The sequence below is a fragment of the Pimephales promelas genome, chromosome 24 (genome assembly GCF_988280905.1).
Source record: "Pimephales promelas chromosome 24, fPimPro1.hap1.1, whole genome shotgun sequence".
NCBI lineage: Eukaryota > Metazoa > Chordata > Actinopteri > Cypriniformes > Leuciscidae > Pimephales > Pimephales promelas.
In genome coordinates this window covers 6,374,416-6,662,773 of record NC_142792.1, presented here as the reverse complement: position 1 = coordinate 6,662,773, position 288,358 = coordinate 6,374,416, and the positions used below count along the sequence as shown (strand labels likewise).

Here is a 288,358-nt window from a genome sequence, read left to right as displayed (position 1 = left end):
ATTAGCGGCAGCTGCTGACAGCCCTCCCACAAAACCCACACCTGTCCAAGTCAACGAGATGTATTCAGGGATTGCTGATGGATTCGAAAGTGGATGGGCGCGTCAGGACACCTTGCTGTCTTGATGGGATTGAAATTATGTGCACGCTGATTCCACGAGGCAGTTTTATGAGCGGACCAGGTAGTCCTCAGTGAATTACTAGCCTATTCTCTCATTTTATATTCCTCCATGCCTTTCTCTCCATCTCTGTTAGAGTTCTTTGTCAGTCTCCGTGAGTGGCAGAAGTCTTTATCACCCCTAGGGCCGTGTGACAGACAGAGTTTCGTTTCTGAGAGCAAACAAACATCATAATCTTCCTCCCACACGTTAAATCCTTTTTCATAAAAACCTCTGGAAAATAAGAAACTATAAGATATTAAAGTAAAAATGCCAACAGTAACAATCTTTTTCCTTTTAGTATAAGGCAACTTCAAATTCAATACTTTTTTAGCACATAACTGATCACAAGGCCAAACAAATGACAAACGTATCCGTCAAAAATCTAACCTTTTGAACCTTTTAAACCTGGAGTGTCTGTATACACACAATACAAACACACACAATTGGTTTGACACACAATTATTTTGTGCATTTAATATGTGGATCATGTCATTAATGTGATTAAATGAAAGACGAAACTAAATATAGATAACCGTGTGACAAGTCAGATAGTTGGCGACACATTTTGAGCAGCTGTAAACAAACTTAATTATGTGTTAAGTGCAATACAGACAGAACAAAAAACAAAAGTATTTGTACAGCAGGCCTTGCAGAAGAGTGTCATGTCATCCAGTCTAAATTCACTAAAATGGCTGTCTAGCATTAGTTCCCTCGACACAATGGCTAATTAGTGTTTAGAGCATTTGTAATAATGGTAGTTGCGTTATATATTGGCTTCTCTGTTAGAGTCGTTATTTATGCCCGCATTTATTCTTTCTCAAATGAGCCTCATAAAGCATCATGCCAACAGCTGTCCCTAAAACACTAAAACCTGCCTCGCATGTCGGGAACTCATCGACCCCTGAGTTCCAGGACCCTTCCACGACACCATCCCTTAGGAAAGGGGCATGTGTTGATACGCGTGTGTATTAGTCCCTTGGGTTAATTAGTTAAAAGAAACATTTGAGATTTGTAGAAAGAAGGTGTTGAAGAATGCATGGTGGAGCAGTCGAAACCTCAGGTGAGCTGACTTTATGAATATTCTCCCATACTTTCCATAAACAGAAGAGCTTGTGTGTGACACTATTGCTCTCCAGCCAATTTCTACTTTTCACCAACAACTGAAACCTTTTAATTCGCAAACACATTTAAAAAAAAAATGTATAAAAAAAATCTCAAAAGCTCAAAAATTCAGTTATTGTAAAAAGAGAACAAAAAAGGGGAAATCAAATATTTGCTTCTCTAATTAAAGATTACCAATAACTATAAATTAGCATAGTCCAGTCTTCAGTGTCACCTGTCACATCAGGGTCCTTAAGAAACATTTCTAAGAAACATTTCTTTTTAGTTTCAATCAACCGTGCCGCACAAGCCCTCAAAAGTGAAGCCAAAACGTCTCGATCGCCCCCCAGTGACCGGTCCTAGTATAGGTCATAAACCCCGCCTCCCCATGTCATTCAACGGGACGTGAGACCAACCAACTAAACAATTAAATTACACTTCACATATCCTTTTTCCAAAAATAGTTTCTGTCATTTACTGCAGTTTCTATCACGTTGATGTAAATTCAAGTGTTTGTTTTTTTTTTAAATAAGTTTGTTTTTAGTTAGTTATTTGATGCTATAAAAACGGTGCTGTGACATCATGATTGACAGCTGTGATTGACAGGTTCTCTGTGCAAAGTAGTCACTGAAGCACCAGTGGAAAACAATGTTGCAAAACTGCTGTTGACCAAGTGCAACTAATGTTGACCAAGGTTGACAATCAACATTATCTAAAGCACTTCGAAAGATCCAAATAACTCTAATAATAGTAGTAAATAATAATAGGTATATGTTTCACTATTCACTTGTTTATATATACACAACTGATGAATTTCTGTATGTCATTAAATAAAGCAAGTAAAGTTTGTTGGCATTGTTATTTTTGTACAGCTATTGTCGAAGTGTAGCCTTGAGCTTACAGCTGTTGCTAATTTATTCTGATGTGGTGTAAACTTCAACAAACTACCAGTGTAGACAGCCTCAAGACACTGCTTCCAGTATAAACACAGTCAGGATAGTCATGGGGGAAAGGTGGGAATTAAATGAGGGCCAGATGTCTGAAAGTGCCTTATAAGTACGCAAATAAATGGTGTACATGTGCCTTACAATCATTAATAAGAAAAAAATAAATCTGCACATTTTTGACAGTCCCCATGTTTGAATGCTGTCATTCACTCTGTGCTCTGATTGGCTATGACAGCATATCAATGTGTCAGTCTATGACACCCATCACATCACCACAACAAATCGAGTGCCGCATGCTTCCAACACACTCAAATACACACAAATGCTGGTCTACACACTGCTGATATTGATATATATTGACAGCAATCAACCTTTGACCCCACATCATTTCTCCAACCCTTGATTCTCCACTCCCCCCGTCTCCGTTGTTATCTCAGGGCAACAGATGCAGGCGCAGATTGTGGATGGCTGATCAGTCACAGCCCACTTTCTGCAGGAAATACTGACACTCTGGATTTAACCCATAACTAACCTGGTGCAAATGCAATGATGAGGTTTAAATCTGGCTCACGATTTTGGCGTTTTTATTCAGCCCTGGTGGTCAGACATCTATTATTGAATTAAAATCACTGTCAGATCTGTTTTCACTCATGTTCTTACATTCAAATCATTTTATGAATGATATAAAGTGATTTGAATCTACAGAAAATCAATTAATTTCCCCTTTCCCGAGTCTGTTCGCTGACGGCAAGAAATCCCTGTGTAGCATTTATGAAGGATATAAAAGGAAATCAACACCTTTTCCCAGAGGAAACTTCAGCTATTGCAGAGTTGATTTGAAAAGATCTATCAAAGATGGTTTAATTACAAAAAAAAAAAAAAATAGATTGACAATAGGGGAACTAACTGTACTATATAAAAATATGTAAAATAAAATACTGTAAAATACTATAACAGCCTGATTTATTGTGATATGTTGAAAGAAGCCCAAATATGTCTGAATGATGACCTTTTGTGTATCCATCCTTCCATCAATCCACCAATCCGTCAATCCATCAATCCATCCATTCATCCATCCAACCATCAAACCATCCATCCATCCATCCTCCATCCCATCCATCAATCCATCAATCCATCAATCCATCCATCCATCCATCCAACCATCCAACCATCCATCCATCCATCCATCCATCATCCATTTATCCATCATCCATCCATCCCATCCATCCATTCATTTCATCCAGCCATCCTCCATCCCATCCATCCAGCCATTCTCCCATCCATCCATCCATTCATTCATTTCATCCAGCCATCCATCCATCCACCCATCCATTCAATCTATTGTTCCTTCTTTCTATTGTTTGTTGGTTCTTTAAATTATCTGTCAGTCTATCTATTTATCTGACTATCTATCCATCCATTCCATCCAGCCATCCTCCATCCATTCATTCAATCCATCGTCCATTTTCATTCGTTCCATCAATCTATTGTTCTATCTATTGTTCCACCCACCCATCCATTCATTGTTGTTGTAAAATGCATGAACTTAACAAGATTTTTAAGGCAGATCCTGATTTTTGCAAGTTTGACGTGTTCCGGTTGTTCCCATTTATGCAATTTTCAGGTTTTGTTGCACACTCAACAAATCAAACCTATTCTAGCAGCAGTAGTAAAAAAAAGTGACACTACACTCTAAAAGCACTAAATGAGTGCTATACACACACAATCACAATGACAGTAAAAGACAAAAAAAAAAAATCAGGGAGCTAACGTCATAACGTGGAGGCTTTCTAAAGATAGCAACAGCAGATGCTATTTCACAACTGTGACACACTGAGCACATACACACACATGAGATTGCAGACACAGATGTTCGCGGGTGTGAACTCTCACATCTTTGTGCTTGAAATGTCTCCCTCCAGGTGTGACCAAGCCAGGCAACATCTGGATTCCAATAACATCTAATTATACCCCCTATAAAGTGACCCTGCACCACACACACATACAGACACACACTTGCTCTCGCTATCATCAGTAATCTCAGACAGGGAACAGGAGAGAGACTGATACAAATGCTACTTCAGTGATGATAACACACAATTAATAGCTTTCTAACTCTGTCATTAATCACACATCGGCCGTTGGCCAATAAACAGAAAACACGCTCAACAGAAGCTGCTAATATTAGAATCGTGACAGCGCGGCTTTTCGAGACGTCTGAACACACAGACGAGATAGTGAGCAGGAAGGATTACATGTATTTATCAGGAAAAGAAGATTTGGAGCCGTTTCAACACTGATTTATTTATTTATTTTTTCCATAATGAGTTTGAGAAAGAGAATAAATACCCTGAATGGCCCTGAAGACAACTTCTGTCGCAAGGTTGTCATGACGTTGTTCCACTGCAGGAGGATGACTCAGCCTAAAACAACTTTCCCTGTATACTTTTACAACTAAACACCTACAACACATCTAAAACCTGACAACTGACTGATTTTTGTATATACTCCATCCAAATGCCATGGCAGCAGTCATTTAACAGTACATTTTTTTTAATGTTTTTAATTTATATTTAATTTAGTAAAACTTTAAAATCAATTTTTCAAATATTTTAACTGTTAAATTTTAAAATATGCATATTGTTTTATTTTATATGAGTCAATCCCTCTGACAAAGGATGCCAAATTTAAGTAAAATGAGAAAATAGTGATATAATAATAATAAAAACTGTTGTTGTTTTATGAATACTAGATTTAAAAAAAAAAAAGATTTAGGTAATTTTAGGAAAAGTCCAAAATGTAATTTAATAATAATAAATAAATAAATAAAAAAGAGAGAAATAGGGATTTAATAATAATAACAACTGTTGTCGTAATTTAATTTTTTTATTAAATGTAATTTTATTAAAAAAGCGAGAGAAAACAGGGATATAATAATAATAATAATAATAATAATAATAATTACAACTGTTGTTGTAATTAAATTTGTGTATTAAGTGTAATTTAATTAAAAAAGAGAGAGAAAATGGGGATATAATAATAATAACAACTGTTGTTGTCGTATGAATAGCTACTAGATTTAAAAAAAGATTTAAGTCATTTTAGAAAAAGCCCAAAGTGTAATTGAATAATAATTTAATGGAGGTTAAATACATAATTGGAGTTAAACTAAAATAAAATACCGACTAAATGAACTATTATAATTAAAGTTGCACAAACACAGAAAACAAGAGTAAAGTAATATTTTTGGAATATACTTTTTTTTGGAATTCTTTGAAACTATTAAATAAAGAAAGGGGATTAACGATAAAAAAATATTGAATTAATCTTATAGTGTATAGTGATTTATCATATTTATGAGCATCCCACAACAAAACCACTAATATGTACGATTGTCGAATGTGTTGTGTGATATTGTTGACTATTTAGTCAAGTAAAGAGAAAAGTGCTCTTACAGTCATTCAGTGTGCAGAGAGCAGATCGCTGTGTAGGGACCCTGTGAATTGAAACGCAGCCCGCACCTCATCAGGACTGATACCCTCAGCCCGTCGAGAGCCACTACACCCTTGGAGAGGGTCGAGTGCAACATGGCTGTGCTTGAGTGTGAAGGTCGCTGTGTGAGGATGTGTTATTATTACTGGCACCAGACAGACAGTTTCCATTACAAACAAGTGCTGCATTATGAGACAGACTACCGTACATAACAGAAGGCTCCATAGACCACTTTTGTGTTACGGAAACTACTAAAACCCTGCGGCACTAACTATTGTTCCCAAGTCCATGACAGATTGTGACAGAGTGTTTACCATATTTCACACTGACACACACACACACAAAAAAAGTAAAAATACCCTTCGGTGTAAATGACAGATGGCCACCACGACTGTCCAGAGAGAAAGAGAGACGGAAAAGAGATGGAGAGACAGAGGACAAATCTCAATGCTCAGGTGAAAGAAAACATCAAATCTCCATCTAACATCTGGCCATCACCCTTCTGGAACGAGATGGGGGGGGTCATGCTGTGTGACAACACTGGAAATGTAGTATAACAAGTAAAAATCTACTGACAAAGCTAATGCATTTTCTTAAAGCCAAATAAAACGCTTTTTAAATGGGTCCCATGCGTTTCTTATTTTCAACTTTCTTTATGTTGCAGTTTGAGCATGAGAAAGATCTGTATCAAAGCACAAAGTCACTCAAAAGGGAGATATTCTTTATATCGGAACTTCCTGAAACGCCTCGATTGCAGTCTTCTTGAGTTTTCTTTTGTGAACACAATATTACTCATTTAAATATTTCCCTCCCAAGGTATACACAAACAAAATAAATTAATAAAAAGAGACTAAACAGAACATTACTGACAGACTGGGAGCAGAAGTGATGCAATAATATAAAATATGTGAAAAAATATTGTGGTTTTCATATATTTAAGCTTCATTCTAGCAGACCCTAAAAACTAGATCAAGACTTTGAAAATAGGTCTCCTTCGAAGGTTCAAAAATTCAAGGGAGATATACTGTATAATAACTGCATTTCGCAGTTCTTCCAATGGCAGTAAGGATGCTAAACAGCTAAACCCCTTCACTTCAATCTTATATTACTTTCTTTCTTCTGTGAAACTGTTTTATCTTGGGTGAAATTATCTGCGATTCTGTTTTCCAGTTCCAAACTCCAAGAGACAATAGCTCCAGAGAGTGGTTCATATGACTCATGTGCTGTATTTTATGTTCTAAAGTCATTTAAAGCTTTCAAATCATATTTGATTTGACTAGTGCTTTAACCCTGTTATCATATTTTAAAACAAACAAGCTTGATGTAAGGACTCACGGGACACGGAAGAATCCATTTGCAGCTTTATTATAAACAGAGTCGTACAGGCAGGGTCAAGACGAGGCAGATAGAGCAATACAGGCAGAGCAAAGGGATAATCCAGATAACAGGCAGAGTTCGGGGCAGGCAGCAAGAATCACAATCCAAAGACAGTCCAAGATCAGGCCAGGCAGATAACACTCGTAGAATAATCCAACAGTCCAAAGTCAAAACCAGAAAACCAGAAACAGGGAATAACGCTCAGAAATGATCACCGGGGCAAATCAAGACTTCGCAACAGTGTGTGTATGAAGGTGGCTTTTATGTGTGTGTGCTAATGCGGTGCAGGTGTGTGACGCAATCAGTCCCAGGTAAGAGGTATGATGGGAATTTGAGTTTATGTCCAATGATCAATACTCCGGTGAAGGCTCCCTCTGGTGGCGGAGAGGAGGCGGAGCGGGAGCCTCCACTGTAACAGAGCCCCCTCCCTGCGAGCGGCTCCTGACGCGAGGAGGCAATTGTCGTCGGGGTCTACCACGGGGTCGAGGGGCCGGTTTCTCCGGGTAAGTCCTATGGAACTCTTCCGTGAGAGTGGGGTCCAGGATATCTCTTGAACTGACCCAGGACTGCTCCTCCGGACCGTACCCCTCCCAGTCGACCAGATACTGAAGATTGTTACCCCGACGCCTGGAGTCCAGTAACTTATGTACCCGGTACGCCTCCTCGCCATCGACCAGAATGGGTGGAGGGCTCTGAGAAGCGGTCCCTCCCTCCGCTTCTCCCCTCGGACCACCAGCAGGTTTCAGCAGAGAAACATGAAAAGTAGGGGAAATACGGTAGTTAGCGGGCAGGTCTAATCGGAATGAAACTGGTGAAATCTGTCTAATAATTTGGAAGGGACCAACATACCTGGGACTGAGTTTGCGACATGGAAGTCTGAGTCTTAGGTCTCTGGTGGACAGCCAAACCCATTGGCCGATCTGGTATTCTGGAGCGGGGCGACGGTGACGATTGGCCTGATGTTCTTGACGTCTGACGGCGTGCCTTAGGTGAGTATGTGCCTGATCCCAGACCTCTTCGCTCTTGTGTAGCCATTCGGTGACAGATGGTAGTTCTGTGGGTTCGCCGGACCAGGGGAAGAGAGGAGGTTGGAAACCGAGGATACATTTGAAGGGTGTGATGCCAGTTGCAGGTTTTACCAGAGAATTTTGAGCATATTCAGCCCAGAACAGGTATCTGCTCCAATCCTGTTGATGCTGTTGACAGTAGGTTCGTAGAAAGCGGATTACATCTTGATTTAAACGTTCAGTTTGTCCGTTGGACTGTGGATGGTACCCGGAGGTGAGGCTAATGTTCACGTTAAGATTCTTGAAGAACGCGGTCCAAACTCGGGACGTGAACTGCGGTCCCCTATCGGACACGATGTCTTCAGGTAACCCATAGAATCTGAAGACTTGATTACATAGGAGTTCGGCAGTTTCGAAGGCTGTGGGGAGCTTGGTGAGAGGAACTAGTCGACAAGCTTTTGAAAATCGATCCACTATGGTGAGAATGGTGGTGTAACCTTGTGAGTTGGGAAGATCGGTGATGAAATCTACTGCGATGTGGGACCATGGTCGTTGTGGGGTTGGAAGAGGACATAGTAGACCAGCAGGGAGTTTTCGTGGTGATTTTGAGGTCTGACAGAGAGAACAGTTGTGAATGTGGTTAATGGTATCTGGGGTAAGTGTGGGCCACCAGAAACGATTTTGTAGAAGCTGAACCGTGGCAGTGATACCTGGATGACCCGAGCTGGGACTTGAATGAACTTGATCTAGGAGACGGGCTCGAAAGGTTTCTGGTACATAGAGGAGGTTGGCTGGACATTCTGCAGGAATGGGAGTTTGACGATTGGTCTGCTGGATCTCGGTCATAATATCCCATTGGACAGGAGCAACTAACAATTTCTCATCCAGTATATTCTCGGGATTGTGGTTCTGGGCAGCTTCTTCAGATTGTCGAGAGAGAGCGTCGGCTTTGGTGTTTTTGGTTCCTGGGCGGTAGGTAACCGTGAAATTGAATCTGGTGAAGAACAGTGCCCATCTGGCCTGACGTGGGTTGAGACGTTTAGCCGATCTGAGGTATTCCAGATTTTTGTGGTCTGTAAGAATGACAAACGGTTCTGCTGCTCCCTCCAACCAATGACGCCACTCTTCCAAGGCCAACTTCATGGCCAACAATTCCCGGTTTCCCACATCGTAATTACGTTCAGCTGGAGAGAGTTTGCGAGAGAAGAACGCACATGGGTACATCTTGGCTGGGTCTCCCTGGCGTTGTGATAGTATAGCCCCCACCCCTGTATTTGAAGCATCGACTTCAACAATGAATTGTCGTTCAGGATCCGGATGATGCAGGATAGGTGCGGTAGTGAAACGACTCTTCAAGTCGTGAAAAGCTTGTTGGGCTTCGGGGTTCCAGGATATGCGATGGTTGTGACGTTTGGTTAAGGCTGTTAAAGGGGCGGCTATGAGGCTGAAGTTTCTGATAAATCTCCGGTAGAAATTTGCAAATCCCAGGAATCTTTGTAGTTCTTTTATGGTTTGTGGTAATGGCCAGTCTACTACACCCCTCACCTTCTTTTCATCCATGGCGACCCCTTCTTGACTGATGACGTATCCGAGGAAAGAGATGCTGGTTTGGTGGAATTCACATTTTTCCATTTTAGCATAGAGGTGAAACTGAATCAGACGTTGAAGTACAGACCGGACATGTTGAATATGCTCTTCTAGTGAATTGGAGTAGATCAGAATGTCGTCAATGTATACAATCACCCACTTGTCCAGCATATCACGGAACACATCATTCATGAAGGCCTGGAAGACAGAAGGACTGTTGGACAATCCGAAAGGCATGACGAGATATTCATAGTGCCCACTAGTGGTGGAAAAGGCAGTTTTCCACTCATCACCCTCTCGTATGCGAATCAAGTTGTAGGCATTGCGTAGATCGAGTTTGGTGTAATATTTGGCCTGACGGAGTTGTTCTAAGGCGGCAGGGACCAGCGGTAGTGGATATCGATATTTGACAGTGATTTCATTCAAGCCTCTGTAATCAATGCAGGGTCTGAGTCCCCCATCTTTTTTCTTTACAAAGAAAAACCCAGCGGCTGCTGGTGAGGTGGAGGGTCGAATGAAGCCCTTTCCGAGTTCCTCTTCTATATACTGTTTCATAGACTCAGATTCTGGTTTTGACAAAGGGAAAATTCTTCCTCTGGGAGGTGTGGCACCGGGAATTAACTCTATGGCACAATCCGTTGATCTGTGTTCGGGGAGTTGTGCGGCTTTTTCCTTGCTGAAGGCTTCCTTCAAATCCACATAAACAGAAGGCAAATCTTTCGGCTCGGGTGTTGAAGTGTCAGATTCTGATTCGGGATTGCAGACACGAATGACTTTGGATAGACAGCGGTTATTACATGCTTCACCCCAGCGAATGATTTGACCTTCCTTCCAAGAAATGTGAGGGTTGTGAGTTTGTAGCCAAGGATGACCCAGAATGATGGAGTGATGTGGAGCGTGAATGACATAGAACTGGATATTTTCAGAGTGAAGAGATCCAATGTGCAATTGAACATTCTCCGTGACGCGCTGAATTTTCCCCTCTCCGATGGGATGTCCATCTAGCGCCTCCACTGTCAATGAAGAAGGACACGGTTTTAGTTGGATGTTGTGTTGTTCAGCAAATGTTTGTGATATGAAATTTCCCGCAGCTCCAGAGTCAATGAAAGCAGAAGTGTCAATGGATTGATCATAAATGGTTAAACGGACTGGCAGTGTGAAACTGGTAACAGGATTGTGGGATTTATCTCGGGCACTCACCGACTGGTTATGATTGGAGGGTCGAACAGGACAGGAGAGCTTCATGTGTCCAGATTGACCGCAGTACATACAAAGCCGATGTTGAATTCGACGTTCGCGTTCCTCTGGCGAGATGTGAGTGAGTCCCAGTTGCATGGGTTCGGGATGGTTAGTGGCTACGAGTGAGGATTGAACTGGTAACCGGGGCTTACGTCTGGATCGCATCAGATTATCGACTTGAATGGCCAGAGTGATATATTCATTCAAAGTTCTCCCCTCATCTCGACAGGCTAATTCAGATTGCAGTTCATTGGTAAGTCCTCTCCTGAAAAGGGTCTTCAAAGTATCCTCCACCCAGTTCGTTTGAGCAGCTAGCGTGCGAAAAGTGAGGGCGTAATCCGCAGCAGTTTCTTTTCCCTGAGTGAGGTTTAAAAGTTGATCGCCTGCATCACCCTTCTCCGTGGTATGTTCAAATACTTGACGAAACTGATTGATAAACTCTTGGAATGAAGAAAACGTGTTGCCCTCTGGTTTCCAGACAGCCGTGGCCCATTCTAGTGCTCTGCCGGTAAGGAGAGAGCAAACAAATGCGATGCGACTCCCATGACTGGAGTATAATGCGGGTTGTTGCTCCACAAAGAGTGTACACTGTAACAGGAACCCTTTGCATTTGGTTGGAGAACCATCAAATTTGTCAGGGAAAGCGAGTCGTGGATTGACTGTAGTACTCACAGTAGTGGGAAGCGCACTCGGTGGTGGTGGTGGTGTAGTTGGCGTTTGAGGCGCGGTACCCACAGCGATACGAAGCTCCTGCATTCCCTGTACGAGCTGCTCGGTGAGAGTAGTCAGATGGCTGAGCTGTTGATGGTGTAGATCTAGGCGTGAAGCTTGAGAGGTGAGTTCGGAGGTCAGTTGCATGACGGCTGCTGGATTAGTTGGTGGCGAAGTCTTCTGTAAGGACTCACGGGACACGGAAGAATCCATTTGCAGCTTTATTATAAACAGAGTCGTACAGGCAGGGTCAAGACGAGGCAGATAGAGCAATACAGGCAGAGCAAAGGGATAATCCAGATAACAGGCAGAGTTCGGGGCAGGCAGCAAGAATCACAATCCAAAGACAGTCCAAGATCAGGCCAGGCAGATAACACTCGTAGAATAATCCAACAGTCCAAAGTCAAAACCAGAAAACCAGAAACAGGGAATAACGCTCAGAAATGATCACCGGGGCAAATCAAGACTTCGCAACAGTGTGTGTATGAAGGTGGCTTTTATGTGTGTGTGCTAATGCGGTGCAGGTGTGTGACGCAATCAGTCCCAGGTAAGAGGTATGATGGGAATTTGAGTTTATGTCCAATGATCAATACTCCGGTGAAGGCTCCCTCTGGTGGCGGAGAGGAGGCGGAGCGGGAGCCTCCACTGTAACACTTGAAGAGCAGCTCATTTTGTCAGAATACTTGTGCAATATAGTCTATTTCGGTGGTGGGGAAACGTATAGGTTCCTGCGATTGAATTTTCATGATGTGTTTTTTATTAGATGCTTCATGCAATGGCCTGTGTGAAGGATATCTCGCCTCCTGAATAATCCATCACGGTGACGAAAAACACAAGTAGAGCTGTTGTCGTCAGTATTTGGCCAAAATGATGTGGACACAAATACTAGACCAATATCCGCTTGTGGAATATTTAAAATCAAAGCAGTTAGAATTAATAGGGAGTTGGTTCACATGCGTTTGACCATTTAGTGTATCTCAATACAACATAAATAACCTCCTGCATCATAATGAATTATCTCCACTGACCTTTAGCTTCCATCAATATCCAAGCCCTTATCGACTAGTTCTTAGAAGAGAGACATATTTTGTCAGTAAATTGCTTGAGATGTCAATTTTTTAATAGCTGCTTTCTTGGCCATAAAGGTCACATTATTTTGTTTTGGATATGTCATGTTATGATGAGTGTTATAAAATCAGACATGTTTCTGAATGTTCTGAATCTTTCTTTCCATTTTAGTGAAACTTTTGCTGATAATTTATTCACCCCCATGTCATCCAAGATATCAATTTCATTCTTTCTTCAGTCGAAAAGAAATTGAGGTTTTTGATGAAAACATTCCAGAATTTTTCTCCATATAATGGACTTCAATGGGAACCAAATGGTGCAAGGTCCAAAAGACAGTTTCAGTGCAAACTGCAAACTGTTCAAAGGGCTTTAAACGATTCCAGACGATCTTATCAAGCGAAACGATCGATCATTAAAAAAAAAAGAACTCGTTCATCTAAATGAACAAATCTTTTCCAGTGTCAACTCGTTCATTTCGTTCATTGAATAAACCAAATGACACGAAAAAGATTTGTTCATTTTGAACAGGAGAGTCACGAATGCACATCACAGAACAGAGCAAGGCGAGCATTTGAGCTTATAAAATTTAAACTTTGTTTATTTTTTTATTTTATTTTTTTAATGAGCGATCGTTTCGCTTGATAAGACCCTCATGGTCTGGAATCATTTAAAGCCCTTTAAACAGTATGCAGTTTGCACTGAAACTGTCTTTTGGACCTTGAACCGTTTGGTTCCCATTGAAATCCATTATATGGAGAAAAATCCTGGAAAGTTTTCATCAAAAACCTTAATTCCTTTTCGACTGAAGAAAGAATGACATGGAGATGACATGTGGGTGAATAAATTATCAGCAAAAGTTTTTTGAAAAGTGAACTACTCCTTTAATACAGCATAATAAACAATATGGAGTGTGTGTGTGTGTGTGTGTGTGTGTGTGTGTTGTGCATGCGTGTGCGAGCACAAGAAGTGTATTTTTAAAATGTTTCATGAATAAAACTTTATTTACAGCAACAAGATAAAAACATGCTCAACATGAGATTGCAGGAGGGGTTGACCAAAGAAGTTTGAGAACCACTGCCTTAATGAATGCACTGGAGTACAGCCGGTGTGTTGTGTTATTAAACCTCAATATCTGAGAAGACAGGCCCGATACACCAACGTTTGTGCAATTAAGGAGAAACTCAGGATCCGACTCAGTCCTTAAAAAAACCAAGATGTGTCAGGATCAAAGAGCAATTACTACAAGAGAACACGTCGTTCTGTTTGCCACCCACTAATTGGAGAGGAATACAAAACACAAGCATCGAAGACTAAACGCGTAAAAAAACACACGACACCAAATATCGTCAACACTATTACAACTGAATCAGATTGACAGGCTCTTTCAATATTTTCACTCCCTCTGTAGATTTCTGGAGCAGGAATTCTGAAGGTTAGCTAATAGTGTGTCAGTCTCTCAGTGAAGAGTGCGTATCATTTCCGCGTGTGGCCTGATAAGTGCCCTGACGAGAAATAACTACCTTTTTCCTGGTTCATTTTCCGCAGGATCCTCTGTGATCCAGCTGAAGGCTCATTACCGCCCCGGCACAGGTAAGCGCCGGCTACAGCAAATGATCTCCCAGCGGCTCACACACAACACTTAGATGGCATATTTAATCTTTCTGCTTATAGAGTCTTAGGGAAGGAGACCTGTGTGTGTCAGACATCTGAGCCCTGACAGATATAAATACACACAGAAATGGCTGTTTATGGAAATGCATCAACAAAATGACCACATTTTCTCTCAGTTTGGCAGTTCACGCTCGGATTAGTACTGTATACAGTATGCAAAAACAGACTAGAGTAGGTCAAGTATGAAGATTTGTTGTTTATATGAATGCGGAGTTAAAAGCACCAACCCAGAATGCTTTGCATGCTCAGTGAGAATTAACATTATCTCGACTCTTTCATTCAATGAAACACCAAATTGAATGATTGTCTTATATTTGTCAGATATTAGTTCACAACGAATGAAAAAAACGAACAAGAACACTCACATTTTTGTAGGCTGAATATTGTTAAAAACATTTGTATATACACACGCACAAGTTAATTAAAACATCTGTTTCATTTAAATTTCTAATTTTAGAGTGCAATCTATTTTGAAGTATTTTAGTGTTGCAATTGTTTGAGTCGTTCACATGTATCTGAAAAAAATAAATAAATAAATAAAATACTAGAAACACTGTATTATTCATGCCAGGCCAGTAGTTGACAATGTCACTTTGTAAAGAAACACTTCGCAAATGTACACTGAACACGTAATACGCATGACCATTTTCACAAATTCACATTTTTGTTGTTTACATGGAGATGACAAGTATCATTTTCAAAAACATGCACTTTGAAACCCGATTTCAAAAGCTGCCTAGTCGTCGTGTACAGTAAGTGAAGAGCCCAAAAAAAGAACCATAAAAAGTTTTACGTTTTTAGTTGAAAGCGGTGTCTGTGCTTTCAGTTCAGGTCTTCGCTGTTTTACTGTAAAAAGTGATCAGTTGACGAAATTAAATTGTGGAATTGTCAAGTTGACATAACTTAATTTTTTCAATTACACATTACGTTTTTTTACTTGATAATTTTAAGGCGACGGGATTCCCAACCTGATCTCATGTCAATTCGCCCAAATTTTACGAGGTGGCTAATTCGTAACAATTCGTACAACCTCCCTCCTACGAATTAGTACGATTTTTGCTAAATTGTACATATTTTACGAGTTGGCCAATTCGTATGAATTCGTACAAATGACCTACCCCTGACCCCGCCCCTAAACCTCCCCATCACGTGGGTTTAGATAAAACATACGAATTCGTACGAGTGAGGAATTAGTACGAATTAGCCCCTTTTTAATCCCTCAAACGAATTCGCACGAATTGGCTGCGTTGGGATTCCTCACTTTTTTAAGTTAAGTCAACTGACCACTTTACAGTGTAAGAAAAATATATTATATATAACTTTACAGTGCCTATCTGACACTGTCTACAGCACACTTATGTTCCAACACACAGGTCACTATGGAGCGACTCGCATCCTATGTTAACTTCAAAGAAGTATATGATGTGGCACGAGAGGTGTCAAAGGTTCCCGTTCTTCATAACCTACCTGCAAGTCGTGGTGCGAGGGGAATTTTCTCACACACACACACACACACACCCTGCAGAGACAGTCGTGACATTTGCTGTCCCTCTGAGGCCTCAGAGCCCTTGATAACAGATGGTGGCTGCCTGTGAGACAACCTTAAAATATCATGATTTCAGCGTACAGTACATATACATACACACACCCCGAACACTTCACCTTCCCCTGCACTGCAAGACATTAGACCGCACTCTGACTTTCTGTGCAACAAATAAACTTGACATTCTCTTAATAGCAGACTGATTTGCAATATTAAATCTACTCTCAAAAGACCATCACACACCCACACACACATTATGAAGTGCAAAGTAATTATCTTGAAAGATATGCTCTCTTCCTTCTACTCTCACAAGTGCACTTCAGGTTTCAGGGTTTATTCTCACTTGTTAGGCATGGATTTGTTCCAGTGACCAGGACAGAGCCATTCCAGGGAGAAGGACACACGGCCACGGAGGCAGGTCACTGAAACACTCATAATTCGCTACAACAAACATAAGGAATTTAGGATATGACTGAAGAAAAAAAAAACTGTAGGCTACTGTTAAAAACCCACGTGAGTTGTCTTGTTTAATATTCTACATAAGTCAAATCAAATAGCTCAACTGATTCAATGGACCCTTTGATGATGTGTTTTACCAGTTATCAATTCTAATTCTAGTTTCATTAAAAAAATAATAATAATAATAATACACAAGTAGAGTATAACAGTATTGTGCTGTCTTTTCAAAATACATGAGGTGTAAAATTGTAATTGTGAAATATAAGGTTTCGATAAGGAGAAATAGTAACATTGGACGCATGAGAAAGAGCATTTTGAATGATTTACCTACATAGGAATGTCTTAAAATGCTGTCTAGGTAGGCAGCTCATGAAATTTTATAACAGAACTAGTGTCTAGATGTTCACATATGGTGTTAGGATATCATGGGACTATCCAAGTGTGACGTCCTAAAGCTGTTATGGCCCTCTCTTGTGGCGCAGGGAACAGTGTTCGCAGCGATGCTCTGATCAGAGTACAGATCTATTTCTGAAGCTGAGCATCAATTACATAAAGTACCCTTTGGACCAACTATTACTGACACTATTTATAGAAAACTGCATTTCCAACAATACCTAACTGGTCCTTAAGGCCCGAATTGATGCAGAAACACCTGACACACACCCTTGACCGTTCCCACAAAAACCCTATCTGCATCTCGTCTCCTTTATCATATCCTTTTCTCATTCTCTTCCTCTGTCCCTTCTCGTTTCCTCTCATCTCTCACTCATCCCCTCTGACTGCCGTCCAATCCGACGGCGGCCCGTAGAGAAATGAGAGGATATTCCACGGCAACGGAGGGTAATACTGCTACAGGATGACCGGGGGATTTGCCAAACCCCTGAAGAAATCCAATAATTTGTTATCGTTCAGTGAGCAGAAGTGCGCTTTCTGATCGGGGATTCTATGAGTGAGAACGCAAGGGTGTTTGAAAGAGTTTTTAAATATAGAATAAAACTAGTTTAGAGGTTGTAAGGAATCCTTCCACAGGGGTTTTAGTGCTAATTCGAACTAAATTACACTGAAAGTGATGAATGTGCAGGACCTATAGAGGTAAACTATGAACCTTTGTTTATATGTCATATATATCATAAACATAAATGTTTGAAGATTTTTTTTCTTTTTTTTCAATTGTATTGCTTTGTGAAACGTCCTGAACTTACAGGGTTAGTGAGATGGTCCTCACTGCAGAACATGAAATCCAGGGGGAGGAGTTGGATCCATATCCAACTCGTCCCACCTTGCATATACTTAAACCTATCCATCTCTGGCCCCTGATCTCTAACCCCACGCCTAATCCTATCAATCTCCGCCCCGATCCCTAACCCCACCCATAATCCTACCAATCTCCGCCCCGATCCCTAACCCCACCCATAATCCTACCAATCTCCGCCCCTGATCCCTAATCCCACCCCTTATCCTACCCATCTCCACCCCCAGATCCCTAACCCCACCCCTAATCCTACCCATCTCCACCCCTGATCCCTAACTCCACCCTTAATTCTATTCATCTCCACCCTCTAATCCCTAACCCCACCCCTAATCCTACCCATCTCCACCCCCTGATCCCTAACCCCACCCCTAATCCTACACATCTACACCCCTTGATCCCTAACGCCACCCCTAGTCCAACCCATCTCCACGCCTTGATCCCTAACCCGACCCTTAATCCTACCAATCTCCACCCCCTTATCCCTAACCCCACCCCTAAACTTACCAATCTCCACCCCCTGATCCTTAATCCTACCCATCTCCGCCCCCTGATCCCTAACCCCACCCCTAATCCTACCCATCTCCACCCCTTAGATCTGGATCCAGCTCTGCCCCCTGGATCTCGTGTTCTGCATTGAGGTGCTACTGGGGTTAGTTCACCCAAAACTGAAAATTCTGTTCAATCACTCACCCTCATGTCGTTTCAAACCGATAAGACATTCTTTCATCTTCCGAACACATATAAAGGTCTTTTTAGTTAAATCTAAAAGTTTGTTGTCCCTCCATTGAAAGTCTATTAGCCCAAAACTCTGACGCCTCAAAAATACCATAAAGAGATCATAAATGAGATTTAATTTATGCTTATATATGCTTCTAAAACCAATAAAAAGATAAAAGTGAATCATCCCTTGAAATCTCCCATTGTAACTCCAAATTTACAGTGTGTTCAGTGGCATCTGCCATAATCGCACCAGCCAAAGTCCAAATTATTCTGTAGAGTCTATGCCAAATTTTCAAGGACAGTAGTGTGTGTGTCTCTATTTGATGCTCTTTGTAACTCTTTTGTACATAGTGCCCTCGGTGGCTGTTGAATTTTGCATGACCTCTGCTGTTTCTCCTGTTGGGAGAGATGGGAAAGCAAACAGAGATGGAAAGCTTTCTCAATGCTTCCTGATGCTCATGGACTCAGCCAAAGTCTCCGCAATCAATCTTTTCCTCTGCTGCATTAGCTTTAGATGTAGAAGACACAGAACGAGAGTAATCTGAATGCAAATGAGCCAGCAAACAGATCCATGCACATATATCACGCACCTGGTGAAGCAAAGAAGAATAAAACCACATTGTGCACCACAAAAAAATGTTACAGAAAAACAAAGACTGGAAACTCGCAAGTGACAACTGCTATTGTTACCCGAACGTAAAGGTTTGGAAATTCATCCCTGCAATCTATGAGCTTAAAAATGTCTTCATTCTTCATCGGAAGAGATATGTTAAAACACCCATGTCTGAAAACTTGAATAGAAAAACATTTCATCATCCGGAGAATATGAACAATTTGGGCAGGAAATGGTTTCGGCTCAAGAAATATAGTTGTGATAAAACTCCCGAACGGTGAGTGCGTGAGAGAATGACAAAAGAAATGGACTGCTGGTGTAATTTCTTTGTAAATTACCATTTTAAAGCTTGGCAGACACAAATCCGCATGTTTGTTTTTTCATGAGCGAGTGCACACATCTTTTTAATGCTGCAATAGCAACATCACAGTCACACGCAGCTATCTGATGAACCTTTCATCTGCATTCTCTATCGCACGCTCATCTGCACGTCTGTCTACCTCCTGCAACGCTCCACCTTCACATCTCATCTGAGTTATGACCTCACACCCATATTCAATACGTCCACCTGCATCCATCAATCAAAATGACAGGGCAGTGAACACACATGTACAAGCGCGCGCACACACTGTGTGAGGAATTGTAATGACGGTAGGGGTTACCTGAGGGAGAGCTGCCCTCGTTTCCATTGCTGGACGTGAGACGAGCAACTCCGTCAAGGACAGACTTCACACACTTACAGAGTGCGCATTCATGCACGGTGTGTATGTGAAATTGGTTATTATTCCTTTTTTAGAAACACTTTTGGTCTTTTAGTACTGGAGAACGATGAACAGTAGATGATTATGGTGCCTTTTTTCTAGTCTCCCATTATAGATCATTTCTGCCATTTTCGCTAGGCTTTATTTCACCTTCAATATTTAACAATTCTGAATGATTGAAATAGTTTAACATTTACAAACTTTATCCATACCTGATTTTGAACACAAAACGCTCCCAGGGCTGCTGTCACTCAAAACAGTCAGTTGAATCAAATTTGTATTTTTAAAACTCTCTCATTGCAGCATGACATCAGAATTAAAATATGGATTATACATCTGGATGGATGGATGGATGGATGGATGGATGGATGGATGGATGGATGGATGGATTGATGGATGGATGGATTGATGGATGGATGGATGGATGGGAGGATGGATGGCTGGATGCATGGATGCATGGATGGATGGATGGATGGATGGATGGATGGATGGATGGATGGATGGATGGATGGATGGATGGATGGATGGATGGATGGATGGATGGATGGATGCATTGATGGATAGATTCGTGGATGGATGGATGCATGGATGGATGGATGGATGGATGGATTCATGGATGGATGCATGGATGGATGCATGGAAGGATGGATGGATTCATGGATGAATGGATTCATGGATGAATGGATGGATGGATGGATGGATTGATGGATGGATGGATGGATGGATGGATGGGAGGATGGATGGATGGATGGATGGATGGATGGATGGGAGGATGGATGGCTGGATGCATGGATGGATGGATGGATGGATGGATGCATTGATGGATAGATTCGTGGATGGATGGATGCATGGATGCATGGATGGATGGATGGATGGATGGATTCATGGATGGATGCATGGATGGATGCATGGAAGGATGGATGGATTCATGGATGAATGGATGGATGGATGGATGGATGGATGGATGGATGGATGGATGGATGGATGGATGGATGGGAGGATGGATGGATGGATGGATGGATGGATGGATGGATGGATGGGAGGATGGATGGCTGGATGCATGGATGGATGGATGGATGGATGGATGGATGGATGGATGGATGGATGGATGGATGGATGCATTGATGGATGGATTCATGGATGGATGCATGGATGAATGGATGCATTCATGGATGGATTCATGGATGGATGCATGGAAGGATGCATGGATGGATGGATGGATGGATGGATGGATGGATGGATGGATGGATGGATGGATGGATGGATGGATGGATGGATGGATGGATGGATGGATGGATGGATGGATTCATGGATGGATGGATGGATCGATGGATGGATGTATGTATGGATGAATGCATTCATGGATGGATGCATGAATGCATTCATGGATGGATGCATGGATGGATGCATGGAAGGATGCATGGATGGATGGATGGATGGATGCATGGATGGATGGATGGATGGATGGATGCATGGATGGATAGATGGATGGATGGATGGATGGATGCATGGATGTATGGATGAATGGATGGAGATCTAGGCAGGTGGAGCTGTGGTATGTGGAGGAACTCTGATGTCGCCACAGGACTAGTTTACTCCAAGCAATGCACCAGACTATTTAAATGTTAAGCAAGCCATCTCATTGGCTGCAGGATCAGCAGAAACCATCAGCTTGTGCCATGCAGTAAAGATGTAATTGTATGTATTATATTGCATGCAAAGCATCTATCAGCATGCACCCTCTAGAGTTTCATGACATTTTTGTATTTTGGGATGAAAGTAAATTAGAAAACCATTTATAACTTGATCTTTTTTTCTTTCAAAGAGCTTTTGTTGTAATTTAGGGCAGTAAGTGCTGTAACTGAACTCCAAGGCTGATAAATCTTCTCTTTTTAAATGAAATGTAAGTCACAGAGGAATCTAATTACAGAATCATTTAAAACACAGAATAAGAACCATCTCTGAATTGTATTGAATCTGACAGTCTGCTGAGATCTCTTCATTTAATCAAATATTTTCCCTTTTTTTTCCACTAAAGCATGAGATTTCAGCTCGGGCACTTCCCCAGTTAGCAGGGGAGCTCTGATATAGTGTGTTAGGGGTCTTAATTAAAACCTGATCATTACCAGTCGTCCCAGGGCTCCGACTAACACATTCAAGCATTTCGCACATGACAGAAGGGCAGAGCAGAGAGGCCCTATAGCACTAAACCATTTCACAGCCTGCCCAGCACCTTTCAGGCGCTTCTAGAACGTTCTGGGAAGAGTATGTGTACATGACTCTCATATTATAAAATTATAGTCTATAGGCTAGATCTAGGTCACAAAGTAAAATAATCTATCTTAAAATAATATTCCAGGTTCATGGAATGTCCCAATGTTAAATACAAAAGAAGAAAAAAAAAATTCCACAGAAAATAATTGACTCCTGCCTTAGTAAAAAACAGAAAAACAATAAGAACATAATAAGAAAAATATATAAGAAATAAATAAAAAAAAGACAAAGATACAAAATAAATAATTTAGCTTCTTCCTCAGCAAAACATAATCACAGGGCTGCCATTTTGAAACTGAAAAACTCAAGTTATGAGGGAACTAAGTTTAGCACACTTTTTTTTTTTAAATAACTAAATAAAAAATAACATCTCTCCACCAAAAATCCCCGTGAAAGTTGAACTAACTTAAAGTAAAACATTCACACGCCCAGATTTGATGTGTCCAAACACTGACATCAATGTGTGGAAGTGTTCATTACATCTAATATGTATAAGTCTAATTTAAATCATTCTGACCGCAAGATGAACAGAGGATGTTTTTCTGATGAAATATTAACATCTCATTAAGAATATCCCTGGGACCAAACATTAATAAGGACCTCTTTAAAAATTTTAAATGTTACACTAAAAATGAGGCATCATAAATCTTTCAGGGCTTTTGCACATACGTGGCCACGGCTCTCTCAGGGAATGGGGACGTTTCCTCATAATCTGGATTCAGGACAGCATACAACCATACTATTTCTGGATATTATGTATATTGTAAATTATGTATATTGTACACAGAATGCAAATTTTCCATAAACAAGCATGGAATACTGCCTCCCACAATGCAATGTGTAGCCTACTAATTATAACAAATAAACTGAAAATTAGGGGTCAATTACACTGATGTTCACAAAGGAAAAAAATGCAAGTTCATAATTTCAATTGCACGAATACAGTTATGAAAAGACATTGTATTTGACATTGTAAAATCTGACCTAACATTGTTTAGTCAAAAATAGATCTGCTACGTCGCAGCTTTAATTAGTGTAAAGGGAGGGGCTTTCAAAGTCTGATGATGAATGATAAAAATAACCTTCATCAAAATTCATAAACTACACTGTAAACAAGTACAGTGTACAAAGTAACTTTCGTCAATCTTCCGAATGGAATAGCTTACAAAACTTCACAGTAAAAAAACAACAACTGTAAGTGTCAGATGACCACACAATGAATTAAAAATGCAGCATGATGAGGTCATGCAGTTACATTAATCACTTGACCTCATCATGCTGCATGTTTTTAATTCACCGATTTAAACATTTAAAACCATAAACCTTGCAAAAGACATCTGTTGAATGCCATTGTAACATCTGTTAGGGAACATTTAGCGCACTGCGTATAAGCAAACAATCTCCAAATTACATCCTTCAGGTAAAAACTCACAAAGCAGATAGATGTGTAGTGAGAAATGTAATCATACTGCGTCTCGGCACGGGGAAAAAAGAAGAAAAAACAGCCGCAATACAGCTACAGGCAGGCAGCAACCCGCCAGCAGCGCTTTATGGTGATGTTGAGGTAACACATCTTCCCTTCTTTTCAAGGAAAGAAACAGATGGGAGGGTGGAAAAGCCTGAGGGATTTGATACTCCACTGCCGACTGTTGTGCTCCCGAGTGCTGCTGTTCGAATCGGGTAAAACAGAACGGAGTTTGATAATAAAAACAAACTGTGCGCGCAGCAAAAACTGCCCACCCAAGCCCTGCAGTGACCCCTTGGCTGAACCTTAAAATTGCTCAGAGATGTAAAGCTTTCCCCTGACTGAAACAGCTGTGCCGTGGTGTCTTACACAAAGAACAGGGCAAAAAGATCAAACTTTGAAGCTTCCTGTAGCTAATACAATATTGATTGTGCTTTTCTCTCTCGGCTACATCTGATCAAGTCAATCATATATGCAAACGCACAAACTTGTTCAGTGTTGGTAAAACCCATCACAGCACCATCAGCTGTTTTACTGGATTGCGCTATTTTTTACTTGTATTTTATTATTTTTTTTAGCTATGCAACACTGTAAAGAATTTATAATTTATAAAAAGGCTGTAAAATCCTATGGTAAAAACCTGTTCATTCTTTACTCTATACGTTGAAAAACTGTATGGGACATATGTAATTTTACAGTAAAATACAATTAGAGTTTTTGAAAGTTAAAAAGAAGTCATCTTATGGTTTACAGTAAAAAAGGACATTTAGCGACAGCTTTTCAATGAAATTTTAATTCTTCTTAGTTTTTCATTTGACTTTTGTACATTAGTGAATCTTACGTTGTTAAATGAATGTTTATTGCATTATTTTAGTGTTGTAGTGGAGAGTTGGGACTGTTGAAACACTTTTCAGATAAACGTCGTTTTCTAAGATAAGGTTACAGATTTTTGTGTGTGTGTGTGTGTGTGATCAACAACTCACAAATGTGTTCTCTTAGTATCATGTGTTATTCAGTAGAAATATAGAATGATTAAAGTAAAAATTGACTTTGAATGGCAGTTGTGCTTTGTTTCAATGGTCCCTCCAGAGCGGGGCGATTGAAACACAGATGAAACATAACAGTTCAAACGGTAACTATTCATCTAATGCTTATTTTTATGAACAATACCTGACAAGTAACTTATGAAACTTAACTTTCATAGACACCTAGGATGTCAGGGAAGTTTTCGTTTTTTTAAGTTTCTTTAAAGAGTTAGTTTTTGTACTGTAAAATTAATTTTAATATGTAAAACTTAAAATTTCAAACTTAAAATAAAAAGAATTTTATACAGTAACCACAGCTGTCAATTTTTACAGTGTAGTGCACTCTAGACTTTTAAGCATGACTGTTCCTTTAAAACAATGAGAACGCAATAGTGTTTATCTCTATTTTCCTACAAGCACTATGTCAGTGTGAGCGCACTGAGGCATGATGCAGCATTTTAGAGCTTGTGTTTTGGCTTGCAGACAGTGAGTAGGGCCGCACTTTCCCCGATCTTTATCGGGATGACAAAACGCACATTCTGGAGGAGGAATGCACACAAACATGAACACATTTAGACACGGACACGTGGATGCGACTCTCTTGGGGGGACCGGAACCGCTGTAAAAACTTTGTGTCTGTTTCTACTGTGCAGGGGCCATTCATTATGTAAACATCAGCTTGTTAAATGTCAAATCATTGTTTGTTTATAGAGTCGGGGAATATTCTACAGAACATTAAGCACTGGGTCAACATCACACTCGAGTTTGGGAAGAGAACATGGAAAAACCATTTCCCTTAAGTCAGTTTTGACTGAGCCCTGAAATGATTCCGACTGACCCATGTGCTGATTTTGGCTTAATGACATGGACTTTAAAGGTTTTGTGAGAGAATACAATCACCATCGAAAAAAAAAAAAAATGTGCTTCATGTGGTAGATGATTATAGATATCTAGATTATAGATACTAAAATTAATTCAATTTCAAGTCAAAGATATTATTTAAAGACCCACTGTAGTCTAAAAGTAAAAGTTTTTTCCTTGAAAAAAAAATTATTCATGGCTTAAAATAGCTTTAATGTAACTCTACACACTCGCCTCCTTAAGTTTACACAGTTCTATGAATATGCAAATTAGTCCCGCCCCCCACTCATTTTCACCAGCTCAGAGATCCACTCCTTAAAGATCACACAGTGACCTGATTGGTTACAAGGTAATTTGTGATGGAATGGGCCAAAACCCACTTTGTCAGACACAAAGGATTGTGCAAGTGTTTCTCGCCTGTATGGCATATCAGATATTTAAAAAGTAATGTATAGTCTGTCTACACTGCAGCAAAACCATAACAGTATAATCACAGTATAATCCTTGCTATTCTTATAAAATCCTGTTTCAATATTCTCCAGATTGCAAATCATTTGGGAATAAAGTCACAGTCTGGCTGGGTTTATGCTAGCAGGCGTGTTTAAACTCCATGTTACTTTAAATACTAGGTGCATTAACCAACTGGATGTAAACCTGTACTGTTTTCGTGTTTGCTGCATGGTTTTTGGTTTTATTTTTCCAGTAGATTACACATTCACGTTGCATTTCTGCTGTAGCTCCCATGAGCATCCCGGACTGGTGAATTCTGGAAATATCCATGAAAAATGCATCCATTCATCTCACCTTGGAGCTGCAGCTGAGAACATGGATGTTGCCATGGTGATAACGTATAATATTATACAGTTTGTATTGCTGTCAGGTATAAGAAGAAGGGGATTAAGAGAGAACCTGTAACACTTGACCAGACTGACTTTCACTCTCTCTCTCTCTCTGCCCCCCCCCCTCTCTCTCTCTCTCTTTCATACTGCAGTATGACAGTGTCCTTCACATATATCTCACGTATTATATTTATTTGATTTTAAAAGGGCCTTTCGGAGCGCTCAATCGCAGCTTTGACAGCTCTAGCAGAATCATGCTTATCTGTTATCAACCATGCTAACTCGCCCATATGAATGTTTACAAGTTTGTAAAAGACGCGGATACGGGTCTCTTTCACTAACTGGATACACACATGTTTGTGTGTAAAAACTGTGCGCAAATGTTTTCACGTGGAAATCATTATTCATAAATAAATTTAGGACATGTATAAACAATTGAATATAATAGGTTATTGTTGTCTACTTTAAAAAATATCCTCTTAAAGGGATACTCCACTTTTTTTTGGAAATGCCTTTTTGTTCCTATTGTGTCTACAATGTCCAAAAGACACAAATATTAGTATACTTTGCTAAAGTAAAAGCATACAGTCAGTTCCTTGTCCTCTGTTGCCCTCTCAATAAACACCATCAACAAAGTGTCAAGCGCTCTGAGATTCTATTTAGATTCACTGATCCGAGCGGCACACACACTTCAGGGCAGATAAGACATTTATATTTAGGCAAGAGCCACAATCCAATGGCATTCGGCAGTGGTTCAAGTCAATCCCAGTTTTAATGCTGCAAGCTGACATCAACGTTCTAGCGCTTGTCCTTAATGCATTGATGTTTTAAATACACATTTGATTTATATATGATATCATATACATATATGATTTCAACTTAGGGAATAAAACAATTGCTCTCTCAAAGAATATGTAATTAAGAAATAATAATTGCAAGAGGTTGCATCACTCACTTGCATTTCATCCTGAAAAGAAATGGCTCTGAGAACAAATACATCTTGAAAACACTGCAACACTCGCATCCCGAAACGCTATTGAAGCCGCGCTGTGAGACCATTATGTTATGAGAAGCTCATCTTCTCTTCATTTGTTAATTTTGCTTTCATTTGCCATAAAAGAGGCATATTTCTTCTTGCAAGGCCAGCCATTAAAGCAATGCATGCTCTCTTTAATAATCGCATTCATTTGTGCTCTATGCATAAAGCCATCTCATTTGAGAATCTTCATTATCTGTCCCCCTTGTTTTCTTTTGGTCTTTCAGCTTTCAGAGGAGGATGAATGTTTCTCGGTGTAATTATTTGCTCTTGGATGGGATGAAGTTCATCTGATCCATTACTGCGGGGTATTGGTTCTAATTGAGACGGTCGATTTTATCCCTCTCCTCCTGTTGAGTCACAGCATCACTGTTTTACTTTGTTTGGACGCCATTAACAAACATTCTCAGGCTGTGGACTGGATTTATGGCTTGTCGAGTTGTGAGGAGAGTTTTCCTGGAGGAAGAAGAATCATGTGTGATCTCGATTGCTTTTTAATGAAAGCCATTTGCTTAGAGAAATTCCTACAAAGGCGTCATTTACCGACTGGACGTGTTGGACGTGTCACGGTACTTTTCGCCATGGCTGATTTGGTCCCCACCACTTTATGAAGTAGCTTGCGGCACAAATGCATCTAATTTAGGCAACTTTTCTCCAGTTGCTTTGACATTTAATCTGTCAGAAAGAAGTCTTCTAAGCTCACCAAGGCTGCATGTATTGGATAAATACAGTAAAAAGAGAAATACTGTGAAATATTATTTCAATCTAAAACTACTTATTTTGATATATTTTAAATTGCAACTTATTCCTCAGATTGCAAAGCTGATTACTGCTTCAGTGTCACAAGATCCTAACTTTTCAGTGGCAGTGTACCAAATCTTTGGACATAAAACTCAACTCAAAAATAGTTTGATTTGCATATTTCTAATTGTAATGATACCTTTTAGATTTTTATTTTTATTTTTTGACTTGGAAATGAGCAAATGGGTTAAAATGTTTTTAAAAATGCATATCCTAATTAATATTCATGAGTGAGGCCTTTAGCTGGCACTGAAAATAAAACCCTGTTTGCTTGACTTTTTCCGATAATGGAAAACAAAAGCAAAGATTTCCTAATTTTAACTCATACTCATTTAAAATCCACGTGCTGTGCCAAGTTTGATGCCAGTGATGCTAAACTGTGGTTCTCATAGGTTCTCACATAGCCAAACATGATGTGCCAAGTATGGATATGCAGAGGTGTAAATGAGATTTGAGAGTTGTACATGTTTAAAACCCAGGAGGGTGAGTAAATAATGACAGAATTGAAAGGGAGGAAAAATAAACTTTTGGAAGGAGCTCAAAAACTGAGGAAGAACAGCTTGAGGAGGTGTAAGGAACCACGTTGGGAAATTAGGGTTCGGCACATCAAGAAACCACTGAAATTTTTAACAGTAAGGTCTTGCCAGGAAAGTTTGTTCAGCTAATATAGGTGCAAAAGAGGAACAAAAATCACATGAAAGGTTAGCATGCATGATATGATTGATGTTTTATGTATTTCTACAGATGATATGCAATTATTATTCTCTCTAAGGGTTCAGTGAGTGCTAATGTATTCAGACTAATCCAGTCTTTTTAGCTATACATGATCCTGCCCCACACATCACAGTTCCAGATATTTCATTAAATCAACAAGTGTTGGTGTGTTGATCTAATCACATTGTTATTATTATTGGCCATCAACTGTACCGGGTATGAGATCTGAAATAATCATCTTCACACACTTTCCAAAAAATGAGAGAATACGCAGAGAGCAGTGCTACCAGATCTGATATAGATGAAGAGCAAAGCACTGTGTATATTTAACAGCTTTTTGTTAAACAGTTCGTCACAACGGCACATGGTTTCTGTAGTTTTTCAAGATGGATCTCAGTGGCTAAACTACAATTTAATGACCATTGTTGCAAAAATCTCACCCCTCAGAGAATTTTTCCATTTGCTTAAGCAATTAGATAAAACCGAGAATCGCCAACGGCGGAAGAAGAAGATACTTACAGGAGGGAGAACAAATGAATGGTTTTACATTATCGCATTCGTAAAATGGAAGGATTAAAGTTATTGTTAATTAGCGACGGCTGAAATTATGGGGGGGGGAAACTAAATTAGCTGTGTAAATAATTGTGAATAGGGTTTGTGAATAGTTGCTTAGGTTTAGATACTTAGCCCAATTAATATATCAGATATGTACGAATTTCTAATTAATCTGGGAATTGGGGGAAATTACATATGAAATTGCATTCACGCTGCTATAGCAGATTGAATGTGCGTTTAGCCATATGATGATGATTTCTGTCAGTATGGGCCAAGGTCACTCTGTAAGAGTTCTGTCCAGCAAGCATGCTAACATCTGTTGCCTCATCTATCATTCATTGAACCACAGCGTGTACATTGCTGGTCGCATGATGAGTGTTAATGGTTTCTTTGCAGTTGTGAACACACACACACATGAACACTAGGGATGACTTAAAAAAGGACAGATCATCACACAAGCTAAACGCCATCACAAACTCCTTGTCCACAGAAAGTCCGGTCACCTGAAGGTGAACTGTGGGCCAGACAGCAAAGAGCAGCGTTGGGACTGTGGATTCTGGATAATCCTCTCTGGCCGCTCCGTCAGCACACGTCAGACAGAGAAAGTCTCGGATTAAATGATACAGATATGGATTGATGTCCTTCATCCTCTACTGGGAGACACATGCACTCAAACCTGGGTCACTCCTGCTGTTAGATATATTTTAGATGCACCATACACAGGTACAGTGTTCCAAAAAGTATAATATATGTAGAGTATTTGTACAAAAAAAAAATTGTTCTTAATATACTGGATAAAAATGATTGAAAACATAGTTGGTTAACTACCACAGTTAAGAGATAAGTGAATTTTCATGTCAATGTGAATTTTAAATAATTTCACCACATTTCTCAATTTGTCAGGGGTTATTCTAGCATGAAAAACCAATTAAATAATAAATATTCAAGGTGCTTTTTTCTTTTTTCCTTTCTATAATCTCCTGCATAATTTCCCTGTGTCCTCAATTTCACTTTCCATCCAGTTAGTCTTTGGTAATATTTCTATTTCTTCTTAATATTTCAACACAGATTGTATCAAAGCTACTTCACAGTGATAACGTGCAAATAATACAACAAGTTTGTTTCTAGAAGAAAATTGCGTCAATGTCCACCTTAAGTAAGGCATATCAATAATATTGTTCGTTCGTTCGTTCGTTTATTTATTTATATAGCACCTTACAGACTGCTACCGCAGTTCCAAAGTGCTGTACATTGTCATAAAAAAGTCACACAAACATGAAGACAAAATAAAATAAAAGAAGCCCAAAAACATCCACGTACTAAAATGCCAAAGAATATAGATACGACTTTAAGCGGTCCTTAAAAACATTTAGATCTGCGGAGGATCTAATATCCAAAGGCAGATTATTCCACAGTCTAGGACCGGCGACAGAGAAAGCACGATCACCTTATATTTTGAGATGTGTTGAATATTAAATGTCCCCAACTAAGCAAGCCAAAAGCCAAGGCAACAGTGGCAAGGAACCAAAACTCCATCAGGTGACAGAATGGAGAAAAAAACCTTGGGAGAAACCAGGCTCAGTCGGGGGCCAGTTGTCCTCTGGCCAACGAAGGAACAGTGTATGATTCGGGCAGCATTACAAGTCAGAATGGATCGGAACATTTTGCGTATTTATCCATTTCCATCTTTTTGGAACCAAGTAATCACACCGGTATGGAGACGAGTTGTTGAGGATCAGCGCTGATGAGGCCGGCATTTAAGGATGACCCACCATAGAGGGTCCCTCGGGATAAACAGAGAGACTAACAGTAGCGTAGATGCCATCCTTCTTATGATGCAAGTACATCAGGATCTATGGGACGTGTTCCCGGTTCCGGCTGATCTAAACTATGCAGCCTAATTTTGAATTAAGGAAGTCTATAGTGTGTTATGTATGCTAGGCCAAAGAGATGTGTTTTTAGTCTAGATTTGAACTGACAGAGTGTGTCTGCTTCCCGGACAATGTTAGGAAGATTATTCCAGAGTTTTGGTGCTAAGGAAAAGGATTTTGATATTTGATATTTTAGTTATCATCAACTGGTCGGAATTTCGTGATCGCAATAGACGTGAAGGATTAAAATGCGTTAAGAGCTCGCTCAAGTACTGGGGAGCTAAACTATTTAGTACTTTGTAAGTAATCAGAAATATTTAAAAACGTATACAATGTTTTATAGGCAGCAAATGCAGTGTTGAGACTGATATGGTCATATGTCATAGATCTGGCAACAACTCGAGCTGCTGCGTTTTGAACCAGCTGTAGTTTGTTTATTAAGCATGCAGGGCAACCACCCAGTAGAGTATTACAATACCCTAGTCATTACAATAATCTAGTTCCTAAACGAAAAAATAGTTTCTTAATGACATCACAAAGGTACCTTCTCAGTGTCATCATCAAGCTAGTTCCTATTGAGCTAGTTTCTCAATGACATCATAATGCTATAGTTCCTAAGTGACATCATTGAAGCTAGTTCCGCCATACCACAAAGCTAGTTTCTCAATGACATACAAACGGCAGTCCCTAAGCAATTTCATAAAGCTATGTCTCAAAGACATCATTAAGCTAGTTTCATAATGACAGTTATCCAGAGAGTGGCACTATATTTGACAGGACAACAACACTAATGTTTCTGTCAAGTTTAAGAGTTTAAAATGTACTACATAACAGGAATGCCCTATATCCCCTCAACCAATCATTGCAGAAGTTTGAGTTTGCCATTAGCATCATTTGTTTCTTTAGCAAATGACAAATGAACTAAATCTAGGTCTTCATAATTGACATCTGTTTATCATTGCAAACAATCAAATGCTAACAACTGGGCGACAATGAAATACATTTAATTTCCAAAACAAAGTCAATGAGGGGGAAAGACTTTGACTACAGAGATTTGAAGCAAACAAAACACTCACCCACAATCAAACAAAATATATCATTTTGTCTTCACTTTCAAAGTTACATTAATCATAGGTTTCAAAAGTCTATTATGACGACATAAGGTAATACACACAAGCAGGTGTGCTAATACTTGTGCTGTAAGAAGTGATTGCTGTGAAAAAAAAAACTAATTAACGAACTTAATCAGCATTATTTTAATTTCAACCAATGATGTAGAGAAGACATTGAAACCCACAGCAAAACCCTAACCAACACGATAAAACTTATCTGAAAGAACAGAAAACCAATTTTACTAGCTCATATCAATAATTAAGTGCCAATCGCACAACCTCAAGCTGCCAAAAAAAATAAAAATACAGTTCAGTGAGGTATAATTCAACATTAAAAGTCAGTGGACTCAAAGAGTTACTGACAGTTACGATTGTTTTCAGGCGTCTTTAAAGCTAGCACTTCTAATATGATAACCTATTCCAAAAGTTCTTGAGAAACAGGGTTATACACCTTTCCATCTCAGCTGATTGATCTGCTCGTGTCCCCGATGCCCTCCTGCCCTTCTCCCCTCCTTCCTTCAGTGCTTCCTTTGTTCTCAGAAGATGAGAGGAAAGGAAGGACATGAGAGTGAGAAGGAGGGAAAGGGAGGGTACAAGGTTAGTCTGTCTACCAGGATCAGGGATATTGTAAGTCTTAGAGAAGCAGCTCTCTCTGTTTTTGAGAATGAAGGGTCAGGACAAAATCTTTAAGAGCTCAAAATCACATTTCCTTGTCAATACAGATTAGATGTTGATACTGGAGTTCTCAAAATAAGTAAATAAATACATTAGCACACTTTAAAGCTGATGCTTGAACACTTGTAATGTGCAAAGATGATCAAGCACAGACATTGGTAAGTAAAACAGAAAGCCCCGTCTCTTTGTCAAACTATCAAGAAATCAAGGTTCAGGTTAGGGTTCCTGGATTAAGGAAAATAAAAATTAAAAGGAAAATACAAATAAAAGGAAAATATTTTTAATTAAATTTAAATAAATAAATAAATAAAAACTAGAGTAATTACATCTGTTACATTAATTATATATACCTTTAGTGATTTGCAGTATTTTCCTAAATATATATATATATATATATATATATATAAAGATTAATATATATATATAAAGATAAAGAAAATTTCCTAAAGATATATCTTTATACATCAAATATATTAGGAAAGAGTTCCTTTATTAGGAGATCATCATATTGTTAAGTCCTTGACATCAAAAAGTTGTCCAAAAAAAAAAATCCCAGATACAGATCAATGTGTTTTCCTAAAATGTGAAAAGTTTTCATTTCAGTGCAAAACCTCTTCTCAAACTAGCCGACCCAGCTGGAGATTTGATGTGTGCCATCATTCAAACACTTTCCCTGCCTCCTGAAAAACATCCAGCCCATTTGAAATGTTTATTAAAAGCTTAAATTAGTCTCCATAATTCTCAAGATTACGCACAGCTTATAAACGCAGAACATTTTCTTGGAAAGTTTAAGGTGCATATGGCTTTCTCCGAGCCCACCACATCCCCCGAGAGACCCCGGTATCCGTCACGTCCCGCCTCTCTTCTCCAAATCACAATCTGTTGCTGCCTCGCACCAACTCAATTACGGGCATCGTCCGTATGCCGTGGCTCTCAGCAGCTGCAGTGCAGGCGGCCATTAAGGATCTGCATGGAGCCGCACATATATAGACAAACAAACGAGGAGAGACTAATAAAGAGAGGCTTGGGCAAGTGTCATCACCTGTGATGTTTAATGACCGATGTGCCATGGACAGCACCTCTCCCTGTGGAATCATCTCAGATATCTCTCCTGTCAGCACATCCCCATTATACACACAACAAAACTGATGGAATCCACCAGAATTACTCCAAACCACAGCTGATGCGGAGAAGATCGATCTCTCTCTCTCTGTGTGTGTGTGGGGGTGTTGTGTTAAGACGAGAACCACTGACTCTCTCCTCAGATGGACTGATGCATGCACACATGTAGTCAATTTTGAGTTAAAGTTACAATATGTTTCTAGGGGTCGCTTACCTCTAACAATAACAAAGTCGTAGGTTGATGACGCAAAGCATTAAGCGGAATTATGGATTTTGTCGTCAAGCTGATGGATCTAATCATGTTTATGGATAAGTGAATACATTGGTGTTTTTAACATGACTGGCATGATGCAGGGCATGATTGCTAATGAGAGACAGACATCAGCGCCGCACGTGAGTCCAGCGGATATAAAGTAATAAGGACAATTAATTCTACCGAGAGCCGATCCTGATCTCCCTGGACCCTCCTACCTAACCCATGAGCCATGTAAACCATTTTCCATTGCCACACAGTCACCCCTGACACCCAGCCTCCCTTGTTTAGTTATTACTAATTAAAATGTAATTCCTGATATCAGAAATAGACATATTTTGTCTTAATATCAATCATTCACATTAATGATACCAAAAATGCATCCTGTGAATTAAAAGCTAAAATGGCTTGCCATTGCATGTCACTGTTTTAAATGATGAAAGCAACATTTGCTACATGATTGTGATTATTTACTGAGGGATTTGCTTTCATGTTGACCAGTATGTCCAGCCAATCAATATTTTAAATGCAATATTGTTAATGTCAATAAATTGCTTTCCATCTTGCTTTATTGCAGAGTTGTAACTAAAATGTCTGGGAGACGAGATATTCATTGTCTTGTTTTAACAGTATGAGCGCCATAACGCCCATATTATACTGGTAAATGGTCGCCATAGATGTTTACTGGAAAGTGCGCCACTCGCAATTTTCTCACGATTTACAAATAGTTGAAAACATTTGGGATATTATAAGTAATCTTCTAAACAAAATATATAACACTGGCTTAGTGGTTTTTGGATATTTTACTGCTAAATTCTTACATAATGCACCTTTAAAGTGGCATGATTTTTATCAAACAAATGGTTTGGCTCTGATCCAAGATCAGCTCTCTTTTAAAAGATTCATATTACATGGCTATTATATGGCTAATATTTTCTGCCAAGTGCACAAAGAACGACCATCATCATCATCATCATAATCATCATCATCATCATCTTACTGATGGATGTCGCTGCTGATACTTTATCTACAATAGACCTGTGGACTTTTTAATACTCATAAATGAGTCAGTGCCATTAGTTTTCATTCACATCTCGCCAACATTTCCTAGAATAAAATATTGTTACAATAGAAACATGCCCTGGAACTTCAGATTTAATCACAAAATGACTAAAAAAGTGTGTCCAGCTGAAATTCAAGCTGTATCACGCCAAATCGCACAGTGTAGGGATGTACACACACTTTCTGCTCTAATCGACTCATGCTAAGGTTAGATCAGACGCCTCTCTCAATGTAGGAACACAGTGACCTTCAAATGTAATGAAAAACTGAGAGAGCGTTATGGTATGGTCAGAAACTCTATGATTTATAAAGTCACCTTGTTAAGAAAAAAAAGAATAGATTTTTCTGTGCCTGACAAGCCTTGTAATGTATGAGCGACCATTGTTCTTTCGGAAGCCTTAAGGGGGAAAAAGTGAGAAAGGGGAATAAAAGTCTGAACAAACAGGAGCATCCTCTTATCACGTCATTTTGAACCTTTGTGTTCAGTCTGTTCCAGATTGAACACTCAGATTGAACACTTGGGTTTATAACTACTGATAATGCCACACTCACTTAATTTGTTGTTTTTTTGCAGATTATGGAGGATTAACCTCAGCTGAACTGAATCTTAAGTTCCTCCAACTGTTCCTGTGTTTCTTTCACATCACTATGCTCATCTTTACTTTTTTTACATCAGCTTTCTTCATAATTTGCCATTTAAATGGCAGTTTGAGGCATGCCGAACCACACAAAATGGCAATGCAAGAAATAACATTGTGACAAAACCTTTAAAGAACCTCTACAACAGGCTGTCTACTTGTCGTCAAAAAGGCAGCAGATATTATGTTTTTGAACCAGAAGTACAATTTGACGAAATTATTTGATTTAAGCTTCAAACCACACAGACAACCAAAGCAAAGGTGGAATGCAGGATGGGATCGAAGCGGATATGAAGATCGACAAACTACACCCAATTGGTGTTCCTCAACCACTCGATCCGAAGAGAGGACTCCAAAAGGAAAATATGCTAGGATTTAAAAATTAAACTGAATTTCCAAAGGAAAGGAAGGGGAGTTAAAAAGTCTATAGAAGATATTAGTAAATGCACTTGGATATTAGTAAAAAAAAATCTACACTATCAAAATCATACGAAGAAAAAGTAAAGTTCCACTATAAGAAGAGTCAGCCAATCAGCGTTTGCGTTTGTTTACTCCACTGCAATAAAGAAACGGCCTCTGGAAAATGTTCTTTTCTCCGAAAGCAATGTAGAGAGTTTCCTTTTTCCAATCAGAAGTGATTAAACAAGTTGTGTTTCCGAGTAAATGTCAATTTGATGAAAGTCCCTGGCAGAGGGCATGAACGAGGGAAATGTTAGACCATCAGGAGAACCGCGGCCTGTGGGAAATGGTGAGTTATTAAAGCAAGATTAATATCTACTAATGACTGTCCCCAGTGGAGCGCCAGAGAGATGCACATATTCAGCATTATCAGATAAATCTATTGATGTTTTTCCAGTCACACTGTGTTTTTGTATTTGCATCCTCGTTACCTTGCCCGCAACTAAATAATATCTATAGCTAATTAGCGATAATTACACCTGTGAAGAATTTCTCAGATCTGCGTGCATAAATTCTCCTAATGGTGGGATTAGAGAGCCATTTCATGCATGGATGTTTTCACAGCGCGCTCCTTGTGTACTGCTAAATTTGGGGCACCACACAAATAGCTTGTGAATACTAATGTCTGCTGCACTTATAATAGTAGATCATTCCCCCCTTTGAGTGACACCAAAGTGGGTTTATTTTTATTTTTTCATCGACTTGAAAAACTAAATTGAAATGACAGGCATAAAAATATAACAAAGCCCTTGAATGTATTGTACGTGCAAAACCAACTGAAAAGTCTCAGCTTTAGCTAATTATCTTACTCATTTCTACTACACTTATTTGTCCTATATAATACCGATAATATTAGAGAGAAGAAAAGGGAATGTCCTCCCGGGAAGATGAAAGTGGATTTCTTTACAGACATCAAGTGTAACCTACTTTGAAGTTAGCCAGCTCTTAGCAATGGCTTTTACTAAGAAACTACGACAGTTTCAGACATTTGCATTTAAATCAGTTTCACACATGCATAACTACAACAGCTCATATATATATATATATATATATATATATAGCTCATAAATATTTATATACACTAAAATATATACTTTTAGTATACTTACCAGTATACTCTAATCTAATTTTAGAAAAACTGTGCATAGGATGAAGCTATTTATGAAGCATAGTGTTCTTTACTCAACTCCAAAGAACCTTTTATGCTAAAAAAAAAGGTTCTGTAATGACAAGAAAGAACCCTTTTGGCACAAAGGTTCTTTATAGGCTATTATTCATTCATATACTACATTAATCTGCAACATTTTGTAGTTGTAATTAAATTATTGTTTAGTAAACTGTTGTAGTACTAGTAACTTAATATCACATTTTAATCATGCTGATTTTTGGAGGAGAATAACTGAAATGGCACTCTTTGTGTGATATTGATTAACTGCATAAAATGATATAAATATATACATTTTCTAACCCCCATATCTTGAATTTTGTGATCCTTCACATGCATTAATAAATACATTTTAGGGTCTTGATGTTTGTCAATAATATGAAATATTTAATCCAGAAAGGACAAAACAAATGATAATAAATTAACCCAAAAGGTTCCATATAGAACCTTTTTCGTGGTTACAAAGAGCCCGAAAGGGTGCTTATTATTGAACCCTTAAAACTCTATTGGAATCAATTGTGTAGAGATTCCTGTGTACTTTGTGTGTTGCTACCTTTATAAAGCAGTTAAGAGCTGTGGTTGCATAAACTGCTTAGACTATAGTCTTAAAAATTAGTCATGCATTTTATTTTCTTCTTCTTCAAGAAGGCCCAGCATTTTAAAGTCTATGATAAAAAGGTTTGGTCTCATTTTAATAGAAAAGTGAGACAGATTTCCTCTAGCTAGTCTTACAGAGACTTCTGGTTTGCTGGTCTTAGCTGGTCTCCTATTCTGGGCAAGCTAGTTTTTAAGTGGTTTAGTTGGGCGGACAGCTGGTCTTCTAGCTTGACCAGCTCAAAAGTGCCCCAAAAAACCAGCAACCAGATCTATCTGACCAGGCTGGGAGACCAACTAGACCAGTATTATGGTTTAAGAGTTTGTTTGTTTGTTTGTTTGCTTGTTTGTCAGGGCGAAGGGCACACTACAAGAAAAGTATGTGGTCTCAAAATTTGATTCAAGCTAGTTTGAAAGGCATCAGTGTGCGGCAAGTCAGTTTGGTGCTTGGTGATCGTTAAATCTTGGCACAGAAGGAAACAAGAATAAACTCAATATAATCACACGATTAAATGAATTAATTACATCATCAAATAGAGATGAGAGCTTAGCCATAATCTTCCATATTGTGTCATAATTGCAGAATCGTGACTGAACATCACGCAGCGATGGTCAAATCCACCGTCTCAGAGGACAAAGTTGCTGACACATCATTGGTCTCTGTTACTGAGGCCTGAATGCGTATCCCTCCACAGGACGACACATCATCACCTCCATTCTGGCTCTCTGCCCTCCACCCGAGGGAGGGAAACAATACGCCGTACACCAGGAGTTTATTACTCCCCATTTGTAACTGTTCTCACTCCTCGTTATGCCATTTCCTCACCTGCGGACATTTTGTCCATTTGGTTTCATTATGAAAGGAGGTTTATCAGCTTGCAGCCCTATTTTCACTGTTTAATGGCTCGGAAAAAAACAGTCGTACGCACTCCCACCGGAGGATAAGATGAAACAATCATTCTGTTATCCCATTTGCTTTCCATCACACCATTCAGGCTCAGGTAAAAGACAGCGGGGAATAATTTATGCCTTTGTTGATTTATGGTCAGTGCTAATACATAATGCAGTAATATTCAAAGGCAAGAGTTGAAAACACCACAGGCCTGAAGTAGATGGGCAATATGTCGTTCAATTATATAAACTCATTCATGCAGCACAGATCATCATCTCCTGCATTAATGTTGTGTCACAGGATCTGCTACAGTGTCCCTGGTTTGTTACATGTTAAAGTGTAAAACAAAAAGACTGAATACAAAAAACAATAAAAAAATATATATATTAAATGAGTAAATCAACACAGACAAATAATGAAACAACAAAAATAATTGATATTTTTAATGATTTGTTATTATTATTATTAAAAATAATTATTATTATTGCTGTCTGAATATTATTAATTCATAATATATTATCCATTAATTCATAATTATTATCCATCTGCATCCATCCATCATCAATTGTATAAGCCATCCATCCATTCATCCATTGCATCATTTGATCCATCCATTTATTGTATTATCCATAAATCATATCTATCCATCAATCCATCCATCATATCATCCATCCATCCATTCATCATCAATCCATTGTATCATCCATCCATCCATCCATTGATCATCCATTCATTGTATCATCCATCTGTCGTATCGATCATGTTATCCATCCATCCACCCATCCATCATATCTATCCATCTTATTTCCATCTATCCATCATATCCACCATCCATCCATCATATCATCCATCCCTTTTATCATCTATCCATCATATCTCTCCATCAACCCATCCATCCATAATATCATCCATCCATCCATCCATCCATCCATCCATTCATTCATCATCATTTCATTTTATCATCCATCCAGCATATCTATGCATCAATCTATCCAATATATCATCCATCCATCATATCATCCATCCATCCATCCATTGTATCATCACATATCCATCTTACATCCATAATTTCATCAATCCATCTATCCATCCATCCATCCATCGCTATCTCTATCTATTTTTTAACTTACAACATAAATGAACTTTCAGACAAGCACATCTGATGTGTAATGTACTGTCTGTATCTCTCACTATCTCTTCTCTCTTCAAAAGCAAACGGAGGAAGAGTAAATCAACACAGACAAGCATCACAGCACAATTCACCAATCCCGCGAGTGCCCTGATCAAACACACAGCATGTAATCACAGAAATACTCACGTCATTCTCAAATGAGCAATCAGCAAACGCCTTTCCATCACAAAACCTTAATGACGAATGAGTATATTACATATTTATACAAGAAAAGAGCAAGTAAGAAGTTATTCACAGCTTAAGCCAATAAACAGTCCCATCACACTGTAGTTAGAGGGGAAACGGGCAGCTTTTCATCCCTCCCGATGTTACAGTGAGAATATCACTGCTTTGATTTTCTGATTACGATGCCTAAAAGCAGAAAGAAGTCTTTTTGAATTAGAGTTTGACATTAAAAAAATGTCAAGGCTGTGAAAGAGCACCAAAAGGCAAGGGAAAACACTGTAAATATGCCACGGGCTATGGAGGCGCAGCAGTATCGCATATTTAATTACAATGAACATTTGTGTGTACTTCAAACGCAAGCCGTTTCGCCTGCAATTATCTGCCAACTAGTTTCAGGCACACAAAGCTCAATTTGACGAGATCACGGTTTTTCACAAGCATTTGCTTTAGCCAAAAAATAGAAAAGCAGCCAATGCGTTGTCCCAAATCACTCATTGAAGACTTTTGTTACTGATATTCTTCTGTTCCTTGAATTTATTGATTCATCTCCTCATTTTCTCCGATTTCTGCTAAACTGTGAATCAATCTTTGTGAGTCGGGATCTTCTTCAAATAAGTTTTACTGGTTTTCTTTTCAGCTTTTCTTTGTTCTTTCATGCTTTCTCATTTCATTTCATCTCCCACACTATGATAGGCACAGTAGGGAGGAGGAAAGGTGCTGATTTGGCTGCTGTGTTTCTGTTGGAGTTGGGGTAATGCTGGGTTCTGGTCTGCGGCCCGGCTCCCGGAGCTCGAGCTCTTGCCTTACACCTGCAAGCCCAGGAGGAAACCCTGCCCACCTGGAGGCTTTGTAGGTCACGTCCTGTGGTCGAGACAGGCTGGGGGAAGTCATTAGCTTCTCCCCGTGGTGAACTTTTAATTCAGTACAGCTCACCGCAGAGACCTCCCATCTACTGCAGACACAGCCACATTACAGAACTGTTGACTGCAGACAAACTACAAAACCACAACAATAAAGATGCAACAAACCACTGCAGAAATGTGATGAAGATGTACAGTGGGTCTCAGACTTGGCATGGCATGAATACAGACAACCAGGTCGGATGCATCCTGTACACAAAAGTAGCAAATAGCGGATGAAACCGCCAGTTCAGATATGATTGCCTGGTTTTACCCAAGCATCAGTGGATGGGATGAGATGGGATGGTATGAAATGAAATGAAAGAAACGACTATCAACATATTTAAGACGGAAATTTATTTAGCTTTGTTTACCATTATTTGAACCAGTTTTACGAGACAGATTTCTATAGAATATTAAATGCTTTCAGGTAAAAATATTTGAAGAACGGATCACTGAAAGGTGCTTTGGGCAACCCAAAAATGGTTCTTAATGGCATTGCTGTGAAAACCCCATTTTTAATCTTATTTTTTAATGCCTGGTTCAGATTACACGATTTTAGCCCGATTTTGGCACGATCCGTTCGACGTAGGGTATTGTGGGGATTGGTAAACCACAACAGGAGTCGGGATGCAAGATTCGATCATATCATCTCGTATAGTGTGTCATAGTGGGTGACAACCTACGTCGCATCTGCGATGCTTCACAATATCATGACAAAAAGACTAGCATGTTTAATTTTTTAAATACCGTCCTTTTCGAGCAATCCAGGAACGTGTCCATTGTCGGGTTTTCTTTCTTTTTTACTTTTTTCTGAAGACAGGACAGCCAATACAACACTCACCGCTTCATCCATTGTTTGTTTACGTTCGTTTCCGGAAGTCACTCGCTACTAGTTTTGCCTTCTCGATGACTGGTCAGGAAGCAATGTGTATTCTGACATGTGTCTTGTCCACGACACGACAAGAAGTCAAAATCAATCTGCAATCTGACACAGTGACTATCGTAACAGATTAAAAAAAAAATCGTGTAATCTGAACCAGGCATAAGAGTACAGTCAAAAGTCTGGCTGGATGAGAGTAGCTGGTCATCAGGTTGATTGTTAGCCTGATGGCTACTTACCAAATTTTATTAGAAAGAATTTTTTGAATTACGTGACAAATAAGACAATGATGGCATAGTGGATAAGACAAATGCCTTTGGTGTGAGAGACCCGGGTTCGAATCCACTGTGAGACACCGATGTGTCCCTGAGCAAGACACTTAACCCCTAGTTGCTCCAGAGGCGCGCAACCTCTGACATATATAGCAATTGTAAGTCGCTTTGGATAAAAGCATCAGCTAAATGAATAAATGTAAATGTGGAGTGATATTTGAGATAAATAAATGACTTCGGAAATGGTTTTACATTCATATCATTATACAAACGCATTTACCACAGAATATCCTGGCTGACCTATCAGCCTCAAGAATCACACAAAAAAATATCCATAAAGGCCATTGTCAGTCTGTATATATCATGCAATTTGCTCTCACTTTCACATACCCGGACAGACTGGCAAACACTTTAAGATGCATGTGCGCACACTTCAGAGCCACCTAGCTTAGCAGCAAAGCACAAACACAGCCGCTGGCAGAGTCTCACATCTTAGCAGTGTTCTCTAGTGTGCGAGCCTGGATCCTTTCTCAGAGTGCCCAGCCAGGCTATGATACGGTTGGCATGCAAAAGATAGCTCTATCCCCACAGGCGAAGGCTGACCTCTGTCAGAATATAAAATAATGAAGCCAGATTGTGAAAAAATACGTGTTAGAGACAAAAATTAGAACAACTGCCGCAAAAGCGCTGCTGCTCTCAGAGCAATCCTGCTGTATGCATGTTGATGAGAGAGATCAAACTAACATTCAACTGAAAAAAACATGTCTGCTGCATGTAGGCTGCTTTTACACTGGGATTGATTGCTGAGTACACACACTTGAAGTTAAAGAAAATGTGCTATATATCCGTTATAAAAAATGGCAGGTACAGGTTGGAAAGTAAGTAAATTATTGAATAACACATTATAAAATAATAAAATAAATGTACTGTTTTCACTTGGTTTGATTGTTTGATATAAACCACAGGTTGAATGAATGAATGAGTGAGTGAGTGAGTGAGTGAGTGCTAGACTAAAATAATAAATTAAATATACCACATTCGACTTTTGTCACATGGTTTGCTTGATTATTTGATGACAATCAGCTATAAAACAATACAAATAATTAATTAATTAAACAAGAATGAAAAAAAAATACTATTTTCCACTTGATTTGCTTATGAACCAGAGTTAATTATTTGATGACAATCAGCTATGAATAAATAAACAAATAAATAAATATGAATCAGAGTTTGGTCATTTGATGATAATCAGCTATAAATAAATAAATAAATAAACAACCAAACAAACAAACAAACAAACAAACACAAACTTCGTTCCGAACCTGTAACTTTTTTCATCTGTGAGAAATAAATAAATAAATGAAACAGGTTTAAACTATTTTAGTTACTGTCTTGGCCACTCTTTCACGTAATGAAATGAATTAAAATTGCGGGGCATGAAGTTCTAAAGTACTCTATAGTTTGTGCATTTCACAATTTCCATTCAGTTTTCATTTTGGGTGAACTACTCCTTTAATTTAGAGTTTAAGGCAGCCTCAGATCATCACTGAAGCCAAAAGCTAAAGACAGAGACTTATCCGCTCCTAAAATGTCAGATTTTATAACATGCAGATCAGGGTCCTTCACAGTTCGCTTGAGAGTCCTAAACACTTGCTACAGCTCTCAACCACAGATGACAAATGAGAGCTGCTGTTGGAATTAATATAGTCGTAATAAATTTTATTCTGTGAGAAACATTCTGACGCTGGATGCTGCATCAGCAATGCCTAAAAACAACTCAAGATCTGCATAATTCTTTACAAGCAGTGTCTTCTAAACCCAACGTCAAGCTACAAAGCTCCAAGATATCCCATGCAATCGGCTGTGAACGTGCAGATCATCTACAGTATAAAATGAACAAAAATTGTCACTGTGGATAAAGTCGAAATGTGACCCACTGCCCCAAGCTCTCTCACAAGGAATATTCCTAGAACATCAAGTCATGTGCGATCAATCTCAGTAATTGACCATCTACAGTAATTCAGCAATAGTGCTTTTGACGGTTTGAGAATACGAACGGAGTGTGGAGCGTGGAGGGTTGTGACCCTACCAGCCGTAAGCTACAAACAAAGGTTAAACTGGTATTGTGAAGGGGAAACTGTAAAATTCAGTTATATGATATTTGACATAACCTCCTAAAAAGGGACATTAATTGTATGGAACAATTACCAATACTGGACTACTGGATTACTTGATTGATTGAGTGATTGATGGATGGATGGATGATCACTCCTCATGTATTAAACCCCTGGTATTTTAGCAAAATTTCCAATTTTCAAATTATGTGCATAACAATCTCTGTATGCACTACTACTGAGCATACATTACTCAAGTAATCCAGTATACTGTGTGAAGAAAGCATTCCTTAAACCTCCAAAATTCTTAAATAACTCAAAATCCACAGGGAATGAGGTTATGTTTATCCATTTCCAAATCAGTAGGGACAAGCAGTGTGAAACCTGTTAGATTTAATAAACTCTAAATTACATGTCACCTTGATCAAGAGGAAGATTTCAGAAAGAAAGACTCGAATTGAAGTCTTAAAATTATCCATACGGATTGATTTGAAAATAATTGAACCTCCCTGCTTGAATCCAAAAGTGTATCCAGGCATGTTTGTGTAAAACAGCACCTCACACACACACTGTCTATACAGGCATATACCATTCTTCCAAGTACAAGATGCAATTCAGAATAGGCAACACTCTGTGCTCCACCCTTCAGAACGACTATTTCTTTTTGTCCAGGATATAGAATGAAAATTGCTGTTCAGGGGTGCAGAAATACGGACACCGGCACAAATCTCACAGAGAACCAGTGTTGGGTCCCAGAGGCTGAGCGGATGGGCCATTTATATCCGAGAGCAGTGAAGAGATTCATGTACACAAGAAAAGAAATGGAAACCGAGACTGTCACAGTAGTACCAGCAGTACATGGTGTATTTGTGTGATTTTAGACAGGACACATTCAGGCACAGACATGCATTCAGCCAACTTTCCAACACACAACACCTGCCAAACTTTAAAGTGTGTGTGTGTGTGTGTGTGTGTGGAAGGGGAAAGTCTGCCGGGAGAATGAGCATCGTTAAAATTTCATCCTCCCTGAATGCATTATGGGTAGAACTGGAGCCTTTAAAGTCGACCTGAATGCAGCACATATAGAAGATCACGGTGAATCATGTACAGACTCCAGCATTGTCTGTCTTTACACCTGCTCTGACCTCTGAACTCAATCTGCGAGGTCATCATTAACTACATGGCCGACCTCTCATTAATTAAATCAGACCAAAGTCCACATGACAGAACAAGGTTCGGCTAGTCTAGCCGCGGTGTGTCTGCTCAAGAGAGGCCATTTTTAGCACAGAGATGCTATTCTTAGCCGTTGGTGTGTTAGTGGGTCACTCCACAGCCTGTGTGGATCAGATTGAGTACAGAAACACAACAACAAACGACTCCAGACACCAGAACTCTGTAAATAGCAGCACCCATTAATAAGCTCACCGGCAGAAACAAGTACAGATGCAATATTTATAAGAGAAAACACAAACTAATGGGCCATTAATTAGAAAATATGGAACAGGACCTTGGAGGGGGGTCATGCGACACTTTTGCTCTGCTCTAAAACCAACTGAACGTATAGGCCTAATTATAATGTGTACTAAACACTACTTTGTAAGGATAATTATACATGATTATATATAATACACTTTGACGATCACTGTAAAAATATATGTATGTATGTTTGGATGGATGGATGGATGGATGGATGGGTGGGTGGGTGAGTGGATGGATGGATGGATGGGTGAGTGGATGGATGGATGGATGGGTGAGTGGATGGATGGATGGATGGATGGATGGGTGGATGAATGGATGGATGGATGGGTGTTGTTGAGAACGGGCCCTAGGTTTTGAAAAATAACTTGTTTGATGGGATGAACAACATAAAAAAACATAAAAGAAATGTTGTAAGGGACATTGCTGAATACAAACAGACACACAACAGGTTTTCACATAAATATATTCATGACATTAGATATGAAAAAAGGGTCTCTAAAGAGTAAACATCATAAACAAATGTTTAATTTCCCAGAGGATCCCCCTTTCTCATATTTTTTTCTTAGTATCGAGTACACATCTGCCATGCTAATGCAAGAACACTGTCTGCATTAACTCCGCAATTGTGATTTCCACTGAGAACTAACAAAATAATACCTCCATAATCAGGTCGGAACGTTGACCTTGAATCAGGACCGATCCTTTCAAAAAATGAAAAATAATGACGTTAACATTATATGCATTCATTTTAACGTTAACATTATAATGAATGCATATAAGCATCAAAGTGGGGGGGAATTGTTAGCAAAGTTATGCAAGATTTTCCTTCACATGAGCAGAAACATTGAAAAGCAGTCAAGCAGTCAGAGAGAGATCAGTGCTTACAGAGGTAATGAAAGAGAAATTCGGCATCATCTGGAAATATTTCACTTCATTAAATATGGACCACGCTAGATGTGACATTTATTATAAACTAATGGTGCTAAATTAAGTTGTTAAATGATTGATCAAATTATCTAATTATTGTTAATGAATATAAAACAAAAGCAGTCTTATAATTTCTTTTATAATACCAACTTTCCACATTACTGAAACGTGTCCTTATTACTCAGAATCAGATCAAAAAGCACATAACTCTTGTTCCATGCTTTGCTGGCTTTTGTTTATCTCTGGGACTTTACACTCACACCTATTGTATAAATGCAAGTTTATTTACTACTGGTAGCAGTTTGTTCTTCTTTTGTTTTCTTATATTGTTTAGCTCCATCTTGTTTTGCACACACCAAATTTCACATTAAAATTCCTGTAAACTATTCCTACATCATTGGTGGTTTGTGCCAGTGCATTGTTGGCTACTGCCCGATGTACAATCACTGTAAACTGCTGCATACTACTATTTGAGAATCCATGATGTAATGTATCTGAACAAGATGTCAATGACCTCCGGCAAAAAAAAAAATAGGCCCATAATATAAAAGATCCAGCTGTATATTTAACAGTGGGATACTTTTTATCCCTGTGTGCACCAAAACCATCTGGTGAGTGGCTGCCAATAAACTCTTTTCTTAGTTTCATCTGACTGTATGATCAGTTCCAGTCATGTCTGACAGCTGAATATGCTGGAGTCTGTTTTTGGATGAAGGAGGAGGATTTTTATCGAAACCCTCCTGAACAACGTGTGGTGATGTGCTGTTTGATATATATTTTCGAGGGTTTTTGACCCCAAGACTCAGCTATTCCCTGCAATTCTAAAGCTGTGATATGTGGACACCCTTATTCATCGTCTGGTGCCGTTTAAAGGCTTTTGAAGCTTATCTGAACAGATAAAAATAAGTCAAGCAATTTCGAATTTTTTAAAATACATTATGAGATTCAACTCGATTTTTTAAACAAGTTCAATGTAGTTTAAATTCAAGGAGCACAATAAAGTTTAATGAAACATTTTAAATTCTAACTGTGTTCTAATTTTGTGCACCAAAAAAACATATTATAATAACAATATACATAGATGACTTTTTGGATGTGCAGTAAGTTTTTGACGCTTTTTTTTCCCCTCAAAATATAGTATCTTGCCTTTTCTCTAAATTATTGATTTTCCAACACATTTTTGTCCCTCTAATATAGTGTAATATCCTTTCTGTTTACTCGAAATAATGCTATTTCGCATTCAGCACTTGCTCGATTTGTTAGGTATACCACCACCAGTCAGTTACTAGATAAATGAAATGCAGCTTTTTCATCACTTATTGACAATCCAGTTTCACTTTGAAATATGACATCAAAATGAACTGCAAATGATAATTCATATTGGCTAATAAATGTATAGGTCTCACTTTTGCTTTAAACACACACTATTCATGACTATTCAAAGAGAAAACTACCCAGTATTTAGTATTACTTTGAGGTGTGTTCTTATGAGATGCAGCAGGTTAGTATTTCACTCAAAAGATTAAAATGCCCCCAAAACAAGAGAGTTATAGAGAAAATATATAACTCTCTCTTTGCTATGTCAATCATATTCAAGCTGAGGAATCTAATCGAGGAACAATGCATTTCATCCAGAACTTGTTGACCCTTCTGGGTTTGCAATAACGTGCATTTTCTGGCCGTGATTTAGCTGTTTTCAGCCCTCCATTTCTCTCTGTCTGTTCCGCCTTTGCCCTCTGAGACGTTGATGAAAGGTTTCTAAAATGATTTGGATTGATTTGCTCTCTTCCATTGAAAGTCATCATTTATCATTCACTCCTCACCAAAGCACTGAACCAGCGTTCGTCCGATCTTCCCCCAGAGAATGATAGCTCTCTCATGCAGGACATCTGGTCATGATCTGCAAATGATTAGCCCAAATGCCTCCTAAAAGGATATGGCACATTTTTAAGTACTGATTTGACTGAGGTCATATACTTCGTTTTAAATGATTGTTTTCCGCCCTCTCACTGATTGATCCACTTAAACAGGCCATATGTAGGAAGCATCTTTATGACTTAAGTATAGTTTGTGCTGCATCATCCTTCAATAACATTCAATGAATTACATTGTGACAGATTTATGAAAAAATTTGCAAATGATATTGTCATTTAAAAAGTGAAGTACAGCCCTCAACTGATATTGATGTTGTATTGTTGTGTTTTACTCTGACCACCCTCCAACTATCTACCAATCACTACTACCAGTCGGCGTTACACTAATTGCAGTACCAGTTTTGGCCACAATCTTGCATACGGCTCCTTTAACAGAAGTTATACCCATAATTAGCGCAAAGCGTCATGGGGCGTAAACAGTAATAAGGTGGATGCGTTTTTTTCTGTTAATGACTCTTTAATGGATTCTCAGAGAACTTTAATTGACTGAAGAGAATCAAATATGAAGAAATATGAAGAGCAAACAGAAAATGGCGTTTGAAGGGTTGTCAAAGGCCTTGGTTGTGTTTTTCAAGGGTTGTGATGATGATTACAGAGAGCCAGATGGTTTGACAGACAAACAGAGAAGTGCACAGGGAGCACAGAGTTCAGTGACGGGCAGGTACACAGTCAGACACAGACGGAAATTTGGCTGGATCTCAGAAAAGCCCCATACTAGAAGTGATCTGTGGATGACAGAACTTGATGTGGCTTTACAGTACTGTAAATCTCCAACATGTATAAGCATGTGTGAATAGATCATGCAGAGCCTCCTTTCTGTCTCTGCGTCATGAACTGTTCAGTGTTTACAGAGTGGCATCTGCCGTTGTCACATTCACCCCTGCCAAGAACTACAGAAAACAGATCAATACTTTTGTATAGTGAATACAAGAGGGGGGTGAGTATGACATGGACAAAAAGAGCTTTTACAGGCAATCACATCGACCGCAGGGTCAAAATTTCTGAATTCAGAGCTCAGTTCATTTCATGAGTTGGAATCTGAATTGATTTCATCAACACAAAAACAACTTGTAAGATGACTGGCTCAGTTTTAAAGACCGGGGGACAATATATGTGGACCATTTTGTGGTATCATTTTCAGTTAAGTTTTTCATTTTTCTATTATCACTGTAAAAATTTGTTATCATAACGTTTTTTTCTTCTGTCAAATCAATTTACAGTACGTGGTTAAGATAACATCATATTTTGAGTTTCTATATCTCCATTGTATTAACTCACTTCATTACTTTAAGTTACTTCATTTTTTAAGTTAATACAACTATATAGTATATATATATATATATATATATATATGTAAGATTTCCTATATTCCATCTCTAATGTCAAGTTTTTTGTGTGCGTCACAGACAAATTATTTTCAGTTAATTTAACTGTTATTTACAAAAGTTGAGCCAACAGAAAAAGCTAGTAGAAATTAGTAGTAAGACTATTTTGTTGTAGCATCTTACAGTTTTTTTACAGTGTAATGAGAAATCTAATGTTATACAGCAAGCTACTAATGAAACTAATTATGTGCTAATGTAACTCCTACCAACTCATTTAAAAAGTTATTCTCCATTCAAATACTTTTAAATGGGTTTTTTTTAGCACTGATGCGCTACAGTCTCCAATCACACGCGTTTCAAAGGACACGAGGGAGAGTAAATGAATTAGGGATGAATTATCCCTTTAAACGAAAAACTGATGAACTATTGCTTTAATATGGACACAGAAAACGTAATATGCGGCATGAGCTATAATTGACAGATTAAACCTGGAAGAGTTTGATCTAAAAGAAAGCGAATCTAAAAGAACACCGTCCTGGCATGTGCAGAAATACCGTACAGCTTTAAAACAACACTAGATCTGCTTGCTACACAAATAACACACACACACACACACACACACACACAAATCTAAACAGGACTTTAGCACACTCGCAGCACTACGTGTTATGCACATGCAGACATATCGCAACGAATCAGAAGGAAAATAAACGAGTGTGACGCATTGAAGTTATCTGGGAGAGTTTAATTATCTTACTCCGGCTGTCAGCGGTGAGATGGATGCACATGGACTGATAAACACAACCACAGTGGACTCTTTATCTCTCTCTCTCACTCTCTCTCCACTGACAGTGCAGTCGGTGTGTTGTGTATGTGTGTGCGGCCTCCAGAGATGTAAACATAAAGACTACATCTGTTATGTCCCAGGCCCGCTGAGCCGCCACCACAGGGGCCAGAAAGAGCCGACTACCCCATCTCAAAAACACACACACTCTCACATACATCACAGAAATCCTGCCGCTTCTGCAGCAGTGCATCTTACGTGGACACAAAGCCCGCGGATATTAAGCAGAAGGGATTTTCTTATACTCAAACCGGTTCTTGAGGAAAAAAACTTTTGGTTTACATAGGACAACTAATAAAAATCAGAGGAGACAGTCAGAGGTAATGACAAAGTAGGTGTGATCTTTCAACGATTCGACTATACACTGTAAAGCAAATTTCCACACGTATAAACAGTAACATAACTGAGAAAAACTGAACTTAAACTAAAATACATTTTAAAAAGTGCCACAAATAAACTTGCATATTAACAAGAATAAAATGAGTACAATAATATTCAAATGAAAATATTTATTATAAATTAATATGTTAAAAAGTTTAAAATATATAGTATGTATATATAAGTAATATTGATGTTTATTTAAAAAGAATTAAAATTAGCAAGAAAAAAAAGAAAATTACAAAGAAACAAATAACTAAAAAAGAAAACAATTTGTTGGCATGTATTTCACTAAAATTGCTATTAAATACATGGGTGGAATCCCCATATTTCGAAAGCATCACATACACACTCTTTAGGGAAATGAGCCTAAAAAAAAGCACTTATAGTCTGCGTAAGATGAAACGGGAGAAAATATGTTAATATCAAAAAATATTAAACACTTCACTTTCAAAGACAAATGTTAAAGGGCTCTTACACCCAACAGGCACACACTCTTTAACCGTACGACCTAGTTTGTAAGGGCTAGAAAAGAGCTGATCACTTTGTGGTTGGCTTTAATGTGATCAAAGAGAAAGCAGCTGTAAGGTAATTGAAGGAATTAATTAAAGGCTGTCTGTAATTAAACTGTTTCTGTCATAACATGGAATACAAATTCAGACTTCAAACTTGAAACGTAAAACTGTGTTCACCATCGGAACATTAACAACCTTTTGTACGGTTCTTCACGGGCCACTCACTGCAAATAGAAAGGAAATGCATTAGTAAATGCAAAAGCTTCCCGTTAGGATGGTGCATGTTGCTGCGACTCATGCAAGAAAACTTCAGGAATGTGTTACAAATTAACAGTTTTATCAAGCTGTGTTAAAAATAGAAACAAACAGAGTGGAGTCTCTCACACTAGGATACTCTTAAAGCACTGAAGTGACAGATCTGACATCAAAGCGGGTGTTTTGTGAAGCTGGTGGTGTGTGGAGAGAAACAATCTGTGAATCACACAAAAAAGAAAGGGGGGGGGGGGAAAGAATCTATAATTAGATGGATCCTCACTTTCTGCCAATTTGCCTTTTCTTTCTTTATTTTTATTTATAACAAACCCAAACCAGCCAAAAACGCACTGGTGCGCAGAAATACGAATTAAGAAACTGGCAGCGGCCAATAGTGTCCCTCTCTTCAGAGCACCGGGAGGAGAGCCAGAAGCCAACGATGGTAAATAAATGAGAAAGACTTTCAGAAATTACTGCCTGTATTCATCTAGTGAATGATTCACAATCGCTAAATGCCAGAGATGAGGGTGTTAACAAATACACATTAAAAATATGTCCCGATTATGCAAAAGGCCCCGTATTGCACCAAATACAGCCTGGTGCTCAATAGTGGAGAGCTGCCAAGTCCATTTGGCTCTACACGACTAATGTGACAGGGTTTCAGCATTATTTTTCACGCGTAAAACCGAGAGTATCGAGAAAACGCTGCATCACTTTTAGATTAATAAATGATCTAATTGCTCTCTATCTATTTATTTATCTGGGTAGAAGCTTTAAACTGAAAACATGGAAGCTGGAATAGCATTCGATAAAGTCCTTTATGTTTCATGTTGCCAAGTTTCAATCCATTAATCTAAGATCCCAAACATATCCTGAAAAATGACAACAATCTCACTTTCTGACAAAATAGGAGTTGTCTTATTTCTAATACAACCTGAAGAGCAAAGAACATGCATTAGCTGTGCATCTGATGATTGATGTATTTTACCTTTCTCGTGAAGCCTCAGAGAATGATGTGAAATGATTTTGTTGTGAAAGCAGCTAAATGAGTGGTATTTCCCTACTAAAATAGTCAATATAGACAATTAAAACTTAATTGGGATGATCAATTAGCTTCTGCCATGAATCTTTAATTGACATAGTCACAAAAGGCTGATATGATACAGTTCATCTCATAAATAAAAACAATCTGACTTGACTTCAATGCAATGCAGAGATTGAGGAAGAAGATAAAACACAAAAGATGGAGAATATAAAAGCGAGAATAATCTTTGCATATTTTTAATAACTGCTCAAAGTAAACATGACTTGTGTCAGACATAGAGAACTTATGTACACTGCCGACAGCTTGAGGCTTCACAGCCTGAGACCAGATCAGAGCGCTGTGTGTTGGTCAGGGTTTAGGGGCAGAGCTGGGTGAAAGAGCCAGGCCAGATGCCAAGATTCCACTATTGTTAGTGGAAGGTTGCAGTGCATCATGGGATGGACGGCTGCTTTTGTGCAATGAGAAATTATTATTGCGGGATGTGCGTCTTTATATGTCTGCCCCTGCCCATTCCTTTCTTTCCAGTCTTTTTCGGCCCTGATGCATCTATTCTGGGAGCGCGTGCGTGAAGTGAAGCCCTAATGATCGTAAATACACTGGAAACCACATCCCGACTCTTCAAAGGTCATATCATTAATCCTGCAACGGGGCCCAGTGTTGTGATTCAGAGCACTTTCATACCCGTTTCAAACACTCACGTTAATTAGAATCACAACTGAATCAGAAACATCTGATTTGTGAAGGATCTCTGTAGCTCGTCGTCTTCTTTTCCCGCATTCAATCCCCCGGTCGTATTGATTTTTCATTTCCACAATCAGCACTCGTTCAATCAGTCCCATAATGAGGAACATGATTTCGGCACAAATGCAACCAAGTCCATTCCCGAAGGCCTGTACGTCTGTGTCCGTTACTATAGATACGCGATCATTACTACAACTTCTGCAAGGGAGGCTATATCCTGACTTAATGGGATATGGCTTAACTCTTAACACCAAGCTTTCTATCTGTCTTCCAGAAAGAAGAAAAACAGATTTTTTGGGGGGTATTTTTGGACACTCTCATTTACAGTGGAGTGGATGCAGGAAACAGGATGTGGAAATGATGTAAGGTGGACTCAAACTGCTAAAGGGGAACCGCTACTCGATGTGTCAGTGCTAACCACTGGATACAGTAGGTACACATGGTCAATGTGACTTTCCATGTCCAAAATAAAAAGACCAGTTGTGTGCAAAAATGACTATTGCTTAAATGTAGTGTTGCCATCACAGAAATAAATGACTTTGCTGAATGACGATCAAAATAGGTTTTAGCGGGACAAAAATTTGCTTTGACGGCCGCCAAAAAGTGGACGATCTGACGGTTTAGAAGATTAACAACCCGAAACTAAAAAACTATTTGAGACCGGTTTTTATTTACCCAAACCTGCAGCTACACAAGGCGTGTACAAGAGGCAGGCGTCTGTTTGGGACTTGGCTGTTATTTGAAATTTTACGGTAAGTTATCGATTCACTTGCCATTGACATCTGTGGCAAAATCATACACCTACAGGTAAGTGCAGAGTGTTGCAGCAAAACATGTCTGCCGATTGTCAGAGGATGTGATCCGTTGAGAAAAGGTGAACAGAACAAGCTTTGTGGCTTGTTTAATTACATTCCAACACAAACACTGCGGCTTTCCTTTTTCTTTCCTTTGGATCTTGCCTTCACAGCCAAAGACCAGAAGCTATTCAGCTCTCAAGAGTCCAGCAATAACTCTAAGCTAATTTAACAAACACTGATTGTGTAAACATACGTACAAAACCCACAGCGGCTGAAAATTCAGGTCATATAATGCATAATCAAAGCTGTCGTTCATTAAAAAGCCTCTGTTGAAGTACGACCAGAGATGATCTCTATATATTCTCCACAAAAGTTGTCTCTGAAAATGCCTTTCAAACTCTTTCATAGCTCATTGCTGATTTTACACACCACATACTCAGTTCAAACCTCAGTTTCCTTTCAGTCGTTCATGTTCAATGTAGTCAACATCGAATGAATGGCTCCTCTAATTGATCATACTCCTACGTTTGACAGTCTTTTACAACAACCTTTACACCTACAACTCGCTTATTTGTCTAGCCATTCCCCAACATCTCTTGTTACCATCGGGCGTCATAAATAGATGTGGGGCTATGGTCTCTGCAGTCATATTTTGAACCGTGACAGGCCCACCGTTCACTAGCCAGACGAAATTGCTTTTGCTCCTATACCTCTGTCAACAGTTCTGTGGTACTTTATGAGGGGTGAGGGGTGGGGGGACGCTTTGTTCATTTCTTGCAAAATCATTTTTTTTCTCATTTTACTGTTATATTTTGACAACCTGAACAAAAACAAGACCTTCAGTGGACTGCGCATCCACCCACACCTATTAACAAAAAGAGTCACAGTGCACAAACTGAAGTGTGACTGGTTGAAGGTCAGGGAACGCTGGTATTGGTGAGAAAACGAGAGAAAGCTAATAAATGTGAATAATAGCCAAATTGAGTCACTGAGTCATTTAAGAACTGGATGAGTCTGATTCAGGAACAAACTAAATTGGTAAAGTAAACTGGGGCTCTGTTCGAAATTGCCCCCATACCACTTTTCTCTACATTACTCCACCAATATAGTCCACTTTAAGGCGTGAATGAGAATGAGCGAGTTAGTAATTGCGCCGGAAGGCCTGCAATGCACTTTTGCATAGTTTGTGCTTGCTGTTTAATCATTTGAAACTTTGCAATCTGGCAGCTCTAGTAGTAAGATGATCTCTGTCATGGAAACTATCATGTAAGCATTAATGAAACAATTTAATATTCAAGTAAAAAGGAATTTATACCTGTATGATATTATGCTGCACCCACATTGGACCAGCGGTTTGGAAAATGGATAGATGTTTCAGTTTGCGGTCTTGTGGCGAGACGTGAATTACTTTGCCCAGTGCATTGTGGGATTAAATGAGCACACTCGATAACGTCCACTATGGTTAGGACACCACTATAATTTGTTGTCCCCTCAAATAGTACCCTATTTAAGGGTATAGGGGGTCAAATGATTTACTGAAAAGAAATAAAAAAAAATACTCCAAAAGAGCAATTCATTTATGAACAAATGATTTAGATCAGTTTCATGTGGTCTACTGAAACATAATGATCAATTGAAAGATTGATTTTGTGCTCTACATCAAAAAGCTTCAACTCAAAACAACAATTCGGTCATGAATAAAGTATTCAAATTGGTGAACTATCAAATGATTCATTGAAAAGATCAGACTCAAAACTACGATTCATTCATGAACATATGATTCCAGCCTGGTCTCATCCCCAAGGAATCATATATTGTTATTTTATATTGACGCTAAAGGGTGCGATGTGTGTCGGATTTAGATGCAATGTCAAAAGCGTCACTATATGACGCCCTAGGATGAGAATGCGTTGATGATTCAGCTCAGTTTTGTGTACTAGAATAAACAATTCATTGAAATGGTTATACTCAAAACAATCAATCATAAATGAACATAAATGGTTTTGTGAGCTGGATACAACGATTCATTAAAAAGATCCGATTGAAAAGAATGATTTATTCACGAATTGTCGCTGTCAATATTTTCCAAGAATAACATTTTAGCCTGTTCCTCGCAAAACGATATCATATGGCTTCAGAAAATGTGGTGTGGGCGATGTATGAGGGTAAGTAAATAGCATTTGTCATTTTTGGACGGACTGATCCTTTAATTGCAAATGTGCTTTAAATTGCAGGTTTGTTGTCCAAAGATTGATTCCATTTTTTCCTGGCTCTGAACTAAAGTGAAACTAAAAACCTCTTTTTCAACGTATTGATTGTCACGTCACAGGCAGGGCTGCCATAAGTGCTTTTATTCCATGTCATCTCCCGGCCTTTTAACCCTCATCACTAACAGTGGACCTGCTCTTCAGGTCACTGGTTCAAATGATAAGCTTCACACTACGATTCTCCTTCAAATCAATAGACAGGCAAATGGGCTCTGCCAGTTCTGAATATATTCACGTATCAATGAATCTCTCTCATGGTCTCTCTGCCTCACTGGGTGTTAAAGGAATAGTTAACCCAGAAATGAATATTGTCATTAAACCTCCATTCTGTCAACAACAACAACAACAAAAAATGTATCATTAGTCTTGTGTTCCCTGTGGAACACAAAAATAGATGCATCTAGTCAGTTGAGAAAAAAAAAATGATTATGCGTAATAGTCAAAATAGAAATCATATATTCATATATATGGATAAATTGTTATGTTAAATCCACAATTGTTTGTGTATATAGAACTGTTCTGTACTCTTCTATAAATTATAAATACATTTCCACATTCTTCTATAAAGGTTTTATTGGTATAAGTTACATTTGTTTTATAACTTTGATAAAATGACCCCTGATGTCCGTCCTTGACATGCAAAACCCTTTCGGGCTTACGGTGTAGTCTGTGATTGTTTATGCTCCTCAACTGTATGAATTTAATGAATAATGCAAACAATAGATCATGAGAGAGAGCCAAATGCACGGCACAGTGCAAACAATGAGATCCCTGCCACATCACCTTGACAAACTCAAAAGGATTCTCACATTGTCTTGAATCAAATAACCATTTTCATGGGGGTTGGCAAGCTGAATTGAAATGCTGATGAAACAACGACCAAGCATCGTGTGCATTTCCCACAATGCACCAGGACATAACAGAGCCTCATTCTCCCTGACTATTCAATGACAGTGAAAACGGATGAACAACATCCTCAGACTTGAGTATATTCCTGTGAGACTAACATGTGCACTGGGGCAGACTAGACTTGCTCAGATACCACAATCATTTTAGCTAAAATATTACAATTGAAAGTGCAAAATTAAACTCACGTGACAAATTGAGAATAAAAATAAAAGAAATTTCTGGATGATAAATTGATGTCGTTGCTGGTTTGGTCAGAATGACTCTTGGGTTTTGCTCAAGCACCATCCTCAAGACAGCCCGTGTGAGAGCTTCTCGTAATCTGCCATTTTATCTCCAAACCCTCCAGCAAACAGCTCCGAGCTTAAGGGTCCGTCTCAAGTGCTCAAGCCCAGGGCGGGCTCATTGTCTGGGGCTGTGAACGAGCCATAGATCCCTTCTCATTTCTTTCTCAGTAAAACAACAGAAATGAGAGCTTTACAGAGATCTCATGCTGGCACGGACCACAGTGCTTGTTGTAGCCTGTATCCGCACATATATAAAATATATAAAAATGTATAAATAAATAAACCCCCGCACAGGCAATAACAATGCGAATATGATGGAGTTTTTGTGAAAATATGCTGCATGGAGGAATCGATTTTTCTGGTACATGACAGAAAAAGGTCAGGTCAGACGCTGGATTAACAGAAGAATGAACCGAGACATCTGACCTTGCTGTGTATTCAAAGCATTTTCGCGGTGGCTAAAAAGCTACAAAATGTTTGCTAATGTAAGTGTGGGTGAGAATAAAGACACGAATCAATCTTGCGAGGATGTCCAGGTTAAACCATGTTACACCCGTTCTCAAGTGTTTTTTTTGTCCTTCACATACAGTATTTCCGGTCCCCCCCTCCACCCCACCATACGCCAATTATAATTTCACAGATCTTTTAACTCACTCTAATCCTGACTATGGCATATCCCATGATGCATCACACCTCGGTCAGGGTAGTTCAGCGGCTAAATCGTTAGCCAGACACTGTCAGCTTTGTCTGATTGGAAAATATTGCTTAATTATTAAGCCTGTAATAACAGCCCGGCTCGATGCACATATCTTATGATTCTGTGAGCGAGAGAGCATGAGAAAAGAGGTGTGTTTTATTCCTCCGCCTGTTGATATTATTATCCCATACATCAGCTCCTTATGAGCAGGACTGCGTTAAGAACGGTCACGCTAAATACCCCATTTGTCAGCTGCAAATGACGACCATGTAAGCAAATAGAGTTCACAGAAACAATCTTAGTTTAGATCAAGAGTCAAGGTTTTGAAGGTTAGCATGGCCCTGTTAGGCCCTGGTTGATGCAATAACTACACAATGTAATAAGTGTGTTTCTTCAAGTTCTTCAAGTTCTGACCCTGAGAACGTTTAGAAAAAAATACATTCCCACTGTTTAAATTCTCACTAGATTAATTTGTCAACAGTGTATATTAAAATTCCCAAGGCATCATCATTTCCATCCACATTAGCATTCAGGGGTCAAAATGATATTTTTTTAGCATTTCTGGCTGACTCTTTTTTCTCGCTAAGGCCAGACATTAGGGGCGTAACAGTACACAGAAGTCAAAATGTTGTTGGTGATTGTTTATGCTCCTCAACTGTATAAACACAATGAATAATGCAAACAATAGATCTCAAGAGAGAGAGAGAGAGAGAGAGAGAGAGAGAGAGAGAGAGAGCCAAATGCACGGCACAGGGCAAACAATGAGATAAAAAAGGCTGAGTCTTAGACATTAGGGGTGTAATGCTACAGAAGTCACGGTTCAGTAATTAGCTCGGTTTTGGGGTCACGATTTGGTACAACAAATACCCAATGTTGTTTCTTTTCATTTATTTTGCATAGACAGTAGTGCAAATTACAGTTTGTTTAGCGGCATTCAGTCCCCCCTAGTTTATACAGTACAGCCTCGTTTAGTGTATTAAACACTTGGCAGTAAACAGAACGCGCTCTTGCAAAGGTCATATGTTTTGTAGGGCTGAAAAAAAAATGGTATTTGGTCTCAATCAGCAACAAAACTGAAAAGCATCTCTGTGTTTCAAAGTACAAAACAGCGGAAACAACTTAAAACACTCATTTAAACACTCACTCAAAACACTCAACTTAAAACACTCATCACTCACACACTGTCATTTATGGTCATACAGATAAAAGTACGGCATCCTTCGATGTCACACACAATAAAAATAAAACATTGTGCTTTTATAAAACAAAAAAACAAACAGGATGGCACTTTCTGCTGTTCCTGAATTCATTTCCGTGAAACTTGTGGAGCGAGTCATCTAAAAACTCAGCTTACAGGCTACTAGCAAGCTCTTACGTGCCATCTGAACGCTTGTTTTTGATTGGTGCACAGATCATCTCAACTTCTGCTGCTCTTTTTCCTAGGGTGGTGATTATCAAACAGTGTTGCATTACCGCGTGCGCCCCCTTCTGGATTGGAGTATGGATCGCCTGTCGTCGTCTGACCGTATGCACCGTACCGTGATGGGTACGGCTTAGGGATGTGCATCTCCTAGTTCAGGCTGATACGATACGCATCTCGAGGCTATCTAGTCAAACTGGACACGCAGATGAGGCGAAATCGCACTGCGTTAAACGCATCCCCAGAACCGAGTCAACGCGTCTGTTAACATGGAAATCACTCGCTCCAGACGCTCTATTTGCGTTCGGTGTGAACGCAGCAGTTTCATAATAAAATATTGGTCACAAATGATTGGTAACTTTCTAAATAGTAAAATTATTGCACATCTTCTAATAATTATATATACATCGTTTTTTTTTACCGATGCAGATGTTAGAAACGATGCATCGTGATTTAAATGCCAACTTGTATCCGATGCACACTTATTTAAATCGATGCTTTCATGCTGATGGTCAATCTCACCATCCCAGCTACATTCCTACTAGAATGTGTCTAAAAAAAAGAAAAAAGAAATGACTGCGCTAACTGAACAACTGCCATTGAGATAGTTGTATGCTCTTCATGTTCCAACCATCTGCAAAAATGACTATTAAAACACTCAGATATGCCAGTCACCTGCCATTACATTTCAAAATGGCACATTTGACGAGAAAAAAGCATCTCTCAGCTTGACATCGCGTGAACCGCAGTGCTATATTTAGACATTAGAGACAGCCTCCAATCTGCCGACGCTAGCCTCGGTGCAGGTAAACAATGCTTAATCAAGGCCACAGGTGAACCATGAAGGAGTCGGCGTACCTAAACTACCTGATTAAACTATTAAGCTAATAGCCTTTCACTTTCATCCAAATACAGGTTGAGAGAGAGACGAGAGGGCGAGAAGGAAAGGGCTCACACGAGAGAAAGCGCAGAGAAAGAAAGATGATCTTTCGCCCTCCAAAAATAAGCGTCAATCTGCCGTACAGTGGGGAATTTGTCCATTTCTGAAATGAGAAAGCGAATGAGTGGTAAAGGCAGCTCCGCTCCTCTCCATCACGGCAGATCAGGCAGACGGTGGAGTCTAATAGGAGAAATCAACAACAGCAGTGCCACCGTAATGATGAGCCGTGTCCTTCATCTGGTCACCTCCACTGTCAAGGCGCAGCTAAAAATAAGCTCAATATATCACGCTTTGGCTGCACTTGAACCGCCAGTCAGAGAGCAAAGGTCAGACTCTTTCCACTTCATCATCTGGGATAAACCAGCGGTGAAGCCAGAAACCTCCAACTGAGCCTATATGATTCACCCATTTTACACAGCAGGACTCTGGCTCCCAGCATGCACTGTGGCGCAAATAAATCATGCAAATTACTGCTTTAATGTTACCTGTGTGCTGGTAGTTTTGTGCCTTTAAAGGAATACTGTGGGCTCTCTCATGACAGCTCTCTGAGTGTTTGTCATGGTAATGGATATGACAAAGTTGATATGTTTGGTCTTGGCAAAATAGATCTGCTACACTGGTGCAGCTGCTGTTACTGCTGCTGCAACAGAGCAAGTTTGGGATTTGCTCTGTGACGCTAGAGGAACCCTGAACTGGTATTTTATTCTAGAAGAAATAGGCAGTTGGGCGGCCATACCGCGCGATGCCGTCGGTCGCAAATATGGCGGCGTTCTATTTGTAGTGATGTAGGTGGCATCTATGAATAGAGAATCAGCCTGCACATGTGTGTGTCATATCAAGGTTAAGATGAGGTACTTACCATGGAAGTGAATGGGGCCAATTTGTGGATCATTTAAAAGCAGAAATGTTTTTATAAAACCACTTTAATTCTTCTGTTAAAACGTGTGTATTTTTTTTAGCTCTAAATATGTTTGAATAATCATTTTGACGGTCGTTTAGGGTTTATTCCGCTATAGACCATTTTCCAAGATGTAAACAACACTGGTCCAGAAACACTTCCTGTTTCAGTTTGTAACTGTTTTCTTTATTTCACATTTAAAGAAAACATCTTAAAGATGTTTGTTTAACTTTTTTATTCAGTTTTATATGTTATTTTGTTTGTATTTTATCCCAGCTTTTATGTAGTGTTAAAAAAGTGAAACAGGAAGTGCTTCTGGACCAGTGTTGTTTACATCTTGCAAAATGGTCTATACTACTCGTTGCTAAATTGAAACACTGAGTATTTTAACATTTACCAATTGGCCCCATTCACTTCCATTGTAAGTGCTTCACTGTAACCTATAGGTTTGCTGTTGGTTGAGTTTAACCAAAAATATTGCTTTAACTAAAGAAAGAGCTCAGCCAAAGCATGTTTTTTTGTATTATCCTGAGTGGTCCAGTGCCAGTGACCTTGTGGTGTCCGTGGGACAAACAAATGTTTTTGAGGCAAGTGGGAAGAGGGTTAGGGTGGTCTGAGGGAAAAAAAATGGGTGAGAGGAAACAAAAAAAAGGCTGTGCCAAAAAGGAGAAGAAATCAATACGGCAGAGGGGACTAGGTTTCAATTCATTCTGAAGCAGCACGGATGAATTCTTTCCAATTTCCAGCTAATATTGCCTTTCTGCACGCCTGAACTTTGCCTCGCCATCAACGCACTGTGCAAAGCACAAAAAAAAAAAAAATCTTCAGAAAGCTGTCAAAAAAGCTGACGACTGGAAAAAGGAGGGTGGGGAAATGACAAAAGAAGGAGGACTGAAAGAGACAGGAAGCGTCCATCATTCAAAAAGTAGATGAAACAAATAAGAAAAGAAAAAAGACATTCGTTTCATCCAATTCCCTTGGTGTTATTCACTGGTAGCTGGAGGGGTGAGAGAGAATGAACAAGAGAGAGGGATTGCAAAACAATCCTCCTCTACGGGGATGTATGGTATTGTAAAGGTGATGGCCCTTGACAGGACTAATATGGCGCCAGGATTGTACAGTGCTTTAAGAGGGGAACTAGATTGAATTTGAAGGATTATCCAATGTCGCGCCATTATTTTCCACTTCATTTCTGCCTGTGAAAATGACAACAACAAAAAAGTGGACCCTTTATTTCAGACATTATATATATTCAAAACCATTTAAGTAACCAACTATTACTTGACTAAATGGAAAGGGAACACTGTATAATGCTGGTTTATCTAGAAATGTAACCCTGAATGCATAAGAAGCTTTAAAAAAAACGTATGAGACACAAATGAAAATACTTAATTCACAGATATTGATTCTATTTTTACTAAAATATTCATTAAAGACTTTTTTTTTTGCCATGTACACTTCATTTCCAAACACACCATCACAATCCCACGCACACCGTCACGTGTCAACCTTTAAAAGCTGAATGATGTGCTGAAATACTGAGATTTAAATTTTCTGTCATCTGAAGACTGTATAATCGGCGACTAATTTAAAGTATAATGTCAACATCACAGCCTAAACACACAACTGGCAGATGTTTAATGCACCTTAGTTTATGAATGCAGTCTGAATGGGGCATTAACTTTAATGACTTGTCCACTGTAAGGAAATGGTGATAGTAACAAAACCTTCGCCTCCTCCTCGTTCAACCACATACACACACTGAACGGGCATCAGATGCCCCTCAAATTTTGTCAGTCTTTTCTCAAACAGTCATGATGGCATGGTATTGCTCCAACCAATCCGGTTCTTTCGGCTGTTCATCATTTTAGATGTTTAGACATTTTTTCCTTTAGGAAATTGAGAAAATGTGAAGAATTACTAGGTTTGCATCTTAAGCGCTCGGTAACGAGTGCAGGGACAGCAGCTGTCACCAAACTAACGTGGCAGCTAACGCTGTAAACACCAGCTCTGCTGTTTACCTCATTCCCATAATGCACTACAACATCAACTTTTGACAGCTGCTGAAGAAACAGAGCTGTGGGTGGGAGGCCAAAACATTTGGAAGAGATATTTTCAGATATCAGTCAGCGAGAGACGAAAAGACTTGTGAAGGGTTCGATTTTCAAGAATCGAAACCGCCATCCCATTGAGAGATTTGGTACGAATTACCACTCAATATCTTAGAAGCTTCTGTTTGCATGAAGAAACTGCCCTTATTGATTTAAATTCTCTACTGGTGCGTCCCTAGACACTGGAGTTGACATAAGTTACTGATCTCTCTCTCTCCATTCCTAGATCAACCCTTTCAGCTGTTGAATCATCAACGCTGGTTTCTTTAACCTCCTTCAAGTGGTTGTTCAGTTTTAAATACAAAGACTTCTGCTTCATAAGTCCATTTCACGCTTTAGAGCTTTTCAAAGAAAATGTCAGGAATCAATACAGCTACATTTAAATGGCCATCAAATGAGAAACAAGATGCAGAATGGTAGTCAGAGAATCCAACTTAAAACTCGAAACTTGAAAACACAACTTGAGTCACAGATTTCCTGACTATTATGACTCTTGATTCAATTGAATTCTGATTTGATTCTGATTCATTTCAGTTTATTCAGATATGTTTGTTTTGATTCACAAGTTTGTTCAATTAAATTCTGACTTGATTCTGATTGGTTTGAGTATATTTTAGTTATAACATTCATTTTTTAATTCGATATTAATTCATTTAAGTATACATTGCTTTTTTTATTCTGAAAGCTATTGATTCAATTAAATTCTGATTCATGTCTATTTTTCAGTTATAATTGAAATTTAGCTTGAGCACATGAAATAACATTCAGGGCAATGTTCAGGTCAAAATGACTTCTTTTGGAACCATTCATTCAAAGAACCAGGTCACATGATTCATCTGTATCGGAAATGGAGTTATATTGAATCATGTTTGTGGACAGGGCAGATCTCTGCAGTCCAACAACACTTTCTGATGATTGCGTCATTTTGAACTCTGAAACAGAACTGGAGTGCTGACTCAACTGTTATTATTGGTCCGCAAAGCTCATGTAACACTGATGAAATATCTTGGACACAAACTTCCTGCAGGAAAGTTGAGTCAAACTAATAGCACTATTTACTGTTGACTTATAGTTACTGTTGACACTCCTGTACTAGTGCAACTTTTGAGATATGCAACAGGCTGAAGTTGAGTATGAATGTGACTAGTTGACATAAAGCAAAGTGCATGTGATGTGCCAATATAAAGCAGAACCCAGTAAGCACAAAAACACCTCCAAAACCTTTCAGCAGAGTTGGTCTCAATGGTTCGTTAAAGAAACACATCACACAAAAGCCTTTGAGCAAGTTCTGTGCATCAGTTTTCAGACAATCAGAGAGAAAAGCTGTTGTTTGAAACAGACTCTCCCATAAGAACAGCAGGCATCTCCCACTCCAGCATTCACATTCACGATCCACGAGCGCTCACTCCCGCGTGTGTGTGCACATGCTGTTTTGTTCATTAAAGATAAATAAGTTTGACAGGATAAAGTGTACGACCAGATGTGTGTGAGAATTTCACCTATACTAAATATATAAAAGCAGCTGTATTTAAGACTTTCTTAAAGTTGAACTGTGTAAGTAAAGTAAAGTAAAGTGAAGTGAAGTAAAGTAAAGTAAAGTAAAGTGGAGGGAAGTAAAGTAAAGTGAAGAGAAGAGAAGAGAAGAGAAGAGAAGAGAAGAGAAGAGAAGAGAAGAGAAGAGAAGAAAAGAGAAGAGAAGAAAAGTAAAGTAAACTAAAGTAAAGTAAAGTAAAGTAAATTTTAAAAATCTTAAAAATTTCTAAGTAAATAGAAATAAAGTAAAGTGAAGTGAAGTAAAGTAAAGTGGAAGGAAGTAAAGTAAAGTGTTTACTACACTTTACTTTACTTCACTCCACTTTACTTTACTTCCCTCCACTTTACTTTACTTTACTTTACTTTACTTTACTTTACTTTACTTTAAAGTAAGTAAAGTAAAGTAAAATGAAGTGAAGTAAAGTGAAGTGAAATGAAATGAAGTAAAGTGAAGTAAAGTAAAGTGGAGTGAAGTAAAGTAAAGTGAAGTAAATTAAAGTGGAGTGAAGTAAAGTAAAGTATAGTAAAGTTAAGAAAAGTGGAGTAAAGTAAAGTAAAGTAAAGGGGAGTGAAGTAAAATAAAGTAAAGTGGAGTAAAGTAAAGTAAAATAAAGGGGAGTGAAGTAAAGTAAAGTAAAGTGGAGTAAAGTAAAGTAAAGTAAAGTGGAGTAAAGTAAAGTAAAGTGAAGTGAAAAAATAGATTTAAAAATGTTTTTTTAATACAAATAAATAATAATTAAATAAATAAATAAAATAAACAAAGCTCTTTAGGGACACAATCAACAAATAATTGTTCATGAGAAAAAAAACTATTATACAATTCTTGCATCAGCAGAGAGAGAGAGAGGGAGAGAGATGCCTGCTGTTCAAGAGACTTTGATTAGACACACTCGAGCTTTAAAAATAAGGTGAAAGAGCAACGGGGTCTCACTCTTCATCACACAAACAGACAGACACACACACACACACACAGGAACAAACACAAAGAATGACAGTGACAAAACAAAAATTGTCATACACCTCCACTGCATGTGCATACACACTCTAGCTATTTGACCAGTGATTATCGGCATGTCCTAAACTGCTAGTAAGACGCCTGTCATCACAATGAATGAAAATCCAACACATGAAACATAGAAGATGCGGACATGGAAAAAGGCAAAACCACACGTCTAATCTTTTGATGTACATGCATTCTGAAGACAGCTGGAGTGGAATGGTCACACCACCACACCAACATTATGGACATATTTACTGCACCAGTTTTCAATCTTTCAGATGTTTGCTGATGATCTTTGCAGATGTCAAGTTATCTCTCTCACTATATATATATATATATATATATATATATATATACACATACTGTATATCCATGATGTAATTTAATGCCAATGAAATTGCACCAATTCCAACCACCTCAGCAGGAATTTAATATTCAGTGGTAACAAGTGAGATTACAGTTTTTGAAGAGGCTGTGATACGAGGCCCATCTCTCTCTCTTTCTCTCTCTCTCTCTCTCTCCTCTAATCTCACACATCACTTCTTCTAGTGATTGTATCTAATGGAAGCTCTAACACACATCCACTCACTTGGCTAATTAACTAAGACCCATCATGAGGTGTCCTTCATCCCCGGGCTATAGGCTGAGCCGACTCCTGAATTTAACACCCCAAACTGCCCATATTTCACCCTCTTACTGCTTAACCAATACCAGAGACCCCCGGGGACACGCAGCTCTCTCTCGCAGAAAGATGTGATTTTCTCCTTGGCTCTTTTAACAGGAAGGTTCACCTTCTCCCTTAGTCGGAGACATTGTCCTCTGTCCTCCCGACTCCTGTGAGATTGTGTTTCTATATTTATCCACGTTTCATTAGGTCTATCTGTCTCCAGTGGCGAGGTTGTTCTATGTATATTCACCGGTTATTAGGGAACATTTTCTCGGCCGCCACGGTGGTCAATCACGAACACCGTGGCCGTTTCAAACGCTGACCCCGGTTGCATTGTGGGTCCTCCCTGGAGTGCCGTACATTAGTCAATGTGGATTTCTCACTGCTATACTAATTGCCAATAATTAGTGTTAAAGCATCTGATTAATGGTGAGGAAAATGTTTAGTGATGTTTAAAAAAAGAGAAGTAGAAGGAATAGTCATTAATAGTCGGTGAAACGCAAAACGAGATTTAAGATGGTGGGTGCGCAGTGGATAAGACACATTATCCAGCAGGTTCGAATCCACTGCGAGACACCAATGTCTCCCTGAGAAAGACAATTAACCCCTAGTTGCTCCAGAGGCGTGTGACCTCTGATATATATAGCAATTGTAATTCACTTTGGATAAAAGCGTCAGCTAAATGAATAAATGTAAGATACAATATGTAAAACTGGATCACAAAATTAGTCACAAGTAGAGTAGCATGGGTATATTTGTGGCAATAGCCAACAATACAGTGTACACGGGTCAAAATGATCTTTTATGCCAAAAAATAATAAGGATATTAAAGGAGTAGCTCACTTTTAAAAAAAAAACTTTTGCTGATATTTTACTCACCCCCATGTCATCCAAGATGTCCATGTCTTTCTTTCTTCAGTCGAAAAGAAATTAAGGTTTTTGATAAAAACATTCCAGCATTTTTCTCCATATAATGGACTTTAGTGGTAACCAAACGGTTCAAGGTCCGAAAGACAGTTTCAGTGCAAACTGCAAACTGTTCAAAGGGCTTTAAACGATTTCAGACGATGAATAAGGGTCTTATCAAGCGAAATGATTGCTCATTTAAAAAAAAAAAAAAACAAAGTTTAAGTTTTATAAACTCAAATGCTTGCCTTGGTCTGTTTTGTGATGCGCATTCGTGACTCTCCTGTTTGAACTCGTTCATCAAAATGAACGAATCTTTTTCCGAGTCAATTCGTTCGTTGAATGAATCAAATGACTTGTTTTTTGTTCATTTTGATGAACGAGTTCAAACATGAGAGTCACAAACGCGAAATATTTTTTCAAAAGTGAACTACTCCTTTAAGATCAAGTTCCATGAAGATATTTTGTAAATTTCCTATTCCGTAAATATATAAAAACATTTTTGTGACTGAATGCAGCACAATCGCGAACATGAACATAGATTACAGATTTTAAAATAGTTGCATATCAGCCAAATATTGTCATATCCTAACAAACCATAAATCAATGGAAAGCTTATTTAATCAGCTTTCAGATGATGTATAAATCAATAATTTCAGAAAAAGAAAATGTACCCATATAACTGCTTTTGTGGTCCAGGGTCACATATTATATTAAAAAAAAAAAAAAAAATATATATATATATATATATATATATAATAAAAAGTGGTCCATGTGAGCGCACTGTGCTACAAGGCTTCTGAAGGCACACAATAGCAAAGAGACTCAAAATTAAAGAGTAAAAATCTATTTCATATTAAATGTATTGTAAGATTCTAAATATTGTTTATATAGTTTTAAAAAAAGCAAGTTATTCATTCTAATGATACAGTATGTGTGTGCATATACTGTATATAATAAGTGGGTTATATATAATTTATATATAATGTTTGCAATAAATTAAACCAATCAATACCAATCAAAATATAATAAATTCAGATACTATTTATAAAAAATATACATTTTATGGGTTTGATTCTTATGGAATGCACATGCTCTTAAAGCCACTTTGAATAAAGCCATCTGCCAGAAGCATAAATGTTTAAAACAATAATACATCAAGAGTGTGTTAACTTAATTAGAAGGCTCTAGCCAAATCAGTTTCCTCTCCCTCTCCCATTATCTCCGTCTCTTGTCACTGTCAGGGTGGCATGACCTTGCAGAGGTTAATTTGTTTCACGAGTCACCCTGTGCAATCAATCAGGAATCCCGTGCACATCCCCAATTACAAGCCGGCTCTGAAAACACACATTGTGATCTCACAACCCCAGATATCGCATCACAAGCTAATTCCCACATCAAGAGCTTCTCAATCTGTCCCTCCATCTCACTCTCCTCCCCTCAATGAAAGTGAGAGCGAACGAGTGGGAAAAGAGAGAAAAGATAACTTCCACGTTTATGATAAGAAGGCAGATCCAAAATAATGAACGCTGATTGATTGCGTGTCTGTGATGTCAGTGGGAGATGAAATGTCTCATTAAAAGTGTGGGAGTGAACGCGGGGGAAAATGACATCAGACTAGAGAAAGAATCATGAATTTCTCATGAAGAGGACGTCCTATATATAATTGAGAATTATTTTAAACCGTGTTTTGCTAATTATTTGCATGCGGTTCTGTTTATATTAATGGCGAGGCTTTAACATTTCATTTTCAGAATGAATTTGTCACTGCAGGAACAGGTAAATAAATACATAAATACAAAATATGCATACATATAATATGGTAAAATGAATGCAACACTTATATTTAATATAATACAATTCATCCATTGAGATCATTCATTACAGTCTGTGATATAATAAATGTTCACTTGGTGCAATGTTCAAGTTTTGTAAAAACTTTAGATTTTCACATAAATATTTCATAGTTAGTGCCTGTCCTTGAACGTGGGATACATAGAAATATTCAGGCATGTGGACACATGTATAGAATGATTGAAGAACACAGTCTTTAGAAGTAGCTGAAAAGGACTGCATAAGACTGAATTTTTCCATTTTTTTCTCTTTTTTTGGTTTGTTTCTTCTTCAAATCCCTCCCTGAAGACAGTGGAAATGCCTCTCTCTTTCACACACACGTACATCAGAAATGGCAGTGGTGAACAGGGCATGGCGCGGGAGGGTTTGAAAGAGTAATTATTATTCAGAGTATGTTTTCGGTCAGACTGTCTGACTCACTTAAACATGCACAATACGGCACGCACAAAACACACCCAGCATTTAACACTTACTAGAGGACACACACACCATGCAAATCTTGACATTCTTACTCAGTACACATCCTAATGTTTACCAGACTCTCACACACAGAGGCTCAGAGCACATGCCCTCTCACCGATCCACCAAACCATTATCTCTCCAAAGTGACTGAGTAAAGCACGCATGGTCTGCCCTGCTTCACTCTCCAACACACACACACACACACACACAAAAGACGGCCTGACAACATCACATACTCAAAACTCGCACCATTACTCAATTTCATTTTATAGTCCCTTCAAAAACCTTATGGTGCTCAATAACCTGATGCTTGATTGCATATAATGATGGTGACAACCAGGAGCAGAAATAAACACACACACACACACATATTATGTGAAAGGTATATGTTTAATCAACCCGGTCTCATCCCAAGACGTCATATAACTGACGTTTTGGGACGTCTTTTGACCATACGTCAATATTCGCCTTTTTAGGGCCCCCTTAAACGTCGGTAGATGAGGTTATGGGATCCTAACTCTACCCCAGACCTAGACCTAAACCTAACCCTAAACCTAACCCGTCACCTAACTGACGTTAAAGGTAAAGCGTCAGTTGTATGACGGCCCGGGATCGCCATCTACCGACGTTTAAGGGGGCCCTAAAAAGGCGGATATTGACGTTTGGTCAAAAGACGTCCCAAGACGTCAGTTATATGACTTTTTGGGATGAGACTGTGTTCGTTTAATACACCAATACAGATTTATAATAAAGGACGTGCAGTCTGGGTTTCTATATCTATTCCTTTTAATAAATTAGAAAATAGTTATTGTGAATGTGTTTTATATTGTATTTGCTATTAAACCACAAAAATGAATTTCAATGATCCTGACATTCATTCTTAAAATCCCATTTGTACAGTGCTTCCCATCCTTCCGTTCCCTGTTGTTAGTTTTGTAATAAACCAAGTTAGAATGTTCCCTGTATCATTTATAGCACTAGCTGAGAGAGAATTACTTTTCATATGTGCAATGGACTTAAACTAAATTAATCTGATTTAAATCTGGAATCGAAATGTGAGCCTGTGAACCAGAACAAAGGCACGTTAGTATGCAGCATGTGTGAGACAGTTCAGTTCTCTTTCCATTTTCACTTTGCTGCTCATACATTTCAAAAGTGAACATCTAAACTGAACAAGCATCGTGATCACAAAATCAAAATACAGAACCATGTTCCATTTTTATGCCGTGCATTTTAGATACACAGTAATAAACTACCATGTAGAAGCCAAATTGGCCTGAACTCATGTCAAAGTCTGTTTCATACATTTTCAGAGTTTCACATGAACGCAAAATGTCAAACTGTGAGTCCCAGGCTTATTTGTCTTCGACGGCATGATGAATGCAGCTCAAGTGGCACTAGACCCCACACCACCACGACATCTGCGACAATCCAAAATGCATATCAGAGGATCTGCCATTAACTACGTGTCAGGATCTCTGTTGCTGCATTGCTGAACATCTTAATACCGGGAGATTAGTTTCAAACCTCTATTCTGAAAAGAAAGAGATGTAATTTCCCCCAGGCTCATTGACAGGCAGGACGCACTGTATCAGATAATGAAATGTCAGCACAAATGGGCCGTTTGAGCCATTCTGATGTGTGCGTGTGTATGTATGTGTAATAAGTCAGAGATAACCATGCAGAAAGATATTGTTGATGGTATCTGATAAGTATAAATGAATGAGGAAAACATGAAGACTTTGGCTTCATGATCAGCACCCTTCCAAAATAGAGCGCAAAAAAGCTGACCGGATTATAAGTGGCCTTGATTTTGGCATTTTCACATTCATTTTCTATGGTATTTCAAAGACTTCCTCAATGAAGATTTCTTAAGGCCCGTTCACACCAAGAATGATAACTATGAAGAACTATGTATGATAACTACAGTATATTAGCGCAGTGGTTCTCAACTCCAGTCCTCGGGACCCAATGTGAATGTCTCCCCCCTGCAGACAATATCACTCTGTTTATTCTAAACATGCGCTGCAGATTTGTAGATGGATTCTGATTAGCTTTCAATGTTTTTATTTTTTAATCAGCCAACACATTCTCATCCTTTGGTGTCATATAGGTGATGCCATATGACATTTTGTCGAAATACTATGCACATGGCACCCTTTAGCGTCAATATAACACGCACTGTTATGGGTAGGTTTAGGTCTGGGGTAGAGTCTGCGTCTCATATTGACGATAAAGGATGCCAGTCACCTGTATGACGCCTTGGGTTCTGCGTGTTATATTGACGCTAAAGGGTGCCATATGCGTAGTATTTCGACGAAATGTCATATGCGTCACCTATATGACGCCAAAGGATGAGAATGGGCTGAAAAAAAATCGTTCTGAAGGTGGGTCCAATGATTGGATTGGATGGGATGGATGGATGGATGCATGGATGGATGGATGGATGGATGGATGGATGGATGGATGGATGGATGGATGGATGGATGGATGGATGGATGGATGGATGGATGGATGGATGCATGGATGGATGGATGGATGGATGCATGGATGGATGGATGGATGGATGGATGGATGCATGGATGGATGCATGGATGGATGGATGCATGGATGGATGGATGGATGCATGGATGGATGGATGGATGGATGGATGGATGGATCCATGGATGGATGCATGGATGGATGCATTGATGGATGGATGGATGGATGCACGGATGGATGCACGGATGGATGGATGGATGGATGGATGCAGGGATAGATGGATCCATGGATGGATGGATGGATGGATGGAGATGGATGGATGGAATAAAAAACTTTGAATTAAAAAATTACATTATTCTTTAATACATCACACAGGAATCGAAATTCAATCAAATGTGTGAATGATTGTTTTTGCATTGAGGTGGAGAAGAGGACAAATAAGATTTCTGTGTGATGAAAACAGGAAGAAGCATTAGTATGCTGCAAGGTGACCACGCTTCATTACAGTCGATGAAAAACAGGCAACCGATGGATCAATAGTCTTCTGCTCTATCCAGCGGCAGGCCCTCTGCGGCCCGTGGCCAGCCCAGGTTATGAGTGAGATGCTGAAATATCATTATTTCAAATGTCATACCTCCAGCCAACACACACACCCACCCCTTCATGGGCGGGAGCCATCATTTTAAAGATTTGTTTTTCTTCTTTTTCCGCAGTATTGGAAAATTCATCAAAGTTGTTGAGTGCTGGCAAGGTGTAATTTATACAGGTTCACACCATGAGGGGCTTAAATCTGAGCAAGAAAAAGCTGTGTGAGTCGAATGAGCCTACAACGTAATGAGAGATGGTTCTCCTCAGCCAGTCATTCATGCAGTGTGTGAGGTAAGGACCGATATAGTATTTCAAGCTAAGTGGAAGGGACAGAATACACCTACTTTTAAAAATACTATTATATAAAAAGCAGGTGGAGAAATGATACATAAGTGCAAATGTCTTAAAGCGTTTTCTCGCTTTTAAAAGATTGTAAGCCTATGTATGTAATTTTTTATGATATCAAAACTATGCATGAGTACATGGTTGGTTGCATTTTGATATGCATATATGTTTGTTTATATATATATATATATATGTTATGTTTAAGTGAAGTCATGTAATTCTAAGTTCAATATGTGACTGGCCTCTGCAGCTAAATATATATATATATATATATATATATATATATATATATATATATATATAAAATCTTTTTGCCATGTTTTATTGTCTTAAGACAAAACAAACTTAAAACAACATGACAGTAAATCATTGATTATCATAGATTGCATCTCAAAATAAGTTTATTTTGTCTTACTGCACAGCAGACAAAAAATGTGTAGGCCTATGTATTTTTAAATAAAAAGTGGTATGCCATCAAAAAAGACCATATTAAGTTTATTTTATTACAAAAAAGGCATGAATTAATTCTCTTTAACAATAGTTTTTTTTTTCAGTCACTGTGAGGCTGAAAATGATCACGTGGAACTAAATCGAAGAAACCTTGAGTAATGTGATATCTGCAACTGACTTCAGGGTTAAAATAGTCCATTAAAAAGAAAATAATATAATGTGTCTCCAGGGGAGTGGGGAATAGGATTTGTAATTAGCTAAAGTGAAATCTGACTGAGGTTTAGTACATGGCAGCTCTTGAATCTGAACTGCGTTGGAGTAATTGGCCTGTCAGTGCGCTCAAGACCTGTGGCTGTGACCCTATGAAACGGCCCTCACATGTGCCGGCTCTCCGTAACTAAGCGGATGAGCCCTCTCCTACACCTCCCAAACCTTCGAGAAGGTGGAGCAGGTCGTGTATGATGGATAGTGTTTTCCGCAGTAATGGGTCGTGACACTGAAAGGACTATCAGTTTGTCTGAACTTTAGCTCAGTGCTAATTTAGAGCGCAGGTGTTGCCTTGACAGCAAAACGCAAATCAGCAGTGTATATGAAGCATGTGATAAAATGTGATTCATCTTCTCTAATGATGTTCTTCTTTCCCTTCATTTGTAGACCAGCACCCACTACCTGCAGCGAGCTCTCCAGGTGACTGATTCAATCCAAACTACAGGTGGCTTTTCTAATTATGTCTCGATTTCTCTCCCCCGTCCTTCTGCTTTCAACCCAGCTGACTGTTCTTTCCTTTCTTTCCACCTGCTCCATCTACCCGTGGCCATTTGAATCCTCCTCTCACTTATTTTCTTTCCAATTTCCTCAATCTATCCCCTCTCTACCAATCTATTGTTTTAGAATTAGATCTAAGAAACCACAAATTGAAAATTGTCGTTCACTCACCAAATAATTTCAAATATTTGTTTTGTTTTTGTTTGTTCGACATATGATATTTTGGGCAGAACATGAGAGCTTCTGTTTGTTTGTTTTTTATTCAATGAAAGTGAATTATTTATGTATTGGCCTGGTTCCATCAACATAAAAGGACAATGAATGCATTTTATTTGATACCAATGATTCAAAACCTGGTGTGATGTATCTAAAGGCATCGTTCTTTTTTAATCAAAAATATGTGAAATTGAGATTTGAGAGCTCCAGCAGAGGGATAGATTTTTTTTTTTTCCCCACACAAATCCATAATAAGACTTCAGAAGACTTGGAGCTCAAGAGTCATAAGGACTATTTTTATGATGTTTCGTTTGCCCTTATTGGAGCTTGACAGTAATAAAAAATTACCAATCAGTTTGGTTGCATACAAAAAGCAGCTTAAAGTACCCGTGAACCGGAAGTTGCAAACGATTTTTCTCCAGTGCTGTGATGTATTTCCAAGTGAAACGGAATATTGAACAGAGGGCAGGGTTTTACTCTAGCGCTCCTCCTCTCCATCTCTCGCTCATAGCAAACTAACGGTTTGAGGGGAGTGGTTAAGCGTTTCCCCACCCAAACTGTGAAACCTACGTCATCAGAAAAAGAAACCGTTCCAGACCGGAAGTAACTTTTCAGATTTTGATTAAAGATTACTAAGGTAAAACATTTTTTTTAATATATATTCACTTGCACGGATTAATTGTTCACCACAAGACTAGTAATATGCGCTAACAAAGTAAATAGGTTCAATTTTGATTTCACGGGGACTTTAAAGGTATGCAAGATTGTGGCCAAAACTGGTACTGCAATCACTTTAAAATTAGGGTGCATCCACGCCTTCCCCCATGACTCGAGGTTGCCAGATATGCTGCAGGTTCCAGCAGGAATGTAGGCTGCTACAAGAAGCTTCCAATGGCAAGTGACGAGTCCTACACAGTGAGTTTTTTTCTGTTAATTATTAATTTCGGACTTTGTAACAAAGTATTTCGGATTCAATTCATGTTTTTTGGGGTTTCATAACGTTAGAATTTGTTTTATCCGATTCTGACACGTTTATATCTGCAGCTGTGGCAACTAGAGAAAGGCTGGCAACCCAAATGCCGCAACACTTTTGACTCCGTGATTGGTAGATCGGTGGAGGGTGACGCATCAGAACAAAACACAACTTGACAACATCAACATCAGTCAAGGGTTGCGACTTCACTTTTTAAATGACAATATCCTGGCCGGACAACTGTTGTCAGTGATATAAGTATTTGAAATGAACATGTTTTCTTAATGTCTAGTGACATATCAGGGAAAATGTATGTTATTTTTATTTATTTATTTATTTTTTGCATACAGCTCCTTTAAACATTCTAGATTATCATCAATTGCTCACCCTCATGTCATTCCAAACCTGTAAGTCAGAGAAATTTCTGTCGCTCCATTGAGAGCTGCACAACTACCACTTTGCACCTCAAAAAGTTTATAAAAAGATTGTAAAACTAACCCGTATGAATTAAATAATAAAATGGTAGTTCCATGGACTGTCAATGGAAGGACAGAAATCACTCAGATAGGTAGGTTGGTAAAGATGGGGAGACCTCTCCTGTCCCTGCAAACTTGGGCGACGAAAAAAGATCCATTAAATAGTGTTTCATGCCGGCTGATGCCGTTCCATTTATAGTGTGCATGATCTGAAATCTGCACAGAAGAGCTGCTCCACATTCACGCTTGCTTCAGATAATTATATTGATTTAATGTGTGGACTTTGAACAGCCCTCTAAAGTCATCTGTGTCTAATTCAGGCTTCTGACTTGAGGAGGGAGAGAGCAAACAATAATACGTGGAGAGAAAGTGAGAGATGTGTCTCATAGACGCAAAAAAAAAGTGTGTATGTGTATAAGGGCAGTCAAGTGTGAGCTGCTTATCCAAGTGTGACTAAGAAGAAGAGCAATTATTATATCTTGGGGTAATATTATGGACTGAAAAACATCATTGGTTGTCCACACATGAGCAGACACATCCATGTGAATACGTTCAATCACAAAAGTTTGAACGTTCTCCAAAGAAGCAGAAACACTGACTCACTGTCCAAACACATTAAAACACACATATTGCTCAGCGTAAAGACCGTACGCAAACACCTGCATTGTAAATATGTACCTTCAAAATTGACAAGAGCCATCAACATTTAGCAACAATGCTAACGCCTTCAAACAACAATTGTTGGCAGCATTTAGAGGAACAAACAACAATTGTAAAGTCTGAATTTTCAACTTTCTACTTGGACAACTGTGATATAACACCATTTGAAGATACATTTCCAACATGATGGCATTCCAAAAGTTGAACTTTATGCCAATTGTCCAAGTCTGGAACTGTGAAACTAAGCGATGACTCACTCCAGTCAAACTTTAGAGCCAATCATACCCGAGACGCTCACTCTAATGACACTGAGGTGGCATTTAGCATCGCTGTGAATTAGCAACTGTGTGAGTGGAGGTGTCTGAAGGTGAGTGGGATCGTCCTCATCAGGGACGAAGTTAAGCACTGTCTCCATGATAAATAAAACACATTCATTATGGCAGCTCCACTAATGGCCTGAGAGATGAAGGAGTGAGATTGGCCCCGAGATGAGCAATGATTACTTTCGTTTATGGGAGCAAGGTCGCTGACCGCCTCCTTTCTCTCTCTCTGTCTGTCTCTTGACTTAATGTTTTGTTCTATGCTGTTCACATGAATGAACGTGTTCAAGCACGGATTTTGTCGACTGTTTAGATTTTTTTTAGTAAGCCCTTTAACACCATCCAATATCCTCGTTTTCTTATTTATCCCTCATTCCTCCCATCACCGCTCCCAGACCTGATTTACAACCTGACCTGTATGAACAAATAGCATACAAAACAAAAAGTGTAAAAGTCAACATAACACGTTTCAATGTTAAGACCTCGATATTACAGTAAAGAAAGATCAATGTATATATAACTTTTTGTGCCATTTCCAACCAATCTATAGCTGTCAGTTTTAATGTGTTCAATTGTGTGTGTTTGGGACACATTAAAAGCAATGAAATTAGCCTTAGTAGGACAAAATTGTTGGCCATTTTATGGGGCCATTTTATTATTTTATATTTAATATTCATAATTTTTGTGATGGGTATTTGACCCATCATTGATGTGATTTTAATAATAATCACAACGCCACCAAATTCACCTTTAATGGTTGTATGTATGTCCACCATTGGACATAGGTTGACAAATTAAACAAGTATATAAAACATTTGTTTTTAATGAATTTATTATCTAAAGGTCGTCCACATGGAGAAAACACCCATGAACTGAATGATAACTGTACTTACATAGCACCAACTATAAAATATAGTATGTATATAGTTGGTGCTATATAAGTACAGTAAGACTATGTTTACATGGAAACGTTTCTGAAGAGAAAACGCAAAAGTGGTGTTGCGTTATCACTTTTTTATTCTGCGTTTGGTCGACCGTTTTGGGTGGGAAATCCGCATGCATATGGTGACGCAAAAGTGTGTGAAATTCAATGTAATATGCACTCCAGGCGGCTAGGTGGCAATGCTGAGCACTACCACACAGCAACACCAAGTCCGCGCGCCTGCATACAACCTTCACTGTCAAGCAGACTTTTGCGTTTTTACCCTTTACACGGGAACGCGGCGGTGGAGCACTTTTAAGATTTCCACTCTGGAGGGTGGTTTCACTTTTTTGCGCGTTTAAGCCCCCAAAACGCCGTCGCCGTGTAAACGAAAGGCACATCCGATAAAATATAATTTTACGTTTTCACCCGCGAGCGTTCTCATATAAACAGGGCCTAATAATCATTCTGTTCATAGGTGTTTTTTTTTTTTGGAAACAAATGCCCATAGTATAACATGGTAGTTCCATAGTAATTTTGGTTTGTGTTAAGTGTGCTGTATGTGTCTGTTATGAGTTTTTTTTTGTTCCTTTATTTCCCCGTGTTTGAAAAGAAATTAGCCAGAACCGTGAGTCTAGTTGACACAGAGAGAGGTTGTGGGTAGTGTAGTTTATCTGATTGTGAGTGCCATGTGGCACTGAGAATCAAAGACCTGTCGTCCCGAACAGCCAGTGGAGCACAACCCTGTCAAAGTGACACAAAGAGACTCGCAACCTGTCAGGAGACTTTCAGACCCGAATAAACAAGGTTTGATCCGGCCCGCAGTCCAAGCGGCCCTGGCAAACACACAGTCACGCTCTGACATTACTCTGCCTGGAATGAAAATAACCCATTACCGAAAGAAAAAAGAAACAAAGGAACTCAGCGAGGATTTTGAGATGAGTTTTTCCTGCCGTGTCACAAACATGAGATTCAAAACACAGCATATGAAAGGACACCTCCGAGTTTACTGTCATATCGCTCCTCTCGCCTTTGTGTGAAGTGAGTGTGACTGTTGACAGGCTCTGCATAAGCAAACGTGCAGTCACACTGGAGTCGCGCAGTCAGAGCTGTCAGAGAGACAGTGACATCAGACAGACAGCATGCGGAAGGACACCATGACACTGATGAGGAGCTAATTGAAAAACATAAACGGGGAGTGTGGTTGCCACCGAGAGGAGAACAAGAACAACTGTACAGAGCCCTTCATCCTACTGTTAAGTCAAAGACACTATAAAGATAAGATAATGTCTTATTGAGAGTCATTACGGCGGAGGAAAAGAAGCTGGAAACCGGTCTTGGGAATTGAATCAGTTATCTTAAGAGGGGTACATCAGTTTGTTTAGTTACAAAATTAATATATATATAGTATACAAGTAGTTCACAGCTTTTACAGATTTTCCTGTTTAAAGGAGCACAGTGGAAGTTCTGAAATTTCTTACCATTACTGACACCAGTGGCCATGCTCGTTGGCCACTAGATAAGGCTTTTTTTCTTTTTCTTTTTTTTTTTACTTACAAGGAGTTTCCGTGGGTATCTGAATCGTGCTGGAGGCTGGTCGCGTCTTTATGTCCGCAGAGTCCATTTGAAACACTACTGCTAGTGATTGCCACTGCTTCGCTGCCGTACGGATGTAAGCCAGAGTAGATGAGAATGTGCATGACGACACATTTTGTGAATCTTCACTCTAATTTGGACCCGACTCCTCCACACACAATTGAGCCTACAGGCTGATAGAGAACCTTGGTGGACAGTCAAGGTATCAAATACAATTGGTCTTCACTTAAAGGGATAGTTCATCCAAAAATTATGTCATCACTCACCCTCAAGTTGTTCCAAAACTGCATTTCTTTCTTCTGCTGAACACATAAGAATATATTTTGTGTAACCAGACAGTTTATTGGCCCCATTGACTTCTATAGTATGGGGGGGGGGGGGGGGATACTATGGAAGTCTATGTGATTCCATCAACTGTTTGGTTACCATCATTCTTCAAAATATCTTATTGTGTGTTCAGCAGAAGAAAGAAATTAATACAATTATGGAACAACTTGAGAGTGAGTAAATGATGACAGAATTTTCATTTTGTCTGTTTAAAGAAACCTTCCCTCAGGCCATGGCTATACTTTTAGTCCTCACATGACCCAGATAAATCTAGAAGACTGACTTGAACACTATGGGTGCTTCTCAATATCCCTCCTCGTCTCCTCGCTCCTCCGTCCTCCCTCCTATGACCCGGAAACCGATCGAGCTCAGCCATCTTGAAGGACATCTCAATTCTCTAATTGCACCGTGAGGAGTCGAGGATCGAGGAGATAGGAGGCTTCCTGAGGAGTCATAAGCGAGGATACACAGGTGCATCCTACGCGGAACTGTTATGTTGACTAAACGTGACGCACGTGTCAATTCTCCTCCCCCTTCACATCGGTCACAATCATTTTAATTTATACTTTACCTTTGCAGTTTATATAAACCACACATCTCAGATATTTCAACAGTATAGCCTATCTTTATTATTATTTATTATGAATTTATTAAATAACCAAACTTCAACAACATAAGGGCAGATCCTTTTAGCGCTGCTGATCGACACTGTGGAGTGACGCTCGAGTGATCAAGTACTCCAATGTATATAAAAAAGCTTTTATTCGATTCCTCTGTCCTCCTTTCCTTTCCTCGCTTCCTTCTCTCGCGTCCTACAGGGGGTGGAGCTGAGACGCAAGGAAAGGAAGCGAGGGAAGGAAACGAGGATGCACAAATAAGAAATGAGAAGCACCCTATGTAATTTCACTTTGTTTTAGAAAAAAAAAACTGGTCAGAATGGGGCACATTATGAGTGTCAAAGGAGTTAAGGATTGTAAAACCTTCCAGAAATAATTTACGTATAAACTTTCTCCAATTCCAATCTAATTTACATGATTTAGACGCAATGATAGAAGATAAGTGCACTTAAAAGTTGAACACACTTAACAAATCCTTAAAATCCTTGGAAACATCACCGAACATCAAATTTTTTTAGTTTAGTTTAGTTTATTGTCATTCAAACATGTTAGACATGAAGGAACGAAATTCGGACCTGGGAAACGAATTTCGTTCCTTCATGTCTAACATGTTTGAATGACAATAAACTAAACTAAACTAAAAAAATGTGATGTTCGGTGATGTTTCCAGTCTAATGCTTATTTGGACAAATTGATTAAGTGTGAGAACTTATTTATGTTAAAAAGCTAATATGATTAAACTAAAATGTTATATGATCTGAAGAATGCTATAGGGTGGTTGCTAGAGTTTTCCAAGTGTTTGCTAGGGTATAAATAAATAAATCTATTCATTTAATGCTGAGCCCTGAAAACCAGGTCATTGCAAGAAATCAAACCAGCCAACCAGCCACAAAACCAGACAAGCAAATTAGAGCTCACATCCCACATAGTGACTGGCCAATCGCAGAGCGCGTGACCCACGCTCCAACTAACCAGTTAAAGAAGCTGACTCAGACAATCAGCAATTAACACACAAATCATACTGACCGGTCAATTACAGCAAGCCTCCCATGTATTTATTAACCAATTTAGAGAAACTCCCTTAGAACCCTGCTTATATCGACTTAAATAGACATACTGAGGTACCTCGTCATTGAATAGACCATCAGGCATTATTTACCAGGTTGGCCGTCTATTATTTATCAGCTTGGCCATCTCAGAGCAAATACGCACACGTACACAAAAACACATTGATTAAAGCATTGTCAGTTGAGGCAATAACTGCTGAAACCCAATATAACCCATTTCGGATGTCTGGACTTCTCCAGTATTTGAGTGGGCAGGATAATTGATCCCGCAGGCAGCCAAGAGGAAGAGGCAGAAACAAAAAGAGAATTAGAAAGCACACCTGTAGTCAGAGGCGCATGTGTCACGCAAAAACGAGAGCAGGAGACAGCAGTAACTACACGAAATCCCGATTTTCTGCCTTTTAATCTAGCAACAAAATTCACAATGTGGTCTCTCACACCCAAACCCCTCGGCTGGATGCGTATGCAGTTATAAACAACATTTACAGCAGTCGATATGTTTTCAGCAAGGTCTTCAAATTTCACTCAAAATATTTCTCCACAGTGCTGTCCAGATAGCCTGCAGGATTGTTCACTGCATGAGCGAAAATCACAATTTCAAAAATGCTCATAAACCTTTTAGAGAATCAACAGGCCAATTTGTAAACGTACGTGTGAAACGAAGTCGTGGAGGCCAGAACTATGATTGTCAAGCAGTTTGGAAACACACGCAGGGTAATTTTCCACACTCTTTTGCAGTTATTTGTTCGTCAAAATAGTCTAAATTTAAAGAGTAGCACCGTCAGCACACGCTGACTATTGAAATATATGTGTTGGTGCACACAAAGCTACTTCCTATACAACGTTCCAAACTAGCCACTTACAATGGTTAGGCTGCCTACTCTTTTTGTGTTTTGGACTTATATGGTAAATCTGTAGAGGTGATGATTCATTGTAATTGTCACACAGCTTCCTGTTTCTGCCCATTCAGAACCTGAAGGACCTCTTCTGATATTTCCGTTCTTGACGAAATCCTCACGCTTTACAAATATCCTTTGAAAGTTTCTAGCCGGCTCATGTCCCCTCATTACGACACTCTACACTGCACTTATCCACACCATCTCCTTTCTGTTATCATAGAATATTGCATTCATGACAGCAAGTTTTTGAGTAAGGGCAGGAACAGTATCCTCACAAGCTTCAAAGTGTCCACCCCTCATTATACGCTCCAGTGGCAGGGCTCACCTCCACAGATGGATTTTGGGCCAGGGCTCATTGCTAATGCAGACATTGGAGAAGGCATGTCTGTCTCCCCCGCTGGGACAGTGCCCAATTGAGATGCTCTAGATGCTGTGGGCTCTGTTATCCAGAAGACCACCTCTTGAACTTGGCAACAGAAGGGGCCCATGCTGGGTGTGAAATAGGGCAGAGTGACGGGGAGCCGTAATCCAATAAACATCAAAATTCCCCATGATAGCAGCCAATCAGAGTTTTTCGGCAGACTGATAAACATGATGGAGAACTCTGAGAAAAACACGACCTTTTAGAGGTCTCCTTTGAAGACTAAAACTTAAAGGGATACTCCACCGTTTTTTCAAATTAAACTATGTTATTCCTGTATAAAACGAGTTGATACATACCTCTCTCATCTCGTGAGAGGACTTAACTTAGCACTTAACTTAGCCAAGTTCATATATAGACAGACAAGTGAGGCGCTTTCCACTGCTGGTACGGCTCGGCTTCGCACGGCACGGCTCGGTTCGGTTCTCTTTAGCTCGGTTATTTTCCACTGCAGTTAGTCCCGCTTTAAAGTGGGTGGGATTATAGACTGATCGATAACAGCGGTGGCTGTTACTGGCTATTTAAATCTAGCGGGTTTGGTTTCTCGAGTCGATGTCTATTGGTCGCAAATACAATGACGCTGGTGGTGGCAATTCTGTCTGTCCAATCAGTGATCTGCAGTGTTTCACGTCACATTTTAGTGCCAGTACGGTACGCTTGGAACCTCAACAGACCAGGTACCATTTAAAGTGAGCCGAAGCGAGCCGTACCATACCGTACCATGCAGTGGAAAAGGCCCACAAGTGACCCGTACCGAGCCAAGCCGTGCCGTACCATGCAGTGGAAAAGCGTCAAAGCGTGCCATACCGAACCGAACCATACCGCATGCAGTGGAAAAGCGCCAATAGATAGACAGATACAGCTAGACAAATAGACAGAATGACAATTGGATAGAGAGACGGCTATAGATAGTTAGACACCCAGAAAGATAAACAGAAAAGGAAGACAGACGGCAATATGGATAGATAGAAAGACAAACAGCGAGAGACAGTCAAACAGATGGACGAAAAGACAGATAAAGAGGCACATACACCCATATGGATAAATAAAGGGCCAGACAGATGGATAGACATATACAGGCAGAAAATGTGATGACGTTAATGAGATTAGAAAGAGAGAAACAAACAAATACAGTACAAATATATATTCAGAGCTGTGGGAGAGAAATAGAAAGTCATTCTATTCATGTACAATAGAAAGTCATGTAATAAAGTCATGTCATGTCTGTATGTGTGTGTGTGTCCCACTCGCTGTGTGCTTTCAGACCCCCCCAAGTGCCTCACCAAGAGGAAAACGAAATCCTTTCCTTCCTTCTTTATTTGTTTCCACTTTGTCAGATGTAGTTTGGCTGCTGCTAAGGCTATGTACAGGCACTAGCAGACGTGCATATCGATCCCAAAAGCTCCAGCAACCAACGGGTGCTTATTTAATCTAATCAGCCTGGTAAATATGGCATCGCTGTGGCTGCGAATGCTTCCACTCCTGTTTTTCAGCATGAATAATAGAGCAGATTGGGCCAGAGGAAAGCACTGCTTAAGGAACAAATATCTCAATGAAGCCAGCACCACCAGCCTGTGTATATGTATTCACTAGCAAGTGATTGACTCCTGTGGGGATCCAGTGGGGCCAATTACAGCGAGAAAGAGAAAGAGAGATAGGGTTCGGGGGGCCAGGGTTCGAGCTAAAGTCCTCAATTAAAGCATTCTTTGAAGTGACTGAAGTAAAGAGCATAAATTACAAATGCATGGTTTGTATATTAATGTGAAAAGAGAATAGCCATTTTGTTAAAAGGCTAAGACTTTCACCAACATAAGAAAAACATGACTACTCAATAAATAACTCTACATTGAGTCAAGCCTATTTACAGATTGAGTATATGTAGGCCTAAGTGTATAGGGTTTGTATATTACCCTATAATAACATTGTAGATTTCCCTCAGGAAACTTTATTATAAAAAATTGCAATTGCAATTTCAAATCTTGACACATTTGGTATTAACATTTTTAATATATATTTATTTGTAATTGTAACTTCCAATATACATTTATTTTAAATGAAAATCGGTTATGTTATTTTGAAAAGCACACAACTAACTAACAACTTACTAACTGGTGAGGGAAAGTTTTTTTTCTTTTTTGGTTATTGGTTATTTGGTTTGGTTATTTTTTAATGGTTATTTCCAAAAAGTAATGTTTAACGTTTTGTAAACCAATTCATGGTACTATTTGTAATGTTCTAGGGTACTAAACAACTAAACTACTCACATAAACATCAATCAAACACTAAATAAAAAAAACTATTCCTTGTCAGCAGTTATAAACCCACACATACCCAAAACTACACTGCTGAGCTGACCATCCAGTTGCATGGATCTGTCAGTCGTCAGTGCGTGTACATTGTGTGCATGTTTTCTGTAACACGTCTGTCTTTGCCTGACAAGTTACTGTACACCTGAGACACGCTCCAGTACAGGAAACACTCTCGGCCATAATTAAGGCTGGAGCAAGAGAGAGTAACTTAGAGAGAGAGAGAGAGAGAGAGAGAGAGAGAGAGAGAGAGAGAGAGAGAGAGAGAGAGAGAGAGAGAGAGAGAGAGAGGTTTCTATACATAGTCCAGTGTGTCTATAAGAATGGAGGCTCATGCCCACAAGGGACACCAAGCTTCAAATGAGTGTGTGTGTGTGTGTATACAAAATACACGTTAAATTCAGGTCTCTTAAAAAGGCTTTCACGGGTCATAAAAATATAATTGAAAGTATCAAAAAAAATCATTCAGTTTCCCATCAAATCTAAGGCTACATTTCACACCGATGAGCTTCCACTCTGTGCAGAGCTATTGAGTTCAAAACAGTGAAACTGAAACTAACAAAATGTCCCCCTGCTGCTTATCGTAGCTGGTTACGACAAAACCTCTGATTTATTTGGAAGAAATGGCTTAGTCGGACATTGATCAAACAATCTACCGCTGTAAACACGCATCAGTGATGAGAAGCTCTAATGTGCATCCACTTTCTACATCCCCACAGCATTATTAGCTTCCATTTTTCAACAGAAACACCAGAAAGAAGCAACAAACAACCGCAGAGATGATTCATGAGGATATATCAAGTGTTTACTGACTCAGAAAAGCGGTTTTCACATCTTCACAAAGTAATGAGCTGATTCTTATGTAATGAGCTTCACTTGATCACTATCATGACAGCGGATCTATAAATACTCAGTGGAATTGGAAAGCACGTGTGCGCCGGCACCTTCTTGCTGGGAATTAGATTGGAAGACAATCAAGGCCGTCTTTGAGAATGTGTTGGCCCTCAAAATGCAAACTATATTTTTGCTTATCGTTTGAGTCGAATTTTCTAGGAATTGCAAAACAAGGTTACGGACGGACGGATAGATGGATTGGATTGGATGGAGAAGGATGGATGGATGGATGGATGAAATGGATTGGATGGAGATGGATGGATGAATGGAAGGATGGATGGAAGGATTGGAGAAGGATGTATGTATGGAATGGATGCATGTATTTATGTATGGATGGATGGATGGATGTATGGATGGTTTTTGTGAAAGAAAAAGTTAATTATTACAACCGTGGATGGGGGTATTTAAATATATATTATTTTTAAAAGATTATTTTATCTTTTACTAATCTGTACTTATGGACAGTAAATTCTCAATTTGCCAGGTGATGGGAGGTGTGCATTGATTTTATTTAAATTGGTTTTATTAATTTTATTTATTGAAACATGGAATAGAGTCCTTGCATGCATTTGTATAAAATGAGTCTGCTGTCATCTTATAGCATCTTCACTGTGAAAATTATTGTAGCTATTGTCAAAACCTCCAATAGATCGAGTATAAAAAACTGTTTGTTAAATCAAATGCTGCAGAATTGCCCTCTGTCTTTGTTTACACACATCAACGAATCAGGTGAGTGCATGTGTATTGCTGGTGAATAACTGCATGCATAAACAGATCAAAAGTGAGAAGAATATAAAGTAATTTCATCACCGAAACACAAAGGAGGAGAGAAAAGAACATGATGCAAATGACATCAGTAATCCGACACAGAAAAGATACAGCAATTGACAAAAAAAAAAAATATATATATATATATATATATATATATATATATATATATATATATATAGAAATGCAAGGGAAGAAAAGAGAAAGAGAGGAGAGAGAGTGAGTGAGTGAGTTATGAGACTCCATTATGTTTTTGTTTTTTCTTGAATAAATGAGTGAGTGAAATCAATGAGCAGAGCCCGGGGACAAAGCAAATCAAACATAAATCCAGCTCACGCAGATGTGCAGCCAACACTGCAACGAGACTTTGAGGAGAACAGGAATTTTTCGAGAGAACTGAAAGAGGGAGGTTTAATATGAATCTGGATAGAAAGAACTTGAACAATGCAACCAAAGGCCCTTGTGTCTGATATCTCTTTTTCAGTCAGATCATACATTTATTCATTTTGCTGACGCTTTTATCCAAGGCGACTTAAAATTGTCATATATATCAGAGGTCACATGCCTTTGGAGCAACTAGGGGTTAAGGTGTCTTGTTCAGGGACACATAGTGATGTCTCACAGTGGATTCGAACCCAGGTCTCTCACACCAAAGGCATGTGTCTTATCCACTGCGCCATCGCATTTCATAATTTCATTACATACTGTATGTCCTCATTCTGTTTTTTGCAATTGCAATATCCTGTATTTTCTTGTATATATTCACCTGATGCAACATCATTTACCATTTTTGGTATTTACAATGACACCATATGTAATATTGGTTAAAATATACTTTGATATTTACTATGGGGTGGTTTGATAACCATACTTATTTACCATGGTATTTACATTTAGAAAATCATGGTATACATCTAAATAACCTAGTATTACCAAAGCACATGCAGTGATACAATGATACATAAATGTATACCACAGTCCTGAATGATTACTATATGTACAACAGTATTTACACAGCTATTTCATTGTATTTTTCAATTATTAACTCTTGGCATTAATTCTATGTCCAAAACTATGGTATTACAATTCAAATGATGGTATTACACAGTATTGAACACTTAATTAGTACATGTGCTCCAAATTACTCGCCATGTTTAAAAAAAACATGATATTACCATAAAGAAAACATGGCACTATCTCAATCAATTAATCAATAAAATAATTTCAGTCTGAACACAACACTGAATCATGCTGTGCTGTTGTTTTTGTGTGAATTCCTCCAGACCTCACACTATGATTGTGTCTGGGATTGGTTGGCTGCGTTGTATTTGATTCAGTGGTCTATTACCCGGAGTCGTGTTCCTGTCAGTCATACACAGGCTACCGTAACGTTAACTTCACGCCGAGGGCATAAGCACAGGTGTGAGGACACGTACTGCAAAACTACAACTCCTGATACCCCAAAGCCTTGCAATCGAACAAAATAGCCTCAGGCTTTGCGATTAATATGGTCGTACAAGCTCATACAAGGTGATACATTCATACATTAAGATCAGCATGCAAAAGCATAGGAAAACAATTAAATGATTCAATTCTAAGTGCCAAAAATAAGAGGATACACTGCTTCTGAAAATTCTGTGCATGCAAAATGTTATTATTTGGACAGTTTGTGACAGACCAGTGACCCATTTGAGAGAAGCACTGGCGTAAAGCATGTTTCAGGCCTGGTGTTCATTATTGAAACCTGCGTGTGTTTGACGCGTCCTGATTTTGCCGAGTTAGATGTGTTCAACATTCCCATCCAAATCTTTAGTTTTAACCCTATCCCTACACCTAAACCTTGCCCTGCTCATAACTTATCCCTAAAATATGAGGCGAATAACACTGATGTAGAAGTACCTAACCCTGGTTGTAAACCTAAACTTGACCTAAACTATAAACTTGTTTCTCAAATCTGATTGGAATGTTGTTCCAGGATCAACAAAGGTGTTGATCAAGGAACATGTTACACTTGGTGAAATCAGGTTCTGTGTGTGTTTGCATCTGGAAAGTAATTCTCAGAATTAGTATTCACAGTCGGTTCTCTGCTAATGAGACAAACATCCAGTCTGGTTCTGAAATCAACAAGACATTTTAGAAAATTTGCACGTTTTTCCCCATGTAGGGGAGTAGATATTATTTACTATCCGCACAAAATCATCCTTCCCTTCAATCTATCTATTTCCTTGTCTTCCCTCAAGCATTGCTTAAAAGAATTTATGTAAAAGAGAATTTCAAACAATAATACACTACATTTCTGTCACATGGCCTCATGTTGCATGTTTATTTCAGCGGGTGGGATGCAGTTAATATCTTAGAATTAAACTAAAATTCAAAACAAGATTTTTTATTTCTAAAAAGGCAATCCAATGTGCCAATCCAATGTGATAATGTCTCCAGATATAGATGATTAATAATTTATTTGCATGTATTTGATCAAAAATGCAGTTAAAACAGTAATATTGTGAAATATTACAACCTAAAATAAATCGTCTATTCTAATATATATTTTTAATGAATTTTTTCCTTTGATGGCAAAGCTGAATTTTCAGCATCATTACTCTAGGCTTCAGTGTCACATTATCTTTCAGAAATCATTTTAATATGCTGATTAACTGCTCATTACCAACTGCTCAATACCTACTTAATATTTTTTTGCGAAAACCATGACTTTTTCATCAGGATTCTTTGATGAATAGATAGTTCAAAAATAAATAAAAAATAGATAAATATAAATAAATAAAAAGTACTGTATATATTTTTTGGCAATGTACAGCATATACACTTATTTGGGTGAGATATTTCGAAAAAGTTGAACTGATTAAAAAAAATCAATGCAAGCAGTTACAAAGCTTTCTTGAGTTTCAGAACTTCAGGCCTCTGACTTCTTTGAGTTGGACTAGTTAGAAGAACTTACCGAGGAAGGTATAATTAACCTAATCAAATAAGTTTAGAGAACTTTCAAAAAAGATTCGGCTCAACTTTGCCCACTGAAGGCGAGTAAACTCAAAAATGCTTTCCACCTGTTTGCCTTATTTTTAAGTTAACTCAACTTTTATGTTTTACACTGTTATACTGTCTGGTTAATTAAATTAAAATAGTCCAAAATTATAAATTGTAACCCTTTATAAACATGACTTCTCTTCCTGAACAAAAACAACAAAAGATCACTTTACTTTGATAATGAAAACTATTACAATTATTTTACATTTTCTTTAAAAATTCATTTTCATCAGAAGATCAGTTAAAACCAATGTATCACCCCATTTAAGAAAACGATCTAAAACACAATTATAATATTACCGAGAACTCCCTCTATAATGTACACGTTCAATAAAGTCTTTCATTGTGTTGCAAGTATTGAATGCACACATCAAATCTCCTATACTTGAGCACATAATCATTGGTGATGGCGAGCAAACTTGATTTGATGTTCGGGGTGGAGAACGCCGACTCACAGCTGTATGACCCCACCCGTGTCTTTAAGATTTGCCCGCAGCCAAGTTATTTGCATAAATACATTTGATTGGATAAGACTCGAAGCAAATATGCAAGCCTAAATGTTGCTGGTTCACTTTTGGGAAAGTAGTGTAGCTGAACTATGGCCAGAAAAGGCTTAAATGTCCTTGTTCTGGGCCGAATTTGGCCCTGCGGATCGCTAATTGACTGTTGAGTGCTTCTGAACTCGCCAATGAGTTTTCCGCAAAGACTGCTCTGATGTCCAGTGTTTCATTAAAATCAAATCGGATGGCTGGAGAAAATTCAACGAGGGGCCGGACTTGGCCTGTGAGCCGTCAGACGCAGAGCTGTAATTTCTTCCCAGTGTATACTGCCAAAATAATACGATAAGTATGCAGTTCCAAACAAAGCCTCTCTCTCTCTGTACTGAAAGTTCATGATGTCTTCAGATTGTCCTTCCTCACCATCTGGGGAAATTGTCTGGTTGTCTCTAAGCAGCTTATCGTCTGACCCGCACACACACAAACACTGTCTGAGATCCCTGCCCTGCGTTCACACACTCAGAATGACAAAATCTTTTGATCTTTCTGCATTCGTCGAGAAACAACTCACAAGATTAATATCCAAACGCGATAATCAATATTGTGAAACCATCAAATAGTCCAATTAATATAATCTGCCATAGAATAATAATTTCTCTGTGGCGGTAAAGGTCATGGGATTGTTAATGTAAAGTTAATGTAGCGTCTACAGCCTCCATTCCCACGGGGAGCAGATGCTTTCAACCTCTCTGCCATTAAAATGGAGCTATGCATGTGTAAATATACTAATCTGCCTCGTTTTTACAGGCAATAATTACCGTCATTATATCCGAAATGTGAAGGATGTGATTGAGGGAGAACAGCGGTGCTCATTTGGGCAGCGTCATGTTTTCATAATTAAAGCTAAACATTTCTGCAAGGCTATTAAAAGCGACGGCTTTCTATTGAGGGCTCTTCCTCCAAATGTCAGAACCATTTTGAGGGCCATTATGATGTCATAATGGAGGACAGAACTCCTATTGTGGCCTGATGAATAACACAACCAAAGACAATAGAACAAAATCCAACACATTATGCCATGGGAAAATCCACATTCCCATTTGGTCTCCACAGTCGGCAGCCTGGCAACTGGCCAAAGGCAAAAGAGCTCATCCGTCGCAGAACACCAGACTGCAACTTCAATGTCTGATACACAAAAACAATCAGACTCAGACTTCCTCAGTCAGCGAGTCATTCAGAGACATTTATAACTTTACAATCGACTTCTTCACTGGAGTGCGAGTCATTCTGTGTCTGATTGGAATTTATTTGTAATGGTAATACACAGTATATTTTAGATTAATGAGCTTACTGGTTTTATTCTTATTTGGTAACACTTTATTTCGATAGTCATCTTTAGACATTCTACTAACTATAAGTAACTTTTCAACTACATGTCAACTAACTGTCATCAGAGTATTAGTAGACTGTCAGCTAAATATCTGCTAACAAGGGATGTGCGATATATCGGCCAGCATATCGGCATATGCTCATTTTTAATGTTATAGTTATCGGCCTGGTAAGAAAATGTGGCCGATATAGTAAAGCCGATAAATAATGTATTGTTCCCTTCAGCTGAGACACTTGTTGAGCACTGTTTATGTTTTTGAATTTCTTGAAATATGATTGAAATCTCTTCGAAAAATTTAAACACGGTTCGGTACAACATGTGCATACAACACTATAATGAGAACATCATTATAATCGTGTGCTTGGGACATGGATTTAATTGTGAGACTTTTGTTTTTGTAATCAGGCTCTCAAAATTAGATAAAAATTTGGATTTAAATTTATCGGCCGATATATCGGTTATCGGCTTTCAAATATAAAGAATTATAGGTTATCAGTATCGGCCAAAATTTTTATATCGGTGCATCTCTACTGCTAACACTTTATTTTGTTGGTCCCCCAAAAGATATTCAACTGACTATAAGTAACTTGGCGACGACAAGTAAACTTATTCTCCTAACCGAAAGCTTAACACCTAACCATAACCCAACATTATAAAAGGCTGTATAAGTATCCTGTGGTGCGTGATGGGATATTCCACAGGTTATAACCCCCGGCTCATTCTGTGCCTGTTGCTTAATAAAAATCATCAGCCACACAGGTGTTATTAAAGAAAATCAATTCACAAAACTCTTTTCTCCTCTGCTTTGTGAAGACGTTTCCACTTCGCTCCACTGCAGGGGTCGTTGGAAGACTGAGCGGGTGTGACGAAATCCGATTTGAGGGCCCACAGGACTGAAGCGGAACCTGAATTCCCGTCTGTCATCTTCCCTCTCTCTCGTATTATAGAGGTAAACCTCATCCATAATTCAGCCCGACATACGCAATTATGTGATTGTAGTAATGTAATGAAAAATGAATTGCAGAGCCAGTCATTGTGATGGCAGTTTAATAATTTAAGCGAACTGGATAAAAAAAAAAATAAGCTCCATTTTTCCAGTGAGAGTGGGAATGGCAAAAAGAACCACAGATAAAATTCAATAATGCAGATTCCTTTACTGTCCTCCAATGCGCTTTTATAGCAGTTCGTATGGATCCTTCCTGGGACGTTGTGCTAACTGCGCTATTCATTGGGGGAATTGAAGCCGGTTGGTTTATCTCAGTCTCTTCGACCGTGGGCTCACTGGGGCATTGCACGTTTAAGAGAAATCGCTACAGAGAGACTTAAACAGCTCAGGTTTCCAAGTGGAGCGCAGGGTAATAGCAGCAATACTAAGGAATCCTAACCGTCAAGTAATTCTAATTGGAAAGTTGGCAGTGTGTCAGCATCTGAAGGCTTAACACTTTACAGAGACAGAAAGCTGCGCTGAGGAACAAAGTGGAGAGAAGTAAAACTCACAGGGCTCAATATTGGTCAATAGAGCGGAGAGAGAAAAGCCGGTGTTGAGCCTTAAAAAGAGGTACAAAAAAAAGCTCTACAATAGATTTGGGATGAAGCAGCTGCTTATCTGGTGGTTCATTTCTAGATTAGTCTGAAAGCAAAATAAAACAAAATAAAAATAGCAGACAGAGCAATAAGTAAAAATTCTAAATTACAAAACACCTCCACCCAGCAGAAGAACAATCAGACAGACTTCTCCAGGATGGAAGACAGAAAATAGAATGGAATGTGGAATGGAATGGAATGTGGAATGGAATAGAATGGAATGGAATGGATTTCAAACACCACCTACTGTACATAATGCAACTAGTTTCCCTTGGAAAGAGGGTTTGTTTTTGTCTCCATCAGGTACTGAATGACCACATATCTGCATCTGAATGTTACTATCAATTTGAGTCAACAACAGCTCTCTCTCCACTTCACACGGATGAATTAATTGGAACCGAATGGTGGGCATCATTACTGCTTTGCTGAGATTCAAGAAACATGCACTGATAAATAGTGGAATATACACTCCTCTCCTCTACACATTATCAAGACATGGTTCACAGACTTCACACATTGCTAACTGAATAATGCGTCTTGATGATAAAAAAAACATATGTGGTAGGTTTTTTTTAATAAGCATGAGCATTTACTGTATATAAGACGATCACAGAAGCTATAGTGACACCCTAATTAAAATGAAGCTTACTCCAAATACACAAATTTTCATTTTGTAAACACCTGCCTCAACAAGAGAAGTGTCAAGAGGTTTACAGCAAACTACCAGATCATTTTAGACAGTTATACAAACTATGTCATGAGCTTTGACCTTAGGAAGAATGGACTAATAGTTCTACTAAAAGTTTTGCTCACACATATACAGCTCTCTAATCTCTCATGGGAAAGGAACAACTGTTTCCACAATAATGGGACTTTCTCTCGCTCTCGTCCTTCCTTTTCCTTTCTCTTACCTTTCTCTCGCTATCTTCTCCACAGGCCCTCCGAAATTATCCCACTGTGAGAGTGCTGAGTAATTGTTATTGCTAGGAAAAGAAAAGTTCTCAATGAGGGGAATTTGATGGTGGACAGGGGAAAAAATTGAAGAAAACAGCATTGTAAAAAAACTCATCACAATGCTAGCGTGTTTTGAAGGATTGTCAGGGCGTTGCTATGAGGTTACTTTGACCCTTTTTTTGCACTATGCTAGGGCGTTGCTAGTAGACACTGTAAATATTATTTAGCACATTGTAACAGTTGCCAAGAAATTACTATGAGGTAACTGAGACCTTGTAAATACTACAAAAAACTACATGCTACAAAGACACTAGATGTTTTATAACATGCAGTTATGCAGTTGTTAGGGTGTTGCTAGGGTGCTAAATGGCTCAAAAGCAAATTTTTTGCCCACTTGTTTTATCAGCCATCGTCTAAAAACTGTAGAAGTAGTAATGTACTGTAATTGTAGTGAAATAGTAAGTAATAATTGGGCTTTTCGGTGTCCGAGTAGCCTGGAAGACTCATGGGCTGTTTTCAAATAAAAATGCAAAACTTTTTATGCGTATAGGCCATTCATTTTCACGACAGCGTTTTGGGGGCCTGGAAATGCAATCTTTGAACATGTTTAAAAGTATGTTGCCTCCATGTAAACTACAAAAATGTGAATTTGTGAAAAAACTGTAACATCAAGAGAATGCATAGTATAGTGTGTGAACTCACCATCTACTGGCCTAGCAGCATAATACAGCGTTTTAGCCGTTTCCGTTTACGTCGTTGTCATGTAAAGTACTCTTAAAATTGACATGGACTTCTGGGGGCCAGAAAATGCGATGAAAAATGAGGGGAACTCTTACTTGTGCACTTGGATAATAGTGAGAGATGACAGCAAGATTAGACCATGCCATATTAATGGCATACCTGGCCGAGAGATTATTAACATGACAAAAACAGAGGCATTTTCTGTCGCCCGATCATTCACAGTTAACGTGGAGGAAATGCACAATCTATCACGTACAACTAGAGAGGATATTCAACACAGTCAGCACTTTTACACCCTACTGCAGACAGCATTCAGCAAGGGAGGAGGGAAGAGAGGGAGAGATAAGATGAGGCACAGGGCCTCAATCAATCACAATGACAACTTCCTTCATTGTAAAACTATTCTGAGTGACTGTTTTTCCTTTTTACTAATGTCAAGACAAGGGCATTTCCATTCCACTCATTTTTTTTTTATTATTAAACATTTCTTTCTTACATGCATAAGCATCACCCCGTTTAGGGCAAATAGTCTCCTAAAAATAACAATACACAACAAATTCAAACACAATCACTAAGTAATTAATGACACCATTTCGCACAAATGTTCATGGGTCCGTAACACACCCATCTATCTCTTACCACCAGTTCACCTGACAGATTTGGAAGGCCTTTGGATGGTGAGTCAGATTATGGTCTCATGTTGCCAAAGAAAAACAAAGGCATGGTCTTATGTTAAATCGCCGCTAGCTCAGCATGAGATCTCCATTTATCTCACATCTCCCAAAGGCCTGGTGGTCTTTTGCCAGTGGATGGTTGGGGGCAGGACCCTAGTGTCTTTGAAGCCCTTAACTATGAAGTGCATGGCTGTGAACCTGTCCACTGAAGTCTATTAATGATTAATGATATGCTAGCCCGCTCAGAGACCACCACAGCTTTTAAAATAAATAGCTTCAGGAAACTTAAGATGATAAGTTGGAATGTAAACTAGCATATCCTGAAGATCCGCCTACCCTCATGAAAAAGTAATATATCTTCAAAGGAAATGATGTAAAGTGTAACTAAATATGCTAAAATGTATAAAACATGCGCGCTTAGATTAATGAATTTTGCCCAGCAGGTGTTATCATATTGGTCATGTTATGAATATGCATTACATATTTATAACTGTGATTTTGTCATTTAATGGCTAAATGGCAAAGCAGAGTACTTTCAAGAGCTACACAAAGAGATGTAGAAAACTATTTGTAAATGAATTAACAAATTGCATGGAAACCCATGAGTATTGATTCTCTGACACAGAACAAGAGAGGCAAATAGCAAAACAAACAGATTGAATGAGCAGAGAACAGTGGATTGTGGTAGACGTCTAAAATGACTATTAATATTCCAATTCTATTTACAATTTTGTGAATCAAAAGCTTATTGAACAACATTTTCCATACACCAACAAGCAAATATTAAACGCTAGCTCTGAACATTTTGGTTTACGGTGCTTTTGGGAAACGCACCACAGGCTGATCAGTCAACTGGATGCAAACATGAAAGGCAGACATTATCATATTGACGGTCTAATTAGCCGATCACTGCGACATGGAGGCATGCTTCCTCTCTTTTTTCATCTGCACTTCACCATTACCCTCTAAAATGTAGCTTTATCTCAATAAAAAAGACTCAGTAATAAACTGAAAGGAGGCAAAACCCTCCCTCTGAAACCTCATTTGCTGGCATTGTATCTTTAAAAATATATGATTTATACATTAATCACTCATATTTCTTAATATTGCTACTTTACCATACTGTTGATAATCTGAAAATTTATGTTGCAGAAAGAGAGAAACTAAAGCTGGAGAGATGAACGGGTGAAACAGCACAGATAGAGAAAAACAACAGCTCTTTTTTTCCTTGATCTGTTCCTAAGGTAGTTAGATGTGTATTGATCAGGGACATTTATCAGGTTGTTTGTCACCTTATGTGCTGCCTGAGCAGCATGCATGATTGAATAAAATAAAAGAAAAAAAGCCATTGAAATAGAGGGGGATGTTAAAAAACAAGAGAAACAAGAGAGCAGTGCTTTTGTAAAAGATGAACATCATCCTTTTGCAGTGAAAAAACAATGTTTCATTGCCCCTAGAAATCCATCACGACATAATAATGTGAGAGGCACTCACATTCAAGGGTTTCAGAACCCATCATATATTCAGAGTGGGATGAAACACTCAATAACTCTGATTTGTTTCCACCTGTATTCTGTGTGTGATGTTTCAAAGCATGGGCAAAATATATTCTGTCCACAGGGTACAATAATTAGTAGGGTTCATCATTATTATTAAACAAATTAAATATTAAGTATGACAATTTGCAAGTAACACATCTAGCCCAATATACACTCACCTAAAGGATTATTAGGAACACCTGTTCAATTTGTCATTAATGCAATTATCTAATCAACAGACCACATGGCAGTTGCTTCAATGCATTTAGGGGTTTGGTCCTGGTCAAGACAATATTCTGAACTCCAAACTGAATGTCAGAATGGGAAAGAAAGGTGAGTTGAGCGTGGCATGGTTGTTGGTGCCAGACGGGCCGGTCTGAGTATTTCACAATCTGCTCAGTTACTGGGATTTTCACGTACAACCATTTCTAGGGTTTACAAAGAATGGTGTGAAAGGGGGAAAACATCCAATATGCGGCAGTCCTGTGGGTAAAATGCCTTGTTGATGCTAGAGGTCAAAGGAGAATGGGCCGACTGATTCAAGCTGATAGAAGAGCAACTTTAAATGAAATAACCACTCGTTACAACCGAGGTATGCAGCAAAGCATTTGTGAAGCCACAACATGCACAACCTTGAGGCAGATGGGCTACAACAGCAGAAGACTTCACCGGGTACCTCTCATCTCCAATGCAAATAGGAAAAAGAGGTTACAATTTGCAAGAGCTCACCAAAATTGGACCGTTGAAGACTGGAAAAATGTTTGTCTCGATTTCTGTTGAGACATTCAGATGGTAGAGTCAGAATTTGGCGTAAACAGAATGAGAACATGGATCCATCATGCCTTGTTACCACTGTGCAGGCTGGTGGTGGTGGTGTAATGGTGTGGGGGATGTTTTCTTGGCACACTTTAGGCCCCTTAGTGCCAATTGGGCATTGTTTAAATGGCACGGCCTACCTGAGCATTGTTTCTGACCATGTCCATCCCTTTATGTCAACCATGGACCCATCCTCTGATGGCTACTTCCAGTTGGATAATGCGCCATCACAAAGCTTGAATCATTTCAAATTGGTTTCTTGAACATGACAATGACTTCCCTGTACTAAAATGGCCTCCACAGTCACCAAATCTCAACCCAATAGAGCATCTTTGGGATGTGGTGAAAATGGATGTGCATCCCACAAGTCTCCATCAACTGCAAGATGCTATCCTATCAATATGGGCCAACATTTCTAAAGAATGCTTTCAGCACCTTGTTGAATCAATGCCACATAGTGACTTACATTTATAAGAAAAAAAATAGCTATAAAAACACAGAAACAAGTTCTCACAGTAGGTTTTTGTAGGCTCCTGTTTCTGTTGTAATTCTCAATTTTTACATATATTATAACTTAAATAAAGATTTGATTTTTTTTTCTCTCAAAATAGGCAGTCAGGTTGAGCAGTTTTGGGGGTGTTAGTGTACAGTAACATCACCCAAAAACTAAGAACCACTGATTTTAACAGATTTTTGCACCATTATGACAAAAATCTTTTTGTTCTTTTCAAAACCCCCATGTAATATCAACAGAACACTGCGAGCAGTTAAACAGCTCCTCGACTGCCCTCCCTACCCCACTCATAAAGAGACTGCCCTCGCACTGCTTTGTCAGACGTGACCTTGTTGTGCCGGTGATAAACACCCGGGCGAATCGGGTCAGCTCCCCCTGAGACAAGCCATCAGCACTACTGATCGGCAGGTCGCCTCTTCTCTCCCTTTCCAACTGCAGAGGAGCGTCTGATGTGTTCTGACAAGGTAAATGATGATGATGGTGGTGGTGGATGGAGAGTGATGAAGGGTCCGATCACACTCCATCTCCGCCAGGCTGAGTAATACGGGATGAAAGATGATCGGAGACGACTCCCCGGCCGTCAAATTACACGCATGCGAGTATAAATGGGGATGGTGTTATTCGTTATGGTTGCCACGGAGACCTTCCCACCTTAAAGAGTGTGAGTGTATAAAGTAGTGAAGTAGTCACTAACACAGCAGAGGTGTAAAGCTACACATTGAATTGAACGAAATAGGCGTTGGTGTAGCGCAAGATGTCAAGCTCTGATATTGACATTAAATCTGCAACATACTGGCAATTTAATACAGAATAATAAAGGCTCTTTCACAAGTGGAAAGAATAAGTCTCGAGTTGAAGGAAATGCAAAATATGCCTGTATAGGGCACAGCTCAATCAAACCTTTCAAATAAATGCAGAAGAAACTTCAACACTTTTACTTTTAAAAATAATGTTTTGCTTTCTTGAATTGGATAATTGAAGCTCATCAAAGACACTGGTTAAAGTGAAATTAAGTGTATTTCAATTATTGCAGCTTTGCACCATATTCTGAGTTTGCATTTCACTGTTTTTATTAATTTTGAGGAATACTGAATCTGTTTTTGTGCAAGCGAAATCACTAAATGCGTGTTCAGATTCAGTCTAGAACTACAATGACCGTCATGATGTTCACAACACACACAATGTTTCTGCAACTTACTCCTGATTTCTCTCAACATGAGGACAGGAGAGCTGTCAATCAATATATTGGAAAGTAACTTCTGTTACTTATTTGAAAAAGTAACTCAGATATTACTTGTAAAAGCATTACTAGTTCATTTACTAAAACTCAGTTTTCCCTTAATGCCTCAACACTAATACACACACACAATTTGAGTATCGCAATGTGTCTCAATGTTTCTAATAATGTTTGAATACGCCTGATATGGCGGGCATTGGGTTTGACAGCTTCCCTTGGCAGGCTGCCCTGTTTTAATAATTAAGTACTTAAGTGCATCCATTTCCCTTAAACAGAGACACATCCTTGTTCACTTTAAAAGGATGATGAAATCTGGAAGATCAGAGAAAAAATAAAATCTCAAACTAGAGAGTTAAACCGAGCCACAAACATACAGCATACTAATGTGGTTGTTCACTGCGGCAGCCTGTTCCTTAAAACAATTAAATCTGCATTTGTTGAACGTGTTGTCCCTCTCTCCGCACCTTGCGTTGATGGACATGGTGGCGACGTCATTCAGACAGATGGTTTGAATCAGATGTGCGGCCCAAAAAAACCCGTGGAAGTTCCGAAAGCCAGTTCTTCATTTTGCTCTCACACAAACAGCTATTTGGCCTCTAGCACACATTGTGTGATCAGCCATATGGACGCTAAGAACTGAATATCAAAAAGGCCCTGTTCCTTTTGCTAACTTAAAGGAGTAGTTCACAGCTTCAAAGGGCTTTAAATGACACCAGACGATGAGTAAGGGTCTTATAGGACCCTTCGAGTCCTGACTCGAAAAAAGATTTGTTCATTTTGATGAACGAGTTCGAACAGGAGAGTCCCGAACGCTCATCACAGAACAGAGCAAGGCGAGCATTTGTGCTTATAAAACTTAAACTTTTTATTTATTTTTATTAAATAAGCGATCGTTTCGCCAGATAAGACCCTTATTCATCGTCTGGTGTCGTTTAAAGTCCTTTGGAGCTGCACTGAAACTCTCACTTGGACCTTGAACCGTTTGGTTCCCAATGAAGTCCATTACAATATGTAGAAAATCCTGGAATGTTTTTATCAAAAACCTTAATTTCTTTTCAACTGAAGAAAGAAAGACATGGACATCTTGGATGACATGGGGGTGAGTGAATTATCAGCAAAAGTTTTCTTTTTTTTTTTTTAAAGTGAACTACTTTAAATGTATGCGCTAGAAGAGTACCTAAGTTACTGCAGATGAAAATAAACTTGCGCACTTATCTGTCTCTTTTTGTGGGACTGAAATAATATTTTTGGTCACACTTTAGATCAGGGTCCTATTCTCACTATTAACTATGACTTTTGCCTCAATAAACTCCTAATTACTGCTTTTTAATAGTTAATAAGGTTGTTAAGTTAAACTTCTGCAAGTAATAATAACTGTTTTCAAACAAGTTTCCTAAACACTCCTCCTTGTCAGCCATTGGTCAGTCAACCAAATAGCCCCGCCCCCAAACTCCTGCCTTTGAATACTCATTTCAACAGATTTTATGTGAATTTCTCTCAGGAAAAGCACAATTTCTCAACAGATTTGATGCCTTCTGCTATCTAGACTCGGCTTCAAGTGAACAACGACCCCAAAGCACAACCTTTCCTCTTCAATGACATCTGTTAAATGTTGCTCTCTTCTTCCCTTCTTCGTCCTCTTGCAGCTGTGTTATCATTTCTTCTCCTGACTGCTAATAAAAAACAGATTTTCACCTTGCCGCGAGCTGCTGGAATATGATAGAATATCTGATGGTGCTCATATCAACGGCAGGGGTGTCATAGAGCAGGATGCCGCCCACATGAGGATGACTGACCTTGCTTCTCTCAGCCCTTGAGGGTCACCGGGGAAACAACTGAATGTGCCTTGACTGTAGTGCTAGCCTGATAGAAGTGTTTCAGCTAAAAGATAAATAAATAATGAGAAAACATTATAAGAATAATAACAAAACCAAAAACCTATGCATTTCTAAGAACAGAAGTGTTGCATCTTGACACAATAATGAAACAAACAAAAAGTTGCTTCCTTAAATTTTTTAAGCTCAATCAACTTAAGTCATTTCAACTTAAATTACAGTTGAAACTTGTATGTCAATTTTTTTTTTAATTGCTAAACGTATTTTGATTAAAGCAATAGAAAAACATGTTGTCATAACTTATTGATCATATTTTTGTGAAGTGTGAATCGCTGAATAACTAAATTGATTCATCATATATGACCAAAACAATGTGATTCTTTGAAGCTGATTCAGTGGAGTTTGAATCAGATAGTCCTCTCATTAATCCACTGGTGAAACAGTACAACTAAAAATGAAAATGTTGTTGCTGACCAGTCTTATTATCCAAGTGTTTAAGCATCATGGGCATTTAATTACATTTATATAGTGCTTTTCTCAGCACTAAAAGCTCTTTACATAAATGGGGGAATCTCCTCAACCACCACCAGTGTGCAGAATCCACCTGGATGATGCGACGGCAGCCATATTGCGCCAGAACGCCCACCACACCAGCTTTCTGGTGGAGAGGAGACAGTGATGAAGACAACTGGTATATTTATATATGGGGATTATTAGGAGGCCATGATGTACAGGCCATTGGGCAAATTTGGCGAGGATGCCGGGGTTACACCGCTGGGATTTTTTGTGACCACAGAGAGTCAGGGCTTCGGTTTAACGTCTCATCCGAAGGATGGTGCTCTCTGACAGTATGGTGTCCCGATTACTCACTAACACCTCTTCCATCAGCAACCTGGTTTTCTCAGAAGGTCTCCCATCCAGGTACTAACCAGGCTCAGCCCTGCTTAGCTTCAGTGGGCAACCAGTCTTGGGCTACTGGTTTATATGGCTGCTGGCTATCTACAACCTATCATTGTCCCTTGTTACAAGACTTATCAAGCTATTTTAAAAAGACAATGATAATAGCCTAAAAAACGTTCCAATCGTCCATGTCACTGAAAAGTATTGTAATCAAACACATAAGTCTGTGATTCATAAATTCTGTTGCGAACAAGAATGATTCACGTGCCAAACTGAGCCATCAAGATGCCGCCGCATGATGCCCGATTCGTTTATTTCATGAGATGCACGTTCAGTTCATTCACAAACATTCACATTCAGACTCCATGGGTCAAACTAAACAGTACCGGTAAGTCTTTCCAGAGAAGTCACTAGCAGTCACATGCTTGACTAAAGCTCAGTTCTCAGTTGGACATTTCAAAGAACGAGAAATATGAATAAGTGATATGAAAGCAAACAGTTTTCACACACACAAAAAAAACAATAAAGTAAGTGACTGACACATTTTATTCCAAAATCTGTTGAACTCACTGGAGGTGCCAGACACTGTAAACAGAACAGATTATTGAAATCAATTCAAAAAAGAACCAGCTACAAAAAAAAAGTGTATGGTAAGTAACACCGTGCCAAACATCTCTCCTGCTCTCGTCTCTACAGCCCTCGTGTGTTTGAATATGTGTGTGCTTGAGTTTGATTGGGTTGAGTTGAGCATCGCAGATACCTAAATCCCTGCAGCTCACCCCAGACCAGCTGAACTGTGAAATATAATGGAAGCCTGGCAGCGGCCTGAGGTAAACAGAGGAAGAGATGAGAGGAATGAAAGAGTAAAAACAGTTGCGGCTGTCTTTGTAATGTAGCAAACAGAGCCTGAGAGTGAAGCCCTCAGAAACTCCCACAGCTCAGTACAGACCTGCTTCCATCTAATTGCTCAGAGACTGAATCTTTACATAAATTTCAGCGGCAACGAAGAACGAAGTGATGCACGAAATGATGGATTTTACTAGTGGTGGCATGGCATTTACAACACCGGTGAATATGAGAATAATTGTGAGCAATAAGCTTCCTCCTTCCAAATCCCCCAAGAGTAAAAAATAAACAAATAAATTATGCAAATACGAAACAATCACTTTAGGCCCTTCTGTTAACAACAACAAGATGTTTTTACTATAATAGTAGGACCGAGTAAAAAGAATTTTTCCAATAAATCATGATCTTCATTTGAAAAAGCCAGAGATGTATTCTCAATATTCCCAATTTCAATATTAACAACTGACTGAGATAGCAATTTTGCAGTCTGTATAGAGTGTGATGTAATAAAAGACTTATAATTAAATGGCAAGGAATGTCTATTGAATTTTGGGCTTCACACAAATTCAAACACAACACGAATGAGGTTCTTTTCAATGAATCAAAAAACATATACTGCATGAGTAGTGTTCACTATGAAAAAGTGAATCACAAACAGACTTTAAAATAAAAGTCGAATCAAGTGGAATGGAAATCAAAATAAAATCATAAAATCAAGAGTTTGTCTTTTGTTCAATTTTTCATCAATAACCAGACCTACCTCTGGGGATAAAGAAAACTGTGGATGAAAACCCCTGTGCATAATTCAGACAGCAAATAATTCAATACAATTCTTTATAATTCTTTCAGACACATTTTCTGGCTCTTTCTCGACTGGGGTGACTTCTGTTTACCTCTACTAGCTCATACCTCTCGCTCCTCCGGCTCACAGTGAAGCAGACGCACACGCAGGCCAGGTGAGGGAAGAGTCCACTTGACAAGCTCACCACGGCGTCTCAGAATCATGGAAAACTGCAAAAACAGTAAGACAGAAATGTTCCTAAGCATTGGACAGCACAAGAAAGTTCATTTTTGCAGTGGCACATTTCTTGTAGATTGTAGGAATGTTTAGTAAGAAAATCACAATAGACCAGATATGTTATTGTTCTCTGTCAAAGTCACAAAGCATTCATCCATCCATCATTCCTTCCAAACCCTTTCCTTCTTTCCATCCAAACTTCCTTACTTCATTTCAAACGTCCTTCCTTCCAAAATTCCTTCCTTCCAAAATTCTAAAATTCCTTCCTTCCAAAATTTCCAAATTCCTTCCTTCCTTCCTCCCAAGCTTCCTTCCAAAATTCCTTCTCAAAATTCTAAATTCCTTCCTTCCAAAATTCAAAAATTCCTTCCTTCCTTCTTCCCTTCCTTCCTTCCTTCCTTGCAAGCTTCCTTCCTTTCTTGCAAACATCCTTCCTTCCTTCCTTCCTCCCAAGCTTCCTTCCAAAAAATCCTTCTCAAAATTCTAAATTCCTTCCTTCCAAAATTCAAAAATTCCTTCCTTCCTTTGTTCAAAAATTCCTTCCTTCCAAAATTCCTTCCTTGCAAAATTCCAAAATGTATTCCTTCCAAAATTCTAAAATTCCTTCCTTCCAAAATTAATTTCTTCCTTCCTTCCAAGCTTCTTGCCAAGCTTCCTTCCTTCCTTAATTCCTCCCAAGCTTCCTTCCAAAATTCCTTCTCAAACTTCTAAATTCCTTCCTTCAAAAATTCCTTCCTTCCTTGCAAAATTCGAAAATTTCTAAATTCCTTCCTTCCAATATTACTTCCTTCCAATATTACTTCCATACTTCCAAACATCTTCACGCAGACACAATCTCACAGTGGCGACTGAGTGTTTCTGCTTAAGCGCTACCTCTCTGTCCCCTCATGAGCAAGAAGATTAATTGCATAGTTAAACGTCAGATCTGTTGACTGGGAATAATTAACCTTTTTTAACTGCAGGGTGAAAGAAAAAAAACACACTTTTCAGAGGAGTATTTAAAGACATCATCTGAATGCATTTGCATATGGAATATGGCTGTGCTCCTGCTTGAGAAAATTATTAACGCATTGCAAGCATTATTTTTGGTAGCTTTAATCTTTGAGGAAAACAAATGTTTTACATATTCCGCTCTGAACTCTAAAAAACTTCATGTGACTGTCAACTGAGTCAAGGGTGCGTCACAGAGGCTCATCTGGTGTGTGTGAGAAAAGCCTCTAAATCTGTCTCATTAAGTAAACGTACTTTGGCAGACAGGAGCTTAGTAAATAACGTAAGCGTCGTCGTGATGCATATCTCCATCTCTGCCATATCACTCTTGTTAATGGCTGGAGAAAAGCGTGTGTGAATATCACTCAAGCCCTGGTGTCTCTCTGATGAATATACTTCTATCAGCATCTCACATTGCAGACAAATAGTTTTTTAAACAAGTCTCAACCACCACAAATCCATCAGATGTCTAGACTGACCTCACGGTGAACCCCGGGTCCCATAAAGACCCATGACAGACCCAATCTAGACTGAGGTAGAGAGAGGTCTGCCATTCCCTGTCACTTCTCCCACCCTCTATCCAATACTCAATCATACACTCTGCATTTCTCCAAAGACCAAGTCCAGTGGGATTTAAAGGGACAGTTTGAACTAAAAATACAATTCTGGCATTATTTAATCATGCTTGCGTTATTTTAAACCAGGCATCTTTCTTCTGTAAAGGATTATTGACGACTTTTGCTTTGCAATGTTATGAATGTTGAGCCTAAAAGCTTAAAAACGGACACAGAAGCAATAAAGCATTGTAACATGGGTCTACATGACTCACGCTCTGCATTCACAACTCTTCTGAAATCATACAATATACCAGACCAAAATTGAAATCCTTATTCACTGAAAATCATTTCTATGGAAGTTGCAGTAGCAGTCAACTGGATCAAAAGACTCATAGAAAAGATTAAACTGAAAGAAATTAAACCAACCGAAAGAAAGAATGTGTGTGTCTGTGTGTTGGAACGATGAGCAAAATCAATGAAATTTTTCATTTTTGGGTGTGCTGTACCTTTAAAAATGCCATAATACACATATTGGCTTTAGGAGGGCAAATAAATGATGTATTTAATTTCCCCATATTGTCATTTCTCTTCCTTTCTCTCTATCTCTCTCTCTTGATCTCTTTTTCCATAAATCTCACTCTCTCTCGCTCTCTCAAACACACACACACACACACACACTCTTTTCTCTCTAATAACATTCGGGCTGTTAGATAAGATGAGGATTTTGGAGGGACAGGAGAAATGAGAGCCAGCTGGTATTCCCATCGGAGCCCTAATCCATCTTACATCAGCTAGAGTTCAACCTAAACACACACACACACACCCTGTGGCCAGCGGCCAACAGTATTACATAGTAGCCTGTGACCCTCTGTGAAAGAGCTCTGACCATGGCTTTCTCCCACCCAGTGCAAAATCATATTCCATCGCTCCAACTTTAAAAGAGGTGAAAGGTTCACCAAATTGGAGTGTCTGCAACTGGGATTGTCTGGAGTGTGTTTTAAAAACCTTAATCAGTGGTACATACGACCAAATTCCTGGAAACATGGGAGCTGGATTTGTGACGTCGTACAGACTGGGGATATTCGTCCTCTCATAAACACAATCAGCCGCAGCAAGCATATACTCCAAGATTTTTCCCCTCATTTGGCAGGATTTCAGGAAAAAATGTTGTTTCAGTAAGGCTGAAGATGTCATGTGAACAAGCTAGAATGAAGAAATATATATATTTAATTCAAAAACAACCATAATAAATTATTTTCCGAGCATTTTCTTATCTGAATTTTGACATTTGGAATATATTTTTAAAGGTTTACATTAGGTATTTTTAAATATTTAGAATATGTATGAAAAAATAATGAAATAAACCAAATCAAATAAAGACATAGTTATGTGTCATTAAAAACTCTCTAGGGAACGCAAACATTTTGCGAGTGAACACAATTTCTCGTGAGGACGCAAAACATTTCCAAAAGCCTGGCCAAATAATTTTTCCTCCCATCTCATATTTTTTTCCTTCACCATATACTTTTAAGGGTCTGTAAAAACCAACCCGGTCTCATCCCAAATCGTCATATAACTGACGTTTTGGGACGTCTTTTGACCATACTTCAATATTCGCCTTTTTAGGGCCCCCTTAAACGTCGGTAGATGAGGTTATGGGATCCTAACTCTACCCCATACCTAAACTTAACCCTAAACCTAACCCGTCACCTAACTGACGTTAAAGGTAAAGCGTCAGTTGTATGACGGCCCGGGATCGCCATCTACCGACGTTTAAGGGGGCCCTAAAAAGGCGGATATTGACGTATGGTCAAAATACGTCCCAAAACGTCAGTTATATGACGATTTGGGATGAGACTGTGTTATAAAAACTCATCTGAATACATTTACATTTACATTTATTCATTTAGCTGACACTTTTATCCAAAGCGACTTACAATTGCAATATATGTCAGAGGTCGCACGCCTCTGGAGCAACTAGGGGTTAAGTGTCTTGCTCAGGGACACATAGTGGTCTCTCACAGTGTATTCGAACCCGGGTCTCTCACACCAAAGGCATGTGTCTTATATCCACTACGAATAAAATCTGGAAATGCCCAAAAAAAAAAAAATAATTGCTGGCAGTCTGAACATGGCCAAAGTATTCAATAAGCTGAAAGTTACATTTATTTTAATAGATAGAATATCACATGAAAAGCCACAGCCATAAAAATCCAGTCACTTTGCAAAATCCAGTCAAACAAGGTTAAAATGACCTCAGAGCATCGTTTTGCAACATCTCTGAGACTGCGCTGTCGTGTATAGCGTCATCCACTCTGAAGCCATGACAGTGAGGGCTTCGACCCGTCCCTTCCTAACCTTCACGTCTCACCCCTCTCACTCACGTAGCAAGCTCTTATCCTCCACCTAGCGCCCTTTCATCTCCCTCCTGTCTTGAGATGACATGTTCAAATATGACCTTACAGATTATGAGTGACATTCGGGGACATGAGGAGGACCGATTGAACAGATAAAGAGGACGTGTTATAAAAAAGCGCCTCTCTCTTCAGCTGCCTCGATTGTGTTTAAAAAGAGCAGAATGACATATCGCCTGCATGGCTTTTTTACATGTTTCTTCCCGTTATGCAAATGCTTAAATGATCAAAGCGTAGCCGGAAGCGCATCGATGTGTCTACCAGTACACGTGTGCACTTTAGCATTGGCGATAAGTTTGCCGGGGTTTGACTCCAGCTGTAGTTGGTTGAAGGTTAAATGGAGATGGAAAGATGTAATGCAGCACGTGTCACTGTGTGTCCTTGGGTAACCACCATAGTATGTCATTCACTCATACTACATTTCCCATCATCCTGTTCGGTCGCTCATTGATCATTCCACAGAGCTGTTTCCCGTCACATTGTTAGTATCTGTGTGTATGCTGTATGTACCCTGTTTGTTCAGTCCGTGTTACATGTCATGTCACTTCCGAAGTTCTGGTTTGCTGGTTTCTTGTTTTTGTTCCTATGTTTGGATTGACTATTCGGAGTTTGACCCTTTCCTAATAAAATATTGCAATTGGATCTTACCATTTCCCTTGTGTAGCATGACAGCATGTTGCATTGGCAGAAACACACAGAAACATTATGCTAGAGTCCAACAGACCCCAACCCTGAACACTAACACTCTAAAAAATGCTGGGTTGTTTAAACCCAACTTTGGGTCAAATCTGGACAAACCCATTGGGTTATTTTTTTATTATTAAAATTTTAACCCAACGTTCAGGTTTGTCCATATTTGACATAAAGTTGAAACAACCCAGCATTTTTTAGAGTGGCTTGATTTCATATCAGTGTGCTTTTTCTATCCTGTGTTTCCTGATTCCACTTGAAACAGTGGTCTGGCACATGGTTCAAGTGAACTTCAGGAGGATAATGGCAAAAACATTTGTCCTCATGGAAGAGAACTGCAACTGATGACATACATTTGACTTTTTACTTATTTATTCCCATTTTACATAGGCCTAGTTATTAATATATGTATTCTTCTGACATACCGTTCAATGAATGAACTGACTGAATCCGGATCAGCTACTGATTGAGCATATGACTCACTCACTAAAGTTCCACGTTAATGCATCATTATTTCAATAAAATAGAATTGATCACAAATAAGTGGATGTTGTTCGGCACTGTATTTCAAAACCAATGAATTCAAAAGCTGATGAATCAGTAAAACGATGAATTAGATTTATATTTACTCCAAAGTCTTTTAGAATGAATCTTTAAAAAGATTTGCTCAGATTCATTTGTCTGTGAATCAGACCAAGTTACTATGTTTAGATCAAGCAATCGAATCGGCATTAGTTTTATATATTTGTAACGCATCTTAAACATATCTGGAGTAATTCAACAAGTCTTCCAGATATTTAGCAATATTCTTCTGCAGTTTTGTGTTATCGCTGTAATTCTCAGTGAACACGGGCTGATCTAAATACTGTGTAATTTAGAGGAAGGGCGCAGGCTGTTTTTCCCTCGTCAGGATTCTGTTAACAGAACAGGCTAATTATGGGTAGAGTGTGCAACGCCAGGCCCTGCTGTCTATAACTCCCACTTGTTGCTTTTTTTGGTTGAGTGATGCCACGTAGACAATAGAAAACATGGCATCCATTGACAGCATCCCCACAGCTGTGCCCACTATTACCATCACTAAATATCCCAAACATGCAGCACAAAAGCACACATGCAATTACTAACCGCCTTTCACTCATACAAAGCCATATGTTATTTGGTTATTATTTTAACATGGCTATTATCGATATTATTGTTCATATTGACACTAGAACAAAATTGACTTTATAGCAAATAGACATGAATTAAAGGCAACATAATTTTATTTATTTATTTCTCTACCTGAAAATGAGCAGTTAACAGAAACAATTTTCTTCAAAAAAATATATAATAATAATTTTTTTCTTTTCATTGGACTCAAAGTATTAAATCACTTCCAAAAAGACAACTGTTTAGCTCATTAGATGACTCAATGAGTGAATTTCAAAAGTCACAATTCAGCGTTTAGAACAGAGTCGGAACACATAGACTGGGTCAAGCCATTTAAAGAACCCCGGAAACGCACAACGTGACAGTCGTCATGGTTACTGTCAATACAAAATTGAAACAATGGGAAAAGTGACCTTGAGCAGGGCGCTGCGGTCACGGATGCTCATCTCTGAATGCTTCATTTTCACCCCACGCACTCCCTTTACACAAAACACTCATAAGCATGAAATCATTCCAGCCAAAACTGATTATACCTCTGAGATTTAAATTGAACTAAACTATGTTAAATGGCTTATGTAATTAAGAGCTTAACCTGAGGGCAACGAGACAGGGATTTCAAATTAGATGCTTGACTATATTTCACACAAAAAATATATAATATTATAATATAATATTTTTAAAGACATTGCCATGGTTTTTCACTAGCCTTGTTAAATTTTTGGATTTCTTTTCCTCCAATTAAAACACATTGAAACAATTGCTAGGAAACGCAATAGCACCGTGGCCAAAGCCCCAACTTCAGTTCACAGACCAGCATAGAGGATCAAAGATCAGCCCTCGCCCGAGGCGCTGGAAAATCTCACTCTCATGAAAATGGAAATATGGAAATCCTGATTAGGAGAAATCGCAGGCCTCACTGCACCAGTCCTATCAGCAGTGTTGAAATGCCAGGCGTTGGTTCAGAACCAACACTGGGTGCTGATTGGATGGAGGCATTTTGACACTGACCTTTGAACTCCACAAGTAGAGAGGCTGAGAGCGACAGGCCTTTTTTAAACATCTTATATGCTTTTTGTAGCAACTAGCAAGGGTAATAGTTTATCTTCAGCTCAAGAAATGGTTAGACTGGCTGCTCATTTATGATGCCAGTAAATAGATTCATCACAATACACATTTTATCACATTATAGTGATTCAGAAACTTTTGGGGAAAAAATGAAGGAATTAGTACTGGAAAAATAAAATTTTGATTAGACTTTGACAGCAGTAATAAGTCAAATTTCTGTTTAATATTCTGAACATAAGCCATGTAAAAAATACAAAGAACAAATGTATTAAAATAAATATATAAAAAAAATTACTTTGTGTGCTCTGCATAATTTTTAATATTTTTTTTAACTGACATACATGTCTGATTATGACTATCTGCATTTGTGTGTGTGTGTGTGTGTGTGTGTGAGAAACTAAATCAGCATCATTTTTAAAACACTGACATTTAGATTTTTTTCTTTAATAAAAACATAAGCCATATCCATTTGTAATAGAGAATATAAAATAAAAACAATAGTAAAATAAATAAATAATAATAATTAAATCCTAATGTCTCAATTACACATTTAATTATTCTCCATTCGGTAGCTTTTTTGTAAAAATACGTTTAGGGCATCAAACTTCTAGTCTTACCCATAGTCTTATTTCTAAAATGGGCCAAAAAAGGCTTATTTCCTCAAGGCTAATAGAAGAAAACAGACCACCGCAGTCCCACTTCCCTATATTTATGAATAGCAGCTAACTCATGTGAAGGGAGCTTCAGAGTATCCAATTTGTACAACAATTTAGAGAGCTCCCTTAAACAGACATTCTCAGGGAAGCGGTCGATGCAGTCGGTGGAGGAGCTGAAAGGAGGAGGTGGAGGACGGTTTGGGGAAGGAGGGAACGAACGACGCAAATGAAAAACAGCCCACGGAGTAGCACGCGGACGACGGGTCATTAACAGGCTCAATGGCACGAAACAAAGCACTGCACAACATTTGCCCTCAGAGTGTTTACAAGTTATGTAGGCGAAAGCTCTAGATTCTTCACTCCCTTCCTCGTTATTATCCTTCTCTTAAAGGAACGTTTCGGATACATCCTTCCGATTGACCCTTCGGTATAGCTTTGACCAATTAAAGTTTAGGAAGCGAGCCTGCATTAAGACGTGCATTTTCCACACTTAAAAGCCTTTTAATGCGTCAAGCTCTCGTATCTGCATTCCTTCCCTGACAACTGTTGTCTGGGCCTGGCACGTAACCATGACAACCTGAACTGCCTATAGAAGTGCCATGTTCAATGCCAAAGATGAAGAGCATTCGAAGATAGCTGTAAAGGCCAAACAACTCAATTTCCCCCACAATTTATTTTATTTTTTATTTTTTGAAGGTTTGCCTTCCTCAGAAGCTGTGAAACATGTTTAACAAAGGCCTGACAAGTAAACTCAAACTTTTTGAAGATGTGTTCAGATGTGAAAGACATTTCTATTTAAATTATTCACCCCAAAATGAAAACTGTTATCAACTCACCCTCATTTTATTTTTCAATGGCAAAACATCTACTGTAATAATGCATTTTGTGATTGATGTTTCACTGTAAAAAAAAAATGCAAAGAAAGGTGTTTCTTGAAATTAGAAAGAATGGGGGGAAATGGCAAATTCAATAAAACAAACTATTATTATTACTATTATTATTATTATGTATTAGTAGAGAAATATACATAGCAGAGAAAACAATGATGTTTTAACCAATAACAATGATCATTTGTACAAAAAAAAAATATTATTATTATTATTTATAGTAAATTAAAATAAGGCACTGGTACACCCTAAAAAATGCTGGGTTGTTTCAACCCAAATTTGGGTCAAATATGGACAAACCCAAATGTTGGGTTAAAAATGTAATTGAAAAATGTACAGTTGAAAGTGAAAGTTGAAGATTTTAAATGACATTTTTAACCCAACATTTGGGTTTGTCCATATTTGACCCAAATTTGGGTTAAAACAACCCAGCATTATTTAGTGTAGTGTTGTTGTTTTAAAATGACGGTATAATACAACTTGTTTTTAGTGATTTTTTTATAATTCTGAAGTTGTAAAAAAAATCTGCTTTAAAATATTATATTTAGAACATCTAATATAAAAATTAAAAATACAATAAAAATGAAAAATACAATGCAACAAAAAATTCTAAATGATAAGTCATTAAAAATACCATAATTTTAGAGCAACAACACTGCCCAACTTATTTTAATTTAATTTTAATAACAATATATATATATATTATTTATTTATTATTTTTTGTCACTGCTTGAAAATGACTAAAAGCGCTGTATTGTTCATGCCAGGCCAATAGATGGCGACATCAGAATTAGAACTAATTGGTGATGTTAGAATTTGCAGAATGTAAATCTAAATGTTAAAAAAAAGAGTTGAAAACATTGTCATGTAAAAAGCCGTGTCAATTAAAGTACTTTGAAATGAAATTTACAACATCTGCCAGCTGGGGCAAAACTTCGACCGGACTAGTCAGAACAGTTTTGGTGAGGGTCGGTTGAGCAATGTTTAGCGGGTGCGAGAACAGGAAGCATGTGTCCTTGAGTAAGATTATCCATCTATGAAACTGTCTGTCTTTTCTTACCATCTGCCTATCTTCCCTCCCGTTCCCGTGTGTTTTCTCTCTCTTTCGTGATTGATTAAGATGGAGAGGGTAGCTGGGAAAAGTGCACTACATTCAGACCTGATAAAAGAGCTTGTCAGGAGAAGCGCAAGTGCGACTGCGGGGAAGAGGAAGAGACAGAAAGAGCACGAGACAGACTGACAGATGGACCATCGAGTGCCAAAGGCCTCCGTCAGGACCTGTAGATGCCAATACTGAGCGAGAGGGGCGTAACTGTGTGTCCACTTAAAAGTGACCTTCGCAGACACCTGCTGCACCAATCGCATGCGCTCATGCACGTCCAGACATTATATGCCCATTGAACACTAAGCGTCCTCAGCAGCAGGACAAGCCGTTCACCCACCCAAGGACGAGCACACGAGCCTGACGCTCACACAAACAAGCTATCCATTAAGAGCCCAGTGTAGACCTGGGAAAGGATGAGCAGACCCCCGTCCCATTACACGCCATTACTCCTCTGAACCCACACACGGAGAGGCTCCTGGGAATCTGAAGCAATTGCAATGTCCTACTCATCATTTTAGTTTGGATATATGCATATAGCTATAAGTATATTTAGGGCTGCCTCATATGGGAATTTAACATTGGGGTGTCCTGACTTATGCACCCTGACTTATTACATTTATTTATTTACAATACATTATTCATTCCATTAAGATCAATTTCCAAAAGAGGATTTTTTTAGTAAATTTTATGGGTGTGTTCACTTATGCTAAGCACTGTACGCACACTCATATTGAGATTTGTCTTACTTAATAATCTATTTATGTTTAGAGTTGGTAAAAAAATATAAATAAACATTAAAACTTAAGCATAAAACTGCACTAAAACTTAAACAAAAACTTATTACTAAAACAAAAACTTATTAGATATAACATATAACACAACTAATAACAGAGGTTACAACCATGCATTTAAATAAGAAAATACCACAATTTATGAACTTGCATGCATAATAATAATAGTAAAAATAATGATACTAATAATAATAATAATATATATATATATATATATATATATATATATATATATATATATATATATATATATATCTGCTTTCTAAACAAATGTATTAAAATTTACATTATTATTTTAGTATTATAATCATCATGGTAATATTTTTTTATTCTCTATTGTCATCTTCATGTTTTTATGAATTATAGTTGGTTCGCTCATGGGTGATGTTTCCAACCTGTTCAACGATCAATGATATGATAATTCAATGATCAATGATAATTAAAACTGCTTAAGATAATTTTTAATAATAAAATTAAAAAATAATACCCATAAAAAACACACTTGATAGATCTCTGGAACAATCCAAGACTCACAATACAACAGAAAAAAATACTAATTAAAAAAAAATCAAACGTTAATTTATTAATTTTGACAGCCCTAATTTGTGTGTGTGTGTGTGTGTGTGTGTGTGAGCCCGACCTGGCACCATGAGGCGATGGCTAGTCCAAAGATAAAGGGACGAACGTCCATCAAACAGGTGATTATATGGCCCTTCCAAACACATGCACACCTGCAATATTCCTCATCAGCCACAGACCGCAGGACAATGGGGGTTAATAGTCTAATTTGTTCCCGCAAGCCTGTCAATCCCATGAATCCACAGCTGATGAAAGCCCCTGGAGCCAACAGTGATGAGATCATCAGTGATCTCACTCGCTCCTAGTCCTATCGGCACATGTATCATGCAACCATCTGGCATTACGGGCAGAGGCTGGTAAACAACACGCATGTCATGGGGAACAGCTCTTGAGTTTGTTGGCGGCGAGGATTCTGGGGAAGGGTGAGTGTTATTCCAGTGACAGGCTATGTGTCTGTGGTGTGTCCACTTGAGAACAGCATGGCAACCTATCTCTGGTGCCCATTTTGAGGAGTGTGTGATTACGGCTCGCCATCAGAGGGTGGAGTGGATGAGATGTAATCAGATGCCATCTGTAGAAATAGGATGTGAGCAAGGACAAGAGACAGAAAGAACAGAAGAGCAAGGTAACACATGATGTGGAACTGGCTGGTGTGTCCGCTGTTCCCAGTCAATATTCCCTGTACTAATCATCTCCGAAGTATTTATTATGTGCGTTATCTTTACATGTAATTTATTCCTGTGATGCAAAGCTGAATTTTCAGTGTGTCTTTCAGAATCACGTGATCCTTCAGAAATCCTTCTAATATGCTGATTTTATGCTAAAGAAAGATTTATTATCACTGTTAAAAACAGTTGTGCTGCTTAATAGTTTGGTGGAAACCATATTACTGCAATGTGTCTGTTAAATAAAAGGAAATTTAAAAAAAAACATGTTTGTGTGTGTGTGATATATAAAATAATATATAATAATAATGAACATTAAAATGAGATAAAATACATTATATTTGTGTATATATTATAAGAAAGACATATAAACAAAGAAATACAGATTTTAAAATGTTCATTTGAATATTTACATTTTATGAATACATACAGTATTACACATCACCATATGTATAATATGGAGAAGTCATTAATATGATAATTCTAATAATGCCAAAATGTCATGTCTGAATATATCTTCAGCATATTTCAAGACATGTATGCAACTATCTACTGTAGTTTAAAACAAAATATATATATATATATATATATATGAAGAGTTCAGATGCAAAAGCCTCTAAATGCCATTCGAAATTTTCTTCTTTAATGATGATTTTTATCAAACTTGTATATTTAAGTTCAGTAATTTCACTTAAATAACAATTAATAGGTAATTATCATTGCCATTTAAGTGAAATTACTGAACTTAAATATACAAGTTTGATAAAAATCATCATTAAAGAAGAAAATTTCAAATGGCACTTAGAGGCTTTTGCATCTGAACCCTTCATATATATATATATATATATATATATATATATATATATATATATATATATATATATATATATAAAGAGTAGAGCGTTGGCGCTTGCAACGCCATGGTCATGGGCTTGATTCCCAGAGAAAGCAAGAACTGATGAGAATGTAAATGTGTAGCTTGCAATGCAATGTAAGTCGCTTTAGATAAATATATGTAAATATATGAAGAGTTCAGATGCAAAAGCCTCTAAGTGCCATTTGAAATTTTCTTCTAGAATGATCATTTTTATCAAGCTTGTATATTTAAGTTCAGTGATTTCACTTAAATGGCAATGATAATTACCTATTAATTGTTATTTAAGTAAAATTACTGAACTTAAATATACAAGTTTGATAAAAATCATCATTAAAGAAGAAAATTTCAAATGGCATTTAGAGGCTTTTGCATCTGAACTCTTTATATGCATATATGTAAATTTGTAAATATGTATAGTGTATATATTTATTTATTTATATACTGTAAATATATGTGAGTGTACATGGGTAGTTTTTACTATTCAAGTACATTGTAGCATATTTATCAGGAGATATGTTATACATTAAACATTTGAATGCAGCATTAATATATACATAAAGCATACATAATTTACATTAGCTTTTTTAGGCACTTGCTCTTTCTTTCTATATTTATATGTAGAGAGAGAAAGAGACCTTAAACCTGATTTCAACAGCATTTGAATCAACCGGTCTCATCCACACACACTCTCTGTCTTCCTCGAGGTGGTTGTAATTGGTCATCTAAGGAGGGTTTTCCCCCCAGTAATGAACTTTATAGGTGACTCTTAACCTTTAACCCCTCGCTCATCCCCACTGAAAAGAGCATCATAGCTTTGAGCCGATAAACAGACGAGATGAGACACATAGAGAGAGGGTGAGTGAGAATGACAGGTTTCTAATGTGATGCCAGTTGAGATTGGATTCTTCATTAGGCCAATTACGGGCCGCTGAAGGGGGAGAGCGCAGCGGTTTGGGACCGGGAGGTGGCGAGATGCTCACCTGATTAAATAGAAAAATGACTGAAGAATTACAGCAATTTACTCAGCCGAGGCTCAACCTGAGCAAGACGCTGGAGCAATTAACAATTACTGCACATTCATTGCTTAGCACAGATGTTAATTGAACATGCTATTCTACTCCAGAACAGGACAGAGCGTTGAGCAGGTTATTCTACAGATACCGTACTCTGACCCAGCGGGCAGGACGACCTGTTAAACACACAGACGTCTGTTTATACCTGTATATTTTTAATCAAATATATAAAAAAAAAAAACTCTAAACTTTGTAGCCTACCCCAGTTTTAAAGCCCTGCACTAATCGGTTCCCAGTCAACCAAATAAATAAATCTTAAGGCACAGATTTTACAATTTGCCAAACTAAAAAAAGTCTGTGCATGGTAGACTACTCTAGTTCCTGTCGTTTATATGAGAACAAAGTGGAAAGGCGAGAGAGAGGGATTTTATTTCCCAGTTCAGCAGACTGAGGAGTTTGTATATGGTTATGAGGCTGTGGCTGGAACTCCAGTCATTTGAATAATGCATGTTTATGCATAAAGGACAAACACATTGTGGTGACAACAAATATTGAACACTCATCTTTGCCCTCACCGTAAGGCTGAGAAATATATCGAATATGCACAACGATTCCATATGAATCTACATAAAGTTGATCTAAATGTCTCATGTTTATATTTAGCATTCTTATACAAAGTTCACATGCTATATACAGTTCAGTATGTCCTTGACATGCACTTGTTGCTCTTAGTTATAGTATTGCAAGATTGATTTTGTACAGAGATCAATCAATGTGACAGTGTTTCTGTACATACATACATACACATACATACATCTTCTTCCGCTCATCCGGGGCCGGGTCGCGGGGGCAGCAGTCTAAGCAGAGATGCCCAGACTTCCCTCTCCCTAGACACTTCCTCCAGCTCTTCTGGGGGGACACCGAGGCGTTCCCAGGCCAGCCGGGAGACATAGTCTCTCCAGCGTGTCCTAGGTCTTCCCCGGGGCCTCCGCCCAGTGGGACGTGCCCGGAACACCTCCCCAGGAAGGCGTCCAGGAGGCATCCGGAACAGATGCCCGAGCCACCTCAGCTGACCCCTCTCGATGTGGAGGAGCAGCGGCTCTACTCTGAGCTCCTCCCGAGTGACCGAGCTTCTCACCCTATCTCTAAGGGATCGCCCAGCCACCCTGCGGAGAAAGCTCATTTCAGCCGCCTGTATCCGGGATCTTGTCCTTTCGGTCATGACCCAAAGCTCATGACCATAGGTGAGAGTAGGAACGTAGATTGACTGGTAAATCGAGAGCTTTGCCTTACGGCTCAGCTCCTTCTTCACCACAACAGATCGGTACATCGACCGCATTACTGCTGAAGCTGCACCGATCCGTCTGTCAATCTCCCGTTCCATCCTTCCCTCACTCGTGAACAAAACCCCAAGATACTTAAACTCCTCCACTTGAGGAAGGATCTCTCCACCAACCTGAAGTGGGCAAGCCACCCTTTTCCGGCTGAGGACCATGGCCTCGGATTTGGAGGTGCTTATTTTCATCCCAGCCGCTTCACACTCGGCTGCAAACCGTCCCAGTGCATGTTGAAGGTCCTGGTATGAAGGGGCCAACACGACAACATCATCCGCGAAGAGCAGAGACGAAATCGTGTGGTCCCCAAACCTGACACCCTCCGGCCCCTGGCTGCGCCTAGAAATTCTGTCCATAAAAATTATGAACAGAACCGGCGACAAAGGGCAGCCCTGCCGGAGTCCAACATGCACCGGGAAGAAGTCTGACTTACTACCGGCAATGCGAACCAAGCTCCTGCTTCGGTCATACAGGGACCGGACAGCCCTTAGCAAAGGACCCCGGACCCCATATTCCCGGAGCACCCTCCACAGGCCGCCTCGGGGGACACAGTCGAATGCCTTCTCCAAATCCACAAAACACATGTGGACTGGTTGGGCAAACTCCCATGAACCCTCCAGCACCCTGTAGAGAGTATAGAGCTGGTCCAGTGTTCCACGGCCAGGACGAAAACCGCACTGTTCCTCCTGAATCCGAGGTTCCACTATCGGCCGTATTCTCCTCTCCAGTACCCTGGCATAGACTTTCCCAGGGAGGCTGAGAAGTGTGATCCCCCTATAGTTGGAACACACCCTCCGGTCCCCCTTCTTAAAAAGAGGAACCACCACCCCGGTCTGCCATCCCAGAGGCACTGTCCCCGACCGCCACGCGATGCTGCAGAGGCGTGTCAACCAAGACAGCCCCACAGCATCCAGAGACTTAAGGTATTCGGGGCGGATCTCATCCACCCCCGGTGCCTTGCCACCGAGGAGTTTCTTGACTACCTCGGTGACCTCAGCTAGGGTGATGGACGAGTCCACCTCCGAACCCTCAGCCTCTGCTTCCTCAATGGAAGACGTGACGGCGGGATTGAGGAGGTCCTCGAAGTATTCCTTCCACCGTCCGACGACATCCCCAGTCGAGGTCAACAGCCGCCCACCCCTACTGTAAACAGCATTGGTAGGGGACTGTTTCCCCTTCCTGAGGCGCCGGACAGTTTGCCAGAATTTCTTCGAGGCCAGCCGATAGTCCTTCTCCATGGCCTCACCGAACTCCTCCCAGGCCCGAGTTTTTGCCTCCACGACCACCCGGGCCGCAGTCCGCTTGGCCTGCCGGTACCTGTCAGCTGCCTCCGGAGTCCCACGAGCCAACCAGGCCCGATAGGACTCCTTCTTCAGCTTGACGGCATCCTTTACTTCCGGTGTCCACCACCGGGTTCGAGGATTGCCGCCTCGACAGGCACCGGAGACCTTACGGCCACAGCTCCGAGCAGCCGCTTCGACAATGGAGGTGGAGAACATGGTCCACTCAGACTCAATATCTCCAGCCTCCTTCGGGATCTGGTCGTAGCTCTGCCGGAGGTGAGAGTTGAAGATCTTTCTGACAGGAGATTCGGCCAAACGTTCCCAGCAAACCCTCACAGTACGCTTGGGTCTGCCGAGTCCGTCCAGCCTCCTCCCCCGCCATCGGATCCAACTCACCACCAGGTGGTGATCAGTTGACAGCTCCGCCCCTCTCTTCACCCGAGTGTCCAAGACATACGGCCGCAGGTCAGATGAAACGACCACAAAGTCGATCATCGACCTACGGCCTAGGGTGTCCTGGTGCCACGTGCACTGGTGGACACCCTTATGCTTGAACATGGTGTTCGTTATGGACAAACTGTAACTAGCACAGAAGTCCAATAACTGAACACCACTCGGGTTCAGGTCGGGGGGGCCGTTCCTCCCAATCACGCCCCTCCAGGTGTCACTGTCGTTACCCACGTGAGCGTTGAAGTCCCCCAGTAGAACAACGGAGTCCCCAGTCGGGGCACTTTCCAGCACCCCTCCCAGAGACTCCAAGAAGGCCGGGTACTCTACACTGCCGTTTGGCCCGTAGGCACAAACGACAGTGAGAGACCTATCCCCGACCCGTAGGCGCAGAGAAACGACCCTCTCGTTCACCGGGGTAAACTCCAACACATGGCGGCTGAGCTGGGGGGCTATAAGCAAGCCCACACCAGCCCGCCGCCTCTCACCATGGGCAACTCCAGAGTGGTGAAGAGTCCATCCTCTCTCAAGGAGTGTGGCTCCAGAACCCAAGCCATGCGTAGAGGTGATTCCGACTATCTCTAGTCGGAACCTCTCAACCTCACGCACAATCTCGGGCTCCTTCCCCGCCAGTGAGGTGACGTTCCACGTCCCTAAGGCTAGATTCCGTGTCCAGGGATCGGGTCGCCGAGGCCCCTGCCTTCGACTGCCGCCCAATCCTCTCTGCACCGGCCCCTTACGGCTCCTCCTGCAGGTGGTGAGCCCACGGGAAGACGGTCCCAGTGTTTCTGTAATGATTTTTAAAGAATGAAATTCAATATCGTTGGGTGATTGTACACCTGTAAGACATCTGTCATCAAATGAAAGTGACAGACAGGTAAGGACAGGTGACAAATGAGCAGAATAAAGAATATTTATAGCTCCCACGGGCAAGAGGTGTTTGCAAGCTGCAGACAGAAACATGACCGGCGTTTGCAACATATCAGGAGACAATAGAGTGGACAAGAGCTGAGTGTGGAGGTTTTATAGATTATACATCCATCCAGCTCTATCTGCAACTATATCCATCCATCTATATCTATCTATCTACATCTATATCTACCATCCATCCATATCTATCTCCATATCTATCCATACATCAATCTCTATCCATCTACATCTAAATATCCATCCATCTCCATCTAAATCTATCCATCTCTATCTGCAACTATATCCATCTATATCTATCTATATATATATCTCTATCCATCCATCCATCCATCCATCTATCTAAATCTATATCCATCTAAAAAATAAAAAATAAATCTATATCCATCCATCATCCATCTGTCTACGGCTATCCATCCATCCATCCATCTATATCTATTTGCATCTATCCAACCATCCATCTCCATCTATCTATCTATCTATTTAAATATATATCCACCTCCATCTCCATCTATATGTCTGGAACTTCCCTCAACTGGTCTGAGTCCAATCTCACAGGTAGGTCCTTCAGGGTCGCATGGAGAGGCGCATCAACTGACCACAGGGGTTCCCCAGGGTTCAGTACTTGGACCACTCCTCTTCTCCATTTACACCACATCACTGGGAACCATCATACAGGCACATGGTTTCTCTTACCATTGCTATGCTGACGACACCCAGATCTACCTCTCATTTCAACCAGATGATCCCACAGTAGCTGTACGAATCTCAAGCTGTCTGGTAGACACCTTGGCATGGATGAAGGAACATCACCGGCAGCTCAACCTGGCAAAGACTGAGCTTCTCGTCCTCCCTGCCAAGCCGTCTCTACAGCACGACTTCACTATCCAGCTAGATTCTTCCTCGAGCACCCCATCAAGGTCGGTCAGAAATCTTGGAGTGATCTTTGATGACCAGCTGACCTTCTCAGACCACATTACAAAGGCAGCTCGATCATGTAGGTTTGCAATGCACAACATCAGGAAGATCAGGCCTTTCCTAACTGAGCATGCAGCACAACTTCTCATCCAGGCCCTAGCCATTTCTAGGCTTGATGCTCTTCTGGCTGGACTTCCATCATGTGCAACTAAACCTCTACAAATGATCCAGAATTCTGCTGCTCGTCTTGTCTTCAACGAGCCCAAAAGAGCCCACGTCACTAACACTAACACTCGCTGCTCGCATCAAGTTCAAGGCATTGACACTTGCTTACAGACTGACCACTGGCTCAGCTCCCTCTTATTTTCACCCGCTCCAACGAGTCTACATCCCTACCAGAAGCCTATGATCGATCAATGAGCGACGGCTCATGGTACCATCACAAAGAGCCACAAAATCACTCTCCAGAACATTTTCATTCACGGTTCCATGCTGGTGGAATGATCTGCCCATCATCATCCGGAATGCAGAATCCCTGACAGCATTCAAAAAACAACTGAAAACTCATCTCTTCCGTGAGCACTTAACCTAAAAAAAAAACATTCTTTAAATCCTTACTTGCCTGGTTTATGCTACTCTGAGCAATATTTGAACTTTGTATTTTGAGCACTTCTTTTAACTGTTGTTATTGCCTCTTCACGATAACTTGTTTGATTTAGTCCTCAGATGCAAGTCACTTTGGATAAAAGCGTCTGCTAAATGACTAAATGACTAAATGTAAATGTCCCGCCTCTACTTCTGTTTCTGAGGAATGCAAATTTCAAGATTTATTGAGTGCATGCACGAACACAAGTACAGAAAGTCTCATTTTGTGTCGCATGCATTAAAACACACAACTCCACGTATGAATAGAAGAACGGTACACCATTGAAAAGTACTGTATGAAACGAAAAGTAAGGCACAAACACACAGTAGAGCAGTGCCTGCACTAGTGGCCCACTTCCCTCAAGGTTTCTACTTTTGTCCAGAACAACTGGGTTAGCAGATAACAGAGACACAGAACTATATAGGAGGAGGAGGAGAGAGAGAGAAAGACAGTTAGGTGGAGACACATCGACAAATAAGATATTTAATGTTGGGTAGAAAAGAACATGCTAATTAAGAATAACCATGTTTTTGTTTAATTTTAGATTTGTTTTTGCAGAAAAGTGTGAAATCCAGCCATGCATTTCAACTCTCAGAGGTGTGAACGCCTCAGAGCGAGTGTGGTTGATATTATAAAAGGAAACATAAGAATAGAAGATGAGAAGTTAGAAAAAGGAAAAGTGATGCTTGGATCCTTTGGTCTGTTAATGGGTTGGACCGATGCGTCATTCCTCCTGGATTAGAATTCCGGCTCATATAAATAGGAGTAGTATTTTTATCCCTTGATCTTCTCCTCGTCCACCTCCCCCTTCCTTCCAACTCTGAATAGTATTAATTGCAAATCATCTGTTCAGCCGAATAAAACGCATGATAAAAGCAACAAACGCATGAGCGTGAATGCCATCAGAACACAGTTATGGTTTTGATGAAGGCTCTGCAATCTCATAGCTCACTGAGTTTGCGAGAGAAAAAAAAAAGGTCTTGAAATCAAGTCAAGATGATCCAAGAGGGCAAAATGAGAACGGGAGAGATGGTTTGTTGGGCTGACTGCAGTGGTCCATTTAACTGCTGTCCAGATGATCCGAGGGAGGAAAAAACCAAAGCGTTAATCACCATCATGCAAACGTGCCATCAGAAATGTTAATGGCTAAGACCTTTTTATCCTCAAATATTGAGTGCGATGTAGTATTTGTATTTTGATTTAAGGTGACAACGCATGGCCGTGTTGGAGTGGGAATTCTTTGGAAAAGTACCTTTACCGTTCAGTACCATGGTAAACATCTAAAGAACTTGACTGCACTATTGTACAGCCTAAGTATTTTGTGATGACTTTGAATACTGTAAATGACATCTCCATTTAGGTTTTAGCTATAAAGCTCCAAATCTCTAACCATTTGTGACACACTTTTCAGTTTCCTTAAGATCACTCTGATAAACTGTAATAATAGCATATACTGTAGTTCTAACTTTCAGTCATCCGCGTTCATAGCGTCTGCTGCCACCAGGTGGACAGAGGACTCACGTTTTGCACTTGCATCACTTTCTGCATTATTATCACACATCTAGAAAAACATATCCATGCACCAGAAACACATTTACACAAGCACACTTAATAGATTATTTGTTGTACCATAGCCTTATTAATTCACCCCTCCTCCTGCTACAGAATTACATTGCTCACAGAGTATCAACTGAAACTCCTATTCATGATTCATGAGGGAAAAATTGAATACAGTGTTCTTTCCATTAGCGTGGATTAGGATGGATATGACCCCGGCCGAGATTTTGGTATTCTGCGTGTTCAACAGCACAGAAGCAGGCCTCTGGAGAGAGCCCTGAACATCACATGTGCTGTACACATTTTTATACATAAAATGAACCCTGGCTGCATGACACATGTGAATTAATCAGTGTTGCCCGAAGGGTGTTTATCTTTGGAAGTGCACTCGCTTTCAAATTTAGACGTGTGGTTAGCTGTAAGTGAAAAAGCAGGTGATGGAAATTTCCCATCATGCCCGCAATCTGTCCTCTCCCCCAGTAAACTCAGCAGATTGCATTTTCTGATAAGACAACCAACCCCCTCTATTAAACAGGGTTGCCATGGCGCCTGAGGAAAAGTGAGGAAACACTTCAGCATCCACCTTGACACCTACCATTACCATTAGTAGGGCTGTCTTACTGCACACGCACTATGAAGAAATCCCAACACTAATGGTTCCTGAAATCCATCATAGTGCTTTCTGCTATTATGAACACAGAGTGTAATTATGTTGGCTTGACAAATACTTAGGGTTAGGGGGGCTTCGAAAAGTGATATGTCTTTTCTAACCACTCAAACTAACTTTTTTCCCCCCAATGGTTATAAATAAGTAAAATGAAATGAATACATACAGTAAATCTCTTAAATGTCTCCTGTCTACAAGAAAATGTACAAGTTTTTACACTAGATCGAGAAGGTTCATAAACTGAAACAACAACTCTCAAAGGGTAGCAAACAAAACGCTTATTTATAAAACATTTGTAGTTAGTCCTGGTCTTTAAATTTGATATAAAGCTTTCATGTCCTCAGAAAACTCATAATTACAACAAATTTTCTGAGAGAGAGCTCCATGTGACCACCTGACTGCTGCAGATTCAAGGAGCCAACTCGTAAAAACAGCCCTGATTGGTGGCACGTGACCTCTGTACCATCTGACATGGTGGGAATGAACCATTTACTGAAATGATTGGTTCTAAAATGCTGATTCTTTCAAGAGCGCCATTACTGTGTGTTCTGCTATGGGTTTTTTAAGACTATTTTCCAAATTTTGCCATTATTTTGCCAATATTCTGTTAAAGGCGCTTCATGTTGACGTAGTATTTTCAAACAAAACGGAGGCTAGATAGACCCCCCAAACCCCACCCCCAGGGCCTTCTTGTCAGTTATTGGCTGGAACAGTTTATTATGTTTCGTGGAGCGGGTTGCCGCAGTTTGTTTTTGTTGCCATTTGCGGTGCCTAGGTTGTCTGCATAGACCGCGCTTTTTTTGTGTTTAGGGGACAGCCAGCTAGTGGATAATGAGGAGATTTTTGCTGTATCTGACAAAAAATGTTTGGGCCTAAAAAACATGTCACGTCGCTTAGAGCACCTTTAAGGTGCAGAGTTACAGAAAATACAGTAATTTCAAAAGGAGATTGGCCGGAAGATCGGAGCAGCGGGGGCAGTATTGCACTCGCTTTACCGTACCGTTGTGACGAAAAGAGAGCTACGATCTACCAGTCAATTTTCTTTCCTACCCTCACCTATGGTCATGAAGGCTGGATCATGACTGAAAGAACGAGATCGCGGGTACAAGCGGCCGAAATGGGTTTCCTCAGGCGGGTGGCTGGTGTCTACCTTAGAGAGGACCACAGAGTAGAGCCACTGCTCCTTTGCATCGAAAGGAGCCAGCTGAGGTGGTTTGGGCATCTGGTAAGGATGCCTCCTGGACGCCGCCCTAAAGAGGTGTTTCAGGCACGGTAAGCTGGGAGGAGACCTCGGGGAAGACCCAGAACTAGGAGGAGAGATTATATCTCCACACTGCCTTGGGAATGCCTCAGGATACCACAGTCAGAGCTGGCAAATGTGGCTCGGGAAAGAGAAGTTTGGGGTCCCATGCTGGAACTGCTGCCCCCGCGACCCGACCTCGGATAAGCGGATGAAGATGGATGGATGAAGATTTTCATCCAAAAATCTTTTGCATCAGGTCTTTCAAATTGACCAACAGAAAGCAGCTTGGTTTGAAAGTAGCTTCTATGAGCTGTGCATATACTATTGATAATAGACAATGGTTTCACCCACAACATTTTGCTAATGCGATTGCACCTTGTAAGCTTGTAAAATAAAATTTACATTTAAAAGGTAATTGTGATTTTTTGTGACCTTGCATTTATATCGCGCAAATGCGAGATAAAGTAACAATATCCTTTCATTTTTAATTCTGTGGCAGAAACAAGCTTCCACCATAATCCATAATACTAATTTATCCTTTAATGAACCATTTTATAAAAGAAATCACAGTCTATCCATCTTTTCAGATAAAATAAAATCACCTTTTGTTCCAGCTGACCCTCCCCAGTTTGCGTCACAATCCACTGGAGATTAAGCCCACTATATCATACACAGTCAAAGGAAGGACGGTGCGCCCCACTATAGCTCCATCCACAGGTGCAAGGTCATTTTACATTGCTAAGTGATTGTCCCAGTCCACACTCGCACAACCAGGTGTTGAAATCCCTCTAGCTCTCTTTAAATGGCTCTTCTCCCTTCCTGTCCCTTTTTCACTATAACGAGAAATCCTTTAGAACGAGTCCACTGCGACTCAGTGTTAGAAATCTGCGGCTTTAATTCCAGCCCCAGAGCCTTTATTGCCATTTACATCCTCATTACAAATGAACAGGAATCCATTAGGTTCCTGTCATCCCCCGTATCTCATTAAGATGGGCTCTATCTAGCCCGTTCCTGGAGGCCTGGCCCAGGGACAAAAAGAAAGTAGAGATCAAGCACCTTTCAGTAGGATTTCCACATACTGATGAGGTGACATAGTGCCGCTACTGGCCATCTATCTCTTTATTGGCAGAAAGAGAGTTCTAGGCATGGATATTGCAGAGGCCGAAAGCAAAAGGTGATAAAAAAGCACATAAAGGGATCAGGTTGACCTGTGGGCCTACAGGGACCATTCACATGATGAAGAAACCTTTAAAGGTAATTTGAATATACATACATAACCGATTTAATTCAGCATTTGAACTTGTGCCTCTACAGAGAAAAGCAGTACTCGGATTTTAATTTTACTGGGACTAAATGGACCTTTAAACCAAGTCATAACAATACTACGTTTTAACAATCGTTCTAATTCTACGAGAATAGCTCAATCCACACCAGAATGATAACGATGACGACACAGGAACGATATTGTTGGAATCACTTTCAGATCCAGCTGATGAATGATAAAAACATTGACAGCGTTGTGTGGATGCAATATTATAGGTATAGGGTATACGAAACCGGAAGTGTCAATTATTGGAGAGTCACGAATACAATAGCATTATGTTGTGTTTAATGTAAATTAGTTATTCTAAAAATGTGCATACATTTCTTTCATACTTTATACAGTGAAATTCATTTATAAATAAATGATTTTTTTTTTATATAACTCAGAACGTAAAAAAAGAAGCAGGAACGAATTATATTATATACATATCTTATATTGGATATTAACATCCAAAAGTGTAAATCGCGGCAGCAGCTTCAGGTTTGTAGTCCAAGACATTGTTGTCTACTTCCGGGATACAACCGGAGACTCGCTTTGGATTTCATAATGTCGGCTGCGTGAAATCAGCGTATACCGTGTGAACGGGGCTATAATTATCAGGTAATTTTCACTACAATCGAACAAGAGCGAGTGGAAGATGAAAGTAGAATCATTAGGAAATGTATAAAGAAAAATCTGACCGCAGGAAACCGCGATTGACCAATAGGAATCAAGTATTCCAGAGAGTGCATCTGAGGGAGGGTACACCTGTGAAGGATGAGCAAATACAGCAATGTATCTTACTCAGGATCCGAGGAAGAAGATGGTCGTTCTGCGATCCTCTTTATCCTCCTCTTCCCAGTCGCATCTGATTCCTGCATCAAAAATAGTCATCGATCAATATGAAAGCCCAAATCCAGCAATACCTGAAGCTATATAAAGGGACTGACGTATTCCAGCTCTTTTATATGTATTTGGCCTCTGACATGATGATAGATGAGCAGAATATAGGCTAAGCCTATATTGATGTCTCTGGCAAAATAGCTTGTCTAAACTGATTGGATTCATACAACAGAAAATATTACACATTCAAATTATGGGGCAAGATCATAGTCAGGAAAAGAAAACAAAGTTATGTGTTTATATTCTGCTCATTAAACTGGAAAGAAACCTCAAGAGCTTGATAATTTGAGCATTTCACATTACACCACACACATATTTGATTCACTTCAGGCCCTGATGTTACATTCCTGGAGTGTGTTGGTTTATTAATCTCAGTTGGAACACAATTCCATTCTTATTTGCCTCTTTGAAGGAATTTTTCTCCTCATATGTTTAAAGTGGTTCACCCAAGTTACCGTGTTAGTGATGATGAGACCTGAGAGGAAACTAGTCTCTCTCAAGATACTGATACACTTGATAACAGAAAGACTGCTGTGCTTATTTGTTTGAAACATCCTTTATGTATATATCTGGGATTCATTAGAAATGTTGTTATTTTAAATCAGTATAACCCAAACAAACACTGACCTGAAAGAGCTTTTCTCCCAGCCAACAACATGCAGTGATCGAGCCTCTAATTATCTAATACCTCATTAACTACACCTGCTGGCATTGGAATAGTGTACGATCGCCCTCTAGAGGCTGCGAAGGAAACAAACGCACGACTTACAGTCATGGAGGAAATGCTTTGGAAGGTTTCTTACTGTTAGTTTTAATAATATATGGCACATGTTGATATGATATTGTATCTCCTTTTAATATTTTGGTCAACTTATCTTGGTTCTGTAAAAAAAAAAAAACCATTTTTTATCATTTTGATTTTATATTTAGGGTGACTGTAACATACTGTCCAGGAACTACAGATGAATATATAATACAATATAATATAATATAATATAATATAATATAATATAATATAATATAATATAATATAATATAATATAATATAGACATCAATAAACAGCATTTCATCAATTAAAATTTTATTATGCCAGCACAGTTTTACCAAACAGTAGAATAAAATATCAAACAATTAGTGTTTCTCCATACATTTCTATTTTAAATTCATACATATAAAATCACTATAAAATGTTGCTCTTTAATATAGTCACTGTAAAAACTGTGGGATTTCAAACATTCACATGCTGAACGGTTTTTGCTACACCGTTTGGTAAAAAAAAAAAAAAAGAAAGAAAAAAAATCTCATCTAACCAATCGCACAACCCAGTCTGCAGGGGTGCTGGGCCACCCGGGACCGGTTCAGACCCAGTGTGAGCCTAAACCTAGTCCACTAGGACTAAAAAATCAGGCTTTCAATGCTCAAAACTAAGCCCTTGATCAGGGGGACCGGGTGCAAACTTACTCCAGACTCAGAGACTATGTTATTCCATCATAAAAATAAGACCAGATTTAGCATTAGATAATAATAATAATAATAAAAAGATTAAATAACTCAGCTGTTAAATTACGTCTGTAAATGGTCCGGACAGTAACTTGACTGGTAACAGGGTGGACGTGATTGAAAACAGCAACTGCTGGGCAGTGCAAAACCATTTTATCATTCGCTTCTGCTTCAAACATTCTCTAGTCTCACAACATCTAAAATAACATCATAAAAAAAAAAATTAAGATACATAACCGAGCATGAAATGAACACATAATGAACTTTGGATAAAGCGTATGCAGATATAGAACGGTTTCTTGATTATTTGTAAAACACAGTGAGTTAATATGTCATGAAAAGGCATTGTCGGTGAGTCCCGTCTCTTTCCCAGGACGATCAGTAGAGTCTTTGCATAGTGGAGAGCATCTAAAGACAGTCTTTTAAGGCACTGTGACGTGGAAAGGGCTTCCGGGCACCATTTCTTCACCCCATTTGACTATGAGGATGTAGTCTCCTTTCTCCTTCACTGTGTATGTGACATTGTACATTCTGTTGCCCATGTGTTTGACATAGACTTCCTCACAGGGAGTCTTTGGCCCGTGCACTCCTACCATTAACATGTTTGTCCCTGCAAAAAAAAAAAAAATACAATTAAAAGCAGTTTAGTCATCTGTAAATGTGCATTATGTACAAATACAGCCGTGCACGCTTGAAAAAGTCACGTACCTGCTTTACTGCAGTCCACCGTGAAGGTGTTCTTCTGGCCAATGAAGGCTTTGGAGAGTCCGGCCCCCCTGGAGACCACCTTACTGGCATCGGACGAGAACTTTGGCAGAGTAGAGAAAGATCCCGCCACCGAGGATGATTTTGTCACCGTTTCCACCAGAACCGATGACGTTTCGTGTAGAGAGTGACCGCCTGACAGACGTGCGCCTGGAAGAGTGAATTTCTTTTTATTGATTTGCTTCACGAAACATGAGTTGCTGTTCAATTTGGTAGTTTTACCTTCAAATCATTGCCATGTCAAACAATTTCACACATTTTCATAGTTTTGTAAGCTTGTTTGGTTTCGAATCCGCTCCATAATATTGCAAAATAATCCTGCCTGATCATTTGTCCATAACTTCAGGGTGCCATTTTCTGTATATTTACTGTAATATTTAAGCCACAACAATGCTGTTTGTTTTGTAAAATTTAAAATAATATTTTTTATTCTATATTTTGTATCATACTTTGTATAATTTTTACTCTAAAAATCTTCAAGGTACCTGTTTCTGTGTCAGTCCTGTATGGAGAGAGCAGAAAAAGCATAGTCTAAAGTAGTGTGTGATGATGTCTCACCGGAGACTTTGGCTTTGAAGGGACTGCCCACAATATGCTGCGGTCCTCCATATTTGATGGAGATGAGGTAGCTGCCGGGAGCCATGGGTGTGTATGTGACCTTGTATCCTTCTGGACATTCCTGACAATCCATCTTGACTTTCGATGGGCCGTCAATGGTAACGGACAGAGCTCCTGACCCAGCGTTACACGTGTTTACGATGAAATCCGAGGGTACACCTGTGAAGGATGAATGTGTTGAGTGAATGTACAGGTACGTGTCTTAACACTCGTGATTGGCTGCTTGGTTGGTTGGTGTCATACCTGTAGTTCCGCCCTCCAGTCCGGGCCCAAAAGCAGTCACCATTCCTGGATCTCCCACCTGTCCGGGTTCCCCTACACGGATCTTGAAGGGACTGCCTGGGATGTGACTCCCGTTAAAACGGACATCAATGGAGTGGACGCCGTTCTCCCGTGGAATAAACCGTATGGCGTGTTTATCTGCACAAACAGGCATGTGATGTTGAATAAGTTCAAATTCAATCTATATACTCTAGACTAACATCAGTTCTAGTGTGTCTTTAAATATTACAGTGATCATAATTTGTAGGGTGTTGTATTTCCTTGTATTGTTTATGAATGCATTTCTCTATTTTACCTCATTTTTCAGTTTTTGTAGGGCTTTGGGTATGAGAAAAAACACATTATAAATAAAATGCATTATTTTTTACTATTATTGTTATTATTTATAATTAATAATACACAAATGAAAAAGTATAACAATGGTTTAATAAAATAATATTACTTATTTATATAACATAATAAGAAGTTTAAAATAATGAATTTTAAAACGAATATATTTAATGACGCATACAAATATTTAGATAATATAAAATAATAATAATAACAAAATAATATAATACAAATAGTTTGATAACATAATATATTACAAAATTAATACATAATTATTTGTATATTATAAATGTAAATAATAATATTCAAAATATATAACGCAAAAATAACATACAAATAATAATATACAAAGTCATGAAATAAAATATTGAAATAATATATTAAATAATACATTTTAATGATATATTTATATCTAAAAAATACTACTCTACATTAATAATAAAATTTGATTAATAAAATAATAAATAATCATAAAATCATTCAAGTAATTATAGATCAAATAATTCCCCTGTCTTTTTCTATCTGCGAGTATGTGCCCATATGCTCACCATTGTCTAACTCAGTGATGTAACACTCCTCCACTGCTCCAGACGGTGTGTGCACCTTCGCATCAATCGCTCCTCTCGCTCCATTCAGCTGAACGGCAAACGAGGCCTCCTGGTTCACCTTCAGACCCATCTCCTGCTGAGAGATCTAATCTTCAGCATTTTAAAGCTGAGTATGTAAAGATGTGCAAGCATATTCACAACGGCCAACATAAAAACTACTTTGCCATGCTCTTGTGTCTTTCCTGAGAAACTGCAAGCACACTTGTCTCGTCTCATGATAAGCTGTTCTGTGCTCTCCATCAAGTGATCTTAGAGTCTCTCAAAGAGTGTTTTGATAAATAAGCTGCCATCCGCTCTCAATAGTCCCAGGATCTCACCTGTCCCGCTGCTACAGAGAATAACGAGGCCTTTCTGCGTGTGTGTTTGATCTGGAGTCACTCACCTGCAGGCTGGAGATGGTAAGTAGGCGGGCGTCATCTGATAGTGATGCAATGGGAACGATGAAAGGGCTGTCTGGGATATGTTCGTCATTAAATTTGATTGACACCTCGTAGTCACCTAAAAGGAAATGAAATAAATACATGAAATGAGAGATAGAGAAAAAAAGACTGAGAGCCATTGTAAAACACATCTGTGTTATTGGAAATGATCATGAGCACTTACCAGGCTCCTGTACGACGTAGGCCACCCCACAGGAACCGTCCTTCCTGTCCTCAAAGGAAATCTCTGCTTTGCTGGGCCCCTCAACGGCTATGGACAAACCACCAGCACCCGCCTCACGAGTCCAGATACTAAACTCAGCTAAAAATCACACATAAAAAAAAAAATGCAAAAAAACCTGTTAGACCTCAGTGGTCTAAAGTAATGTTCGCACTATCCCAGATAAACAGTGGATTATTTTAGGATTACCTATAGTATATAAATATAGTATTTATTAATATTTTGAATAAGGTTAATTTTTTATAATTTTCTTTTTATTTAAAAGTTCACTTTTTAAAAGTTTTCCTTTAAATTTTAGCTTCAGTTTTAGCAATTTTGTTATGTGCTTATTGTTTTTTAAAATGTTATTGTTTTAATCATTTTATTTCACTTTTAATACTTTTTGTGCTTCAATTTATTTTATTTCAGTTAGTTCAGGTAAGATCTCTAATTTGATTTTTATTTTATTTTTTACATTTAAATAAATCTAACCCTACATTTATTTTTTTTTTCAGAGTTACTTCAATTTTTGTTTTGTTTTTACAGATTTTTTTTATATATAATTTTTAGGGCTGTGCAAAAATTAATTGCGATTAATCGCATCCGAAATAAAAGTCTGTGTTTACATAATATATTTGTGTGTGCTGTATATAAATATTTTGTATATATAAATATCTATGCATGCATGTATATATTTTGGATGCGATTAATCGCAATTAATTTTTGCACAGCCCTAAAAAATTTTAATTGACAATATCAATACTAATACTGCTTCCAGAGTCTCTTACCTGGAACTCCAGCCACACCCCTATCCAGTCCAGTACCACCGGCCCGAACCTTGTGGGCCCCTCCCTCTCCAAGGGGCCCCACAGTGAACTGGAAAGGGCTTCCGGGGACATGCTGGCCCCTGTATTTGACATTGACCGTGTGGGGGCCCATCTCATGAGGCACAAAGCGCACACTATAGGCGCTGTCCTCTCCTTCCACGATCTCAGCGTCATCTGTTTTACCGCTGGGACTCGTCACCTGTGCGGTCATCTCCTGTGTACCTGATTCACCTGAGAGAGAGAGAGAGAGAAAGAGAGATGGCGTTGAGTGTGAAAAAGAGAGACAGAGAAGGGAAAAGAGACAGGCACACGTATAAACCATTCCACATAAAATTTCCGGCATTTCTTCTATAAAAGATGTTTTGGCTGAGCTGGCCACGGAGCTGACGGCTGCTCAGATTTTCCAGCTCGGTTCTCATGTTATAAAGTGGAAAGAGTGCGTTCACTCCCGCTCAAAAACCCCATAAAACACACACGTACACAATAACACTTGTAAGAGCTGCAAAACTTAAAGGGATGGTTCACTCAAAAACGAAATTTCCATCATCAACTACTCACCCTCAAATCTCCCAGATTTGGAACATTTCAGGCGAGTAAAAAGGAAAAGTTTCCCTTTAACCAGCAATCAACACACACACACACACACATGCACACACCCTCTGATTGTCGGCCCTGGCCGCTGCTGAAGGGTCCCAGGCTCTCCCTGCCCAGAAATCCACCGAATACGTTCCTGAAGGGGTCGCCCCCCACTTGGGTGCTCTCTTCCACCCGCACTTCTCGCTTGGTCTCGCCTGCGTGGGTCTTGCTGATCTCTGTGCGTTCTGTGCGTGTGTAGGTGTGGCTGCTGCGGGTGAAGGTACGGGTGAGTCGCTCTTGAGCCGTCACCATCTGAAACCAGTTCCCTACAGATGAGGAACCCGGAAGACAGAGGAAAAGGAAAGAGGAGAAGGAAGAAGGAGGGAAGCAATGAAAAAAAAAGAGAAACAGGAAATCCAAGCATCCGAGTAGAATGGAAACAAACTCCGTATTCTGATTCTTTTTTTATCAAAACAACTTTATTTAAATTCTACGGAATTTAAAACGGAAGCACTCTGATTTGAGAGACAGGAAGTGACATGACAGTGGGAGTCAGTGAGAAACAGGTGGAAAAGGAGATAAACCCTGCATCCGAATATGCCTACTTCCCAACGTACAGTGTGTGTGAGACAAGTTGCATGTCCGAATTCATAAGTACCCGCATGACCTACTACTTCCGATTCTGAAGAGCAACTGATGAGCACTTTACTATCCCATGAGGCCACAGTCAAAGAAATGTGCTTGGCAGTGAAGCAACGCAACTGACGCTGGTACAGTACGTCACATGACAGTGACAACATGGTGGATGTATTGTGTCCAAAATTCATTCTTACTACCCATATTCATACTTTACAAAACATGAACTAATAATCAAACCAAATGTAGTACCTACTAGGCATTATGCAATTTCAGAAAGACTTGACAACCCTCCCTAGCATCTCATTTCTTTTCTGCTCACCAGGAATCTTGAGGTTGAGGTCGCAAGTGCTGCCCACCGTGGCGATAGAGGGCGCCTGCCTCTTTCTGGTAATACTCTCCTTCATTCGTCCCTCGCCCAGAACCTTCACTGTAAACGGACTTCCTGTGGAACGACATGAAGAGTTTGAGAGTCACGCATTTCAAAAAGACTCATGTTTGAGGTCTGTGCAGTACCTGGCACATGTTGGTCTGCGAATTTGATGTTGATGATGTATGTTCCAGGTTCGGTCGGGCAGTAGGTCACTTTGCATGTTCCGTCTTCCACATCCGAACAATTAATGTCAACTTTGCTCGGCCCCTCGATAGACAGACCCAGACCTCCGTAACCTAATGTACAGACCAAGTGGGATTTATGCATGCTTCAAAAGTTGATGAACTTTTCAGTGAATCTAAAGACTATGCATTCGAAGACATAATGGACACCACATACCTAGACATCCTAGAATACCATTTACCTGCACTTCTGGTGTCCACGATAAACTCAGCCACTTCAAAGGTGTGTCCTTCAATCAGACCTTTTCCAAACACCTTCACTTTACTGGCATCTCCAATCTCAGACTGGCCCACCATGATCTTGAATGGGCTGTTGGTCACGTGTTTTCCATTCTTCTTTACACTGACCACATGCTCTCCCACCTCCTTAGGAGTGAAGGATATTCCTGAAGGAAAAGAACAAGGGCACAGGTCTTTGTTCAGGTTTAATCAGAGTTTTTTAGGGTAGCACTATCAAATCTAACAAAAGTGATAGGCCTCAGGATTAGGCTTCACATCAAAAGCCTTTTCTGAGCTTATAGTTGATTCTCTTTGAAATCACAGGAAGGAGCTCTCAGTCTCAAATAACGTTTTTGAGACAAACCCTAAGGCATAGATCAGAAAGTTTCAGTGTTTCAGAGGACTCATACTTTCTTGTTTAGGGAAACCTAAAAGGTGTCTTCTCCAAAGAAACGTGTTATAATTACATTCCCAGTCTTTCCCGCCTCGAAACGTGATTCTTGTAACATTTGTCCAATTAAATGCTGTCTAGAATAAGAATGCCCTTCCCACTAAAACTACCTGCAAATCATGGTGGATAGCCCTAAACTTAATATGATCTGGCTTTTGTACAGGTTGCTTTATCAGTTCAGTCATGAGGCAGGTCGATGCTGGCAGGCTCGATGAGTGACTTACCGATGTGTCGGTTTGGCAGTCTCTTCAGCAGGCAGGGCTCCTCGTTGCCAGATGGGGCTCTGATACTCGCGGTCAGGGAGCTCAGGTCCGTCTCTGTGATCTTCAGAGACACGTCTGTGGCCGTGCCAACGTTCAGCTGAGATGTCCTCATGGAGTCATCGCCTTTATCAAGAATGTGAGAGAATAAAGTGATGAGCCATAGTCAATAATGACTGTTATTATATATATATATATATATATATATAAAAATTTTCTTTTAGTTTTTTTTTTACATTTTATATAAAAAGTATGTTTATATATATATATATATATATATATATATATATATAAACATACTTTTTTACATAAAATGTAATATATAATAATAAATATTATTAAAAAAATGACAATGAAGACATACATTGTTCCAAAAAAAAGAATCCTATGTATTCCAACTCATAAAGTTGAATTTCTATTCATCAAAAAAAAAAAAAATCACAGTTTATTATTATTAAACAGCAAAACTGTTTTCAAAATTGATAGGAAAAGGAGAAATGTTTCAAATCAGCATCTTAGAATTATTTAATATATAACAACTCCAGCTTTGCCATCACGTGAATAAATTCCATTTTAAAACATATCAAAATGCAAACTAAAACATATTTCACAGTATTAACGTTCTTACTGTATTTTTGATCAAATAAATGCAGCCTTGATGAGCATGAGAGACTTCTTTCAAAAACATTTAAAACATCTTTCCGACCCCAAACATTTGAAAGCAGTTCTTGTTTATTTGTTTATTATAACTAGCAAATATGATCAAATTATTAAAATAAGCATTCGTTGTGCGGGTGCAACCCCAGTTCCGTCACAGAGAGAAATTGAGGGGCAAAGTGAGAGTGAGACTGGAAGAAGGGGGAAACAGCTGCTTCCTGTTTCTAAAAATTATGCCTACTACTTTTAGAAACATTTCACAGATGTGGTTAAATTCTCCAGGTGTGTGAAGGCATGCGCACACACATAAATACACACGCCAGCTAATTTAGTGATTCACAGACATTATGGAGAGACATAACTTTGCCCTCTTCTGTTCATCCTCTCTCTCTCTCTCTCTCTCTCTCACTCATAGCCATATTTGGGTACACACAAACACCAACCTGTGATCTTGGCTGTAAAAGGGCTTCCAGCAATGTGCTTGTCATCAAACTTGACGATTATGTTGTAGTCTCCTGGGGCCGTTGGCAGGTAGGACACAGTGCAGGTGCCATCTTTATTATCCTTACAGCTGATCTCTGCCTTAGAGGGGCCCTCCACTGCCAAAGACAGACCTCCTGAGAGAACATGAGAGTGCATTGAGCAAAGTCAAATTCTGGCAATGTGAGACTAATGCAATGCGACTGTGAGGCTGCCAGGCTTGGTTTGTGTGTTACCTTCTCCAGCGTCCTTAGTGACGATTGTGAAGGTTGCAGATTTGTTGACCATGCCGTGACTCAGACCAGGGCCGTGTGCATTCACATGCCCACTGTTAATGGCATCTACATAGAACTGCAGTGGACTTCCTGTAAAAAAGAGCGTCACTTCATGTTTCCAGATGATCCATGTCAAATACAGACATTATTTAACAGACATAACTATTACATTTCCCGATTTTAGTGCAAATTTCTGATTGTTTGGGTACCTGGTATGTGATTCCCGTCATATTTGATGTCCATCTCATGCAGGCCCTTCTCGGTGGGGGCGTATTTGACTGTCACTGTCCCGTCCTTGTTATCAGTGATGTTGGGACGGGCGGTCTTACCAGAAGGCATACGTACCTCACCTGGAAAAAGTCAAAATGCCACCATTTCAAGTGCAGAATTGTGTAGGCCCAAGTGAAAATTGTAACGAATGTGCACGTCTTAATCATACAGTATATATATTTTTAAAAAACTCTACTTGCAGTTGCAGACAATATAATATTTGTAATAGGTGTTGCTCACTTTTTTAAATAATTTTTCCTTTGCAAGTACCTCTAATGATAATCTATTTATTTACTAATAAATTATGTCTTAGCTATTATTAATTAATTATTGTATTAATTAATAGGTGTTAATACCTGTAATCTCCCCCTTTTGCACAGTAAATGGAATGACAAGATTGAATGGGCGGAGCATTGGCTCCATGGCATCCACTGCAGTGATTGGTTCCTCAGTGGCCTTGAAGAGAAAGAGATTTCGGCATCACTGCACTGCTAACTAAGTGAGCAGAAAGTGCAGGCAAAGGATTAATGGCTGAAAAAAAAGAAAGAAAAACAGACAAGGGCCTGACTGGTTGAGCTGGAATAGATGAAATAAAAGCAGCAGCTACAAAGCCAAATAAAAGAGTCTTGTGCAAAACACAGTAATGGGAGATTAACTCTATGAATGCATGATCAGCCAACTAGCCGTTTTAATAACTTGTTAAAAAGATGTCAGCAGCAAAGCTCATGGAAAATGTTGCAAAGATGGAAGAAATGAAAAGGTATAATGATAAAGGCTGAGGAGCAGAAAGCATTTAGGATGTTATCCGATGGCTACGGGTGGTGTGTACCCAGTGAGGGGTGTAGCCCGTGTAGGGGGCGTAGGGCTGCTGTAACTGCAGTTTATCACACGGTTCCTCAATTATAGGGATGGTATCAGATGCCTGGAGAAGGAGGTGGTCACATGTTTAAGGCTTCACACAACACACATTTACATGCAGCTAATTCAATTTGACCCACTGAACTGGAATTGAATTGCTAAGTTAAATTCATTCTCAATGAATAAAGTACAACGAAAGTTTCTATTTGGGAGAATGATTATTTTGTAAAAACACACCATGCACTGTAGCCATATTTTGGAATTATTTACTTTTTATTATTTACTTACTTTTTTTCAGCAAGGACACAAGAAATCGATCAAAAGTGACAGTACAAACATTTTTATTATTGCAAAATATTGCTATTTCAAATAAAAGCTTTCTGTTCATAAAAGAATCATGGAATATGATCAAATAAATGCATCCTTGGCGAGCATAAGACTTAGCATTACAAAAATCTTACTGACCCCAAACTTTTGAATGGCAAAATACAAATACAAATACAAAATATTTAGTATTATTATTATAATATGCAAAAATCACTACCCATAATGCAGAGGTGCTTACCACCACATGGAAGGGACTGTTGGGAATGTGCTCTCCTCCGAAGCGAATGGTGATGACGTATTTCCCAGGTTCTGGAGCAGTATAATAGATATCAAATGTCCCATCTGCATTCTCCACCACATCCACGTCTAGCTCCGCCCCATCTGGAGTTGACACTTTGCAGGTGACCTTCCCCTTCCCAGCAGCCTTTGCATCCACAGTGATAACAGTCTCCTCGCCAATTTGAATGGTGGGTCCGAGCCCTGAGCCTGACCAATGGTACAACCACAAAGCAATTATAATAAAGATTACAATAACATTTTCTACACCAATCAGACAAAGACACAGTTATGAAGCGAATTCAAATGGGGGCACAGGCTGGCAAAAATCAAAAGAGGTAACTCACCCAGTCCGTGTCCCCCAATCGACACTACAGGTAAAAGAAAGATTTGTTAGAATTCATGATCATAAAGGTGTGCGTAAGATGCTCGGTCTTAAAAATAAACCAACTAGTGCTGAGATTCCATTTTTATAAAGTAATGAACCAAAAGACACTAATAATAACAGTAATGAACAGCAAAACACCACTATAAAAGGCCTCAAAGGGTAACTGACCTGTCACATGGCATTTGCTGGCATCACCACTGGGCAGCGCATGGATGCGGTAGGGGGAGTATGGAATCTCATCCCCGCCATATTTGATTGTAATAGTGTAGCGCCCTGTCATGTCCGGGACATAGGATACGGTGTACGTTCCATCTCTGTTATCCCGAATGTTGGCTTTCTTTGGCTTTCCTTCTGGGTCCTGCAAAAGGAAATAGTAGTTAATGTGTGTTCATGCGAATGAGTATATATTCGTAGGAAATCCTCTTTTCTTTTAAGTTTTGAGTAGTTGCTGTTGAGTAAATAAATGTAGCAAATATTCAACAAGGCAATATTACTCATTCATATTACATATCAAGCATTTCTGACTGTTAGTCATGTAGTGGAAAACCACATGTAGGGTTTAGCCTAAATCTAATGACAGGTCAGTCCACAGCGACCACTAGAGGGCAACATTAAGGGTCCCCTTGACAGGCACAAAATGATCAAGTATGGCTGCCTGGGAGAAAGGTTCACTCTCACTAACATCCATAAACGCCACTTTTGTGCAAGATGAAAATGTGTTTGGATGCTTTTGCTCGTGAGCCGTTTGGAAACCCCCGTTTTGGTTGAAGTGAAGTTTTCTCCCTTCCTTTTTAGAATGGGAAGTAGTATGATTATAAAAACAAGGATCATCCTCAAGAAATGACAATTCCCAAGTTACTTCTTGCTATAATTGTCATTGAATGTGGTATGCATGAAGGATGAGGACACTATAAAGATAGAGATAGATAGATAGATAGATAGATAGATAGATAGATAGATAGATAGATAGATAGATAGATAGATAGATAGATAGATAGATAGATAGATACATAGATAGATAGATAGATAGATAGATAGATAGATAGATAGATAGATAGATAGATAGATAGATACATAGATACATAGATACATAGATACATAGATACATAGATAGATAGATAGATAGATAGATAGATAGATAGATAGATAGATAGATAGATAGATAGATAGATAGATAGATAGATAGATAGATAGATAGATAGATAGATAGATAGATAGATAGATAGATAGATAGATAGATAGATAGATAGATAGATAGATAGATAGATAGATAGATAGATAGATTATTCCCGTTTGTTCCCATTATTAGGGAACAAATATGAAACAAGGAACTAGGGAATAACTAGGGAATAATTGAAGGGAAAAAAGCAGTCAAAGGAGCAGGGGATCTGGGGTAGGGTGTACAGTAACAAGGGAACAGGCCATGAGCGCTTAGTGGCCCAAGGCTGATGGGAGAGACGCCAGACACGGTGAGTTATAACAATGAAAGGAGGCTGAAAGGAGGAGCCGCCTTACACATCCTTTCCTAAGAATATGGAAGGGGATGGTGCCTTTTACAATGTGGTTCTCCCACACCCTCCTACCCCAGTCCTCCACATACACAGAGGCCTCTTGCCTGCAACCATCCGGACCCTACAGCAACAGCAGGGAAGAGGTCAGAGGTCAGGGCAGAGGGAAGCGGAGGGCAGGACATTGGCTGTTAAAGCACAAGTGATCATCAAGGGAAACCTTCTTGCCTTAAAACATCTCAACAAAGAGGCCTGAGCGAGTGCTGGTGTCACTCACCAGTATCTGTACGGTGAGAAGACCCTCCCCCGCATCACGGGCATCAATGGTGAACTCCACCGGCAGGCTGGCTGGCACCCCCGAAGCATTTAGGCCGGGACCGCTGGCACGGACTTTACTGGCATCATGAGCGGGCAAAACCTTGATCTTAAATGGACTGAAAAGGGGGAAATAGAGGAATGATCACATACTTCCTTTATCTCGAAGTGCTCTTCTAATTTCTAAACCAGCACTGAAGTTTGGTTATGTTTGGTCAAGACTTTATTTATACTTTAAGCAGCCCGCTCACCTGCGTGGCACCTCTTGGTCTGCATACTTGACACAGACAGTGTACGGTCCATCTTTAGCAGGAGTGTAGATTACTGTGTGGGTGCCATCACCGTTGTCTGTGATATTCACCGGCTCTGTCATCCCTAGAATAATAACACAGTTGCATTTTCAATATTGACTACCATTCAAAAATTTGGGTTCAGTGGGGTTTTTTTTATTTAAAATACATACCAAAAATACAGTAAAAACAGTAATATTGTGGCATTTTACTACAATTTCTGTTAAGTGTTTTAACTTATTTATTAGATTCCTGTGATGGCAAAGCTGAATTTCCCCAGTCTTCAGAGTCACATGATCCTTCAAAAGTCATTCTAATATGATTTTTGATGAATGTAATGCATTACTGAATAAATGTATTAATCATAAAAAATGTTACTGAACTTCTGAACGGTATATTGAACAATTCTAAATGCTTTTTGGATGTGATACATGCCCCACATTGATAAAAGCTATTTACTAAATTCTCCGGACATTTAACAGTTCAAGAACAAGTCAATTGCCACCGAATGCTTTGAAAATGGCAACAGAAGAAATCCTGAGAGGGGAACCAGCGATGTACAGTATACATACAGTATATACTAAGTATGAATATGCATATATACAACTACTTCAGACTAGCTAAGCACACACGCTTATATTGTTTACTCTTCAAAGACTAAGCATTCTAGTAATTCAATTTCTAAAAGCTAAACTGAAGCCCATATATATATATATTTCAAGGACCTTGTCCAAACACGTTATGTGTTTTTCACCTGTAGGTCCATACAGCAGCACCTCCAGTGGGGCGACTCCAGCCTTGCTGCAGTCCACAGTGAAGGTCTGGGGGACGTGGGCTCTTACTCCACTGCCCAGACCAGGACCAGAACACTTCACCTTACTGGGGTCCACCAGCTCCCTCACAGGCACCCTGAATGGGCTACCTAAACACCCACAGCAATTATACATAAAATGATCAAACAGACTCTGAGGTATTAAATATTTAAGCTTTAAATCAAAATGTCATGATTATTTGCTTCTAAACGTCTTAATCAACACTTCAGCGCACTCATATTCTCGAACTGCTAAAATTCAATGTCAATGACTAATTAATGTGTTGAGTTCAATCAAAAACAAACCATGGAATGAATTAGACAGACAGAAATTACATCATACCTGGGATAGGCAGGCCTCCGAAAGTGATGTTGACATCATATTCCCCAGGAGTAAAAGGAATATACTCTACACTACAGCTGCCATCTTTGTTGTCTTTACAAGACATCTTGGCTTCTGATGGACCCTCAATGGCCAATCCAAGACCACCGGTGCCAGCACCCCTGAAAGAGAGGAAAATACAGACAAGTATTAAGTATTTTCACAGCAAAACTATTCATATAGTGCATAGTTCCTCAAATCCAGTCCTGGAGGGGCACTGACCAGAAGAGTATAGTTTCAACCCTAATAAAGCACACCTGAACAAGACAGTCAAGGTCTTCAAAGTTACTGAAAAATTCAAGGTAAGTGAGTTTGATCATGGTTGAGCTAAACTCTGCAGGACAGTGGCCCTCCAGGGCTGGATTTGAGGAACCCTGATATAGTGAATGCTGCTTAATTTTCCAAAATTAAAAAAATAATCTGCGTGGGGAACTTTTTCTACACTTTTTCCACTTTTATTTCCCACTTTTTTCAACAGCAGACGTTCATAGGAATATGTACCTGGTCTCCACAGTGAAGCGGTTGGATTTGTTGACCAGACCCTCTTCCAGACCAGGACCGTAAGCACGTACACGGCTGGGATCACAACCTTCAGTCACCGCCACCCTAAACGGGCTCTTGGGGACCGGTACGTCATCATATAGCACCTCTATAAGATGCACACCTGTACAAACACAAAAAAACAACATATCTATAGATATGAAGCTGGAAAGTACTTTCTCATTCTGGCGAGATCTGGTTGACTTTAAAGGTGCACATCTAAAGAACTACCAACTTTAAAGAAAAAAAAGAGAGAGTGTGTGTGTGGCCATATAGAGAGACTGTATTTTTCTCTCAGTCAATAGTTGTGATGGAATATTATCAAGGCATCATGGGAAAAAAGACATCAGCAGGCTCTGCTCAAAACACAGTGAACAATGAATGAATTTCCATCTAACAACATTGACCTCCACACAGAACAATCAATACAGCAGCCGTGCTCTGAATAGCAGCTCTCTCTCTCTCTCTCTGTGTGTGTGTGTCTGAGTGAGTGAATGTGTGTGTGTGATTCTCGGCGAGGAAAGAAATGCCAATATAGCCTGTTAAATTAATAAAGATTAGGGCAGACACATATGCTCAGCTTTTAATTTGAATTACATTTTTATTTTAATGATCAGGTTTTACAAAATGACATCAATTTAACAAAAATATTTTTTCCTATCTACTGGATATCTTACCATCCTCATACGCGGTATACTCTACTCTGTAAGTGCCATCTGCTTTGTCAGTGATGTACGCATCAGTGCTGGCACCTGATGGGTTAACGATACGAACTTTGATGTGGTTTCCACCAATCTTGTTGTGAACCCGAGTGTCAACAACAAAGTGTGTAGTGACCTCTCGGAGAACCCCTGTGAAATATAGCAGAATTTGCTAAGCACAATGGTACTAAACACAATCAACAAAGTGTGATTTCAGATGCCCTCCTTACCTCTGGGCTCCACTCCTGGACCATAGACCTTGATCCCACTGGTATCAAGAGCAGGATCCACTTGCACCCTTGCAGGGAACTTAGGCACTGCATGTCCTCCGTATTTGATGGTGATGGTGTACATTCCGTGGAAAGGAGGGATGTAGGTGATAGAATAAGTTCCATCGCTGTTATTCTGGACATGAACCTCTGCCTGCGTTCCTGAATCTGAAATGATCTCGATGGTCAACTCCGCCTCCCCTGCTTTAGAGCAGTCCACCGTGAACGATGCTGCTTCATTGACCTTTCCTCTCTCCAACCCTGGACCACTAGCTGTAACCTTGCTGGGGTCGAAGACGGACTGCACCATGGCTTTGAAGGGGGAACCAGGGATGTGAGCATCAGCAAACAGGATGTTGATGGAATATTCTCCAGGCTCGGTGGGCAGATAGGACACAGAGCAAGATCCATCTCCATTGTCCTGGCACTCAATCTTTGCTTCACACGGGCCCTCCACAGTCAGCCCGAGACCCCCTGTACCTGCGCCTTTAGTGTCGATGGCAAATGGAGCGGGTTTACCCACAATGCCACCCTTCAGGCCAGGGCCATAGGCTCGCACCTTGAAGTGAAAATGAGACAAATGAGACCTTTCAATAACGTATCAAACCAGAATTCTTAGAAACTTTAAAATAATCAGGAATTGACCTAAAAATGAACCAGAATATATAATACTTTAATATAATTAATTTATACACGTGGTATATGTGGTCAGCCTAATAATAGATTCAGGACCTCTAGAATTTTAAACAATGCCCACCTAAGTTGTAATGGCCACATCTAATTTTCAATAATTCAATAATACATGCTTCAACAGTACTAGAGGACAGTCCAACATTTTTCAAAGTGAGACGGTATCATTTATATCCATTTATGGTCAGAGATCTGTATCACTTTCGGTAATATACAGACAAATTATCTAATGATCCTCAGTGCGACCTCGGCCCAGTGACAGAATGGATCAGCCATCCCACATTCGGATAAAGTACCATGTTTGGCACACCACAAAAGAGTTCACCTCTCCCTGACAGATTAATAAACACCAACCGTCCTATAATAATTTCCAACAATTTCCTTAATGGCCTTTTGTGTTTGTTTTAGGCTTCTTCAATGACACAACTGATATACAGTCTGGAGCATCTGGCTCACAGAAAAAAGAAAACACTCCCTGGCTGGAACAATACAGCACGTAGAGAACAGGCATACCGGTACAAACAAACAAGAAACATACACATAAAATAAAATACAATCAAATTGGTTTACTTTGGAACTAACATTGCTTGAATAAACAAACAGGAAATTTCCCTGCACAGTGGATCAAGAAATGTTGTTTTATAAAATCTGGTTCTAGTTTACATTGATCATTCTGACTCTGGTTAGTGGCTCGGAAGAACTCTGAAGGTCTTTCTGACTTGTGAGGTAAGGATTGTTTTTAGCCTTAAGCTTGAGAAAGGGTCTAAATGCCAAAGCACAATAAAAGCACTGTCTTCATACTGATGAGGTCATTTAGGTAACAATCAAAAGGATTTGCAGTAATCAGGAAAATTACTGTTCAATGAGACGATGACGTATAAACAAACAAATCACATTCTCCTCTCCTATTTGTGACTCCTACCTTCGAGGGATCTGGAGGCATCACCCCCTCCACCGTGAAAGGACTTCCTGGCACTGGGTTTCCATCATAGCTGATGTCAACTTTGTAGGGCCCCTCTTCTGGCGGAATGTACTTAACTGTGTGCACCTCATTGGATGCTCCAGATTCCACCTTGCATGGGATTGGCCGGCGAGAGGGTGAGGTAATCTTGACATCCACCTTTCCTTGACCTCCCGCACCATGTGTATTAATGGTAAACTCCTCATCTTTCCCAACATCCACTTCTAAACACATGGCCACAAGAAATACGTACAATATGTTCAATCAACAAAGTTATTATTTCAGTCCGCACATAAATATCCTGAAGATTTGACTTGCTGTGGACTTACTGGTGTTGAGTCCTTGAACTTTGACCTTGTTGAGATCCAAAGGAGGGGCGATAGTAATGGTAAATGGGCTTTTGGGGATGGGGTCACCACCATGGCACACAGATATGCTCATGTTACCCTAGATCACAAAACAAAACAGGGCTGAGCAAGATGTTTTATAATACCATAATAGATTTATAATAGAATGTGACCACATGGTGTCCATTTTTATGAAACGTAACCCACTGCTGGAGTGTCTCACCTGCTGTAACGCAGTGTAGCGCACAGTGAAAGAATAGTCGTGGTTATCAATGATCTCAAAGTCACTGACGGCTTCTCCTTTCCCAGCTGCGGTGAAATTAACCTCAGGTGTGGCCTTGCCTGCTCCTTTAGTATAGATCGTGAAGTGGGTCGGCTTGCCCACTTCCACACCTGTGATAGACACACATAACATGCAGATGAGATGAGCTATTTTTACCTAATATTTTTCTAATTTCAGTTGCTGGAAATGAAACTGACCTGTCTTGCTTAGCCCAGGACCCTCTGCTTTTACCTTATTAGCATCATGGGATGGGTCAACTTTGATACGGAAGGGGCTGATGGGAATTTCCTGTTCATTTGTTGAAAACAACACACAAAAAAAACATTTTTAGAGCTCAAATAACAAACAGAATAATTTCATACTATAGACTATAACTGACCTGATCCGCAAAAAGCACCATGATGGTGTAGCGTCCGGCTCCAGGGGGTGTATACTTCACTGTGAATGTGTCGTTGTCATTTTTAATGATGTCAAAATCAATATCTGCTTCGGCAGGTCCCACCACGCCAGGAGCGCACTTAATCCCAATGCTAACATCTCCTAAGGAGTCAGAGCAGATATAAAAAGGAAATAAGCTCAATTTCCAAATTTCAAATATGAGTTCAACTAACGTTACCAGTCACTTTGGTCAGACCTTGTCCGGCCTCACTGCAGTCAACAGTAAAGTATGTGGGTTCGTTGGCCTTCAAGCCAGTCTTCTCCACACCTGGGCCATGAACCTTCACGTTCTCTGGGTGACTGCCTTCTCCAATGGTCACCTAAGAAATGTAGAATTACATATTGTTGAAAGCTTTTGGAGGACAGTGGTTCTAATAAAGCTATGATCCAATATGGAACCTATGATCTAACATGGTCGTGAAAAGGGAAAGTGTGAAATCTAACACTGGAAAAATGTGGTCATGAACTTTCTTTGAAAGGCTGAGCTGTTGTGAATCCAATTCATGAAAAATCTTGACAAACAGCAACATAAAAATGTCATCAGTTGGCCGAAATCTGCCTGTTGACAGTGAGCTCTCACCCTGAATGGACTGTTGGGAACATTGACCTCTCCCCAGGTGATGATGATAGTGTGTTTGATGGGCTTGGTGGGTATGTAGACACAGAAATATGTACTGTCACCGTTATCTGTGATCTGGATATCGATGGGGAAGCCTTCTGAGTCCTTGAATAAAAGAAGGACAAACACATTTTGTACCAGTGAAGTGAGGCATGAAGCATCTGGGACTTGTATGGAAATGTACCTGAGCATAAATCTGTAGATGTCCTCTTCCAGCTCCAATGGCGTCAATTGTAAACTCAGCAGGTTTGTTTACGATACACCCGGTTGGCTCCAGCCCGGGTCCGTAACACTTAATCTGCATTAAAAAAAGAGTTAGTTCAGTTACGGCTGTCATTTATTATTCCCAAAAATGTGCAATCATTATTGTCAATTGTGACAGAACAGACCTTCTCAGGGAAGACGTCATTGGCTGCAGGGAGGATGTGGGCCATAAAGGGGCTGTCTTTGATATCTTCATCATCACAGATGACATGGACCGCATAGTCACCGGGCTCGGTGGGCCAGTACAAAACATCACAAGATCCATCACCCTTGTCATCACACTCTATTTTAGCCTGTGAGGGGCCTTCGATGGAGAAACCTGTGCATGGAAGTGAGTTTTCGACCATTACCAAGGCATCTCATCAGACTAAAATACAATGGTTCCTGCACTTTCCTGCAAAGTTTAGTTCCAACCTTTATCATGGACCTGACTGTAACTTTCTAGTAATCCTGAAGGTCTTCATTACCATGTTCAAGAGCGTTTGATTAGGGTTGGAGCAAAACACAGCAAGAAAGTTGACCTCGAGGGCCAGAGTTGAGAACCCCTGCCATAAACACTAGATCCCTGGATACAACACCAGCTCAGGAGGCTCAAAGAAGATTCTTACCCAGAGTTCCAACCTCTGTGCCAATGGCCTCAACCACAAAGTCAGCTGATTTGCCCACCATGCCCGTCTCCAGGCCTGGACCCCATGCCCTCACCTTCTGAGGGCCTGCATCTTCACTTATGATCACCTCAATTGGGCTAAACACATACACGCGTTTTGATCAGAACATGATAATCTGCATAATTCCTAGAATTATCTTTGTGGTAATTTCCAAATGAATTTCAATATTCAGTATAATGTTCTTTCTAAGTGATGCGTAACAGATATCGAACTGTACAGGGGTCTATGACCCTTACCTGCGGGGAATGGCATGGCCACCCCAAGTAATGGTGATGATGTATTTTCCAGGGAAAATGGGGTAGTAGTCACATTCATACACACCGTCTCCCAATTCTTGTACTTTCACAGGCTCATCGCCACCTCCTGAAAACACAGTTTCACTCAAACTAACTAACTTTGCAAGCAATGTTCATTAAAACAGAAAAAAATTGCAATAGTTGCTTTAAAAGAAACAGTTGCACGCATACTTGGCCCTTTGACTTGAACACGTAGTTCTCCACTGCCTGCTCCCTTCGTGTATACCTTAAAGTCGGCCACCTCCTTCACACGCACACCCTTGGGCTGCAGGCCGCGTCCAATGGCCCGACAGGCATTTGGGTTACTCGCTACAAAGATGAAAGAGAGTTTTTTCTTTTCTTTTTTTATCTCACAAGATGAAAAGTAAAAGACAGCAAAAAAGACCCATACACACATGAAGGTAGAGGTTGTCGAAGTTAGTTGAGATTATGCAATGAACCAGCACATGGACCCAGCCAAATGTACAAGCAAGAAAGAACAACCAAAGACAGAATGTTTCCTTTACAAGCCTGTGACAATGCAATTAGCAATCTCATGAAGACCCCATTAGGGATGTAGTGAGAGCACTGAAATGAAAACTACAGGCAAGCTTATGTTTGTTTTCAAGAACTTATAAAAATACTTAAACACTATATATGCATTTAGTTACAAGAACCAGCAGTGAAAAATATAACCAAACTTTAACAATATTCTGCTCAAATAAAACCATTTTTTATTTGAAATAAGTTGCCTACTGTTGGGGGTTGGTGTTTAACCCACAAAGTCCACTAATGAGCCCTTTAGAGCAATAAAATATCTATTAAAAGCAGCCCAGCTAAGTTCTCAAAGTGCTTTCTCATATCTGATCAAACAAATTCTTCTTGCAGTATCTGTTTCTTCCAGCGCTGGATAAAAAAGGCAGACAAAAAGTCTACAAATGTGGAAAAAATGTAATGAATAATTGAGTTAGTTACTTTATTGTATATTTTGGTTGTTAAGACAGATAATCAAAGCATTCCCATTCTCTGAGTTATTTATGGAGCAACATGGCAAAATCGAACAACTGCACAGATGATGATGATGATGATCATGATGACAATGGGATGAGGATGATAATTTTTAGACGGTCACTCAGCCATTGGCTCTCAGATCCCAAACCAAGTGATGACATCTAGATTTTGTGCTTTTAATATGCATTTAAAATTGCAGGTGTGAAACAGACCCAATCTCAGTTCAGAGTAATTTAAACTAAACCCTAGTTTAAATCATTTTGTTACTTTTGTTAATTGTATGTATTATTATTATTATTTAAAAAGTTAATTAATTAATAATAGGATTTAGTTAAAATTGTTAAATTCTGAGTTATTGAATCAGAAAATATTAGCAGAATCAAATCAAAAGTGATCCTGGTGCTCTGAGCTTCTGGTAAGTGATCGTCCAGTCCCACCAGTGAAAGGTGGCTCTTTTTCTGCGTCAGTTAAAACAAGACCAGCAGCAGCATTTGCAACACTTGTCTAATCCTCCTCTTATTCGTATTCACACTCTCACTTTTACTCACACACACTTCCATCCCATCACTTCCTGTCTCTATCTGAGCAACCTGTTGGTTTTAGCTGCCCCAGAGGGCAAAGCGACAGCGCATGCCAACGAGCCAGAGCTGGTGTGCCCAGGTGGACACATCCAGGGTAAAGGGAGGAGACAGTAGAGAGGGGGCCAAGCTCGAGCAGGCATCTGCCACGCCCCCCGTACTAACTTGGTCGCCTGGGCTTGGGTGGTGTTGGGGGAGGCACTTTCTTGGCCTTTTCTGAGGGCGGCGTGCGTATAGACTGAGGGATTATCTGAACCGGTGAGCCGATCTGCCGGCCGCTCGAAGGAGCTAGAACAACACACACAGGCGAAAGGAAAGAGGAAACACAATAAAGCGTTTCATCATCATCGGGAGGGTGGTGGACCCCTGGAGCAATGAGCACGGAGCTCAAACCAAACAACCTGGTCTCAGTCAGTCCCACAGAGAGCAGATCTCTCTCTGGGAGTTGTCCAGTATTAGCATGCTGTCAATCAAACAATCTGAAGTCATTAAGGTACAGTCACATTAGTGAAATTTCATGGGCAAAAAAGGTCCATAGTCTATTAGTGCAGATCACACTGAAGTTACTTTCAAAACCAGCAGCTTTCTGTTGGTCGCATGGCGAATTCACGTAACCAACAATGGGTGAAATCTGTGTGCAAAACTTTTTTGCCCTATTGGAAAGATTTTCGGCCATGAAATTTCGCCGAGCAACAGTAAATGTGACTGCACCTAGGCTAAAATAAGCTCTTTGGGTGCATAATGCCCCAGCTGAACAGGCCAGCTTAATGTAACTCGTGTTTTGGATTCTGGTCTTCACTTTAATGTCTTTACCAGTTTTCCTTACTAGCTTCAACAGCAAGCAAACCAACTTTACTGGAAAAACAGCTGGTCTTAGCTGGTCTTTTCAGCAGGGGCAGTAAACATTTTAGAATGGGATACTTTTAATGCAGCAAAAATATTTTCTTGGTGAATTTACAGCTTTGGTGTTAAATAAGAACATGACTGTGACTGTAAAAGAAGACCTCTAGCTAATAAGGAAACCAAGTAAGTCATGAAATGAGGATATGGGTCTCACCCTCTGAAATGTGAACAGTGAAAGGACTTCTGGGTATTTGTTGGCCAGCGAATGTCACATATATAATGTGAGGGCCCTCCAGAATGGGGCCGTAGGTGCAGCGGAAAACACTGTCGCCCTTGTTTTCCAGAATGATCTCCACTGTGTCTCTACGACCCTGAGAGTCCACAATGATCACACCGACATCGCCTGCTCCTGCACCTGAGGGGTCACAAATACATAAAGGATCTTTATCTAGTCTTTAGTTTTAGAGTAAACAGCAAACAACATTGTTTTCCTGACACTACCTGCTGTGTAGATGTCAAAATACGTGGGTTTATTGGCCACATTGCCCACCGGTTCCAAACCTGGCCCACGGGCCTGCACCTTGTTTGGATCTCCCAATGCTTTAGACACATTTACCAGGAAAGGGCTCCTGTCAATGTCCTGTCCAGCAAACAACACCTTCACCTGGAGGAAGACACAAATATCCCTCAGATTGAGTCCATTTCATCAACGAGTTACAAAACTGCTATCAAGACCCAAACAGATTGTAAAAATCTTTCATCTTGAAAATATGACGACAAACGCTACTGTGGATTGCTTATTTTATTAGTACCTTATGAAGACCCTCCACTTTTGGAACATAGACCACAGAGTAGCTCCTGTTCTTATCATTGTTGGGAATTACTCTAGCCTGCAAAAAAGGACATGTTAGTGAGACATTCACCAGTTAGTTGTCAAAACACATGTTCTTTGTTTTTTTGGTTTTGTGTACAGCCCTATCAGTAAGATTCAAGATTGCTTTAACAGAAACATGCTTGGTGTACAAGTAGATATTTGGCTTGTTTTGATCATGAAAGAAGTTTGATGAGTTAGAAGATGACCTCTTCTGTGTGGCCTTCTGGATCCTCAATGTACACCAACACCTCTCCAAGTCCCGCCTCCACAGTCTCCACCACAAACTCAGCTGGCCTCAACACAATGTTGCCTCTGGGCTCAATACCTACAAAGAGATTCAAAGATGCAGAGGTGTGGGTTGAGGTATAGTAAATGTTGTATCTCATAAAGTGTTAACATCGTCTATCCCTCTCACCTGGCCCGTAAGCCTTGGCTCTCTTGGGGTGCAAGGTTTTAGATCGCAGTGGGGCACCAGGCTTGAGCTTGGCTTTGGGGAACTGAGACAGGTAGGTCATCACTGAGTGCTCGTCCACATTAGGATCCACAATCTCCTCTGGAGCAATCACCTAACAGGGCATAAGTGCAATGTTAGAGCTCAAAAGTCACAGGCCACATAGTGGTTGATCTTTGATTTCAATGTTGTTTCCCGGATGACATTAGAGCAATATTTTTCAACCTAGCTCTTGGGGCAACCAGTATAACACATTTTGGATGTCTTCTTCAACAAACACACCAGATACAAATGATTATTTCACTTGTAGAGGGAACATTGCCCTGTAATGGCTTCATCAGAAAGCAAAATACTTAAAATATACTTAAATATAGAAACACTGCAAAAAAAGATGAAGAAGCACGTCTCACTGACTTTATTTGACATATTTTTGGAAAACTGTTACTGCCAGAATCGATCGTCAGATATAAACACAGCTCTGCGCTGTGATGGTCTATGGCACAAAACTGATGAAGTGCACTTAAGGTTTTTAAAGCTGTGGAAAATATTTTCTGCCTGTCCTCTTCCCTCAGTCCCATCTTTCATGTCCAACTGGTTAAGTGTCCTGCTATATTTAATGCTAGGCTGGAAGGTTAAGAGCTAAGTGGAAATACTGTAGCTCTAAATGGTATTTAACACAGCAGAAAGATGATGGAGATTGAACGGGAGACCAACAGGGACAGGAAGAGAAATATGCATCATGTTATTAAACCCATAACTTAAGGCTCTACCTCTCCCGTTGCAGCGATATCCAACAGTACATGCTCAAAGCATTCAATGACCAATGGTTTTCTCTCATCTGACTCAATGTTGTAGTGTTTTCTTTATAAGACGGAATAGATTCCCTCATTTCATTTCAAATGACTGTCGTTACTGTCATTTGCAAACAACTAAGGAATCTTTTTGTCCCATTTTCTGCTGTATCTGTTGTTGACTCTGTAAACATATATGCTACCATATGTTTGAGGTCTGTAAGATGTTTTAAAAATCATCTAGACTGCATTTATTTGAACAAATAGACAGTAAAACATAAAATCATTTCAGTAGCTTAGATCAACTTTTTAAAGTCAGCGCTGACCTACAAAACAGACAGTCCTCCTCTTAAGAAGAAAACAGCCTGAAATTAGGCTAGATGGCATAAGTCCAAATAAATATAAGCGATTGCTTCTTACCTGAGGCACACCGAGCCAATCGTCGGCTTGCTGCATGGCTTCTCTCGCATTTTCCACTGGTTGACTCGGGTCCCATGTCTCCCAGTCCGGACACAGGCCTTAGATGAAGTGAAAGAAAGAGTTAGCAGATTTATGTAAATAGCTATTCATCTCTTTATGAAACACTGATTTTCTAAACTAGAACAGGACTGCATTTTGCAATGTATGTGTACACTTTATCTTGAGCTGGAGGCCCACTGTTCCACAGCGAGGAACTATTAAACCACGTTCTTTAGTTCGACTTGACCTTAAATGCTCTCAGATGTGCAGTTTCCCGTCACTTCACTTTTTTTTCCAACCTAAACGCGGTCAGGCTTGTAGCACCAAACGCTTCCCTGAAGCAAACACTAGTGCCGTCTGGAGTAAAACTGTTATTATATGCTGGATTACACTCAAAGAGCAAGAGGTGTTTAGTTCAAATGGAACCAGAGAGCCTTGAAACCACAAGACTCTTCAACGCCTGCCAAAACGTTAATATCAGATCTGGGTTTTGTTTTCCAGGATCCTCCAGCACAGCGGCCATATACTTGGGTCGGACAGAGAGTATCTGAAACAGGCCCACTCCTGCTGCTAACACTGATAAATGTATAATTTTAGCTTTTTAATGCATTTACACTTGCCAAAAGTGGCATTTACAGTTCCCTGTGGATCCAAGATGGTGGCACAAGGGAAACAGAACCACTGTTACGAGCGGAAAACAGATTAGAAGGAGGAAACTACGGGGGAGGTAAACAAGGTGTGAATGTGGCCACTGATACGGCCTGTGTGCAGCAATGCCTGAAGGAAATACCAAGTAAAGAGCTATTTTGAGGGGAAAGCATAATTTTAAAAGCTATGGAGACTTCCCAAACATGGTTTACTTTCCATACAAAATAATAATTAATCATATAATCTAAAGGGGTGGTCATTCGTTCCATTGACTTCATTCGCATGTGAATGCAGCTTAAATCAAATGAGAAAATGATCGTATAATTTAAAAAAAAAGACCAATCACAACTCAAGATACAAATTTTACACTGAAATCAGAACGGAGATTTTTGAACGATTTTGAACATTCTTTCAGTGTAAGTCGGTGGAAGATTTGTTTTATATAAAGTTAGCAAAACATTTTAAGTGAAAATGTAACAAGAATATAAACACTGAAATGCTTAGTAATAGCCTACATTACTCTGTAATTCATTACTCATTACTGCTAAGAGATGCTTTTCCACAAATGCATTAGGAAAAATATAATGAAGTGCATGTTGGCAGGAAATATGGCATATAGCAGCATGTGTTTTCACTTAAGCATGGTTGCTGTCTTAGCCTCTGACACTTTCCATTCAGTTATAGCAGAGACCAGTGGCTCATTAGCCGCTAGCAGAGCCAACAAACTCATATAAACCTGATACATGCAAACATATCACGTCTTTCACCTCAGGATCACAATGTCAGCCCTTTAAATTTGAAGACAATTGTTATTTTATGGCCACATCCTTCTATATGTCAGTATAGAAGGAAAAATGCTGCAGTGAAGCCATCTGATAGCAGTTTGAACAGTGTTGTATTGTTCAATAGTAATAGTTGACGTATCACCTCTTGCTGGCCTCAACCCGACTTTTATTTGGCAGACCTTTCAGTTATGACATATAACTGCTTACTGATTAATCAATCTAAATATCTCAATATTACATGCTGTTTTTGACACTGGTCAAATATTAAGTGTCAGAGCAGTGCATCTATTGTGACCCAATGTGTCTGGGTGTGAAATCAGCAGCTCAGAGACGATCGTGTACAGCTGCCTTCCACCCACCGCCACGTTTACACCTGCTCTCTGTACTAATGTGACTAAAGGACAATGAAACCGCTGTTTGCATTTGACAAACATGTTTGACTCTTTTAAACACACCTCAAAATGCCTTGTCATGAGTTGAAAACATGTAAACTCTTGCCCTATTGTGCTGAACAAATCAAGGCGTTTAGTACTAATTCTTTTTGTGCCTTCAAATCGGCTTGAAATGAAAATTCACCCAATCTATTTCCTAAATCCATCTTCCATGGAAGTTTCACTTTTTTACTTTCTTACTTTTTACCTCTTAATTTTTAATCAGAGCTTGATCCTCCAGTGAATCGACAGATTTTTCTCCAATCATTCCGGCACTTTCTTACAATAAGATCTACCTCCATCCTATCAATAACTCATGGATTGAGCCAATACCTTCCCTTCATTTTTTTTCCTTTTCAATAATCCATTTAACTCTGAGGTAAATAACAACTTGGACTTCAACTTCTATTTCATCTTAAGTCCTTAAATCCTCAAGTCTTTATCAAGTCCATCTTGTCTCCGTTTGTAATCCTAATGCTTACCCACTTATTATCCCGAAAATCAGAAGAAAATTATAAATTGATAAGAATGTTGCCAAATACCGGCACTAGCTATAGCCTCTGAATACTTGATAGGAATTTTGTACCAAGGATCTTCATTTTCTTGGTGAAATCAAGGTAAGTTCTTATACACATCCCTAATTCTCCAAAGGATATATGGCCAAGTCTTATACCGTCCTGAGTACATTCACAATGGCAGTTGAGAAGGATGGACACGTGCACTTCCAAGCAGACTTGGATTTTCCACAAGTCCAAACCTATCCAGAGGTATTTAGAAATAATGTTTTGGAAAAGAGTGATCGTTTGTTTTGAGGTCACCAATTGTCCTCTTTCTCTTCTTCCCTTGGCTCAGGTCTTTCCATAGTGAGATCATATGCTGTAATTAACCGACCAGCTTCTCATCTCCTGAGGTAAAGCAGATTCGGCATGACATCGCCTAAATGATTATTACTGACCCCTGAATCTACTTCATGAAGCTAATGAACAAAGTTTTCCATTTAATACCATGTGACTAATATACCCTGACACATTTGTCGTCAAGCGGTCATAAACCACAGAATCCTGCTCACCAGGGGCGCAATTATCCACCAGGGCACCGAGGGCTTTGCCATCTCTCCAGTCCCTGTGGAAGTTGTTGATGGGCAACTGGGGGACCTTGTTCTGGATCCAGCCCAGAAGGCGTTGTTTAGGTGTCAGCTTCCTGGCATCCTCATCGTCCTCATCCTCCCACATGGGCATAGAAATGGAGTAGTGCAGGATTAGGGTCCATATCAGCCCCAGGATCAGTTTTAGGTTGCCATCCACTATAGCTTTACTATCTGCAATGAGAGAGAGAAGGATTTAAGGGTATTACTCCACACAAGAGCACTGAAGCATGTTTTGTGGATTTACTGGAAATCATAAAAAGACAACTAGATGAAAATCTGTATGGTTTTTGAGATTATTTTAGATCTGAAAGTCATTCTGAGGTTGATTTCTCCTGTGTTAACACTATTAAAATCTATTAGTTTAGGGTAAAGAGTGGCAAGGACTCATGTCAACATGCTGTACATTAGGGGAAAAAACTGTTTTCAGGCCAAATATGAGCTTAAGATATAGACTGAACACTGAACATGAGAGGCTGACCCTGTACTCTACCTTTCCTGAAATAATGGCAACACCTGTGTTTATTTTCCACGTCCTGTCCTCCCCAGCATCGCGTGTGTTGTATATTTGGGCCGCCATCGTGCCATTTTTTGTTTACTCAGAGATATTCGCAGCACACTGTTTGTTCCGTTCGTCTGCTGTGTTGATAGCTTTTTCACAGGTTTAGATGTGCACAAACAAACAGCAAGCGGGAACTCTCTCAATGCGGATATTAGGGCTTAATCACATGCACACATAGACTATGACCCACGTATTTCACTTTCATTCAGTCAAAGTTTATATTTTCTAGGGCTGTCAAACGATTAATCGCGATTAATCGCATCCAAAATAAAAGTTTGTGTTTACATAATATATGTGGGTGCATTGTGTATAATTATTTTATATATATATATATATATATATATATATAAATAGACACACATGCTTGTATATTTAGGAAATATTTTCATGTATATACTGTATATAGATTTATACATAATTTATATTATATATAAATATAAATATTTTATATATTAATATGTTTTCTTAAATATACATGCATGTGTGTGTATTTATACAAATACAAAATAATTATACACAGTGCACCCACATATATTATGTAAACACAAACTTTTATTTTGGATGCGATTAATCGCGATTAATCGTTTGATAGCCCTAATATTTTCACACATTGTTGTAACAATACTATCTCATTAAGTAGTAAAGACACAAATCTCGTGTTTGAGATAACTTTAATGTTAAGTATCTAACATAAAATGAATCATTTATAATAATATGAATAATATAATATGAATAATATTTAATACATATTTAATACAATAAATTCAGAGTTTATTTATATTAATTAAATCTATTAAAATTAAAACAAAAATCGGGTAATAAATTGTATTTCGAAATATAATATTCAGTCCCAAATGAGGGTTCACATGTACTTTTTACGCAACTGTTACCCAAATCTTTCCCTACACTGCTCTGCTACAGTCGAGACTCTGGACTACAGCGTGGAATATGAATCAAGAAGATGGACACAACCAAGCCACTGACCGAATGCCAAAGTCTGATGTCACTTAACCCTGGATCTGTGGAATGAGGTCAGTTTAAATAAAACACACACATACACTGATGAAACTTAATCGGGACGCTGGCTGAATCTGACTACACTTTTCTTCAACCCCCAATGGAGCTGTCTATACTAAATGCTGCAATGTGCGCAGGGGTCTGGGGGTAATCCAATCCCTCCAATCGAATAATACTGCCAAGTCACTTTCTGCTTTTCTCTCTCATTTTCTTCTTGCTGTAATAAAACAAGTCCCAGATCAAATTCTTCAATATATTCCTTTTGAGATTTTCTAGCAAATTTGGCAAGTACAGTGTGTTACGCTCACTGTGGCCTCCTCTCAAGAACAGGGTTTAATGTTTTTGGGTTCCTAGGCTCTCTAGATGTTTAGAAAGAAATGCATGCTGACATTTGTGTGCACTCTGCTGCATTAGTGCCAAGCCCAACAGAAAGAGACAGGGAGAGTAAGAAAGTATAGAAACAGGGAATAAAGAGCGTCAAAGAGGAAGGCAGAGTTCAGTATTACTATTTCCCTTCCTTATTAATTCATAATAGTATATATACACACACTACAGTTAAAAATATGGGATTTTCTATTCATTGCAGAATGCTGAAAATTTTACAAAAAATACTTTTGCACAGCACAATTGTTTCACAATTGTAAATAGGATACATTTTAAATGGTAATAATATTCCACAATACTGTTCGCCTTGATAAGCATGAGAGACTTTAAAATAAATAATAGACTTTTTAAATAATTAAAAATATATATATTTATCATTCCAAAAAAGTTTTCCAATTCCAAAAACTAGAGACAGATACTAGTTTGAAAATGATCAGGTACAGGCAGATATAAGCAAACACACAAACACACAGCTCAGCTGTTAACACTCGCAAACAGGCGTGTGACGGCTGTTGTTGTATACCAGAGGGGATAAAGATCCTCATCAGACAATATAAAACATACACACAACATAAAAGGTCACACATACACATAGCTGGCACAGTAGGTGCACGGCACGCATACACTGAGCAAGCACTGACAGCTATTTGGTCTACTTTTCCTAAAATAATTTACAGATTAACACCTAATAGAGTGTGTTTGTTTTAATTCCCAATAGCAAATGACCTTAATCTTTTCAAACCACTCTGAGAAAACCCAGCAATGTGTGCCCTAGTAAAAACAAACAAAGTCCTGAAGGTAAAGCACATTCACTGACAGTACAGTACAACACCAGCAAACAGCTGGATTCAAACACACTTAATGAAAGACATCAGAAGTAAGTGTTTCCTTCCGACAACATAAAGCGCACTGGCTGCAAACGAACCCTTGGAACTTTGAGGAGTGGCTGATGACATGGGCCAGGAATTCCAGCCCGCTAGGGTTCTGCACAATCACATAATGGGCAGGAAAACAAATATGGGATCAGGGCCTGGGAAAAGACCATTAAGGACAGAGAGTCATAAGAGATGGCTTAGGGTGAGTGCAGGGGATAATTTAGACAATGAGCAAAAGTCTTCTCATTTGTCTCATTTAAAAATGAGGCTACAGAATGTTGGCATATTACAGGGTTTTTTTTTTTTTTACATTTTGTGGATTAATAATCACAGTAAATGGTTATAATGGGGAAATATCAAATCGTAAAAATCCTTGAAAATTAGATCACTTTTAATAACTAGATTCTGAAGAAAAATTTGAGTGGAATTTACTGTTGTTAACTAAAACTATTAAAAATATTTCTTATTAATTGAAAATAAATCTGAAATAAAATATAAATATTAGATCAAACGAAAATTTGAAATGTTGACTTATTAAAAAATGAGTTTAGGTTGACATACTAAAATTACTAAAACTAAAACTGAAATAAAAAATAAGATTTATTAAGAAAACAAACAAAAATGCTAATTAAAACAGAAAAAAAGGCTGTCTGTAATTGTATATAAATGGTGTTTAACTATTTTCAAATATTGTTCAAAGTAACTAACTGTATGAAAAATAATGAAATAATACAAGATGCTTGCCTTAGCACAACTCATATTAAGTAAAAGAAACAGCAGCAGTGCTCCACAAATGCAGTATTTCTCTAGCAAATGTCTTTGAGTAATGAAACACTTTCCTAACCCTGATTAGAGCCGGTCTGGATCATTCACATCCTCCCACCACTGAGACACACCAACAAGATAAAAAATAATGAAACAGATGCTGGAAGCATTTTATAAGCCACTGTTGGCAAAAGCTATAGGGGAAAACACATGTAGTGGTGTTACTGATGCATTCATCTTGAATCCAGCTGCCGATAATTGCTGAAATTGCTTCATTTCACTGATGAACGAGCGTATTGTCATTGTTTGGAAGTTCTTCAGAGGAGGGAATGCACTAAAAACAGACTGCGCTGGCTGATAGTGCTATTTGCACGCACTGCCCATGTTAATTTAGTGACTGGTGTTAGAGAACATAATAAAACGCTGCAAAAAATGGCAACAATTGTGTGCTGAATACAGTTTGCATGCTGTAATTTCCCATCTTGCAGGTTGGTTCTGAATGCAAGGATGAGGCAGATGCAGCAGACTGTAACAAGACTAATTTATATATAAAATAATGTGTGTTTGCACTTAGAATGACAACTTAATAAAAGAAAAAACTCATGCTGCAGCAACATACCAGCAAAGTTTTAAAAATTGGTGGTTAAACTTGATAACGTGACTCAACTGTTTAGTGAATTTACCCAAAAACGTATTCTTTAATTACACACTATAAAGAAACTTACCCCAATTCAACTTAAAAACTTAAGATCAGTTGCTGCTTTACATTTAACAAATCATCCCAACTGATTTCATGTACATTTTGCCAAGTTGAATCTGGTAAAAGTTCGAACGAAATTTCAGTAAATTATTTTGATGAGGTAAAGTAATGGAAAAACATGCTGTCATGAATTAATTTCATTTTTTACAGTACATGCAAATGGAAAAATATTCACATTGCTTAGCATTCTGCTATAAAGTCTCCTGCCAGTTTCAGAGAAAGGAGATCCTCATAACCACTGTAACTTTTGGCAGTGACAGGAGAATTGGAATTTTCCTGGCAAATTCTGAAAACAACTCCCATTTCTGATATATTTGCTAAAAACGTACAGCATTTTGTATTCTAATGATTGCCGTTTTCACACTTTCAATTGTATATTTGTTACCTATTATTTTCTAATATATTTACTGAATTATTCAATAAGATCTCTGTCATTCGGAGTTACAATTTGAAATTTGAGTTTATCTGAACATCCGCCAATTACATCCGAGAAATTTCTACAGCTTATATGCATCAGGTGATTGTCTGCTGTTGCTCGGGGTGAGCAAACAAACATCGCAGTCTCCCTGGAGAAGACAGAAAGTTTGCCATGATCACCAGGACAGAAGAGACAGAGACAATGGCCTCTGTGTGGAAGAGACATTCTGCCTCGGGAAATATTCAACCCTACATCCACACACACAAAAACGCACACACATCGCTTCAAGAGGGAATGTATAATACATGAGGCTCTGGGATCTTTTGTTTCACAACTGTAAAGACAAACTAATCAATGAAAATACATTAAACAAGAGCTGCAATATTGTAAATAAGCTGGATAAATAAATGTGTATGTATTGACCAAACAGTAATAGTCAAGGCAACAACAACATAAACTGTAGTCATCATTTTCCCATTTTTCCCTTTAAGCCATATAAAACAATTCAAGCATGGCTCTACAGTACAATCCTGCTGTCCAGTTTAAAAAAACGACATAATTATATATATATAACAAAACACAATTTCAACACAGTCACAAAGTGAATGTCCTGGAGGCCTTGAAAGGAGAGATAATAGAGCAGAGCACATTACATGAATTTCAGAGTGGAGATTTGAGTTATATACAATACACTTAGGGAGCTGACAGACATTAAACAGGTCTCACACACACGGACCCCCTTGTAAGTCATATTTCATTCATATTTATTGCTGGTTAATATTCTGTGACTTTGGTTGTGTCTTGTTTCCTGTAAACTCCAATAATCTTCGTTTTATTTACAATCTTTCTTTTTTTATCAATTTCGATCAAAGGCCATTTTTGCGAGCTGAAGATTATTATTCAAAAAAAAAGTGTGGGGTAGTTCTGTATTCTAGTCAGCTGCAGCATAGCATACATGCTGAGGTCTACTTGACAGAGAGAGAGAGAGAGAGAGAGAGAGAGAGAGAGAGCAGGGATTCCCCGGCCCAGTAGCTGTGGAACGATAATGTTCCTGTTATCTGACTTTCTCCAGGAGACGCACACAAAACACAAACCAATCTGAAGTCATATCCTGAAGCTGTGGACATCCCAAATATTCAGATTACATTGTGTGAGCATGTGTCCATTGTCCAAGAGGGCAAGTTCACAGTTCTCCGGAGAGGCCAGAAAATATAATTCCATTACTGTGCCTCTCCAAGAGGCAAAGATAGAAAATGAGGAAAAGAGAGGTAGGGAATAAAGATGTCATGGACAAATGCCATCAACACTCACATTTTCCACAGGATCTCCAAAGAACAAAGGAAGCGTGTTAGAGATACTGTAGAAAGGCAAAGGCAAAGTAGACTGACTCTCAGCACATGTACAGCACATCTACTGTACATCACACCAAGAAAACGTGTCATGCTCTCGGAAAAAGCAAGTTTCTTAATTTTCATAATAAATCCCATTGATTAAAAGAATTATAATATATATATATATATATATATATATATATATATATATATATATATATATATATATATATATATATATATACACACTCTTAGAAGAAAGGGTTCTATGTAGAACTTTAAAAGGCTCTATCTGTGCTACATATTTGGAACCCCTAAAAGGTTCTATACACTTTTAAAAAAGGGTTCCTCTTGGTTCTATATAGAACCCTGGGGTTCCATACTTGGCCAATAGAACCTTTTACCAAAAAAAATGGTTCTATATAGAACCATTTTGGAGTTCCATATATGAAGCGGAGGATGGAACCATTTCTGGTTCTAAATAGAACCATTTATTCTAAGATGTCACACCACACTTAGTATGCAGCCAAGCACTTCACATCACTCTATGCAGTGCAGAAAAGTCCACACTTCTAACATTGATGCATTTGCAAAATTGAATTCACAACTTCCTGTCTTTGTGGTCACACATTACTTCAGAAATCCAACTGCTGCCAATGACAACAGGAAACGCCTTGTACTTAACAAGCTAATAAGTGCCACTTAGACATGAGAATCCATGTCACTGAATTACATTTATTCCTGAAACAAGAACAAGCCATGACATGTCAAACCTAGAGTCTAATGGATTCTAACATAACTTTACGTGATTCTTTAACTGACAGCCTCATATCTAATTTATTTCAGCCCAGCTAACAAAGTTAGGTTCTGAGAACGTTTTTCTAACGTTCCATTTTGGTTGTGGGAACGTTAATTTAAAATGTTCTAAAAACGTGGAAATGTCCAGTTTGCTTAACGTTGCTGGAACGGTGTCTTAATGTTTGCAGAACGTTGCTGGAACGTTAGCATAATGTTGTTAGAACGTTATCCTAAGGTTAGCATAATGTTGCTGGAACGTTATGAGAACATTTATCAAACACAAATAACCTGATAAAGACGTTCCAATAACGTTGTTCTAAGAACGTTTTTTATCAACGTAATGAGAACGTTCATCAAATACAAATAACGTGATAAAGACGTTCCAAGAACGTTGTTCTAAGAACGTTTTCTCTCAACGTTACAAGAACGTTAATAATGTTATATGAACGTTCCGAAAACATTATTTTAATAACGTTTTGTCCTAACATTTACACAACTTTTAAAGAACGTTAGTGAATGTTCTGGGAACGTTCCCTGTTAGCTGGGAGAGTACAAAATGAAAAGTGTGTGATGTGAAACCCCGTCTGATTTTTGCAAGGCAGCAATTGATTTCCTCCACTCCACCAGAACACACAAGGTCAAAAAGAAATAAACGCTGAAACCCAACAGAAACAACGAGTCTGGACAATGACAGAGCAGTTCATTTATCAACGTCTTTTCCACATAAACACATTTTTACACACTTATACATCACCATGGGTATGGAAACTGTGAAAACGGTCTGAAACGACTACAGGCGTGGCGCCTATTGTTGAACAAAATGCTTGACAAAATATACAGCACTTGGTGAAGCATGTCAAAGTGTGATCCAGGAGAACTTCTGCCTGAAGAAAGACGAGAGAAGATAAAGATCTTCCCACAACACACACACACACACCGACACACCATCACATGTGTTGCAGCAGGTGGTGTGTCTTTGAAAGTCCAAAAAAGGACATTGGTGATTAGCATTCTGCTGTTTTTCCACATGGTCCTCCTGTCTAACCTGTTGAAGACGATGGGCAATAGGAACAACACTCGGACAAACCTCATTCATCCCACAGACATGAGAACAGCTGGATATATTGTGAGGGTGTGATTAAACACAATGACACCTTTAAATCGCACCCACGTGGAATCAATTCCAACGTAAGCTTCACAGATTTCCCAGAATTTGGCAGGAATGTCATTCACAAGCTTCTGAACATCCACCCCTTACACTTTCATTAGCAATGCTAGGACGAGTTGTTTAGCAAAAGGCAACCAACCATAAACTGCTTCATTAAATCTTCATGACCTTACACGACGAGGCACAGAACTTTCATTTAAATCCATTCTGAAGAATTCTACACATTTGTATCTTTAATCATAAAGTGCACTAATTCCAAGTTAACCTTTTTACATCTTGTCTTCTGACTCTAAAGTCTGGAATACACTCCACGACGTTTAATATCTGAACAGATTTTAAAACACTATGCATCATACTGTATACTTTTGACTTTATACATGGATACAGAGAAAAACTGGGCAACTACATTAAACGACTGAAGATCACGCAACAACACAACACAACACAACAAACTCACAAGAAAAATGCAAACAAAATCAGTATAGCTGCTTCCGAAATCAAGTAATATATTAATAGGTACATTTGCTTTGAAACTTGTGCCACTGTTAAAAATATATATTTAATATATATATATATATATATATATCCTCTCCCGTGGCCTCATGCGATTTCGTGTGAACTGGCTCTGACTTTTGGGAACTAGCATTGACACGTCCAGACTGCAAATAGGGGGAAAAAAATCTTGCCGAAAGTCATGTTGTGAATTCCACCCTTTAGTGTATATAAAGAAAACAATTTTCATAGTGTGTTTCATAAGAGGTGCTCAAAAAATTCCTGGCATTATATGTTACACTCCTGGTTATTCCTCTTCAGGTCAAATGAGCGGAAAAAAAAGCCAAGTCTCCAATGTAAACCAGTAATAAAACACTGTAATAAGTCTGTCAGTGCTCAGGAGCCCCAAACCAAGAGGTTTTTTCCTCTCTAAACCCGAACTACAGAGGAGATATTTCACATAGTGGAAAAAACAATGGCACTTCCACCAAAAAAATTAAATAATAATCATTCTTATTTCCTCAACTTTTGAGTCTAGAGATTATATGGATAAAAAAGAAAAACAAGACAAGCAGAGGTGGACTATTCAGTGGAGGAGGTGACCTTTTTCTGTGTGAAAGACAGTGGTTTTGTTTCTAGTTATCAGTGCACTCAGCCAGTCTCTTCTCCTGAGTGAACCCAGTCAGCTGCCGTCACAGCTGCTAACAGGCATCCTAAACCAACAACTGATGTGCTCAAAGATCTGCCTTCCCCCTCATGGGCCTAAAGGCCCCGATATACTCACGGCACACACATATTCTAGCTGTCTGCTTGCAGCATGCAGTAATGCCCTCCCCCCAATCCCTCAACAAAGCTTCGGAGTTGAAGTTCCTTCCAGAACAAGCACATAGGAGCCTTTGTCCCAGTCTCCCTCAGCGCGCCTGAATCAGGACAGAGACCGTCACCCCAGGGCTCACTTAAGAAAGGCATTTACCAAGAAGACTTTGACTAAAAGAGTACAAATTTTGTAAATAAGCACTGACAGGCACACTGTTTATGTATCTAAAAAGTGTCTAGCCTATATGAAGAGTTTAGCCAACTTCAACGTGCATTTAGGAACACTACGTGCATTATTTTCACATTTGCTAAATTTTCAACATTGTGGACAGATGATTACAGTACGATTATTTTTTTTAATAATATATTTTAATTGTTTGGCTTCCTAAAACACCAGTGTGAGTGTAATGTAGACATTTCACAACTAAAAAGACGTTTGAATCCACTTTAAAATCCTCGTAAAAGTCAATGCAAAGACTTTTGAAGCTCTTAATTTTGAATTCTCATTTGATGCATTTAACTTTAAAATGTACAAATGAAGGACAGTGGTCCACCTATAAGTCTTGAAAAATCTTATGGGAAACACTGATACATGTATTAAACAACCCGATCTCACGACCAAGTCGTACGAATTCGACGAATGATTAAAAAGTGGCTAATTCGTAACAATTCATACGACCTTACTCGTACGAATTAATACGATTTTGCTAAATCGTACATATTTTACGAATTGGCCAATTCGTATGAATTCGTACGAATGACCTACCCCTTACCCCGCCCCTAAACATAACCATCAAGTGGGTTTAGACAAATCGTACGAATTAGTACGAGTGAGGTCGTACGAATTAGTACGAATTAGCCACTTTTTAATCATGCGTCGAATTCGTACGAATTGGTCGTCAGATAGTGTTGGTATTAAAGGACAATTTTTTCCAATTTTCAACCAGCTTTTTATAGTTGATAATGTATTTAAAGGAACAACATACTCTTTCTCCATGTTTGAACCCAGATATCTGCAAATTTTTTCAGATACCCACAAAATAAACAAATTTTGTGGGTAAAAAAAAAATGTTTATTTGTTTATATGTTCATCTGTGTGCAGGTTCTGTAACAGAGAAAGAGTACATTGTTACTACCGACAGTACCGAGTTGTCCTTTAAATATATAATAAATAAATGAAATAAAATAAAGTAAAATATAAATAAAACTAAAATAAAATAATGTAAAACAAATATAAAATATTTAATACTAATTAAATATAAAATAATAATGTTAAAACTGATAAACTTAAGAAAATGGTTGCCTTCATTATTACAAGTTTTAAAAACACTTTTTTTTTCAGCGCAGAGAAAAAGAATGAGAAGAGTTAAAAAACACTTAAGGCAGGCCTGTTAGCACTTCAGGTCACAATGCTATAAACACAGACAGTCAGACGTGCACACAATCCTTTATGCTCCTGTAGGAACTAACTCCCTGTAACATGCCCACGGGCCATTAGCTGTGCACGTCTCAGCCATTGTTGATGTCCAACAGAAACACATCAAGACGCAATCCAGGCTTGGGATAAAGTTGTCAAATGTCAGTCAGAAGGGCTTTTTACTGCCCTCGTTAAGTTTTTTTGGAAAAGTACTCTGAATGACGTCTGTTTCTCTTAGTGGAATCCACTAAAAGTCCACCATTCATAGGAAAAGAGAAGACAAAGTCCTTTCCAGAGTTACGAGGGAGAAAGTTCACATCTGGGTTTCCTGTTGGGAAGTTCAAATGGTGAAGAGCTCTTCCACTAAACCACAATGAAATGGATGGAAAATATTAATGGCATTTGCTAAGGCAAGCATTACTGTTACTATAAGTCAGCAGGAAACAGAAGTTGCGACAGTCTTTTCTTCTGAGTGAAACTGCTTCTCGAACATGGAAAAAAACGTACGCCGAAAAACACGTCATTAGAGAAGATATGTCTCTGCAAGTGAGGGCATCTGTAATAATAATGTATAACGTGAAAAAAATCCAGAGTTGTCAATTTTGATATCATGATGACTTTAAATTGTTAGTGTCGGGGAAATATAACGTTATTAGTCATTTGTCCATTTATAAGTCCTGTTCAATCTGCAGGGTTTAGTCAGTCTATTTCTGTGTGCGGGATGGAGAACATGAGAGAGGCGAAGACATTTGACCATGTGGACGATAAGGGATTTTCTTGTCTGAGCCAATCTGGCAACCCAGGGTCAGGCAGCTGATGACATCATCACGCGCGCCTGACACCGCTGACACCAAACACCCCAGAGTGCACTTGGGCTGTCTGCTTCTCAGCCTCACAGAGAACACAGAAGAACTGCTTTACGGCGGCCAATAATACACCGGACTGTAAAAAAATACAGATTTCAAAGGACACAGCAGTTATAGCTGTTGTTAAACACCTGTTAGATGCTGACGTGGCTGTTATCGCCAAACCAGTAATGATCTTGACCCCTGACCCTACCGTTAACCTCGACAGCCGGCACGGCTACCGTAGAGGTAGAGTGACAGAGATGTGCATATAACAATATAAAAGTATATAAAATCTAACTAGTACTGTAAATAACATGTTAGAGGGATAGTTCACCTAAAAATGTATGTGGAATACACTAAAGAAGTCACTTTTTTATGTTTATGATCTGGTTTTGCCCATATAAAGAAAGACATCTTGTTTTGTTATTAAAAGAAATAGCTCGTATATATGTGTTTGGGGAATGACTCATACATACTGTAAAAAAAAATATATTCAAGATTTGTTACCACAACATTTTTTCTTTTGTCAAATCAACTTAAATAATATATTGTTTTGAGTTTCTGATGATTAAATCAATCTCCTTCATTGTATTAACTCGCTTTTTCCAGTACAATCAACTTAAAATTTTAAGGCAACCGGGTTACATACTTTTTTAAGTTAAACCAACAAGGGAGATTAGCTAAATGATGACAGGTGAAATCTTTTTAAGCAAAGCAATTCTGGATTGCAGACGTGCACTAAAACAAATGAGCATGTTCTACAATGTGTAACTCTATCCAAACACCACTGTGAGCAGCTGAAAACATTGGAGAGGCTCAGATATCACTTACAGGAGAGATGAAGTCCCGGTTAGCCTTCCAGCACCACATTCATAATCAAAAGCGACTCGCCCTTTTTTCCCTCGTCTGCTTTCCATCATTCTCTGATCTCCCACATGATCCTGGAGTTTGAAGATGGTGTTGGATTTATACAGTAACAGAAGAATCCACAGTGAGTGTCAAGCGATATCCCGAATAGGTCCGTGAGGCATTTTGCTGTCATGAACCGAATTCAATGGTTTTGAAAAACAGCACAACACTATAAATTCATATTCATATAAATTCAATGCCTTGGCAATTAAGAGTGATTAATAATCCAAATACAACCAATAAGAAGTAAATACTGGCCTGTTGAACACTGCATGTTGAGTTTCCCACACACAAACAAAGGAGTAATAAGCGGTTTCACAACCGTTTCACACACGCACACCTGATATCCGCCTACCCAGGATGCACCTGTATGTAACGGTACAACAGCACATTTTAGGCTTTCTTCACCAGAGATATTAATAAACCGAGTGGGACACATTGGAGAAAGCACCACCGCGGCCCATGTCAAATCTCTGGAGGGAGTGAGTGTGTGTAGGGGTGTTCACTGGCCTTGCTTGAACATTCCAGTGGACTGACTAGCCTTTGACACATGGTAACAATTAAAGACGCTGTTATACGCGGAAAGCAGGAGGACACAAGGGGGTCAGAAAGACCGCTTGTTGTTGTTCATAAAAAGAAAGCCATAGTCATTTGGCTTCTATCGTGCCTGACTCTCATATATTTTGGATGGAAATCCTTCGTTTCGTGGCCAAAGATTACAGCGAGCTGAAGCTGGAGATAAGCCTAGAAAAAGTTATAACACACAACATTCACCAGAAACAATGTTAGAGGTAAACAAGAGGGGCGAATCGATAAAACCAACTGCTACTTCTCAGGGAAGAGCAGCGGAGGAAAGATCTAATGAGCCAGGAAAGTGTTACATGCAGAGAAACAGAGCATGACTTTGGCCAAAATAACTCACTGCGCTGATAAAGACACTATAGGACTTCAGGGAAACATGCTACGACAACTTAACTTTAAATCAAATGAAATTTCCCCTCTGGGATACAGCATATGTCATTAGGGACTCCCTTTCAACACACCTATTTCAGAGAGAGAGAGAGAGAGAGAGAGGGGGGGGGGGGAGAGGTAGAGGGAGAGAGGGAGAGAGAGAGAGAGAGAGAGAGAGAGAGAGAGAGAGAGAGAGAGAGAGAGAGCTACATAGTCAAGACAACATTTTGTTGAAATTGCAAAAAGGAAAATGTTAATATACAATAAGTAATAATGACACTAATAATAAATATTATTATTATTATTTTAAATAAAAATGTAACAAACAAATGAATTTTTTTTATTAAGTTCAAAATAAAATAATAATAATTAATTACTTAATTAAAATTAAAATGTTAATATGACAATAAGTAACAATGACAATACTACTATACTAGTAATAATAATAATAAATAAATAAAACAAATCAAATAAATCAATAATAAATTTAAGTTAAAAATAAAAAAAATACAACTGAATAATTAATATATATATAACGTAAAGATACATTGTCAGCATCTCATTTAGGTGTTAAATTAAAAAAAAAAAAAAAAAAACGAGAACATAAATACCAAACTTGATTGTAGGCCAGCTACAGGCTCATATGGAAATAAAACGATTAAATTGGAATGACTAAGATTTAGCCTACTCATCTACAACAACAAGGTCATATCTAACACATGAAATAATCTGTATTTAGGGGCTTTAAAAGCAAATATTATGCAGAAAAAAAATATGGTTTAACTACCCAAAAAACATTGCTAAAAATAACTATTAATCATTTTTTGGCAGAGCCTGCAAGTTAAGGGAGAGAAAAGGGGGACACTCATTGTAATAAGTTTTGTCAAACATGCTCATCAACTATTCCATGCATGACTCACTCTTTCTTTCAATTACTATCCAAATAACCTCCAGCAACCCCCTCTGTCCCGGCTTTCTTCTGGGCCAGTAGGACTATTTAAAGCACCTGTCACTGATGGACCCCAGAGCGCAGCTGTCTATCTATCAATCACTCACTCGCTGAAGACCAACACCCAAAAACTCAAGGGTTTTTCTCTATATCAGCATTATATGTTTCAACAATATTATATTTTGTATTTTTCATATGGAAAGATCAGCTGTATTTCACGGAGCCGCTATGGGAAAATACGAGAAGAGAGGAAAAAATATATTGCAACGATTTTGCGTTTACTCGCAAAACTTTAGCTTTCTGTCACAAAAGGTATTGTGTTCCTCCCGAGAAACTCTGTGCTCTCTCCTACAATATTTGTATTATCTTGCAAAAACTATTCCATTCCCCTGAAACGTAAAAGCATTGAAATAGATTTTTTTCTCCCATCTCAGTTTTTTTTCCATCACCATGTTATATATCGATTTGACAGCACTAAAATCTATATATTCTCACACATCTGCATGAGTGAGTGAGTGCAAAGTGATAAAATAAATGAGGTGAGTGGTATTTCCTGTAGAGGCAGCAGGCCAACCCCATGTGACAGACACACACACACACACACACACACTTTCTTGGACGAGAGTACAAGAGGTTTTCCGGCACCTCTTTCACCCTACACTCTTGCGTAAGGAGGGTTGTGAGAGGCAGGTGCCATTCTGGAAAGATCCATCTCAATGCCAACGACAGACGGGCTGAACGCACTGCTGTCATGTGTCATGTGCCAGACTGTTGGCTCCTCCCCCAAACTAACAAGATGGCCACATCTGCAGTCAAGTCCTTTCAAATAAAAGCCACTATCATTCAGTCTCTGTCATTGGTGAAAACAAGTCTTTACTATCAACATGCCAGCTCCACAATACTAATAGGAATGAGCATTGCCCACAGTATGCCCATTTGTTTTGAAAGAATGTAATGCTGCCAGGCCCTGACACCCACTACTTAGACACCAGAACAATCTAGATCTTCTCCCACTGCAAAAACACCAACACTGACCCAGGAACAGATCCCAGGGTCATTTCTAGAGAAGAAACAGCTATCATGCTTTTTATTAATATGTTTGATATGGTGCATTAAAAAACATAATAAATAGTGTGGACATTGCCATATGAGGGTTCTCCCAAATCAGCAGCATTTGCAGTGATGTTGATATCCTAGTTTCCAATCAGACTGTCAGTCTACCACTAAAATGACTGGAATATCTACAGAGACACTTAGATAAATGCAATTAAAAATACCCTCTTAACACATAAGGAATCATTCTAATCAATGATCATTTTTTGTATGCAGGTCTTTTCTAACTGAGGCGGATCCACAAACCCGTACTAACATTGCATCTAATTTGGACTGTGCTCCAATGGGGTATAAGGAAGTACTGTAAGTATAGTGCTGTTCAAAGATTTGTTTTTGACTCGTATTGAATGAGAACATGCTACGTTCATCTGCTTGGATGGAGCAGTTGATGTCAGACAACAGAAATCACCAATGAATCAAATTGGCAATTGTATCTAAAAATTTTACGATATATCAGCCAGGCTAATTCATTTGACAATCTAAGATTATCAGCATCATCTGAAATTCAACATATCAAAAGCCTTAACAATGGATAATGCACATTCTGTTTCAAATACTATTGTTGTAACTCTGATGTATAACATTAACATATAGTGTAACATAATTTAAGTGCATTACTAATCCAACGCATTCTCATCCCAAGACGTCATCTAACTGACAATTTTGACCATCCTTCAATATCTGACGCTTTAGGCTACATGACGCGATCCAAGGACGTCATATGACTGACGCTAAAGGTAAAGTAATAATCGCATTGAATGTAGGCTACATTCAAAGAAATATCATAATAGGACTAAATTATTCATATTTTCTCTTTGAATGTACAAGTACTATACTAATATGTTTCTATAGCCCTAATATTTATGAATTAAACGTATTTTAAAGTGTATTCAATGTGCAAATATTACACAAAGGCAAAAAAAAAATCATAATTTTCTTCAGGGACATCTGTTTGATCTATTATTAAGAAAAGATATAAGTGTGGACAATCTAATAATACTTTAGTCCTTCCAAAATGATAATGAATGTAATTCTAACAATTGAGAATCAATATTTACAGCTAAAAAGGGAACAAACCCCAGGCTAATTATGGTAGTTTGTGTGGTCTGACGACTCTAATTAAGGCTTGAGTCAAAACAAAAAACAGCGATTGAGGGGGCTTTACACATACGTAAGTATTAATTTCAAGATTTTGATACAATGTTTCACAAACGAGATTACAAGTTAGTCAATAGCAAGAACTTCAGCTGATGAGGTAACCATAGCAACGGTTCGCAGCTCGAGCGCGTCCCGTTATGATAACATTATTACCACAGCACAAATATTGCTAGTAACTTAATTAAATATTTACACATAGCAAAACCTTTTTTTTTTTTTTTAAACAACTTTTTCATAAAATCTCACCAAATCCACAGCGTTGAGTGCAAATGTATAGGCAACGAAACAGCACTTACCTATAGAAACTAGTCTGATGTGTTCCCTCTCTAGAAACTCCAGCGCGACAGACACATTCTCCAGCTTCATCTGCCTGAAATTGGGTCTGGCGTGGTACTTTCTGTACATTTTCTTCTGGCTGAGAACTTCCAGGAGCCCGATAAGCTTGAGCCCATCGCTCAAGTCCTTCTGCAGGTCGTTGATCTTTTTGTTGACGCATTTCAGGTGTTCGTTGCACCACCTGGTGAAGGTGTTCTGCTGGATCTTCTTCCAGGGCGCATCCTCCGCCAGGTCCTTCTCCGTGGCGGGCATCTCCTCGTCTCCGTCCTCGCCGTTGTCGGTGCCCTGGTAATACTGCGGCGGCAGCTGCTGGTCGTAGTATGTATTATTGCTCATCATGTTTTTTTTTTCCCCTCGACGTTCTCGTGCACCCCTCTTAACGTTATACGACAATCTGTTGGACTTTTACAGCGCGAGGGGGAGTGGGAAAGGGGGGGAAAGAAAAGAAAAGAAAACGGAAGAAAGTTGGAAGCGCTTGCGAAAAAAAGCAGGAACCAATTCGAAACACTTCCTAAGGACGAACGAGTGCAGAGCAAATTAATTTGCGCTATTTCCGTTAAATTCTAAATTATAGCGTACTTTTTAGACCGCCGTTAAAGAAAGTTCGTTCCTGCTTTGATTTGCAGTAAACTTTTCTGAAATTAAAGGAAAGACGGGAAAACAGACGCGGCTTCGTATATAGCCTACTTGAATGGTTAAATGAAGCATGAGGCGCTTTAAAAATCTGAGACCCCTCCGGCAGGGCTCACACGTCAGTCCGCAGGATCTCCTGGTATGCTGCTGTCATCATGACCATATACAACAGCGCGATGGGTGATTCTCTAATCTGACCGAGATAGTGAGACCGGCGCCCGATTGGGCGAAGCGCGCGGCGGGGAAGGGGATTGGACAGACCCCGAGCGCCGCGACAGTTGTGACTGTCCTTTCTATTTTTAGGAACCCCAAATTGGGCACTGGGGGGCTGGAGTTGCGCTTGTTGTAAAACTTGGGCTCTCTTTTAACAATTGGGACTGGAAAAAGCAACTGACAGCATAATTAAGTCTGTGAGATATTTTAACAGGGTGCTAAATATGAAAGCATAGGCTACTGAAGAAAAGGAATGACAAACTGTTTATTAATAAGTAATAAATAGTAGCCTGGGAGAGTTTATTTATAAACAATATTATGGCCCCCATCTGACAAAACTCTATTCCAGTCAATGAAGTCACACTGTAAAACAGTTTTGTTAAATTTAGCTGTATTTGAGATATTGTTAACTGTTCAAGTTACATTTGCTTACTTAGTCATAAAACTGATAGTTGGCGTAGGTGGTAAAAAATGCATAAACATGTGAATGTTAAAAATGTTATTAGCCAAATATGTTGTGTGTGTGTGTGTGTGTGTGTGTGTGTGTGTGTGTGTGTGTGTGTGTGTTCAAGGTATTCCCTACATTATTATCACCAATCATATATATTCATTCTGATAATATAAATTCTAGAAGCTATGGATTGAGATTGTGAAAGGGTGGGGCTAGTTTACGGTTTGTGCCATTTAAACCTTGTTTTACAGAGATATGGCCATATCATATAACCGTCATGTAAACTATGATGATTCAGACCCCCAAAAAAACTGCTTACAAACCATTTCATGACCTCGGGTCCCAGCGCTGTCAAATGTCACAACCTGGAAGCTAGAATCATTTGACATGTTACAAACGTTCTCATACATGTGGTTTAAACACTTTATGAAAACATTACAAACATTTAATAAAAAGTTATGCTTTAGAGTAGTCACAGGCCTGAATTCATTACAATAACGAAATGTATACAGTGAATGTGTGACAGTAATACAGAATGAGTTATTATAATTCAGAGTGTTTGCTCGTGTGACTAAACAGGCATATGGTTCACTATTACTGGAAAAAAGGACCCCCGTGAACATGTGTCACACACAAAGACATAAATTCAGAAGTGTCCAAAAGAAAAGCAACTTTTTCCACAGACTGACACAGGAATAGAAGAGGTTCATATACTCACAATGAAGTCACAGCCATGACTCAGAACCGCAGCACGCTTCGATGTGGACTGACGAATAATACAAATGTGAAGGTCAGAGGAATGACGGGGGACATCTGTTTATCATTTGCTGAAAGTTATATGGATGTCAGCTCACCTTATTACTCAACAACAGGCTGAAACTAAAACAACATCTGGTCTGATCACAATAAACGAGCACATATATTAAATCAGGATGATCTGGACAAACTACTTTATTTGTTCCTGTTCATTTACAAAATATACATGGTTACCAAAATACTTCAAATATCATTATTATTATTAATGTTTAAATAAATGCCTGTTAAGGCAGGACAACATGTAAACATATCAAAGACACTGTACAGAACCGTTACAATTACACAACCACATACAGACAAGCAGCAGCATCGCCACATACTGGCATTTCCATACATTTATTACCACCCATCAGCATCCGTTAAAGCGCATTTACAAACGATCGTGTTGGTCTGTACAACTTGCAATTCTCTCGACAACTAAAAAAAAGACTTTAAATAGAAGATAAATGGAACAGAAGAGAGAACTGGAGTGGAAATGTACAGCATGGACATAAAATAGAGATAAAATGACATTCAAGATTCATTGATAAAGTGAACCGCTTCATTTCGTAAGAAGGTCCATTTAGAAGAAAAAAAAGCATAGCACTATTTTACAGTCCATGTACATACTATGTACTTATTGGAGTAATAACCCTGAACACACTCCTAAACCTATAACCTTAACCCATGAGGTTATCTGTACACTTTAAGTACATTGAAAGTGCACATACTGTAAAATATGACCAAAAACTGGGCTTTCCAAGCGTTATTTGCTACAATTTCAAATCATAAGTAACAGTTATATTTTAGAAGAGAACATACATTAGTCTTCATAATCAACACACACACACACACACACACACAAAAAAGAAAATCAGTTAAGTTGCAGATTTGGACAATGCATGCGACGTCTACTGGAACAAAATTGTGATAGCATAAAATCTACAACTGGTTTTCTATCACTCAACATGCAGAATCTACTGGCACGGACATGCAAAAGCACAATTTGTACATATTACATCATTTACAGCTGCTGAGTGGAAGTGTGTGAATTTAGTTCGGACTCGTTTTGATGTAAAATAATAAAAAATTCCATTTCATCAAACTAACAAACTATCCAATGCAGGGCAGGACAAATAGCAAGTTTATTTCAAAGACAAGTCACTGTGTAGCATGCACTCTTATAGAAAGTCAGCTGACCATTGATACTGTACATTGAACATTCAGTTTTGCTACCACTGAGTTCTGAGTCTATCAACGGGTTGCAGAAAACGGCACTGGAATGACCTTGGGATACTGTAAATATTCCCAAACACTGAGACTCGGTGTCTTAAAACCACACTACGAAGACCACTGCCACAACGCTAGTCAACCGTCTAAGTCTACTATTGTTTAGTCACGTTGATACTCTGTGCTGTTAAAAAGGGAGACAAAAAGACAACCTGTGTGTACACCAGAAACGATTATAGTAATAGATTCAGTAATAGATTCTGTTCATAACAATAGTACCTTACCCAGAATCTTTCATTTAGTGGCAGAAATATCAATCTTGGGTACTTTTATAATCGTCCGCATCCACACAAAGACCTCAAAATTGTGACTTCTGATGTAAAAAGCTACATTTAAGTACGTATTTGTCTCTTTAGTTAAACATACATTATTTAAGACACGTTTCTTATCATCGTAACTTTGTTTTTGGTGAAAGGCAGTATGGAAGTTTCCGATTATAGCGTTTTTATTAGCTAGATAATTCATTCATGCTATGGATTTATGCTACAGATTGAATTACATTGTAAGAAACAACTATGTCTCGATTTTCTATAAGAGTTTATGACTGTAGTTCTCAACTGGTTTTCACATTACACATTAAGTGGCCATCAAACATGCTATTGAAATACTTCAAAATATGTCAAACGTTAAAAAGTATTAATATTAGCATGTACTGCATAGGCCCAACAATATGCTAAATGACTATGGGACAACAACAGAACTTTTTAAAAGTCTTATTTTGCTTTTTTTATATATATATTTTGCTACATTATTTTAACTGTAGGACTGTTTTCCCCTGCTGACACTTTGAAAGTACCTGCGACTTATTTCTGGGTCCCAACAGGCCAATTGAGAGCCACTTGTTTTGTACTTTCTGTAATAACCTTCCAACGCTGTACTTTGCCTCAGTTTCTTTGGAGAGAATATATGACAGCTGTGTTTTGCATTGCTAACATGCAAAAAAAAAAGAGAGAGAGAGAGAGAGAGCAAAGAACCTCAGATGAAGTCATCAATGCGACATCAGTGGAGTTACAGTAGATATGTGCTTGTTAATTACACTCATCTCGGAGTTCTTTTAGTGTCAATTTAGTGATTAGTCAAGCCTTGTATAAAAATATCTATCACTCTTTAGCATCATTTATCAATCTACACTCACAAAATTAATCTATACATTTCATGTGTTGGAATAAACAATTCAGATACAAAAATATCTGTGGAAAGTTTAAAATAAGTATGTTTACTTGTTGGAATAACCTTAACTCACCTGGAATCTCACTATTTTTTTTTTTCACCAAAATGAATGTAAAAATGAGCATATAGATAAGCTGTACAGAGTTTTTGAGTTATAAACATGCACGAAAGTGAAAGAAGTTCCCAGTTATTGAATCTAAACACAAACTTTTACAAATGGGAAGATCCAGGAAGATTAAATAAATACTGCATGCTTCTACATAATCAAAAAGCAATGAAGCACAACGCAATATGCTGCATCCGAAGCGTTGTTGATGAAGGATGCATCCTCTTCAGTCCCCAAGAGATAGCCAACAAAGAGGTAAATTGTGCAAATGTTCTATCTAAAAGTGATAAGGCAAATTGTTTCGAGAGGACCTTTGCAATTGTCCATTAAGGAAAGAAAACAACTCGTGAAATGGAAAGCGGGGAGCTAGACCAATCAGAAGCTCCTCCATTCTGACCTTTTAAATACCCACGACATGGCGTCAGTGTCTGTAGCACTACTGGTCGAAACGGATATGACTGTCTACAAAAGCAGAGCAAAGCAGTTGAGGCGGCGAACAACCAGCATCACAATACACATCAAAAAGCATCAAGTTGTGTTCCCGTATGACCCAGGTGAGTAATGGTTTTCAGGTCACACTGGTGGTTAAATGTGGTCGGGGTGATAGAGTTGTGTACCATGGGCAGAGTGAGATGATGAGGTCACGTCCTGTCCAGCCCTCAGGCAAGAGCTCTGGTGAAACTGGGAATGAGTAGAACTGCTGCTGCTGCCACAGCAACAAGCATCACCAGGTTCCAGTCTCCCTCGTTATCCTGAGGTCAATGAGAAGAAAATCATGACATCAGATGGTAAAGGTCAAGAGAGGTCATATTTAAATCATTTTTGTCCAACTATTCTTCTTTACTATTAATTATTGTTCTTTAATAGTATTATAATTGTAGTAGAGAATTCTGATTTTGGCCATTTAACAGTTATTGACCAATGACCATACATTTTGATATTTTATTGACATAATTTTGATTTGATATTATTTAGATTTGATATATATATATATATATATATATATATTAGGGCTATCAAATGATTAATCGCGATTAATCGCTTCCAAAATAAAAGTTTGTGTTGTGGGTGCACTGCATATATATATATATATATATATATATATATATATATATATATATATATGAAGAGTTCAGATGCAAAAGCCTCTAAATGCCATTTGAAATTTTCTTCTAAAATGATCATTTTTATCAAGCTTATATATTCAAGTTCAGTAATTTCACTTAAATGACAATTAATAGGTAATTATCATTGCAATTTAACTGAAATTACTGAACTTAAATATACAAGCTTGATAAAAATGATCATTCTAGAAGAAAATTTCAAATGGCACTTAGAGGCTTTTGCATCTGAACTCTTCATATATATACTGTATATATATATATATATTATGTAAACTTTTATTTTGGATGTGATTAATCGTGATTAATCGTTTGACAGCACTAATATATACAATTAAATATATATACATAACAATTCAAAATTATATATTTTAAAATGAATATTATACATTTTGTATTTTTTACATACACATTATATAAAATTAGAAAATATATAAAATTATATTACAATTTCATAATATATAGAAATTATATATTTTGTCCAAGTAAAAAAAAAATTATATTGGCTAATAAACAATATGTGCATCTCTAATTTTGTAAAAGTTAACTTTTATAAACACATTTAAAATTAAATCACAATTCAAATCCTTCTCTTCCAACTTTCTTTAACTTTAAAATCCATATATTTTTTCTAACAAACAGGCAAACTTTGGGTGTTCTAGACATTTTTCATCTAGGCGTTCACCAAAAGCGAAACACTCACCAATGTCGTTGAAACTGCACAAAAACCAGAGCCGGAACACAATTTTTCTCTGGCTAGAATTCAGACTAAGGCCTCAGATCTGATCTGGTTTTAATGAACCTTCTGAGGACTTGTTGTTTATTCCTAGTCATCTTCTGTTATAGTGCTGGATATGAGAGCTAAATATACCCATCCAGAAATGTGGAAAGATACAAAGCCAAGAGCAATGACCCAGTAAATACTCCAATCACTGTCACACACACGTTCTCTTTTACATCCCCTATTACTCTCTCTCCATCTGGCGATGTGAAATTGGCAGTGGAAACCACATGACTGTCCAGTGGAATCACGGAACTGTGTAAGTGTGTGTGCGTGTTGATTCGGTCGGTCCTGCTGGGCAGCAGAACTGTTGAAATCAGAGGTGTGTCATGCGTTTGGCTGGGATATTAGCGCTCGGGAATCTCAGTGGATGCCTGAATATGACCAAAAATGGTGCCAAAAATCCTGACTGAAAAACATAAGAAATGTAGTATGATGCAAAAAATGTGTCTCTACTACAAAAGCACACTCATTTGGCAATATTCTAAGAATCAGGTCAATTTCCTTTGGGTGCAGGACGTTTTTATGCATTTTTCTATATACAGGATTCATTTTGCTCAAAGTACTGATCCATTTTTAACGTACTCCATCCTAAAGAGAGTTTTAAATGTGTTTATGGAGGTGGGAACCTGTTTTCAGTGAATCAATCAAAAATAAAAATCATCTTCTGTTAACTTTTTGCTCTACAAGTCTACAAACGTGTTTAACAAACATTAGCCTAACCCTAACTTTGTTGAGAAATAAGTTTTGTCCTGCAAAGTTAAGATTTACATGTCCATTTAAACACAAGTTGTCCTTTCAGACTAGTTAAATGGAAAACTACGGTTGTGAAACAATGTGCACATCCATAAAAGGCCCTCGTAAAAAGAATATGGCACTGTGTCCAATGGGCAAACAGGCTAGTTTAACATGAGCATTCATTAGGGCTTATAAAAAGTGATATTTTGACCAGGATAAAGATGAGTTTCACAGTACAGGAGGGACAAAAAGGCTCGTCTCTGCACTCTTAGAGAAAGAAAAGGCAAAGCCATACCTTTCCCCCTTTAGGACAAGAGCTCCTTCCAGCAGCACCATATCAGGCCCATTATTACAACCATTCCTATGAAGGGTATGGAGAGAATAGGGCACTCAGACGAAGGAGTGGAGCTCTGAGGAAAAACACAGGGGGTGCAGGGATGGAGAGGAGGAGAAGAGGAGGAAGAGGTGGTGAGAGAAACAAAAGAAAAAAAATGACACACTCAAAATAAAGAAAATGATTACACATGGGAGGTTTGTGCACATGTGACATTACATGGAAATAAAACATGGAGGACAATAAAATAAAAGTAATATAGAGAGAAAGAATGAAAAGTGTGAGGATGAAAGGGAGAAAACAACCAGATAGATAGATAGATAGATAGATAGATAGATAGATAGATAGATAGATAGATAGATAGATAGATAGATGATAGATAGATAGATAGATAGATAGATAGATAGATAGATAGATAGATAGATAGATAGATAGATAGATAGATAGATAGATAGATAGATAGATAGATAGATAGATAGATAGATAGATAGATAGATAGATAGATAGATAGATAGATAGATAGATAGATAGATAGATAGATAGATAGATAGATAGATAGATAGATAGATAGATAGATAGATAGATAGATAGATAGATAGATAGATAGATGCCAGCAGTTTATCGGGAACCATCAAATTTGTTTGGAATTTGATATAGTGCAGTGTGTGTTGTGAGTATATGGGTGTTTATGGTATGTTTATGTAGGCGTTCAGTGGTCAGAAAGCAACAGAGCGAAGCAATGAAGGACCACGGGGGAGCAGGGAGACAGGAAAATACACCGAGATTAGATACACAGCAAAGATGGTTAAACACAAAATGGAAACCTTGTGCTCGTTTTGACCCTCCGGCTGATGAACACAGACAGAGCCAAGGTCGCCATCTTGGCATTTAAAGATCCTTGCCCACACTGCACAGCCAGCCCACTCTATTAAACCAAAGTACCGGGATAAATCTGTCAACAGCATCTGAGATATGTTTTTGAACACCATGGGAAAAAAAAAATGTGGATTCATCCTTCGGCTTGTAAAGACAAGTTGGGAGAAAGTGTTGTACTTTCCCCCCATATTCTTACATTGTAAGTGTTTTTGCAAAGGGAAGGTCAGCTCATAAAAGAGAATGCAAAACAATACAAAAAAAGAGAAAGGTGTAGGACTATGTTTACCCTTTTAGAGGGATTGGACCACTCATACCATAAAGCATCACAAATGCTAATCAAATCATTATACGTAAATATAAAACAGATTTTTTTTTTTTTTTTTACCGAAACCAAGTGTAATGGCACATTATGAACAGCTGCACTACTTCCTGAACTTCTGCCATTATTGGACATCCTTGATTAATTCAGGTGTGCCTGATTATTGTTGTTGCGAATACTGAGGTCAGACACACCTGGATTAATCAGTTTGTCCAATAATGGCAGACAGGAAACAAGGAGCTGGCTGAAGTTCAGGAAGTAGTTGGGTAACTAGACTCGGTATGCTGTTTAGGGTGTTGTGATCAATCACAAGATGCTTCTCAGTTGTTCAGCTGGACAAATTTGACATATTATTAGTCTAGCATCATTTTTGTCACGGTGAAGTGAGTTCACACTGCTGACGTGAAAAAATATATACGCTAACACATTTAAACTGCATTATCATAGAAGCGTTTACTGTTCCAGAGGTATTTTTGGATATTTTCAGCTGCTGAAATTTCCATGCGTCATATAAAACAATTGACTTTTGTACAACAGCATTGCAAAATATCAAAAATGTGCAACTCAATTACTGTACGTCATTCAAAATGCTTTATGGGTAGTGGGTGTGGTTTCAGAGATTTTTCTGAATGATTAAACTAAATTCTTCTGAAACCTGTGTTTTTCTGTGATATTCGCTCACATGTGACAGATTCTGTTGACAGATCTCCAGTCCATTCGAAGGTGGCAGAACAGTGTGAGTGAGGGGTTAACCACACAATTAAAGTACAACCATGGAGGACGGATGATTGACATGGGACACGGTACTCAGACTGGACAGACTCTTTGATAGGAAAAAAAAAAACGTAATTAATTAGGATTTCTGTGGCTTGGATTTTACGACCTTGTTGTTAGACAGTACAGGGGTTAGAAAGACCTCTATGTCAGTGCACATTGTACACACACAAAAGCTAACAAAACTAGCAAAACACATTAGCTGCTAGAGGTTTGACAAACACAAGATGTGAAAACACACGCAGCCCAGAATCAATGTGCGTGACAGGGCAAAAAGCAACCCAAAGTGAAACATTCACACTCGACCAAGAATGGCAGAGTGGTTTAGTTAGACAGGATGCGCTTTGAAAGACAGGTGCTGCTATTGGACAGATGGTCACTTCAGGGGTGGGTGACCCCACATGCAAAACGTTAGTCATGTACAGAGCATTTTCAAACGCTGACAAACATGTAGATCGATGGAGTCATGGTGTCATTCTGTTGACAATATCTCGGCCTACGGGCTGTGTGAGTAATGTCTGTTTGTTTTCAGCATGTGTACAGTACAGTGATTTATTTGAGGTCACATTCTTTCCCCCAGGAAGTCCACACATTCCAGAACCTTTGGGAGGAAAGTAGTGTGTTTTGACTGATGCCTCTTTATGACCCCTCACCTGAGCCTTCCTCCCAGCCAGCCGATCAAGCTCCGCCCTACAGCGCTGTAGCTCCGCCTCTAGCTCCGCCCTCTCCCTCTGGCTGCCCTCGTACAGCCCCTGCAGTTCCACAAGCTCTCCTTTAATTCCCTCACACTGAAAGATGAAAGGGATATAGAGAAAAAAAGTGAATAGATTCAGAGTTTTAGCTTGTTTTAAAACCTTTGTTTAATCTTTTCACTATTCAATGGAGGACAGACGAATCAAATTTTCTGGTCACGCTGTCAGGATATATTCAGCAATATTTCCTGCAAGGTCATGCTGTTGAACCACTGAAAGTAAAATAACAAATCAATAGCACAAAAGATGGATTTATTTTCAACCTGACATCACTAAATTTACCCCATTCTGAAAATACGGAAAATAGTTTTAATAGTATTTGTTAGTTTAAAAAAAAGATATATTTTTTTTATATTAGATATTATATATACTGTGTATGTGTGTTAGTGTGTGTGTAGTATATAAATTGAACATATAATGTCTCTTTTTAGACCAGGCTCTTTCTTGAGAAAATTCTTGATTTTATCCACCAGCAATGTGAAAATAGACAGGTGGTTATTTTGAACATCATTGACTAAAAAATATAAAGTAAGGTTTAAAATAGAAAATGCACACTCTAAAGGCTGATTTATATGGAAGCATATGGGTAGCAATATTCAATTTGAAATGTAATATGCAAAATGACAATGCAATATGTAAAATGGCATTGCATTCTGTATTTAAATTTACATTTTACATTACCATTCTAGCAACGTTTGGTGCAAAATGAAAAGGAAAATACATAATTTACATTTTCCATTTCATACACTAGTTTTAATATGCATATTGAAACGCTTTATACGTGGCAAAATTAAAATGGAAATGCATTACAGAAATGATTAGAAATGTGTAACATGTTCAAGCAAAAACTGTGGCAAAATGATCATTTAAATGTTATTTTTCTTAATTGCATTTACACTCACAGTCAAGACACTTGCTCATATGCTGCCATAGATTTATACTTCAACGTCGGACCTTTGCCGGAGCCTCTACTCTATAGACTACCCGTTGGTTTTCATTTATACTTCTGTGTCGATGTCCGCATTGACATGCAATTACACATGCAGAGGGAGCATGTGAAAGCCTGGGTGCGGTTCCAATCACAGCGCTTGCGATACACGTAAAATTGACGTTTTGACGCATTGTTACATTTTTGGAGAGGTGCACGTTAGGGAAGCTATGGCGTGAGTTCGGCGCAGAAGTATAAATTGGGCGTAAAGTTCAAGTTTCTGTTATTTTGCCTATAAGTGGGCACTGTACCTCTCTCTGGACCTGTGATGCTCTCTCCTCGGCCTGTTTCAGCTGGTCTCGGAGGGAAAACACCTCTGAGAAGCCTCCGCTCCTGCCTGTCGGGGTGGCGGACTTCCCCTCAAACGAGATGTTCTTCTGGGTATAAGCGTCCACCCAGTTCCCACCTTCTACCTCCAATGTGCTGACAAATCCCTCAGCCTTCACTTCCTTTTCTGTGTCATTTTCTCCATCGTTCTGCTCTGCTTTCAGGGCCAGGCATGAATCAGCTGAGCTGTCAGGATAGATATGGGACATGGAAATGTTCAGGACATTTATTATAGATAGATGTACAAGCGGAGGTGCATTTATTTACATTTTTTTTTTTTCATTCCTAATGTACTTGTGAGCTCCTGCAGCACTTTTTCATATTAGCTTCATATTGTGACTGAGTGTGAATGTGTGTACTCATACTCATCATCAAATCCGTTTCATAATTATTTATTCAAAATTATAATACATTACTTAGAACATTAGAAAAATGTGTGGTGCTGAAATGTGTGTGTTTGTCCAGATTTGTCCAGAACTCAAATCAGACAACTTATGATAGTTTTCAAATGTTTATAATCAGCTGCTCTCACATAGTTTCAAAAACATGATAGTATATTTACAGAAGCATTAGTTTCCTAAAGTCAGATAATATCTTGATGTCTTAAAATAGCTGTGCCTCATCTCACGGCGGGTATAGTTGGATTAGATGAAATGCACAGCCATTAATGCTTCATGTTGCTGTGAAACACTTTCATAGCTGCTAAATAGTTTTAGTGAGAGTGTCCATTGAGACAGATTATGGCTGAATGCTTCATCGGTCACACCAGCCTTATTAACAGAGACCGTTCGCAATGCTCACTGGCTGATTTGTCTTGTTTGTGTGTGACTGACAGGCCCTGTGGCCAATCACCTGGCTCGCTGCTGCTCCAGCATCTCCAGTTTCTCAGAAAGCTGCTTGTTGCCATTCTTCAGAGTCTGACACTCGTCCTTCAAGGAGCAACACTCCTCAATCAGTTGGTCCATGTCACCTGTCCCATTACAACACGAGAAGAGAACAGATGTCAAAGCAGAATGGGGTGAAACACTGAATACAGAATGTTAGCATACTACTATTTCTGCAATTATAAATGTATATCCAAAATTAAATACTACAATACTACTTATTGCAGTACGCAGAAAAATATGTTTTCTATTTGAATGTATTTGAAAATGTTGTTTCTTTCTGTGATGGCAAAGCTGAATTTTCAGCATTCTTCAATGTCACATGATCCTTCAGAAATCATGTTGATTTGGTGGACAAGTAGCTTTGTTATTATCATTATAAATGTTGAAAGAAGTTAATATTTTTGTGGAAACCATGTTTTTTTCTAAGGCTTTACAGTCACTATTGATAAATTGAATGTGTCCTTGCTGAATAAATGCATTAATTTATGGAAAACTGACCCCAAACATTCAAATGGTAGAGTACATAATGATAACCACTTTAAACTATTATTTTCTAAAATCCATTGTTGTCACATGACCTTCGTTAAATAGCTACTAAAGTGAGTGGTCATCATGCATATTTCATCATACTTTTTTTTTTTTTAAGTATACATTTTTAGTAGTACAATCAAATTGTGACTCAAGAAGGAGATTGATAATGCTTCTGTTTAAAATGTAAAAAAAAAAAAAAAAACTTAAAATGGAAGATTGGGTGCATTGCATTGTGGGATACAGTATTCCATGCAGTGTTCTCTGCTTGCAAACTAAACATTTAAATATATATATATATATATATATATATATATATATATATATATATATATATATATATATATATATATATATATATATATATATATATATATATTTAAATGTTTAGTTTGCAAGTTAAATATTTTATTAAATATATAAAAACATTTATATATTTAAATGTTTAGTTTGCAAGCAGTTTAAATATATATATATATGACACTTGGAACATACACACTCACTATCCTAAGGGCCAAACTGCAAGTAATACAAAGGCTACATGCTATGGCAGGACAATATTGAACAGTTGACCAGACAGCTGTAAATGCACACTGAACCCTGTAACTAGTCTCCATGGAAACAACCAATTCCACCCTGTCTTCCCTCTGCAGCAGTCTGACCTGTCAATCAAGAGTCATGTTTGCCTTGCACATCCCCCATGGTGCAATGTTCAACCCCCGATAGCCTAGTCTCTAATCTAGAAGGAATCTCACTTGTAAAAACAACTCACACGCATCTGCACTCTGTCTCTGCCAGGCCTGAGTGTGTACGTGGTGTAAATAACCATCAGAAGAACATGTACTGATAAACAACTTCGCCTCAGCTGCATCTGACCCCAGATCAGAGTTAACATGAACGCCTCGATCACAGGCTTTGATGTGTTCGTGTTCAACACTGTTTTGCGATCAGTGTGTCTAACCCCACGGCACGTCCCCACCAGCAATAGCTGGTATGTTGTTTTTATTTCAGATCTTAATATAGTAAACATCTAACAGCATCATGGGAGCTGAAGGCAGCCCCGGCGCCCTTAGAGGCAGAGAAAGACATCAACACCAGACAAATGGGGCTCAGCGAAGCTCCTGCACTCTGTCAGAATGTCAAACAGACACTTAGACCCTGAAAGAACCTGTAATACAATCACATTTGTCAGTGGCAATGCATACTGGGTAATATCAGAGCACTGTGTCATATCAGGCAATGGGGAAGAAAGTTGATAAAATATGTCTGTATCACACAACAGGGTTTATTTGCTATCAGCATCTGTCATTAATGCTGCAATGAGGTGATCTGATATAAAGAAAAGTCTCAGCTGGCTAATGCACAAAAACACAGATGAGGTCTGGAAAAAGTGACTCCGTAGAGTTGTGAGAACAGAAGATTTAACTTTGCATGTCTGACTTCTAATATGTTTATACTGAGATATGCTAATGATATAAGCTTGCTTAGTATCACCTAATCTTCTAATAAACATTTTTGCATTTTAACATATTAATTAAGGTATTATTTATGATGTTCAAGCCCAGTGTTATTTTAGTATTATATATAAAATAGTCTAGTTTTATTCATATTTTGAATTTGCTTTTGTTTTTATATTTTCAGTTTTTATGTGTTTTTATATTTTCATTTTTTATATGTTTTTTATATATATTATTTGTATTTTTTCTACACCGATTGAATTAATTAAACAATTAATTAAATCAATGTAGAAAAAAATACAAATAATATATATATATATATATATATATATATATAAAACATATAAAAAATGAAAATATAAAAACACATAAAAAACTGAAAATATAAAAACAAAAGCAAATTCAAAATATGAATAAAACTAGAATATTTTATATATATAATATATATATATATATATATATATATATATATATTCTACATCGATTTAATTAATTGTTTAATTAGTTTTAGTTTTTATTGCAATTTAACTTCAAGGCAACGTTTCTAATTTTCCAATCAGTTGACTGAATAAAGTACCGCCTACATTTTTTCTTGTTTGAGAAGTCAATAGTGAAGAAAAGTTTATCACAACTTCCGTTTCATGCTGACTTTAACAGAATATCCAACCAGTTGTATCAGAAAGCTCATGATGGCTAACAAGGCTTCACTAGTTCATTTTGTTGGCAAACAGCATGGCCAGCACCAAACCAGCACTAACCAGTATCAACTGGTATAAACTGGTCTTTTTAGAGATATCCCTATAGTTTGAGCCGGTAGTGTGGTTGGAATCAGACCTTCTCCTCCTGTTCTGCGCTGGTTCTTCATGCTGATTTCGGCCCGCAGCGTGGTCAGCTCCAGCTCGTACTCCTGCGTTGTGGCTCGCAGACGCTCCAACTCGGCACGCACACGGCACAGTTCCTCCTGGAGCAGAGCGATGTCATTCTCCCGCTCGGCTGCCGCCTCCTCCGCCGCCTGCTGAAGCTCCTGCACTTCCTCCTGCGCCACACGCAGCTCCTCTTGAGCCTCCCACAGCTCGCTGGCCTTCTCCTCCTCAAGGCTGTCCAGCTCCTCCTGCACCGAGCGCAGCTGGCCTATGGGTCACAAGTCGGGACAGAACAACATTTTTCAACTGAAAATTGGGTTATATAAAGTACATTGCCCTTTATGCTGCTTACTATTTTTTTAAATAGTATGTGAAACAGAATGCTGTTTGCTTAAAGAGTGCTACATTGCTGTCACATTGCATCCCCACATTGAATGTTTATTTCAGCATGTGGTGACCAGTTATTATCTTGGAAATAAATCAAAATGTAATATATGAACCTCTTAAGGGCACCAAGACCATGTGAGGTCTAATCAGCTACTTCACTGGAAACCAAGCACATCTGAAGTGAAAAATATGTCTCATCATTACAGCAATCACTCTGCAGTAGCATAAATGTCAAAACCTCTCAAACTAACCACATAAAGCATGGATTTAAGTCTGCAGGGGCTTTTTTAAACAACTATCATCAGTCTCTTTCTTGCAAGGCGGGGATGCGGATAGTAAAAAAAAAAAAAAAAAACAGGCTGTGATTAAACCGAAAACACTGTTTCTCCGTTATACAGTGTGTGAATCTGGTTCTGGCAGATGTTTGTTGTGTTATTCATATCCGTGATTGCATTACTTATGATGGTATCTTGGCATAGCCCATGCACTTCTGCAAATGCTGGTTTAGTTTGCCTCCTCACAGTTCATTTAATTTAATTACAGCGCAGCCACTGAGTGAGTGAAAGTGAGTCACTGGGGAAGAGAACAACATTTACATCACCTCTGCTTCTCCCATCTCTCCACTGCTCAAACACTCGCAACCCAAGTGGCGGTCGACCAAACAAATGAGAACAGGTTGGCATGGGAACATGGGAACATTTTAAACAGTAGTATTCTACACTGTCAAATTTAGAGTGACGTGTCCAATTATCATTTCTGCAACACAAAAATATTAAATAAAAGAATAAATGACACAAATGAAATAAGATGACATTATCAAAATTAAAATAGGTAAATGAAATAAGATTTCAAGATTAAAAATTACACAATAAATAAAAAATTGGAAAAATAAAATAAAATAAAATAATCAAAGTTTCCAAGTAAACCATGATCATGTCAATTGTTTTCAGACCATGAAAGGTCAAGTCAAGCACATTGCATTGTGGTATAAAGTGTCTATTGTGACTTGTGACTAATGTTAGTTGGGTATTTAATGCATACAAACAATATGCAGGTTATACATAGGCAAAAAATAGTAAGAGTATTTTATTTCCAAACATTGCCAATGTTTTTTCTATTTTTAACACAGTACAAAAATATGAATATGTAAATCTTCAGTGGTCTTGATAAAATGATAAAACAGCTAGATAAATCAAGAATGTTTACACAGCTATGATTCAATATGTCAAATGAAATAAAATATTAAAGTTGCTTGATGACTGAAAAAAAAATGTTTTTATTATCTGAAGTTAGATTTATAATAGATCATATTCTAAGTTAGATTTATTTAGAAGATTTATTTGCAGTTATTTGTACTGCATTTAAGATGAATACACATTTTTTTCTGTTTCTAAGTGCGTTTCTGTTTACCTTGAAGTCTCTGGATCTGTCTCGTGAAGGTCTCGGCCTGGTGGGCGCTGGCCAGCCGCTCTTCCTCCAAAAGACCTAGAAAGCCAAAGAAAGACATTAAAAGAAGAGAAAAATCTCAAGCTGGACATTGAAAATGAGTAATTAGTAACTTACTACTGGCATCTGACAATATTAACAAGCCAATAATGTGTGTGAAGACATGAAGACATGACTCGAGAAACAGGATGTCAATGATAGCTAAACATGGTCAGCGGGTACTCCCGGTGATGATGTGATGTCACACCTTAAAAAACTGCTATTATTAGCATACGCACCCTGCAGCTCGTTGTAGCTCTCCTCGTGTCGTTGGGACACCTCTCTGGTCTCCTCCAGCTCCAAAAGCAGCTGCACCACCTGTGACCTCAGCACCTCTAGCTCATCTTCCTCATCCACTCCTCTTCGTTCCTCTGGGTCCCCCTCCTCCACGTTCACCATCTCCTTTTTCTCCGGCTCATCCTCCTGCCCCTTCTCTCCATTTCCGGCCTCCACCTCCACCAGGTCTCTCTCCTCATTCTCCTCCAGTGACCCTCGCTCTTTGGCCGTCATTTCACTGCCTATACCCGGCCGATCCACTTTCAAGTCACACACATCGTCTGAGACAGAAAAAAAAATCAATGATAAATTAATCAGTTGATCGTATGTAATACTTGATTCTAAAAGGTCATTCTAAATTGTATTCAACAGTCATATATACTGTATATTTGACTGTTGAATTACAATTACAAAGTCTTTACAATGCACTTACAATGGAAGTGAATGGGGCCAATTTTTTAAGGATATAAATGCAAAAATGTGAAGCTTTGAATATTACAAAAGTACTTTGTTAAAATGTATATTTCAGCTGTAAAGCTGTTTAAATACATTTTTACAACCATTTAGGGTTTTTTTCTGTGTTACATTGTCATGGCAACAAATTTGTAAAATTAAGTTTAACTTTATAGGAAAAAAGACTAGTCAGTGCTTTTTTTTCTCACTTAATATACACAGTGTTCACGTCTTGTGTCAATACTTTTAAAAACGTGTATTTAAAACATTAACAGACTTCCATTGGAAGATCCTCAATCAATGTGCCCCAGAACTTGTTGTAATCACCATTATGCCAGAAATGATGTTGATTGATAATCTACAATAATCCAAAACCTCTCTGCGCTAATAATGATTTCCTCATCCAGTAAAATGAAATTTAAAAGCTCTCTTGATGCCATACCCACATTCTCTGTGTGGAAAGGAGATTTGCAGCTATGCATGTGCCAGACCCCCACCCCCAATCTCCACCTGTCATCTCCACCTTCATCTGAGGAAGGCCTTCATCACCTGCTGGCCCCCGACTCTCATCTCTCTCTGCCCCCAACAGACCTCCAGACCCCCCTCAAGCAATCTAAACACCCAACAGGGCCAAAAGTGCCTCAGCACTAGAGGAATGTGTGCTATATTAAGGATTTAGGGCATGAATTGTCCCTCTGCCTTCACCTGTTGTCTGTTCACAAACACAAAACACACACATAGTCCTGAGAAGAAAGTGTAGGAGAGCCAAAGAGCCCTCTAGTGGCAGGACTGGGTATAGAAAGAAAGAAAGAAAGAAAGAAAGAAAGAAAGAAAGAAAGAAAGAAAGAAAGAAAGAAAGAAAGAAAGAAAGAAAGAAAGAAAGAAAGAAAGAAAGAAAGAAAGAAAGAAAGAAAGAAAGAAAGAAAGAAAGAAAGAAAGAAAGAAAGAAAGAAAGAAAGAAAGATTTTTTAAGTTTATCAAAAGTGTTACAAAATATTTATATTTAATAAATTTGTCAAAGAATCCTGAAAAGAGTATCACAATTTCCACACAAAAAATATCACAACTGTTTTCAACATTGAAAATAATCATGAATGTTTCTTGCGCAGGAAATAATAATATTAGAATGGTTTCTGGAGGATCATCTGACACTGAACACTGGAGCAATTATGAAAATGAAGCTTTAACATCACAGGAATAAAATACATTTTAAATATATTCACATAGAAAAGTTGTACTGTTTTTTTGATCAAATAAATGCAGCCTTAATTGGTGAGCATAAGATATATATATATATATATATATATATATATATAAACAATTAACGATTATAAGTTAATATAGACATTAACCCTTTGCGACAAACACAGTGAATAAAAGAACATCCGCATGTAAAGTGAGCAACAGATCTCCTGATGTCGCTCTCCTCTCTAGTCTGTGCTAATCACCCACCAAACTGAGGAGCCAGATGGTTAAAAATAACCCATTTCAACAACGTCCTTCTGTCCTCCTCTTCTCTCTCTTTCTTCTCTTCCATTTCTCACACACTCATTTAGGATCCTCCCTTGCTTTTCTACCCATTCACATCACCTTTAATCATTCGTGTTATCCAAATGATCCTCCTGCTCTTTCCCAGGTCCATCCCTCTTTTCAACAGTCACCTGTTCCTCTCTTCTTAAATCTATATCACCTCGTTCTGAACACCGTCTCTCTTGATCTATAACTCTAGCCTTACTCTAGGTTTCTCTCACTTGCCCTCTGACCTCTGAACTCAGAGAGCCAGACCATTGGCAGGGCAATTACACACTTAATCTCTCTTACAATCTCACTCTCGAGTTCTATTTAAAGACACAAGGGCTGTGTGTGTGAGGATATATGACTTATTTGGCACTGTTGATGACTTGAACAAAACATTAATCACATGTCCTGAAAGTAAGATTTTACATGATGACATATTATATTTAATATGTAATCTATATATATATATATATATATATATATATATATATATATATATATATATATATATATATATATGTATGTATGTATTATAAAATGCGTATATACCCTCAAATGCATTTTGGTATGATATGTGATGTGTGGATTTGACAAACTCAGAACAATCGGAAGTCCACACACAGGACACGGGGGTCATTCGGCCACGCCAGACCTGACTAGACGATTCATCTCTCTGATCCTCTTAGATCAGATGTCTGTGTGGGATTAACGAAATCTGTTGGTGCGGAAAATGAATTGTCTTGCCAGCAACTCCTCCCCCTCCATTCCTCAGACTTTCTTTCTCCCATTCACTCCCTCTTTCTCTTTTCCTCTGGTTGCTTTTCTCTCATTTCCCTCTCTCTTCCTGAATGATATTTATCTCACAGTAATGAGCCCTGTGCTGTATTATTGATCATGCTTTGCAGGTTAAGGTTTTTTAAACATCTATCAAATAATAATGAACCAGTGAGGAAACCAACACACACACAGTCACACACACACACAAACACACACAGGCTGAAGCAGCAGAACAAGCTCACAGGATTACAGGCAGCTTTGATAGCACCAAATCAGCTTTATCCAGTGTATCTCAGTTATGAATTATTCTGTGGGGACAGAAAATATTTTTTTTTACATGCACACAGACATCCGGATACATCACTCGATACAGTAGGTAACACAAATCGCAATCATGAAGCATCCCCTAAGGACGGATATAGTTACACAACAGTAGCTTCTGTGGTTTTCGAAATAACTAGTACAAAGTAGAGCAGTCTATGATCTTTCATACAGAACTTCTAGTTAAAATGAAATGATCTCTCTCATATATATATATATATATATATATATATATATATATATATATATTCTATCGCTGAAAGCGATCAGCAATCAAGTTCTATCGATGAAGTTGGAATATGGTCATAAAACAAAATTATACAAATTAAAAATATATAAAAATTATTTAAAATGATAAAAACAAGTGATATTGTGTACCTTGGCTTTATAATACTTATATTATAATTATTTTTAAATTATATTGATATTGTATAAATTAGAATACATTGACACTGCATACTGCATCGCAAAAGTACATTCAACTCCATACTAAATTGCACAATCTAACACTAAGAATGCAAAACACATGTGGACTGAACTTTCCCTTGTAACAACATCATGCTCCATATGTGCAGTGCCTGACTGAACAGAGGCCTCACTACCTGTTGAGCTCAAATTCTTGTGATTTTCACTTGTGTATAATGATTCCTAATGGGAAAAGCCAAAGAATAGGCCTCTTTGTTCTAACAGAGATAGTTAGAATAGTTTGGGTCCCACTATATATTAAGTGGCTTTAAGTACTATGTACTTACATTAAAATGAATAATTTGATACAATGGACTTATTGTGTACATGCATGTTTTTACATTGTACTTATATTTAAAAAATACCAGCATGTAATTACAGCTGTAACTAATTTATGTAATTACATCTGTAATTACACAGCTGACCCATCCCTTATACTTAAACCTACTCTTAAACCTACCCATACCACCAAACCTGCCCCTAACCTTACCCATATCACACCTCAATAGCAACATGAGCACAATAAGTAGGCTACATTGTACTTATTTTTCAATGTAAGTACATAAAGTCACTTAATATAAAGTGGGACCATAGTTTGAGTGAATGTGAGAGTCCCGTTCCTTAATTTTTGTCATTTTGCTGATTATAATTGCATGATGCGTTCTGCCTTTGCAATAAATAAATGAGAAATGACATTAAAATGAGATTCTGAGATCACAACATTCACTTACAAAACACCAGACACGATTAATTTGAAAATGAGCACTTGGTGCTTTGGAGATAACAATCAAAACTAAAACAATTTCATTTCAGACCATGACCGGAAGGCCATATTAAATCTTAATATCATGAGTGGCATTAAATGTTGGCGTGCAGAGTCCCATCACCATCGTGACAAACACAAATATAGCTCTCGTCTAGTTCTCATGAGCTCAGAGACTTCATTTCATTCCAATCACAAGCGTAGCTTCCGGATCAGCCTGTGGCACTCGCAGAAATCCAGTGTAATTATTCTTATTTGATGTTGATGATGTTTGATAGATGCGGTTTTCTTAACAAAAACAACATCAATCAAAAACTATATATTATTCATTCTATTCACTTTTATTCTTTTTATTGTTGTTTTTTCACACACAAGTATTATGTTATCTCCTTTATACTGAAATATCAATCACATTGTCAATACTGTCAACAGCCAATCAGAGTGGTATGATCTCAATGAGGGAGGGGCAACTAACTATACGCATAACTGTTTATAAAAAACATGGGGGTCAAAGCTATACAGCAGGGGTCATATAAAATAAATAAAATGAAAAAATAAAAATTAATAATACAATATGGCCGTGTTTATCAATAATTATTATTTTAATGCTTTTTCATCAAAAAAAGCAGCATGTAAATACATTTTTATAGTATCATGTGCATGTTATCATAGACCCGGTTTACAATGCAACACTCAATTTTATTTTATATGCATAACAGGGGATCACCACTGCATCTCCACAGCCTAAAAAAAGCCTATTTATTATACACTAACATTTCACAAACACTTTCAGTGCATGATCAGTCCGTGTCTGGCTAAAATCCAGATGGTGACATCAGTTTCCTGTTTATAGCGCTGCTTTCACTCTCAATGCTGGACCAGGGTAACACTACACTGACCTTAACCTTAAAACAAATACATCCTTTTCAGCCTTTTAGTCTCAAGCTATCCATCAAATCCTAAAATAATATTTAAATGATTAATGTAATGCAGTCTGTCGCCATCATATGAGCCACAATGAAAATCAGAGTCTAAACATCATTAATAAGCTCAGCACAGCTCTGAGAAGAGGAAAGATGATGGACACGGTCACAACGGCCCCTGGGAAATCAAGGAGCAAGGTCAGAGCAAACACCTTCCACTCACATATACATTCACAAAACACAAAGACTAAGACGAAGACACAGTTAACCATGCAAGGCAGTTTCTCTTTAAATTGCATGCCTCCTCATTACTAAAGCATGACTGCAATGCAGTGAGCTAGTGAGCTGTTTTTCCATAGCCAAAAACAAGAACAAACTGCTGCAGTGTTGTGCAAAGACTAAAGTCTTCTGTAATGGAGCAAAAGTTGCACTTGTCAATGTTAAACAGCTGCTCGTGAAGATTGTTTCTTGCTGGGTTTTAACTGAGGGAAGTGATGCGGTCTGTGTTTGGTGTCGTATAAGCCTGCAGTAAACCACAATGATAAGTATAGCACCCTCTGCGAAAAGGACCCAGACTGAGCTGGCTAAACAGTGCCTGTTGGTTATTAAACTGACAGCTCTGGTGAAAAACAGATGCATGGGAAAGGGGTCTGTCACTGTCAATGTCTCTTACTTTCTTCTGTGGAACACAAAATAAGATGTTTTAAAGAATGTTCATGCTGCTCTTTTCCATATAATACAAGTGAATGGTAACAGGGTTTTTTCTCCATTATACAATTTTTCATTCCTTAAAAGGTATTATGTAATAGGTGTTCTGTCATGAATTTCAATTAACTCCTCAAGTAAACTGCCTAGGGGTGGGCATAATGATAAAAATGTTAACCCTGTCATTTGTATGATTTAACCATGGCAATTATATTATACTTCACCAAATCACTAGACGAAATGTTATGGAAGAACAAAACCTTACAAGTGTAAAGGAGTAGTTCAACCTTTTGCTGATAATTTACTCACCCCCATGTCATCCAAGATGTCCATGTCATTCTTTCTTCAGTCGAAAAGAAATTAAGGTTTTTGATGAAAACATTCCAGGATTTTTCTCCATATAATGGAATTCAATGGGAACCAATCGGTTCAAGGTCAAAAAGACAGTTTCAGTGCAAACTGCAAACTGTTCAAAGGGCTTTAAATGACACCAGACGATGAATAAGAGTCTTATCAAGCGAAACGATGGCTCATTTAAAAAAACAAAAAAAACAAAGTTAAGTTAAGTTTTATAAGCTCAAATGATCACCTTGTTCTGTTCTGTGATGCGCGTTCGTGAATCTCCTGTTCGAACTCGTACACCAAAATGAAGAAATCTTTTCCCGAGTCAACTCGTTCATTTCGTTTGTTGAATGAACCAAATGACATGAAAAAAGATTCGTTCATTGTGATAAACGAGTTTGTACAGGAGAGTCACAAACGTGCATCATTTAAGCTTAAGCATTTAAGCTTATAAAACTTAACAATTTTTTTTTTTTAAATGAGCGATCGTTTCGCTTGATAAGACCCTTATTCATCGTCTGGAATCGTTTAAAGCCCTTTGAACAGTGTGCAGTTTGCACTGAAACTGTCTTTTGGACCTTGAACCGTTTGGTTCCCATTGAAGTCCATTATATGAAGAAAAATGCTGGAATGTTTTCATCAAAAACCTTAATTTCTTTTCCACTGAAAAAAGAAAGACATGGACATCTTGGATGACATGGGGGTGAGTAAATTATCAGCAAAACTTTTTTTTTTTAAAGTGAACTACTCCTTTAATAATCCTAGACATCCACTTAACAAATTAATACCCAAGTCCAAATATACCCACATATAAAGAGTTATTGACATTAAACCTGGCATGACGTGCCAATTTTGAACTACGCAAATACAATTTAAGATCAAAGGTAGAGAGGAAGAATATAGAAAAGTCAAAGCTCCACATCCCCATTCACTCCCACTGTATTATAACCAGGACATTCTGTGAAACATCTCCTTTTTTGTTCAATGGAGAACATTATGACATATGGGATTGGAAAGGCATGAGGTTTCATAAATAAATGACAAAGTGCCCTATTTCTGTGAACTACTCTGTGAAACAGCACTGGCTGGATTAATCAGCATAATCTTTCACATAGCCTTGTAGTGACAGGAAAAGTATGAGTCATTTCAGAGTCGGAGAAAGTTTTGATTAAATATTATAAAAGTCTTTTATATGACAAAAATGTGCATTGATGAATTATGCACAATAAGTTCAAGGGGATTTATTAAGCAAGCAAACAGGTTTGATTTTGATTTCATATTGGCAACATACAGAGAGCAGAGAGAAGACAAGTGCGCTGAGTGACATTTTCTACATAGCGATCGGTCCAAAAACAAGCATTAAACAACGCTTGTATAGCTCACCATACGCATACATAAATACACACACTAACACCATGTAAATCAGCATCCGTTCATGAGCACATACTCGTGTTAGAGAGAACAGAGAATAGGAATATCAATGAGGCCCAACAGGTGGGGGATGATTACGTATTCTCTAATTATGTGTCTATGCCTGCTCTTCTCTTCTCTATTGTAACACTATTAATTAGTTCTCATTAAGTGATGACAACCTAGACATTAGCAAAGCAGCAGAAAGAATCTCATCAGACTTTCTTACACACATAATGAGTGAGTAAAAGAGAGAAAGCAGGGCTCCATCTGGGATTATATTGGGCGACTTTTTTATCTACTTGGGAAAACTTTATGTTTACACCTTAAACCTTAACATATCACCAAACCTGTGCCTAACCTCACCCGTATCCCACCTCAAAAGCAATAATACAAGTTCAACATTAACACCAAAAGTACATTGTTTTTTATATAAGAACATAAGGACACTTATAAAGTGTGACCCAAAATAGTAAGAGATGTGAACTCAATGAATTGAAGCGCTTCAGAACAACCAGCTAATAGGAGCAAGAGTCTCCCTAATCTGACAAGAAAAACACATAAAAGATTTAGAAGAGACCAAATAAATATCCTTTAACTCTGTTGGTCCTGTTAGCACGATATCTGAGCTTTTTGCCCGCTGTGAGGTCGAGCCGTCCAGTCTGAAACCTTGACAGACACACATCATTGACTGTTACACACACATGCGGAGCACTGTAAGACAAGCCTTGTGTACTAAAGGATCACTTTGACTGTGTCTTTCCCAATAGGATTAATTTCTCTACAAACACAGAGAAAAAAAAACATCAAAACCGAATGCATTCTCTTAAAGAACAAGAGAATAAACCAATGTGTCATGACACCATTAAGCTGAAATAAAAGATCCAATTGGAAAAAAAATGCATAAATTTGGCTTTAGGAAAGGTGAGAGTTGGGTTTAAGTGAGATATCACTGGGTACCAGAAACATTAGAGTTCTTTAATGTGTGTGTGCGCGTGTCACATTTCTGGCGCAGTGAGGAGTGGCATGAATTATTCACGTCGCCTCTACTCTGGCTTGGTAGGAAGAAAGGTAGAATGAGAGAAGAGGAGAGAAAAAAAAAGAGGGGAGGGGTGGAAGTGGGAAGCAGGAAAATTGGAGAAGGCAAGGAAAAAGCGGCACAGAAAAAAACAGATTGTTGGTTTCGCACTCTGACAGACGCAGGAGGAGCTGTGTGACGTTAAAGTTTACCGGAGTTCACGCGCTCTCGCCTTGTTGCCATGGTTACAGCCCCCTTGCCCAAGCCCCAAGAGCTCCTACAAGAATCTTTTTGCACTTAAAGTCCCCATGAAATCAAAATTGAAGTTTCCTGGCTTTACTATGAATAGCCCTACTGTTAATCTATAAGGTAGTGTGCTCCAAAACAATGGCAAAATTCGTATTTAGAAGATATAAGCATTCAAAACGTACAGTCTCTCACTTCAGCCAATATGGATCGGTGATTTTGATGGCATCCCAGACAGCAAACTGACATTGAATCAACGTGGAAACGACGTCTCTCATGACATCGAAACAACGTTGATTTTGCTCATCGACTTAACGTTGAACCAACGTCAGACGCGGCATTCTTCAAAGCTAAATGAAAATCGAAAATTGGTTTGCTTTCATAACGTTGAAACAACGTTGATTTCAAGTTGATTTTCCGTTAGTTTTGAAAGAATGACGCGTCTGACGTTGGTTCAACGTTAATTCGATGAGTAAAACAATGTTAGATCAATGTTGTATCGATGTCATGTTTCCACGTTGATTCAATGTCAGTTTGCTGTCTGGGATCACTCTGCACTTTTTCAGATTTTCTGTCCAATCAAATGCTCTCTAGAATCTGAAGCGCCCCGCCCTCTACATTATAAACAGACGCTGAAGCTGCAGCTGAAATTGGTCATTACAATTTACAATTTTCTACATGGTGAATAGCACATAGTGCACTATGTAGGGAACAATTCAGACAGTGTAATTATGCTTTCCATTGAGCTAATGAAGCCTGGTTTCACGTTAGTGTCATGCGAACCTTCGCAGCTCCAGTCCAGAGACACGATAACACAGAGCGGATCGTGGTATGTGCAAGTTTTTAAAACGATATACGGAGGAGATTACGACGAGGAGAAACGGTTCGGAAACTGCGGCTTTAACAAGCTCAGATAAACAAAACGCTATTGGATGTTTTAAAAAAGGGGAGGGGCTGTTCTATATGTCCCACCCTGTCTTCCTGTTTCAGTAGAAATTATATCAACTCATTAAATAATGCTGCGCAATGCGAGGCTCATTAACATGCATATTAAAAAATACATGCACAATCTCGTCATCTGAGGAGTTATAAAACGCAAGGGGGAAAAAAACCCAAACAAATGAACATTTAAACACTATACATTAGATCAACGAATACAAATTATAATAGGCTTTTGATTGATAATAGTATTTGCGATGCATTCACCAGGGTTGCCAGGTTTGCATAACAAAACCAGGCAAAAAACTACTGGGTTAATATTATTTTTCCCTGTCCATGCCATCTGGATTACATCATTAGAAAGAAAAGTCATTTCAGAAGTGGAGCAAGTTTTAATGAAAACTATGAAGAACAGCATTTTTTTTTTTCCTTTAGAATAATGTGCTCTTATGGATTGGCGAAATAAATGGGCTAATTCTGAATTTTATGTTATGAGAACAAGCACACAAAACTCACAAACACGACTATGAGAAAGAGAAAAGGGAGGAATGAAAAGTGAGTTCAATCTCTTAAACTCCAAAAGAAGAAAGTCTCAAAGCGAGCGCTCTCAGTGGACTTCTTCATGAGAAAGTTTATTTCGGTGTGTGTGTGGGCCCTCACACAAGCGGCACGTACACCATCTCTCCCTCTGCATGTAACTTTTCTTGCTAACCAAAGAGTGATCTCACTCAAACTGCCCTTGAGATTCCCGCCGTCAGCTCTTCTGGAATGTTCTAGAGAGCCAATCCTCACATCTGCGATGGGGTCAGTGAGCAACAGAGGGAGGAAACCCGCAGGAAGGAGGAGAGGAAGATTTGGAGGAAGGAAAGCTGCAGCATGCCTTGTTTTTGTCATTCGGTCAACATACATTTGCCACATATCAACAAGAATAAAGGAACATTCTTGGTTCAGAATAAATCAATTTTGTGGCATGCGTTAGAGCTGCACGATTCTGGATGAATTGAGAATCAAAAAATAAAAAATTCTGACCAGACAACTAAACAAAATAACATCATGTAATTTACAAAAGGTTCTGACAAAATAATTGTTCAGTATTTTACATCTGTTTAACTTTACATTAAAAATGTGTATACTGTGTGGTTGAAAACACTGTTTCATACTTGTCAACTGCTTCTGGGTCAGTGGCAGTGCCAATGCAGATTGTAATGTTCCGGTGTGATTTTTGTCAAAGGTTTAATTGACACTTTGGGAATGAGAACGTGTTGGTGTTTGAATCGAGATCGCAATTTTTTATCGACTTTTAACGATTGTCGATTACCACAGAAAATAACATCTTTCAGTTTGTACAAAATGTATATAAGTGCACTTGAAGAAATGTCAACAAGACGTTTCTAAGACAAATTTTGTAGCCTGTGTGCTTGTAAAAATGTTTTTCAGCTGCATGTAAAGTTGTCCAAAACCATATTTTGAATGGCTATTGTGGATCATGTGTGTAAAAAAAGGCCTTTCCGGCATCTTTCTGTATATAATTCATAGGTAACAGGTTTAATGACTTTAAGGAGAATAAAATGTATATAGTCTCATATTAAAGACATGCCCGGTTTCACAGATAAGGCTTAAGCCTAGTCCTAGACTAAAATGCAAGTTTGAGCTATCTTAACTGAAAGCAACTTGCACTGATATATCTTAAAATATGTCAGTGCCATTGTTTCGTCTCAAGATGCACACCAGTACAACTTGCATATCATGATATTTTCATCAGTAGGCCTATATAAAAGATACTCAACTGTCCTGATTTAACTAAGGCCAAGTCCTGCTTTAATCTCTGAAATCAGGCCATAACGTTTAAGCTTCTGGCTACACTTTCACGACTGTGTATTTTAACATTTCTCTCGATGTGATGCCCCATAGACTTCCATTGTAACTGCATTTTAGGAGTATTTTTTTTAGATTTCTCAAAAAGAGTGACTATAAAGGGACTGGAGACTTCTCTATCAGTGTGAAAAGACCAAAAAAAAGCAGGCTAAAGGGGAATACTAAACAGCCAATCTCTTGACGTCAGAACTCAGTGAAGCTTTCTAGAACAATTCGCTTGGACCAAGCATGAAATGAGAAAGGACCTCTATATGTAAATGAGCTGCGGCTGCAAAAACTTTTGGGTTTTGACTGGACCTAAACTTTGTAGGCGCTGTGGCACCTAGAATGTTGGAGGTGAGAGAAAGAATGTGTGTTTTCATCATCCGGGGGTGGACAGGGAATGCAAGAGGCACTCGAATAATGTGGAGCATGTGGGTGTCTGGTGGATGGAGCAGAGGAGGCAGCACCATCACTGCTGGCTAAATCAGCAGGGCATTTAGAAGGAATTGTCATGGAAGCCCTGCAAATAAGAGGCAAAAATGATCCTCTCTTGTTCCCCGAACACCATACGAGCTCATAAACCTCTTCAGTCTATCTCAAGTCCACCTACAGAAACATATATCCCAATTTACTGCAGTAATACCAAGTCAGATCAAGTAAAACAATACTTATGCATCTTGTCGCAGGGGGCGAGCAAGGTTCTTTGGGAACGGACAAACGGAGATGGAGACGCTGGGACTGAAGCTTTGAAGTTCACATTCAGCGCTGCTTTTGATCAGAGGAACAATTTAAAACAATCCCTCTAGTCTGCAGACAACAGCTATTTAAGACATAAAAGCCCTTCCGAGGAGAGACGCAGCATTAGTGTGCACAAAAAAATGTTATGCGCACACTCAAAACTCATAAACGCAACATATCAGAAAGCAAGTATTTGGTTTCCCATAACCCCTTGCTGCACGTCTTCAAAGACGTTTTATTTACGGTAACAAAGCTACTCCATTTATGTGTAAATATACAGAGTGTAACAAAACAGGCTTAATTTACTAGCCGACACGCACACCACAGTACACCAAACTTGCTTGGTTGACAAGGTCAGTCATGACGCATGAGAACTACTAATGTCAAAATTGGCAATTTTGGAAAGTTTGAAATCTATATAGTACATATTTCTTGAATGTTAAAATACTTTCTCTATCTCTTAATATGCAGAGACAATTACAAGTTTTATTTCCCCCAAAAGTACAAATTGTGGTTTGAATCATTACTCTAGATATAAATATATAGATAGATTTAGATATACTGTACTCTGTTAAAAAAATACAAGTATTTTCAAGATTTGTTATCACAACATTTTTTCTTTTGTCAAATCAACTTAAATAATTTATTTAGTTCAGATAACTTATTATTTTGGATGATTAAATCCATTACCTTTCTCCAGTTCAATCAACTTAAAATTTTAAGTTAAACCAACAATATTTTTTTACAGTGTATGCATTCAAAATGTTCTGTCTTTTTTAATCTTAATCCATTTTTATCCCAGTTAAAAAAAATGCCTCTCAAGAAAATGTAATATAAGTCTTGTTTTTAGAGAATATTTTCTAATTAAGTTGATTTTTTTTATCCCATTGGCAAATAATAATTATCTTTTAATATTAATTCTGAAATATTTTGTTGCTGCATTAAACATAAACACTAACTAAAGCTTGTTATAATTCAAAAAAGGGAATAAAATTGCCAATGATGAAAGAACAATATTTAACTGAAGAACAAATGCTCTCTGAAAATAAATTGCAATATTTTACTTTTAAACTTTATCTTGTTTTCAGCATGTTCAGATATTATGTAAAAACGTTCCTTAAAGCCTTTATGAATAAAGCATATTATACCTTGTAATGCACTTTATAATGCACTGTATGTATCATAAATAGCAGTTATAATACTGTACATTACAATACTTATCTATAAATTATTACACCTTTAGTATAAGTATAATACATTAAACTCATGACAAACAGCCAGTTTCAGATGTAAAAAGCAATCTGCAAATATTATAATATTGGTTACAATTATTTATGAAAATATATAATGCATTATAACATAAGTTATTCAAACCTTTATACATAGGTTTATAGCATTAGCATTATAAAGGCGATCTCGATATTTCTACTGGGAAACCAAGACAAATACAGATAAACAAGTAATGTTTGCATTGTAGCAAGTGCATTAGAAGACTAATAAACAGAGAGCCACCATCAATAACCATTTGAGGTTTGAGGTTTGTTGTTTATCTACGCATATGTGTCTAAACCAAGACACATAATAACCTTACCTCACCTTTGACTGAGAAACTGACAAAGGTTTCTCTTAACATCAGACACCTCATCTTTTTAAACAACCTTCTGCCTCATGACAGACCAGATAAACAATTCAGATGGAGGTAGGAGGAGAGAAAACAATAATTATTGCATGCATTGTTGCACAAATGAACACCTGTAGAAACATCACACACGCACCTGCAGGATCCAAGACCTCCTCAATGACGGGCGGCAGACGGAATCCGCAGTCCATGGTTGTCGTGGCGACAGGCCTCAGGAAGTGGGGGGGGGTGGTGGGGGTTGGAGGGGGGGTGAAATGTCCAAACACACGCAGTGATAATGGTCAAAAAACAGGAGGGACACACACAGCCCTGCGAGGAATGTCAGGCTCCACACACACTGTGCTGCGACGGTCGATACATCCTGAAACACACACACAAATACACACAGATCAGTTCAATATCCCTCTAAACAACTGCAGACATCACCGTCTAAACTGCTTATAGATGGGTTATTGCTCTTCCTGAATAACTGTGTTGTTTTCTCTCTCCCTCTCTCTTGGTTTCCTTGCAAAACAAAGCTTGAAACACTGCACAGCATCAAGGGTATTTCAGCAACATGATCATTCTCTGACTCTCTAACACACAGAAAGCATTGGTCTGCTTACCTTTAATGAGATCTGTGTGCAGCTCAGGACACTGACAGCTTACGTCTCCGTTACTCGCTGTCGTTTACTGCGTGCCCTCCTCTCGTCTCGTCTCTTCTCCCTCCTTCCTTCCCCCTCTCTCTCTCTCTCTCACTCACTCACTCCATCTAGCTCTCTTGCTCCCCCTTTATCTTTTGCCTCACTTTGCTCTGTTCTCATCTGTTATCAGATTGCTTTGTGTGGTCCATTCTCCCACAGATTTAAATCAGCTGGCTTTTGGGAGTATTTTGATGATTTTGCACTTACATTTGGGGCCACAATGACTGTACAGAAGGAAAAAAACAAAGTAACAAGTTTATTGCTTATCTTTGGAACACAAATGAAGATCTTTTTGATGAAATCTCAGAGATTTCTGTCCCTGCATCAAGTCTAAATTCAATCTGTTCATCATTATGCCATTGTGTCTCTTCAGAAAATGTGGACCACTCAATTCATGGGTTACGATCTCTTTATGAACTTTTTGAAGGATCAGAGGGGTAGTTAGCTGTCAATGGAGAGACAGACATTATTCAGATTTTATTGAAAGGATCTTCATTAGTGTTCTGAAGATGAACGAAAATGAACAGGTTTGGAACGACATGAGGGTGAGTAATTAATGACTGAATTTTCCTTTTTGGGTAACCTATTCCTTTAAGATATTTAGTATTTGATGATGATTGTTATTAATTATTAACAATTTTAAGTATTAAATATTATAAAAGTGTATTATTGTTAAGTCTTTGGAAGTATTTTGGAAAATATTTTCATATTTCTATTAATTGTATTTATTACTGCAAAGTTGGTTTCATGCCATTTGTTTGTTTATTTATATTATTATAAATTAAAATGAGTGCTTTCAAATTCAAATCGATTAATAGCATCTAACAAAAGTTTGTAAATATATAAGTATGCATGTACAGTATGTATATATATATATATATATATATATATATATATATATATATATATATATATATATCAGTATGCATGTATCATAATGTAAAACATACACACATATTTACAAACTTTTATGTTAGGTGTGATTAATTGTGATAAATCGATTTCTTTAAGCGAAGTTTTTTAAACCTATTTGATTAATGCATAATTGTATTTGAATTATTAATTGATGGCCTATATATTTATATATCGATTGTTGAGATGCAACGTAGAGTAACTATTGCGCGTACTGCCCTAAGGGAAGGAAACTTACTTCCCTCATTAAGAAACAACAGCTGTCTGAGAGACATATTCTGCCATTCGCAGAAGCTTATAATCCTTGTTTGCAAACCCATTCAGATTGTAGGACATTCGTGTCAGCGAGCTGCCACTCTGTCATAGGGACAGCATCTTGATGGCGTTGCTTGGCAACCGAGCTGGCCCCGTCACCGATAGGAAACTGAATCACCGCTGAAACAAGGCCAAGAATGTTGCCCTTAAATGACACCTCAAAACAAACAAAAAGACACCATCAGAAACTGATAGGGTTTCTGTATAGTGTAAGTTGAAAGTTTACTCACATACTTACAAAGCTACACCTGCTCAAGGTTAACGTGGTTATTTAGGAGTCCGTTAACACGATCCGTTTCGGTCATTTTCTCTCTACAATTTAGGGTAGGCCGTTTGAAAATGTAACAGCCGATAAAATTTATTTTTTTCTAACATTTTTTTTAAAGAAATAAATAAATAAATAAATAATAATTATAAACTTACTGAATGCATATTTTAATTCTTTAATTTTAATTTATTTGTGGACCCACGTAAACTCGTAATTTTCTGAGAGCTACGACCTTTTACCACCAAGTGGGCGTGGCCGCTTACCACCTTTATTAATCAACATGTTACAATTATTTCTAAAATCTTAATACTTCCGAAAAAGTTTCTTTTATTGAATTTACATTTAATTTTCTATAAGATTATATATCTTATTTTCTTTTGTTGGCAAAAAAAAAAAAAAAGTCAACTATGTAGGCTACTGACCAAACAAACCCATCCAACTAAAAACTGGTTAATCAAAACACCCAGTGATCAACACCACAATGTTATTTTTTTTTATCATTATTATTTTTTTTTTGGTGAAAACATTGTAAGTTTTCACTTTTTTCAATATTTTATCAATAACAGATTGTCAAGCGGTATATTAGCCTAAGTAATTGGCAATCAACAATGTTGGATAAAATAAAATAAACATCTTTCAGAAATCTTTCTTTGGTAAATATACCCCCCAATTATAAAATGAGCTATATGCAACAGCAAAGTAACCCACACAAATGTCCTTCATGAGTTTCAGTGGCTCAAACATGCTTGAGATAGCAATCACAGTCCACACTTTCCATCCAGGTGCCCCATATTGCAGGGAAGCAAATTAAACTGCCAGTTCCCAGATGGATTACGTTGCTCTGGGCACTGACAATCTGATGGAAACACACTGTGACCTTGAGTCACAACACTTGGGATGCTGAGGTCAGAATTACGTTTCTAAACAACAGAAACAGACGAGAGCATTCCAGGATATCCATAATATCTGTAGGAAAAGGGATATGGGATGACGGGATGATAGGTAACAGAGCTAATGCTATTTTGAAAATATTTGGTAAAGATGGGGAAAAAAGAGCAGATTGGACTAAATCAGTGGTTCTCAATCCCAATAAGAGGGCCCTAATAAGTCTTAAAATTATTTCAATTTAAGTTATATTAACTTTATAAGATTATATTAATATTATCTTAATTAAAATGCTAAATATATAGTCAAAAGTATTGAGAACCACAGGAGAAAATATCACCTTATGCAATATATAAATACTCTTCTGGAGATAATGAAGCCCAAAATCAACTTTATGCTACTTTAAAAAAAAAAAAATCCTTAGGAAAAATAAAAGGAATTGGATCGGAAATTACTAATTTCGTTCAACAGATGCCATTAGATTACAAAACTGGTAATTTGACAACATTTATCACAGCAATAATGTTAAGAAAAAGACAATCACTCACTTTAGCCAGGTTACTTGAACTGTAAGAGGTAACTGAATCATTCCTATAGGTGCGCATTCCTATGGGCTTGATCCCTGGAAAAAATGTTACGTGATAGGTCACTGTTTATCGCTTCTTCTCATGGCTGTTTTTATTATTTTTATTATTACCAGACAGGCTCAATGATGTATGCAGCAGACAAAATATCTAGCTCCAGGAACATATCTTACTTGGCAAACTCATAAGGACAGAACAGTGAGCAAGCACCACTCACATTTTTTCTTAAAGTGTCAAAATTTGTTTTTCTACACTGTTCAGGTGATTGACGATTGTTATTTTTCTACCGGGCAGTACTACAAAAAATAGGAACATAAATCTCATTATTGAAGTGTATACTTTGTAATAAATGTACAAAGCCTTACACCACAAAGTGAAAGAGACACACCGAAAAATTATAAATATATATACACAGTATAAAGAAATTTATAATTTTTAATACAAATTAAACAGTTGCACTAACAATATACAGTTAAGTCTGATCCACACCTGTATATAGTTATATTACTACGCAAAGATTGTGATCAATTTAAGGGCGCAGGTTATGAAGAGAATTCAGTCATAGGTTTATTGATTAAATGGCGGCGGTGGTGGTGGTGGTGGTGGAGGTGGGGTCTGAAACATAAAGCCCTGATTGGGCCCTGGGGGCCACGGGTTCATGCCCATGTGAAAGGGTGGAGGTCTGGGAAAGGGTGGCATCATTGGGTGCTGGAAAGGAAACATGTGTGGATCCTGATGGCGGAACATGTAGTCAGGTTGGAAGTGCGGGTGAGCGTGATAGTTGCTATGAAAACCGCCGCCATGATTGTGTTGCTGCCCACGGGGAATGTTGCGGTTCTGCCTGGGCTTCCGCCGGCCTGCTTTTTGAGGCTCTTTATGGACATCCGATTCATCCTCTGGTAAAGGAACCAAAAAAATAGGACAAGAGAGAATGATCAGCACATTAAGTCATAGCTCTCATGTGGACGACGCAGGTTTGAATTCAGCTCGCAACATGCTAAAAATAAAAATAAAATGTGGACATTAAGTGACTGTTTGACCCACCTGAGTCAGAATCGTTTTGCTGCCGTCTCTTTTTCTCTTTCAGCTTTTGTTTGGCCAGCTTCTCTTGCTCATCATCACTAAAGTCAAGTGCCTAACACAGAATAAAAAACAGTCAGCGGAGAGGCTAAACCATCACTTATTAACAGATAACACTGACGACATATTAAAGGGATAGTTCACTTTGAAATTATTTTTTGATAGGTTTTAGCTTACATCAAGGACATCCAAGATGTAGGTGTCTTTGTTTCCACACTATTTCAAATTTTGATATTTTTAGGTCAAACCGTTCTTGTCTGTCAGTCATATAATGGAGGTATATGGTCACCACCTCAAAGAGAAGTCCATATTTAACATGATTTATTGACTCGTAAATGTAAGTACACATTGATGGCCTAAGACACGAAACGAGCGGTATTTATATTGTTTTTACCACAAACTGCTCGCTTCATGTCTTAGGCCATCAATGTGTACTTACATTTACGAGCTCTTTGAGGTGGACCCCATAAATCTCCATTATATGACTGACAGACAAGAACGGTTTGACCTAAAAATATCAAAAAATTTGAAATGCTTTGGAAACAAAGACACCTACATCTTGGATGTCCTTGATGTAAGCTAAAACATGTCAAAAATTTATTTCAAAGTGATCTATCCCTTTAAGGCAGGATATCACTCTCTCCATAGAGATTAAGCCTTTGCTGACCTGATTTTGTTATGAAAAGGGCACATTTACCTCAGGGGGTGGTTCCTGGTCATTCTTCCAGGATGCATCTGAGCCTTTGGTGCTTGTTTGAGAGGTATCATTTGTAAATGTTAGAGGAAACATACAACAGCAGAACAGCATCAAAGTGTTCTTCAATAAAACCAAGGCACACCCAAGCTTTCCACTCGAATGATGAGGTACTCACTTGTAAAGTTGCTCTGTAAAGACGAAATCTGTGAAATCTTTAATTTTAGGGGCGAAGAAAACCGGGTCTCGGATTTTGAGATCTTTCTGGTCGATATCGTCATGGGAGTTGAACCTCAAAACGTAGTAGGGCTGACAAACCGGCCCGAAGACTTCAAAGACCTGAAGAGAAACCAACAACCTTTTAGGACCACAAAACAACGGTTTATTACACAATATGTCTTTTAAAAAAAGAAGTGTTTCCACATTGCAAGACAATAGATTTAAAATAATTGCAAAATAAATTTGGCACAGATGTTTAATTGTTACTGACCTTGCCAATAGAGTTTCTGTCTTTGCTGAATAACACACTGTCTTCATTCAGTGCAGGTGTGTTCTTGTATGACTCCACGATCACTAAATAAAATGAACACATTTTGTATGAGATGGCCTTAAATTCAGGCAAGACAAAACCTGCATGGTGTCTTCTAGCTAAGGTGGTTTTTGTTTTGCCCAGTGAAAAATTTGTGTGCATGCGTGTGTATATATCCTAAAAAAAAATGTATATAAGTCCTAAAAAAATGTGCCAGTTTCCCAAAAATATTAAACAGCAACTCTTTTCAACACTGATAATAAGAAATGTATTAAATGTTTATGTAAACATAAGAAATGCAAAAAAATATATAGCAAATATTAGAATGATTTCTGACAGATCATGTGACACTGAAGACTGGAATAATGATGCTGAAAATTCAGCTTTGCATCACAGAAATAAATGACATTTATTTTGAAATAGATTACAGTAGAAAGAGGTTATTTAGAATTATTAGATTTTCTTCACAATATTATTGTTTTATACACGTCTACCAGAAGCCTGAATACCTAATTGCTCCACAATGCTTGATATTGTGCCAACGGGCTCCATCTCTGTATCCTGTGGAAGGCTGATGATCAGGTTCTCCACTGCAGGAAGGTCCTAAACACATTAATGGCAGATATTAACATCTTGGTTGATTCGATCACAAGGCAGATTTATTCTAATCTAATAAAAGAAATTGAGGGATATTGTCGATAGAAACACATCGATTTGGTGTTTAGGGAAAAAAGGAGTGGTCTATTTATTACAGCTCATTCCCCTCACCTCAATAAGCAACTCATCATGGACTTTTAATGGTACTGGCTTCTTCTCATTGCTCACTGCAACAACTTCATCGTCTTCATCTGCATCCTTCACCACTATCTCAAGAGGCTCAGAGGAAGAAGAGGATGAGGACGATGAAGAGGACGAGGTGGAGGACGAAGAATCTGAGTCACTGAATCATATAAAAGTAATCATTAAGTATCCATCACTAAATAATCAATAATCATGTTGACTAGCTTTTTGGAACATTCTTTATGTCCATAAAATGATTGCATATGAGCTTTATATGATGCTACTACAACAAAAGGAGATTAACCCAAGGCATGGGTTTAACGTCCTATTATTTTACCTGTCTGAACAGTTGTCATCCGAGCTGTTTCCTCTGTACTGCATGCTCAACAAAGCCAATGACCCAGTGCCGGAGTGTGGACTAACCACAATTCCACACTGCATCTCTACAGGTCCAGTCTGAATGCTGGAGCCCTCATCTCCTGTTTGTTCAGTCTGAATACTGGAGCTCTGATCACCTGTTTGTTCAGACTGAACAATGGGCATCTGATCTCCTGCCAGTCCAGAAAGATCACTGGTGCACAGCTCTGATGGTGGTACAAGTTGACCACTTGAGTTCTGTTCACCAGTTTGTTCAGATGGAGTACAGGAGCTCTGATGTCCAGTGTCTATAGACTGATCACAGATGTACGGACCTTCTGCTGGTCCAAGCCGGCCCCTGCTGCACTGATCTCCTGTTTGTTCAGATTGAATGCTGGAGCTCTGATCTTCTATTTGTTCAGACTGTCCACTGGCGAAGGTTTCATCTGTTGGTCTGTGTTGAGGAGTGGAGCTTTGATCACCATTCGTTTCAATCTGAAACTCTGTATTATTAACATCCAATTCCATTTTCTCGGTTTCAGATCTGGTCTCATCTTGATCCTGGAAAAGAAATGAGATTGAGAGAACAGATGAGATTATTGCTTTTTGAACTTGATGTTATATTGTGTCTGCTATTTTCTTTAAATATTTTTTTACGTTTATACTTTATAAAATGTCTTGAGCAGTGACTGAATGCACGTTATATTCGTGTAATTATTATTTTAACTCGATAAACCCCTATACGGTCACGTGATATCAACATTCCTCCATGAGAGGTGGACCCGCTACATGTTGAATAAAACAGCCTTTTTCTAAAACTGAAAGACTGATTTCTAAATTCGTTACCTCGTGTGAATTAAAAAAAAACAACGTTTCAAAGATATTCCTCTAAAGTCCTGTTTATAGTTGTTTTTGTTTTTTTGCGTAATATTTATTTAATTTAACAAACGTGTACCTTTAAGTACTCCGCATGGGTGGCAGTGGCACAGTATAGATATAAGTGATGCAGTGACTTGCACTCCAATTTAGTATAACAAATTTGACAATTAACTTCCAACGTGAGCTTTATCACCCACTATCCGTTAATAAAAGTGATCTAACTAAGTTACTGTTCATGGTGTATGTGCACGCTGAATTATTTATAATTCAGGTTTAAGTAAAAGTTTACACTTTTCTAACAGTCACTTGTTCTGTAGGTACCACGTGTGTCGAAATGAATATGAACCATACAAAACATACGCAAGGATATAGAATATTCTTTACCTGGCCATCAATTGCCTTCTCTGTGCTTGAATTCTCCATGTTTAGGTTTCCATGTGAGAACAGCGTGAAGAAGAAATCGCTATTTTACGTCATTGGCGTCACAACAACAGGAACTTTAAAGTCTCTTTCAAAATAAAAGGCCCAATTATTAATGACACAATCATAATACATTTTTCTTTAAAAGTATTATGATTTTGTCATGTTTATCGTATATAATTAAATATATTGTGTGTGTGTGTGTGTGTGTGTGTGTGTGTGTGTGTGTGTGTGTGTGTGTGTGTGTGTGTGTGTGTGTGTGTGTGTGTGTGTGTGTGTGTGTGTGTGTTATATATACAAATATGTATATTAGAGAGAGAAGAGCACAAGAATAATCACGATTAATATTTTCTTGTCATTGTTTGCCAAATTAAATAGCATGCAAGTTATTCATAAAGACAGCCGAGGAACTAAAGCATCTGCATAAAGCTGGAAATAAATCCTTCAACGTGTTGTAATGTAATTGGGTAAAATAACTCCTTCGAGCCGGATTCGAACCAGCGACCTAAGGATTTCAGTGTTAAACCGCTACAGTCCTCCGCTCTACCAACTGAGCTATCGAAGGGATGCAAAGAGAGTTTTTACAATGGAATTTGTTGAAAGTACGTTGATTTAAGACTGCTTATTGATATTAAACTCAAGTAAACATTTTCCTTCGAGCCGGAGTCTGAGCAGGCCTGTCAACTCGCACGCGCCACATCCATTTTCTCACGCACAGAAAAAATCGCGAAGCAAAAAGGACACGGAGACCGACAGAGCAAGTTACTTATATTATGATATATAAAAAAATCAACTCTCAGATTCTGTCAATTCTATTACGAAATTTAAACAATAAATAGGATATGTTTTGGCGCGTGTAAATCTTTTTTACAGTCTATGGTGTAAATGTGACGCGACAGCCCCCTAGCGCCACAGTTCTTGCGGCACGTGAACAGATCATCTCTAGGCCTACTAATCAATCAGTGTCTAATCAACTGTGGAAAGAGGTCAATAAAACAGCTGGAGAACAAATGTCACATAACATTTTACCTCAGGAAAGCCATTTAATGACTAAAATTATAGCACGTTAACTTAGTTGACTAGAAAAAAAGAGAATGTTTAAAATATAGCGGAGTATTTTACTAAATATGTGTAATATATTACATTATATTACATTATATATTACATTATTATATTTTTACTTGTAGCATTAAATAAAGTTGTTGTTGTTGTTATAATAAAAAACGCATTGTAATTAATTAAAGTGATTTTTAACCTTAAATAATGCTACAAGCTGATAGGACTCTGTATTTTTACAGCATTAGGTGAGTTTTTTTTTTCTTCTCTTTTTTTCCTGTATACCTAATATTAAAATGAGTCAATATGGAATCAAATCACAAGAATTGAATTGAAGTCGTGAAATTTGTGTCAAGCAATAATTAAAAAAAAAACGTAGCTTACGTTACCATGTAAACATTGTAACATGTCGTCACTAAACCTAATAAATTTCTGTTTAGTTACTAAAATGTTTTGACAATCACAATACACTTATTGTGATTCAAGATTATTATTATTTTCCCCTGAGAAGGGATGTGCGAATCATATTTTTAAGAGGCTGGAGTAACTGCAGTGCATATCGTTCTCTGTCAAAAAAGATGAAATTGTCGAGAACTAAATAGTGGCTCCATACCAACAAAAAACATTTTTTTAATGAATATCAGGTCTATATTTAGGTTAGAATACAGGCCAGTATACCTACTGTAATGTTAATAAGTTACCAGCAGATTGTGCTATACCCCCACATAAATGTAGCCTACTAGGCTACTACTAATTATACATGTAGCCTACGATACGAAAATGCTAGAAGGCGCAAAATTATAGGCATCGCCCAAAATATTTTTTTTAATATTTTTATATTAACAAAAAAATTTACAAACTCATGGTGTTCAAAAGCTGTATATCTTTGCTTCGTGTAACAAAAAAATGTTGGTTACTAAAGCCTTCATTCTGCCCATAATCTCTGGAAAAAAGTCACACGGGTTTAGAACCAGATTTGAGTGATTAAAAGATGATACAATTAACATTTTTGGTAAATTTGTCCATAATGGAACACTACCAATCCATAAAACAAGAATTACACCTCTAAACAGTCAAATTATTCAAACCCTCTCACAGTTTGACTGACAGTGACAGTCAAGGACAGATATTCCAACATTTTAAAGTGGGATTTTTTTTTAATATTTAGCCTATATGTTTTCATTTTTAAATTAATATAAATATTTGCAGTGACACTAGTAAACAAAGAGAAAAAGCAGCACACACACAAATGTCAGGAGGCCATGAACCTCACAGTGGTTTAATCCTAAAAAATATATGGCATGATTGACAAAACAACCTGGATCAGATTAAATAAATCGAATTAAAAAAGTATGAAAAATAAATAATTAAAAATGTTATGCAGTTTTTGCTTTCAGATATCATGAATGTTACAAAACTGTTGCGTCCTGGGACTCGAATTATGTGAACGTGTACTGATCAAGTATCATTTCAAAGTAAAAGAAGAAAGGAATTTAAAAAATAAAATAAAATGTAGGGTTTATTTATGAGTCACATCTGAAGGTTTCCATATATATATATATATATATATATATATATATATATATATACACACACACTGTATATATGTATGTGTATATATATATATATATATATACACACACACACTGTATATATATATATATATATATATCATTAGTCACGTTAACAGAGAGATAAACAATGGCACATATTGGATTTCTAATTTAAAAGTTAAGTGGTGCTCTGAGGACTTTCATATTCAGATATTCAGGAGACAAAGTTAAATAAATTACTACCATTAACATACACATTTGAGTATTATATACAAAGGGAGTTATTGAAACAAAAATCTACAATTCAAATTTTGTTGTCATCAACAGATCTTAAGTATTACCCTATTTTACACCGTGTGTGTGTGTGTGTGTGTTAGTTCTTGTATCTGGAATAAAAATTAAAAAAACGAAACAAAAAAACCCCTGCAACGGTGCAGTCCTGTGATAAACAGGTGATACTTTTATGCATCCTCACCAAGTCCAGCACAATAGACCCTTTCTCTAAAGGAATAATATAAACAAACTCCTCTATGTACAGGATTCGAAACAGAACAGGTAACAGACTAACTAAAACACTGATTCTGACAGATCCAGGGATCAGAGGCTGGAGAACAGAAGCACATGACGACTGGCCACGCACGGGCACCCGCATTTGATTTCGGGACAGGCTGATTCAAAACTTTGCTAAATAGATATGACAGGTCTGATATCTCATTTCCATCTCAAAGTTTGTACCCATTCGGGATGTATATTTTTGTTACAGGAAATGTTGCGGAACCCAGTTGTCATAGCGACCAGCTACAGTCTCTGGCCTCTGATTGGTGTAAACAGAAACTTGAAACGAAGAGGTTATAAATCTCATCCACACACCGTCCTCCCCCCCTTTAGTCTGTCTTTTGTCTTCGAAAAAAATCAAAGAATCATCTTTTTTTTGTGCATAAATTATGACAAAATTCATCCCTCCATTTCCTTCAGCATCCCTTAAAATTCTCAAAATAGTGGTTTTTATTTTCATCGGAAGAACCCAAGAATTAAGTTCGTAAACAGTCAAAATGTGAACCTCCAGATAACTTTACAGTTTGGACATGGTGAACCGTCTCAACGATGGATCTTTTTATATTATTTTGATGTGAATAACAATGGAAAACAAGTCTTAAACACAAATCCTTCATGAACCGTTACACGGAGACCCTGTTTGACGAAGCCAGCCAATCAGAGAGAAGCGAGAGAACTCGTCTAGCAATTGAGAAGGCGGGACCGGGACATGTGATGCGCAGTTCGGCTCCAAGCAGTGGCATAGTGACAGTAAGGAGATCAGAAGGGGTTAAATGTTACATTAGGGGTCACTCTTTTGTTATTGGCCATTTTTAGAGCCCCTGCATAGCTGAAAGGTGCCATTGGCAGTACTGGAGCAATAAGGTGGGATGCGAGCGGTAGATGAAGAATCACACATCATGCCTTTTCAAACAACCGTAGGAGAACATCCAGGGGGTTTGACCGTTTAAAACAAGCCGAGTACGTGTGAGATCACAGATATCAGTCTTAAAGGGAGTTCTTCGCTTTTTCCATAGCTTTTCGACAAAAAAAAAACAAAAAAACAACAAAGCTGAAATGTGGTGAGGAGCGACATCGTAAAGTTCAATACCACCAACACGGAAGCCCGTTCCAACTTTCCTCTGTAAACTCTGGGGAAGCGTTGCCCATTGGCCATGAGCACTGTCAGTCACTGGCTCCGCCCCCCCACAAATTGTCACAGTTCTCTCCTCAGCAAAGCCCCTACGCATCAGATAGGCAACTCTGAATACTGTCCATCCATAACTGTGCATACGTGCTGTCCTGGGCACAGAAGTTGTATACTCTTTTGGTCGTCTTGAGCTGAAAGAAAAGGAGGGGAGGTTAACATGCTTTAAACAATACTGTGTGAATTATGAACAAATAAAGCAATGTGAGCTGTCTTACATCAATGAAGGCTTTTTCATCCATGTTTTTAGGTGCTCCCATGGTGGGCGTCCCCGGAATGACAGATTCCACTTCAGCTAGCTCGATCACTCCCTTACACTCTTTATCTTGCCGGGTTTCATAGTATCGCAACTAGGAAAAGGAGAAAAGGGGGTATAGGAGCATCAATAGCAGTCACAAAAACATATTGAAAACAATTCATTTTTCATTGAAAGCATCTAAGATTTGCTGCATACTGAAACTATTATGGGTCTAAATCCTAAAATGTTTCCAATATTTTCAATTGCAATGAATTACCTGGTGTTTGGTCTTATCCAGTACAAACCAACGTGGTCTCCAAGGTTTCAGCAAAGCACCTCTTTTGTATAAAATACCCTCAAAGCTCCTATATCAAACAAAAAAAAAAAAATTATTAAAGAGAACGTCCGACCTTTAAACATTCAACTTAGCCAATCCATATTGCATTTGAATCTACAGTAAAGATCATTCAGCAAATTCTTTATAGCTTTTAGAGTTTTAACATGAAAAAATAATATAAAAATACATTTTAAACAATATTATAGCATTTGTTCATATTTTTAATTAACTTTAGTTTAAATGTATTTGTTATCATATATTAAAATGTTTAGATAATAATTTATATAAATTTAGTTTAAAATTGAGTAATTTTATTATTAAAATATATAATAAATTATTTAGTTTATTTTAGTTAAAATTTTAGTCATTTTGTCATGTCCTTTAAATATTTATATTAAGCTATAATTCATTATAAAAAAATAGTAATTTTAGTACTTTAACTGGAACATTTTTCATCTAATATTTATATTTTTAATTGTATTTCAGCTTTATTTCAAAAAGCAAAAATTATTTTTTAATTATTTTAGTTAACATAAGAACATCACTAGTTAAAAGAAAATGTAATTAAGAAAATATGAAAAAATATGTATTTAAAAAATGTGTTTTGGCAGCCCACTGTACCATTTAAAATGAACTAGCGAAGACAAAATATATATATATATATAATTAAAATGTGAAAAAATTTGCTTTAGATTTTCAGTTATACATTCATATAAATTTGAATCTTAAAAGTTGATTTAAAAAGTCCATGGATGTGTCATGCATCATCTACCCAAGGACATTAGGTGAAACATCAACTCATTACATCTAAACAACCATAACTAAAGCCGAGAGTGTCATTTCCCCCAAATCACACCTTTACAGACCTGTTCTCGCTCTCAGTGCTCTGGAACTGGCTGTAGAGCGTGCTGGTACTGGGCCGACCAGCTGCAGGCGTGGACGTGTTGCTGCCCTCACAGTCCAATGCCAGGTTAATGGAGGAGCCGACTCCACTCTCTTGCAGATACACACCCTGAGAGCGCCGCTGGTGACTCAGATTAGACGACATGAGCAGAGAGCTGGAAAAGGAGTTCTGAGGAAGGAGAGACAGACTATTAGTACGCCATCCCGTTGGTAATTCGTAGATGGAGATAAGATGTTGTGTAGACTCTTACCCTGCTCTCTAGTCTGGACTCAACCCTTTGGGCAGTCTTAATCTTGTCCCATGTGTCCTTCCATTTCTCCGTAGGTTGTCCCAACTCAGTTTCTAGGTTCTGCACATCCTGCTCACAAACACACGCATGTAAGATGATAATCGGGATGCATGTATGAAGAAAATAATTTGATTATAATGAGGACTTTAACTTTAATCCTCACCTGCAAGAGTTTGGTGATGGCATCAGGCACTACTTTACTGAGGCTGTCATAGCAAGGCCAGACGATCCTCCGCTGGGACTTGGGTGCTGTCGTCTCCTGCCTTTCACTGGCGTCTTCCTGTGGCTTCTCCTGTCGGCCCCGCACTAATTCCCAGTCAAAGGACGGACCCTCAGAAAGTGTTTCCTCTGTGTAAAAGTCCCAAACCTTCAAGTTGGAGATGAAACTGTAGGGCTTTAAGACCTGCAAAAAAAAAAAAAAAATAGAAATGTGCGTTACACACAATAACCGACAGAGGGCACTAGTGTAGTAAAAACTAACATCAATAAAAGAATATGTATAAAAAAATAAAATGTTTTTAAATATTGTAGTGGTTCAAAGTCTTTTTTTTTTTTTTACAAATCTCAAACTAAACTAAGTAAGACAAGAACAAAATTAGAAAGTGACCTCTTCCTCCTCGGGTGAAAACATGTAGTTGTAGAATATGGGGGTCTTCTTGTTGAGTCGATCAATGTAATCCCAGACAGACTTACACACCTGAGGGTTCTTCCTCTCACCTTTTTCCTCATACAAGACACCTAAACCGAAAACACATTGGGATAGGGACAAATAGGGTTTAATGATTGAAAACTGTAAATATGTATTATAAAACTTCCCGCAAAGTCATTTGACAGCAATACACGAGGAAACAATAACATGACAAGATCTGATCATCTCATTCCGAGAGTCAAAGATTATAATTGAGGATTTAGACTCACCAAGCTCTATGCGCTCATAGTCCGAGTCCAGCAGGAAGGTCCGGAAGCGGTTGGATACGTAGTGGTAGGCAAGAAACTTCAGGTAGTACTGACTGAACTCAAATTCCATGGGGAACTGCAGGTGGATCTGTTGTGAAAATGAGCAGAGGGAGAAACCATAGAAATGTAACATCTATCAAATCTTAATGTGCAGAATTAAATTTGCTTGCATTAAATATGAACTGACTGGAAAACCATTCAAGACTACTAAAAGCAAATGCAATTGTAACAGCCAAGTTTATATGCCCAAAACCTCAACACAAAAGAGTATATCTGACAAAAAGATCCGGGCCCAAGACTAAACCTTGTGGAACACTTATAGTTCATCTGTAAATCATTACTATGCATTTCGATCAATCAGAAAAGTAATTATGAAGGCATCTATATAAAGTGGAATCATAGTGATAAGGTAAAAGACATTTTAAAGGAACAGAAAATATAGTGGCCAAGTTTTTCTCGTACACATTGGCTTTTACTTAAAAAGTACGAAGATATATAAGAGCCAGCAGAGTATTTCATTTTACACATAGGGTACTTTTTTATCCCTGTGTGCACCAAACCCATCTTAAGTGTTACATCCGACCAGTAGACTCTTCCAGTAGAGTCAGGTACCTTTCAAACATTATATGGACAGATGAAACAAAACAAAAAAGAGCTTTTTGGCAGCAAACACTTAGGTTGGGTTTGGTTCATAGAGGGATAAAAATGTACCCCATGTGTAAAATGAAATACTCTGCTGTCTTTAATGCTGTGGGCCTAATTTTCTGCCAGAGGTCCTGGACATCTTGTTCTGATACATGGCATCATGGATTCGATCAAATACTAACAGATAAAAAATAAAAACCTGACAGCCTCTGATAGAAATCTTAAAACGGGCCATGTGTGGATCTTCCATCAGAACAGTGATCCAAAATTAAACATCAAAATCAAAACAAAAATGGGTCACTGAGCACAAAACCAAGCATCTGGAATGGCCGTCCCAGTCCCTGACCTGAACCCTATAGAAAATGAGAGGGCCGAACTGAAGCGAAGCAGTGCCAACATGGATCTGGGAATCTGAGGATCTGGAGAGATTCCGTATGGAGGAATGGTCTCTAATCTCTTGTCAGTTGTTCTCCAAACTCATCAGGCATTATAGGAGAAAACTCAGAGCTATTATCTTGGAAAAAGGAGGTTGCAAAAAGTATTTAATAAAAAGGGGCAAATAATTGTTCCCAATGTGTTTTGGAGAAAAACATTTATTTCATAAAGTACTTTCACAACACTTTCAATTATTTAACTTCAATAAAAGGTTAGATTTTTGCTTTTATATATATATATATAACATCAAAAGATTAACAATGCAGATTTATTTTTTACAGCCATCTTTGATCATATTTACCAAGGGGGCAAATTCTGACCAGCACTAAAAAGTGAGAAGAAACAAGAACTCCTAGAAACTCCTGAAACTCCAAGAAGCTTAATCGTTTTCATTGAGCAAACATTAACAGTCATATCTTTGATATCTTGTCAAATCCAGACCCAATGCCCAGAAATCCCACTATGAAGCAATCTTATTCTTTCTATGTGTGGGGAAATAAAGTCTGTCCTTATCTTCAGGGTAAATTAGCAGGATAAGGCTTACGCAATCCTGTGAAGTATAGTAGGGCATCTCATCATCAAAGGTGTGGTAGGTTTAGAGTGACAAAGCAGGAAGTTGGAGCAGCTATGTGAATATCAGCATGTATTAACAAGCTGCTTTCTGGTGCCAGCTGAATTTCTTGTACCTGCTCACATCATCACCAAACAGATAAAGTGTATTCTCTTACCCCTTTCCTTATAGAATAGTGATTGCATTTAAGAAAACAGTCATTTGACTATGTAGTTTTAATTACCGGTATTACAGTGCAAAACTTTACAGAAACAGTTCCACTGAAAAACTGAATCAATACAAATAATGTAAACAAGCAACACATCCTGTACGTAAAAATAGCATGCATTTGACTGTGTAAAGAAAATGGTGAGACATTAACAAATGAAATTACTGGCATATACTGCAAATGTACAACTAGTACAGATAGTGATACTAATTTCTTGACAAGCAAAAAATTGGGAAGGTTAAGAATATTATCAATCGCCCTGCCCTCTATAGCTACTGGAAAACCAGCATTGAACAGCCACCAGTACACATACCTGGTGAACACAGTCGAGGAACTGAAGGAAGACAGGTGTGAATCCGCTGCTCTGGCTGGTAAGCGTCTGGGCTCCACGGTGGCTGAATCGATGGCCAAACGACAACCACTCTTTCTCCACGAGCAGCCTGAATCCATCAATGGTTCGGTAGTATGGATCCGACAGCAGCTGCACCAGGGACACCACCTAAATCCAACACATGGCATGTGTTAATGCACACTTGGCAAAAATTGAGCATACACCAATCATGCAAGTTTAAATGTGTGTCCTACCTGTGTTGTGACATCCCAGCCATCTTCTAAACTAACCATGACAGAGGAACCAGTCTCCAGCAGCTCCACAACAAGAACAGACACCTGTAGAACCCTGTGAAGCTATAAAACACAATAAACATTAACAACATCAAAAATACACTGGATTTTATGTTATTGTTATTGTCAGATAAACCCAATTAAAATGGGAAAAGGTGTAAGGTACCAGATTCATCCACTCTGACTCCTCCAGGCAACGGTGAAAAGTCATGTTTTGATCATTGTTGGTTGAGGAAGGCACACAGGCTTTCATCAGCTTCTTGAAACTGTTCTTCACTTGCCGTAATTCAAAGACCTCGATAGGCACCACCTCCCACTGCTGGAAGGAGTCCTGCTTTCCACCCTGAAAAATATTGATTCTTTAATAGAATACAATAAAATAAAATAAAGCATTGCTAGTATAAAAATAATAAACATTATTATTTATTGATCTAAGTAGATTTTATGACTCAATCTTTATCATTAATATTGATAATCATAGTAACCTCAGTAGTCCTCAAAATTACAAAAATGGTGGTAACAGTTCTTGGAAATCAACTAATACTGCTTTACTTCATATATAGAGTCATATTCCTATGAAATTTGATATATTTTAACTCTTTCCCCATCAGCGTTTAACAAAAAAGAAAAAAGTTGCCAGCCAGCGCCAGTATTTTTTATTACTTTCACAAAACGACTACGACTGCATCGATTCAGAACGAAGATCAAAACATAGATGGAGTAGATTGACCCCAAAGCACCCCCAAAGCCACTTCCTGGGCCGACATTTCATATGCTAACATTAGGCAGTTTTGATTTATATGCTGTTTAATGTTGATGATCATGTTATTTTGCATATGCGATCACTTGTTTCTGCTTCTTTTTTGCCTGTATTTTGATAAGGAGGTTCTGCACCTTTCAGAAGAGTGTTATAGCGCCCCTAACATATAACAGTGAAAACACGGAAAGCCAGGAAATTCTGTCATTGGCTGGAAGAGTTAAGACAGTAACCTTGAGCTGGGACTTGTCTCCAATGATATAGAGGTACGCTCTCTGTTGGCGAAGGAAATATGTCTCGGTTGGGCCTCCATTAGCTTGAGGAGACTCTTTCCCAGCCAGCCTGTTCCCCACATCTGGGTTATACGTGCTGAGTCGGCCACTTCCACGAATACTGCCCCATTTCCCTGAGAAACACAAAGAGGACCAATGAAGATCATTTACTGATGGAGAATAGGGCAATTAAGGGCTTTGTTGAATCATTTGTGTTTATTTGGGTATTGGCAAAGAGAATTTGTGATTTCTGCAAACACATTATAGACGATGACAGTGGATCACATGCAAAGAGATGATCATCACATCCGCACAAACAGTACAAGTAAAACAAACAGACATGGGGGTCAACGATTAGTTAGCACAGGTAAAAGAGGATGACAACACTACTTGGACACTTAGCGCTCAAACTTGCTGCCGTCATTGTCGAGAAATTTGATTGGTTAGATTTGAGAGCTGGGGCGGGCCTACTGTACCTCTAGGAGAGTTGCGGGCCTTGACTGAAACTCTAGGCTGGGAGAGGGAGATGACCTTTGCCCTCTGACCCAGCGCTAAGGTCAGATGACATAAAAATGCCCATTACTATCAGCAAACAAATTCGGGCAGCTATTTCAGCCCGACAATTAACATTAGCATATAGCATTAAGCCAATACAAAAATGCACACGTCATTCAGTATTGGATGTCAAATTATATTTGAATACAAATGGTTGAGAACAGAGGAATGAAGGGCGGGGTTAAGTTGTGAGGATCACCAAATGTCTCGAACACACTTCTCACCTCCTCTACTGAAGGTTCCTGGCACGTCCTCTTTAGTCCCCATGACTTGTTTCATTAAAGCTCCAATTTTAGGCTGCCTCAGCTTGTCTGATGAGTCTGAGGGTGTGAATATCACATGTGAATCATTAAGGTACATCAAATTGTCTGTGAGGATTAGTATTGGTTAGGGTTAAAGTCAAGTCATCCTCATTTATATAGCGCGTTTAACAATGTAGATTGTTTCAAAACAGCTTTACAGAGATGAACATATAATTTAAGGTTAAAGGTTAGGGTCACAGTCTTACCTGAGGTGCTCATGTGTGTGGAGGTGAAGCCGCTGAGTGTGTTCCTCCCGCTGGCCTCACTGTACGAGGGCATAGAGCTGATGATTGCCTGCAAATACTTCTCCTGCTCCAGGCTGGTGGAGTCGGCCTGGGACGGGCCTGAAACCAAACACGACTGCATTTACTTTCTTTTTTTCAATTTATTTACTGAATTTGTCGTTTTATTCCATCAATAAATTCTGTTTTGTCCCTTCCTGTGCTCATCTGCTTCATGTAAATGTGACGTAGTGGTTATTTGTATAATAAAAACAAAGAATGGCCATTTTAATCTCTAAAATGTGCATCTGGCTCTGACCTGCAGTGGGTGCATTGGGTGATTTGAAGAAGCCCACGACGCCTTTAGCATGCAGGCCGGCCGAGCGCAGCAGCACAGCTTTGGTGCGCGAGTTCCTCCAGCACACCACAGGAAAACGGTTCTGCCGGTAGCAGCGGCAGATGCGCTGGATGGTGGAATCAGGGATGCTCTGAGGCACGATCAGTAACCCTGGGTAACTGAAGCACACTGAGATTTAGACATAAATACTACGCTAATACAATGGTTAACAGCGTTTGAACTTAAGCTGGGACTGACCTTCGACAGACTGTGTACATCCGGTTGACAGTGGAGATCCGGAAAGGTTCGTTTTTGGAGCGTGTCAGGCTGTTGCTGAGAGTTCCCAATCCCAAACGCTGATAGTCGCGACAGCAGGCCCGCTCGACCACATTACTCATGGTCTGGCGGTCCGACGAGCGGATGGTGGAGGAAAGCGTGAGCGAACTCTGGTCCGGCTCTTCAGACACTGTTCAGTCAGAGAAGTTGCATTATATTGCATAATCACGTGTAAGTGATCACAAGATCAAAAGGTGTGTGTTTTTGTCCATCTCACCAGAGATCTCATCCTCGTCGAACTCTGACTGCAAACTGCTGCGGTTTTCCCAGGTCGGTGGGGAATACTTCTTCCGGGTAACATATTGGCGCCCAATGGTCCTCTTTGCGGTCTTAACCAGGTTTTTAGACAGCGTTCTAAAAGAAACAGCAACTCAAACATTTTAATATCAAGCACTATCCAAGTCTACAGCGAAAGCGCTCCATTTAAATACATAACATGTCTGAGCTGTTGTCAAAAAGCTGCTCTTAAAAGAGTTTGAAGATAATTGGTCCTGCCTTCAAGAGCACCGAATACCAGAACCGCATTTATTTGTCATGGCATCCATTTGCTGCTAATGCAGGTTAGCTTTCAAAATTTCCACTGCCAAATAATTAATGGCTTGCGCAGTGCAAGTGCAACCACACGCTATTTCTTTTCCTCTAGTTCTGTTTCTATTTAACCAATGGCACTGGGGACGGTTGACCCAAACGGGAAGAGGCTGGACCGGGAAAGCATGTATGTGAGTGTGAGAGAAAAAGATGGGCGTAAAAACAGAAATGATGTGCTGAGACTATGAGTTGTGTGTTGTTTAAAGGGCAAGATCCTTCCATCATAGACTAACATCCATTCAGGTCTTACTTTAGCGACTGGTTCTTGTCCTTGGTCTTGTGCTCCACCACCAGCTTTGCAGACTGACCCACAGTGAAGGCAAACGTGCCCTGGACGTGCTGTGGGTATCTGAGCTTATGCATGTGCTTCCTGAACACCTCAGCAAGATCTGACGCCACCTCCTCATCAAAGGCGATCTTCATCAACTAAAGAATAAAGGCTTGATCAATTAGCATGCCACTAAATCGCAAATAAATCAAAATCAAATATTTCTTCTCATTATCCAAATGGTCAGTTGAGGTTTTTTGTAGCATTTGAACAATACTGTAGATATATAAAGATGGTAAGTCATATTACTATGCTGGTCCAGCCTGAAAATGCAGTTTTTCATCATGATTTGAGCATTTAGAAACAAGATTTACAATAACGTTGTTGTCAGATTTCATGAGAGAAATTGAATCGTAAGCTTGGTGAACATCTTTGGAGAATTTGATGTGCCCAATTCATATGAGATATGAGCTGTACTTGCATGAGTGAAATAAACAAATTCAATTACGTAATGAATGTAATATAATATTAATCTGTATTCAATTAAGGGTTTTTGTGCACTTGCATTATTTTATTTATTGCTAGTAATGGAGGTAGGTGATGCTCGATACCTGAAAGGTGCAGGAACGCAGCTGGAGACCCTCTTGTATGAACTGATCCATGGGAAGATTAAGATTAGAGATCCGCTTCTCTTTTGTGAGGGAGGCGACGGGGAAAGAGCGGGTGACCACTTGCTCTCCAACTGCACAACACAAATGGCAACATTTATTGCACCTCCAAAAAGGCTTTTTGTGTTCATTTCCATTCACAAACTTCACAGCGTGAGCTCAATGAGCTAAGATAAGTGCCCTACATCTCTTAAACTGAGAAAATGAGATAAAACAAGGATGACATTTCTATAATTCATGACCAACAGCAGAGACTTGCTGCTCTGAACAAGAACAAAATCAATCCCAGTGAGAAGCATGACCAATAGGAGCGTACCGAGCGGGTCGGTGGGTGTGCCCTTGAAGATGAGCCGGTAGGTAGTGAGAAAGATGGCTCCTTCGGCGGGCAGCAGGGGCGGCCCACCCATCATGCCCGTGGCTTCCTCTCGGCCGTCTGCTATTAGGTGCACCCGCATGCCGTCCATCACAAACTCCTCACCGGGCAGGAGAGTTGGCCTCAAAAGCTTAGGCTGGAGACAGAGGAAAATAAAGAGGAAAAAGAGAGAAAGGAGACGTAAATAAAAAGGAAAATAACAACCGTCAGTATATATTATGCTCAAGTGGCTCTAATGTAAAATTCATACCACACTTCAAATTAAGCATGCAGAATGCTTCACCATATCATGAGCTGGAGGAAACAGATCATTCGAATCACAAAAACATACAGCACACAGCAAAGGAGCATTTCCTCTCAGTTGGTGTGATATTTCTGAAGGTTAATGGACTTTAGCATGTAAAAACACATTCAGCTTCATGAGGAAGTGTCAGTCTAAATTCAAAGGAAAGCTTTGGTTTAACATGAAACTGGCTTTTATGAGTTGACTTATTTTCGAGTGAAACAGGATATTCAATCGAGTGGGATGGATTCTATCTATGGGAACTGATTAGATCATAAAAAATGTGGGCGTATCCAATCCATATCCAAAATAAGGAGCATCTCAACATATCCCCAAAGATAACCCTTCTTTTCAAAATATATCATTATATTCCATTTAGTACTGTCAAATCGATTAATCGCATCCAACATAAAAGTTTGTAAATATATAATGTGTGTACAGTTGTATTTCAGTATCTATACACACAGATACACACATTTATATATATATATATATATATATATATTGCGATTTGACAGCACTAATTCTATTGCCGCTAATTATATTAACAAGAACAGGAATTAAATTACAATTTAATTATTTATTTATCAAATTACCTAATGTTTTTAATTAAATCATTAACTTTTTTTAATCTTAACTTTTTTTTTTTTTATTAAATTATTACATTTTTTTAATGGGAATATTTTTGAAAGATTACACTGCAGTACCAAAAACAACAACAAAGCAATTCTAGTTGTAATATTTTTTTTGTAAGATTACCAAAAGACATTTTTCCATTCTACTGAACAATGTACACTAGGGATGTGCCTTAAGCCAAATACTATGTTCGGAAAGGAAATGATGCATCTTACAGAGCAGTGATGCTCAGTGATCTCAATGATGATCAGGATCTGTTGCGCATCAAATCCTCCACCATCATCCTGTCAGTCATTTCTCCTTAACATATTCACGTGATAAGTGAAATCATGGTGTATCATGATGTACCGACTACCGCAGCAAGCATAACCATGTCCCTTTAAAGACTCCGTAGAAAGAGTTTTAATTTTCTGTGCCTTTCCAAATTCTGTGCACAGATGAATCATGCACAATAGGAGGACTGACGTGCATTACAAAGTAAATGGGGTCGATTTGGATTTCACGTTGGCATAAAGCATGGGTCTATTTAGAATTCAGATTCTAAAACATTCTGTAAAACAACATTTTTATTCCCACAGTTATAATTTCATAAGTCCAGAAAGGCCAGAAGCTACATTTTCATCAGGGAAAAGCTAATGTTTATTTAACTGATGTTAGCATTTTTCTTTTTTTCCAAATAAACAAATGCATTATTGGCCAAAAACAGTGCACTCCTTGACCCAGAATACTCTCCAGGCGCCTACGCAAGAGCAAGTTTCACCACATTCGATGCTGAGATTTTGAATGATTTACAAATCTCATGGCCATCTACTGTGTTGTAGAGGACTGTGTCCTCATAACGGGATCTTGAGACCATCTATCTAGAGCTGTACAGTAGATGGGATCCTTTAATACTCTCTTAGTTGAGTTGTTGGGAAAGTGTTCAATGCCGGCGTCCCGTGACAGCACTGGTTGCTAGGCAATGAGTGATGAAAGATGCATGACTGGCTTCTCCAGCACAGAGTACTTTTCTTAAGAACTCAGTGGAGTGAAAATACAGTCAAGTAAAAAAAAAGAAAAAAAAAGAAAAGATAACACAGCAAAGTCTTCACCACACTTCACTGCGCAGTTCTGCCATTGCGATAAAGATGGGCATTTACAAGAACAGTTCAAAAGGATTCAATTTATTCTATTCCACACTCATATGACTTTTTCTTGTGTGTTTTTTTTCCATACAGTGAATAATAAATAAGCGAATTAAGATCATGTAACATACAATGATGGTAAATAATAAAATAAAATTAATAAAAGACAAAAACATTAACCAGATTTTAGAACGACGTGAGCGTGAGTAAATGAAGATAATTGTCATTTTAGGGCGAACTATCCCTTTAAGACTGCTTTTTTTAGATTAGAGCGGATTGTGCAATATAATACATAGGAAAAGTCAAATGAAATAAAGCATGAAGGTTTTGTTAGCGCATTCTGCTAGGACGCCACGGTAACGTTGCATCAGGATCTACGATAAAATCAAACCTATGTGTTAAAGGAAAGCATGGCAGAACGTCAGACTAAAGTGTGCTCAGAACAGCAGGCCAATAAGACCCAGCATGCATCATTCAGGCCACGGTCAGTGAGGCAGTGCCGTCACGCAAACGTACCTGCCGTGGCACTCTGACTCAAGGGTGGAGGGGTTGAAGTGGTATGTGGGTGGATCTGCCTGGTTTTCTACACTGCCCAGCAGAAGATAAAACATTGAGTTGGTTACCTTTTGGATAGGCGGCAGTCGTTTGCTCTCCCTGTGAACAGCTTCCAAAGTCTCGATGTGCATCTGAACGATGTCTGAAAGAGAAACACAATAGCATATGAGTGTTTGTTTTTTAAAAATACAAGAAAAACAAAGGTAGCACTGTTCACACCCGTTCGGATGGCTGCATTGTCTGTGAAAGTCGTTTTACCTGGTATCATAGTGTGAAGGGCCTTCAGGTGTTCGTTGGTGACGCCGGTCTCGTTGCACACTTTGTCAACAAAGCGGTTGATGAACCGAACAACCGAGTTCGCAACATCCGAGCTCTCGGCATCCTCAAAGCCGCTCTCTGTGTCGTAGCTTTCTGCCATGCTGCCCGCAATACTGGATGAATGAAAAACAAAATTAGTGGTCTTTTTTTTATTTTATTATCATTTTTTCATTTGTATTTTATTCAGGGTTCATACAGATACTGTAAAATTCAATTCCAGGACTTGCACAACTGTGATGCAGCTCTTAGAGGTCTACAAGTTTTTGTTTTTTTGGCTTTACTATTTATTTTAGTTATTTTTATTGTAATTAAAAAAAAAAATCATAATTCTTTATTTTATTTTATTTTTATTCAGGGTTTGTACAGATAATTTAACATTCCAGGACTTTCAAGGACATTTCAAGCACTATTGTGATGTAGCAGTTAGTGTTATATAAGTTTTTATTTAACTTTTTACCACGTTATGTTATTTTCAAGCCGTCTTGTTGTACCCCAAGCATAGCAGCACACACCTGTTAGTGACGTAGCTGTTGCTGACGCTCTCCACATCCCCCAGGCCGGTGTTACGGAGCAGGCGGTTTTTACTGGTGTCGAGCGGCAGCAGAAGATAGCTCATGCGGTTGGCGTAGTGAATGGCCTGACTGAACACAGTGCTCTCCTCCTTCTGAACGCGCTCCTGCTGCTGTTCTTTACTCAACGTGGGCCATAGACGGCTCTGCTCTGATGCCAAGTCCAGGGCGGACAGCTGCTTCTGACCCCCCATGCCCTCCACCTCCTGAAAAATGCAGACGTCAAAGGTCAAATACAAGGGGCAGCAGTAAAAGAAAATACTCCTTATAAACATATATTTTCAAACATAAAACAAATAACATGCATTACTATTCAAATGTGTGGGGTTGGTAAGATGTTTTGTTTGCATTTTTTGACCAAAATTACAGTAAAAAGTAATATTGTGAAATTACAATTTAAACAAATGTAACTGTTTTCTATTTTAATATTTTATAAAATATATATATATATATATATATATATATATTTATTTAATAGATGACAAAGCTGAAATTTCAGCATCATTACTCTAGTCTTCAGTGTCACAACATCTTTCAGAAATCATTCTATGATGATGATTTGCTGCTCAGGAAAAAAATAATTTATTACAGTATAATACAGTATAAAAAAGTAGGAATTTTTGATAAATAGAAATTTCACAGGCAAATATTTGAAACATAAATATTTTGTAACATTATATATGTTTTTATACTGTCACTTTTGATCAATTTAATGCATCCTTGCTGAATGAAAGTAAGATTTTTTCCAAGAACAAAACACTTTTGAACAGTAGCGTTTTCTTAAAATTAAAGGCAACACTTTAAAATAACTTTCATAACTTGAAAATATTATTAAAATAAAAAAAATAATAAAAAAAAAATATTACAGGGGTGGATGGGTCTCCCCCCTCGCCATTCTCCAGGTACAGGGTCCGGATGTGTTTCTGAACATCACTGTAAAACATGGCCTCCCAGAACTGCATATTTGTCCACACCATGTGCTCCTGAACGCAGCTGTAGGCGAACTGAGTGATGCCTCCCCCCAATTTCTGTATAACACAAAAAAAAAAAAACAGTAAACTCCACTGCTGAAGTCAGAGAAAATCCACCTTTTAACCAGTACCTTTAAAGAACAGACAAACAAACAAAATGGCCAAATATGTCCTGTTGGCTAGTCACTGCCACAAAATCAGTTCACTACACATTAACCCACTTATTATTTGGCTATTTACAAAAAAACTAACTGCATGTATAATATTAATTCGAGTTTAAGTTACTTCATTATATTTAGGCTCCGATTATCTTAAAGCTAAGCAACACAAATACTGTATTTTTTTATGTTATAAATCTGCAATCAAAGTTACTTATTGTACCGAGTCGTTCACTAACATTTCATTGGAATGTAACAAGCCCTCGTCTATTCTTCTTGTCTCTTATTCGTCATTCATCCCAGAAATGCGATTGTTATCTTAAAACTCCTGAGCATCTAAGGCATCTACAAAATGTTTTATGCTAACCATAAATATTTATTATACTTAAAAGTACTCTATTCACTCACACGACAGAAGGCAGTGACCAATGGCAGGAGGGCAGCAGCGATCCCATGTTCATCCATATGCGAGCAATCCTGAAAATAAAAATAGAGAGCATTTATCTGCGGACATCAAAACATTTGCATAACACACTTTATGGAGGTATATTATGATAACAGATGATCAATAACAATCATAAACTAAACCAAAACATCATATTTTACACTTCCTCATTGCAGCACAACAATCCGAGAAATACCCATAAAAACCCTGTAGATGGTTTATTGAAAGTCAGCTGTTAAAGCACATTCCTGTGATTCACCTGCAGGGTGCAGTTCATCATACGGATGATGTAGTCGAACTGTTGGTCGTCCAGAACGGCCCTGTTCTGCAGCACGTGAAGGTTGAGCTCCTGGGTCAGACAAACACGCGCCGCCCGACCTTTCAGCGCCCTCAACACCGCTGGCATTAACTGCACACAAACACACAAAAAGTACTAATTTCAGACCATTAAAGCTTCAACTGAAACAGACACCATAAATCTGGCTTATGTTTAAAGTGCCCCTATTATGCTTTTCAGATATTACCTTTCATGGAATGTGTAATAGCGGTTTATGAATGTAAAAGGTATGTTGATCAAAGTGCACGATAAATGTTTCCCAAAAGCACTGACAAATATTTATTTATAAGAGGTTCTTACCTTCTTGGCTTCCAGCATCTTGTTGTCAAAAATATATGTGATGCAGTTCCTGACCACCTCTAACCTCCGGGCGCTGTTTGCCATTACATTCCCGTTCCTGTCCACTATGTCAGCTGAAAGCCAAAGAAATAAAAATGTTAATAGGCTTTAATAAGATTAGCACAAAGTTGTGGACATATCGATTAGTGCGACAAGTTTGAGTTGATTTGAAGATTAAAACAAAAGCACTGGGTTTGCAATCTCACCCAGTGGAGGTCCGGATGGAACCATGCCCTTCAGTTCGGCCTTGACCACAGGAGGGGCGGTTTTGAGTTTTGCTGTGGCGTGGTCTATAAAGAGCTGCACGGAGACCTCGTCCAGGTGAGGGAAAACGGACTGTGGTAGCCGGTGCAGAACGTTTTCAGCGGTCCTCTGAACTCGGTGCATGGTCACCGCTGGGTATGGGTTTTCCTGACAGAAAAACAAGAAAAATTGTGTTTAGTGAGTTCTTAACAAAATCTTGACAGATAACAATGCACCGATACTATATTCCTTATGTATTTTATTAATATAATATAATTAAAAAATGCAACATATGTATTTATATTTTAAAAATAATGGCTATTTAAAAATGCTATGCTAAATTTAAAACAATGTATTGAAATATTTCATTAATTAGATAAACATTAAAGGTATAATCCATAATAGAAAGAAAGAACATATGGCATTAGAACAACAACGGGGTTAGTAAATAATGACTAAACTTTGAATTTTAGGGTGAACTGTCATTTTAAGTGAGAGCAAACACTAATATATTGGCTGATATTGTACAGATATATTGCACATCCCTAACCGCAAATACTCTTTATTGCTGTAAAAAAGTAAAGGTTGTGTGAAAAACAATTTTGACCTGGAAAGGTTTTATTTTTAATGTTGCGACAAATAAAAAAACTTACATTTTTGAAAAGATGCTCTGCCAGCTCCTTAACATGCTTCATCACTTTATGAGGATTTCCTGCCTCCTGTCGAATGCGCTCCACCTCATTGGCTATGAGCTACAGTGAAAGAAAATGAGGGTGAAAGATCAGAGAGAGCTTGAAAACATAAAGAGAAAGCCTATTGGATGTCAGCTATACCCATGACTTACATCATCAAACAGGTCCGTGGCTCGGTATGGAGGACCCCGCTCAGACACGAACCCAGCGAAGGCCATGCCGTCCAGCACCTTCATCAGGAAGTCATCCTCAGTTAGAGCTCTCTGGCCCAAAAATGCAGCCTGGAGAAAAAACAAGCTGTATCATCCTTCTGTATTAGCATTTTCTCTGTGTGTAATTAAATGGGTGGGTCTTCAGTACCTTATGGAAGCGTATGACAGGTTCAGGGTGGATGCGAATTATATGCAAACACCATCGATAGCCCTGAAAGAGCTGCGCGAACAGCCACAGGAAGACAGCGCGGATCTCTTTATCCTACAACACACACCAAACAATGACACTCTCGTAAGACAATCGCACTTCTAGATTTGACGTCAGACGCTGACGATTACACAAGGAAGGAGGAAAAACATTTGTAGATAAAAATACATTTTCAAATTCAAAGTACCTGAATCTTAGGTGTGGATGGTTGAATGGATGGTGGAGGAAACGCATGATCAGACACTTCCAGCTCTGGATCAAGAACCTTTATTACATAAAACAAACAAACATATATTTTAAGATTACAGTATAATCTCTCTACTTCATTGCCTGCTATATATACCTAGGCACAGTGATAAGAAGCAAAATTGACGTCACATTTTCTTTTCAAGGAAAATACGATACAAACAATCTAACAATCAACTCGATTCTTTGCCAAATGATTCAACACATGAAATCATGTTTGGTCAGAACTTGAATAATTCACAAAATATTTGGTTGCAATTCATAATTATGTTCAAAAATATAATGTTTCATCATAGTATATATATTCAGCTTTTTAAGCTTTAATTTATTTTATTTACTTCAGCAACTAAGTTTGTCATCTAATATGTATATTTTATTTTTGCAGCTTTATTTTAATGAACGGAAACAATTTTGAACATTTTTACTTTTTTTATTTTTGAATAATAAATAACATTGTCTGGATGTGGTTTTCATAATTTGGATCCGACATGAACCTAATTTATTGCAGCATAAAATTATTATTATAGTTGATTATTTAATTCTGTAATGAATGCACTGAATTTTCATTGGTGCACCACACATTTTTACACCCCTACTTAACAATGCTACCATTTTAAGCTTCAAGTCATAAATCAGTTTAATGTCAGCTGCAACAGTTTAAAAAACAATGTTCATTGTGTCCGTGACATGACAAAGCAACAAATCAGATTTTCCTTAAGTTTTTGTCCAGCCACAACAGCAATGTTATTTCGTGCAGTGTTGCATACCGTGTAGCCCACAGTGAAATCTAACTGGCCCAAAATCATATACCGTAGTTCAATTTAAACATTAAATCAGTATTTTGCTTTCAGTGATGACTGAAAAATTAGGTGCAAATGTCTTCATAACTGTGATTCGATATCCAATTCCCACTGAAAGTATCCGTATCTGGCTCATCTGTGCACATAAGCGCTCCTGTAATGACAGAAAGCTGCCATCCAGAGCTGGAGCTAATAACAAAACTCACTTAGCTAATTGATTAGATACAAGATTAAGCATGGGACATAAACCAAAGACGGTAGTTGCCTACACAACTATCGGAAGCATCTTTAATCTTTGGATAAAGAACAGTGAGGATCAGGAAAAAGAAAACAAAGAAACCCCACGTTTTCCAGACAATTAAACAGATGAAATGGGTGTATAACTGAGGCATGGCGATCTCTTTTCTCAGCCAAGATTATCATCTATTTCCCTGAGGGGAAGCGGTTATGTGAGCCCTGCTTGCTCAAACACACATACGCAACCTCTGCCGGGATGGTCTGTCTGCCTTGGCGCCACAGACACACTTTTCAGAGAGACAGCAGAGTGTCTGCGAGATTGAGGAAACACACACACGCATATATATCGAGGGACTGGCTCGTTTCCAGAGCACACACGAGGACCTTTCTGTGAAACTTTTGATGCAATTTAAAACAACACAGACAGACAACCTAACACTTTTAGGTATGAGCACAGAACGGAAAACCCTATTTATTGTCCCCTTCCTGAAAAAAGAAATTACTTCCTTTCAGAAAAGATCCAGGTATGAAACGGACTCAAAGTTAAAATGACGTTTCCTAATTGTTAACAATAACTGTGATATTTCTGCTTGTGTTTCTTTATCCGTCCTGTCAGAGCCTGTTCAAAAAGTGTTTTGCAGTATCAGAACACTTAAAAATAATATATACATATATACATCTCATATATAAATGATAGAATTTACTCAAGGTGATCTCAAGGGTGAAAAATACCTTTAAATGAGATAAGTAAACAAGTAGTTAAAGCACTGGTAAGCAATAACATTTTTTATGGCCCCTCCACATGTATTTGCACTTTTCTTTCACCATCAACTACAATAATATAGAATATTGCCCTATAACTACTTTAAACCACTATAAAGCTGCCTGTAAAAATAACTGAGCCCAATCATCTTCTTAGAAATACAGTGAGCGTAACTTAAACAAGGAAGTACGCGTGCCTGAGTAATGTGTGCCGAGAACCATTTAATTTCCTTATCATGAAGATCAAGGCTAGGCAACAAATTGTATAGCCCCAGTCCATTAAACAATCAACACTTCTTCGCCCTGTACTGTGGTTTGTTATATTATCTTTAAAAACTTTAACTCAATTTCACTATGACATTGTCATCTCTGCCAGTGATTACTCAAAGCAGAGACTGCCATACATGCACCTAACGGGTAAAACAGGTTTATTACCATGGAGATGGCCGTCTGTGTGTGATGAAGAAGTGGCTCAGGCAGCAGGGATATGTGGACACACTCCGGAATGGTCACCGTGCCTCCGTCCAGGTCTGCAATGATTACGTCGAGCTGTGAATATAACACACGCACATGGGTAAATATGGACCCACATTGAACTACATGGGCATCAACTCATATTTCAAAAGAATAACTCTCTTAGACAAGTCCAAACTGGTTAAACGATGCACATCAGACCCGATTCAAGCTCATCAGACAAAAGTTATTGAATGAGACCCAATGTCCTGCGCAAATGTCTTTTGTTTAAAATTCTGACATGTAGGAACATTCAGGTCCAAACAAAGTGACCTCAGGTCAAGTGTCATTCCCTGGAATCAAGTATCAGATCACCAGCTCTCATTTGAACACAACTATATACAGATCATCGCATGTAAACATGCTCAGGGATGTCCAACATTCACTCGTAATCCAGGGTGGCTTAAATGTTTAGAGAAACACTGTATTAAAAATAAATGAAAATTAGATTACAATAAATAAATAATTACATTAAAATATTATATCAATCCTATTAAAAGTAAATAAATAAGCAAATAAAACAAAGGATGCATTTAGTACGGTGCTATAACGAGCAGGAAAATATTAATATAAATTGGGCCGTTATACATGAAACTAAATAGATTCCTTTAAAGTTTCATCATCATTTTTGGGGAGTCAATCGCATTTCAAGGATTGAAAACCCCTGAACTAAGCTAACCAAGATGATCACAGTCAAGCAGGTTTAATTGTTGGAGTAAATACCTATTGTTAAGGCACATGGTGGTACAAAAAAACCCAGCAGGTAATATTTGTTCAACAAGATAAAACTCAAAATGAGTCAGAAATTTACCATTGAATAGATTTTATCACCAGAAACTCTAAACAAATAGTGTCAAATATGTGATAGCAAGGAACCAGTCATTACCAGTTATTACATGCCCTTAGAAATAAATCCATGATAATTCAGTGTTTATGTTACCGTAAATAAACTGTTGGGTAATGAGCCGCCAAAATATGGGTTACAGATTTGAAGCAAAAACCAGATAACAAATGCAATCAAACACATAATCAGGCACAATAGCTAAATAAATGTGCTTATTAACTTTTAAAAGGGCCAAAACCTAGTTGAGATGCACTTACATAAACCAACTCAGGCGTATGAGGGAAGATGTATTCCTGCATCTAATCCCATCTTACATGTGATTTCATGCGTTACACAGCACCACGCGTCAGATATCTGATCAAACCTTATCTAAAAAGTCCTGGTGTGTGTGTGTTGCATGACATCCTCAGTCTCACAACACAAAGAATGAAAAGAAAATTAAAGAAAACGTCTCACCAGCTCCTGAGTCTCCGAGCGGAAGTATGAGTTGACTCCGATGATGAAGGGTGTCGGCGTGCTGAGCACCTCCAGCAGCTTTCCCGGTAAGATAGGAACATATGTAAAACTGGAGAGAGTGGGAATAAAGTCATGGAAGAGGATTGAGATTAGGATGAACAGGAAAAATAAATGGAAAAGAGAACAGTGTTCTCTTTAAAAAAAAGAGCCATTTAATCAGAATAAGTCATCATGCATCTTGCTGCAAATCGAGTGTATTATTATTCTGTGCTATTTTTAATTGAATTAATCTATTAATACAGATAATAAATGCATTACATCAACGACAGACAACAAACAAACAAAAACATTATTATATTAACAAAAATCAATCTGAAATTTTACCTTTTTATTTAAACTACATTCAAACCTTTTAAAAACAACTATAATGGGCTAAAAACCGATGGGGATGTTCAGAATTTTGTATATAAGGCAATAAATAAAATGTATTATTATTTTGTGCAATTATTTTGTATTATTATTAATTTTAGATTAGTACTGATGATAATAATAGTACTAATAATAATAAATAATAATCAAGACACTAGTAATAACAGCACTATTAAATAAATACAAATATTATTCATATCAATATTATTATTAAATCAACCAGAAATGTCAAATCTGGAAAATTTGGTCCCCTGAAAATTTCAAATGTATTATTAAATCTGCTTGATTTTAAATAATTTCTAAATTTCTGAAATTTGGGGATGTTCAAAATTTTCTATATAAAGCAATAAATAAAATGTATTATTATTTTGTGCAATTATTTTGTATTTATGAATTTTAAGATTATTATACTGATGATGATGATAATAATAGTAGTAGTAATAATAATAAATAATACTCAAGAAAATAGTAATAACAGCACTATTAAATAAATAAATACAAATATTATTCATATTAATATTATTATTAAATCAACCAGAAATTTATTATTATTATTAAAGCAACCAAAATTCGCTGGCAACATATGATCCCTCTTTACCTGTACTTTAGTGGGAACATGATGGCCAGTAAACCTCTGCAAGCGTCCGTTAGACGCTGATAACTGCTGGAGAGGAACAGGATCTTGTGCTCCGTCAGAGCAGCACAAAACAGACAGAGAACATTCGCAATTCCTACGAAGAGAGAGAGAGAGCTTAGCCTAAAAATATCAGTCCCACTTCCTGTTATTTATTTAACAACACAAGGTGGAGATTACACCGTCCACATCTGACACTTGACACCAACTGTTGCTGTTTTAATGAGGCTGATTTGCTGTTTAGCACCTAAGCCTGCTGCTGATTGGCTTACCGAGCTGTCTGAAAAGCTGGGCCACGCTGCAGCCGCTTACAGGCAGGGAGTCGTTTATGGGTGTCTGGATAACCTGCCTGTCACCCGCACCAAGTGTGATGGTCCTCTGTAGAAACCCAAAGAAGAGCGAGAGAACAAAAATAAAGATAAGGGGAAAAGATTGGAGATGAGCAATGGGAGTGAGCTCATCTTTAAAAGAAAAGCACCACCCTCCAACACCTCCACCACGGCATTATGGGAAAGATTAATGTGTGTGCGGCAGGCTGGTCGTAGAGTGAGCTAAAGACAGGAGGTTATTTAGAAGGGGAAAAAAAGAATTCAAAGCCATTCTCCATTTATAAACCAGCACCAAAAAGAAAATGACATATTTCCTGTTATGAATAAGTCACATTTACAAAAACTGCTCTATTGTGAAAGTTACAAATGAAAAAGTTGGAAATGTTCAGGGTGAGGAAGGATCATGAAAATTGGCTGTTGAATACCAGAAAGAATTTTAAAAATCACAATTTTAATGTTTAGGTGTATCAAGTGAATAATACAATGATTTGCATTATATATTATGAGGTGAGGTCATACAAAAAGGGTTATATTTAGAGCAATGACAGACATCTCCTCTTCAAAATTTACCAAGAGATAATAAGATAGCAAGCATTTATTTAAGTCAGTTGGTAATCAGCCAAAGGAACATATTTATATTATACAGTTGTAATTAGTCTATATCATCCATCCAAGCAGACCAACACATACTGCTGTTATGACCATTTTACAACTTTTGATTAGGACTGATTTTATATCAGTTAATTCAGGCAGAAGTGAAGTCAGTAGGTGTCGAGAAACCAGTCCTTTTAAGGTAAATGTCACATCAGGACAGGAAGTAAAGAGGAAGCTGTAAAATGACAGCATGGGGGGGGTTATATCATCACTTCAAACAGCCACAGCACACATAAGCGTTTAACAGCCTCGCATTAGAGCATGTTACACACCCTCATAATATGCTTGCTGTAATGAGACCACATGACAGGACAAATCCAGAGCAATAACACGTGGAACTGCATAGAAGCGTAATTTGCAATCATGCAATCATGGTGATTATTTGAGACAACCCTAATCATTGTGCACTTAAAATTACAATCCAAATATGGGAATTTTAAGCGATTATGGAGACGCCATGCAATGCACATTTTGTCCTTCTTTATGGTGTGTCATTACATCGAAAATGTAAAGATTAAAATAGGAGGGGGGTGCTAAAATGCTGTCCCTCCATCAGATAGATAGATAGATAGATAGATAGATAGATAGATAGATAGATAGATAGATAGATAGATAGATAGATAGATAGATAGATAGATAGATAGATAGATAGATAGATAGATAGATAGATAGATAGATAGATAGATAGATAGATAGATAGATAGATAGATAGATAGATAGATAGATAGATAGAAAAACAATAGTTGGATGGATGGATGGATGGATGGATGGATGGATGGATGGAGACTAAAACGATGGTTAGTCAGATAGATAGATAGATAGATAGATAGATAGATAGATAGATAGATAGATAGATAGATAGATAGATAGATAGATAGATAGATAGATAGATAGATAGATAGATAGATAGATAGATAGATAGATAGATAGATAGATAGATAGATAGATAGATAGTCTAAAACAATGGATAGATAGATAGATAGATAGATAGATAGATAGATAGATAGATAGATAGATAGATAGATAGATAGATAGATAGATAGATAGATAGATAGATAGATAGATAGATAGATAGATAGATAGATAGATAGATAGATAGATAGATAGAAAAACAATGGATGGATGGATGGATGGAGACTAAAACGATGGTTAGTCAGATAGATAGATAGATAGATAGATAGATAGATAGATAGATAGATAGATAGATAGATAGATAGATAGATAGATAGATAGATAGTCTAAAACAATGGATGGATAGATAGATAGATAGATAGATAGATAGATAGATAGATAGATAGATAGATAGATAGATAGATAGATAGATAGATAGATAGATAGATAGATAGATAGATAGATAGATAGATAGATAGATAGATAGATAGAAAAACAATAGTTGGATGGATGGATGGATGGATGGAGACTAAAACGATGGTTAGTCAGATAGATAGATAGATAGATAGATAGATAGATAGATAGATAGATAGATAGATAGATAGATAGATAGATAGATAGATAGATAGATAGATAGATAGATAGATAGATAGATAGTCTAAAACAATGGATAGATAGATAGATAGATAGATAGATAGATAGATAGATAGATAGATAGATAGATAGATAGATAGATAGATAGATAGATAGATAGATAGATAGATAGATAGATAGATAGATAGATAGATAGATAGTCTAAAATAATGGATAGATAGATAGATAGATAGATAGATAGATAGATAGATAGATAGATAGATAGATAGATAGATAGATAGATAGATAGATAGATAGATAGATAGATAGATAGATAGATAGATAGATAGATAGATAGTCTAAAACAATGGATAGATAGATAGATAGATAGATAGATAGATAGATAGATAGATAGATAGATAGATAGATAGATAGATAGATAGATAGATAGATAGATAGATAGATAGATAGATAGATAGATAGATAGATAGATAGATAGATAGATAGATAGTCTAAAATAATGGATAGATAGATAGATAGATAGATAGATAGATAGATAGATAGATAGATAGATAGATAGATAGATAGATAGATAGATAGATAGATAGATAGATAGATAGATAGATAGATAGATAGATAGATAGATAGACAGATAATAGTGTCTAAAACAATGGTTAGTCACATATTGGATTCATTTTGATCTGAATTACTGTAATCTAATTGGTTCCCCTGATATTGAGCAAGTGTTTTAATTGGTGGAGCAAAAACGAGGGGAAAGCAGAATTGACAGTAAGAAAAAAAAAAGCTGAACTAAATCAAACGGGGCGTACCGAGCTCTCCTCTCTGTCGTCTTGGCCCGGCTAGATTAGCAACCACAGAGCAACAAAAAAAACACAAACCGTTAGTCACACCAAAATTGACAGACATTGCAATACAAAAAAAGAAGCAAACAAAAGGAAAACAAGGAAATACATGACAAAAAAATGCACAACACAAGGTTGTACACAGCTGAGGGCAAGGGTCACAGGAATATGAAAATACAGCTGCTATTCTAACCGGTAAAACCTTTACTGAAATAGAAAGTGAAGCCTAGGAAACTCTGACTTGCGTAACAGATTAGATATTACATTGAGGACTTGGTATGGCCGTATCGGTATTAACTGGGAAAACAGACAGACATGGTTTACCTAGCATTGCGGCCCTGGGTCAGGGACATTAAAACATGCCCTCCAGGAAGTCCAAAATAACAGAGACTCTGGATTTTCAGCACTACTGCTCCCTTATACACGCACAGATTTATGACCAAGTCACACACCTGAGTCACCCATTGCACTGGCTTCCCAATCCCAACACACAGATACTTGCCACACGTCTTGTCTCGATCACAAAGACATTCATTACATCCAGGGAAGGCATGGTTGATATTTTACAGATTGAGCTCAGCCTTTCTGGATCATTGTGACAACTAATCTGTGCCACACTATTCACGCGTCAAAGTAGCCGGAGCAACTTTTCTCTATTAATGGATAAGACAAGACACGCACTTGGTCTGAAATATAAGCCATGGTAAGTCAAGATAAGACAAAAACACGTCTTGGAAAAGGGATTTATGGTGTATTGACTCATTTAAATTTGGTTAATTTTGAACAAAAAAAGTTACATAGCGCACCTTTAAGTTCAACATTCACTGGTATGAACTCACAATGACCAGTTATATTTTTATTGACCAACGTTACTAATAAATACTTTTTGCATCTGCATTTTATAATGGCTTCAAACATGGCTGATCCAATTAGAAATTGATTCAGATTCAATCCATCATCATTTGAAAGGTCAAAACCAACCAAATTTATAATTGTAATGTAATACACAAAATAATCCCTTTCCAACGCACATAGAATAGAAACGCCACACTGAAGTCGTAGCATGCGCGTTTCTAAGGCTGTCATTCATACACACTGCAGTGTGCTTAGACGCCATCTGCCACCATCCCAGCCCATATGTTCAATCCACGCCAACCAGGCCCAGGACACAAAGACTGGCCCCATAAGCCTCTGCGTGTGTGTGTGAGGAGGTGCTTAGGTGTTTATCTGTACACTGTCCCATAAAAACAAACAATAAGCAGATGAAAAAACTGCCACCAAAACAAAAGTTGATTAACGCATTTCAAGTGCAATCGATTGCAGCCAAAGAGTCAGACAGAAATAAGGCACGTTTGTTGATTTGCATGAGCAGCAGTGATTTCGAAATGACTGAGAAATGCAGAGCATAGATTGACGATTGATTATCAGGCAGAATCACAGATGGGTTGATTGGTTGAAGCTGCTCAAAGGCAAATGTTACCTGGAAACAACCCAGTAGCCAGTCAGTTAAACTACAAAGAGGGGGGTCATTTATCTGGAACACAAGGGAGTCAGGTTTACACTTGAGGGGAGGGAATAATTTGGTTGTAACACAAAAACCAAATGTGATAACATGAAAAGAAAAACCAATCATATTTAAAGCAATAGTTCACTCAAAAATAAAACTGTCATCATGTTGTTCCGAAAGGTTGTTCAAAAGGAGAAATTGGCTAGTCTTTTTCACATAATGAAACTCAATGTTTCATTATGAGTTTTGTGCAGTCAAGCTCTAAAAATTAATGCTTTTCAGAGAATAAGTTCTCAAATTTAGGTCCAACCTCACATATGTGATCTTATGACTTTAGAGGACTTCACAAACACTACATTTAAGATACTTTTATAGTGTTTTTGTGTCATTTTGGTGCTTGACACCTCAAACCCCTAATCATCTTCATTATGGAAAAGAGCAGTCTGGATATTCTTCAAAATATCTTATTTTGTGTTTCACTGAGAGAGAAAAATGGGGTGACGTGGATAATTCAATGACTGAATTTACATTTTCGGGTGAACTGTCCCTTTAAATCTTTGGGGTTAAAATAATTTAATTGGTCATTAATTAATTTATTAATTGAAATATATTTTTATTTGCTCATTTTTGTGATCAAGTGCACTAATGTACATAATGTATTCAGGGTTATCATGAGCTCATCTTTCTGAGACAGAATTAAGACTAGAGCATCTCTGACATCCATAATAGTGCAGATCTTCCACACTACCCATGATGCAAAGGATAATTTACAAATGTGTCTTTAACTTTTGATAAGAATCCCTCCAGAGAAATCATTCATCAAGAGAGAACCAGTCTGTGTTGGAGCTTTAAGAGAAAACAATATTTATAGACATCGGTTTTGTTTTAAAACAAATTAGATTGTGCTCATTTCTTACCTGAGAGCCTCCAGCTATAGGAATAATGCAGGTGAGAAGGTTTCCGATCACCGTTTCCATGGGAACGGTGAGGCCATCCACATGAACAGTGAAGATGAGACTTAAGCAGTTCTGCAAAGTAAAGAGACGCAAGAGTAAATTTAAATATAGGGAAATCTAATGACATCATACCCTCTAGCTTGTGTTTTTTTAAAGTTTTGATACTTTTGAGACAGGACAGGAAATTATTAGAGGAGGGAAATGGGATCAGGACACACCATAGGCCGGATTTGAACCTGTATTTCCTGGCTCAGGCTTTGACCTCAGGGTTCAACAATTGGGATGTCATTTGACCAATCAGGCCACTTCTGTGTTGTTGCTACATCATACAATTCTGGGGGGGGGGGTTAACATTGCAAATTTCTGTGGATTTTAATGTCACCAACTTACCGTTAGATGGCTCTGGGTTGTAAAAAAAAAAATAATTCTGTACAATTTTGATAGTTGTGCCATTGTTTTCCACCAAAAGTGTGCTTGTCATTATTGAAGTGTGTTTCCGCCAAAGAATTAAAACAATTAAAAGGTACAGTAAATTATATTTTTTCTCAGAATTGCGAGTTTATATCTCACAATTCAGACTTTATAACTTGCAATTGCGAGTTCACATATCTCACTATTCTGAGAAAAAGTCCACAATATTTCTTAAACGTTTATATTAATATAATAGTTTAATTATTTTTTGAACAAAATATTTGAAAATAATAATAAAAATAATTAAATCTAGATTTTTAAAAGAAAACGTGTAGAAGAACATCCCAAAAAACACATTTTTTTTCTCCGATATATAAAATAAGTTGTTTTTTTGTGATTTTATAAAATGCTTTATAAGTTGAACCATAAACATCATGCGTCAACTTCCTGAGTGCGCGTCTCTTACCCTAAAGACCTCTGTGTGGTCCAAACGGGATACGAGGACCAGGCTTTTAGGAGCGTAGAGTTGAGCAGGCTGAAGCACGTCTGGACCGTCATCTTCATCGGCTTCACTGGGTTCTCCTTTCTGTAGCTGAACACACATAATGCATAAAACACCCTCAAACAGCACCTGGAATAATTACCACACACCAAATCATTTAAACAGACATCCAATCAACCAAAAAAAAAACGGTTTCTAAACCAGCATAATCCATTTCACACAGCAGTAAATCACCCCACCCATCAGCCCCATTGCATCCTGTTACATAACTCCAGAAGTCTTCCCTTCTCTCTCACATTCCTTCTGTTCATCTGCACGTGCTCGGCACAAACCTGCGGGTTCTCCACGGACTCCCAGAAGGTGAAGCACGCACAATAATGCCGCTCGGAGTTGATGTCCGTGAGAACTGACACAAAGAAAGAGGGAGGCTTTCTCTCTGGAACCAGCTGCCATCCACTCGGCTGACAGAACTGAAAGAGATAAAACCATGCAATCATCAGATCCTATGAAAACACGGCCAGAATCATTCAATACTGTTGGCAAAATATGTGAATTCTGGGATATCATATGCTGCGAGTTTGTTTGTCATGGGCTTACCAGCTCAAGGCCTTGAGGAAAGGGGTTATCTTCCCAGTCCTTCTCTGGGAAACGCTGGTGAATTCGGCCTTGACCTTCACTACCTCCTACACAAAAAGAGAAACAAAAGATAAATGGACGCATGTAAAGCTTTGCAAACTGGACATGACAGAAAGTGCGTTTTACTCAGCTCACATGACTTGATAACCCCATAACCCTCTCTGGAAAAAACATAACTTGGCATAATAGGCTGATAATAAGCTATAAACACTTCCTGGCCTAATAACAAAAACTTTATTATGTTCATGGCTTTGTGACGTGATTTTTAGGCTTTATTTGTTATTAAATCAGAGATCTAATTTCTTCATTTCTCTGGAGGTTTTTTGGTGATGTTTGGGGGGGGGACTCTGCTTTTATAATTTTGTGTAAAAATGCATTTGAGAAAACTTTTTTAAAAACTTCAAATGTAAAATACAAAATAAAATAAAAATACAGCATTTTATACACAATAAAATATGTTAAAATATAAAAATATTTTAGCATGTTAAAATATATATATACACTACAATTATAACTAAATTGTGTGTATATATATTATACAGTTTATATAAAGCGTAATATGTTATAGACTGTTAGATAAAATATCTACAAACTCTACAAAATAAACAAAACAAACGAATAAAACAAAAAGCAATACTTCAGCATTTTTAAGAGGATGACTGGAAAAAAAATAGAAAATGCATAATGTATAATGTTATGTAAAAAAAAACAGCATTTTGAAGTATGAAGCAGAATGATAAAGTGCAAGTGAGAGCTGAGAATGTCACAACAGGAGAGGAGAGGAGGAACAGCACCTGTCTGGGGCTTTCAACAGCTAAACAAAACCACGAACAGACCCACTATAAAGCAAACAATTACTGGGACGTCTTCCAAGACCCGATGCACGAATCAGATTTACACATCTTGCAGGGCTGGGCGATCCAATGTACAGCACTCCCGAAAACCATCAGTCAGGAATGTATCTGTCTCTTTGAACATCTTATCAGATATGTGGCAACCGCGAACACACACACATACACACACGACTGAGCTACAGTAGAAGGCCTGTTGAAAAGCAAGTCTTGTCAGATTGAACACAGGGACTTTGTCAGTTAGAGAGTGCTCTTATTGCACAGAGGAATCATGGGATTTGAGCAGTTCATTTAGACTGCTGTCCCTCCCTCTTCACCCGGAATAAATGAGTTAGCGACCCAGCCCGTGATGCTGATGGTGCGATGACCAGCAGGACAAGACTTTAAGTGTCAAACCAAAGCCTTGTCCAAGAAAAGCCCTCCTTTTTGAGTAAAGGACAAAGGTCAAAAGTTAAGAATGAACACTGTATTTGAGTCCAGAGTCCCGTGCTTTTGACACAACATTCAGGAAAACTTGGCATTAACATGCAGTTTTTTTATCCTTCAAAGCAAACTTAACATTTTCATGACTTTGTAAAATTGCATTCCCAATCATTTTCCATGAAAGTGTGGAAAATAACAAAATAATAAAAAATAATAATAATTAACAAAATGATCACCTTCTCGAATCTTCTTCCTGAATATTTTCAATTAACATATAATAACAATTAATATTATTATTATTTTTGTTCTTGTTAATTATTCTTTATTGTCGTAATTGTTATACAATTTTATTCCTATTTTTATTAAATTATAAAAATTTTTTCATTTATTTTATTAAATTATTGGTAAAACTGTATTAAAATTGTATTCTAACTACTTTTCCATTAAAAATATAATACTAAAATAACAAAAAATAAATAAATTTAAAAATAAAAAAAATTAAAAAATTAAAATAACTTCTCAAACCTTCTTCCAGAGGAATTTATTAATTAACATTTTCTTATTATTATTGTTATTATTATTATTATTATTATTATTATTATTATTATTATTATTATTATTATTATTATTATTATATTAATATTACTGTAATGTATTTTTTCAAATTCATATAGTTATTAAAAAAAATTAGTCTATTTTATAAATTTGTTAACCATTTAAAGAACCCAAACAGTTTAAAAATCCCTATAAAAGGGAACTGTTAAGCTCATACACAAATTCAGGGAGAGTTAACCTGCACCGTGTGTGCAACCCTCACGTGTGTGCAAGCTAGCACGTATAAAAAGGCGACTGACTATAGCTGAGTGAGTGATGAGGTGCACATGGTTGATGGTACTATAATAAACCGAGGTGTAAACGGCCACACCCTCCTCCTTACCTCAGCTGGGGCTTATGAAGTGTGTCATATTTACTCGAGAGCGAGCCAGGTGAGCCATAATCAAAGAGGCATTGTGGGAAATTAACTAAAAGTTGGTACGTGTAGTCATTAAACAAGTCTGGAGTTGGAATAAGATTTTAACCACTCCCTAAACAAAGAAGCCAACCTACTAACCATAAAAAGGTTAGACAACAAATATTGACATGTCAAACACTCTAATCTTGCAAATGATGCAGATGACTTGATCTCACCAGAGAGAGTGAATAATGGTAATATTAGTGATAGAAATACAGTTCTTACATTTGAATTAAATACTTTCTTCATGAATGTTCATTTTATAGATATTTTAGAGATCACAATGATGCATAAAGAAATAGCTGAATATAGAAATTCATTAGATTTTAAAATTTTAAAACTTTTCCATAAATGTGTGGAAGGAAGTAAGGAGTGAGGGAAGGAAGGAAGGAAGGAGGGAATGATGGAAGCAAGGAAGGAAGGAAATAGCTGAATATAGAAATTCATTAATTTTAAAATTTTATTTCTACTACTTTTCCATAAATGTGGCGAGGGAGGGAAGGAAGGGAAGGGAAGGGAAGGGAAGGGAAGGGAAGGGAAGGGAAGGGAAGGGAAGGGAAGGGAAGGAAGGAAGGAAGGAAGGAAGGAAGGAAGGAAGGAAGGAAGGAAGGAAGGAAGGAAGGAAGGAAGGAAGGAAGGAAGGAAGGAAGGAAGGAAGGAAGGAAGGAAGGAAGGAAGGAAGGAAGGAAGGAAGGAAGGAAGGAAGGAAGGAAGGAAGGAAGGAAGGAAGGAAGGAAGGAAGGAAGGAAGGAAGGAAGGAAGGAAGGAAGGAAGGAAGGAAGGAAGGAAGGAAGGAAGGAAGGAAGGAAGGAAGGAAGGAAGGAAGGAAGGAAGGAAGGAAGGAAGGAAGGAAGGAAGGAAGGAAGGAAGGAAGGAAGGAAGGAAGGAAGGAAGGAAGGAAGGAAGGAAGGAAGGAAGGAAGGAAGGAAGGAAGGAAGGAAGGAAGGAAGGAAGGAAGGAAGGAAGGAAGGAAGGAAGGAAGGAAGGAAGGAAGGAAGGAAGGAAGGAAGGAAGGAAGGAAGGAAGGAAGGAAGGAAGGAAGGAAGGAAGGAAGGAAGGAAGGAAGGAAGGAAGGAAGGAAGGAAGGAAGGAAGGAAGGAAGGAAGGAAGGAAGGAAGGAAGGAAGGAAGGAAGGAAGGAAGGAAGGAAGGAAGGAAGGAAGGAAGGAAGGAAGGAAGGAAGGAAGGAAGGAAGGAAGGAAGGAAGGAAGGAAGGAAGGAAGGAAGGATACTTTCAGGTTTTCCAGGACCTTCCATTTATTTCCTCACAATATAGACAAAATGTCTGACAGGGTAATGAAAACACTTTTTGATACAGTTTAAAAAGGAAAGACTGTAGCCTATGACAGACAGACATGCAATTTTACTGGAGTGAATACAGGGCAAAATAATACCTGGAGTCAATCTGGAGTGTGTCCAAAATACAGGCACCACAATAGAGCCTATTCATAACACTGTACGCTGCCAAAATTACCCTGTTGTGAAAATGATCTTTGGATGGCACTTCCCTTATCTCTCCAGGGATTGAGTCGGATAAAGATTAAGACGGCGGGGGGAGAGCAAATGCACCAACTTCAGGTGATATTCATATACAACTTTGGCCTGCTGCCTAGGCGGTCACTCTACACTCTACACTCTACCCACCATTTAGTGAACTGACATGTTAGTGCCACAGGGTAAGAGTGCAGACTCAGGATTTGCTTCGTTTCTCTTACAAAAAAAAAAACACAAAAAAATCAAGACATGCAGCCAGGGAAGGAATCTGAGCCAGAAACAGCGTGCCAACATCACAATGATATTTGAGGCCTCCAACGTGTTGTTGGGAAATCTAAAACTCGCTTTCATTCCCACCCCTCCTACTTTTCCTCTATCTTAGAATGAGAGTGAAAGTGACTAGATGAGTGAAGGAGAAAAAGAGACGTCCAAGCACAAACAGGCACTGTTCTTGCAACACTAATTCACTCATGCCGAATTCCAGCATTGCTATTCCAGAACTCTGGTGCTCCCAGATAACAGCTGAGTCGGCAAACTAGGCTTGCGTTTTACTCAAGAATATTCCCCGAGGGGAACGTTGTGAAAGACCTAAACAGAAGTTAAAGACGTTATACACATGCATTGATCACATTCAAACTCGAGATTTTGCATATACGCGCACAAGTAGAAACATTGCACACAAGCCTTTGGACAAATCGGAGGAGAATTCTGACCTCATTTTTGGACTCCAGGGACAAAACAAAAAGCTTGGAATAAATACAAGTGAGTTGAGAACAAATCCACAGCCAGCTAAAGTCAGTGCAAGTCTGAGAAACTTCTGAAATCCGAAAGGAAAAATGCGGTCGGTGAGGTCGTCCAAGGTTTCTCAAAGGTCTGTCAATGCAATCCACCTTGTTTGTGGGACCAGACTACCAAATGCACCTTGCACCTGAGATTTCGACTCATGAATGGGGTTCGTATGGTAAGTGGACATGGGGAATGTGCTTGGATAATCTCACAAGACGGATCTGGACATATGAGACTTCAATTAATCTTTCCCAGACAAGGCCTGCTTGTTTAGATGGAAGGCAATGCTCAGGTTTATGTGATCCTAAAGCTAAATGTGCCTTTGATTATTTTTTATTGGCACACAACGGTGATAACCGTTGGGATATGTTTCCGCAACGTTCACATGATTATCGTCACAGAATAGCGCTGTGAACTTATTACAGGGGTCAATCCCCTGGAGCAACCTGGTGCTCCTGTTTTGCGGAAATCAAACCGGCCATGAACTTTAACCACTACACAACATTTAATGTGGCCTTGAAAGAACTTAAATCCGCAAAAATCTGTTTATAGGTGAGAGTTCAAACAAAACAATGGGTCTGGGCTATGCAAACTATGACCCTGACAACTACAGATCTCTCAAATCTCATTTACCCAATTATGAAAGCATGCAGATATATGTGCAAATATCTTTTTTGGGGTAAGGTTGACATGGCCTCCATAATCACATTACAAAGCACTTCTGCTTTACCATGACTCACAAGAGTGTCTGGTTAATGATAGGGAAATTCACTGCTCCTTCATGAAGGATCTGAGAGAGACGCCATGCAACAGTCATATCGACCTGCTGGTCAGACTGAAGCAGGTGAAGTGAAACTAAAGGCAGGTGACACTACAACAGTTACTACGGGACAGAAATCACAAGATTCCATCAGTTTATTCAATGAGGAAACAAACTGATGTATATATACCACCAATGTGGCACTCATCATTGATACTCATGTATCAATCACAGAGATTACAACTAAAGTATGAGGCAGGGGTCCTTGAGGGCCACTGTCCTGCAGAGTTTAGCTCCAAGTCCAACCCTGATCAAACACACCTGAGCAAGCTAATTAAGGTCTTCAGGATCACCAGAAACTCACAGGTAGGTGTGTTTGATCAGGGTTGGAGCTAAACTCTGCAGGACAGTGGCCCTCCAGGACCGAGTTAGAGAACCCCTGGGTTAGGGCATGAGTAATACTTCCTTAACATGCAGACATCTCATTCTGAAGCAACTGCGCCTGGGCACCACAGGAATTCACCATCACGCTTGTGTAAGACAGACAGTGTGTTTGCGACTGTGTCAGTGCATGTGGGTGGGGCGGCAAAAACAAGTATGTAGGCTTGCAAAGCGAAAAGACTGGATTGCCTTATAAAAGCTCTCAAACGCAAAAAGAATGTCTTGCCGTCACCTGGCAATTTTTCTAATCTTAAAACTGGTCTCTTCAAGAGTTCAACATGGATTCTCGAGAAAGACTTGGCAGTGTATCAAAACCAAGAAAACCGCAGCCTGCTCTTTTGGCCTGCGCCCCACGTTGTCAAAACAGTTCCGTCACCATGGCTGCAAGGACCTGCGAAGCCGCAGTTAAGCATGTCAGGGAGTATAGCACAGGCTCGGTGGAGAGACACAGGAAGTTGTCAACCAACGTGTATATGAGCGGTTGTTGACCAGTGGGTGGGTGGTGATCAAAAATGAGCCGTGGGTCTGTTCAAAATGGAAAGACTAAACACTCAATATAAGGAATAAAAAGGTGAACATGAACATGAATAAAGAAGGAGTTGAGTTTTAAGCAGTCTAGCCTGTCAAATCCAGGACATTTGAACTGCAGCGTACATGCATTTTATCATCCACTAATGTTCACATATTTGGGGTTGGTCAGATATTTATGATAGAAGACTCTTTTGCTCACTATGGCTGCATTTATTTGATCAACTATACAGTAAAATCAGTAATATTTAATGACTGATTCAACGCTGGTGACGCTGTAGACAAGAATGTCCCCTAACCGATTGAAGAGTTTTGTTATAAGATTTAAGAATGAACATAGCGGTCTACATTTACTCTCGTTGTTACTCGAGGATGGATCTGTACCAACTGTTCGTGATTCGATGTAACTGTTCATCATCCACATTATCTTATCATTCGTGAGAGATTGTCCTGACACTCAAGCGCAAGCTCGCGAGGCTCCTCCCTCACAGCTCATTTGCATTTAAAGGGATACACACTAAAATGGCGCGTTTTTCTGAGCCCCAAAAAGTGAGAATTGAAACTTTCCGTACTTTCTGTAAAGCTGCTTTGAAACAATATGTATTGTGAAAAGCGCTATACAAATAAATTTTAATTGAAACATTATCCGTTGGGTATTTTGAGCTAATATTTCACATACACACTTTGGTGACATCAGAGATGTATTTTACATCTTGTGAAAAGGGGCTTTATAGTTGCACTTTAGAAAAAAATGTTACTTGAGCCAAACTTTTCAATGGTAGCGCGCAAGTTAGATAATAATTGTGTGAATATCAAAACATGTTAATTCTAGTTATCGGCCAAACGAAAATATATTAATTACTGGCTTCTTCACATCAGCCAAATTTTTTATATTGTTGCGTCCCTAATAAGCACAAGCTATTTCTGATGCAAGATTGACTGCTAATGAGTAAATGGCTCAATGCACTTGTACAAATTCAGACCCAAACTCTTGGCCTTGGTCATTCTGGGTGGACTTGCACTAAGAGAATTGCATCTGCCAAAATCTGCTGTTGCTCGGGGATACTGCGAGTGCCGTTTTCTTTTCTTTTCTTTCTGTGCAGAAAAGCTCTTCAACAAACTCACATCCTTCCTGCACGCCAACAACCACCCGTCCCACAACCGCATTCAGCCCTGGCTGCTTTTTCAATAGAGGAAATACTCAAGCTTCAAGACGATTTCCACACTTTTTTTAGAGAGTGCACTAGTTTTTAACAACAAAACAACACCTCATTACTTCTAAAAATACGTGGCTTTCAGTGCCGTTCAAAAAAAGTTTTATGAACCCCAACAATTTCGATTTGTTTGCTCAGCCACAATAACGTCAGAGATGTGTGAAACTGTGTCTGTCTCTTGTCTGTATTCTATGCAAAGACCTGCGGTTTTAGATATTTTAGGTCGGGCACTTTGGTTTTCAGTGGACAAGTACTGGTCTTTCTAAAAAACTCTTAAAGAGCTTATGGGCTTCTAAGATAAACTACTGTCACAGCATGAGACATAAATCGAGTTTTATTTAGATTACGGATAAACACTCTTACACACACTGAAACAGAGGCCTTAACTGCTACATTAACAAGGATTAGGATTGGGCGAGAAACATTGCAATGATTTTAATGAGCTTTTTATTTGGCCGTTAAGTTTCCAAAAGGCTAGTTCCTCACCCCCCTCATCGTCATGTGACAAACAATAATGAAACCATTAAGAAGTTGAATCAGTACAAAAGATTAATTTCTAAAGCTGATTCAAAACTCAGATTCAGTAATAAAACTCATTCATGGCCTTTTTTTAAGTTGTTCTAGCAACAACGATATGCGTCAATAAATACTTTTTGTTGTTTTATTGGTGCATATAAATTAAATTTATACATTTTTACATGGAAATTAATATTATTATCCATTTATGATTTATTATTATATTATATATTATTTTTAACAAGGTTATTACTGCACTTTTGGTTAAAATGTACTTTTGATCATTTGATCAAAATGATAGATAAATAAAGAAATAAAATAAGACATATTTTAAATATCATCAAATGCTAACAAATACACAGAATTTCTATTAGCCAAAACCTAACAAGGATACACTAATCACTGTCATGACACTAGATAAACACAGACACCCCTTCTCTCACACACGTATATATTTAAATAACCTCCAGCTAATATACTAAGAGATAAGCAGCTATGTCGTTTTAGGTACCTTGGACCTTAAGACTAAAGCTCAGTGCAGTGACTGATATGCTGAGTGAAATGCAAAAAGCAAACTAAAAAGTACGCACTTGGACTCCTTTTGCTTACATAATGCTGACGTCATTGGACAGGCATTCCACCTCAGCAAAAATTCCAAGCCTTCCGACAAGGTTTGGAAATCATATGGAAAGTAGTGAAATTAGCATCGGGTTAGTCAGTTTTCCTCCGGCAAGGCCATGAAAGAGGCAGCCAGAAGAAATGAGGCTGTGACCGGTGTTTAGATGGAGTAAAGAGACTATTAGCAGCACTAGGAATTCAGGGAATACACCAACAGTTATAGCATTTAAGAGAAGACGTTTGACGTCTCACTATCCTCCCACAAGGCAACACCACATAGCAAACATTCTGTTAGAAAGCATCTATGGCATGCCGTCAATTGGGAACAATTTCAACTTGCCAGACAGTTTGTGAAAAAGACAAAAAATTGCACTGAATAAAAAAAGTCAATAGGGCAAAGTATTACATAAACAAAAGTTTAGCCAAAAAACTTTATACATCCCAAGTCAAGACTAGTGTGACAACGCAAACTTATATAGAATATTTCAAGTCGTCTTGAACGCGTAGCTTTAAATTTCTGCTTTGAGGCATCTTCTAGCCACATTGTAAATGTAAACAGCAGGCAGGTCACAGATGATATCGATAGAAACACAAATTTAACTTTTTTTTTTTTGTATTGACATTGTTATTTTGTCATTGCCTCTAAATGTGAGGCTTGAAGATTCTCATGCTTTTAACCCAGCTCACAAAAGATTACTGCCTCTCTTGCTGTATAAATGATTCATGCCTAGATGTCTCAGAAATGTGTAATAATGGCAAAACAATAACAGCTGACTCACAAAAAGAAAACAAAAACTAACACTAGCCAAGCTCTGAATGAAAGGATAGGAGAAACAGTGGACTTTACAAGAGACTGCCACATAATGGTTTAATAGAATTGCAATAATTATAGTCTAACCCTCGCTGATGTGAGTAAAGCAAGCGGTTCAAATCAAACACAAAGGGGAAAAAAAATAACTACAATATTGAACCCCCCCCCCCATTTATTCATAATATTTATTTATTAGTAGTACATGTATTTATTATTTTTGTATTATTAAAATAATATAATATATATTATTATGAATAATAATTATTAATATTATTGTTGTTAGTTTTCTTTTTAAAAGAATGGATTAAAAGTTTTTACAAAATTGATCCACCAAGACGAGCTCTGAAGAAGGGAAACCCCCTCCAAAAGAGACCCTGAAAATCCGGCTAACCACATCAGAGCATTAAGCTTCACTTACACCAAGCCAACCAATATGCTCCATTTTTTCTGCAAATGGGTACTTTATATTTCACCTCTGGACCAATCAGCTTCCCTGAACTCACTACCAATAGGTGGGCAGCAGCTGAAACCAAGATTAAGACAGACAGAGTGGGACACCAGACTATAATTCACTCCTCCGTGTCTGAATCCCAACAGCCGCGATGTTAAAGACCCCTATATAATCCAGTGGGTCAGCAATGAGGGAAAAAAGGGATTTAGAAGAATTACTTCCCGCAACCCCATAGGCATGTGAAGAATAAGGTCTTCAGTCTCCACCCGAGGGGTTTGGGAGGAGGAGAGGGCCGCATTCCCAAAATACCAGGGAAGACCATGAAAGGTTTGCGGCCATGGAGAGTGCACTCCCCCTTCCCGCCCTGACCTCCACGTCCCTCATTGACCCACAAGACCTCTGGATATGAAGCATACACACAGCTATTAACTAGTCACTGCTCGTCCCATTACCAGCCCTAATGATGTTTGTGTGCGAGTATGTGTGTAAAGAAAATCCCAGATTTTTCAGATTTTCACTTGCCCTGCCACTAAAAATAATCACCTTTCAAAATATTCTTACAATTTAAAATGATTGTTTTCTATTTGCATATATTTTAAAATGTGATGCAAAGCTGAATTTTCAGGATCATTCCTCAAGTGTCACAAGATCCTTCAGAAATCATTCAAATACGCGGATTTGCTGCTCAAGAAATATTTGTTAAGTTGAAAACAGTTGTGCTTCTTAACATTTTTGTGGAAACTGATTCCTTTTTTGGAGGGTCCTTTGATGAATAGAAAGTTCAAAAGAAAGGGATTTATTCGGAACAGAATGTTTTCTAATATTATTATTTCTTTTTAACCATTCTTCCAATACCATCACAATTTCGACCAATTCAAGTTTCAAACTGCAGCAACATTCAATGTGTCAATCAAAACTAAATGTTTGGGATTCCAAGGCATAAAAATCAAAGAATATAAGATGACACAATGCAGTAAAAGTCCAGTGAGGCACATGACATTTCCATCACACAGGCCTTGGGACAGTAGCCAAACACTATCATGTGAGTTCACCACATTCATAATGAAACTTAACGTCTCGGAGTTTCAAATGTATTTACTTGATGTTGTCCTGTGCATATAATCTTAATACCTAGTGCAAACCATTTTAAAGACAAAAAAAAGATGGAAAATGTGCACGTTTGTGTGTGTGTGTGTGCTGAGCCCCCCGTCTCTCAGAATGAGGGCAATCTCCATTGCCCTCTAGCCCCTCGGCTGCCACATGAATGAGGAGTATTCATCCACCAGCTGGCCATCAGAGCTTTGCGGCCATACGCTGCAGGCATGGGGACCGGGCTTCTGTATCCACGGACCCAGCCACCCTTTTTCTCGGCACAAAACCGTTTATAGTCATGCCATATGACCAGAATTGGGGAGTCATGGAAACACAGAGCGGCCGGCGTGTCACGCCATGGCCCCCTTCGGCCTTATTCTTCCTCATGAATAAGAATCTGTTCTCTACTGGTGAATATTTCTAGACGTCCGGCTGAGTCAGTGCGTTTGTCAAAGAGCAAATCTGTTAAAGGTGGGCCACTATTTGTAAACCACCAACATTTTTTTTAAGGGGTGGTTGATTATGATTTCACTTTTCTAACATAAGTTTTCTAACAACATCTGCAAAGTTACAACGCTCAAAGTTCAAACCAAAGGGAGATATTTGCTTTTAAAAAAAAAATGTTTTTTTAAGGACTACAACAATTGGCTGGTAGGAACTACACAAGCTTCCTCCCGGGTTAGTGACATCACGAACCCTAACATTAACATAAACCCCGCCCCCGGGAACACGCAGTTGGAAAAGCTGTTGTAGTCACCCTGTGTGCATCTCACAACAGTTCCTAGACAAGCAATTTATAGATTATCCTGACAGAATATGCAAATTGAAGACACTTAACTCCACATCAGCAACATAAATTCATCAACTAACCATTCAGAGATGTCCTGTTGCATTCTACATGTTGTCCCTTTTTCTTGAGTCGCTCCATCTTTGTCTGACTCCGGTTTAAATATAAAAGGCAGAAGATTTTCTGACATTTTAGTATGTGTCTGCGTGAGATAATCGAAGCTGCAAACACATACACTCTTGAAGCTCCTCCCACTGTGCTCACCCTCAAAAACTTTGTGACAACTTTAACAAGCTATATCAAAATATCTGTGGGGTAAAACTTCACATACACACTCTGGGGACATCAGAGATTTATTTTACATCTTGTGAAAAGGGAATTATACCACTGCTTTAGTTACTATTTGGACTGATTCAAATGGGAATCATAACAAATTTAACATTTATCTTTAAGTCGGCATGAAATGGAAGTTGCGATGGTCTTCAACTGAATTAAATGGCTTCTAGAACAAGAACAAAATGTAGGGCGGGGCTTGATTTTGTCCACCAGGAAATGATTGGCTGGTTACTGGTTAGATGGTTGTGGTTTGCTATTGGTTGTTCTCATGTGAGTGACAGGTAGTCCCGCCCTCGTACCAGTAAACATGTCATCAGAGAAGATGGGAGATGTAATGAAAATGAACTAGTTGTGATGAGCATTTTGATTCAAGAACCAGATTACTTGACATCCACTCAAAACCCGCTTGCTTGAGAAGTTTTACAAGCACATCTTTGTAAAAATCTAGGCTAGTTTTATTTTAGATGACTGGTCACAAGTTATCATACAGCAGACAATCATTTTAACATACATTCTCAATGGCACGCAAGGGTTAAACCGACTGGCAGAGACAACTCTCACAATGAGTGTGCGACAGAACAAACGCTCTCCTCTTTTGTTTAGGGCCTCTCTGTTTTCAGCCGGGCTCCTCCCAAGAAAAACCAAGAGAGAGCAAGAGAAAGAAGGGGGGGGCTGTACTCCGAACCCCAAAAGACATTTCCATGGATGTCCACTTTTAGTGAAGCCCACCCCAAACTCTAGACCTCCATTTTCTCACTCTCACACAATCTGGATTCTCATTCAATCATGTCTTCTCCCTAGAGCCTCAACTCCCATTTCCTGTTTTTACACAGAAAGCCCCTCGTCCAGAGAATCCTATTCAGCGCCGTTCTCCTCGCAGGGCCTGGAAATCAGCTGGACAAGTGGCGTTGCGCAGTTTCACAACAGACGCTGGGTGACTCCACCCTGACAGCACACTGCCCTCCACTGATGCAGTCATTCTGGCTCAAGAATGGGGATTTCTAGAGCCAGATTTGTGGGCTATATGACTAAAGGAAACTAAGGCAAAGGGCCCGAGACAGGGACATGGCCTCTGGGTCAGTTGAACGTACGTGTTCTGCACTGGTAAACATAAAACAGAACGAGGTTATCTCATTTAAGAGCGCCAGCCCTCTGGGTGTTAAGTAGGCACCACTCGAACAGCACTTCATAAAGATCCTTTGAAACATCTCCAGGCTCACATTCACTACATGTTTTCAGAGATGTGAAACCTCTCAGAGACATGTGTCAGGTAGACAAAAATAAAACAGGACTTAAAGGGATAGTTCAACCAAAATTCACTCCAAACTTCTTGAGCGAACATAAAATAATGGGGTTAAAATTACCCAAATCTGTATGACTTTCTTAGGGCCCTATGATTTCCGCGATGCGGAAAACACGGACGGAATCCAGTCATAAAAACAGAACTTACAGTATAACGTGGAATTTCGCAGAATTTGTCAAGTCTTGGATGAATAAATTGGATTAAATCAAATCACGATATAGACTAATGTTTGTGAATATTAAACCGACAAAAATACTATTTAAATCGGAATCCTGCATGCTCTGAGTGTTTCTGTTTGAATGAATGGCGCAGATGCACGGTTTCATTAACCACATAGGCATAAACACTGAATTATGCATGACAAAGCATTTTAGCCTCTGCCGTTTCACTATATGAGTACATGAATAAATGAACTTAATTTCTGAGTCTCATTTCATCAACATTTTACTGTTTTATTTGAGAAAAAACTATTGTCATATCATAAACGCACAAAAACTCAAAGCTCTTCACGGCAACCCAGCAAAATATAAGTTTGGTTTAACCTTAAGAAATTATGACAAAAATATATTACTATTGCATTGTACTATTGTACTATTGTGTATTGTATTGTACACAACACAGAATTTAAATCCAGACAACTTAACATAGAAAATTACAGAATTTGATTTAAAAAAATGATTTTTTTCTGTAGAACCCAAAGAGGATATTTTGAAATAAACACTTTTGTCAAAAATAAACACTTTTGTTAAATTCAGCCATTTTTTTTTTTTCAAATTATTTCAAAACCATTTGAATGCATTGTAAGACAATGGGGTCCATTAGGGTTGTTTTGGACCCCATTGACTTTAATTACATGGACAAAAACACTTCTTCCTTTGGGTTCTGAAGAAGAAACATCAAAGTAAAAGTCATTTTGGGAGTGATTTTGGGGAGAACAATCCATTTAAGCTTACTTTTTAGATGGGTGCAACAAACAAAATACAGGAAATTGTCAGAAAAAAAAAGAAACAGAATCAGGAGATCTTGCAAGCGAGATTCAAGATCAAATTTCCCTCATGAGGACCAAGGCTCAACATTGCACAGCATGTCTGCTACTTGCTAGACATTATTTTACATATTTAGAGAAAAAAAAAAACTTAACTTGTGAGATGGATTTCAAGTGTCAAGGGGTGGGTAACATGTAGAAACACTTTCACTCGCCAATTTCTCACAGATCTCACGAATCTGATGTCAACCCACAACAGCACAGCTTTATAGCGTCACAGGTCTGCCCATGGTACAAGCTCAATCCGGGCCATTCAGACTGATTTAGTTTGCTGCTATGTTGCATTGCAAGCTAGCCTAGAACATGAATGATTTCTGTTGCACTTTCATGTTATTTTTAGAATTTCATGCGTTTTTATTCTTGGATATCAACGGGCATAAATAGAGCAAATCCCTGACTTGAGGAGAGCTCTGTTTTTTTTTTCTCCACACACCTTTACTGTAATGTGAAGGTCTGCTAACCAGATGCTGAAACGCAGCAGAAGGCTAGAAACAGGAAAGGAAGACATTCTGCAGCGCGTGCAGCCTTTCAACATCCTGCCAGACTACGTGTACGGCCACATACAAATAGCTGCATCTCGCGGGTAACAAAAACCAAAAAGATCTATCTGCGCCGAACTACTCTTGAAGCGGACCACTGCACACATCATGCAATTTAACATGAATATTCGTCTCATGAGTCCCCGATACTGTCGTTAAAATGGGGACTCGCCATGTTTTGTGTGTGCCTCATAAATAAGGAATAAAACATGCACAGAGGCAGCTCTCTAAATAAAGGTTTGATGCGAGTTTCCAGCAACTTGCTTTCTTCGGATGAGGGTTGGTAAATTATGCATGCTCACCGGGACCATTATATGGCACGAATCTAGGCCACTAACTAAAACACTCAACCTCCCGAAAACGAAACTCACTAAGGACAGAGGATTTTACAGAAAGCTCAAAGCTCTCTACATTCATTCACATTAAAACAAGTACACTTTAAATGTTTGACTTTCTTTTTTTCTGTGAAAGCCAAAGATATTTTGAAAAATGTGTTTGATGAAAACTCATCATGTTCTTTCAAAATCTGTGGCTAAACTTTGCAAAACGTCCTGGAAACTTTGTCAAAGGATGGCAAAAAAATGATATTTGTGTCTTTTCCTCACACAGTTATTGTATACCTTGACACAATATGGCCCACAAAAACACATAAAAGATGCTTTTATTGAGAGTTTAGGATGCTTGACATTTTCAGTCACCATTCATTGCTGTGGCATAAACCAACCTTTTACATTTTGTTAAACTATTAACACCCTACAGGTTAAGAAAAAGAGATTTTCAACTTTTATAAGGAACTACTATTCCTTTAATAATGCAGAATCATGCAGGCTAAAACAGTACTGCTTTTTTTGTAAACAAACACTAAGGCTGTCTGTTTCAAAACCTAGTTTGTTGCCAACTAAGACAGCATTTTGTGAATCACAGGAGCCCAAGCATGCTGTTTAGGTAGGCAACCTATTAAGGTTAGACACTACCAAAAGCCTTAGTGCCATGCTGCATGTTATTGATGTTTGTTGACATGTCTTAGGAATGAACTGGTGCAACTTTTGCATTTCTATTCAACTCTACAGGCACATACTGGTCAATATAACAGGCTGTTACATGACAAACACAAAGTGGCAAAGGTTACGCTGAAAAATCCCTGTTAGTACAGTCACACCCTGGCAAAACAACAAAATAGTACCCGCGGTCAAACTTCAAATCATGAATCGCGTAAAAGGACATAGACACAGTCCCGTCTTCGTGCAACTTCGGTGGGGTTCGTCTTTTGAGTTCGGGAGTAAAGATCCAGAGGCCTGTGACATCCGCGGCTGATAGTAACTCGCCCAACCCAGGCCGGAATCAGCTGTGTCGGGACTGTGTCCCTCTCCCTCCGCCTTCTGCTGTGTTTACCGTGAATAAACCGCGACTAATACACTCCAATCTAACAGATCAGGAGGAGGGGGGGTTAGGGGGAGAGGAGGAGGAGGAAGAATCGCTTGCTGTGTCTCTCTCTTACCTCTCTTATCGAGATCGTAGCCGACTACCACGAAGTAATCGGCGAGCCTGGTCATCTTATCGAGATCACAGCGACAGGCCTCGGGGGTGACTGTAGTCTTTCCGAAAGCAGACGATATTCCGATCACATTGTGAAGGCAGCGGCGACAGCAGCATCCCTCTTGCAGCAGCCCGCCGCCATACTGTCGCTGTGAGTATGTGCCGTGCCCTGACAGCGCTCTGCGCATGCGCCGTGAGCTCAACGGCGGCAGGGAGGGGCGCGCGGCCAGGGAATGTTGCGTAGTCATTCATTAGAGCTCGTGCAAAAGATACACTGTCAAAAAAGAAAACATATTGATTTGTTACCTTTAAGTTACCTTACCGTATAGGATAAAAAATGAAAGGCTCTACGTAGAGGAAAATGTAAACCTGTGTCTACAAAATGTAAACATGCATTCTAGTGCAGTAATAATAATAATAATAATAATAATAATAATAATGTTGTCAGCAAAAAGTACGAATCGGCAGCATTTGCAGAATTTTACTGTAATATTAATATAAAAATGTAAAAAAAAAAAAGGTATCATCATGACTTTAACATCAACAATGTTATAAGAGAGCTGAGTAAGATGATGTTTGAGATTGATGCATGAAATGGAAAGAGGACAAATCCCCTTTAATCCTAGCCCCAAGAAGTCAACTCAGCTGTCATTGCTTAGAATCACACTGGTGGCATGAACAGGTGGCTCATTTGGTCGATTTTACTATAAAGACTCAATGTTTGGACAGTTGTTTCATAGCTAAATGTTGCAGTTATGAGTCTCTTCACAGAGGAAAAAGCTGAAAGGTCCTACCGGATAACCCCCCTATCCCACAATCTGAGGCCTGTGTCCTTGCCTGTCAGCTTCGACACGCCTCCGAAAGAATTCCAACACTTCCTGTGTAAAGTCCTTTGACCCAGAGTACTTATCACAGCAGAATTAAAAACATTCACAGGCATGTTATACAGTCAGCCTGCCATCGAATAACAAGCGCCTTACAAATGACAGTAATATTCCGTAAGAAAATGCCCCAGGGAATTGGCTGTATTCATTTCTTTATTTCTATTTGTATAATTCTAATTCATTTCATTAATGAACTTATATTTGTTGATCATTTTTCCAGTCACTGAGGTTGTTGAAGTCAGAAAGATCCCCAGCCAAAGGATTCGTGTTATTTCATTGCGGGTCAGGTGAATCGCATGACACTTTAGCCCTCTATTGTAATGGCGCAAAAGAGCAAATTAATTAAAAAAGAAAAATTAGAAAGTCTGAAAAAGGGAGAAAGATAGAGGAGTGGAGTCAGTAAAGATGAGCCCCATCCCTCCCGTTTAACAATGAACTCAGTGATCAAGTTTCCCACAATGCCTTGAGAAAAGCAACAGCCGTGCAGCTGGGCCACCTCCATATCCAGTTCCTAGGAGCCGATCGCCTATCGAGCATGCACTGCACCTGCATGCGTATCTGTAAGAAAAGTGCATTGTGGGTTACTACTGATCCAATCAGAGAAGCATCAAATTATATTTAGCTTGATATCGCAGAATAATTATACCCACCTAAGCAAAAAAAAATTCCCATGTACGTCTTTCACCACTACATACAGAAAAGTGACAAGTGAAGATCACAGGAAGAGTCGTGGGTTGTGCTTTGGCCCTTTGGTCTGTGCCATGTGACAGGAAGTGCAAATGTGTAGACACGTGTTTCTAAAGGTAGTGCTCTGCGTGTAAAGGTGTCCGGGCCTCCATTGCATGATACATCTGTTGGGAGAATATAAAGCAGAGTTGTTTTGGCCTGGAGTTGAAAGTCACATGACATCCTGTCAACAAACCAATAGACAGGAAGTGGTCTCTTGGCTGATTGAAAATCACAGGTAATCTCAGAGCATCCTAATTCCTTATGTCACAATCTGGACTATGAGGACAACCCTGTTAATATTGATAAATGTGTTTTGGATGAAAAAAAAATCTTATTATTATCTTAATTAAAAGTTAAATGTGTTTTTCAATGTTCAGTGTTTCAAAGCATATAGTAACATATTACAAAAATACAAAAATAATATATGATTAAATATATAACATACATACAGCTGTTACAACCCTGGTCAAAGGTCAGGGAAAAAACAGAAATAAAAAAATCTGAACCCACAGATACTGTGTGCTTATCTTTATTTGAGATATTTTCTTCTTTTTTTTTGTCACCACTCAAAATGCAGGCAATCTCTTCAGAATTGGGCAAAGCCCGAAACAAAAGATATCACAGACTAAACCCACAAATACTCATTAAACTACGTGAAAATAAAGAAAAATAAATGGTCTGTCCTGACTTCAACTGCACCGAAAACAGGAGAAAGGGATTTACAATCAAAAATAAAAACAATACTTAGCTGCTATATGATCTTTATTTTGTTTCTGTTCTGTGTATAGTAAATTCAGCAATTTTGAGTTTCTTACATTTGTGTTTGGACATCAAACATAAAACATGAAACATGTTGTTTACATATGCATCAGATATTCCACCCCATGCAAAACTGACAGGGAGTGACATTTAACCAAATCCATTGACAAATTTGCATGAAGACCTAGACAATGCATAAATAACATATTGGATAAAACCCTGTTTCTTCTCTTCCGTATCAAAAAGTTGAATTAACAAACCAAATAATGTCTTTTTTAATGTTTTTTTATACTTTATATTAATATTGCTTTTATTTTTATGACTATTATTGTTATTTTGGCAATAAAACAATCAAGCTAAGTTCTAGATTTAGTTTCAATTAATTAATTTTGTTTTAATTCATTTTCAATTAAAATTAAATATTATTAAATTAAACAGCTCGTAAACATATTTGATCGTTAGAAAGAGAGAAACTCTGAAAATTAAACATATGATGAAAGTAGCCTTTTATGTAGGCTATACTCATTTAAGACATTTCTCATGGCATAGTGTAGGCTGTACTTTAAAACTGGGAAAAAAAAGACCAAACCATATGGTCTATGCTGCTAATAAACTTTGGCAAACTTAAAAGTTTAATTAACTTGAACAATGTAACCAGAACCTGCAAGATAAATCATTCAAATGCAGGATGGGAATATTATAACAATGAGTCATGAGGATGATGAAGTGACGGGATGAAACATACGAGGCGGTCAGTGTTTGTTGATACACCAACATTCATTCATCTTTTATAACTGCCAGCAATTTGATCCAGCACACAGTCTCGTGCCTTTGTCTTCATCCATTTCTGGAAATATGTATCCATTGTTCCCCTGCAGTCACACCCAAACACAACCGCTGAAGCAGATTGCCATTCCCACACACAAATCTACAGATAGCTGCACTGGCTGATGGGTAATGGTAACAGAAAAGAAACAGAAGCAGGAATACAAACATGACCGCTAACTGTAGGCCTACATCCCAGCAATGCAAATAAACTTGACTGTGAGGCACAAAAAAAACAGTTGCGTTCTCAAATTCAATTGTTCTGCCATCGTAAATATGCGAAGGAAACAAGCTCAGTGGGAACAAGCATGTTTTCAAATCGATTTAACACAGGGATTGAATATTTCATACTGGGGAGGAAGAAGAGTATTTCAGCAAAAGGACCGTCATTGGAGAGGTTTGTTTTTGTGTCTGAAATTTGTTTACGTGCACTTTGAACGTAATGAGAATTTCCCCTTGGGAGATCAAATACTATTACTTTCTGTTTTTATCTCTCATTACGTTGTTGATATTGATTCAGTGTAGTTATAGTAATGTTCACTAGGGGGCAGCATACAAGAGACAACCGTAGGCTACCAATTGCATCTATCTATCTATCTATCTATCTATCTATCTATCTATCTATCTATCTATCTATCTATCTATCTATCTATCTATCTATCTATCTATCTATCCATCTATCCATCTATCCATCTATCCATTCACACAGTTATCCTGAACTAAAACACCACATGACTTGTTCAGTTTTGTATTGTAGTATTTGATTTGAACATGTCATGTAATTTTTCCCAAAGAATATTTTTCCTATTTGGTATATACTTAATTATTAAAACAGTTTATAAGGGAAGCTTTTTTATTATTTTTTTATATCAGCTTATAAAAACCACCACGTCATCATGTGTTTGGGGAAAATCAGCAGGCGGTTTGTGTTTTGCGGTTTGAACTGGATTCATTGGCTGCGGTTAGTAGTTACTCATGTACACTAATTGGCACATACAGCTGATGAGAGATCAGAGGAAGAGACCAATTGCTCTCGTCTGTGATTTGGCTCCACTTCACAGTTCTGCTGTCACATTTTTTTTAGGATTATGTAAATAGGGCCACTTGCCAACTCCCAGACACGTACAACTTGCGGATCTCTACTGCATTATTCTGGTTCATTATTACACTATATTCACTTTAATTGTCTTTTCCAGTCACATATAAAGCAGCAGTATACATTTACTAATTTAAAGCTAAAAGAAAAAAACACTAATAAATGTCCAACACTGACCTGAATAAGTGCATTCACACTGCTGTGAGGCACTGTTAGTAAACTATCCGATTTCATATAGTTAAAGTCACCATGAAATGAAAATGGACAATTTTTTATAGAATGTTGAAGTATTTATTATAAATTATTTATCCATGCACATCATTATTTTTATATGACATCTCATTTCTTCTCTCTGATGACGTGTTTACTGGCATGAGGGCGGGGCAACCTGTCACTCACATGAGACTGACCAATAGCAAACACAACCATCTGATCAATTCCCCATGGACAAGTCCAGCCCTAATGTTTTTCTTGTTCAAGAAGTCATTTCACATGGACATACCTGACAATACTGATGAAAAGACTATCACAACTCCCAATTCATGCTGTTTTGACCGGAGTGTCTTCTAAATCTTCTTAAATCTTTTGTGTATTTGTTATGGATGGCACAGTTGTTGCTCAAAAATGAACAAATTTTAATAAAATCATTCAGAAGCTAAAATTAAAGAGCTTGTGACACCTTGATTTTTCAGGGGAAAAGGGAAAACACCACAAATTGTTGAAGTTCAAATGTTTGTTCATCATATGCTCAATTGGCATTGAAATTTCACCATGACTGTGCGTAAGAGAGAAAAAAAGAAGAAAATAATAATAATAGTTCAATAGACAATAAACAGTTTGAATGCATATTAGATAAGCTTACGTCATCATTGCGGAAGAATACTTACACTTAAGCCCATTCAAACAAAAGAAAGACTCACAAGTGTAATTCTCCAGTCAAACACCTCTTTATATAGTACATTTAGGCCTTTTTGAACAACATAAAATGACTTTGCAGATATTAATCTCACAACAAAAAGTGCAAAAAACAGTTTGCTTCATGTGACACAATTGAAGAGAATGTCTATCCAATTAATTATCATTAAAATGCACATTGATATATGCAAGGGTGCGTCCTGCCCTCCTGAATTTCTGAGGAAGTCTCTAAAGCATCCTTATCCCCTCTGCACACTCACCCCAATGTTAGAGATAAACACAAGAGAAGGGGTTTGTCAGTGAACTGGTAAAACTAGGTGGAAAAATCGTGTACATTTGGTTACTGTTACTATTTAAAGGGATACATTTTGTTTTTGATCAGTATGTCACAAACATAGCAATGCAAAAACTATTTCTTATCTCATAAAGATATAAGAACGCCTGTTATTCAAATTATAAAGCCAAATTACAATGAGCTGCCCTAAAATGCACTATGAAGCAAGTTCTGCGTAAAATAAGTGCATTTGACACCAATCAAGTTTGTTCATATATGACAATGACTCAGAGTATACTGTGTGATCCCGTGTGTATCAGACACACCTTTGAAAAATGTGTGTCTGATACACTGTAGTCCCGCCCACCCATATTTAAACGCGCAAATGTCAGCTGAACCTCAGACTTCACAAGAGCGTGATCTTGGCGAGCGCGTGCACACCCGTGGGAAAATTTTCAAGGCAGATTTGCGCGTGGCACTATCTTAACCTGAGATAAAGGTCAGTAAAGTTTATATGTATGATGTACTAGTTTAATACCCTACTCAAAATGTTGGCTATATTAAAAAAAAAAGAGAAAAACTAAGGAAATATGTAGGTTATAATTAGTTGGGAACTAATCAGAGCTGCTGGACTAATAGGCTATAGATTCGTGCACCACTCTAGTTTTGTATATATTTAATCATACAATTATATTAAATGCCGGGATTTATACCAGTAGTAGCCTATGTGATGCAAATCAAATTGCTATAGCAATGTTATAAGGCTATTATGCGCGTGGAGAAAATCTAGTGGGAATCAATTAATATTTTCCTTTCCTCTATTTTAGGAACACCACAGTTCCCTGGAGTTGGAAATTTTGGGTCCAACTCGGAAGTTTCAGTAGCTAGAAATTCAATACTGACCAGGTGCATTGGAAGCCCCCTCCTGACCGGGGGCGTGAGAACATTATTTGCCCACGATGGGAGCACTTTTCCCGGTGTTTGTGTATTGCATCAGCCTGCTCTCCTCACAACTGCTGGCACTACCGGTGAGAGACAGGTAGGAATCCGCCTTTTAAATGTCTCAGATTTGTTTGCCGGTCCAAGTTTTGTTCTGGTTTAAACCAAAAACTGTCTGAAAATGCAAGTACTTGCTTTCTGAATCGCAGAAATTTTACAGATTAGCCTACAGGTTTTCATAAATAGCCTAGAATTTCATTAAAATGCGCAAACACCCTTTTAAGCAAGATATTGGCTATACATTTATTATTATATTTATTATTAATGTAAATTATGTTTTTATGAACTGGATTAGAATGAAATGTCAATAAAGCCCCGTATGAATAAGATGTATTTAGCAAGAAACGGCTTTATTGAAATGTTTTATGATTCTTTAAAACGGATTGGTCAAAAGAACCGAGTCAAATGCGCAAATTCAATATTTGCTCCTTGAAAAAGTTAAACACACCTGTTGAAAGCTACACTTAACTTTTTTTCCCCTCGAACTATTTTGAATTAGGCTGGCACCAGGGATGTGTTATGTTAAAAAAAAAATGTTATTATACACAAAGAGAGGATGTTTTGTCGCGTCGATGGATAGGCTAGTTGCAGTGAGCAAGGTCAGTTAGGATGGTAGACGTGACTGTTTAAACGCACGCATCCCATTCATTCACCAGCATAGTTGGCCACCTTCTTCATGGTAAAGCAAACTTTATACTGCAAACCTTTACGATAGTAGTTTATACAGATAAAAAGTTTAGGCTATACATTCTTATATACAAAGTTTGCATGATAACAGTAACGGTTTGAATGCGCATTGAATGCTGATGTAAAGAGTCACATGACCAGAGGTGTTTAATTAATTCCAGTTTGTGCCTTTGAAAGATGATGGCAGGGTCAAAGCTCCAAATAAGCATTAAACATGTTAAATATAATACTTAAAGGGTATATTATTAATATATTATTAATGAGTACTCATATAAATCATGCTCACAACAGATATTGAATTTGAGCAGGCAGTGGGGAAGCCCAAAACCTCATTGGATAAGGAACTAAGTCACATTATGAAAAGTCGATTTCCAAGTACTTTTACGTATGTATTTATTATTGAATTTTCATTTCCCTTTCCCCAAAATTGCCTGATATAAGAAAAACTTGAAAAGTTTCTATAGCCTATCTTGGAACATTTAGACTATATGGTAGTTTCCAGAAGGTGACCTAAACACACTTTCATAAACTTTACCGAATCGTTATTAGAAAAGGTGTGCAGTTTGTGTCCAAAGAGTAAAATCTTAGATTAAACGGGTTCAGATAAGACCGTTTTACTATGTACAGTGTGCATATAAGGTAAGCAGCTAAAGAAATTGCATCATATAGTTTTTGGCTCCTACCCCCACAAAAAAAGGCGTTTGTCAATTGGTGCTCATCATGTGATTAATAAAATACTTTGTCACTGCCATGCCTTCAAAAGCTACACAAATGAATGTACAATGTGTTTTTTTTAATTTTTTTTTAGCAATGATAAATGTTTTATCATTTCTGAGTCAAGGTTAGGCGAAAAAGAAACAGCCTGACTGAGTGGTGCAGGAAATAATGTATAATTCCTCAACAAATCTGACAAAATGGTACTTTTTTAAACAGATTGGTGTAGGATCAAGTATTAGTTATACTGTATTTTTTATGTGATTGGCAGCAAATCTCTGAAATTGGATAATGGGGTAGTTATTCCTGAAAACCGCAATTTAAATGTATTAAAGCAATGACATGCTTTGTCAAGTTATTATTTCTGGCTGATGACTGATGACGGCATACAAAAGGAATGAATTGCAAATTATGAGTGTCTGTGTGCCCTCTTCTGGCTGACACCTGCATACTGTTCTCACATCCGTTTTGCTGAACTGTGCAATTCTCTTCATCTTGTTAGCCTTTAGGAACAGATGAACTAAAACTGAAACTTCAGGCTTTGAAAAGCTTTAATAGAAAAGTGTAATCCCTCCCAATCTGAATGCTAAAATTTAATGGGTAGTTTTTTCCCCAGACCTTTTTCTTACCTTCATAGTAGCTCATTAATATCTTGTGACACTCTTGCACCCAATACTGTTACATGACGAACCATAATGTCAAGGAAAGGACTGTATTTGTCCTTGACCTACAATATCAGTATAATTGTTGCACATGCATTCCGCATGCTTTTCTGCTGGTCTAAGCGATATTTGGTGAGGACATTAGTCTGATATTAAGTCACAGACGTCTGACTAGTCGATTTACAGTCACAAAGAAGCAATGAACAGCTGATAAATACTGTGGTGTCAGACAGTTTCTGATTACTGCAATAATGTCAGGCGCCTTTAAAGAGACAGTTCACCCAAAATCAAAATATCTGTCATCATTGATTAACCCTCATGTCATTCCAAACCCATTTTAGAGGTTTCGTAGGATGTACACACTGCTCTTCTGCATATAATGAAGTGGCTGGGTGCTCTAAATCTCAAAAAAGCCTGAAAAGGGCATCGCTAAAGAAGTCCCTATCTCATCTTTGACCTTTCAAAGTCTCTCCCTCTCAGCTTTTTGTCTCTGTTGTCTTAATTCATCTCAGAGAACTCTACGTTCTTCACTTGGACTCACTCACTGTTCGATAACCATCCATGTACACAGAACGTACTGCAACCTTTGCCATATCAGTCAGGGATTTTAATTGTTTAACATGCTGTGACATGCTGTCCCTGAATCGAAAATGGCGGTTAGTGAAGCCCGTTGTGGTGGTTTAAACATGATTTTGGTCTCTGAAAAAAAAACTACGCAAACATAGCCTAGTTTTTCCCATTACATAATACCTTAAGGTTTAGTTTGTGAGAGAATATGTGGAGGCAAGAGCCAAGCGACAGGATTTTTTAAACTAATTTCGGAAATCTGATTATTATTTTAGGTTAGATTATTTGCTGTACACCATATATATTTCTCATTAGCGACTGTTTCTATGGGCCTCCACACGTACGTCGTCCTCCATATTGGAACAGTGAAAGCTAGTCCATGAACAGTTGAGAGCAAGTTGACTGAGCGTCTGCAACCGTACTTAGATGCATGTTTGATTATCTGCAATAGACTTCAGCAGATGATTTTGCTAAACTGACACAATACGGCAAGACGAAGGCCTTAGCTAACACGACAATAAAAAGTTACCATAGTAAAAGCAAAAACATTAAAAAGTACCTGTAATATTGAGATAATATTCTCACCTGTGAAAGGTTATTTATTTCTTCAGAAATATAAATCTCAGCGTTCTCAACAAGAATCTGCGCAATGTTGAGTGTGAGTGTAATAAGTAATAGTATATATTACTATAATAAGTACATAGTATGTACATGGGTAACAGGACTGCAAAAGGAAGCGCTATCCATATGATCCTCTATAATTAGGATTTAAGGTTGATGTTACTCTCTATCATGTAGGGCATCAGACAAAGCAATATTCTTCTGTCAATGAAGTAAAATGCTGTTTGGTTGTCATATTAAGCTATTGATTTCCTATTGTAAACTCTGGAGGAAACAAGTCCTAAAGCTCACTCAAGGGGAAGCATGCTGTCTATAACAAGTTGGGTCACACTCAATGGGAATCTGGGCTGGTCATGTTTGGACTTGAGTTATGCAGTCCTCCATTTACAATATAAACATTATTATTTTACACCATGCCGCTTGGTCATTATTGTTAGAGGCGAGAGGGAAAACTCATCCGTCAGGCAGAATTCCGTAGTGGATTAGTAACTAAGACCTAAATTCCTTTCTCCTCATCCTCGGGCGGCAAGTTTCCAGTCTGATCAGAAACCATAAAAGCCATAAAAACAAACAAGAGGAGGAAGGGCATAAACAGCCCCTATCAACACCATAATCTAACCATTAACAGATTTAAATCACTTTCACTTTTGCTATCCACAGTTTAATGCTTAACGTGCCTATACACATTTATATGAAATATTTAAACACCGTTCCACATGAATTCCAAATAAATTGTAAATTATTTGGAATTTTAAATTATATAAAAAAATGTCATATGTATATCAAACATATTATATTAAGTAAACATATTATGTTTAATATTTAACACTAAAAACAGTATATATTCCCTCCAATACTGAACATTCGTTTTTTATCCCACAGTTTCTGAACATAAACTTCCCATTATGTGCATTATGACCATGATAGAAGCTGGTTTTAATGGAAGAAGCATCTCATAGTAATTAGAGGAGGTCACTTGGTTTGACTCATGGTCACTTTTCCCATAAAAGAGCGCAGGTACCATAATCAGTTTTTTTTTTTTCTGTCCAGCTAAATATAACCAGTTGATGACCAATTCACAAACAGCCATGACCAGTTTCATAGAGGTGCAAAAATCCCAGCCTTGCAGCAAGAACAAACAATAGTACTGGATTGATCTGGATATATCTGACCTGCCTCTCTCAGTGAAGCATCAAGTAGTAAATCACAATCAAATATAATCAGATCTTCTTGTTTCCCCACATAGGATTTGTTACCACAAGGCATCACAGGGTTTTCGTGGCAGTCCGCCAGTACCAGACCGACACGAGCATGTTGCATTTCAAAAGATTAAATCATTCAAGACACAAAGTCCACTATCAAAGACTGTAGGCTTGTACTTCAGGACATAACCAGGTTGATTGCTCATTTGATAGAGCCTCAACTTTAATTCGGCGTAAAAACTCCACGGGTTTCTGGGAGTGCCTCGTCTTTTGCAAACAGAGTTTCTGCAAAACATGATTACCACCTTTATCCCAAGATGGGTTGAATTTCGAGGGGCAGGTGCTAATTTTCCTAGCTGAACACTATGCTCAGCGTAGAAATACCCCAGAATCACAGATCCTATTTCATTGTGGTCTGTTGGTCAAATGTCGCCAGGTGAGATTTTTAATTAGCACGTTTATTCAGTTATATGGAAAGTGGCTGCCCTTCTCAGGTTTATTCACAGTATATCAGAAGGATCACAATAGGATGGAAAAACAGGACATTTCTAGAAACAACAGCCATACTTGCTCTAAGGTCCTGGCAACCTTCCTTGCAATGTGAGTGAGTTTTGTTGATGACACATAGGAGGAGACAGGCCAGGGTGGTCTAGCAGACATTTTAAAGGATTGAGAAATATGGATGTGTGACAATTGAGAAGGTCAAAGGGCACCCGGATGAAGTCTACGGGCAGATTATCTCTGATTAAGCATCTAAAAAAGGTCATAGTTGGATCAAGTACAAAGAGAAACTAATGGTCAGGGGGCAAACACCTAATTTTGATCATGTGAAGCTGCTGAGATAGTTTTCAGAGGTGTGGAGACTTACTTGCTGAATTTGCAAGAATTGAGCCTAACATATTAGACCAGTGGCATTACATTAAAACGGGTGAAATTACTATTCATCTGAAACACTTTGGGCAGATAATCATTATTATTTAAAATAGGTGGTATTTTGGTTGACCACAATGCAAAGGGAAAAAAAAAAACCGCTGGCTGCAAAGTCTGAGGAAAAAAGATAAAGATAAAATAAGAAAATTCATGTATATATATATACACTCTAAAAATGCTGGTTTGTTTTAACCCAACTGTGGGTTAAATATGGACAAATCCAAACGTTGGGTTAAACATGTAAGTAAAAAATTTAACCCAATGGCTGGGTTTGTTAATATTTGACCCAAAGTTGGGTTAAAACAACCCTGCAATTTTTAGAGTGTGTATATATATATAAAAAATATAAGGATATATTAAAACATATTTAAGTTATATTAAGAATACAAAATATAATACCTAATAAATAGACCTAATTATTCAACTTTTGGATGAAAAAAAGAGCAAATGCAAGAGCAACTGATATTTCAAGTTTTTAAGCTTTCAAGAACGTGCGAGCAAAAATGCTAAACACATGTCTGGCACAAGCCAGTGTTACTCAGCATGCTTTTTCACTAAGTTTAGTATGACACCGTGAGATTAGATGGTGTGGTCCAACCTAACAATACACCCTGTCATTTCTCAAATTTCAGCTTTAGGGTTTTTGTATAAATGGGTTGCTCTTTTATAGTTATGCTTTCCCATTTCATTTGGAAATAAAAGTACAAAAACGAAGGGATCTTTGAGAATAACAAGGCTTGAAATTGCCACCGCCTTAACATGATGCACCTGCCATGATCTGCTAACCGCTGCTTGATCATTAGTGGCCTGTGCAAAAACTAAAGGTGTTCAGTGTCTAGTGTGATATTCAAACAGAGGGCAGATGGCCTCAGCCATTACTGCAAAACCGGAGTAAATCAAGTGTGTTTACCGTACACTGAGTCATCCCCTTTTTGAACAGTGAGCATTTATTGTGCACTTCCAGTAAATGTGAGCATATAAGTGTGGTTGCAGTACATGTTTGCACGGTTGACCAAACTGCACATTTATTATCAGCAGTAAATGATGCTTAATGTTGAATCAAGCCTGCAATAAATCGTTGCATAAATAATTTTTTACAACCGATATTCATGCACTAGCTAAAGAAATAGAAAGTGTAGTTTATTTTGAAAAATGTTGGATGACCTGCCTATTTTAGAGATATTAAACACCTATCATAGCATCTATATACTTATATCTACAAAAATCAAAAATGGACTTGAAACATTCCTATATCTTAAATAATATTCATTATAAAATAGATAATAATTTTCAAATCAATTTTATTTAGGTGTTAAGTAGCCACAATATATAAAATGTAATGTAGTCACATAATATTATCTATGAATATAATTTTTGTATATTGTGTGTTCGACAAAAGTATAGGTCAAATATAATTCAGATTGACTAATCAGAATTAAGTTTTCCATTTTTAAGTCCTACTTCTGTCTCATTGCAGGTTGGACTTCATGACAAGACTCCGTCAATTAAAAGAGGATCCCATCTCTCCAGATGTTACTGAGCACCCAAATACTGACCATGGCGTCTCCATCGACCGCACCGTTCTGTGGAGGGCCATCCTCTCCAGACCACCACCTCCATGCCCAAAACGACACCCACAGCCAAAAGCAGGCGAATCCAGCCAAACAGATGAAAGCCCTAGGCAGAGAGAGCGTCGCAACGTGCACTCGCGAGGCCACCACAACCATCACCACGGCCAGCTGATGCGGGTCGGATGTGTCCTGGGTACCTGCCAGGTGCAAAACCTCAGTCACCGCCTCTACCAGCTGGGCGGCCAAAGCCGGCGCGAAGACTCCCCCATCAACCCGAGCAATCCACATAGCTACGGATGAGGACGTCCGGCTAAAACTAAGACCAAGAAAACCGTGTTACATGTCTCGTCCTGGTGTTTGTCTATTTTGTTGCAGTACTGCTGTTGTACTCTTTCCTGCTCTCTGCCTTGGTTTTCTGGAGTGTATACTGTGCCTTTTTGGACAGAAAGGACCTCTTGTTACTTGATGGCAACTTTTGAATTCGGTGCCTCTGAAACACTTTGACTTTTATGGTACTCAAAACAGATCCTTTATTTTGAAATTGTCATCTTGTTAAGTCCTCAGATAAGAGATTATGCCGCATTACATCCAGACTCATCAAATGCTGTTAACTTCTACACCACTGATCAAATCCGCAGAGGATTTAATGTGGATTTCAACAAAGTGTGCGATCGGATTTCTGTCAGTCTGAAGGCCATGTGTTCGAAAAGACTCTGAACTCTCCCACCTCGCACTTTTAAGAAGAAAGCAGACTTTCTCTGATGGCTTCGGAGCTTGTTTAAGACCCCCATCTGATACCTTTTCACATAAATAGTTACTGCAAGTTTGGGTTTAAATCTTGGGTTTTAGACAATGGCGAATTGTGACTTTATAAACACAGTGAACCCACAAACAATACAGTAGCATTCGCCACTGAATCCGGATTAACACATTGTTGCTTTTCCATGCACTTTGAGGTCTGGCGCCTGGAATATTACACTTCACGTGATTTATAAAGTCACGAGAATGAGTCATAATCCTGCAGACTCCTGCTGGGCTTTTCCACATTTCATAAACAGAAGCAAGACTTTTCGGGATGCATTCTTAAATGATGGCTAAAGCTCACCCATAAATAACCATACCCAAGGTTATAGCTCGCATTTACCCGAAATCATTTACTTACCCTCATGTCGTTCCAAACGCTGGTCATTCTGCGCATCAATGCGCGAAGTAATGCAAGTCAAAGTGATTCACTGTTGGTTTTGGACCCCATTGACTTGCATTGTATGGACAAAAAATGTATTTTTAGTAATTATACATTTTTTACTATCATCAAATGCCCTCAAAATATTCTCAACACGCATCGACTTAAGTAATTCACAAGCTCGTTCTTGTAACTCTAATTAAAGATTGTAGTTATACCAAGATATGAGGCGCGGGCGTGCCAAAGTCTTTCGGGAACATGGCCTTCCAAAAACACTCTCCATCCGTGTCATGTATTTTAAGAATTCCCTTTTGTTATAATAATCATGTCTGAATACGTGGGTGGATACACACACCAAAAATACCGAGCAGACATAGGAAAAGTAGCCGATTTAAAACTCTTCCGTGGCTTTTGGGGGTCTGTGGATTTCGAGGGAATGCTGTGAGACATCAAAGTGCATGTTTGAGGATTAAAATAGCTGGAGTAATCCAAAAAAATCCTACTCAAACATCAAATACTCAATATCTGCAAGGTGTCCAGGCTAAACTCTCCGAAAGCATTAGGTTTCCCACTATGTGCTAATATGTTATAGGATTACTTGCTTTCAAATGACTCCAGAAAGGCAGAGAGCTGACCAAAAAACCTGAATTTACTTGATACCTTTCTGTGTATTCACACTATATTGTTATTCAGTGATCTTTTATTTTACATAGGCTTAAGTGTTGATAACTGTAAGTCTTTCTCTTTGTCCTGGCTGATTCTAATGATGATGATCGGAAGTAATAGTAATCGCTGGTGCTTTTGGCTCTAATCTGCGCAAAGGCTCTCTATATATTCGACGCCATTCGCTCTGCTGTAATCGATCCAATTTGTGTCTCGTGACTAATCATTAAAGGCTTTTAAACTGCTGAGAGCCTGGTTAATCTGTACTTTTTGTGTACATGCACAGGGAGAGCCTCATGTTGACTTATATATTGATCACATTCCTTTTTTTTGACTATTTAACTATCTATTTATTTATTGTCGGATGAGTTGTTGTGAACGTCTTGGTGACATGGGTTGGAACGTAACAAGTGCGTCAGTATCTGTACGCGCGTGTTTGTGTGTGCTGCCCCTGTGTATCGCATATTTTCATGACCTTTGTCCCCCTTTCCAAGCAGTACTTAGTTCATTAAGAATAACACTAGAGTTAGATGAGCACTGGCACAAACTGTCTCAATGATGAAGGAATACAAAGAACGTTGTGAATCTGTGACTTTTAAAGACGTATGTGTGAGTGTGTTTGAACGTCATCCTGACCTTGAGCATAACCTTAAATGTTTTAGTTGATACTAAAGGTCAGTTGTGTTGTTACTACCATGCGAAGCACTTTAAAGCATGTTTCTATGTTTGTCACTTGAACTTATTGAGTTTTGTGTTTTGAATTTGAGCAGGATCTGTATGAATGTATTTTAAAGGGCGTTTTAAAGCACACTGAATTAGGAAGAGGTCAGTATCATGTACACTATCTTTTGTGAATTCTATTATTATATCTGATATTTAAGTTAATGTATTTATGTTTGCATTTGTGTATCTATGTCACCAAAGACGTTATTTATCACATACAGTGTTTTCTCACACGCCAGAGGTGTCCTCTGGGTACGACAAATTTTTATATTTTGGGAAGACGATAAAATTAGTCTGTCACGCCCATACAATGTTCTTTTTTGTCTGTGAAATAAAGCACTACGTAGTAGTGAGATGAAATCGGATGTGTTGTTCTCTTTTAAATGTGAACAGCGGTCGTTTGTTACTTTGAAAGGACACACAGACAGTTCATTAAAAAATAAATATAGCAGAGGTCTAGGAAAATATGTTTTATCTGGGTTACTTGACCTATTATTCGACAGGTTTAGCTGCATGATAAATGAATCGTAAGTGACAAATAAGTTGGTAAATAGGACATTTGACAACCCAAATTCATTTATTTTTCCAGGATGCCACATCCAGATGGTGTTGCTTTAAGTCCAGGACATTATATGTATAGAAATGAATTTTAATTATAATTTAATTGTATATATCACAATCATTACTTACAATAGTAAAGCTTAATTATAATTAATTTGAATACATTTGAAATATAATTTATTATTAAAAATGTTTACCTTTTTTATTTCTATTCATCTAATTTAGCAATTTTTTTGTTCTACATAAATTAGCCCAGATATTAAATCATGTTCACTTTTCACAAATGTGCTTAAAATATAACTCAGGTCCTCTAGTCACCTTGTACTGCAGTTCACGTTTAGTTACATAACGCACAACTGCCCAATACTAACTATTACCAAATATGCCTGTGTCTGTCTGCAATATCTGTCCAAGCTTATCCAGTATCTTTATGAATCTAAAGAGCACCGGACCCGCTCAAACATATTCCTGTAACTGGAACACCCACATTCATAAACTTTATTACACAACATTCTCCCAATGCACAAATCTGTGCTAATAAAACCAATGATGCCCCTTGGCATCAGACACAACAAGTTAAACATTAGACTGGTTAGCAAGCCAATAAAATGCTCATACTCATACAGGTCACCACGAAATTTCCACTCAGGAAAAAAAGTTGGTTCCTAACAGAGACATTAATAAGTGACCGCCGGGCGACTATCACAAACGCTACGCAACTAACAGCTGTGCAGAAAGAGCAGGTCACTGTGATAGATAATCCAATCAGCTGACCGTGATGTGATAGGGTGACCACAGCCTTCATAGGAAACAAAATAGTACTAAATCTAGTGCAGTGAAAGGCATAAATGTTTATTTTAAGGCAGAACGCTTTCAAAAATGCTCAATGCGATTGGACCACCATGTCCTTCAAATGCAATAGGACCAAAAACTGCATATAACCATTTTTTTTATGTCATCTGACACTGTATCTCTCATATCTGTGGACCAAGAGTGGGAATGCAGATGGTAATTTCAAGCAAGGATTGCATCATTCTTGACATGTGATTTACATTCAGACAGCTCTATTTCTGATTCATGTCACAGGTTCTCATAAAAGATGTTTAAATGGTGAATTCCTGAGGCACTTCAAAGAAAACAAATATCCAAAAGTTCAAGGTTACAGAGAAAGCTGACCACCTTTAACCTTTCAATGATTCACATTCCAGAATGCAATAGGCTATGAAACACCCTTATAAGAAGCACTACGCCACCAATATACTATTTATAATAAATATTATTGTATTCAAATAAAGGCAAATGTAGGATGGTCTTCAGCTATTTTTTTCTTTATTAGTATGAAACAGTGTTAGTATTATTTTATATACTATCATGGTTTTTTGTAATATTTTGAATGAGCTTTTATTTTTATATTCAGTTTTCATTTTAATTGTAGTTTACTTTTAGTGGGCCCGTTTTATTATGGGTTTTGTCATTTTAAAAGTTCTTTTTTAAAATATATACTTTAAAATCTTCAATTTTTTATATTTATAATGTATTTCAGTACTTTCAGTTAGTTGGCAAGGCAACATTTAGTAATGTTTGTTTAGTTTCAGTTTTTTTATCTAATACTATTTTACTTTATTTCAGCTTTATTTCAATTAACAAAAAAAGTGTTGGCTAACGATAACAACAATGTCACATTCAGTGGATGGAAAATATTAAAAAGCAGATACAGTGGGGAAAATACTGAGAATATTGACCAAATTTGGCCTGGTTACGAAATGAACAAATATTGTTTAGATCATGTATTTTTATATTGTGTACTTAAGGAAATCAGGGTGGGACCAGAAGTGTCCAAACAAAATGAGTCAAATATAGACGCGCCTCATTTAACTAAAGAAAGAACATAGACACAGCCTGCCGTATTTTGCAGCATTTCAGTTTTTTCTAAGTATGAAATGGGTAATTATAGTCATTTGAGATTGTATTTAAAAACCATCATCGTTAATGATATATCAGAATCAACTAGCATGCATTTCCATGCTGTTCCAGACTGGTTTATTATCATCTCTCATCTCTCTTCCCAGGAAGAATCTTCACTATAAATTCAAAAGCATGTAGGTGAATGAGAAACATCTTCAGGCACAATGTGTGGGAGAGCAATGAATGGAATCAATGCCAAACAAGCTTGCCCAAACAAGCAGTCATGTACACGTGGTTTTCAATGTTTAATGTTAAAACCTGTTTTCGGCACACATTTTAAACTTCACTTTTTTAGGATTAGTGAATGGCAGTGAAGTGACGCAATTGACATTGGTAGGTCACATGATAATGACAATATGGCGAATGTAGTACATACATTCACACTCTATAAAAGCAGTTGTGAAGTAATTACTTAATTATAGTATAGTATTTCAGACAAAGCCTTTGTGTTTTCGGTTAAATAAGTACATCATCCAGGTATTTAAAGTGTACATTTTCTATTTCTGTTCAGTGTGAACACACTACTCGCACTATTTATACTACACAGCAATAGTGCATAAGTAGCCTACACGAATTGGGATACTTTCTTAATTTCTTGATTATTCGAGCTAATGTTCTGAAAAGAGAGGTCGTGAGGAGTGCATGCTAAAACCCACTCTTCTTGAAGGTGATGTCATATAGTCCAGCCACACACAGAGCATTGACTAATAACACACACACACACTGTCCCGTCAGGATGAGCTGAGCTGAGCAGAGTGTTGGATTCGTTCTGCATACGTGCAGCTTCACACGGGCAGGAATTCCCAGTCACCAGCAGCATGTGGAAAAAATTACAAAAAGGAACCAAGGGCAGCTATTAATATTAATGCTTGAGTTGAATCCCCCCCCAAAAAATGAGGTTGGAAAGATTTAGGCTTTGGTTGAGTTAAGATGGTTTGGTAATGAATTAGAAATATCCAAAACTTTCACTTTCAGAATGTAATTGCTATAGAGGTTCTTCAAAAATTAGTGGTTAATGACAATTTTGTTACCATACCATGACAACGTTTTAGCTTATTAAACCTTAATCAAATAAAGATTGTTGGAGTACATTTTACAATTCTGTTTCAGTTTTTACTTCAAAATTTTACTTTTAATTCAATGTGTTACTTGCCATTTCAGTAACACTTTAGAATCCATCATTAAGAACAAATGAGTAAAGCAATCTTAACATTATTAACTACAAGAAACTCTGATCAACGAATTAGTAGGCAATAACTTTGAAAGTGGTATATTTGCTAATTAATATTTTTTTCAGACCTACTAAACAGGGTCATAATTAATGTATGTGAGTAATGCACAATGTAGCTATGATTTGTTTTAAATTAAAGATCATGGTAACACAATAATGAATCAAGTATTACCAAACCATTCGAAGGAATTACTATTTCAGTCGTTACTAAGGACTTCATGCTTTATAGCTTCAGTCCCCATTCACTGTAACTGCATGATCAAGAGAGACCACAGACTGGGAACTTTTCACGTTGCTCAAAAGTCACACTTTAACCTCACAACAAGGCTAAACACGTCACTGTCCTTGTGTTCAAATGGTGAAACCAACTTTCCCTGCATGCCTGGACAGCAGAATCCCTCCTAATCTTCATGCACAGACTCAACTCACCTTATCAAACAATACTTTGAAAATACTTAAGAAGAAAAAAATAAACATGTTGACTTTATTTGTATTAACTTGTAGTTTATTATGTCATGACTCCTTTATCCCTAGCAGGAATTGAATGCTTACAATTTGAATCACGCTTCTTTGTAAAAGCACTGGAGTCAAGTAGTCTTTAAGCTTTAAGACAGCATGAAGTTCAAGTGCAGAATGAGAGCTTTTGACTGATGTTTGGAGCAGTCCAGAGATGCTGACAGTATGATGTGGAGATGATGTTGAAGAGCAAGAACCCTTAAACATTTACAGACTGTAGTGGCTTGTGTTCACGCACAAACACAAATGCATTTTCATGTATCATGGGGACCATCCATCATTTCATATACGTATATATTCCATAGACATACTGATTTTAACTCTGAACAAACTGTAAAGTGTATCCCCTACCCCTACCCATCACAGAAAACTTTCTGCATTTTTACATTTAAAAAAGTAGGTTTATTAATGCATTTTCCCCGTGGAAATGTAATCTCAGGTTTTGCTATCCTTGTAAGGACACACAAGCTCAGACTAAGATAATTACTGCATAAACAAACAAGGTCAGTGAAACTTTACAAAATCCCTATAGGGACATGCTCCACGTCTGAGGTTCTTGTGCAAGACATTTCACTTTTAATATTACCAAATGACAGTGTGTAACATAAGGACACCTACATTTGCAACAAGGTAACAATTTACTAAACGTATATCGATTAAGTAGCTAATGAGTTCACACACAGTTGACTGTAAATTAAGCAGGCTACATTTTTCACTTAAACCAAGCAGTAATCGGTTCATCAGGTCATTTCAACAATCGGGTCGTTATCAAATGAGCTTTTCCCGTCCAGGTATAAACTTTGATAAGAGTTTATTGTCTCGATTACAGTCTACAGTATATAAAACCGCATATAAAAATTATTGCAATATAAATCGATTTTAACTAGCCTATACTGTATGAACATGTTTTATTGGAAAACGCGCTGTTTACAGAAGCTTCTGAGTTAGTTTAGTGTAGCCTATCTTGCTTTAATGTAGGCTACCAAAATGTAATTTATTTCTTCACTCTAAATAGAATTTTTTATCCTGTGTATTTTGTGATGTGATATATGTATCCCCTGTGATTTTTGTTCAATAAAATAAAAAACTTATTGTAAGCAGAGGGGGTTTAGCGAAGAGTACATTTCTCTCTCTGCCGCCATCTAATGTTTTGTAATGTTTTGCACAGACAGGCAGTCAATATTGATGGTTTAAATGAGGGATAACAACAAACAAATCAAATAAAAATTGTTTAGTTTTTTTTAAATGAATATATATATATATATTTCGTCATGTTGTTTATTTGACCGGCTAAGGTTTTTAAATTATATTTAGGCTACCTAAAACCTAAAGAGAAGAAGAATATATATATATATATATATATATATATATATATATATATATATATATATATATATATATATATATATATATATATATATATATATATATATATAATTTACTCAC

General features: G+C 38.4%; 5 protein-coding genes and 1 non-coding gene across 20 annotated transcripts; 1 reads left to right on the top strand and 5 right to left on the bottom strand.

Annotated features, from left to right (window-relative positions):
• Nucleotides 1-131,238: 131,238 nt before the first annotated feature.
• flncb (filamin C, gamma b (actin binding protein 280)) lies at nt 131,239-177,272 on the bottom strand. Of its 7 annotated transcripts, none has more exons than XM_039667956.2 (49): nt 176,435-177,272; nt 159,333-159,581; nt 156,361-156,458; nt 155,114-155,264; nt 154,905-155,023; nt 154,637-154,714; nt 154,326-154,488; nt 154,039-154,239; nt 153,147-153,269; nt 151,585-151,722; nt 151,354-151,480; nt 151,058-151,194; nt 150,575-150,768; nt 150,370-150,483; nt 150,147-150,290; nt 149,763-149,886; nt 149,508-149,668; nt 149,326-149,416; nt 149,069-149,238; nt 148,828-148,945; nt 148,460-148,722; nt 146,809-147,406; nt 146,555-146,728; nt 145,839-146,001; nt 145,299-145,459; nt 144,899-145,066; nt 144,106-144,229; nt 143,817-143,973; nt 142,200-142,389; nt 141,991-142,014; nt 141,606-141,853; nt 141,012-141,104; nt 140,539-140,638; nt 140,122-140,262; nt 139,874-140,002; nt 139,601-139,774; nt 138,465-138,626; nt 137,753-137,956; nt 137,472-137,624; nt 137,278-137,400; nt 136,400-136,645; nt 135,705-135,974; nt 134,881-135,018; nt 134,660-134,775; nt 134,218-134,353; nt 133,301-133,477; nt 132,998-133,216; nt 132,383-132,589; nt 131,239-132,284 (listed from the first exon to the last, which is right to left on the bottom strand). In XM_039667956.2, the coding sequence occupies exons 1-49, from the start codon at nt 176,811-176,813 to the stop codon at nt 132,097-132,099; spliced, it is 8,325 nt and encodes a 2,774-aa protein (XP_039523890.1). In that variant the 5' UTR covers nt 176,814-177,272; the 3' UTR covers nt 131,239-132,096. The 7 variants fall into 7 exon arrangements, with proteins under 7 accessions (XP_039523890.1, XP_039523891.1, XP_039523898.1 ...); XM_039667957.2 differs by having other exon boundaries at nt 134,218-134,350; XM_039667964.2 differs by lacking the exon at nt 136,400-136,645 and having other exon boundaries at nt 176,435-177,271.
• Nucleotides 177,273-178,704: 1,432 nt separating this feature from the next.
• ccdc136b (coiled-coil domain containing 136b) lies at nt 178,705-208,894 on the bottom strand. 3 transcript variants are annotated; one of them, XR_005622265.2, is made up of 10 exons: nt 208,745-208,894; nt 208,276-208,500; nt 193,989-194,306; nt 193,675-193,749; nt 191,849-192,145; nt 188,995-189,112; nt 188,067-188,328; nt 186,729-186,863; nt 184,068-184,133; nt 178,705-181,884 (listed from the first exon to the last, which is right to left on the bottom strand). XR_005622265.2 is itself a non-coding variant. In XM_039667954.2 (10 exons), exons 2-9 carry the CDS (start codon nt 208,328-208,330, stop codon nt 184,078-184,080), a joined length of 1,365 nt encoding a protein of 454 aa, XP_039523888.2. In that variant the 5' UTR covers nt 208,331-208,500; nt 208,745-208,894; the 3' UTR covers nt 178,705-181,884; nt 184,068-184,077. The 3 variants fall into 3 exon arrangements, 2 of the variants coding, with proteins under 2 accessions (XP_039523888.2, XP_088982811.1); XM_039667954.2 differs by having other exon boundaries at nt 184,068-184,182; XM_089126685.1 differs by lacking the exon at nt 184,068-184,133 and having other exon boundaries at nt 178,705-181,889; nt 186,734-186,863.
• Nucleotides 208,895-212,203: 3,309 nt separating this feature from the next.
• naf1 (nuclear assembly factor 1 homolog (S. cerevisiae)) lies at nt 212,204-216,746 on the bottom strand. Its single transcript, XM_039668462.2, has 9 exons — nt 216,490-216,746; nt 215,207-215,787; nt 214,858-215,029; nt 214,599-214,692; nt 214,051-214,133; nt 213,739-213,899; nt 213,564-213,615; nt 212,831-212,921; nt 212,204-212,682 (listed from the first exon to the last, which is right to left on the bottom strand). Exons 1-9 carry the CDS (start codon nt 216,526-216,528, stop codon nt 212,354-212,356), a joined length of 1,602 nt encoding a protein of 533 aa, XP_039524396.2. The 5' UTR covers nt 216,529-216,746; the 3' UTR covers nt 212,204-212,353.
• A 256-nt stretch (nt 216,747-217,002) lies between these two features.
• trnay-gua (transfer RNA tyrosine (anticodon GUA)) lies at nt 217,003-217,090 on the bottom strand. Its single transcript is given in 2 exon segments — nt 217,003-217,038; nt 217,054-217,090. It is a non-coding gene; the product is annotated as a tRNA-Tyr (tRNA).
• A 1,741-nt stretch (nt 217,091-218,831) lies between these two features.
• On the bottom strand, nt 218,832-266,902 carry sbf1 (SET binding factor 1). 7 transcript variants are annotated; one of them, XM_039667949.2, is made up of 44 exons: nt 266,598-266,902; nt 250,055-250,140; nt 249,790-249,927; nt 249,422-249,547; nt 248,506-248,616; nt 247,562-247,615; nt 246,049-246,078; nt 243,044-243,149; nt 242,736-242,868; nt 241,709-241,817; nt 240,331-240,444; nt 238,038-238,115; nt 237,791-237,904; nt 237,583-237,711; nt 237,392-237,490; nt 236,702-236,906; nt 236,457-236,569; nt 236,079-236,228; nt 235,783-235,851; nt 235,112-235,273; nt 234,189-234,451; nt 233,617-233,789; nt 233,427-233,500; nt 230,704-230,896; nt 230,331-230,461; nt 229,702-229,877; nt 229,081-229,217; nt 228,786-228,993; nt 228,510-228,706; nt 228,176-228,313; nt 227,892-227,987; nt 227,589-227,663; nt 227,074-227,246; nt 226,250-226,426; nt 226,045-226,146; nt 225,773-225,958; nt 223,562-223,688; nt 223,251-223,381; nt 222,807-223,046; nt 222,605-222,712; nt 222,317-222,522; nt 221,391-221,478; nt 221,094-221,225; nt 218,832-221,009 (listed from the first exon to the last, which is right to left on the bottom strand). In XM_039667949.2, exons 1-44 carry the CDS (start codon nt 266,881-266,883, stop codon nt 220,911-220,913), a joined length of 6,042 nt encoding a protein of 2,013 aa, XP_039523883.2. In that variant the 5' UTR covers nt 266,884-266,902; the 3' UTR covers nt 218,832-220,910. The 7 variants fall into 7 exon arrangements, with proteins under 7 accessions (XP_039523883.2, XP_088983335.1, XP_039523886.2 ...); XM_089127209.1 differs by having other exon boundaries at nt 249,422-249,541; XM_039667952.2 differs by lacking the exon at nt 227,589-227,663.
• Nucleotides 266,903-272,526: 5,624 nt separating this feature from the next.
• On the top strand, nt 272,527-280,502 carry adm2a (adrenomedullin 2a). The gene is made up of 3 exons (XM_039668053.2): nt 272,527-272,616; nt 272,945-273,156; nt 279,977-280,502. Exons 2-3 carry the CDS (start codon nt 273,077-273,079, stop codon nt 280,368-280,370), a joined length of 474 nt encoding a protein of 157 aa, XP_039523987.2. The 5' UTR covers nt 272,527-272,616; nt 272,945-273,076; the 3' UTR covers nt 280,371-280,502.
• The last annotated feature ends 7,856 nt before the right edge of the window (nt 280,503-288,358 follow it).

Bases quoted from the DNA above. Each gene is read 5' to 3' on its own strand.
- flncb (XM_039667956.2), bottom strand. From the start codon at position 176,813: ATGATGAGCAATAATACATACTACGACCAGCAGCTGCCGCCGCAGTAT. The intron at 150,484-150,574 runs GTCTGTTCTGTC...TTTTTAATGCAG, and splicing joins ATGACGTCTTCCCTGAGAAG to ATTAAGTGTTACGGACCCGG. The intron at 136,646-137,277 runs GTGAGCAGAAAA...CCTCATCTGTAG, and splicing joins CCTCAACCTCAAGATTCCTG to GGAACTGGTTTCAGATGGTG.
- ccdc136b (XM_039667954.2), bottom strand. From the start codon at position 208,330: ATGGACTGCGGATTCCGTCTGCCGCCCGTCATTGAGGAGGTCTTGGAT. The intron at 188,329-188,994 runs GTGATTGGCCAC...CTATCCTGACAG, and splicing joins CTGGAGCAGCAGCGAGCCAG to CTCAGCTGATTCATGCCTGG. The intron at 186,864-188,066 runs GTACAGTGCCCA...TTCATCTTTCAG, and splicing joins CATCACAGGTCCAGAGAGAG to TGTGAGGGAATTAAAGGAGA.
- naf1 (XM_039668462.2), bottom strand. From the start codon at position 216,528: ATGGAGAATTCAAGCACAGAGAAGGCAATTGATGGCCAG. The intron at 215,788-216,489 runs GTAAAGAATATT...TTTCTTTTCCAG, and splicing joins AGAAGGCAATTGATGGCCAG to GATCAAGATGAGACCAGATC. The intron at 214,693-214,857 runs GTGAGGGGAATG...TAATGTGTTTAG, and splicing joins ATGATGAGTTGCTTATTGAG to GACCTTCCTGCAGTGGAGAA.
- sbf1 (XM_039667949.2), bottom strand. From the start codon at position 266,883: ATGACTACGCAACATTCCCTGGCCGCGCGCCCCTCCCTGCCGCCGTTG. The intron at 247,616-248,505 runs GTAAGAAATGAG...CTTGTGTTCCAG, and splicing joins CTATAGCTGGAGGCTCTCAG to ATAAATGACCCCCCTCTTTG. The intron at 228,707-228,785 runs GTCAGTCCCAGC...AGTGTGCTTCAG, and splicing joins ATGTACACAGTCTGTCGAAG to TTACCCAGGGTTACTGATCG.
- adm2a (XM_039668053.2), top strand. From the start codon at position 273,077: ATGGGAGCACTTTTCCCGGTGTTTGTGTATTGCATCAGCCTGCTCTCC. The intron at 273,157-279,976 runs GTAGGAATCCGC...GTCTCATTGCAG, and splicing joins GCACTACCGGTGAGAGACAG to GTTGGACTTCATGACAAGAC.